Here is a 284,163-nt window from a genome sequence, read left to right as displayed (position 1 = left end):
TGGAACTTAATGGCAGTGCAGCTGCATGCATGCGCAACCATTGGGGACAATTTGGGCTTGACATCCACAGATCCTTGGATTTGCAGATGGCAAGCCCGCTGATACCGAGGGATAATTGTATTACGGTATGTATCCCACACATACTGAAATCCATCCCCATTTTTGCCCATTACTAAAAGTGCAAGAGCTCAGTGATCTTTTGCATCTGGCCCCACTGTATTAAGAGAATATTATTATTATATTTATTTGAATAGACACAATGAAGTGAAAAAATAGTCTCATGGAGGAAGTAACTATTACTATGGGGATTTGAGGACACTGTCACCTATCTACAAAAACCTGAATGGCCTTGGTGACTGGACGGAAAGTACTTCTGCTGAATATAAAGTTGGTAAATGTGAGATCAATGGCCATTAAGGACTTGATCCTGGATGAGTGAGCCAACTTGGCTTGTATCATAGACACCTTTGTGTATGAATTTTCCTCAGCTTTGCTCAGTTGGGTTTTCTGTGCATCAGCATATAAGACTTGGGGATGCCTCATCCTATCTTCCAGTTTGAGTGTGTGTATATGAAGATGGGTGCTTGGGACAGAACTGAGACTCTTGGCCTACTCCATGCTCTATTCGACAATGGTCCCTGTTTTTGAAGTAGCTGGAGTCATACTGGGAGTAGAGCTGGAAGACTTCAACATCAATACTGAAACTGCCTTGGGTGTGGAATGGAGATGATCTGGTATGGAAGAACTCTGTATTTCTATGGACAGATCCTGGTTAGGTATTAGACCTACTGGGTGTAATGACCCTGCAAGTTGTCTGGGACCAGGTTGTAAGAAGGGTCAACTTCAGGGGCAATGAGTAAGGCTCATGGTCTGGGTTAGACAATGGGAGGTGTGAAAGTGTTGGCAACAGATGGAGCTGGAGAGCACTGTGGTATATGTGTGTGTGTAAAGCCTATGCTTATTTATTTTATTTATTTTTGGCAACCAGGGGAAAGTGCTTAGAAAATTTGTGTACTTTAAACCATCTGAGTTTTCATGTTATAACTTCATTTACCTTTTACTATGTAATGTTCTTATTTATTTATTTATTGTTATTAAAGACTTCACTTTTTAAATGCCTGATTTATTTCTCAAGGGAGAGTGAAGGGGGAGCTCTGGTCACACATTAATTTAATTTAAAAAAAACTTAAATAAATAAATAAATAGGGACAAATGTAGGACAACAATTTAAAATGGAGGACACTTTTATAATTAAAAAATGGAGGATACGCAAAAAAATCTGCTGATTTTTAAAAAAATGTTAATATAAATGCATGTTTCTGAGGCTTCTGTAGACAATTGCCCCCCTTGCTCCCCCTTGCCCGCACTTGCTCCCCCTTGCCCGCACTTGCTCCCCCTTGCCCCCCTTGCCCCCCTTGCTCCCCTTGCTCCCCTTGCCCCCACTTGCTCCCCCTTGCCCCCCTTGCTCCCCCTTGCTCCCCTTGCCTCCATTTGCTCCCCCTTGCCTGCACTTGCTCCCCCTTGCTCCCCCTTGCCCCCACTTGCTTCCCCTTGCCCCCACTTGCTCCTCCTTGCCCCCATTTGCTCCCCCTTGCCCCCCTTTGCCCCCACTTGCTCCTCCTTGCCCCCTTGCCCCCACTGGCTCCTCCTTGCTCCCCCTTGCCCCCACTTGCTCCTCCTTACCCCCTTGCTCCTCCTTGCTCCCCCTTGCCCCCACTCGCTCCTCCTTGCCCCTCCTTGTCCCCCCTTGCCCCCCCTTGCCCCTCCTTGCCCCCACTTGCCCCCACTTGCTCCTCCTTGCCCCCCTTGCCCCCACTTGCTCCTCCTTGCCCGCCGCTTGCCCCACATGCCTGCGCCGGAGGCCAGAGGCCCCGGTGGCAATCTGTGGCAGGGCTGGGCTGGGGCCGGTCCCTAGCCCTTGGCGGGCCGCATGCGGCCCGTGGGCCGTAGGTTGCCAACCCCTGCCTTAAACCCAGAAGAACCTTGGAAGATTGACTCTCCAAAGAAGGGCTTGATAGCAGCACCGCTGTAGCACTGTACTGGTAAGAAGAGGCAAGACTGGGTAGATCTCAGTTGCCATCCAGATCCCTTTTTGCTGCACTGGCCCACAGGACTGATTAAGATAGTATGCAAGAAGCTGATGGATCACAATGGTTTTCTGATGCCTATGGGGATTTTCTTGTTTGTCAAAACCCTGTGGGTCTGATAAAGTTCTGGCTGAGTTCTGGAATGGGAAAATAGTCTTTCTTACTAAAGCTGAACAGGTCCCTCAGGCTTCAAGTGGGGTTGGGGTGATTAAATCAGGAGGACATTGATTAGATTAGAACACAGATGAAAAACTCAGAATGAATCAGATTGAATACAAGAAAGAAAGAAACCATCCGAAGGGCAACTCTGTGGTGATGACAAAGATGTTGTGTGATTCCATTTCCAACTTACAGCTACCCAAAAGCAGCAAAGAAATTCTTCTGCCACCAGTGTATATTGTTTGGATAACTTTGTGCTTGCTGTAATGGTGATTTTATCCGATGTACTCCCGCCTCGATCAATGGGGAGAGGCGTGAAATATAAATAAAGATATTATTATTATTATTATTATTATTATTATTATTATTATTTGTTTAGCCCCAAAGATTTTGATGTTTAAAAGGAAGTTGGTGTCTTTTTTTTTTTTTTTGGTATTCACTTTACCTAGTGCTACCCAGGCTCATCCACATTATCTTTTTGTTATGTAGGGTTACAAGCTATGTTGTGTCTGTTTTTGATCGGGTCTGTTAAGTTGTTCTCATGTCTGTTTCCAAAAGTGCCTCCTGAATGTAGCAGCTTTGGGGTGTGTGTGTGTGTGTGTGTGTGTGTGTGTGTGTGTGTGATAGGACCATGGATTCCACCCATCCTGACTGCTTCCTCCTAATCTCTTCTTCCTTGTCTCATCCCCATCTCTTCATCCTCCCCCCCTTTCATTCTGGCTTCTGCACTCCCTATTGGGAAACTACAGTTTTGTTTTGCTTTTTCAATAAAATTCAGGTGCTCAGCTGCAAGAGATATTAATTCTATTTTTTTCAGGTGTTTACTACTAGTACAATATACAGAAAAAAGATGGTATGGGGAGGAAATTGTTTTTTGTAGATAGGAAATTAGAAATTCTCAAATGGAGTATAAAAGCATGAAATGATAATGGCCACATCCCATGTCATTGTGTACACAGAACGCCCTGCCCAAAGAAAAAACGAAATAAGCTGCAACAAAGTGTTCATACACAAGTTTGAAATTTAGCAATAGCACTTACATTTACATACCGTTTTATAGTGCTAAGCACTCTTTAAGCAGTTTACAATGTGTTAGCCAATTGCATCCAACAAGCTGGGTGCTCATTTTGCCGACCTATAAAAGGATGGAAGGCTGAGTCAGTGTAGAGCTCTGCAAAATCGAACTCACAATGTTTTGGCAGCATTACCAGCACTTTACCCCTACACCAGGGCTCTTTAAAATGTAACAGGATTTTTAAAAAAGTGTTGGATTCAATTAAAGAATAAAAGGTTGCAGTAGCTGACAGGAATTACTGGAAAATACATTTGGAGGGGGAAAAAACATTATATAAAATAAAAGCAGTAACTAAAAGTGGCCATGTCTGACCAGTCTAGATGAGCTCATTGGCTGGGTATAGTGTTTCCATATCCAGTGTAGCCTAGTGAACATTGAAGATGATCACATTGCCTTTTTCTCAATCTGGTCACGGGCTGAGACCAGGCTGGGAAGATACACTACAATTTTAAAAACTTTTAAATAATGTTGTGATCATTTATTACATTTCTTTACATTTTTCTGTTTTCACTTTTCTTTGGTTTATTGCTGTACTTCATATTTGCTCCTTTACAAATGTTTGTATTATTCACAATCAGTGACTCTCCCTCTGTGCCATCTTTCCTGTTATTCAAACTAGACCTTTAATAACTTTCTACTAGTGTTATTAGTAATCCATTATAGTCAAACAGAAAACTTCCAGATTCTTCATTAACTTGAGAAACCACCCCTCAGTTGGCAGATCATTTACCTTGCTTGGCCTGAGTTTGATTTGTACTTGAAGCTTTTACATTTGGCAAACAATGCACCAAAGCAGAGATCTGTTTTATTCCATCATGTCATGTAGTAATTTGTCTTTTAACAAGTGGTTTTCTTTGTAATCTCCCCATGCTGCAGCAGGGCTGGCTCAGATGCCCTGTATAAAATCCTTGAAAACTTTCTTTAAGCCCCACACACCAATCTAAAAACTGTTGGTTTTGGTGGTGGTGACGGCGGCGTGTGCCTTCAAGTCATTTCTGATTTATGGCAACTCTATCACAAGGTTTTCTTGGCAAGATTTGTTCAGAGGAGGTTTCCCTTTGCCTTCCTCTGAGGCTAAGCATGACTTGCTTGAGTCACCCTCAAGGCCTCCATGGCATAGCATGGATTTGAACCCATTTTCTGGAGTGATAGTCGAACACTCAAACCATTTCTGATTTTCTGATGGAAATTATAGTTCCTCCTCCTCATTCTGAACCCTGGATATGAGAAACTTTGGCCCGTTACAAACGGGCACCCTAGTACATGACGAGCGTGTACTAGGGTTAGAAAGGGGCGTCACTTCTTGACGCCCCTAACCCTAGTACGGACCCAGTCTGTACAAAATGGCGGCGCCCTATATAGATGGGTGCTGCCATGACTATGATATTTATCACACTATGCTCTTAAAGAGGTACTATTCCAGTGTGACTCCTCTAGCTGCCTCCTGTTGAATGCTGGGATTGGCAGTTTTAAGGAGGGGTATTTAGAATTCTCAGGCAGAGAAGTTCAGCTCCTTAAAACTGCCAATCCCAGCATGCAACAGGAGGCTGCTAGAGGAGTCACACTGGAATATTACCTCTTTAAGAGCATAGTGTGATAAACATCTATGTCACCACTGTGCCACCTCCAAACAAGGCAGCGCGGTTGTGATGTCGTGCCGCGTAAGGGCGCCTAGAGCGCCCTTTCCGCGGCGCAAGAAGGAGCTCTGAAACGTAGCTCCTTCTGCGGTTTGCATCGCTGGCGCAGCCTTTAGACAACTGCGCCAGGGATGCAAGGGAGAAAGGGGCCAAGTGGCCCCTTTCTCTTCCTCCCCACCGCCATCGGGTGTCCTTGGGGCATGAAGCCCCAAGGACACCCCTTTCCAGGCCTTTTTCTGCTTCCCTGCGGCCTGGAAAGCGGCAGATCGGGGCCTCAGAGGCTGCCGTTGTGGCAGCTGAGGCCCCGATACAGCGGGGAAGGGGCCGGTTACAGGCCGCCCCAAAGGGGCGGTCTGTAACACATCTTTGTGATTTGAATAGTGCCTTCTGACATTTTGTCATGGTACTCTCTTGCAGTTGGTGCAAATCCTCAAGTTCTCAATCTCTTCTTAATTCTTTCCAACAAAGCAAGATGCAAAGAGACTGAAAAAAAGGTTAGAATAAATGCACTCGGTATTTGCCCACGCTGTAGCAGATTGTAAAGCATATTCAGCCCAGTGCCATAGTTTAGGAAGGATATTAATAAGGTGGAACTGGAGGAGAGTGATGAGGAAGATAAGGGATCTGGAAACTAAACACTGTGTGGAACAGGTGAGGGAACTGGGGATATTTACCTTGGAAAAGAGAAGATTTAGAGGTGACATGATAGTTAGCTTCAAATATCTGAAGCTGTCAGGTGGAAATGGAGCAAGTTTGTTTTCTGCTGCTCCAGAAGGTACAAATCAAACCAAAGGATTCAAATAACGAGAAAGGAGATTCCAACTAAACTTTATGAAGAAAGACTAGTTGAGAAGGTGTAGATTCTCCTTCATTGGAGATTTCTAAACAGAAGTTAGATAGCCACTTGTCAGAGATTCTTTAGCTGTGGATTCCTCAACTGGCAGGGGGATACAATAAAATAGATGGCCCTTGGGGTACCTTTCAACTCTGTGAGTCTATGATTCCAGACCAAGACAAAACAGACAGTCCAAACAAAATCCTATCAGCTTCAAACCCAGTTACTCCCACCTCTTGCTGGAAACCTTATCTTCATACAGGTGGGCCATCTATTACTCAGCCACTGATCATCCTTATTAATTCATTCTGATTGTTTGGCTTAGAGAGTGGGAGGAGACCAACCCAGCTGTTAACTTAGTAGGCAAGGCCAGCCAAGACCTTGATTTTATCAGTTATTCTTAAACGCTGTTCAGTAGGCTAGTTGCAACATTAATAAACTTGGAAAAATTAGGCCGCTATCAGAATAAAGTATGGAAAATAATAACCAGATAATTTTAAAATGCTAGTGCTATGGTGCTTGTACTGCTGAAATTTTCCCATTAGCCTCAAGGAATGCTCATATAGTCCCATAGGATTTCTTGCAGAGTGCAATGCTAGTTCTCTGCCTACTTTTGAGATTCATTTGAATCATAGAATCATGTCCTGCTACATGCACATATCTCCCATTCCCTGTCCTTTTAACTAGTGAAGAAAAGAAAGATGAATTAACTCCATCCATCATCTAGGCCATTGTAGCTCCCACTGGAACACAGCACCAGAATCCTTCTGGCTAACTTTGTGATCACCCCAGACTCTCACTCTGTCTCTGTGTAGGAGGGCTCCTGTACACAGATCTAGAGGTGGCCAGGCTTAAACTTGTCCAACAGCTTTGACCCATTCTAGCTTTCTTTTCTCAAAACCACAGACTCCCAAACGGAGGGGGTGAAATGCCCTTGAAAGGTAATTTAGACTAATATCCCCAATTTACTATACTATATTCATTTTAAACTGTTAGTCATCAGAAAAAGCATGTCATCAAAATGCATTGCTTATATCATCCACGAGCTTTACGGTATGTTAGAATAAAAGGTTTCCATTAATAAATTCCATTAGATTGCACAGGCCTATTTTCAATTAAGCAGGTTGCTTCTGTGTGTATACAAGTTGTTGCACACTTGTCTAGTTGATAGGAAAAAACAACAACAGACTTTGCCTCATTCTCAGCCAAAAAAAAATAATTCTCAGCATTTCAGTCAGGGACTTATCCAATAATTAGTGCAAAATAACTTCAATTGCCTTTTGGACACCAAATTACATGAAGTAGCAGCTTCAAATAGTGTCTGTCAAGATGTGCTGTGGATATGGTTTAAGGATGGAGCACAGTTAATGTCTTCATGAAGGGGGAAATATTACCTCATATAAGCAGGACTCCTGAATGCAATCTAGTTTTAAGAATCTATACCATTACAGGATTTGAAAACCATGAATTTTGATGAGCCTCTTTAACTATCCCCTTCTCTGCATACTTGTATGTACTAGTCTGTTTGTCTGGAGAAAAGCCCTGTACATAGTTATTTTATACCCCTTTTCTCAGATCATGTTATTTGTGTTCCATCTTCTAGCCAAGACTATTATTGTTCTGTATATTTGTCCTCTGTTCTAGAGACGACCTCTCAGTTGCCTAGTTTCTCACCAGTACCTGTCGCTTGTAACTGAAAAATACCTATTAACTACAATCCTATCAAATGGACTTTAAGGAACCATTGTTCCATTTTCTAGAGAGATCATATCTTTGTACTGTCTAATGTAATTCTTGCACGAATATGTGCCTTCAAGTTGCCTATTGACTTAATTCCATCCCCATTAATTCCTTAGGGTTTTCTTAGGCAAAGAATACTTGGAGGTGGCTTTGTCAGTTCTTTCCTCTGAAATATAGCTCACAACAATTGGTATTTATTGGTGGTCTCCCATCCAAGTACTAATAAGAGCTAACCCAGCTTAGCTTCCAACATTAGATGGGATCTGGTGCCTTTAGGTTATTTAGGCTTAGCATTGTGCAAACAGAGACAACTGCCTCAGGCAGCTGGTTTTGTGTATCATGAAACAGCAGCATTGTTACTTGTTTAAGTTCGTATTATTCTATATTTACTGCCAGTGAGGGTAGAAGCACTTTTGGGATTTTCTGCCGTAGTTGCTAAAAGAACGGCTAGCATCTACTACTGTGCACCATGATTTATAAGTGTAAGGTCATTTACTCTTCTCCCGTAGTCACCAAAATGGCCAGCACTCTACACAGCACAACTTTCCACTTCTGTAAAGGGTAGATTTTGCTAACAAAACTTTTAAAACATGTCTCATTTTAAACTGTCCATGTCTCATAAAACCAGGCTCTGGTGCTGCATAACTGTGGGACAGAATGGGCTTTGCTGTTGTTAAGTCTTAGTTTATAAGGAATACCTTACCTCACCTTATTTACAATTGGCTCAGACATAGAAAGCAAGCCCTCAATGTAGCTACATTGCTATCAGGTTGAATCTCTGAATGCTCTTCTCCGGGCATTATATATCATGTTAGAAATGACAAGACAGTTAAGTATGCATAGCATTTTTAAGTATTTAAAACAGTCTCTGTTCTTCTGTAAAGGAAACTTGAGAAATAAAACTGGTTTAATTACATTCACCTTGAAAAATAAAACTGGTTCAACTATTCACAAGAATCAGCTAAAACGTTTAAAGCTTCTTTTAATATCATCTTAAGATACTTGACTAAAGTGCATCTCTTTGCACATCTAGTCAGAAGAAAACTTTATTCACTTCAAAGGAAATTACTTTTGGGTGCAGCTTTAGGAATATAAGCATATATATGGGAGGGGCTGCAAAGCTAATCCCACAGAACAGAAGATTCTATTTAGGACGGTAAGGGGAAGATTATATGCTTACAGGATTTATCAAAAGATCTTCCCACCAAAACGAGTTGCAAAATAGCATCTCAGGAAGGGGACAAGATTTACAAAGTAAGATATCTCTGCTTTGCCCAGATATGTTTTCCATACCAGAACTTGTACACAAAACTGTTCACACACAAATCTATTTCCCCTCAGGTTTACTTGGATAACAACCAAGTTGGCCTTTACTGTTATGCAGAGTGAGGTTGCCACACCAGACAGAAAATTTGTGGTGCCATTGATAAGTAACAAAGTGGTGTTTTTTTCTTTTTGAACCTGGAAATAGAAATCTAATAACTGGAAGGGTGTGGCTTCACCATCCCATTTTGCTATTTGATAAGTGTATTCCTCCCTTTATAGAGTCTTTCCTTGACAATATACCGGTAAATGTTGCTATTTGAACTTTTATCCTATTATACATATTAAATCCTATCCTTCCTGGTTTTGCCACATTTATCTTGTAACCTGAAAATTAACAAAAAATAGTTAAACTGCTAAATTGTTTGTTATGATGTTATCATTTTATTTTGTTGTTGCAATGGATACTGGCAAGTGATCCTGGGATTTCCCACTATGTGCGTCAATAACAACTTTGCTTTGGGTGTTGTGCATCTTGACTTGGGTGACTGGAGGCATCATTTGCTGTTCTGCTTCAGGCAGCAAAATATTTTGTTCTGGCTCTGAATTTCACCACTCTTGACATGTTGAGGATGCATGAAGAGTTTTGAAGGGAAATAACAACTGAGAGCACCCTTTTGTATATACTGTAGCAGTGATTCCCAAATCTGGGTCTTCTAGATGCTTTGGACTTCAGCTCCCAGAAGCCTCAGCCACCTTGGCCAAAGGGTTGAGATTCTGGGAACCAAAGTCCAAAACATCTGGAAGGTGAGAGTCTGGGAATCACTGCTATATAGCATGCTCCCATTATCTGCCAGGTGCCAATGACCACTGGGTCTAGGTGCGAAGGAGCTTCCTCCATTAGCTCCAAGCTTGAGCGGTCCATTGTGGGGACGGAGCCTTTTAAAAACACTTTCGTCTTTGCAGTAGAGCTGAAAGTTATGCCTGAGTGGTGGTTTGGCTAGAGGTGTGGGTTCCAACCCTCTGATCAGTCCATTTCTGAACCCTGTATCAATCTTTCACTCAATTTATTTAAAGCTGTTAGGGGCTCTATGCCCTTCATGCATGAAAGACTCCTTCTGAGTGGCAATTAATTAGGACTAGGGGAAGCACTTCCCCACTTAGCCTAATTAATCCCCCTCACTCTTTGCTACATAGGGGCCAGAGCTCTTGTAGTGGACATGTACAGAACTGTCCTGCAACTCTTTGTAATCTTTTAATATGAAATCCTGATTATGATATCCAACAGCTAAACCATGGCTCAGTTCAGACTGCAAAACTCATAGCTTCTTAATATGGATTAAGGGAGATCGGACCACATCTATCTATCTATCTGCCAAAGGAGCTGCTGTAACTAAACCCACTAACAGTTCCATTCTGACAGATGCTCTGTGAGCAACAAATTAGAGAGAGAGAGAGAGAGAGAGAGAGAGAGAGAGAGAGGTAAGCACACTGGTACTCGGTTAGGGGACATCCTGAGGAAGGCTAGACTTCATTTACTGTTGTTGTTTTTGGTAGTGAGTGGGGGGCAACCTTCCCAGACAGAATGAATTGAACAACAGCCATCCCTAGTCTGGAGCAGGCAGGAGTCATAGAACAAAACATCCAGAAGGGACCAGGTTGGAAAGGCTTTGTGTGAAATGGAGAAAATAACATTCTTCCTTGTCCTTGTCTTGTGTAATTAAGGTCCAAAACATACTGCAGAAATAATCCCGCTTGAGACTGCTTTAACTGCCCTGGTTCAGTATTAGGGAATCCTGAGAATCATAGGCCTGGTACAGATGGGCATTTTGCAGTGTCCTCCCAGCGAACTAGGGCTACATGAGGCTGGGCATTTACATGCCCAGCACCCCTAGTTTGCGAGGATGTCGCCATCATGGTTTGCTGCCGTCAATACAGGCAGTGCCATGATGGCGTGTCACACAGTGCCCAAACAGCACTGGCAAGAAGTGGCATCATGACGGTGCCATTTGACACTTATGGCACCACAAAAAAGAACAGCATCTGGTAGCGCACTGTTGTCGTGCTGTTTGGTGGCTACAGCAACGATCTGGGGCAAAGACGGGTGGCACGCAGCTGCCTGTCTGTCGAGCCCCAAGGTTTATTGTGGCACTAGAGCTCTCTGAAAAAGAAGACTGAATGTCTCACAAACGCACAGTTCCCAGGTTCCCTAGCATTGAGCCAGGGCACTTAAAGCGGTCTCAAACTAGATTATTTCTAGAGTGTGTTTTGGTTCTGCAAGGGAAAACCTAGAGATGTGGCAATGTTTTAAGATTTACAGGGGAAAAGAGATGGCATAGAGGTGTGCAACAGTTGGAGGAAAACCTAAGATTGCGCTGATACTTTGTTTTGTATAAGGCCTTGTTAAGCATCCTTGACCCACAACTATCTCTGCCAGAATACCCATAGCTCAGGAAGAACCTGGGCGGCGTCCCTTGTAGAGAGTAATACATGGTGGAAATCCCCAGTTCCTTATTGGCGACTATGACCTGGGGTCACCCTGTGTGAAAGTGCAGTTGTTTTGAGGGAGGAAGAATCCTGGTGCTCCTAAAGGTCTTGGTGAAACGGCTTTGGAATGGCAACTTGCGCCAGCCCCAGCCACAAGGGCCGGTGGTGAAGGAGGGTGGAAGGCCAGAGTTCTCAAGGGCCAGCCTGGTCTCATGGTTTGAGCATTGGATTATGAATGTGGAGACCAGGGTTTGAATCCCAGCTCCTAAGCTATGTAAGCCCACTGGGCGACCTCAGGCAGTCACACTCTCTCAGCCTCAGAGGAGCAAGGGGAGGGGACTTGCCAAGAAAACTATGCCTTTGTGCAAAACACACTGCAGAAGCAATCCAGTTTGAGACCGCGTTGACTGCCCTGGCTCAGTGCTAGGGAATCCTAGAAGCTGTGGCTTATTGTGGCATCAGGGCTCTCTCTGGCAGAAAAAGGCTCAATGCCTCACAAGACTACAGTTCCCAGGATTCCCTCGCATTGAGCTGGGGCAGTTAAAGCCGTCCGTAACTGGCCTCCCCCCTTTTGCCGGTGAGCGGCGCCGCAGCGCCATGATCATCATCCCCATTTGCTAATCCCCACAGAAAGCGCCGTCCCCCGGGGAAGAGAATGGACGGGTCGGCGAAGGGAGGGAGCCCCATTTCCTCCTCCCCCCGAGCGTTGGGCGAATGGTACGCTCCTGCAACGGCCGCTGCGCGCGCCGCTCAACTTGCTAGAACACGCCATGATTTGCCGGCCGGTCGCTTTTTAACTTTTACGACTCGTGGCCCGGAAGTGCTTCCAGGAGCTGCCCCGGAAGGGGAGGCGGCGGCGGCGAGGAGAGTAGGGCTGCGTGGTGTCAGCCAAGGGGCCCGGCCCTGCTGGCGGAGGGAGCGGTAGCTAGCGGCAGTTGGAGAAGGGGGCGGGGCAGGAGGAGGAGGAGGAGGAAGAGGGGGCGGAGCCTTGGGCCTTCGTCGGCGGCGGTGGGAGGGGAGCAGGAGACCGCCAGGAGCAGGACGGCCACGACGAGGAGGACCGTCCGCGAGGGCGCCTGGGGGCCGGGAGGAGGGTCAGGGGCCGGCTGTGGGGAGGAAGATGCTGCTTTTCGTGGAGGTGAGTCTGAATGAAGAGGAGGGGAAGGAGGAAGGAGGAGAGGGTGAGGGGAAAGCGCCAGGATGGGCCACGTGACTCCGCCGGCAGCGCGCGCCTCAGGCAGCCCTGCTCGCGCGCAAGGGAACCAGCCGTCCTTTTCGGAGGGGGAGGGGGAGGGGAGGGCTACGAGGCCGTCGCGCGCGCAGTTGGGGGGGCTCGAAGGCGAAGGTCCTTTCGGAAGGTGGCGGATAGGGAAACGTGTGTGTATGGAGAGAGTGGCCTTCCCTGGCTGGGTCCGAGGGAGGGAGGGAGGGAGGGTGTGCCAGGCAGCTCGCTCCCTCTCTCCGAGGAGGAAGGAAGGAGGCCCCTCGCAATGGCCGGGAGTGGCGCGTGCCTGACTGACTGACTGAGTAAGTGAGTGTGCGCGCGCAGGAACCAGAGAGAGAGAGAGTCGGAAGGAGGAGGCGGCGGCAGGAGCGCGTGGCCCCAGCGCAGCAGCAGCAGCAGCAGCAGCAGCAGGCCCTGGGCAGCAGCATGACTGAGCGGGATGGCTCCGGGAAAGGTCTCACCGCCTCTCAAAGGAAAAGGAGGACCGAAAAACAGGGGGGGGGGGGGAGAGGAACCGTGTGTGTGTATATGTGTGTGTGTGTAGTTTGTGTGTATATAGCGTGTGTGTGTGTGTGTGCCAGTTTGCTCTGGAGGAGGAGGCAAGGCCTTGAAAGACACCGCAGTGACCTTTTGTAGAAGAAGTTGCTCTACTAGTAGTGCCTGGGACACGACCGAGGGGCACGTGTGAAGGTTACGCGCCGTCACAGGGAGGGAGGGAGGGCCTTCCCGCCCCTCTCCCCCGTGAAAAAGGCAGATAAAAGCCCGAGGGACCTCCCTCCCCTCTTCCCTTTCACCTCCAGGGAAGGCACCAGCGCATTGGGGACAGATGACCGCCCTGTCTTTCTTTCTTTCTTTCTTAGGCTTTGAGTACAGCCTAGATTATATCGTGTTCTTGTTGCAGAAATGTCAGACTTAAGAAAGCCGCAGCTTAGCAACTTTGCCAAGGGCTGGAGAGTGCAGTAAACAGAGCATGCTTTTTGAACAGCCAAGGGGCGTAGTTCCTGGATCCAAAGGTGAAGTGCTACCTTTGGGGTGGGCTGATCGAATCAGATGTTCATAACGTTTAGGGAGAATTGTGGAAACATTCCTTTTAACTGAAGTTTTCACTCTTCCAGCAGGAAATCTAGAGTGTAGGGTTACATTTTCTGGTATGCTGTGAAGGAGAAGTTTGGAGAGGTGAAGCTAAGAAGTAACATATGGAGCAGGTTTTTATCATTTGCTGGCTCAACGTGGAAAATGGTTAAAAAATAATACTTGATTTTGTGTACTTGAAAGTACACTTTTTGTTACGTTAAGAGAAATCAATGTTTTTAGGGACTAAATTGCACTATTTACTTTGAAGTAAGTTTTCAGTGAATTTGCTGTCTTCCAGGAATGCCTACACTTTTGGGGGCAAAGGATAGCTTTGGGAAATATTGGCTTCTTGACAAAAGTGTGTAGTTAGAACTTAGTTACTTAAATGTTACATATGCTAACAGAGTTCTTACAATACGACTCCTTTTGCTTTCAGTATATTTGATATATTAATGCATTTGTCCAGTTATTTGTGCCTTACACAGCTGTAGAGCAAAATGTTTTAGCCAAGCCTACTATGCTCAGTTTTATGTGACATGTTGGAAAGTTTGTGAAATTCACAGTTCAGAAGTAACCCTTACTGAATTTAGTGGGGCTTACTCCTAGTTAAGTGCATACATGATTTCAGTCTTGGTTTGATGACTGGCTTTTGTTAAATTTGTACCTGTAAAAGTGGATTGAGGCAGCTATGATCTAATCAAGAAAGCTATAATCTAAAGTGAATCAGCAGATGCAGTAGTAGCCATTAGCAGCAAAGTACCTATATTACATTTGTTGTTGTGATCATAAAAACAGGAATGGGAATGAGACTAGTAGGAGATATTTACTTCTGTTGCTTAAATTTCTCTTATTAGAAAAAAAATGCTGGTTTGTCATGACTCATCATCTGTTACTGCTTAAATTATTTTCCAAGTCTACAAAATGCAAGATTAGTATTAACAAAACATAACTGAAATTAAATGTTCTTGAGCCACACAGAGATTAGAACAGCCAAGGCTGAGGATCATTTCTGATCTAGAGTTTGTAGCTGCTAGAAATGAGTTAGGAAAGCATATTATGGATACAGTGTATTTGTGTCAGCTGTTTTGTATCTGCATCATGCAAGATATTTGGCTTATTCCAAGAGTGTTCATAAGTCAGTAAAATAATTGTAAGAGACTGTCACTGCAATCCTGAATGCATCCTTTATCAGTCTGTAAGCCTTGGTAGTGACATCCCAAATGTTATGAATGTTCCTTATATTAGCAGTAGCTTGCTTGAGTTAATTCCCTAGCAAACCAGGATTGGGAAAACAAATTCAGACTCGGTACTCATGAATAATAGGCCAGAATTATTAGCCATTCTGGTTTACTGTTAACACCTGGATGTGACCAAACGAATGTTGAATACAAACAGACAACTATCTACTTTTGTCCGGTATCCCGTACAGCAGTGATTCCCAAACTTTGATCCTTCAGGTGTGTTAGATTTCAATTCCCATAATCCCCAGACAATTTGGCCAGCAGCCAGGAATTCGGGGAGCTGAAGTCCAAAACGTTTGGAGGACCAGGTTTGGGAACCACTTCCTTACAGGATAAAGGGAGGGGTGATTGGAAACTATGCAAATGTCTCTTAATGTTGCTTTTTAACCCAGAAGCAATGGCCAGTGCTTTCAAGGTTGCCTAGTGACTCTGTTTAGATTATCAGCGTTGCTATTCCACTTTAACTGCTCTGGCTGCCTCTGTTGCATTCTGGGATTTGCAGTTGAGGAAGGGGCCTTTAGAATGCTCAGCCAGGGAGCTCTTAGGCCTCACTGAACTACAAGCCCCAGAATGCAACAGGAGGCAGCCAGAACAGTAAAAGTGGAATAATAACCAGCACTATAAGATGGTAGATAATCTACAATGTACAGTATATTTCCCCCCTCTACATTTTGCTTGCTAGTTCAGCTAGCTTGACTTCGGCTTTGAAATATTGGCGCGTTACAGACCACCTGAAAGTGGCGGTCTGCCAGCGCTGCCGGTTGCCGCATCCAGGAACCGCAGTGGCCAAACCGTGCGGTTCCCGGACGCGGCAAAAAGAAGCCCGAAAATGGCACTTCTTTTTGTGCCCCGGAAGTGGCGCCACGATGCACTAGTTGCGCACTCGTGGAGTCATTCCTGGGATGCGGCATGCTACGCACCTGCTACGTCAAGATGGCGGCGCCCATGTGGAAGGGCACCGCCATTTTGTACGTACCCAATACTTTCTAGGGTTAGGGTGTTACGTCCTGGGAACGTACTATAGGCATGTCTGTAACGCGCCCTTGTACCTGTTATCAATTTAAAGTGATTGCAAAGTCTGGAAAAACAGCACTATCCTGAGCAGCACCATTGGGCCAATGCAGGTCAATGAAGGAAGTGCAAAGTTTTGGATTTGGCCCATAGGTTGTCAGTTACATGTTCTTGGTTTCTTATCTAGTATAATGTATAAAATATTTGAATATCCCGTTATATTTGTTCTTTTCATAGTTTATATGTTGTAATTGCTATCGAAAATAAGTTTTCAGTGGTGCATTTTGTGTCATGTGGTGTCCATATGCCAGTGGAACAGACATCACTAGCAGAACAGATTCTCTCTCTAGCTTCTCTCATCACAATCAGATATTATATGGAGCTTGAGGCCTCTCTGGAGCTGGGGTTGCATAGGAGGGTGCAGAGTGGACGAGGAAAAGGAGAAGCTCTGGTGTGTAAGCTGGAGTCTGCTGGCATGCTGTTGTATGTAGCCCATTGAACTTAAGTTTTGTACTTGATTAATAAGCCACTCAAAGTTGTGACTCATTCTGGTTAATATGAGGTTTTAGCTGAAGCTGAGTAACCTCGTCATCAAAGCACTGGGGAACAACTGTGGAAGAAAACTCATGTTCTGCTTGTGCACTTCTTGTAGTCATTTCCAATATGTGGAAAAAAAGATTGCTGGCATTACATAGGTCTTGGGCACACTCTGAAGTTTGCTGCTTCGTTGCTAATTAATAGATCTGTGCTGAACAAATGTGGAAAAATGACGTTGTTTCATACCTTAGTTGTAAAACCAAAAATATTGGAAACTTTTAAATGTTGTTCTGAATCCTTCCTAGTAGAAACTGTAAAAGAAACATAATCAGCTGTGAAAATGATGTTATCGATGCATGAATGCTTATACCTACCATATAGGGGAAGAAATGTACAGCTAGGGAAAATGTACATACTTGCAAATATACCTTAGTATTGACCTTAAATGTGCCTTTATAATTATTAACTTTATAAATACTAAGTTGGTTGCAAAGTTAAAAGTCAACTATAAGTTGGCAATGATGCAACCATTTTGTTTAATGAAAATGATTGCATGAAGGTTACTGGTGGTGGTTTTATGCCAGCTGTGAATTATGGGTTATTAATTTTTAGTGGATGCTGTGTATTTAGTAAATTCTAGGAGCTTTGCTGAAAGGTAGAGATAACACCATTTTAAATAATAAACTTACATTTTCATTTTTCTAGTTCATTCAAAAGCCTCAGATCAGCTTTCAGATCGTTTCTGAGAGGATCCCCAATCATGTAAAAGCTAGGAGCAGTTAGCAGTCCTGTTCTAGTTTAATCTGGAGTAAGTCCCATTAAAGTAACAGTAATAATTATGACTGTATAGATCACAAAAAGGTACAGATTGCTCTTAAAGACATGGGAATGCCAATATATCTAATAGTCCTGATGAGAAATCTGTACTTATGACAAGAGGCTACTTTTAGAACAGAATATGGAGAAATAGAATGGTTCCCAGTTGGCAAAGGGTCAGGCAAGGCTGCATTTTATCACTCTGTTTCTTCAACCTGTATGCAGAAAATATTTTAAAAGAACAGGTTTAGACTTAGAAGAAGGAAGAATGAAGATAAAAGGAAGAGACGTCAAAAATCTAATATGAGATGACACGATACTAATAGCAGAAAACATCATGGTCTTGTAACAATTACTAAGGAAGGTCAAAGAAGAAAGTGCAAAGGCAGGCTTACTGCTGAACATGAAGAAAACAAAAATATGTCTGGAAGATCTACATAAATTGAACCTTGACAATGTGGAAATCAAAATAGTTAAAGATTTGGACCAAACATTAATCAAAATGGAGACTGCAGTCAAGAAATAAGAAAGCTAGGAATGGGAAGGGAAGCTGTGAAAGAACTAGATGAGATTCTAAAGAGTAAAGATATACAACTGAGCACTAAAGTTAGAATCGTCCAAGCCATTGTATTCCCCATCATCATGTATGGAAGTGACAACTGGAAAGTGAAGAAAGCAGATAAGAAGAAAATCACTCATTTGAGATGTGTTGAAGAAGAGTGCTGAGGATATCATGGATAGCCAAAAAGAGAAACATGGGTCTTTGAACAGATCAAGCCTGATCTTCCCCTGAAAGCCAAGTAGTAGAAAGAGAGGAAGACCACATGCCAGATGGATAGACTCAGTCAAGGAGGTCATGGGCCTGAATCTACAGGGCCGGAGCAGAGCAGTGAAGGATAGGCAGTCTTGGAGACCTCTCATCTACAGCGTTGCAATCAGTTGAGGGCAACTTGAGGGCAGTTAACAACAATAATGATAAACAACAATAATTTTAATTGGGCATGTTGTTTTTTATTATAATGACATATCAGGTGCCTTTTCCCCTCAAAAAATATAAGATTCAGGGTGGTTGAACTGCAAATGAGGCTTGTTTCTGAGTGAACCTGAATAGGAATGCACTGTGATAGTACAGTGTTTGCATGTTTGCTGTGTTGAATATGGCTTTAGTATTCCCTAGTAAATGTATCTAGGACTTCAACCTAAATCAGATGGAAATCATCTTAGTGTGGCTGAATGTGTCCTGTAGGTGATCCTGCATATGTCCAAGGCACAGCTTTCAGCAGTGTTTTTTTTTTGCATCAAAGGCATCTGATTCATGGATGATACTCTGTGAATAGGCTGGGAGAGAGATTATCATCCAGTGTCTCTAGAAGCTTTCTACCTCTAATATCTTTATGTGTTCTTCTCCCTTTTCCAAATCTTCCAGTAATCCACACAACTTCTTACACAATATACTGGTAAAAATTGCAACAAAATGTGAAACCTTCAGAACTAAAACCTTTTCTGCTTTTTACTTTGTTGTCATCCTTTCTTCTTAAAGTATACTTGATTAGTCTGAAATGCCTTTTCTGCTGGAGCTACAAACCAATATTGGAGAGAAAGAGAGGATGGATTAACAAAGCAGGATAAGAAAAGTGAAATCGAATAATTGTCACCTGGAAGAGGGTGTGCAGTAAGAGGTTTTTTTTAATACAATCCACTCTAAAGGGCAGAATATTGTATCTTTAGAATTCTTGTCTGTATTCTGCTTTTTGTGGTAATAAACTCTTTTTAGTAATTCCTGAGGAATTCCTATTTATGGAGTGGTTTTTTGATAAATAGTAAGGGAAATGAGTGTGATGATGTTACAATAATGTGTATCTCAATCTTCATATCATTGACTGTCATGAGTATGGGTGAGGTATTCTGTCTTTTATAACCAGAATAGAAAGGTCAGTTTTTTGGGGTGAGGGAGGGAGCTCCCGTGATATTTAAGATCAGCTTTTAGGTGCATTTGAATGAATTGCTAAAAATTATGCATTTGCTGGGGTTGCTTTGTAATATCTAATATTAAGTACAGTATATTACTGATGCCAGTCAGCTTTATAAATAGTAGAAGTAAAGGGAGTTACACAATGGAATACTTGCCTGTATGTACGACCATTAAAATGTTTATAACAGCAGTCATGTGATGTATGAAACTTTGTGCCAAAATATAGGTGCTCCTGAAGATGATCATATAGTGTGAAATCAGGGAATTGTGTTCCTCCTTTCTAAAGGACATCTCTGTTTTACGCTTTGTATCTCCCTGTTATTGCAAGTCCAGTGCTACTGGTTCTTGAAGAGGAATTGTCTTATCTTACCTTGAAAATAGTATTATGTTATACAGTGCTTGATAAGCTTGATTGTAAAAAGCTGATTGAGACTGAATGTAAACTCAGTTTTGTGTCTCTGGTTTTAAATTATTAAAATGGAATATGCCATTTTCTTCTGGAACAATATCCTGTAACCATTGCCCCCTTCCCCATATTCTCTGTAACTCAGTTTTAAGATTTTTGAACATTAAAGATGTTGAAGTCCTTTGTATGTTATAAAAATAAATGCAGGTAGCTCTCTAGTGTATGAAGTATACTGATGTTTTGTCATTTTAATGAGGCAAAAGTATGTGCATGGGCATCTAGACTGCTTGCTTATGTCCTTTTTCTCTCTCTATGGACAGGGCATGGTACTAAAGCCACTCCTTGATGCTAGAGAGACTCCAGAAGGCTAGACTCTGGAAATTCAACTTCCTTATTTTCTGGCTTGGGCTTCTCTGTGTCAAGATGGTCAGTGTTTGTTCAGTATCATTATACCGTCTTAAAAAAGAAGAGTATGTTCCTGTGTTTTGCTCCAGGTTATAATTCTGTTAATAGAAAAGCACTGTTTCAGAGTGCAGGATTTTGGATTCTTCCCACAATGAAGTTTAGAGCAAGTTTGTAGAAAAGTTAAATTTTATAGGATCAAGGTTTCCTTATGTCCTGCTAGCAGATCTTTAATCATACAGACAATCCGGTGCCTGGGAACACTTTGGAGGCTCCTAATCTGAATGCTCCTTGACTGTAGAACAGTTTAGAGTTTAAATTCATTGTCAAAGGAGATGTCCAACCAGAAATCTGTAAGAGAATATTTTAGCCTGCTATATAATGTTCCTCAAGCTGTATGTGGATTACATTATTGGCACATTAAATATAGGTTTTAAGTAGAACATACTGAATTGTGTTTGCTTTCTGAATTTCTTTAGGTTTCTGGCTATCGATGCTTGTGAACAAATGCTCTTAAAGCAAAAAAGCATAGTTATTCGCAACATGAAATAATTTCATTTCGATTCTAAACAATGTGTGCAATCAGATTGCATTGTGGGAGCAGTTGTCTTTATGGGACACATACCTGGAGGAAGTGAGAAGCAGTTATTTAGTTGATGGTTTTTACAGCACCCTGTGCCCTCCAAAAGCCATTTACAGGATTCACAACACCCTTCCAAGTAGCCTGTGAAGTGGTCATGGGGACTGCATTGAAAAGGGAAATTTCCCACCCCACCCCGATCATTGAGGAGCTTCCACTATATCTTGGTCCCATCCACAAGGAGAAATCTTGATTCAACTTGTAATTGTGTACTGAAAATGCAGCTTTCTTGCTCCCTGACAGATAGTAAGAATATACCTCCAGGATGCCCTGCCCTACGGCACTTTGTTTACCTGTTCTGTGAACCAAGTGCTACTGAATTCCACACAGAAGAGTATATTCAGTACATACTGTAGGTCTTGGGTTCCTCTCTGGAGTCATTCATAGATTTTGCCCAGTTTTGGTGTTTGACATTACAAGCCATGATCTTTACTAAATCCCCTGGCACCAGGACAGGATGCTAGTTGGATTGTTTTTAAAACCTAGCAGTGGCCCAGTTCAGTGGAAGGGATTCTGAAACAAGTTAGTTCCAGAAGTGTTACAGAATTCTAGAAAATGTTGCATTCTAACCAAGCATCTTCCATCTATTGTATGTAATGACATATAAACACTGGTTTTGGAATGAGGTAGGAAACAAATGTATCTGTCACAATTACTGTAAATTTGTGAGGGGGTAATGTGATGGATTTACATAGCATTGGTAGACGTTTCTTAGAATCTGTGGTGTTTCACTCTTGTAACTTATTAGTAATTGTGACAGAATATAGTCTGTCTCTCACTTTCCCTATTAACTACATCATGTTCCAGAACAGTCTTCTCTGCAGTTTCTTGTAAGCACATTGGAAAGCAGGGCACCCATCCTTTTATGAAGAGAAAGAAGAGGCCTCTTGAATTCAACAAAATATTTTTTCCCTAATTTGCTAATACATATCATTTGTCTGTTAATTTGCTAATACATATCTTCTATTTCCTCAGCAGGTAACATCGAAAGGTGCCAGCTTAAATCCTAATGCAAAAGTATGGCAGGAAAGCGTGCAAGGAAACTCAGAAGCGGCACCAGCAACTAATGGCACTGAGCAGTCATGGCAAGAGACAGCAACTGTGCCAAGCAATTGTACAGAGGGTGAGACATCCAGAATATACTTCTAAATGCGAACAATGGCTTAATCCCTTGCTTAGTTAGGATTGTAGATACAGTGTGAGTTGCTAAATCCAGCAGTAAGCAGTAACCAGTGCTTCTTGTCCTTGAAAGTACAGTCACTGCTTCTGGACGCTGGTGATATGTAACGTGAAGTATTAAGCTGTTTCAGAAGAGCCAGTTTATTTGCTTAGAAAGGAATCGTTTTCTTAGAAGATTCCGAATTTATGGCAAGGTGTATTGAGGAAATTTAGCTTATCAATAGTTGTGATTGGAAACTATTCTTTTATAGTTGCAAAGGCCCAATGATGACCAAGTATCGCGCTAAGAGGGAAACAAGTTGCTAAATGTACAGAAATGTATCTTTTGTTCATTCTACCTCTTTCTTGTCCTCTTTGTTTTCTTTTCTCACTCTTGCTTTGAATTTTTTGTGTCATTTCTGCACTTTAGTGAACACTTGTCCCTGTGAACAAAAAGATTATGAGATCTGAGGGCCCTATGTAACCCAAGCAGATTGAGTTGTTTGAGAGCATATGATAAACTTGTTAAATGACACATTGGGTAGATGACACTGTCCCAGCAGCAAAAGTGTCTACAGAGTTGCTATTGTTCCTATTAGGTCCTGTTAGTAGTAGAGTTCAGATTCACAAATCATTTATATTAGCTGTTTTGTAGGAAAGGTGCACTTGTGCTTGCCATGCAGTAGCTTCTGATTATATTGTCCAAGCAGTTAGTGACTAGTGTAAAATCATTGATGTTATGTGGAGAATAAAGTTTATTTTCTGTTATTAATGAAGACCAAGGAAAACTCTTAAAACATAGACTTGAATTAATTTATTCATGTTTGTTACCTTACATTGATTAAAAAAACCACTGGCAGTTTGAATGATTGTCGTCATACCAAAATACCTGTAGAATTTAAAAACTATGTAAAAATTGGATTTGCTTGAATGACTGGAAGCTAGAAAAATTCTGGACCCTAACTAGGGATGTTTTCAAGTAAGAATGCAAAAAAGATATCAGCAGACAAGAAGAAGAAGAAGAAGAAGAAGAAGAAGAAATGCCTCATTGGGTGACAGATGAAATTTTTCAGACAGTTAAAGACAGCATAGAAGCAAAAGTAAAGAGTGACAGAAATAAGTCAGAATCCTGAACGCAATTGTTCGACAGCTTGTTCGTAGCAACAAAGAAAACTATTACAATAAATGGAGAAAAAATAGAAGAAGACAGCAGGTAGAACAAGAAACATCTTCTATGGGATCTAAGAAATTAAGGGCTAATTCAAACGATGGTTGCTTTATGACTAATGAAGAATACATTATATGTTCAGGAGAAACAGAAGCAATACACTAAAGAACTGTATAAAAGAAATGAAACAATGACATATTCCTTCAAAGAAAAATCATTTGAAGATAAATCCATAGTCTTAGAAAGTGAAGTGGAAAAGGCTTTAAGAGCACTTGGAAGAGATACATGACTAGTTGCAGATGACATATAGGAGCCAGTGTGGATTAGTGGTTTGAGTGTTGAAATAGGACTCTGGGAGACCAAGGTTCAAACTCCCGCCTGGCCATGGAAACCTGCTGGGTGACCTTGGCCAAATCACACTCGGCCTCAGAGGAAGACAGTGACAATCCCACTCTGAACAAATCTTGCCAAGAAAACTCTGTGATAGGTTCACCTTATGGTTACTATAAGACAGAAATTGATTAAAAGCACACAGCCACAGCAATCCTATCAGTTGTCAGCAGACACCTGATTATTATAGCCACAGTTAAGCAGTTAGGTGTAGGCAGCAATGTACGTTAACTTTGGCGCTTTACAGAGCAACCAAAAAGGGCGCTCTGCCGGCGCCCGTGTTTGCTGCATCAGGGAGCCGCAGCGGACAAACCGCGTGGCTCCCCGCGCAGCAAAAAGAACCCGCAAAATGCGGGTTCTTCTTGTGGCGCAGTTGTGATGCCGCAAGGCACCAGTGACGCAGTTGCGGCATCACAGCCCCAACGTGCGGACGCTAAGTGTCCGTCACGTCAAAATAGCGGCGCCCATGTTTATAGTGCGCCACCATTTTGACATCCCCAGTATGTAATAGGGGTGAGGCCTATTAGATGCTGCATCCTTGGCCAACCCCTAGTACGTATTGGGGGCAGAGCAAAGGCCTGTCTGTAATGGGCCTTTGTTCCTTTTCGAATTTGGATTCTTACCATCTGCTGTAACAATTAAACTTTGTGGGTTGTAAACACACCTGAGTATGAATACAACTGCTGTATTCAGCAGTCGGCTTTTAAAAAAATGTTATTAGGAATGAGAGAAAATGGAAGGAAAAGCTTTTCATTGTTTGCATCTTGTATTTCATGTTCTTGTGTTTTTGCTAGGTAATGCTGAGGTTGCAGATGATGGTGCTAAGCAGTATGAAGCAATGTATTCATCTTCTGAACTGTCTAGAAACAGTTCAGGGGTTGAGGAAACAGCTGCTAATGGCATGGTTTTGGCACAGGAGGATCTTGGATACCAACTCTATGATGTTTCTGGTAAGAATCTTACCTGTGAGAACTTTTGTACTAAAAAGTTTGTAGATTCCCCTCAACTTTGTCCCAAATATTGCTATGTATATGCTGTCATCTAGATTTGCAATATTAGTGGCATATGTTCCAAATTTTGTGGCCTAAATCCAGTTGCCATTCCTAACTAGAGTAACCCAGTTGAATCAGTGCAATTTATGTGGGTATTGGCTTGCTCTTCAGAAGGTGATTGAATGGGTCTGCTATAGTTGGGCAAGCAATGGGATTTAGACCTACATGCTACATATATAGCCCTGTCTTCCATTTGTTTGTACTATGTTGGAATTATCATCAGAATTTATGAGAGTTAGAAGAGTGGTATGTTTAAGTTGTTTGTTTCCACATAGTGCACTCATGATGGCTCTTACCAGCTGTTTCAGGTAACTCTGTGAAGTTTGGAAACATATTCCCTGTTGATACGGGCTTGTATTACTAAGAGTGTTATGACTTTCAAGTTCATACACCATGGTTCTGGATGACTTTTAAATTTTATTGCCAGCAGAATTATAAAAGCTCATCTTCTGTTATAGCAGAGAGTGGAATACTTTGATAATATGATCAAAGGATTATTGACAGTGGAATTTCATATTAAATTGTAATGGACCTGGAATAGAAGTAACAGGTGCCTTAGGTTTCAGGGAACAGTATCCAGATTGTTATCAAACTCTTTTAATTGTCATAAGAATCATGGATTATTCTAGGTTCTTATCAGTAACCTTGCAGAGTTTGTGTCTCCTATAAAAGTATTAATCCCCCTTTATAGTCAGCTTTCAAATGTGTGCTTACAGACAGGTACTGCTAAGATGGATATTTGACACATAGTACCGTATTTTCCGGCGTATAAGGCGACTTTTTAAGTCTGCCTTATGCGCCGGAATTAAATCCCAGAGACAGGCGAATGGCATAGCCACCTCTCTGTCTTTGAGGTCCTTGCTGGGTCCTCTCCAAACCAGCAGGCACTCGCGCCAGCTGGAGGAGGCCTCTTTAGAGGCCTGAGAGGGGATCCTCGGCGGCTGGGCTCTCACCGCCATTTTTTCCCCACAAGCTGCGGGGAAGCGGCTCCAGAGCCAGCTGGGCCAAGTAAAAGGGCTGGCCCCTTACTCCTCCACGCTGCTGCCGGGGATCCTCCGATCCTCCAGCGGCTTCAGAAGTCCTCTGCGGAAGCTGCTGGAGGATCGGAGGATCCCCAGTGGCAGCACCGCGGGGGAATAAGGGGCCGGCCCTTTTACTCAGCCCGGACGGCTCTGGAGCTGCTTCCTGCTAGTTTTTGGGGAAAAAAGGCGGCAAGAGCCCAGCTGCCGAGGATCCTCTCTCAGGCCTCTAGAGAGGCCCCCTCTAGCCAGTGCGAGATCCCCTCAGGGGCATCCAGGGATGCTGCCGGCGGGCAACGTGGGGGGTCGTCTTATTACCACCACCCATGTTGCCTTATACGCTGGAAAATACGATAACTGCTTTGGAAGGTAATTTTTTTTTGTTAATTTACAATCTTTGAGCAAGCAAAACTTTTTTTCCTGTCAGGAGTGCTTGTATTTCAATTTTCTGCCATAAAAGAATTCTCATTCTCATATATACCTTTTAAGTGCATTCAGAAGTTGTTAATAATCTTTGTGTTGTGTACTTGCCAGTATTTAATAAGTAAAATGAGAGGTTCTGGAGATTAAGTATGCCAGGAAATCATGCTCTGATTGGGAAAGTATGAAAATTCACTATATATGTCTACTTTCTATGGGATGTGTGTATTGTTTATTGATTTTAGTATTGCAGAAAAAGCACTATGTGCATGCTCGAACTGTTGTTTCTTTGTGTAGACTTTTTGAGTTTCCCTTATTCAAGATGCTTGGGACCAGAAGTACTGTATTTTGGATTTTTTCACATTTTGGAATACCTTGCAGATGGACCCTGAGTCTAAACATGAAATTCATTTATGTTTTCTATATACCTTATATAATACTGTGAAGGTAGTTTTATTCACAATATTTTCAGTAATATTGTGCATGAGACAAAGTTTGCATACACTGAACCATCTACAAAGCAAAATTGTTACTGTCAGCTCCCTTGTAGGAGTTTTGGATTTTGGAGCATTTTGAATATGGGATACTGAACCTGTATTTCATATTACAGTGCAAGCTTGTACTACAAAGGTTTTTAAAATATTAGTATTATTTTTTAAAAATACTTTCTTCCAAATCCATAACATCTTGTATTCTGTCTGGCCTGGTATCATAAGATGATGAACAATATGCACATAATTATAATAAATATGGTAAAAGTTCTGAAATGTTCCTCTTTGACAGAGTGAGAATTTTGAGCTAAAATACTGTATTTTCTGGCGTATAAGACTACTTTTTAACCCAGGAAAATTTTCTCAAAAGTCGGGGGTCGTCTTATACGCCGGGGGTCATCTTATAGGGCTGAAACCTCCGAGCCGGACTGGAGAATCTGTGGTCGCTGCATATGGTGGGGGGAGCTCAAAAACGTCCACATCCGCATACCCTCCATATGTGGTGACCGTATTAAAGCAGCAAGGGCGGCGCTGTACAAGTACGGTAGAAGAAAATCTTGGAGACAGAGAGGGCTGGGCAGGCAGGGAGAGGTGACCAATCCAAGCAGGCTTTGTATATAACAAGTGTTCCTGCTTTATACCTGCATTTCATAAGCATTTGAATTAAAATTACCATATTGAAATCAAATCTGATGTTTTTTTTAATTTTTATTTGGTGAGCGTTGGAAGAGGGGTAGTCTTATATGGCGAGTATATCTCAAACTCTATATTTTAACTGGAAAAGTTGGAGGTCATCTTATATGCCGGAAAATACGATACTAGGTTGGCATTACTAAAAAGATCAAGAAATCCATATGCTCAGGGAAAAAATGCTGCGAAAGCTTTCTGATTATACTTAATTTATGTACACTTTTAAATATGTTTCTTAGGTGAAAGCAGTACTCTCATTCCTCCAGAAGACCTGAAAGAATGTTTGAAGAAACAACTAGAGTTCTGCTTCTCACGGTATTGTACTGATAGACATATTTTCGACTAGATATGAGCTTAGGCGTGCTTAAAAGGGGCCAGTCAGGCAATATAAGCACCACGATTCTGTCATGTTGATAGAGACTTGCTATTGATACTTCAGATATAATATTGAGCACTTTAGCCATGTCTTTATTTTCTTACATTATTTTTAGTATATCCTGGTTAGAATGTCTTTTTAATAGGACTATAAACAGTTAAATTTATATTTTAGAAGTAGCTGGAATATTCTGGAAACTGTGCCCAATGAGGAATGACTTAGGGAACTGGGGATGTTTAGCCTAGAGAAGAGACAGTTAAGCGGTGATATGGTAGCCCTGTTTAAATATTTGAAGGGATGCCATATTGAGGAGGGAGCAAGCTTGTTTTCTGCTGCTCCAGAGGACAGGACCAGGAACAGTGGATGCAAACTGCAGGAAAAGAGATTCCACCTCAATGTTAGTAGGAACTTCCTGACAGTAAGGGCTGTTCAACTCAGAGTGTGGTGGAGTCTCCCTCCTTGGAAGTCTTTAAACAGAGGCTGGATGGCCATCTGTCGGGTATGCTTTGATGGACAGTTTCTGCATGGCAGGGGGTTGGACTGGATGGCCCTTGTGGTCTCTTCCAACTCTATGATTCCATGATTCTATTCTATGATTCTATGCTTGTTATGTATGCTGTGTTTTGTGTTGTTTCAATGGTAAGCTGTTTTGAATGTGCTGCTTAAAAATTCATGCAAGTTGCTTCTTTATTTAACAGTGAGAATCTATCCAAGGATCTTTACTTGATGTCTCAAATGGACAGTGATCAATTTATTCCAATATGGACAATCGCCAACATGGAAGGAATTAAGAAACTGACAACCAATATGGATCTTATTGTGGAAGTACTGAGATGTATGTCTAAACCTCTTAATAGCTTCATTGTGTTAATTTGTTTTTACCACTGTGTGGCTTATGCATTTGTCAGTTGTGTGAGTCAACCTTATGTACTGGCTTCATAAATTTTGCAAATTTTGTAGAATGTGATTACTGATTAGAAGATACACATTTGGATGCACAATTGAAATTTGCTTCAGTATTTAATACCTTGCCTTCCCAAAATATTGAATGGCATCTGTTTTTAAAGTAGTGTTCCTGAGAGTTACAGCATGCCCGCTTCATACACGACTGTAAGCTGAAAGCCACGTGATGAAGAGTCAGTGGAGCATGTGCCTGTGGTGCATGTGCCACGTGCGCGAGCCCCATTAGTTTCAGTGGGGCTCAGGCACATGCGGAACTTGCCTTACACGGTGGGGTCCAGAACAGATCCCTGTGTAATGCAAGGGGGCGCACTGTACTTCGTTGTTGTGTATCTGACAAATGCATATATTTACCTGAAAAACTGCACATTCTAGAAAGTTTTTAAAAAGTGCCCTCCTCTGTTTTGAAGTATATTTTGTTACATTTTTGATTTACAATTGCTTTGGCATGCTTTCCAAAGCAAAACATTATCCATTTTGAGTTGTTCTTGTTAAAACGAGCCATTTATCTACTCCATTGCTGAAATAGGTGTGCCTGCTTTGCCTACTATGATTTCAGATGCTACTATGAAAACCTTGTACTAGAAGCAGAAAGAGTAACGTAAAATGAATGAGCAGTTGTGCACACTCAGTGCTAATTAGAATGAAGTGGCATAACTACTGAACAAACAAAACTGAAAGTTGGTCAAAAGCAAGTGGTCAGAATGCTGTGTTACTCTTTAAGCTTTGTGGTGTTGGAAAAATAACCCTGCTTTCTTTGTTTTCATTTAGCTTCTCCTATAGTCCAAGTAGATGAGAAAGGAGAAAAAGTTAGGCCAAACCACAAACGATGCATTATTATTCTTCGTGAGATCCCTGAAACAACACCAGTGGAGGTAACAAATCTACTTTGAAGATTATTATGAGCTTGACAATTTCAATCCATTTCTGAAGCTGGGAGGAGTACAGTCTAGGCCATAAGTATATAAGACTTATGCTTACATACTTATGTATGTAAGACTTATATACATGAGTATATACAGTAACCTGTAATGTAAATCAAGACTTCTGGTTTCAATAGCAAAAAGCCACTGAAAAGTTGATAGAGATTTGCGTTGTAGTTGGGTAATACTCTTGGTGTGTAAACACCTTCAGGAAAAAGAAACAAATGCTGTGTTAACTTTGCTCATTGAAGAGACTGTCATAGTTCCTTTGCTGTGGACATGTGCTTTTTTTAGAATAAGTTTTGCTCCATTTTGTTGGAAGATGGTTTGGTTTTGGCATCACATGTGGATTTACACATTTGTTATTAATATTTTGGGAGATGAACTGAAATATATTAACTGGATTGTCATGCACTGTTTCATTTTCATGAAAGCAAAGTGGAAAGTGTGTATTCATTGTTAATGGAGATAACAATTCAGATTGTTGCATTTATCTTCTATTTTATAATACACTCATTCATCCATATTTGTGGATTTGATTATTCATGGATTTGATTAATATGTTCTCTCCAGGAATATCTAGGTCCTCCAGTGCAACTCTGTGGTCAACTTTAACTAAAAGTTGTACTGAAAGACCTAGAGATTCCTAGAGAGAATATTCTACTAGGCATTTATAGCTCCTCCATTGCAGTTCTAAGGTCAGTGTCTGTCAGACGTTTACCACAGAGTTGCATTGGAGAACCTAGAGATTCCTAGAGAGGTGTCCTCTCAGGTAAAAACATGGTGTTTTTGTTATTTGCGGCTTTTCCACATTCACGGGGGACTTGTGCCCCTAACCATAGCAAATATGGAGGGACAAGTGTAGAATTATAACAGACTAAAGATGGTAAATGGTAGTACTGATGAGTATATACACTCGTCCCTTAGTATCCACAGACTTGCCATTAGCAGTTTTAATCATTCGCGGATGGTAAGTCTTCTCTTCCTTCCTTCTCTCCCCGCAGCGCCAAGGCTGCCGATGCCTGTAATCACACTGGCCGTACAGGAACTCACTTTCCCAGCAGTGCTCAGGGCCCAGCATGCACACACCATGCTCGCCCCCCCCCCACTGCAACCAGTGCGCATCTGATTCATCAATTGGCTGTGGCGAAGGGGGTGGGGTGTGTGCATGGCATGCTCGGTGAGTGCTGCTGAGAAAGCAAGTCCTTATGCGGCTGGTGAGGATTACAGTGCTAGCAGGAAGAAGGAGGGAAGGAAGTAAGTAAGAGGGGAGTGAGGAAGAATGAGGAAAGGAGTGAGGTTGGGAAGGGAGGGTGGGAGGAGCCCCATTGTCCCCAATGGAGGCCAGCTTGAATATTTGCAAAATGTTGGATTTGTTGGGGGGGGGGGGACAAAAGGGCCACTGTATACATGTTCTTTTTTACATAAATTTTTGAATGGCAACTGATGTCTGCTAGGAAACATGGGTCACATATAATTGAAAATTCTATCCTGCATAATGTAGAATGTATCTTAAGAAAACCAAAAACTAGCAATTTTATTTCACTGAATAGTCTTCATATTTTTGCTCTAGGAAGTAAAGGCACTGTTTAAAAATGAAAGCTGTCCCAAAGTGATAAGTTGTGAATTTGCTCACAATAACAACTGGTACATTACATTCCAGTCAGATACTGATGCACAGCAGGTAAGAATACTATGTAGTTTTAAGCGTTTCAGTTCTAATAAATTTTACCATGTCCCCAGGACAGCTCCCTAAGTCGTTCCTCATAGGGCATGGTTTCCAGGCCCTTCACCATTTTAGTCGCCCTCCTTTGGACATGCTCTAGTTTCTCAATGTCCTTTTTGAATTGTGGTGCCCAGAATTGGACACCATATTCCAGGTGGGGCCTGATCAAAGCAGAATAGCGTCGGACTATTACTTCCCTTGATCTAGACACTATACTTTTATTGATGGAACCTAAAATTGCATTGGCCTTTTAGCTGCCGAATCGCACTGTTGACTCATGTTCAACTTGAGTCTTACTTGGACTCCTAGATTCCCTTTCACATGTAGTTTTATTCAGCCAGGTGTCCTCCATCCTATATCTACATTTCATTTTTCTGTCTTAAGTGCAGTACCTTACATTTCTCTGTGTTGAATTTCATTTTGTTTGGCCCAGCTTTCTAGTCCATTCAGGTCATTGTAAACCAACTAGGGAACAGAATGCTATTTGAAAACACCAAAAATTCTGGACCGTGCCAGCACCTACCAGGTCAGAATGCACAGGGAGGCCATTGAAACCCACAAACACTTACACAATTTCAACTGAACAGAAGAAATGCTGAAAGTAAACAAATTTGACTACCAGTCTTGAAGAACACCAAAATCAATACTCAGCACTAGCAAATGAACACCAGCCAGGCTCAAGGGGTTTCCCTGCAGACAATGGATTACCAATTAAGTAGACAGAAATCCCCCTTGCATATCCCCCCAACACCCCTCCAGGCTGTGCCACTCGGCATAGTACAATATACAAGCTAATTCCACCATTAACTTGTAAACCACTTCCTCCCAAATAAGGGTCCCATAGTTATATATACTCTACACACTTCCATGCCACCACCCTTTGAAGATACCAGCCGCATGCAGGTGAAATGTCTCAAATAAATTCTTCCAGAACTCAGCCCCATAGCCCGAAAACCCACAGAAAACTATGGATCCTGGCTATGAAAGCCTTTGATTTCACAAAGTTGTATATGAAACCAAACACACAGAGTTACTTTTTTGAAAAAAGGAAAGAGATTTTCTCATCTCAGGCCCTAGAAGAAGGGTCAACTGCCAGCTGATCCACATCCAGATGTTGAGAGGTGCCTTTACTCCCTCCCTCTACAGACATGCTTTTGCAGGGGGTGGTTGGAGTGTCAACTCCTTTTGTACAAAGTTATGCAGCTGAATTTAAGGCAGATTTAGGCAGAGTGCAGCCTTGGGATCTAATAAGACCGTCCAGAACCATGTAGCTTCATGGATTGAATTTTACGGGGAGGGAATATTGGGTGAATTGCCTTTTCCAGAAGCTATTAGAAACAGCAACTTACCTTATAAATAGATTTCAACTTTCTTTGTGCCATTTAACATACATATATTCATCGATTGATGAAACGTTCCTCTAAGCAGAAAATTGACCTGTAGCTCCACTGCATTTGCATACCAAATTTAAAGTTTTCTGAAACCCGTGCTTTATCAAGGCTTGAGACAAATTCATTTTAGTCTCCCCTCAATTTGATGTCCTCCATATGTTTTGAACTACAATTCTTATCATACTTAATGGTTGGTCATATTTTTCAGGCTCATGTAACAGGTAGGCCAAAACAGATGAAGGGCACATCTGTACATTAGAGTGGATTGTTTATTTGCAGCTGCACCATGTTGTACAATTGCTATAGATTTTTGTAGTTGTGGGCATATGCTTATATTTGTAACTTCAAAAATGAGATGTGAAGGATTAGAATTAAAAGAGTTGAACAAACCAAGACTGTTCTGTTAAATCCCCTGGTTTAAATTTAAGATAGCATCAGAAAAGCAAACAAATCAAAGACCATTACTGTGGTGGTAGCAAAAAACTATATCTACTAGTACCTTACTTTCATAATTTCTCTGTAGATCAAGCTAGAGAGGGCAGCAGCTTGAGCACATCTGAGCTAGCATTCACAATTTTAAACAAAATAAAGTGATGGACTTAAAAATACTAACAGTTCCTTCTATGGTAAACTTTATAAGGAAGATATGAGGAAATGGGAGTTTTTAATTGAAGCTGTGTTTGCATTTAACATTTTATGTGGCAAAATGTAATTAAGTTGGCCCAGATTTGTCTTTATAATCTTTAGTGCATCTTTTATTTTCTTAAATAGTTTCCTTTTTTTAAATATCCTTGCTATTCTTTAAGATGGAACTCTTTGTGGGTGTTTTTTTTATCTGTACAGGCTTTTAAATACTTACGGGAAGAAGTTAAAACCTTTCAGGGCAAGCCAATAATGGTAAGTTTCAAGTATTCACACATTTTAAATTACATTTTCATATTTAAATAGTAGGATCAGTATTGTAAGTTAAATAACAGTGTCATATACTGGATATACTTGACTATAAGTCAATGTCAGGTTTTGGGGCCAAAATTGTGGATTTTGATATGACCCGTGGATAAGTCTATGGGGCATGTAACAAAACATCTAAAGGATGAAGCAAAGGAAAACAATGCTAAAGACAAAATTCTAACAGACATAACTGTTTATGCTCACACTTAAGTCTGGATGGATGAGAGAATAGAAAGGGGTCACTGCTTCCAGAGCAGATTGTGCTCTTGCCATTCACCAGGGGATAGTTCGCTTTTTTTGGTAAGAGTTAAAGTACGGGACTTACATTGACTCGTGGATAAGTCGATCCAGGTTTTTGGAGCCAGTTTTTGGACTAAAATTTCTAGACTTATACATGACTATATACAGTAGATACAATAGACTTTATTTTCCAACTTCCTTAACTATAGTTCATGTCAAGGGACTAGGTGTGTGTGGCCAAGAAATTGCCTACCTCGTTTCCATGTCCAGAGACCCTCCTGGATAGTTTGAGGAAAGAACTATGTCTGGTTTTACCTGAGAATTTTGTCCTCTGAAGGTTTCAACAGTTACTGTTTCATTTTCTGCACAAACAGAATTGTTACCCATGGTTTAAATCATTGTTAATGATATTGTGGTTCACTATTTGATAATTTTTCTCAATCATCATTTTGATAATGCTAGTTGAAACAATAGTTAACAAAGATAAAAGGGAATCATGGAAGTGAAGTGGAAATTTTCAAGTATACAGAAGGTTAAGCATTCTCAATATCAAATGGATTACTGAAAATTAGACCAAATGTCAGCTGTTCTTAGTAACCTTGAGCTTTAGGACTTTTCCTCTAAGCAAAGAATCTTGTCTTGTAATAATACTGAAGAAGTAAAATATTAGGTTTAATTGTCTTTTAATCTTAGTAGTTTATGCACAAAGAAAAAGTAATGTTGCAAACTAACCTGTTGGGCAAGGGACTGATGTGGCTTCTCCTCTTCTCTTATTATTGTTATTATTATTAACTTTTACTGTATTACAGATTGATACTGTGGCCATATAGGCTTGTAGGGTGAATGTACCATGATTTTATCTTTCTTTTGTAGGCCAGGATAAAAGCCATCAACACATTTTTTGCAAAGAATGGTTACCGGGTGGTGGATTCCAGTGTATACGTTCAACCCGTTCAAACACAAGCACAGTTTGCCTCACCACTGTTTATGCAGCCTGTATATAGTCCTCAGCAGTACTCCATCTACAGTCTTGTGCCTCAGACATGGTCTCCAAACCCTGCACCTTATTTTGAAACACCACTAGTAAGTAGATGTTCTTTGCATCTTAAATAGGGAATCAGTTGGTTTTCTTCTGCCTCAGAGGATGACAAACATTGTACACTATTACATATTATTGAGATTAAAATCAAGATTTCAAAAATCTTGAAGCATATGCTTTCCAAAATTGGAGTAACAGTGGTATTATTAAACTGTGAGTCTTGTGCCATAATGCATTGCATTTAATGAATATTAGACATATGGCTTGGGAAGTAGGACATAATACTGGTTATGACCTATAAAGCCCTATATGGCCTAGGACCAGGCTATTTGACAGACTGTATCTGACCTTATAAGCCTGCCTGGACCCTAGAACCCTTCACTGGTATGAGTGGTGGGAACACAAGAGAGGGCCTTCTTGGGAACTGCTGTTAGACTTTGAAACTCCCTTCCTAGTGGGGCCTTCTTGCTGTCCTTCCATGAACAGGTGAACAATTGAAAAATAACTGAAGACTTTTTAGGAAAGAGCTGTGAGAGTGTTGTAATGTTTTAAATTGTTATAATATGGTTAGTAGTTTAATTCTACTTTGGTGCTCACTTTTTGTATATTTTAATTTACTATGGGGCAAAGCAGACCGACAAAAAACTCCAGCTTCGAAGTGGCGTGACGTATGCACACCGCACGCCCCCAAGTCAGCGTCACACTGCTCCACTGACCACAAAGTGGGCAGCATCACGGTGTTTCTGCGGTGTGGTGTTTGCATGTACCATGCTGCAGAAAAATGAAAAAAACGTCACCATGACAGAAAAGCCAACTTTTTGCCAGCTCAAAAAGGATTGGGGCCGCAGTGTGCGGTTTCTGCGGCCTCAATCCTACGCTCAAAGGCGTGGTGGGAAGCCGCTCCTTCGGGATGGTTCGTTTCACCCCTAAAATTATTTTAGTTTGTAAGCCACCTTGAGTCATAATTTTGGGGGAAACAAAATAAAGAGAATAATAACAACAACAGCAACAATTTGAATTTATATGCAGTCCTTTTAATTCCGTATATAGTCAAAGAATATTTCTATAGAAATTTGTAACTGCAGAAGTGGGGATGTCAGAGAGAGGTTAAGGGAGTCTTGCTAGACAGGAATACCATCAGTGAGTGTTGTGTTGGAGTTCATAGTCAATGAAAGTTCTTGTTCTTGTTATGGAAGGCTTTCTTCCTTTTGCTGAAGATAGCAACTTATATATCCATATTCCAGCCTTGCCATCCTGCCCAACAGTGTAGCACATGCACCCCTGATAGTGTTCCTTGTCACAGTTGATTAGTCTCTGTCAAAAACAAAAAAAGGTTTTAGCAGAAGAGAGAGAGCTCTGTATACAGATCTGTTTTGTTTTGGGTTTGTAGTTCTGTCATCATTGCAGCCTCCTGTATTCTTGATGAAAACCTTTGTTTTCGATAGAGTGAATTCTTTATATAGTCCGTCCTCGCCTTACGTGGGGGATCCGTTCCGGATCCCTCCACGTAAGGCGAATTCCGCCTATGGTCGAGCCCCATTGAAAACAATGGGGCTCGTGCGCGTGGGGCGCAACGGGCGCACGCGCCTATTCAATTGAATGGGACGCGCCGCCCCTTCCGCCCCGCGCGCATCCCGCGGCTTAAGCTCATATGCTCAAGGCCGCGTATGGCGCGGGCGCACTGTATATGGTCTCCTGATAATACTTTGTGTCCACTGCAGGCTCCATTTCCCAATGGTGGATTTGTTAATGGCTTCAGCTCACCAGGCTCATACAAGACAAGTGCTGCCGCTTTGAGTATAAGTCGCCCATTCCATAGAAATCGGTAAGAAAATTGTTGATTCTAAGACTGCAATGAAGGTTCTATAACTGCTTGTAACTTGGTAGTTCATCTGATTACAGTAGCCTTTTCTCTTCTGGCAGTTTACCTTGTCAAAGCAAAAAGCATCGGGACTAGGGGACCTCGAATTCTTAGCAAAAATACATTTCTGAGTTTCTAGCCATTATTGAGATAATAGCTTTAGAGTCTTGTATTTATTATTGCTCAGCTGTCTTTGAAAGCATAATTTAATGTGAGCTTGCATTCTGTTGTTTCTCTTAATTCTGCTATCTGCTCCTTGATTAAAAGTGGATAAGATTTTATACTACTCATTTAATTTTATTTGTCAATAAAGAGCATTCTTTTTATCATCTGCCAAACATCATCTAAAATTCTGGAAAGATACTTTAGTTGTAAACCCCAAGACCTGTTACTTGAAGCATATGTAGCATAATGATTTCTGATTCTATTTTCCTTTTTTTTAATTGATAAAAAGTAGAGCACCATTCTGCTATGGAAGTTGGTTGTATCACTGTTTATTTTTTCATTTCCTATTGTTTTCTGTTTTTATTTTATTCTATTTTTGTTTTTAATATGTAAAAATATAAAATAAGATTAAAAAGTAGACTCTGTGCTATTGTTAAGACATAATCCTGAACTGTGCTTATGTGCTGTCAGCTCCCTTCCCTATCCCAATACTTTATGGAAAACAATGACTACTATGTATTATTAACATGCCTTTCTTGTGTTAGAGCCCTTGGGTGTTGCAGTATTACCATGCAAGGTACTACTGGGGCTAGCATTCATGGCCAGTGCCTGTACCTTAACAAATTACCCAGTGAGGGCCTGGAAACATGGCACTGCTTCTGTTGCTTTATGTGTTACTGTTGCAGTGGCATAATGTTTGCATATATAGAAAATATTTGTTGAATTAGCAAACACATGGCATCCCTTTCTGTGATTCATTCACTAAATTGGTCTCCATTCTGATACAGCAGTAAGGATTTGCCCATAGGAAAAAATAATTCACAATGACTTTTAATTACTGAAAACTAGTACTTTAGATTAGCAGCAGCATTCCTTCACCAACTGCCTCTGTACACATTTGATGAGGCTAAAGTTCACGGGCACCAGTCAGTGTGACTAACAGGAGATGGACTATGAAACTAACTTTAGCAATTGAGAGGAGCCTGCAAGGCTGTCTTTCATTTCAGCTAGATCTCAAATGGTATCCCACTTTATGCTGGAAGTTTTTTTCTGTTTCCGGTAATGCCTTATTTTTCAAAAGCTAAAGCTATTGAAAGAGCTGTATATGATCTTACAGCATTCAATACCCTCCTGTAAGTTTGTTTTGAATTGTCACATGAGGGCTTTGGAAACTTACTTGAAACAGAATGGGTGGATTAGCAAGAGCTGGGATGTTTTCTGCATTAAAAAAAGAGGTACCAACTGCTTTCTAAATCTCTTGGACTTGGAGGAAATTTTATTAAATTATTGTGACAAACCCAGGCATACTATTAGAGATAAAATCAGCTTAGTAGAGCTCATGTTTTTCTGCCAGCAAATGTTTTTCATTAATGGTTAGATTTATTTTAATAAAAGCTAATAAATTTATTTCTGCATAAACTTGCATGTACTATATAGTTCAGTTTTTCTGAGGTGGGTTATAGTCCATGAAAGCTTAAGCTAGAGCAAATTAATTATTCTTCACGGTGTCACAGAAATCTTGTGTTTTTGCTATAACAGATTAATACAGCTACCTCTTAGAAATGTTTATAATGAGACTAGAACACCAACCAAATGCATTCAAGTTACAAGAGAAGAGACTCTACGTAAACATAACAAGAACTTTTTTTTTTAAACTGCAAAAGCAGTTTGACTATGAAATAGAAAGGTTGTGGACACTCACATCTTTGGAAGTTTTTAAACAGAGGTTGAATTGGCATCTTTCAAGAGTGCTTCAGTTGTGTATTTCTGCATGGCAGTAGACCAATTGGATTGCCCTTGTGCTCCCTTCCAACTCTTATGATTCTGTGAAGATTATACTGTACATCACCAGCCTGACAAAATGGCTTATCCAGATATATTTTGTTCAAACCTGTTTTAAAATGCTGCTTCGGTGTTGATTTGAGGGCAGTTAACAACAGCAACAAAATATTATACAAGCAGTGTTAAGTCAGAATTCAGAAAAACAGTTTGGTTCTTAATTGGCAACAGGGTCAGGCAAGGATGCATTTATAGAATCACAAGAGTTGGAAGGGAGCACAAGGACCGTCTCCAGTCCAGCCCACTGCCATGCATATACACAACTGAAGCACTCTTGAAAGATGCCAATCCAACGAATGCCAACACTCTTAGATAGGTTAACTAAACCATATAACTACATACTTGGGACAACTACTAAAGAAGGTCAAAGATGAAAGTGAAAAGGCAGGATTAATGCTGAACATAATGAAAACAAAAATAATGACCATGGAAGAAATATGTAAATTCAGCCTAGACAATGAAATAGAAATAAGACATGCAGCTGAGCAGTAAAGTCAGAGTTGTCCAAGCCATAGTATTTCCCATTACCATGTACAAATGTGAGAGTTGGACAGTGAATAAATTGATATGAAAAGAATAAATTCATTTGAGATGTGGTGCTGGAGAATAGTACTGAGGATACTGTGGATAGCCAAAAAGACAAACATATGGGTTCCTGAACAGACCAAACTAGAGATCCCCCTGGAAACCAAGATTCTGAAACTGAGGCTGTCTTATTTGGGCCACATCATGAGAAGGTATGACTCACTCAAAAAGGCATTAATGCTTGGAAACGTGGAGGGCAGTAGAAAGAGAGGTAGACTACGTGTCAGATGAATAGACTCAAACAGGGAGGTCACGGGCATGAATCAACAGAAATTGAGCAGAGTAATGAAGGACAGGGGCTTGGAGTTGTCTCATCCACAGTGTCACCATGAGTCGGGCAGGACTTGAGGGCAGTTAACGATAACAAAGAATTAGGATTAGGGAGTACAGCATGGCAGCAGTATTTTGCTTTAATCCCAGAAATCATTGCATGGATATGCTTACTTTAGGCTACACAGTTATTTAACAGAGAAACATCAACATTGGGCTGGAGGTAACAGATCATGAATAAAACAATTGCTAAGAAGATGTGCAATAACATTTATTTTGAAGAGATGTTTTAAAGGATCTTCTTATATTTAGAGTGTCTACTGCAAAGAGTTGGTTCAGTCTGTAATAATCATAATGATTACATATGTGGGTTTTATATCTGGAAGAGACCTCAAGTGTACCTGTTCAATTCATTCTTGATTGCTACTGTAGTAACGTTACACAGGTTGAGTGTTCCTTATCTGAAATGCTTGGACCAGAAGTGCATTGAATTTTGGAATTTTTCAGGTTTTGGAATATTTGCACATACATAATGAGATAATCTTGGAGACGGACCTGAGTCTAAACATATAATTCATTTCTGTTTTGTATACACTTTATATATATAGCCTAAAGGTAATTTTATACCCAATTTTAAAAATAATTTTCTGGAAAGAAGTTTGTTTATATTAAACCATCAGCAAGCAAAGATGTCACTATCTCAGCCACCTGTGTGGACAATTTTGGAATATTTTGGATATTTGGTCTTTTTTTTCTGAGGGGGATATTTAGCTAATTTATGATATTTGCTGGGGTTTTATCAGATAAGCATGCAGGACTCTCATCTATACTGCTGCCTTCCTCTGGGAGCAACCCTCAGAAGCAGCAGGTCAGCTGTGGATCTGGTCCAGTTTCATCAATGGTTGTTATCATTTGAAGCATTCTGGCTCTGGTGTTCTGCTTCTAGTGCTAGAAAATGATGCTTGAGAATATCATTTCTTGTTATATCTACCTTAGAATCATAGAATCATGATTCTATGATTCATTCCGACTGGAAAGAGTTTGGAAATGAGTAGAATGCAGAGTTTGTCAAAGTGGGGAAGATATGGTTGCTTTTGTCTGGCTAGGAGGGTGGGGGAAGAAAGAAGGTGGATCCTTTGCAGCCCTAGCTGTTAAAATCAGATTGAAAGTGTAAACACTGGAAATGTGGGGAGGCTATCTATTTCAACATTGCAAAGAGAATTACGAGTGGTGCCCTTGGTGGGAGAGGACTCTTTATCATTCATGTTGGGGGAGCTAACATATTTGCCATTTTTTCCACTTATGCGGGGGTCCTTGGCCCCTAACCCCCATGAATGTGGAGGGGTGACTGTATTGATATAATAAGCAAGATTCAGATTTTTTCATTAAAAATGAATGCAAAAAACAAACAAACAAAAAACCTTTGTCTGTGTCCTGTGTAAGTTAGGACAAATCATATCTGTAATTTACTCAAACCATATTATAATATTTGATCTATTCTAGCTTTTGTAGTAGCCTTAGCCATTCTCCATCTTAGAAGGGCTCAAATTCTAATGCTTCAAGGCGTCTAGTCTCTTAGGTCAATGCTGAATTTATGCTGTTGGCATATAGTGACTTATCAGGTTAAGTTTTTTACCGATGGTCATTTCTTTGGCCAGATTGTGGATAGAAGCTTTTCCAGTACTGCTTTCTCAATACATTCATCCAGAGAGTGAAGCCCAGGATGAAGCACCATATCATACTGACAATCATAATCATAATCGTATTTCCTGCTTCTCCCTGCGGATCGAGGTGGGATTACAGCAAAGAATAAAAACCACAATACAATGCAAAATACAATATTATCTAAAAATACAGTCAGTAAAACAACAGCAATATTACTACCAATCACTAAAAAGGCCAAATCATTGTCAATTTTCTGTGCTATCAAGTCAGGGTGGGAATGTCCCATAAAATCAGTTATAAAAGGTCAGGTGGATAGGCCCACTGGAAGAGATCCGTCTTAAGTGCCTTTTTAAAGGTTTCTAAGGTAGTAATGAGGCGGATCTCTTCCGGTAAGTTGTTCCATAATTTAGAGGCCACGGCTTGAAACTTTTTATGGGAAGTTGTAGTTAGTCTAGTTTTTGTATGTTCCAATAGTTTCTTCCCTGATGTTCTAAGAGTGCGGGGCAGATTGTGTAGGGAGAGGTGTTCCCTTAAGTAACTCGGGCCCAAGCCATGTAGGACTTTAAAGGTAATAACCAACACTTTGTATTAGGCCTGGAAGCTGATTGGTAGCCAATGAAGAGATCTTAATATTGGAGTAATATGGTCAGATCTTGATGTTCCTGTGACCAATCTGGCTGCAGCGTTTTGGATCAGTTGAAGCTTCTGAACTTGGTACAAAGGTAGTCCCATGTAGAGCGTGTTATAGAAATCAAGACGAGAGATTATCAGTGCGTGTACCACTGCTTCAAGGTCCCTCTGGGCCAGGTAGGGACGCAGTTGGTGTATTAACCAAAGTTGGTAACAAGCACTCCTAGCAATCGCCTCCACCTGAGATGACATCTGTAGAGACAAGTCCAGGAGTACTCCCAAACTGCGCACTTGGTCCTTTAGGGAAAGTGTGACCCTGTGCAGGACTAGTTGGTAAATCTCCATCCCTGGACCATGAGTTCCTATCGTGAACACCTCCGTTTTCTCTGGATTCAGCCTGAGTTTGTTTTCCCTCATCCTGCCCATTACTGACTCAAGACAGGCGTTTAGAGGAGAGATGCTATCCTTGGTTACTGCAACAGTCGGAGACATAGAGAAATGGATTTGGGTGTCATCAGCGTACTGATAACACTGCGCTCCATGTCTCCGGATGATCTCTCCCAGTGGCTTCGTGTAAATGTTAAACAGCATGGGAGACAGAATGGCACCTTGAGGGATGCCAGATGTCAGCTCTCTTTTACGAGAGCAGCTGTCTCCCAGCATCACCATCTGGAATCTGCTGGAGGTTGTCCAAATACCTTGTTTTATTCTGTTGAAGAACTGTATTTATATTAGCATGGTATTTGACAGTTGTCCAGTTGGGATCAAAATCTGGAGTTCGCGACCACTTGGGGAATATTTGTGATTGGAAAAATGGCATAAGCAAAGTTCGCATAGTCTCGTGGTTCTTTTGGTTCTAGGCACAGCAAAACCTACATACTTCGTGAACTGCACAGTTTTTCTAAAAAATAAAAATAAATCTTAGTTTTCTGCTCTACAAGCATTTGGGAAAACTACAAAATTCAAGAAACTACAGAGAAGTAGCCTGTATATTAAAGTGTTATCTGTGTTTAATGTTTGTCTGTTTGTTCTGTACACAGTGTACTGTTTCCTACACTTTTGGGGGTGTATAGCCCATTCCCAGTCTAAAGTTGTGCAACATCTTTGCATTAATTACTGGTCTGTTTCTAGGCAGATTCAAGTGCTGCTTCAGATTTTTAAAGCCTTACACAGTTTGGGTCGATACTATTTGAAATGGCACATCTCCTTATATAAGCACTGAGATCTGCAGAGGACCACTGCCTCACAGTCCCACCATCCTTGCAGGCATGGTTGGTGAGGACGCGTGAAAGAGCCTTCTTTGTTGCTGCTCCCATCCCTGGGAGTTCCAGTTGACCCCCCTTTCTCCTCTTTCCATTGGCAGATTAAGACCTTATTTAGGCAGGTCTATTGAATCTTAATTATGGAGTCACAGTGTAAGTTCATGTACTGTATTTTTAAAAATCTTTAAATGAAATTGTATTATAAATATTTTTATTGTGTTTAACAATGTTTTCATGTTGTTATTTAATTCTCTTAACTTTTGTAATCAGTGTTTTAGCTATTTTTAAAAATTATTAGCTGCCTTGCATCCCATTTTGGAAGAAAGACAGGATATAAGCGAAATAAATAAATAAATAAATAAATAAATGCTTCTGTGGAAAGCACTGCAACTTTCTAGAAAACCCCTGTTTTCTGGGAAGCTCCACAGCTTCAGAAAGTTACGCAGTTTCCTGTCATAGTGGGTGGAAAGGTTTCTCAGTCCCTTGACACTATGGGAAGAAAAATTGATTGCTTTCTCCTGGCATCTCTTGGGAATGGAAAAATCTAGATTTCCCATTCCTAACTTCCAAAAATGTTGAGGAAAAACAAATCCAGTGGAAAATAGCCTTGTTTTAAACCAGCTGACTAGGAAAATGGTGATTATTTCAATTTATAATTGCACCAGTGCCTTGAAATACAGGTCTGTATATTTATAACAGGTAGAATAAGTAAAAGCATCTGATAAGCTGTCTTGGTCTTTAAAAGGCTTATTTGATAGGACTGGTTCATTTTGGTTATGGAAATATGTGTTTGTGCTGTTACTGTACTTTATACATCTAGCATTTATTTCTATCTGTTATGCAGTGTGAAGCCTCATTTTCGTTTGTCGAGCAACTCTGAACACTCAGCGGAAATAACATCCGCAGTCAACACTGTGCCAGTAGGGGATGGACAATTGCACAGAGCCAACTCCAGGAATTTTCAGACAGATCGGCAAGCTAATACATTATCAGGAAATCAAGAGCAAAGCTATTCACTGAAGGATTCTTCTGTCACTCAGATGGAACAGAATGGTGATTATGGCATGGGCAGAGGAAGGTAAGCAGTAAAGTTGTCAAGCATACAGTGCCCCTGCGTCATACGTGGCTTCCAGCATATGCTGGAAGCCGTGCCAGAAAGGCTTCCCCTGTGCCCCAGAAGAAACAGTGGTGCCTGCGCCGCTGGAACAAGCTCCATTGTTTCTAATGGGGCCTGACTATACGCGTTATTTCCCTTACACGGCGGGGTCCGGAACGGATCCCCCACATAAGGGAAGGGCCAATTGTATATTTCATTTCTACCAGTCAGATGAGACTGTTTTACACACAGATCACTGCTCCATCCAGCTCAATACTTTCTGATGGAAGTCTCTCTTAGCTGTTCTACCAGAGGTCATTCTTGAATCTGAGATGTGTTGTGTGCAAAGTATGATCTTTCATTCAGCTATGTTACTCTGCTAAACAATGCTAGCTGCTGTAAAACATAAGGAAGAGAAGATTATTAGATATTTAATCACACATGGCACTCTGACAACTTAGGCAGCATTTTCAATATTGATATTACGAGACAATGTTCACAGTAGCACTCTTCACTAATTTGCAGGAGGAATATTTTCAGAGGTCGAAGGAGACGGGAAGATGACAGACTTTCAGTAAGTGTTGCTTAGTTTTGCTGCAGGTAATTCTTGGACTAATTTTTTTAAAAAAAAAAACCCTTCAGAGCAGTTCATATGGCAGAAAATTTATTTATTTATTTATTTATTAAATTTCTTCTTCGTGGTCTCTGCAAATCACACAAATGGGTTATGTCTGCTCCTGCGTAGCTAGTTCGTAAACTTCTACTATCACTAAGCAGAACTTCCATGGCAACTTTTTGGCAGTAGCTCCGCCCACCCCATAAAGCCCCTAGTGTTTCCACTCTTTCTCCAGTTCTTTTTTTCTGTCGCGATAGCAGCTAGGAAGGAACTTCGCTCTGTTAGAGTTGCTTATTTCACTTTCAGATTACCTAATGGCTTGACCTTCAACCATTTTTCTGGAATTGACCATTCTTTTGGACTTCAGATTTGAGATAGTCGCTGATCACTTGACCTTGGAATGTCTGACTTACAATTTGCTCACTGATTTTGCCCTTCAACTCTGGTTGAAAATGGCTTAATTCAAGCAGGACGACAGATTTGGTGCCAAGATCTCCACTTCTGATTGCCATGAATGCTGTGTTTTGTGCTTTGGAGAGGCCCGCAATGTCAAGACTTACCTGCATTGCAAAGTCATGACCACCCAGGACTTCAAAAACTGAGACATGAAACTCAGGGTGGCTCTGTGGGAACAATCCCTGACACTGACCTCTGCTCCCACGGCCCAAAACTCCTTGGCTAAGGCTCCCTCTACCTCCGGTAAGGAGAAGAAAAAAGGCAGAGGGAGGCCCCGGGAAAAGTCTTCCAAAGACAAGAAGGCTTCCCGATCTGAGAAACGGAGGCACCTGGAGGATAAGTCTTCCCACTCAAAGGGGATAGATCAGCTGACCATTTGATCTTTAAGAGGGCCTGCTCTGCTTCTCTGCTGGGGAAAGTCGGCTGTGAAGAGGCTGTGGTTTCAGCTGAATCTCCAACTGCAGCCCTCAGATCTGATCCAGCCCAAGCGGCTTCTCTTCCCCGGCTTTGAAACGCTCCCAACATTCATCAGGTAGCATTTCCCAGGCATGTCAATACTGAATCGGAGAGATCCGGGAACCAGAGCCACTGACTTTGACCCAGTACCCAGCCAGACTGGTTGATGCCGAGAGCCCTCGGGCTCAAGCCTTTGAGAAGCTCCCTCATTGGGACCGATTCACCCTTGGGAGCAAGGCAGACAAAGTCGCTAGGCTGGAGGATGAGCCTTCGTTCCAAGATGATCTTGTCCAGCATTATCCAGACTTGGTCAACAACTTTGACAGTGGCCGACACTTCCGCCTTTCCCCCTAAGGTGGGTAGCTAGAGACTCCACTCTGACCAGACCTCCAGTTCCACTTCATGGAATAGAATCATGGAATTCAGTGTGAGTCACTGTACTCTTGACCTCTCCTGAAGATGCCTGAAGACTCTCTGAAGTCAGCTTGCCGTCTGAGACGATCTCCCTCTCTGATAACTGAGTCAGATGTGAAAAGGCCATCAACACCAGTGTACCTGGTCAACTGGGGCTCCGCCTTCTCTGTGGATGACATCAGGTTGTTTGCTGACCAGACAGTCCGTATGGACAACGCCCTCAAGATCGTGGCCTACTATACTGATGGGGAAGCGGTTGACTCAATTGAGAGAAGGGTCTGTGGGAAGGTCCCAACTCCTCCTTTCATCAAATACCTCCTGTTGCTGGAAAAGATTGCTAAGCACGCTTAGGTGACCCCAGCCACAATCATCTCCACCTCGAGGAAGATCAAGGATTCAACGGATCTCCCCCTCGGCTCTGGCATGGTTATTCGAGCATCCCAAGCCGAATTTGGTGATCGTGGAGAGCTTCATCCCCAAAGACTTCTTCCTCTCCTACTGATAAGGAGAATAAGAAGATTGACAGACGGGCGAAGAAATTCTACGCCTTGGCTGTGGTGGACCTGAAGGTGGCCAGCTATGCAGTTTTCATGGAAGCCTAGATCCAGCACTTGATGGAGTGTCTGGAACCTCTGCTGCAGTCAGTCTCAGATGATAAGAGGGTCCTGGCCTTAGCAATCAAGGCTGAGATGCATGCCTTGGGAGGCCAGCAGATTGTCTCCGCATGTCACTCCATCAATTGCGCTGTCAAGATTCTCTCCGGCTCAGTGATGACCCTCCAAAGACACGCCTGGCTCCAGCCATTGGACTTGACCCCACAGGCTCAGGCTGTTGAATGAGCACATGCCCTTCGATGACTCCAGTCTCTTTAACAAAGAGATAGACAAGAAGCTCAACTTTTGATACCAGATGAAAGCGGCTGCCAAGAACCATAGTATATCTTCGACCTCCCTCCAGTTTCCTCGTCATTGCTACGGAGGCCTTTGCCCTTGGTGCCCCTCTTACCAACAGTGGTCTTAGCAACCACAGGAGTGTCAGAACCATCCGCAAGATGGTTGCCTCTATTTTCCACTTTTATAGAGAGGGCACTGGTTTGTGAACCTTGATCTCAAAGACGCCTATTTCCACAGTGGAATCCTGCAAGATCGCAGGAAGTTCCTCGCCTTTGCCATTGGGACCGAGATCTTCCAGTACAGGGTCCTTCCTTTCTGTCTCTCCACGGCACCAAGTCTTCACCAAGTGCATGGCCCCGGTCATGGTCTACCTTCACCAGTGCAGGATCACAGTCTTCCCATACTTAGACTGGCTCTTCACTACTCAGTCCCAGGAGGAACTTGTCAAAGATGTACATTTCACTTTGTCCCTCCTGGAATCTCTTGGACTGATGGTCAACAGAGAGAAGTCCAACATGGCCCCATCAAAGCAAGTCAGATTCATTGCGATGATCCTCGACTCTGAGAACTCCATTGCTTACCTGGCATTGGACAGGTTTCAAGCCCTTTCCGAGGCCATTTGTAACTGCCTTTTGCACAGGCGGATCAAGGCCCACACCGCTCATGTAGTTTTGGGACACATGGGTTTGACAACTTAAATCACCCCATAGGCGAACTCCATCTCAATTCATTTCAATCTTGGTTCCTGTCTGTCTTCAGTCCCATGCACAATCCTCCCTCCAAGTGGCTCACGGTACCGAGACCTGTGATAAGATCGTTGTATTGGTGGCTAGAACCCAACAACATCTGCATTGGGATGCCCTTCCTGCCCCCACAGCCACAGATCACCTTGACAAGAGATGCATCTGGATGGTTGGGGTGCACACATCTTGGATTTCACAATCAAGGACAAATGGTCCATATTGGAGAGACAGCTCCACATCAACACGCTTGAGGTGCTGGCAATGGAAAAGGCTCTTAGTGCATTCAAATCCCTTTTCTCAAGCAAGGTAGAACTGTAGTAACACAGTTCCCCATGTTGTGAATATGTTGTGAACCGCAACCAATGGTCTCGGTTCCTAAATATGTGTTTTCCGATGATCTTAGGCAACCCCTGTGAAAGGGTCATTCGACCCACAAAGGGGGTCACGACCCACAGGTTGAGAACTGCTGCATTAAGTGCTACCTGTCAACCATCTGATCGTACTACCAGTTCGAGGGCAGACCTTACTTTACCCTTGTGAAGAGATTCTTTAAGGGCTTTACAACCTCCATCTCCCCATCCACCGGCATGGAGCCTGGACTTGGGGCCTTTATGTCTCTCCTCCAAACCCTTTTAATCTATGGCCACCACAAACTTGAGATTGCTGACCTGGAAAACAGCTTTCCTTGTTGTCATCACCTCTGCTCGCCATGCGAATGAGCTTTGTGCCTTGCAGATGGACCAGCCTTGCCTTCGGTTCCACAGAGACAAAGTTGTACTCCGTACTGATATCATCTTCATTCCAAAGGTGGTGTCAGCCTTCCATATCAACCAGGAGACTGTGTTGCCAACCTTGGCCGCAAACCTGACAACGGATGCTAAGCGCCATCTACACACCCTGGATGTCTGGAGAGTGCTGGCTTTTTACCTGGACAGGACTTTGGATTAAAGGCACTACCCATGACTGCTCAGATATTCTCAAAGTGGCTGGTACCATCTGCTCGTGTTATGAACTCTCAGGTAGAACTTGCCCTGTTTGGGCACACACAACTCGGGCGGTAGCTACATCCACTGCTTTTTTGACTGGGGTGCCTCTAGAGGTTTTTTGCAAGGCTGCTGTCTGGTCCCAGGCATTGACTTTCATCAAACACTACAGGCTGGACATCAGGGTCAGATGGGACACAGCCTTTGGGAGGGCAGTGTTGCTTTCAGGTTTGCACTGAAAAGATTTTATTGCATTACATGTTGTGTATGCCCTTTGTAACCAAGAAAAATCACACTGACAAATGCACTTTCAAAGTTCAAGAGTTTATTGTTAACAAATACAGCTTGTTTGAACTTTCAAATTGGTATCATGACACTCCTTCCTCTACTGACCAAATCTTGTCAGTCTAACCCATTTGTGTGATTCACAGAGACCACGAAGAAGGGGGACAGGTTGCTTACCTGTAACTGTATTTCTTCGAGTAGTCATCTGCATATACACACAAATCCCACCCATTCTCCCATCAGTCATGTCCTGCTCATTGCTAAGATTCTTCTGTTTCTGCTACGGGATGCTTACCTATCTGCCATCTGGAGAAAGAGCGGGAACACTAGGGGCTTTATAGTGGTGGGCAGAGCTACTGCCAAAAAGTTGCAATTGTAGTTCTGCTTAGTGATATTAGAAGTTTCTGAACTAGCTGCGCAGACGCAGACATAACTCATTTGTATGTATTCGCAGATGACCACTCGAAGAAATACAGTTACAGGTAAGCAACCTGTCCTTATTTATACCCCACCCTTCTCCCAAGACTGGGACTCAAGGCAGCTTACAACAGAAATATTACATTATAATAATATTAAACTACTACTTTAATATTATATGGAAGTCTCTCATTTAATATTTAAAGATAGTCCCTTGGACCATGTCCCTTGTACACCTGACTATCTGTTCCATCGGCATGTAATATCCACAGATACAGTGCTGTTTAGTTACTAGTAAAGATGGTGGATCTCTGAAATTTTATGTTTTAGTGTCAATTTCAATAGCATTTCATTATTGTCATATTTAAATTTAGCTTCCACGCCTATGTGATGGGGGAAAAGAAGTGTGTCTCCTGATTTCTAATCAATTGATGGGACATGACAATAATATGCTATGACTTGACAATATGCTAACATGGTACTTTTCCTTGTAGCGACCTCAGCCTTCAGTTGAAACCAAGACGTTGACACCAAAGTTTGACTTACTTGCCTCGAATTTCCCTCCCTTGCCTGGTAGCATGATAAAAACACAAGGAGATCCAGTCTTGGAGAGCCGGATGTCAGACATTGTTAAAGGAATAAGCAAAGAAAAGGTACTTATATGTATTTAACTGCTTTCCACTTCTTTCTCTTAGCTTGATAAGAAATTAAAACAACCAACAGACTGTTTTAAGATTTTCAATACTTAAATCTTTTTCATTAGAATTACCATATCAAGAAGTTGGTTGCTTTATGTATCTTCAATTCATGAACATACTGATTATGAGATGGCTGAAAATGCAAAATAAGCTTGACCAAAAGGGAAGATGGGTGACTTCTTTTTGATGATAGCTAACAGGAGTTTTTCTATATCCTATATAGATATATGTGTTATGAAAAGAGGGCATAATCAAGCCTATTGTGTATGTTTATCAAGAAACACAACTATACCCTGGACCATGCACTGACTAGTCCAACCTGTGGCAGTGAATGTTCATTCTCAGTTAGAGGCTGCATCCTCACACATAGGTCTCAGTTGCAGAGAATTCTGTGTTATTGTTCACAAATAGATTTTGGAACACACTACCTCACCCTTGCTTGCTTGCATTCTCCTGTCAGTGGAAACATCTGAACTATCCAGGAACTCTCCAAACATCAAATGTTTAACTTTCTGTTTCAACTGGTAACTCCCTGGTTTGCGTAAGAATGAAAGAGACTGGTGGGAAGGGATGTAGCAGCACCTTTGAGATATTTCTTTGGTTTCCCTAATAAGCTAAATGCAACAAAATCCACAAAACCTTTACAGTAGATAACAGATAACTGAAATGCACAAAATACATCATGCAAGCTTTTGAAGCTTCACTGGCTTCTTTCTCAGGCAAATATGCTAAAAATTATACAGGAAAAGAAAAGTGATGATATTAGCATCACGGTCCTATATTTTGTCTCATATTTTACTTCTGTTGTCAGTTAAGATAGTCTGGAGGGATAGCAGTATAGGCACTCACCTTTCTTGGCCATGTGGGGACAAGGGATAAAGGGCAGTAAATAAACAGGCAATATAATCAGTGGCCAAATAACTTTGAGATCCAGGTAAACTCTGCTCTATATTAGTCTTTCATAGGCAGAATACATTGAATTTCTTAAGAAGTCTCTGTATTGTTAGACAGTGTGCCTGTGCCATATGCGGGCATGCCTTACGCAGCTTTCAGCATATGCTGAAAGCTGCGCTGGGAAAAGGGGTGGTGCACCTCATAAAGAGCAATGGCACACGCGCCCATGCTGCCGCGTGCACAAGCCTCATTCATTTAAATGGAGCTCAAGCATAGGTGGAATTCCCTTTACATGGGGGGGACGGATCCCCCACATAAAGGAAGGGCAGACTGTATCTGGAAAAACATTTAAATGCTGTATGGATAAAACTTGCCAGTTGTCCAAATGAAATACCTTAGTTAAAGGTAGAAACCTCAAAGAGTTAAGACCTAATCCATTAGCTCCCTCTTTTTAAAGTTTCCACTGTTGCTGCAAAATTTGGTAGCTCAAAGTAAAGGAAGCATATTCAGGGGTATCCTGTTGGCCATGCAGCAAAATACAAAATCCATAAAATAGTGATACCTTTCAGTTGGCCCAGTTTTGTGGATTTTATATTTTGTTGCATGGCCAACAGGATACCCCTGAATATGCTTCCTGATAAGCTAGTATCACTTGCTCTAGTCATAATTTCTCATTTTTCTGAAAGTGGGAAGCCAAGAGTTCTAATCTAGTATTATATTAGTTGCAAATAACATCTTTCAAGTCTTCCTGTTGATCAGTTGGTCTTTCTATTTTGAAAATTAAAAATAATAAATAATAATAAATGATTTATTTGTATCCCGCCCAATCACAAGGAATCCGGGCAGGTTACAACAATAAAAATACAATAAAATTTAAAATAATCCCTTCCTAACCCCCCTCCCAGTGCTAAAACAAACAATATCAATAAACAATATAAAAACATTAAAATGGAGTTAGCTAAAAATTGGGTGGACAGAGAGAAGGACAGTTAGCAGTCGCATTCATATATTCTTGCTCAGAGAGGAGAAGCTAAGTTGGGAAGGCCTGCTGAAAGAGATCCGTCTTAAGGGCCTTCTTGAAGGCTGTAAGAATGGAAATGTGGCGGATCTCTTCCAGCAGGTCATTCCATAGCTTTGGAGCAGCAATGGAGAAGGCCTTCTGGGTGACTGAAATTAACCTGGATTTTTTAGGCTGAAGTAAATTCTTCCCAGAGGACCTTAATGTGCGGGATGGACAGTACGGAAGAAAGCGTTTCCTTAAGTATTTTGGAGTCAGGCCGTATAGGGCTATAAAGGTAATCATCAACACCCTGTACCTTGCCCGGAAACTAATTGGTAGCCAAAGAAAGGACTTCAAAACCGGTGTTATGATCATTGCGAGAAGGACCCGTAATCAATCTGACTGCCATATTTTGTACCAGTTGGAAGTTTCCGAACTTGGCACGAGGGTAGTCCCATGTAGAGCGCATTAAAGAAGTCCAATCAAGAGGTTACCAGCACATGTATACTGTTTCAAGGTCTCTTGGCTCCAGGAAGGGGCACAGCTGGAATAACAGGTGCTCCTGACTGTTGCATCCACCTGAGCAATCCGCTGAAGTGACGAGTCAAAGAGCACCCCCAAGCTGCAGACAGAGTCTTTCAGGGGAAGCGTGACCCCAAACAGCATGAGAGACAGGATGGCACCCTGGGGGGCGCCAAATTTTATCTCTCTTTTAGAAGAGCAACTGTCTCCTAGCATCACCATCTGGAATCTGCCTGAAAGGTAGAAATGAAACCACTGTAAAACAGTGCCTCTAATAAACTCGCTCAGGCATTCCAGAAGGATACCATGGTCTGTATCGAAGGCTGCTGAGAGGTCCAAGAGCACCAACAGGGTCACACTTTCCCTGCCAATGCCCAGATGGAGATAATCGACTAAGGCGACCATGGCAGTCTCATTTCCGTATCCCGTCCTGAATGCAGTTTGAAATGGATCCAGAAAATCAGTTTCCTCCAAGACTGCTTGTAGTTGATTGGCGACTGCCCTCTCAATCATCTTGCTCAAGAATGACAACGAGACTGACCTGAGGGGGTCAAGGGAAGGCTTTTTTTTAACAGTAGTCTAATCACCACCTCATTAAGATAAGAAGGCAGGGTGTCCTCCCTGGAAATTGCATTAATTGTACTTGCCAACATTGGCTTAATCCCCCCCCCCCCCCGGAAGGCCAGCTAGGTTGGGCAAGGGTCGAGAGGGCAAATTGTCTTTTTCATACTAGTAAGGAGCTTGTCCATGTGCTCAGTACTTACCGACTCAAACAGTAATGGTGGAGGCGCTGGATGCCTCTCTAGTTGCTTCTGTCTTAAAGTTGGCATCCAGATCAGCTCTTATCTGAGATATTTTATCTGTGAAGTGATCATTAAAAGCATCACAGCAGGCTTTAGTTGGAACTAATAAAGAGTTCTGGGTGGGGGACAACTGAGTTAAATTCCTCACCACCCTGAATAATAAATAATAAATCGTTTATTTCTAGCCTGCCTTTCCATGAGATCAAGGCGGGTTACAACATCATAGAGCAACAAACGATAAATATCAACAATACAATATAAAACAAAATCAGAGATTAAAACAAGGAATTAAAAACACAGATTAAAAACCTTACAAAAACTAGCCAAAGTGCAGGTGCAAAAGGAGGGGGGGGGGGAGAAAAAGCGATTACAACTGGAGGAAAGCTTGTTCGAAGAGAAAGGTTTTGAGTCTCTTCCTGAATTGGTCGAGGGAGGGGGTCGAGCGGAGCTCTTCGGGAAGAGAATTCCATAACTGCGGGGCTGAGATAGAAAACGCCCTCTGTGCAGTTGTAGAGCGTTTCAAGGGTGGAACCCTCAGAAATTGCTTCCCGGTTGACCTGAGTGTGCGGGGCGGACTATATGGGGAGAGGCGGTCCTCCAAGTACCCTGGGCCCAAGCCATTTAGGGCTTTATAGGTTATAACCAACACCTTGTATTGTGCCCGGAAGCGAATAGGCAGCCAGTGTAGATCTCGCAGAACAGGTGTTATATGGCTGGACCTGGAACATCCAGTGACCAGTCTGGCTGCCATGTTCTGCACTAACTGAAGCTTCCGGGTTTGGTACAAGGGTTGCCCCATGTAGAGCGCATTACAGAAATCCAACCGAGAGGTTACCAGAGCGTGTACCACCGTTTCAAGGTCCCCCCGGCCTAGGTAGGGTCGCAGCTGGCGTATCAGCCGAAGCTGATAACAGGTACTCCTGACCATCGCATCCAACTGAGATGTAAGGTGGAGCAACGAGTCCAAGAGCACCCCCAGACTGCGAACAGAGTCCTTCAGGGGGAGCGTGACCCCGTTCAGGACAGGTGGACAAATCTCCAAACCTGGACCCAGGGAACCTATCACAAGTACTTCCGTTTTCTCTGGATTCAGTCTCAGTCTGTTTTCCCTCATCCAGCTGAACAGCTCAGCTGGATGAGATTTCACAGATGTGATACATGCAGAGTAGAAAGATTTCTTAGCTGCATCTATTGCCACTTGATAGAACCTAAGAAAGGTCCAATGAAGTCTCTTGTCAGATATGAGTTGAGATTTCTGCCAACGGCGCTCTAGTCGTTTATCCAACCGGCTTCATTTGTATAAGCTCTTCAGTATACCATGAATTACGATTTTGAGCGGGTTGGAAAGGATGCTTGAGAGTCATCGTGTCTACAGCTCTGGTAAGTTTATTATTCCACATATTAACCAGTGCTTTGACAGAATCACTGGCACTGCCAACCATTCCCCCTAGGGCTTCTTGAAACCTGGTGGGTCCCATCAGCCTTCGTGAGTGGACCGTTCTAATTGGTCCTCCACCCCCAGAGGGAGGAATAGTGATCTTCAGTCCAACCTTAACCAGGAAATGATCAGTCCATGATAATACGGAGATATTAATTACTTCCACCCACGGATATGCCTGTTCCCTGCAGAAGACCACATTGAGGGCATGACCTGCACAATGTGTAGGCTTAGAAACTATCTTGGAGAGGCCCATGTTCATCATGGAAACCATGAATTTCTGAGCTGCACCTGTTAGATTAGTTAAACCAGTCTCGAGGGGGATGTTGCAGTCACCCAGGACTAACAACCTAGGCAACTCCACACCAGCTCCGAAACTAGTTGTGTCAGCTCGGCTAGGGAGTCTGTTAGGGTGGACGGTTAACCAACAGAATCCCCAGACTCTCCCTAGTCTTCAAGCTAAGGTAAATGCACTGGATGTGGTCTAATGCACGGATAGGTATCCTGATCAAGGTAAGGTTATTTTTATGGACTATGGCCACACACAAACCTCGCCCACTTCCCCTTGCCTGCTCATTGACGGAGTACCTGTTCGGAAGGGCCTGAGCCCAAGTTGCAGAGCTATCCGTGATACATGCCAAATCAGTGTTACGGTCTATCAATAAGTCATAGATGATACGAGACTTGTTCTTTACTGACCTGGCATTACATAAGAACAGATAAAGGTTCAGCGGCTGGTTAGGCATTCTCTCCAGTTCTTTTGAGGTAGCAGGGCGAATGGAAGGCGGAATGGGTATCAAACATCTATCCCGTCCAGGACTTTGATTTACTTCAAAGCACTGTGTGACTTCCAATACCACTTTTATTTTCAGTGCCTGAGCTTTGCATAGTTCACAGAGCTATTCTTAGAAAATAAAATGGTGGATAGCTGTTGCTCATCCATTTTGAAGCATATTCAGCCATGCAAAATAAAAGTTGAGCTGAAAGTTATTGTGGTAGCATTTGTCCTGGGATCTAGCAGCAGCGGTGATGATGGAAAAGAGCAAAATAATATTTTGCCTGTGCTGTTTGCATTTTGCCTTTTATTTGGAAGCAAGGTAGGTGGTGTGTGTGTTTCTTGGCCAAGTTATTTGATTCTGAGTCTCATCAAGTTCCTTTCATGAAATGGGCACTGGAATAGAAAACTCTAGGTTCAAAGGAGTGGTTTTATGTTTTGAAAGTCAGACTTCACCCGTGCATTTTATTTACGGGTGTTGAGTAAGTTACTTTTCATTTAGCCTCAGTGTCTTGTTACAAATAATGAGTGTTTGTGAATTGGTCATACCCATTTTGGTAGCAGTGACACCCTCTCAGAATTCCAGATGTGTCTATTTTCCCCAAAAGATTTATTATCTGTTCCCACACATAGACAGAGATGTATGACAGCATGCATGAGTATACTTCTTGTCAGTTATCAGTCAGAATTCTCAGCAATTCTTTCTGCATGCACAGTCCCAATTGTGTTTGGAAGGACACTATGGCCTGTTACAGACAGCCAAAATAAAGCTGCTTCGAGTCACAGTGGAGGTATGGTGTTTCAATGATGCATGCGTCCAGCCCTAAGGACTGGAGTGTGGCTTTGGTGTGGCTTCTGGACTCTTACGACACATGCATCATTGAAACACCATACCTCCACTGTGACTCGAAGCAGCTTTATTTTGGCTGTCTGTAACAGGCCTATGTATAGAAGGTTCAGGACTATTCTAGATGCTCAGGTGAGGAATCTAGGCTGGGGTTAATTTATCTCTGCTATGGCTAGTGTAGGTCTCTGTGGCTGGGCATGTGCACATTTTTTTCCTGTTTTGGGTTATGGCGGGATTATGACGGTGAGATAACTGCTTTTGCCAATTTCAGATGGAATACGCGTCATGCTCTACACTTTTCATAGTACAATCAGTTTATATTTCAGTGTGGATAACAATTATTATAATGTCTTGCTACTCCTTACATTCATGATAATGACTCACATGAACTCCTGCTCTCCTGTATATACAATTCTTTTTTTCCCCCCTCCATCCAGGAAAACACAGAGTTGACAGTCAATTGTCTAACATCTACTCAGGAAGAGGAGGGGCAAACCACTGTTCATCCTGTTGTGAGTGCCAGTTCTCCCTGTGGGATTGATGTTCCTGGATTAAGGTATTGAGAAAGTGTTCACAGTTTCAAGTAGCATCTTTGCAAGTGAAACACAATTATATTTCCTTTCATTTATGTATACATTTACTAGTTTGTCTGTCAGTGATCCACTGAAAGTGATTTACAATTACTAAAAAAGCTCAGACCCAATAAAAGAATAAATTAAAGTAACACCTGAAACTAATTAAGTCAAGGCTAGAAGACGTTTTTCACTAACATAGTCTGTTGTCCAACAGAAAAGGCAGGATATGTTTGATAGCATGGCTCAGGCCAACTGTTCAGAGCTGAAAGCTTTGAACAGGTTGGTTGTCAATTGCTGTGATGCTTCTCTTTAAAGCGGGTAGGCAACCTTTTTGAGCCGGGGGCCGGGTTGCTGTCCCTCAGACAACTAGGGGGCCGAAGCCGAAAAATAAATAATTATTTTTTTAAAAAAAAATGTAAATAAATAAATAAACCAGGACAAATGTAGGACAAAATTTTCAAATGGAGGGCACTTTTTAAAAAAATTGAGGACACGCGAAAGAATTTGCTGATTTTTTTTTAAAAAAATGTTAATATAAATGCATGTTTCTGAGGCTTCTAGAGACAATTTGCCTCCCTTGCTCGCCTCCTCCTGATAGGCCAAAGGCCCCGGCGGCAGGACCAGGCTGGGGCCAGTCCCAAGGCCTCGCCGGGCCGGATTCGGCCTGTGGGCCGTAGGTTGCCTACCCCTGCTTTAAAGTATGCAAGGAGACATTTTCAGCTCAGCTCTAAATTCTCCCAGACGAGATTAAATTTTAAGCCCTCATTGGAGTCTGACTAAGAACAAAGAAGCCTTTGAGCTTCACTTTGGATAGAGGTTTGCATTTTCAGTGTTCTTTATTCATTTCTTCTGTTTTGGTATTCTCAAATTGAGAACCAAATTTTATTTCTTTTCTTGAGTTCCTAATCAGTTCAGGGCTATTAGGTATGTCATGATTAGCCTGCTTTGATAGTCTGCAGATCCTGCTTCTGTATCATCTCAAGATAATAAGCAGAATATGGGACCCCAACATTATGATTTTCCCCTTCCTTTGCATTCTTTTAAAAGCATCTTTGCCCAGTGAAAAAACTGGTGGTTTCAAAAGCTTTCATAGATTATTTTGTACCCTTTTGGTTTGCCTCACCAGGGTATTACACCACTATGGGATTTGTAAAAAGGATGTTGCTCATCTAAAAACTGTTTGATGTCTGAAAATGCAAAGCCTATGATAGTACAAATTTAGTTTTTTGTATAAGATATAGCATTGTATTCTTGTTGGATTTGCCAGTGCCACGCAGCCAGACAAGAAGCTAGAAGAGGTCCATGTGCAAAAAGAAGCTGCAAGCCAGACTTCTCCACCTTCATCGGTATGTCCCCTTAGTACTGTAAAGTCACCTCGGACAAACACCACTTCATCCACAACTGGTGCAAACACAATGCCTACTTTGACAGTACAGGTAAGGGCATATGCTTCTAGTATGTTTTGCACACTTTTAATAAACGGCATGATAGAAGAGACCATGAAGAATGTGAGATTTTTCCTTCTAGTGCTTGTAGCAAAATATTCAACCTTTTTGGAAAGTGTAAAAAGAGGGAACAGCTAATTCATGCATTTCTTAAGATAAATTACTTGATTTTAATTCTGAGTATTCACTAACATGCTACCATTGCTTTTGCTTCTTTGTAAACTAAAATCAGTGTATTTTGTAATCCAAAGGAACCCAGGAAACTCAGTTATGCTGAAGTCTGCCAGAAACCCCCAAAAGAAATAGCTCCAGTTCCTGTTCAGCCACTTAGGGAGCTGCGTACTAATGTAACTTCGCCTGCCAAAATAGAAGAAAATGGCACCCATGAGAAGACTGGAGAGAAGACACATGAGAAACATGAAGGACGGGTGAAGGACTTTGCTGCCTTCAAGGGCAGTGGGCCTCCTAAGGGGGGACCTGCAGGAAAAATCAGGGAACAGAGGCGCCAGTGTGGACATAGGTCTTCTCCTCAGGGAGCGCCTCGGCGTATTGGCAAGGAACAATATGGGCCACCTCGATCACCAAAGGAAAACTGATCACACTTTTTATTTAATCATAACTGTGACTAAAGAGCAGTAAAGGAAAAACTGGCCAGCTGAGAGAAATGTAATGAAAATGGGAAAATGGGGCACAGAATTGAAGAGCACAGGGTTTGCAATGTGAGAGAAAGGTTGGAGGGATCCCGATATTCATCTCGAAGTGATATAAAATGCTGGAGGAATTGCATCAATATAAATATAAAGATTATAATTTTTGTAACTTTTTTGTTTTTAATTTGCAGCAGGTTTCCTGCTTGAACTAGATTATTGTGTTATGAATTAGCTTGTTGGATATGAGGAACAAATACACATGTTAATTTGTTCCTCACATGACAAGGGGGCAAAAATATTTTTTTTTGGAAAAAACATTTCTGTAAAAATTATAAATTACTTTTTTAAAATCTATTTAATGTATGGCTTGTAAGATGATGTGTATGCCGTTAATGGCCTTGCATTACAAATCAGCCCCAAAACTGACATGCTTGGTCAGTATGAATGAGTGTAGCCACATACTTGTTATGTCATGATTTAGTCACTGATGATAACTGAATGTACTACTGTAGTATTTTGTGTTTTGGAGATGTAGTCTGTGATCTTATTAATTTTGGTCAGCTTTTAAAAACTGTATGATTTTACTTTGGGGTATACAAACTGCAAGAAAGAAATAGTGGGCAAGGTTTTAATTTGATCTAGTGTTTTTCCTAATTATTTTATTTCCTCCCCTCTGCTTTAGTATTTTCTCTAACCTTTATTACAGAATTATGCACATCTAGCTGGAATGAATGTTCCAGTCATGCTCAGAGAAATGCAGGAAGAATGAAAACTGTACAGTAAATAATGTCTTGGCATCACATTTAATGATCCTTGGCAGTTATTGCATATGCCAAATGCTGTAGAAATGATACTAAGTCCATCTGAGGTCTGATTTTGCTCCAGTACATGAACTGGCCTCTACAAAGTGAGGTGCACTGGTGTATCAAAAAGATTCTGTTCAAAAGCACTTCTTACTATAATGACTATCAGGCTTTCTTTAGTGGGGAGACTTGGAGAAAAACCAAGTTTGGTAAATTGGTTCCCCCAGTCTATTAGAGCTACTAGCCATAGAAAATTTTAATATTAGTTGGGAGAGTATTAGAGAGACCCTTAGCATACCTTTATGTCTGATAACCATAATATGTAAGAAAAGAAATAAGAAAATTACAACATGCTAATCTGCCAAAACCTGCTTGCTAGAGTTGAAGGTTCTGTATTAAAGTGTTAGAGAAGAGTATATAGCAGCAAAAATATATATACCTGTTTCTTTAATTAATAGTGAGCATACACATTTAAATTCATTAGTTGTGAACACTGGAAAACTCAGTTGCGAGATACCACCACACATCTTAGTTTATATATGCTAGTGATAACTTTAAAATGTCAGTGGCAGATAAATAATTAACTGTGAAAATGTTCATCTTCTGATTTTTCTTAGCCAGTAACACTTGGCGGTTTCTTATTCAGTAGGCATTCTCTATCAATGGCTTTGAGAACACTCATATCTATTTTTATAAGTATATATATATATATATATATATAAAGTCAGATTTGTCATTTCTCTAACTTATTATTCAGCTTGGCAATCACCCTTTTTGATTTGATTGAGAAGTGTATATGTACTTAAGCATTTGATATTCCTTTTCTACGCATGTCATTAATCATTCATTTTAAACTAACTCTGCTGGGTTTGGCAGTCTCTAAATTTACACAATTGATCATGTCTGGTAACACAAACCCACTTTGATTTACTCATAATGCTATTTTTGATGGTCATAACTCACAAAAAGTGAAAACATATGAAGTATTAAAGACTTTGCAAATTATATCAAAGACTACTTCAAAAACATTTTAAAAAATTACTGCACTTGGAATGGAAAAATGTTGAACTGCTTCAGTTATACTTAGGGTAGACATGCACTGTGTCACTGAAAACTCAATAAGTATTTAAATTCATAATACTTGTTCTGAAAAAGAAGAAATTGGGTTGCTAGTCAAAATATGGTTGGTTTGTGTTTTGGAAAAAGGCTAGTGAATATAAGTTGGCAATCTGAGTGTATGAAATCTAACCCTGTGGATTTGTCTATATTTGGCTGGAAACTAGTATTCAGAAGCAGATCAACATTAGATGTAACTCTTTGCTTTATTGGATTTTGAAACAATTATAGCTCATAAATGTGAGACTAAAAACATGACCATTGGAAGGGATGTTGTTATACATCCTGTATGTATGTATGTATGTGTGCGTGCTTTCCCACAGTGGGTATATGGCTCTTGTGCAATGTATGTGTAAGTGTGTCAACAGCTTTTTCCAATGTAAAATTACTAGCCTGGAGGGACTCATTATAACCTAAATATTTGATAACTTTCTCTACAATTGACATAGCATTCTCTTCTCCCATCCCCTCATCTGCTACCATAGATGTCTGATAGGTTTAGAGGGAATAACAAAACAAATACAGCTGCTAAAAAGAGGAAGAGCAGTGTTGTATGCTCTTAACATCTCCTGCATTTTTCCTATTAACTTCTGTGTTTATTGCATGGTTAGATACATATCTGGGCTGGCTATTGCTCTGGTTCATTCACAGACATTGTCTTGGGTTTCCATCAATCAGTCTTCCCATTTTATTTTGAAAATGAGAGGAAAATATATTCAGAATTAAATCCATTTTTAGGACAGGCTTTTTTAATTTTTATTGTAAGAACGTGCAGTGTGGTAGTGCTTGTTTTTTGTATACTTTACATTAAAATATAAACAGGCAAAGTCATCATTCTTACGGCAGATGGCAATTTGAAGCATTGAACAGCTTACGAAGTCATTGTTCTCTGGGGATTTGAAATAGTGTTGAATGAATGTAAACATATACTTCAGTATAGCCTGTTCTGGTAAGCATAACCAAATCAAGCTTTTTCATTGTAAATACTGGTTCAGTAGAGAGGAAGCTCATCCTTAAAAACACCAGTATCAGACTGTCAACTAAGTGAACATTTACCTTTTCCCTTAACTGGTCATCATTAGACGCACATGCTTCTTATTCTTGAAAGTTTTAGTAAAGAACAAAGATGATAACCACCACAAGAAGCTTTTTTGTGTCCTGAACTCTTGTTGGTTGGGTGAATTTATGAGTGTTTTTCTTTAACAGCTGGAAAATGAGTTTTTTCTTCCCCTTCCAGGTTCTCAGTATTGATGAACAACTTTGTGTCATTGTACTTTGCTTGGAAAGGGGGAAAGATTCTTTGTTTCCATGCATTCCTGCCTGCTTTCCCTCTATTTTTTTTTAAAAAAACTTAGTTTGGCAGAGTGGTGTGGTTTTAGCAGTAGGCTGAAAAAATCCACCTTACTGAGCAGAGGAAAATCAAATATGAAATGGGCAGATCAATAGCAATTAAGTGACTTAAGCAATGCTTTACTGTAGTTTAAATAGCTATGGCCTTATTACTTCATCAATATCAGCTAAATATCTGAATATATCCACTCTTTTTACTGTTACCCTTGTGGATATTCACAAGGGGAAAAGATACCTGCTATGTGTACAGATTATTTTAAATTTGTAAAATGCAGCGTTGTATACAGACAAAATGCAACAGAAATGCACTTCGGGGTGGGGATTGCTTAAACTTTTGTAAATTGTTGATTACAACAGATATGCAATAGGTTTTTTCTTTTAACTTTTGATATTTACTTCTGAAACATAAGATTGTTACCATCAGTCTTTAGTGATCTATCATGCTCTTATGTGTGAGTGAGTGAGTGAGTGAGTGAGTGAGTGAGTGAGTGAGTGAGTGAGTGAGTGATTAAGTGTAGGTATTACATAGTGTGAGATTCCTTTAGGATGGTACATTTGATTTCCCCCACCTTTTTGTTTCCTTTCTTTGAATGAAGGTTATTTGAGTCTTCAGCTCTGGACTCTGGAAGAGATCAGATTGAGTGTATTAATGTTAATGTAGAAAATTTGAAATGGGAGTTATTCAGTCTTCAGACTAATCTGTAATAATTTTGACCAATTTATGTAATAGCTAGTGATTTTTTTAAAAAAAGGATTCAGTCATGGTTAAAATTTTCCCAAAAGATATTTCAAATTTAAAGCAGTTAGTGAGCAAACAAATAGCATCTGTTTTAGTGTATTACTCAGCTATTTCTCTACTAAGAAAAGTTTTGAGTTGCCTAACATTTGTAGTTTCACTTTTCAAAGTGACAGGGCTTCAGTTAAATAATACATATAAATACTGTCTTGCTACTCTGCTTTGTCAGTTTGGGTTTATTCCTGTCATCACAGCTGTCTGAAATAATAAAATTGTGTAAAATAGATTCATGCTTAACTGTTGAAATTATACATGTAATTTGTATTTGTTTTTGACATTGCCAAGGTGCTATGGGAAATGGAAATAATTAGAAGGAAATAATAAAGCCACCTTTAAAAATATGGAATTATGTATGTGAAATTTTGAGACTCCTAAGTGCTAGTGAGTGGAGACTTTTCCTTTTGTTTAAAGCCTACTTAAATCCTAAGTTACTACTGATACCTTGCATAATAAAGACCAGGGATACCACCTCTGATTTGTCTTCTGAGTTGGTAGCTTTTGTGTAGGTCACATGAATTCTCTAATCTGAAGTTAGCATGACATAACGGGTGCATTATACATTTGTATATCTTCATTGGTACAGTGCAACCACTGAGACCCCAATTTGGAATAAAAGACTGCTACAGAGGAGTGAAAGAAGTTCTAAATGTTTCACTGTTGTGCTATTTTAATTTTGAAAGCCACTTTTCCATAATAGACACAACTAACTTGGAGGGAACAACAGAATGAGTAAAAGTCTTCACTCCAAACATACGCATGAATTTGCTTCAGGTTGCTTCATCAATAATGTGTAACAAATGCAAACAGAATCAGATCTAACCTGTTGTAAATCTAGTAGTGGCTTTCGTGAACATTCCTCAAAGCTACATGAGATATTTGTGCTATGTAACACAGTGGTCCTTGGTATCAGCTGAGGTGTGGTTCTAGGATCCCCTGTGGATACCAAAATTCGTGGATGCTCAAGTTGCATTATATACAATGGTGTAGTAAAATGTTCTTTATAAGAAAGGGCAAAATCAAGATTTACTTATAAGGTATCTGTGGATATGGAGGGCAGATTATATTCTACAAATGTCAACATGCAGGGTTGTAGAAGAGTGATCCCCATAATTGAATAATGCTCACCATGTCATGCTGAATCAAGAATATGCAGCAAGGAACACTTGTGGCTTTCCGATTGCTGGGCTCCCACTTCACCTCAGCCCTACTCCATACATCATGTTTAGGGATTAAGGGGGAGGAGCCCAACTTCTGGAAGGATTCATTTTTCCTATAGCTGCCCTACAGGGAGCTTGCAATAGCTTACTAGTTAAAATCTTATACCTGCTGTGGATCTGTGTGGTAGATTTATATGCACCACTCCCCCAACTGCATGTTCTGTTTATGTTTGTCATCAAGTTGGTTTTGATTATGGTGACCCAATGAGTGAGAGAAGTGTGATTGTGGTGTAGTGGTTTGAGCGTTGGACCATGACTGGGAAAACAGGGTTTGATTCCCCAGCTCAGCTATGAAACTCACAGGGTGAACTTAGGCAACTCACACTCTGAGGCTCAGGGGAAGGCAATGGCCAACCTCTTCCGACATCTTGCCAAGAAAAACCCATAATAGGCTCACCTTAGGGTTGCCATAAGTCAGAAATGATTTGAAGGCACGCAGCAACAACATTATTATTAAGCTTTATTTATATAGCGCTGTAAATTTACACAGCACTGTACATAAAATCTTTTAATTAGATGGTTCCCTGCCTTCAGGCTTACACTCTAAGAAGACACGACACAAAAGGAGAATGGAATGGTGGGGGGAGAAGAGGATCAGGTCCAGCATTCTTCTCTCCCTCTGAGGCCTGGACCAAGGCAGATGGACAGATGGAGGGCTCTATATCTTAAGGATAGGCCTGATGGCATTGGCCCACCCTCTCTCCCCCTCGGAGGCCAGGATGGAGTCAGCTGCCTTGTGGGAAGGGTTCAGTTCCTTTAGGGAGGCCCAATGGCAATGGCCTACCTTTCTCTCCCCCTCGGAGGCCAAGATGGAGTCAGCTGCCTTGTGGGAAGGGTTCAGTTCCTTTAGGGAGGCCCGATGGCAATGGCCTACCTTTCTCTCCCCCTCGGAGGCCAGGAGCTCATTCTCCAACATGAGCTGGAGAATGCCATGATAGAATTATAGAGTTGGAAGAGACCTCAAGGACTGTAAAGTACAACCCCGCCCCCCTTCTGCCATGCAGGAATACCTAATCAAAGCATCTGACAGATGGCCATCCAGCCTCTGCTTAAAAATCTCCAAAGGAGATTCCATCACACTCTGAGGCAGCATATTCTCAAGTATGATACCAGAGACCATTCACACTACACAATTATAGTGCTTTAATTACCATGGTTCCATCCTGTGGAATTCTGGGGCTTGTAGAATGGTCAGAGGCAAGAGGAGCGCTCTGGCTGAGAATTTAAAACCCCTCTCCCTAAATTACCAATCCCAAGATTCCTTAGGAGCCCTAGTGACGCAGTGGTTAAATGCCAGTACTGCAGCCACATTGTGAGTTTGATCCCAGGGGCTCCTTCGTAGGTCGGTAAAATGAGTACCCAGCTTGTTGGGGACAATTGGCTTACACATTGTAAACTAGAGTATGCTGAGTTCACTATTAAGTGGTATAGAAATGTAAATGCTATTGCCATATTGCTATTGCTTAGGATGTTGCTATGGCAGCTGAAGTGAAATCCTAACACTGTAACAGTAGTGTGAATGGACCTCTGATCATCAACAGATCTGCTCAAGTCTTGCAAACTCACAGCAGCTATGCCCTCCTTGGCTGAATCAATCCAATGTGGTCTTCCTCTTCTACTGGCTTCTTAGTGTTCGCAAGAACTTGGAAGGTTAAGCACATGGAATGGCCTCTGCCAATCCTTGAAGGAGGCATGTATGTGGCAGTAGTAGGGGATTCCATGCTGAGGGAATCAGTTTGTGGGCCTTACAAGATATGTCAAGAGGTGTGCTGTTTTCCTGGGGCAAAAATCTGTGATTATGACGGACAGGCTGGCAAGGCCCACCAAGCCCAATGACTGTTATCCCTTACTTTTGGTCCAAATGGGAACCAATTACAGTAGATCAAGGGAAGTGATAGTACCATTCTGTAGCCAGTCCTCACCTGGAATATTGTGTCCAGGTCTGGGCACCACAATTCAAGAAGGATGTTGAGAACTTGGAGCGTGTCCCGAGGAGGGCGACCAAAATGGTGAAGGGTCTGGAAACCATGCCCTATGAGGAGTGCCTTAGAGAATTGGGTATGTTTAACCTGGAGAAGAGAAGGTAAAGCAGTGGCATGATAACCACATTTATGTACTGTATTTTAAGGGGTGTCATACTGAGGATGGAGCAAACTTGCTTTTTGTTGCTTCAATGACTATGACAGAGCAAAGGATTCAAACTACAGGAAAAGCAATTCCACCTCAACATTAGGAAGACTCTCCTGACAGTATGAGCTGTTCGACAGTGGACTACATTGCCTCAGAGAGTGGTGGAGTCTCCTCCTTTGGAGGTCTTTAAACAGAGGTTGTATAGTCGGGGGTGCTTTGATGGTGAGTTCCTGCATGGCAGAGGGTTGGACTGGCCGGTCCTTGGAGTGGGTCTCTTCCAACTCTGATTCTACTTAACAGAGTATTATTGCCTTTTCCAAAGAGTCGTATCATCTCATGATGTTTTTTTCAGCCTCAAGTTTAGTCATTTAAGAGTTAAGGCTGATTTGCTGGCAGATCCATTCATTTGTGTTGTCTGACAGCCCATGGTATCTCTGTGGATGGTAGTCCATGAACCTCCCTCCGGGGGAGAAATGGTTTTGTTTTGAAGTTAGCACAGTTGTTTTGAACCTGCAGCCTTCTAAACTGGAGTTTTAGACCGGACAATTAATGGCCCTTTTGGTATTTGTTAGCTTGCAGTTCCCATGGCCCTTCGCCATTGGTTATGCTCCCTGAGATGTACTGAAACTAGAACTCTTAGCTACATCTGAAGTTGAGTATCCCTGCCTTAGCTGTGGTAAGTTCACATATTTGGGTGGGAAACAGGTGAGCCTCCAAATCCTCTGCCCCATCGGCTATGGCCCCTAGGCCTCCTGGGCTTCACAGGCCACCCAGAGCTCTAGGGCTGCAGGATGCCTGTCTCTGGCCTTCCATGCCAGCCTCCTCTGAAGAGGCAGCCAGAGAGGGAGGCGAAAGGTCAAGAACAAACTCGCCTGAAACACTATGGACCTCTGTCCCTATGAGGGCCCTATGCCTCCTCCATGCTGTGCCACAGGGCCTCCTTGGCAGTGAGGGGGGGGGCCTGAGATGAAGAGGCAGGAGTGTGTGTGTGTGTGTCCCTATGGGCGCCATCAGGTCCCCCCCCCATGAGGAGCCCTGGGCCTGGCGCTCCTTGGCGTCCTGCGCTGGCGGCGCTCTTCCTCTGGAGGGCGTCCCTCCCTCCCTCCCTCTCTCGGGCCGGGCCTGCTGCTCCGGACTCTAGCCGAGGAGCGCCCTGGCAGTCTGGCGAGGCCTGGCCTGGGCCCGCCCGCTTCTCTCATGTGACCCTCGCCTCGCACTCGGCGGCCAGCAGCAGAAGAAGGGAGAGGCGGCAGCAGCAGCAGCAGGAGGAGCAGCAGGAGGAGGAGGAGGAGGGCGGCCTCGGCGCTCAGGCTGCTGCTGCGGGAGAGCCAAGGATTATGGCTGAGGAGGCCTCCGCCGCCGCCGTTGTCGCTGGTGCTGAGGCGGCTTTGCGTAGCAGGAGCTGAGGAGGAGGAGGAGGAGGAGGAGGCCGGCGTTTCCTTCCCCTTCCTCCCCATCCATCCATCCATCCATCCATCCGTCGCCCTCGTCGCCATGGCCGAGCCCCCGGGCGGCAACGGGGCCGCCGTCTCCCCTCCCGCAGGACTGCCCCGCGAGGTCCGCGAGCAGCTGGCCGAGCTGGAGCTGGAGCTCTCCGAAGGTGAGGCCCAGGCCCCTCCGAGGGAAGGAAGAAGGCCCTCCATTTTGAGCAGCACCAAGAAGCATGTCTGGGTTGTGAGTGTGTCTGGATATAGATGTATGTATAGGGGTGTCTGTCTGCGCATATATATATATATATATATATGTATATGTATAGACGTGTATATATATATATATGTGTGTGTGTGTGTGTGTGTTTCCATATGAGAGAGTGTGTGTGTGTGGAGTGTTTTTTGAGTTCTTCAGTTTGGTCGCGTCCTCCATTCCTGGGCCCTCCTTGGAGGACCCCTGGCCTCTCTCCCCCGAGGGAAAAGGGGAGAGGAAGGGGCCACTCCTGGGAAGCTTCCCTGCCGATGGCCCTGCTGCCTAGTGGCCAAAGGAGGAGGACCAAGGCTGCAAAATGGAGGGCCCTTCAAGGGACCAAGTGAAAGCTGCAAAAACCCTCATATATGTAGAGATAAACCCCTCCTGCTTCTTAGTCATGCACAGAATGGGAAGCATTTGGGAAAGGTTGAAATGGAGGACGTGTCCTGGAAAAGGAGGACGTCTGGCAGCCTCTTCGGATGCAAGACACAGCTGGGCAGCTTTCCTTCTCTCTCTCTCTCTCTCTCTCTCTCTCTCTCTCTCTTCTTTTCTGAGTCTTGGTTCCAAATTCATTTTATTTAAGGGGCATTTGTGGGGAAAGAGGCCCCCTTCTCTGAACAGCCCCCCCCCCACAGACCCAGTAGTACCCTCTTTTCTTTAGGATATGGCATTTGGGTCTTTCTGTTTAGGAATGTTTATGTCTATGTGTGAAGGTTATATAAGAGGTGAGATCATTTGTGGGTCTCATAACCTTTCTTGCAAGACCCATAAATATATCTGTTTATGTCCTTTTTCTACCTGGGTTTAGCCTTCCCTTTGCAGCCTCAGTTTCCTCTTTCTCTGGTCTGTCTGTGGCTGCATAAAGTCACATCCCACTTCCTTGCATTTCCTCCCCTCCTCTCTTTCGGAGAGGTGAGCATTCCTTTCTTTGCCATTGCTTTTCTGCCATCTATAGAGAACCTTGTCACCTGCTTTCCATTGTAGTGGGTCAGGAGGAGATATTGGAGAGGGGAGCTCTGCAAAGACTTCCTGGTTTTGCAAGAATGGCAAATGCAAGACAGAAGCTGAAATCTGGCATTGTGTTCTGGGCTTCCATGTTGGCTGAGCGGCAGGCCTGTTACGTGCCTGGTTTTTGTGACACTTTCTCTGCTCTTCTTCATGGTGGGCTTATGTTCTTTCTGTCAAGGGCCCCATCTGTCCACACGGTGATACCATCATTGCTTGAAGGTTAGGCTAGGCAGACCCCCAGCCGCCTCATCACAGTTGCTTATCTGTGAGCATTTAGGTGGGTGCTTGAAATACTTTTTGATGAGAAGGTGGGAGGGTAGGAGGGTTGAGGAGATTAAGGGAATGTTTTTATTATTGATTATATAATTTGTATTTGAACTTTGCTTTTACCCGCCTCGATCTTCAAAAAGAGAGAGGCAGGATACAAATAAATATTTATTATTTATTTATTTATTTATTTATTTTGCAGCGGAGTCATGAGATTGGTTCTCAGCAAGAGCAAAAGAGTCTGACCTTGTCCAGTTGTGGTGCTTGAAATATGATTGAAAAGATAATGCCTCCCTTCAGCAAAGGACCAAGAGGCACGTGAACAAGGCAAAATTTACTACCGCCTTGAAGACATACTTTGGACTACCTTTCCGAGGGCAGGAGAATTTAAATATCTTAAGACCGACCGGTTAAAATGCACAATTTCTTTCTTACCATTCTGTCAAGCTCAGTGTAAAGCGGCAAATTCTCATCCCAGAAGACAAATGAGGGCATTGATGTGGATTCAGTGTTTACTGACATGGATTCAGTGACATGGCTTGAAGCACCCACCTAGATGCTCACAGAAGGTAACAGGAATGAAATGGATGGGGGTGTGCCTACCCAATCCCTTAAGGACCAGTGGTTCCCAAACTCTGGCCATTCAGGTATTTTGGACTTCAGCTCCCAGAATTCCAAGATGGTTGAGGCCTCTGGGAGCTGGAGTCCAAAGCATCTGGATTACTGGAGTTTGGGAATCACTGTGCTTAAGCAATGATGGTACTGTATCATCATTACGTACACAGATGAGGCACTTGATTCCCATGGATTGGGGAAGATCACTGCTTGATAAGATTCTTGTAGATCAGTACTTCTTGAACTATTTAGTGTGGGGGACTGCCAGTCCATCCGTCCCCCACCCCATGTGCCAGATACTGATATCCTATTTGTGACCCTTGGCTACAATGTTGTCTTTCTTTCCTGGAAGCTCTCCAGGGACTAATAGCTGATGATTGTTGGTGTCCCAGCACCATTTACAGCAGCACTGCTATAAGTCATTTTATTATTTGAATCCACATCAATGCCCTTGTTTCACTTTCAGCTGTTTTCTAAGATGAGAATTTGCCACTTTATTCTGAGCATGACAGAATGGTGAGAAAGAAATTGTGCATTTTAACCACTTAAACAAAGATGATTAAATTCTCCTGCCCTTGGAAAGGTAGACCAAAGTATGTCTTCAAGGTGCTAGTAAATTTTGGTTTGTTCATATGCTCCTAGGTCTTTTGCCTAAGGGAGAAGCTATCTTTTCAACCATATTCAGAGGGAACAGAGTGACTTGATATCATAGAATCATAGAACCTCTGTCTCCTCTTGCCCTTTGTATTATGTAAATATATTCATTGTAATGTGTTCCGTGGGCCATTTCCTTCTTTACTGGCTGTCATCTTGTGGATTTTAATATCTTTTTCAAGAGAAACTTGGGGGTGGGGGTACTGTGGGTGTGGAATTTGGGATAACAATGAAGGGTAGGGGAAGTATAATGTGTTTTCCATATGACCTTTGCAAGCTGCTACATGCAGCTGTAATCAGTTAACATAAAGTTCCTGTTTATGGTGAAAACAAAACCTTAAGCTGTGTTTGAGCCATGAATGGCACACTTCCTCTCTTCTGTGGTTGCTTTAGGGAAAAAAAGTCTCCAAGTTGAGTTTTCTGCAAGCTGGTTCTTAAGCTATTGTCCTCAGTCATCATGAAAATGAAACCCGCGGATGGTTTTTTATGAAACAGAAGAAGCTGTGTGTTGAAGCTGAGAATGGAATGGAAATTCATTGGTGAGAGAACAGAACACACAGAGCTCATTCTTACTGGGAGTTTCATTCTGGTTTGCATTATACAAAAATTGTATAGAACTTATAGCTGTGTGTATTTTTATTTTTCTGTTGTTGTTTCAGAAGAGAAATGTTATGTGAGCAGGGATATGTTGCTTGGGTATGCTGGATGGAAACTCAAGAAAATATGTTAATCTCGTTCAAGTACTTTCATTAACTCCCCTCAGTTCTTGGGTTTTTAATTTACCCTGCAGCATGCATAGTAGTAAGGATTCAAGAAATAGGCCCAAATGTGTTATTACACAGAATGTAACACGGTCTCAGTCAGCCATCCCCAGTGTGCATGGCCATTGACAACCTTGGCTGGGATGGTGGGAATTTGACACAGCTGGAAGGCACTGGGCTGGAGAAAACTGGCCTGTGATCTGATGTTCCATAACTGTGTACGTACTGACTGAAAACCGAGCAGAGAGTTGCTTGGACTTTCTGCATGGTTTATTTATAATGTTCTATGACAGCATTTTGAATTATTTCAATAATACCATGTAACTATATGTTGCAGATAGCATATGTAATTATATCTATGGATTTATTCAAAAATTATGCCTTATTTCTGTACAGTTAATTTGTTCTTTATAACTGGAATCAGATTCTCCATGTAGAAGACAGTCCATCATTCTATGCTCTCCTGCTTTGTTGATAGGCAGCAAATCTCTTTCTGACACACCCTTGGAATAAATTACTTTGGTAACAGTTACGTGAACAGGCAGTTCAGGAGAAGCAACATATGCATCTATTAAAAGAGGTGTTGGTACTTGTTTAGTTGCTTATGTTGATTTCTTTCTGAGTAAGAGTTTAATGTGTCACTTGTATTGTTAAAGGTCTTAGCTTGTCATCCAAGTCCCTATCACACTAGGCTTCCTTAATAGTGCTCATTCTCTATGGTGCTGACTTTCTTGGAGGTTCTAGACATTTTAAAGGTTTCACTCAGTACACTGATAGGTCACTTTGCAGCATGCACTGTCAGTTGGAAAGCCTTTTCATACCAATTATTTGCTCCAGTTGTATTTATAGAAACTTCATTTAAGTATTTAGCTCATATCAGGTAATCTTATTTCATTTTGGTGAATGTTGACAGTATAAAGTAATGATAAAGATAGGTCTCTTAGGCCTGTTACAGACTGCCAAAATAAAGCTGCTTCGGGTCTCTTTGGAGGTAGGCTGTTTAAATGATGCATGCATCCTAAGAATCCGGAAGCTGCACCAAAGCTGCACTTCAGTGCTTAGGAATGGAGTGTGGCTTGGGAGCAACCTCCGGATTCTTAGGACCCATGCATCATGTAAATAGCATACCTCCAAAGAGACCTGAAGCAGCTTTATTTTGGCAGTCTGTAACAGGCCATAATGTCCTTCTGGTTGAATCTTAATTGCTGAATTTACTGGCACATTCAGTTGCTGGTGAAACATTATTTAAACCTTTTTTTTTGCTGCATTGATCATTTTACTTAGCTCTTTAAAAACATTTTTGCACAGTTTGACCTTTTAATGTATACTGTTCAGTTTTCATGGGAAATCTTGCTTTGCTTGTGCAGTGTTTGATCTTGAAATTCTTTAAGTAGCAGCTCAAAGCACTGCAGTATTTTTTTTAGCATAACTCAGTGAGAATACTAATTTATTATGAAAGCCTGTTTGCATAAATGATGCATGTGTTCGGCTGTGGTAGCTTGCATGTCTCTGTGTTGGTATTTCTGTGCTGCATTGTCAGTCATGTGCTGCTTGTGATTTGTCACTGAACATCATTCTAGTAGATCAAAAATCTTCCTTCAGTATTTGGGCTCATGTTTGTTTCTCCCCATCTAGCATAAGGAGTTTGTATAATACATATATAAGCTGATTTAATAATAATTTTCCCCTACTGAGGAAACTTTGAAAGAGCTACCAGAGCGTTTCCACACCCTTGATCAAAGTATGCTGTTGTGATAATTAATGAGAGTTAAAGTGTTGCAAACAAATGGTAAGTTTGTAGAAATTACCCATCAGGAAGCCTTTTGAGTGTCCTTAATGTTGAGGAATCATTGTAGGCATCATGTAGGCAAAAACTGAACAGATCTAAAGACCTGCTGTCCTCTGTCACACTTATAAAAATGGATACATGGAAGACCCATCAACAGTGGTTTGTCTAGTGCTGAAAGTCAACTATGTTTTTGTGGCCTTTCTCTATTTGATTTAGATGTAAACTGTGTTTATAGTTGCATACATATAATTATGTAAAGTGAATTAAAATGGTTGCCAGACATGTGCTACTTGGAGTTGCACATGGCCCATAAAAGGTCCAGCTCCAGACAGAAATGGGGAGGTATGAGGGAAAGTTCTGTGGCAGTGGTTTCTACCTCCCAATGATGTCTGGGGCCTGGCTTCCTCTGTTAGCCTTGGGAGTGATAGGGCAGCTGTGTAATGCACAGGAGAAAAGTTATGGATTGCATTCCAGCTTTCCTGTTTGTACAGATTAAAAAGGGATCTGGTTCTTTTCATCATCTTGTTTCATCAACAATTATCTCACTTTTTTCACTGGGAGTTTATTGTTTGTTCTGTGGGTGTTTCTGCTGAGGGCTTTGAATAATCTCTGATAGGAGCCATATGTTTCCATTTTGTTTCTGAAAGGGGAAAAAAAGAGCCAGATCAGAATGGGTAGAAATATTACTGGATCTCCAGGAGAGTGAGCAGTCTAGGTGCTTCCAGATGAGGCTTTTATGATAAAAATCACCTGTCCTCAACATGGAACATATGGGAAGTACAAGGGGTGTCTCCATCTCACTCGCAATGTGCCCATGACTGCTTCTGTCTTTTTATTTTCTTTTGATAAAACATCAATTGGAGAGAAATATGGATATGTTTCACATTATCTTCTGACTATCAGCACTAGGAGCTATCCACTTGGAGGCATCATATATGGATGCCATGTTCATACAAGTACATCTAGTGACATTAGTTTGTGAGTAAAATGTCTTCAGAGGATCACATAAGAAAAGTGGTTTCCCAGGATTCTGATCTTCCCAGCTTCTATTTTTCCCCCCAAAGTTTAACTAAATGTCTACATCTTAAATCATAACATTGTGCTGTTTGGAAATATGTAAGCATTTATTTATTTATTTTGCTAAGAAAGGAGCCTATGTTTCTTGTAACTCAAGGAGTGGGGCCTACAGCTTGCATTATTTCATCTGTGCTATTTCGTTTTCCTGAACTGTTTTTATTCTTTGCTTCTTTTCTTTCTGTTATTGTGTATCAGCCTGGATACTCAAAATCTTCATGATATCTGCATGCAGTTATTTAACATTAGCCTAGGCTCTGATGAGAGCCAGCATGATATAGTGGTTTGAACATTGGATTATGCCTGCTTGGCCATGGAAACCCACTGGGTGACCCCTGGGCAAGTCACCTTCTCTAAACCTCAGAGGAAGGTAAGGGCAAACCTCTCTGAACAAATCTTGCCAAGAAAAGCTTGGATAGGAGACTGTCAATGAATACCAGGTGCCGTAGGCTATATTTCAGAGAAAGGAACTGGCAAAACCACCCTACAGAATTCATGGGGTCACCATAAGTTTACAGATGACATGAAGGCACACACACACACTTCCTGCGAATACACGTAATTTATTGATGTTATTCAAGCAAGATTTGGATTTGCTAGTTGCACATTTTGGGAGAGAAGGGTTTGTGTGTATTGGGTAGAATCTGGAACTTTGGCTTTAAGGCCACACTCACAGTAATATTGTAGGGTTTTCAGGCCATGGGGCCGTGTTCTGAAAGAGCTTATTCCTGATGTTTCACCAGCAACTGTGGCTGGCATCTTCAGAGAATGCTGGCATGGATGCTGGCGAAATGTCAGGAATAAACTCTTGCAGAACACAGCCTCATGGCCCAAAAACCTATGGATTCCGGCCGTGAAAACCTTCGATATCACAATATTTGTAAGGTCATATTCACAGTGGGCAAGCATTTGAATCATTATAGAGCATTTTTGAATGTAAAACCAATGTAATCTACCATCAGATCCACACCAATCTTGAAGAACAGCAACAAATTGTGTGTGGGTCCATGTGGAATATCTGTCATTGTTTGATTTGGCTTATTTAAAGCTATTGATCCTGTATAGGTTTGATACACCAACTGGCTGGTTGCATTGTCGTCTAACAGAATGCAAGCATAACAGTTGCTGCAGTCTCTTAAATTTCTGCCTTCTTATTTCCCTCTAAATAGTGGGCCATTGCTTTAGGTGAATTAGTGATGTGATTTAGTTTTGGGGTGCTGTTGCTTGGTGGATTCCCCCCCTCCTTTCACAACTCATAACTCAGCTAAGGATGCAGAGTAAAATATCTGTTTTGCATGGTTCGCGCTACATTAGCATATGGGCTATAGCAAAATGGAGCAGCAGGATTATTTTAAATAATCACCCAAAATAGAAAATCACAGTTTGCAGTAATAAGGCTGTTTTTGAGAATGATCTGTGAAACCAAAGCTGCAGTGTGCGGTATTTCTTTGGTAAGTCCTTTCACATATCCTTTTGTCAGAACTGAATGAAAATTACACAACCTCTGTTCTAGGATACTTCAGAATCCTAGAAAGATGAGAGGTCAATTTGTTAATCTTTCATCTGAGAAGAAAGCATCTGCAGTAGTCTGTTGTGGTAGAGAAGTGTAAAAGGTGGCCTCCTAGCTCCCTGCAGACACCCTTCTTTCCCTAATACATAGTTTGAGATCTACAGGAAGTAGTTCTGCCTATCTTGCCAGAAGAGTTTTGTATCGGCTTCAGCAGGTTGTACTGTATTCTATTTCCTGAAATGAGTAGTGTTGAGTCCACCAATAAAGTTTGGGATAAATCCATGAAAAGGAGGGAAGTGCCAGGTGAAAGGAAGAGGTGGACTCATTGGATGAATGAGCCAGCTATATTATTTATTTATTTATTTATTTATTTATTTATTTATTTATTTATTTTTGCCTTTGATCAAAGTGGAAGATCTCTTAAAGGGCTAGAGCTATTGGAGGAAAATCTCACACTTTCTGTCTTTCACCACTAACCCTGTTGCGAATGTGTGAAGAGAAAACTGGAGAACCAAAGTTTAAGCTAGCCTCTTCATCATGTGATCATTGGGTGTTTTTACTTGAAAACAACTAGGAAAGGTAGGAGTAAAAAAGCTGGAGTTCCTTAGTCTTTCTCTCAACTTGTTGCACTGGTTGTCTTTTTTAGCATGAAGCAATTCACTGCCTTGATCATTTGTGGTGTGGACCTTCCTGCACTTGGAGCTGTGCTGGAACTGAGTTGAGACCCCTACATAACTTCCTACAGCTGTAGAAAACAGCCCTTAGAACAACTTGATACATTTCCTTCTGTTTCCCAACTAGTCGGTGTACATCCTACATTTGTTAGGATTTTTGCTTATATGTGACACAACAGCTGCAATTTGTGGCCTTTATAGGAGGAAATGCTGTGTGCCACAGTGTTTTCAGCCTAAATATGGTGTCTGCAGAACTGTCTCACTGGGCTTTTGGAGTTGAGGGTTTGGGCAAGCATGTGGGGGACAGGAGTGATCTGGCATACTTTGTATAGTTTGAAAAAGCTTTGTTCACAATCCCTCACTAAGTACACTTGAGCAAACTTAGCAGTCATGAGATAAGAGGAAAGATCCTTTGAAGTACGTGTAACTGGGTAAAGAACAGAAAGCAGGGCATAGAAATAAACTGACAGTTTAAACAGAGGAGGGATGTAAAGGGTGGCATCCTCAAAAGATGTGTGTTGACAGTGGTGCTGTGTTTACTGATGACACCAGCTTATTCAGGGCATTTAAAACAAAACAGAATATAGTGTGCCCTTGTTATCTGCTGGGGTTTGGTTCCAGGACCACCACCCCCCTCCGTGGATACTCAAGCTCCATTAAATACAGTGGCATAGTAAAATGGTGTCCCTTATATAAAATGGTAAAAACAAGGTTTGCTATTTGGAATTTATATTATTTTTGATTTTTTTTTCAAGTTGTAGATTATTGAATCTCTGGAGGACTGTCTGTAATAGGGCCAGTGGGAAACTGGAAGGATTTTTCCTATCTCTTGCAGTTTTATCACGTGCGCCAAGTAATCACAATTACAGGTGGAGAATAGTGTCTTTGGTTGGGGGGTCTTTGGTACCACATGATGCCATTCCACTTCTACTGTTCTCTTGGTAGCAGACTGTTTGGAAAGCGTTTATTTTTATTAACGCAAATTCTGTTAATGACCTCCATTCCCACTACTGTTCTGCTACGATTTCTAGAGTGGCAGTTTTGTTTTGCATTAATACCAATTGGGGATGGTCAGTGGGTGTGCTTTGGATGTGGTTTAGGTGCTCTGTGATGAAATGAGAAGGAGAAGGGGTGGAAATTTCAATTTGATTTCCTTTCAATTTGAGATGACAAAGTAACCAAGGCATGGTACAGACTGCCAGAAAGAGGCACCAAGGAGGCGCCTCTCTTTGCTGCAGAGCAGCGCCACAGCAACCAGATTGTGCAACACTGCTGTGCAGCAAAAAAGGAGCAGTAAAAAGCAGCTCCTTTTTACCATGCAGCTGCACCGCAGCAAACTTGCAAAGACGCCCCATGGCGTCGCGGCTGCATGCTGCGCAGCTCTGATGTCATAGCTGTGCACCCCGTGTGAGTGGTGCAGTGCAGCTGCAATGCCCTGTTACGTGCGAGGGTTGCCAGGCGTGTGGGTGCTCTGCCCACCAGGCAACCCTCGCAGGTAACAAGGGCGCCGCAAAGGCCCATCTGTTGAGGGCCCAAGGCACTTTAAACCTTTTTTTTAAAAAAAATGTTCATAGAAAAACAGCAACAGCCTAGTGACAAATGACACCCTTCCCCAAAATGGGACTTGTCAGAGGAGTCAAGAAGGCAAATTTTGCTTACTGCCCCACTCCTTTTGCAGCCAGAGTAGCCTAGTTCTGGAGTCTGTCTGTCTCTCTCTCTCTTAAACACACACACACTGGAAATGTAAGTGGAAAAGAATCTTATAATTTAAAGAACCATTTATTTTAATAACTTTGCCTTCTGTCTCTTCTTGTTGCTTAGAATTTCAGGCTTGATTCATTATTGGCAAGCCAGCAACTACTTTAGTCTCATCTTAACTCATTGCTGGTAGACAAAAGCCAGCATCTCCCTTAGACTGATCTATCCTGGATCAGGAAACCCCTCTCCCACCCACAACCAAGTGGTGGGAGGGGGGAGGCAGAAAGCTGGGAGGCATCTGTACTTGTGACAAATGTCTTTTAAATACTATTTTCATGAATATTTCTCTGTGTAAAAGAGGTGTGTGTGACTTTTTGTGGCTTACATTAAAAAGACAAGACATTCTGAGTTAATGTGTGAATAGGCTCATATTGCCTTTGAAAGAGGTGAGGTGAATGTGCTAGTTTGAAGTAAGATCTACAGTTGCAACTTCAACTTTGTTTGGGCGTACTTACACCTTGTTAACGAATGTCAACATTTTTAATGGGAAACTCGCTTGATTTTGTGATACCAGTTGCTGTTTTTCTTCTTTTCCAACTTGAATGCATTTCCTGTTCATGGCGCTCTCTCTCTCTCTCTCTCTCTTTTGTCTGTAACTTTAGCATTCTCTGATACTAACAATGAGAAATTCTACTTCTCATTTTTGGCTCCTGTTTTTAACAAGCTGATGTATTTAACCTGTATGTATGGTATTGATTTTTCCTCTTTTGTTTTCCTTTCCAGTTCAGTTAAGAACAAGACAAGCTTCATGTTTCTTTTTCTAATGAAAAACCTTTGCTTTCAGCCAGGATTTGAAATGGAGTGTTGATGGTCACTTTGAGATCCCTTTTCCTAAAATGCTAAAATGAACAATTTTTTAAAAATTGCTATGTTCCTTTGTGTGTTCTGTGCAAAGCAAATTTTTAAAAAATGAATTTGGAAAGTTCTAATAAAGCCCTTGGGGGGGAAAAACCTTAATTGTGTAAACGGTTTCAATTATGAAAACTTTGCATATTCCTGATTTTTAAATTGTTGAGAAGGACAAGAAGCTTTTATGTGAGCCAGTGTGGTGTTGTGGTTTGGGTGTTGGAATAGGAGTAGGTGACCAGGTCTGAATCCCCACTCAGCTATGAAAACCCACTGGTGATTGGGTTAGTTACACTCTCTCAGCTGCAGAAGAAGGCAATAGCAAACTTCATTTGACTAAATCTTTCCAAGAAAACCCTGTATAGAGTCTCCATAGGTCAGAGTTAATGTAAAGGAACACAACAACAACAATATGGGTATTGCAGTACTACCTCCAAGCCCTGGAAATCAACAGTGCAATTTTATTCATGTTTTCTTCGAAGTAAGTCCCAGTGTATTCAGTGGGAATTATTTCTAGCATTTACTTCTAGGACTGCACCTCTAGTTAGGCAACTCCTTAACTTCTGGGATATGAACAGAAATTTTCCAAACATTTTTCAAGCACATCTGCACAGCTAAAAGGAGTGGGAATGGTGTTTTTAAATAAATAAGTGGGTGCTGAGATCTTCATTCTGTCTGAATTCTGCAGTGAATTCCCAAATCCTGTGAGTTATGGGTGTTCTTGCAGAATAAGTTACAACAGTACAGAGAGCTCTATCTGTTGTTCACTGTATTAGAGGATAGCCAGTTTGATATCCTTCTGTAAGTATTTGGCCACTTGGGTGTAGTACCTAATTGTGCAGGTTAGATGATCAATGGGGTAGGTTTTACAAATGCAAACAGATGACTTTTTCTGACTTCATTTAAAGTCAGAGGGCTTATGAATAATGAACCAGAATTCTGAGCCACTCTGATTTATCATAGCCAAACACAGCTTATGTCATGCTTTTTTTTCTATTTTAGACCAAATTGACTACGGCTGTAGGGTGCAAGGATCAGCTTAGTGTTTACTTTCAGATGGGGACAGAACAATAGTTTGATAGGTTTGAAACATTTGAGTGCCTGCTTGGATTCTTTTGGAAACAGTCTTTGAGTCCGTGAAATTGGCTTTCAGGTGAAACTTGTATTGTGACCTCCATGCCACGGGAAGATTGTTATCACTTCATGCTTTAAAATGGTTTCACACTTTTAAAAGTCGAAGGCTTTTATGGCCGGCATCCATAGTTTTTGTGGGGTTTTCGGGCTATGTGGCCATGTTCTAGAAGAGTTTGTTCCTGATGTTTCGCCAGCATCAGTGACTGGCATCTTCAGAGAATGCTAACCTGGAAGAGAGAGAGAGAGTGTGTGTGTGTGTGTGTGTGTGTGTGTGTGTGTGTATACACACACACACACACACACACATATACTGTGTGACTCTGGGTGAGGATGAGTGTTTCCCATGTTAATCTGTGTATTGCTCTGTTGTTGATGGCCTAGCCTCAGGGTAGGAGGATATGCAAAAGAGGATTAGTGTCTGCTAATTGGTGATCACTGTTTGCTGGGAAAGCCTCTGACCCTGAGTGGTTTCTCTTTTTTCATTTGCTGAGTCCTGACTTTCGTTTCCTCCAGGACTGGTAGCCAAACTTTATTTACTTTGAGGGTTTCTTCTTTCCTGTTGATGTTGTCCAAGTGTTTGTGGATTTCAATGGCTTCCCGGTGCGTTCTGACCTGATAGTTGTTGACATGGTTCAGAATTCAGTGTTTTCAAACAGCATTTTGTGCCCAGGATGGTTTGTAATGTGTTCTGCTACTGCTGATTTTTTTGGCTGACCCAGTCTGTAGTGTCTCTCATGTTCCTTGATTCGTGTTTGGACACTGCGTTTGGTAGTCCCTATGTAGACTTGTCCACAGCTGCATGGTATGCGGTAAACTCCTGCGACTGTGAGAGGGTCTCTCTGGTCCTTTGCTGAGCATAGCATTTGCTGGATTTTCTTGGTCAGTTTATAAACCATTTGGAGGTTGTTGTTCTTCACCACTTTGCCTATTCTGTCTGTGACTCGTTTGATGTATGGGAGAAATAAGTTCCCTTTGGGTGGTTGCTTGTCTTTACTCCTCTGGGTTTTTCTGGGTCTGGCAGCCCTTCTGATGTCTAAGCTGGAATAACCATTCATATGTAGAGCCTGGTCTAGGTGCTTCAATTTATCTTCCAAGAAATGAGATTTGCAGATGCATTTTGTCCGGTCTACCAGTGTTTTGATTGTGCTTCTTTTTTGTCCTGGGTGATAGTTGGAGTTCTTGCGCAGGTATCTGTCCATATGCGTAAATTTTCTGTTCCGGACCCCTCACGTAAGGGAAAAACATGAATGCTCAAGCCCCATTCAAATGAATGGGGCTCGTGCCCGCGGCAGCGTCATACAGGGCACAAGCCACAGGAGCGCATGCCATTGTTTTCTTCCGGCGCATGCCTCCCTTCCAGCACAGCTTCCATCTACGTATAACGCGGGTGCACTGTACTGTGTGGAATTTTGCTCCATGGATGGTTTATTATATTCTCTAGCAGTAGATAGCTTCTCCTTGTTCCTTCTACCAAATTACCAACATGGTGTGTTGATTTGAGTGTTGGGCTATGATATAACCCTGGAGATTAGGGTTTGATTCCTTGTTTGGCCCTGAAAACCCATTGGGTGACCTTTGATGAGTCACACACTCTCAGCCCCAGAAAACCCCATTATAGGGTTACCATGTCAGAAATGACATGAAGGTGCACAATAGCAAACAAAACTAAAAGGAATAAGGAACAAGCCCTGCATTCCTTTTTTGGTTTGTTTGAACAAATCATTACATGCCAGGTTCCCTGCAAATCCCTGGCTCACTGTGTCACGTGAACCCAATCACTATGGTGAAGAAAAGGTTCCTACTGGAAATGGCAACTCCGTGTTGTTCACTCTCTTTCCTGTTAAAGAGGACTATAGGCAGCCTTCCCCAGCTGCCAGACATCTGGAGAACACCAGAGTGTGGAAGGCCTGCTCTGAGGGTATGGTATTTTGTGAAGGTCCATATCAAAAGCTGCCTTATTCCTGCTTCAGATTATTGGCTTCTGCTGAGGTTAGGAGGGGGAGGTGAAAAATGTGGTGACATTGCTTTGTGTAGTTCCTTAGGGATGCTTTGTGAGAAGTTGAAGGGGGATTAATACCAAGTTGTTGATTTCAGCAGCAATCTCATGATGGTCATTTCCTCATGTTTCACCCTTAGAGGTAACTGTATACCAGGGTGTCTGGCTTCTTTATCAGGGAAATTTGATAAAATCTTAAATGATTTCAAAATCCATACCTTTTTTGAACATCTCTATAAAAAGAACAATGGCTCATTGCCTCAAGATGTGTCCTTTCATAATGTACACTACACAACTTTGCTTTACCCCATAATGTTTACCTTGTGTTCTGGTTGAACTAACAGCGGTGATGTCCTCCAAGTGCAACCATTCCCTCAGGTCAAGCAAAATTAAAAAATGAAACACAAATCCTGTTGACTGAGATGTTTTCAGTGAAAGAGAGAGAAGGAAATGGGAAACACTGTCCTTGTGAAAATCTCGGAGAGTGACTGTGCAGGGCCATGGAGAGCCTCTACTACATGATGTTATCTCTGTAATTATAAGGCAGTTCTGTACAGTACAGACTATGAGGCAGTTGTCTCAGTCATAGGTGAGGCAAGATTATGATAAGCGGAGCACTGTGGCATGATCCAGCATGTTTTTTTTCCAGATGCATCTTTTTACTCATCTAGGCCTGGAATCCTCAAATACTGACCTGTAGAAATAAGTGCCTCTCCAGCCCCCATAAAGTTGAATTTTAAATGTCCATTTGAGGTAGGAAATCTTTAAATTTCTGGCACAGGTACATATGTAGCAATCTACTTGGCTTTTTAATTACTCTGCACTTACTATGTAGTTTCAGTCTGAGGCCCAGAATAAATTATAAAAATTAAGCAAATACTTGGTAAAATCAGTGGACTCCCTATATTGGGATATTTAACTGGTGCAAGCCAATATATTTCATGTAATTTCTACATAACAGTTTTGCCTCTTAAAAACAAAACTTGACACTTGCATTCTGAGCCTACTGTATGAATTGATGGATGTGCTTTTTCATATATGCTGTTTTTGCCTTCAAGTCATTTCCAACTTAGGACACTCTGAGGCATAGCTATTGTGTGGTTTTCTTGGCAAGATTTGTTCAGAGGAGGTTTGCCTTCCCCTGAGACTGAGAGCATGTGAATTGCCCAAGGTTACCCATTGAGTTTCATGGCTAGGCTGGGAATCAAAGCCTGGTCTCCAGAGTTGTAGTCCAACACTCAAACCACCACACTAGCTTTCTTACATAGGCATTCTTAAAACATGCTGTTTGTTCGTTTATTAAAGGGAACCATTGCTTCTCAGTACACTGTCAGGCAAAAGTTGTGCTTCTTTCTCCATATAAGCTGTTCCAGTCTAAGAGTCCTAACCATATCGGAGATTCAGCTGATGTTAGTAAAATTTGTGTGACAAGCATAGGCAAGACCAAAGTTAGCTATTAGCCTTTATAGGTGTGTCCTGAAAATCATGGCAAGAATACTTGTATGTGCATGTTGCTGGCATTGTAATCATGAGTTAGCCTATTAGGTATTGGGTTCTTTTGATAAATCTACTGCTGGACATCACAGGTGACAATACTGTGAAGTAGTACAGCATGTGGTCTAAGTGTCATTGCTCTGACCAGGAGGGCAGTGGCTGAGATTTTGCCACTTGCCTAAACTTGTTAGATGACTTTATGTTAAATTTATATGTATGTACAGTTGTCCCTCTATATTCGTGCCTTTGACTTTTGCAGATTTGATTATTTGCAATTTTGATTAATATATTCTCTTTAGGAATGTCTAGGTCATTCAGTGCAACTCTGCCCGATGTTGGCCATAGAGTTGCACTGGAAGACTTGGAGATTCCTAGAGATGTGTTCTCTTAGGTAAAAAGAATAGTGTTTTTTTATTTTATATTTTATATTTATATATTTTATTTTATTTTTATTTGCAGTTTTTCAACATTCACGGCGGTCCTTCACCCCTAAACCCAGTGAATGAGGAAGGACCACTGTATATGCAAAATATAATAAATTTCTGTATACTATTAACTATGTCTTTTCAGTTTTCTGCTTGGGGTTCTCCTCTTTAAATTGAAATCAGTTACATTCCTAATCTCAAAATGAATTGAGATCTTGTTGCAAGAGAAGGTGTGTTTAGCCCTTTTCCTTACTATGTGTCCCATCTAAACTGCTGCTTGCAACTGTCATTTTTAACAGCTTAAAAAACCTCCCTTCCATTGTAGTTCTGATTTAGGTAGGGGAATCCTCTAGCTGCTGCTAGGTTTTTAGAATAAAGACGTACCCCCAAGCACCCAATTCAAATACATGGCTAACATTTAGTTTAGCTTTTAAGCAACCTACTGTGGTCTCTAATTGGAAAAATATACTTACCTGTCTCTCAAGGCTATAGGTATTGCCAGAGTAATTTCTTTGAAGCTTCTGAAGTGCTCTGAAAACACCATATACCGGTAATTGAAAAGTAATAAATAAAGCCACTCTCTTTCATATAAGCTCAGTAAAATAATTTTGTCTTTTCTTTTTAAAAAATAAAACCTAAGCAGGGATTTGCATTCTGAGCTTGTTACTTCAATCTATGGATGCGTAAATGAATGAATGAATAAATATGAAAGATTTTGCTGATAGCCTAAGAACTTATAGCAAGCTAATGCTAGTTAACTCTTTGCTGGTTGCTGAACACTCATCTCAAAAGTTGTCTGGTTTCCATACAATCTAAGAAGTGCTATTAAGATGCTGCCTTTATTTCTAACTATGCTTCAGTATAAATATCTGGCCCCATCTTGGCTTTACCTTAGTGCAAGTGGAGGAAATTCATTTTGTGTGCTTGAAACCCCCATACTCTCCCCTCAATTTTTTGACTGTTACACCTTGAGAGACAAAATGTGGCAGTTTTTCTTTCCCAACACTTCCAGCCTACTCAAAATATAAAAAATAAAAATGACCAAAACCAGAAGTGATGTGGATGTCACTTCTGAGCACACTGGGAGCACTGGTGGGGCTTGCAGGGGAAGGTGTGGGGGTGACAGATAGCCCCTCTGGCCACACTCTGTAGTTTCCCACCCCTCCATTTGTACCAGCAGCTTTTGGTTCTTCTTTTTAATAAGACAGTTTCCTGCCCAGTGACGTTGGGGTGTTTCCTGAGCCTTTTTTGTAAGATAACAGGATGTGGCTTCCTACACTGCAGACAGGTTTAGAAAGGCCATCAAGTAGAGCGACTGCCTTCATAACCATTATCTGAACACATTCAGCTATAATGTGGTCTGTTTATTTATACCTGTGGTTTGGTCAGTATATGTATTCCTATGATCTGATCTAGACCCAGAAAAAGCATCCAGCTGTGCATTCCCCATATAGCTTTTTAAAACGACTGATCACACATACTGGAAGAATATAGAGAAGGAAAACGAGCCTCTTTATGATTTGGATAGTGTAAACACATCCTTGAACAGAATATACCAATATGTGAATTGAGGAAATCCCATGAGTGGTGGTGGTAGTTGTGAGTAAAACACAGTTCAGCAAGTAAATGAGCCGGAAGTAAAACACAGATGGCAGAAATACACAGAGTGTATCTACACTGCAGAATTAAAGCAGTTTCACACCACTTTAACTACAGTGGCTCCTTCCCATGGAATCCTGGGAATTGTAGTTTGGTGAGATATTTAGCCTGGTCTGTCAGAGTGCTTTGGTGCCTCACTAAATTACAGATCCCAGGATTCTGTTGGATAGAGTCATGGCAGTTAAAGTGGTGTCAGACTGCTGTAATTCTGCAGAGTCAGTACAGCCACAGTTAAGACCAGGTGGCCCAACCCAGTTTTCACATGGACCATGTAGCATAGAATTTAACTTTTTTCACATTCACTTTCTATCAGTCCTCTGTAGCTGCTGTTAGTTCTGATGCTTCTAAGACCAAAACCTATAAGGTAGATATGGGTTTTTTCTGCCCCTCTGGATGTTCTGGATTGCAACTCCTAGCATTCAGTGGTTATTTTGACTAGGGCTGCTTGGACTTGCAGTTCAGCAGTCTCTGGAGAGCTGCATAATTCTGACCCCTAATGAAAGCAATGGGATAACTCCCCTTTTGAAGTTGCAACGAATGTCAAGACTTCTGTGTGTGTACCTGCATGTGTTATCAAGTTGCCTGTTAACTTATGGTGACCCCATTAATTTCATAGGGTTTTCTTAGGAAAGGATTCTTCAGAGTTGGTTTTGCCAGTTGCTGCTCTAAAATATAGCCTACAGCACCTGATATTCATTGGTGGCCTCACATTCAAGTACTAACCAGAGCTGACTCTGCTAAGCTTTCAACACCAGAAAAGAACTGGTGCCTTTAGGCAAGCCCTTTACGTACTTGCCATTAAAGTCTTCTGTGCCTCAAGGAAGTGGGTTACATTTAGAAACACAAATGCAATTTTAGTACTGTATGATTTAGTTTATCTTGAGGCAGAATTGGTGCATCACTTGATTTACCGAAAGCTTTTGGCCCTTTGAAATTTTACTGTAGGAAATAAGACTGAAATAAATTAAGGTTGGTGATGGCATAAACTATCATAAGGACAAAATTATATTTGTTGTATTGCTATAATTTTTTTTAAAAAATCATTTGGGCCTGTCTAGAGAAGATGGCTAATCCTCACGTTACTTAGTCTTTGAATTAAACACACACAAACACACATACACACACTCTTAATAGTGGTGAATATATTTCAGTTAAGAGAAATAAGGAAACAGTCAAAGCTCTTAGGTGAAAGAAGGTTATCAGCGTGGCTGTTAGTTGTTTTTATGTTATTCTAAGCATTAATGTTCATTCTTAGTGAAATGACAACATTCCATTAGTTATACAGTATATCCTTTGCCCAAATACTAAAATAAAATGTAATGAAAACAAGTGGTTTTGCTGCATAGAGCAGCCTAATGAATTTTTCTTGCAGCATTTTCCCCTTGCATTGTGGTTCCTTTCAAGGGTCTGGGAAGGAGGCAGGGCCTGTGAGTGGGTGTAGGCAGGACCTAAGAACATTTGCTATTGCTTCTTTAAAGCAGGAAATACTTTGATGGAGCATGCCAGGATAGCATAAATTACCATATTGCCTAGTACTCTAGGGGCAGAGGGAGAGTTTGTTGTGCTGGTTTGTTGTGCTGGTGAGCCATCACGTCAACAGAGATAAAGAAGGCACAGAATGATAACCTCACCTGGGGGCAGAGGAATGATTCAGTGTTTCTAGACTAGTTCACAAACTTCCCTCCTTCTCCACCCTGCAGTCTGCTGCTCAGCTCTTCCTGAATTTGGGAGTGGTTTCCTTAGAAGCTAGCTAGACTGATTTAGTCTCTCACTGAAACACTAATTGGCATTCTCATGAAATTTATGCTCACCTGCTAAAGCTCTGCTCATTCAGGATTGACATTCCCAAATGCTTCAAGGTAAATTGTTACCCTTCTCTTCTCGCACTTCTGTTTTCTGGCCCCTTCAGTAGTTGGTGCCTTGTGCTAGTTTGTAGCAGGTTTACTCCATTTATAAAAATGAAAAAAGAATAACATGGAGAATAAGGAGCACCTTGATGAATGCTGCAAAGCTATGAATCCACAGCTTTGTTTCTGGAATATCCTTCTGGTTGTTGGTAATAGATGAGGGTCTTCCTTTGCTTATTGTTGTCCATAGATTCCTTTGTTTAGGGTTTCCCAGTGTAATCTGACAGTTGTTTATCCTTTTGGTATCTACAGTCTTTTAATCAGCTGATAATTATTTTCTGAGGTTAGGCTGAAATACAGCAATTTGCTCAAGACTACCCTGTGAGCTTCATAGGTGTCTGGAGACCTGAACTAAGTTTCTAATATCCAATCATAATCATTATATAGTAGCACTTTGATGGTTCCTTTAATGTTCAATGTCTTTGGTTCTTTGTCCTTGCTTATCAAGCTATTGTAGAAGTTTAATATTTCTGTTTACTTTTCAGACTCAATACGAGCTGCTTATTTTTAAGTAGCGGTGCATTTCAGTCAATGACTCCATGCTTCTTTGTTTGTCCATATGTCTTACAAAAGATTCTGGATTGCTGTTGTCCAGTTGCTAAATTAATTTATTGTGTTGTTGGGGTCTTCAGAGACATAAGGGGTTGAGTGGAGGTAAAGGTGTGGGTTTTGTCATGCCATGTGTAGAACCTGAAGTAGGATGAGTTCTTCAATTTTTAAAATCAGGGCTGAGAATCATGTGACTCTTCAGATGTTATTTGAAGGCAGCTTCCCAAAGTTCTGGGTAATATAGCCCATGATGAGAAATGCTGGAAGCTAGAGTCCATCAACAGTGAAAGGATCTCATCATGGTCACCACTGCTGTAGATGATGGCAGTGGCCTATCATAGAAGATTGCTAGAGTGTCTGTGTGAAGTGCTTTGATAACTTTTGCAATTACGATTGGTTAGCTTTACCCACCAGACATACTGTTGCTGTTTCGTTTTATACTGAGGTGGAATGATACTTAATATTTATATAGAGTGCTTTTTAAATGAAAGTATATCATCTCAGTCTATACAATACACATATGTAAATGTATAACAAGGAACCTATATAATAACTCTGACAGTGGCCCTGAATTCTTTCTGGGAATAGATAGGAGAGGTGGTGAGGAGATGGCACATGGGGGGAAAAGCATAAGAAGGGAACATGGAAGACCTTTTACTGGCTCTAATTGTCTGCCTAGTCACTCATAGCTTACAAATGGGTGTGTGAGAGACAGACATAGAGTTTCTTTAGGACCTGTAACATGTTGGGTCATAGCCCAACTTAAGGTGAGTAACAGCAGGAGCAGCAGCACTACATAAATAAATTAAGAAGTATGTCCTGAAATGTATGCCCTGTATAAAGATATGCCCTGTGTCAGGAAAGGTTAAAGGCTTAGTGCTATAACATATTGGTGTGTGCCTGGAGTGTGCTTAAGCTTCTTAAAAAATATGAAGCTGCTATCTCTTGTTATATGTGTATGTATGTGTCTTCAGGTCACCTGTTGACTGATGGTGACCCCATGAGTTTCCTCGGGCTTTCTTAAGCAAGGAACACTTAGAGGTGGTTTTGCTAGTTCCTTCCTCTGAAATACAGCCTATAGCACCTGGTTAGTGGTCTCCTGAACAAGTACAAACCATGGCTGACCCTGCTTACCTTCCAAGATCAGACAGGATCTGTGTCTTTAGGATATTTAGGCCCTCATCTCTTGTACACCACAATACAAATGTCGGTGGACTAAGTATAGTGACAAGAAAGAAGCAACCCCAGACTTTCTGCTATTGCAACTTCTTCTCCAGCTCAATCCTATTCTCTCATATTGGATGAGGGCCAACAATCAGATAATTGTGGGGTCTACAGTTCATTTGTTTATATTCTGCTGCTGCAGTGAACAAGGATGTGAACCCAAGGACAATCAAGATCTGTTTTTTTGGGCCCTTTGTTACGCACAACACTAGGAGGGAGCTAAAAATATTTTCCAGCAGGCCTCCAGCCCAGACTGATACTATCATGGCTGATACAGGAGTGTGGGGTGTCCTTGAACAAATGGATTCTCATCCTCTGAATCTGGCTACTTTTATAATAGGAGGTGTGGAGGAGGAGGTTGTTGTTACTGAAGAGTGTAACATCCTATGACGAACTAGGTTTCCATAGTGAAAGTTCACCTACAGACCCTTTGCGTAATGTTCATTTGTTCTTGCAACATACTTTTGGGGGCTGTTGGAATGATGTCTTCTCTGCAGATGAGGGAGTCTTGAGTCAGAGATTATGTGACTTTCCAGAGCATGCCTTGTGAGTCAGTGTCAGAATCAAGGGCAGAAGCTGGTAAGGTCTGACTTCTCATGATTCTGTTTCCTAACAATTGATGCTCCAAGAAACAGTGATGACAAGCTCTGAGTCATGCAGACTCTTATGCCCTCTCCACCTTCTGTTGTTTTTCTTCCTGCAAACATTAAAACACAGAGTTCAGGCTACACAGAAATCTTGAACAAATGATATCACCAAGGTCTGAAATAACCTTGTGTGAGATTCAATAGAAGAGAACCTTCACTGTGTTTTAAGTGTAAAAGCCAGCATTTTCTACTGAGTTTGCCTAATGTATGTGTTGTCTGTTGACCTATGCTGGCCTGATTTCATAAGGTTGTCTCGGGTGAGGAGAACCCAGAGGTATTTTGCCATTGCCTTCTTCTGACTATAGCCCACAGCTCTTAGTGTTCCCTTCCAAATACTAACCAGACCTGACTTGCCTAGTTCACTACTATTTGCTGTCCAAGTGACAAGGAGCAATTGCTCTTTGAAGCTAGTGGGTGTTCAAGAGTTAAGCAAGTCTGGAGTTACATGCAACCCAAATATCTGGAATCAGAATGAATGCTTCCATTGACTATGGCTGTCTCTGGATGCACACAGGAGTATCCACTTTATCCCTGTATCTCTGTAGTAAGAAGTACATGTGCCTAACCTTGGCCATCACAGTGACAACCAGTTTAATTCGATACAAGAGTTGCCAGCAAGAGCAACTATAAGTAGTGGCTCCCTTAAAACAGTCAGAATTGTTGCTTTCATTACAGGAACAAACCCCAAGTGTTGCAAGGTTTTGGCTGTCATGGCTTCTGAGGGAGAGCAACTCAGTTATCATGATTTCTAGTATATATTTATTATTTACTTACATCAAATGTTCCTCGAATGTTTGCATCCCTTTTCTAGTGTCCCTCCTTCACTGCCACTTTAAGTGCACACTTCCAACTAATTCTGAATCACAGTAATTTCAGTTTACTGTTTCAGTTACAGTTTCTAAAATTGTATGCAACAGTATGCCTTGATAATAGGAGTGCAGGTGGGGTGATAATAATGCTTTAATTTCCTCAGCAGATTTGATATCATCCTTTTTCTTTTTCCATATTCCTGTGAGAGAAAAAGTGTAGAAATGATATTTAGTTTGGATATACTTCTACATTAGCTGTTTGGCTGCTTCTCAGAGCCATACTACAGTTGTAGCCATTTCTTCTTCCAAAAAGGGATTGTGGTGAGAACTACCACCATTGATCCTTCCTGATTTATATGCTTCTTGCCATGACATGTGCAAAATGTTATTGACTCAAATCATTGAGCCCTGAATACATGAGATCACCATGCTGACTAACTTTTGATTCACTTCTGCAACTGATGCCAGTTGCAAGGTTTGTGGTATTATGCTGATCTACATAAACCTGAGCCTGAGGACTTGAACATCACCATAATAACAGCTAGCATACCAGTAGAACTATCTCAGTCTACAGAGACAGAATCCACCCTAGTTCTGTCTAAAATCTGCCAACAAATATGGAAAATAAAACAATGCCCTACAGACTAGAAATGCTCATCATACATTCCAGTTACCCAAAATGGAACACACAAGATTCAGATACATTAAGCTTGATAGCTTCTTTGTCTTTTTGATTCTGACAAGGTTGCACTGGCTGTGCATTGCTTATCAGCATCATCTTTGCCAGCTTCTATCACAAGCAAAAGAACTGACTATCTGTGGACAATGAAATACTGTCCTTACCACTGGTTATGTTTTATGGTCCTGTCTGTGCTTCTGTTTTGGGTCATGCATTTTTTTGATTGCTTTTGTCTTCTTTAGCAAGCTTTTCATGCACTGGACACATGATTAACACAAGACGATTCTGCGGACTAACATGCTTGATTTCAAAATTTTCCTGTTCTTTGCACTTTGGCGTTGTTTGTGCTGTTTTTTGCTTAAAGTTAGTTAAGGCCAGAAAACTTTCTATATAGAAACTTTGTATTGGGACCTTTGGATGCTTTGGGCAGGGTTGATAGTTTAAAAACCAGCAAATTTTATTTGGTATAAAGCTGTCATGGATTGAAGAGTATTTCAGCTGATCATGAAGAATAGCTTCTGAGTCGGGAGGGCATTATAAGGTCCTTGCAAAAGAATAAACCCCCAGGGACACGTAAGAAATTAAAAGTTACTTATTAAGTAATAGTAATAAAATGAAAAGCAACTAATTGTTAGTCATTTTCGGTGCTTTTAAGCCTCAGCTATAGCACTGAATGTTGGGAGAAAGGTGTGCATCTGAATGAGCATCTGTGTGGAATATTTCTAGAGAGCTTTAAGTAAAAAGGCTACAACCTTGACTTAAAATATTTGATGCTGGGAGTGCAGCTTTCCTTTGGGTTGCACTTCAGTTTTATCTTTTACAAAGCTGTATACCTTTCTCAGTCAATTCCTTGAACCAGTAGGTTGAATAGTCTTCTTAAGACAGAGTAGCAGTCTAATGATGACTGTCTACTAGATCTGTGGCTTTTCATTTCACAACTAAGTCAGGGTTCACATGAAATTGTACTTTGATGGCGGGGGTTAGGTTTTAGGAATTTTCCCTACCATATGAGAGAATATGTCATCACTCACTTGTTGAGTTGATGTCTTTTTTGTGTATGGAGGGCAATGGACAGGGCTTCCCAGTTACATTGGCCTCCCTCTTTATGAGTGGTGTTTTGGGGGGATTCATCCCCCACCTTGCTACAGTTTGACTAGTCTTCCCCAACAAGGATCCCTTAAGTTTAGGTCCAAAATTCAATTATACATTTACAGATTCCACTTACAAAATTGTCATAGGTATCACAAGATTAAACCAAAACATTCAGAATGAGCCAGGTTGGAAAAAGTTGCTTTTGGCCTTCTTGTGGCACATACTGAAGCAACTGATAGTACTAGAGATTTTTCTTTCCTTCCCCCTTTTTAATGACAGCTAAAATGGAGTGGGAGGGGAGGTTCTGTGACGGAGCACTGAGTAATTGATTTTATGGACTACATATCTGGTTGAAGCAATATGGCTTTTGAGGTAATCCTCAATCTGCCATGTTTTGATGAACAGTTAAAAGAGGAACACTTTATATTTGTAGTCAGTGTGACCAGGATCTGTCAAGGCAGTTCTCTATATTGTCTGCATTTATCTGCTGTATTCCAACAGTTTGGTTAAAAAGATTTATGTAGTTTGCATTTATCCTGGCTGGTGTTTTTTTTTTCTTCTTTTAACATGTTGAACATCTTGAGGAGACAGATGCTGGATGAGTAATTCAGAATTCAGATCCCTACATGTCTTGTGAGATGCTGTTTGGCTTAGCCGTCTTCTTTATTGGGTTTGTAAAATGTTCTGCTTATACCAAAAGCAGCAGTTGTGGTGAGGTATTAAACTTGTAAGAAGGGTCATGTGGGAAATGCTCACTTAATTTGTAGAAATTCTGCAAACTTTGGAGCCATTGTAACTGTTACAGAAAATAGGTTATGAACTTTTACATAAAAGCAGTCTGGCTTGATGAAATTGTAGAGGAATTTCTGCTTCACTGACCAGTATGAGGCCATTTTGTTGTACTTCCACAACAGTCAAGCAACCTGCTCTTCTCAGTCCATGTCCCCAGGGTATAGAAACAACGCAAGGAATTGTATTGCATCTTGACATAAGTAGGCTCTCAGTAATCTTGCTGCTGAAGCAGCTGGATTGCTAACTGCCTTGAAAAAAATGTTTTAGTTCAGAAATAATGCCTTCTGCTCAGGGCAGCTTTAGCTGTGGGAATTGGGCGACTTTATGAATAGAAGCTGTTTGTAGTGTAGTTTGGGGGGTGGGTACAGTCATGGGCTGGGAGTGCTGGGAGAGATGCAGTGTGAGAAAATACATTGTTTTGTTTGTTTGCTGGTTTGTACCTGTCAGTTTGCATGGGCGTGATTTCTTTGCCCAAACTAAAGCATTTTCATATAGGGAAAGCTCTCCAGTTTGGAAGACCTTTGTAGTAATAGGATGTGAGCACTAGTATGACCTGTTGCCCTTTCTTCCCACAAATTTATCTTGAGTGCATTTCTCTCTTACACTTCCATCCCAGTGCCCAGTGGAGCCATCATTACTTTTGTACACATGCGACTCTTCAAGGCTGGTTAAAAACTCATTCTTAATTGTAATGGACTTAATATATGATGTCATTTCTATGCCAGCCTTCTCCAGCATGATGCCATCCAGGTATGTTGGATTAAAGTGCTGACAGTCCCTTGTTAGCATGTTCATAATAGCTAGAAATGACAAGAATTGTAACCCAACATATTTAGAAGGCACCAGATGGGAAAAAGCTGACTATAAGAGGCCTGGCATGAAAACCTTATTCACAAGAGTAGCTGCTGAGAGCTTTGGGAAGGCCAAGTGTTCCAATATTGGAAGGGACAGAAGCTTAATGAATTAATGAAGTTTCTTATGCAGAGCAGGGAGGAAATCTAAGCAGGATTTTATATGCTAAAGCAATATGCATATTTAAAATCTATTTATACCAGTAGTTGAAGGTGTTGAAGAGGGCAATTTGCCTCATACCCATCTAGCCCTTGCATACTCAGCTTAGGTGGCTGGCTCTCCAGAATCTCAGGTAATCGGTCATCTGTGTCATCCCCTGGTCCTTAACCTGACTCATTTTGCTGGAGATGCCAGGAATTGAACTGTGCACTTTGTATATGCAAGGCACGTACTATGCCACTGAATTAGAAGCAAAGTCTGTTCCCAATCAAATGCATGTTTATAGGGGGTTGTGTAACAGTTTCCAGTCTTGAGTATAGTTGGCCCTCGATATCCATGGATTCTTTATCCATGGGTAATAATAATAATAATAATAAATTATTTGTATCCCGCCCCTCTGAGAACAATCGGGGTGGCTAACAAAGTTAAAAATACAAAACATATAAAATCCCTGGTACCCTCCCCTCCTTAAAAAAGTATTAAATCCAATGCAATATTTAAAAAACAGAATAAAAAACAACAACAAACAAACATATAAGTTAAAAACTGACCAGAAGGTCAACAACATCATACCAACAAACAGTCAGTGGGAGCAGCAGTATCTTTCCCAGACATTTTTCTAAGGCCGGGTTCTCTATTCTGGGAAGGTCTGCCGGAAGAGATCCGTCTTAACAGCCTTTTTAAAGCTGTCTAAGGATGTAAGTAGACGGATCTCATCCGGCAGGCCATTCCACATTCTGGGTACAAACATCCATGTCTTGGAAATAAATTCCAAAAAGCAAACCTTGATTTTGCCATTTTATATAAGGGATACCATTTTACTTTGCTACTGTATTTAATGAGACTTGAACATCTACAGATTTTGTTATCCACAGGGTTTTTTGGAAACAAACCCCAGCAGATACCAAGGGCCCACTGTACTTTCTGAAAACGCTAAGATGGATGGATAATTGTTCTTCTCTCCTTGCCCTCTATCTCCATGGGACATCGTAGTGCTTAGTTTTCAGGCAGATGAAAGCTCACTGGGCTGTGTAGGTTGCAGTGCAAAACTAAGAAATCAAGCACCTGTAAACATCCTCTTTCTCAGAGGCACACCTCTGTTTATTGGCACTGTGTTAATGACAAATTTGTACTCCCCCTCCTCTCTTTGCTTGCCTCGTCTTTGTCTTTTGCAGTTGATTTTCCTAGTACAATATCATGACTTGCCAGTTTCATTCAAGGCAGGCAGTCTCATGTCTCAGGAGGAAAACCCAAATAGCTTGCCCCTTTCTTGGTAAAAATTAAGCAGTAGATAACTGGCAAGATGCCACTCTTCAGATTAGCATTGACCTTGATTCAAAGAGCCTGCTGCATGAGTAGAAAGTACTTCCGTTTGCATGGGATGAGGTGGAGCTCATCAACAAAAGGTTTTTGGTGACCTCTAAAAAGTTGCAGTGGAAGATCTGGAAATCTTCCCAAATGGCTCTTGGGAAACTGTTGATGCTTCAGAAAGTGTGGGAATCAGCCCTTCCCTTCCTTTTCTGTGAGCTGAAGTTTATTTTTGCACAGCAAGCTCTACAGATACTAGTTATTGATTAGATGTGAATGGTAGGAAGTAGGCAAAAAATCTATCATTTCCTCTGCAGTTTGTGATATTTTTAGGCTACATAGATGCAACAATATCCGTAGGCTGTTTAAAAAGAAGTGACACAGAGTAGTTTTTATATATACCATTTATGTAAGAAACATTCTAAACTGAGTTTATCATACCTTTAACTAGAAATAGTAGTGGGTATGTGTAATACTAAACCATTACTGACGGGAATAGGTGGAGCTTTTGTGCTGGAGGGATGGCTTTTTTAAAAAAAATAGATTTTTTTAACTTTAATTTTTTGTAGACAAGAGTTCCTAGACCAGAACTTGACATCACATCTGTCCTTTGTCAGGCAAATTCCAGCAGTCATATGTAAACTCATTGAAAACTGGAATAGAATGGAATTTATTGTCCAGAGCAGGTTGACCAAATTGACGAAAGTTGCACAAACCATATCCTTCGAGGAGCATCTTAGGAGCAGGGTATGTTTAACCTGGGGAAGAGAAGGCTAAGAGGTGACATGACAGCCATATTTAAATATTTGAAATTCTGGAGACCAGGGTTCAAATTCCAGCTCAGCCAAAAAAAAAAAAAACACTGGGTGATGTTGGGCAAGTCACATGCTCTCAGCCTCAGGGAAAGGCAGTGGCAAACTCTGAATAAATCACGTCACGAAAACCCTATGATAGGTTCACCTTAGAATTGTCATAAGTTGGAAGTGACTTGAAGGCGTGAATCACACACATATGGAAGAAGGAACAAGCTTGTTTTCTGCTGCACCAAAGACCAGGACATAGAACAATGGATTCAATCTAGGGTACAGGAAAAGCGTTTCCACCTTAACCTTAGGGAGAAGCTCCTGATAGTAAGAGCTGTTGATCAGTGGAACATGCTGCCTTGAAGTGTGATGGAGTCTCCTCCTTGGAGGTTTTTAAGCAGAGACTCGATGGCCATCTGTTGGGAGTGCTTTGATTGTGTATAATAAAAATAATATTCCTGCATGGCAGAATGGTGTTGGCCAGGATGACCCTTGTGGTCTCTTACAACTCTATGATTCTAGCTCATGTCATTGTCCTCTTCTATGCTTTTAGGAGCTAAATATCTGGTATGTGAGAACAAATACTAGACCTGGAGTTCCCAGGCATCTCTCCTGACTCCCAGGCACTTTCAGCTTTGAAACAGTTCCCTAGTAGTTTTTTGTGGGTTTTTCAGGCTATGTGGCCATGTTCTAGCAGAGTTTCTTCCTGACGTTTCACCAGCATCTGTGGCTGGCATCTTCAGAGAATGTTTGCCTGGAAAGGACTTGGCTATATTTATTGTGTGATCTGGAAAGGCAGGAGTGATTTGCATGTGTATTGTTGGTGCTACTGACAGTCCTCAGGGTGTGAGGGTCTGCACAAGAGGACTAAGTTCCCTAGTAATCCTCCTGTTACCTCTGATAAGTCTACCATGATTTAGTCTGTTGGATCACTTCAGAGAGGCAAGTAGGAGATAAAATATTCCAGTTAAAAAAGTTAAGCAGATAAACCAAAAAATCTGGTATGCAATCTCATGTTATTTTCCTACCTCAGAATACAGTTGGCCCTCCATTTTCACGGGGATCCGTTCCGGACCCCCCCCCCCCCCCACGAAAACAGGCTTGTGCTTATTCAAGCCCCATAGGCTTGACTAGAGCACCTACCCCCCCGGTGTGCGTGGCATGGGCGTGCGTGCCAGGCACATGTGCCATTGCAAATAGCAGAGGTCGCTCCTCGTGTATATTAAAGCGTGCAGATCCCAAATCTGCACATTAGGCGGGACAACTGTAGTATCTCTCCTCCTGTGGATTAAGAGTGTTGATTGGTACAATGCATTTTTCATAGATTCATTTGTCATTTAACTGCACTTTGCGAGTATGAAGTCTAGACCAGCAGTAGACATCATGCTGTAGTCTTTGGACCAAAAGAGGATTGCATTCGGAGTTGGAGGGTCACAGTCAATCCTCCTTATTTTGACATTATTAACATGATTTAATAGTGGTTTAGTGGCTGTTACATGAAAGGTGTAATGTGTTATAGAATTTGAAGAAAACCGATAATCAGCCTGAGAAATAATAGTCTATAGTTAGTAGGCAGTACTTTGTTCTTAACTATACCTTCAATTTGAATTTGACATACTTGATTTCGTCCTTTGCAAAACTGTGATGTAAGAGTCTTCTGTTGAGAAGGAATTAATTTATATTTGTTGCTTTTCTGATCCTGCTAGCACATATTTCTGCAATTCCAAGAGATTTTTGTTTAAAATGATGATTATGCTTTTAGAGTTTTAATCTGAAGAACAGCGGTTAAAAAGTGGAACTAAGTTCAAAAACTTAAAGATTATCTTAAAAATGAAACTATAAGCAAATAATTGCACCTTGATTAAAATGTAGATGGGCCTCTGTGGTTCAGACATAGTTGCTCAGACAGTGCAGGGGTGGTGTTCAGGTTTGCAGGGCCCCAGTTTATTTCTCGCATTTATATCTGGGCTTAGTTTATCTGAAACTAGTGTTTGCTCTTTGTTGTTAACTGCCCTCGAGTCTCGCGTTGACCTCAACTCATGGCAACCCTGTGGATGAGATATCTCAAAGACCCCTTGTCCTCCACTTCTCTGCTCAGGTCTTGCAGGCTCAGGTCTGTGGCTCTCTGACTAAGTCCATCTATCTGGCATGTAGTCATCCTGATTTCCAGGAGGATTTTGAGCTTCATCTGTTCTAGAACCCATTTGTTTGTCTTCTTGGCTGTTCACAGTATCCTCACTACTCCTTCCAGCACCACATCTCAAAAGAGTTTATTTTCTTTCTTTTGGCTTTCTTCACTGCCCAGTTTTCACATCCATACATGGTGAATGGGGAATACGATGGCTTGGACGATGTTCATTTTAGTATTTAGCGTTATTTCTTTGCATCTTAGGATCTTGTTTGTTCATAGCTGCCCTTTCCATTCCGGGCCTCCTTCTAATTTCTTAACTGCAGTCTCTGTTCTGATTAATGTTTAATTCAAGGTAAGGGAACTCTTTGACTACAGTGGGGCCTCCGCATACGCAGACTTTTTATAAGCGGCTTTGAGCGTACACGCTCAAGCCGCTGGGCGCGTGCAGGGCAGAAGGGGCGGCGCGTCCCATTCAGTTGAATGGGCGCGTGCGCCCGTTGCACCCCACACACCTCCGCGCCGCCGTGCACGAGCACCATTGTTTACAATGGGGCTCGAGCATAGGCGGAAATCGCCATACGCGGCGGGATCCGGAACGGATCCCCCGCGTATGGCGAGGTTCCACTGTATTTCATTTTTTCTTATTATCTAATTTCTTGTTATCTAAGATGAACTCTTATAGATCTTCCGTGGTCATTTTTGCTTTCTTAATGTTCAACATCAAGCCTACTTTCCTCCTTGACCCTCTTCAATAATTGTCCCAGGTCTTTGTTGGTTTCTGCTAGTAGTGTTGTGTCATCTTCATATGTTAGACTGTTTCTTCCTCCGATCTCCACTCCTCCTGCTTCTGAGTCTAAGCATGCTCTGTGTACATGTTTTTTGCATGCAGGTTGATAGTATGAAGTCTTGTCTGACCCCTTTTCTAATTGAGAACCATTCTGTTTCTCCCGACTCAGATCCGACGACAGCCTTTTGTCCTGAAATACAGGTTACATATCAGGACAATGAAATGTGGCACTCCCTTTTCTTTGAAAGCATTCCTTAGTTTTTACTATGCAGTAAAAGACTTTACTGTATTCAATAAAGCACATGTAGGTTTTCTTTGGAATTCCATGGTGTACGCCATTATCCAGTGTATATTTACAATGTGATCCTTAGTGCCTCTTCCTTTCCTGAAGCCAGCTTGCTCCTCTGTGATTTCTTGTTCCATATATGGTAGAAATCTTTGCTGCAGAATTTTGAGCGTGAGTTTGCTTGCATGAGATATTAGTGCAATGGTCATGTACTTACTGCAGTCTCCTTTTGTGTGTAGGAAAGTATATTGATGGGCAAATGATTTGTTTTCCATATTTGTTGGCAGATTTTAGTTCAAACTGAAATTGATTCTGTGGATTGTAGCAGTTATATTGGTATGTCATCTGTTCTGTTCTATATATAGCTTAAGGCTGTAGTGGTGAACCTATGGCATGTGTTCCAGAGATGGTTCGCAAAGCCATTTTTCAGGGCCCGCGGAGGACAGGGAAGAGGAGGAACAGGCACTCGCCTCTTCCTTCCCTTCTCGGCCACCACAGGCCATCAGCTGTCCCCAGAAAGGCCCAGGAGGGCATGTCTGTTCCTCCTCTTCCTTGGCCTTCAGGTGTCTCTGAAGAGGTAGCTGAAGGCCTGGGAGGGCAGGGAAAAGAGGTCCTGCCCCAGAAGTCCTGCCCTCGGAAGGTGGAAGTCCTGCTCCCGGAAGGCAGAAGGTCTGTCCCCCTCTTGGAAGTCCCGGCACCGAGTAACACCCAGTGCCTGAACAGTTTTGCCATTTGGGTACTTGGTCTCGAAAAGGTTCACCATCACTGGCTTAGGGAGACTCTAGACATGGGTCACTTCATCTATAATACTGTATTCACGTATCTAGGAGTAACTGCAGTTGAACTCAGGGTGGGTTACTTCTGAGTAGATGTTTGTAGGATTACTCTTTTCAGTGTACAGTATGAATGCAGGCTGGTAGCCTCTTCTCCTCACTGAATTGGTTTTGCACTATATACAATGCCTACTTTTCTTATATTAGTCTGTTTTTGTTGTAGCATTGCTAGACAAAAATCATTTCCTAATTGGCAACATTTTGGGTCCAGAGTGCAGTTTTGGACACAGAACTCGTAAGTCTGTTCTCAAGAAGCAAGATTAAATAATTGTGTCTATAGTGGGCTAAATCCATTGATCGCTCATTTTGCCTAGCAGTTGAGCACTGCACTGTTCTCATTATCCCCTCTTAAAAGCTTTGGTTTCTTTCTTGTTCACTTTAGGAACAGTGGGTGTATTGATAAAGATGCATTTTAGCAGACCATAGTCGACTGAAGCCACCCAGAAAGTACACAGAAAGTAAAGGAAATATTTTAGTTTCTGCCTTTTGCATTGATCAAGCATTGCAACAACAGCATGGTTATGCATCATCTTACAGAAAAGGGAAAGTTACTAAGTTACTGCCAGTGTCAGCTGATTCTTGCAATTGCCATTTCTAATATGATTTGTCATTGTTGCGAGTTGATTGCGAAACCTGTCTGGTGTCTTGCTCTAAATTGTTGTCTTGGATGTGTGAATATTGAGGGTGGGAGAATATGAATTCTCCATGTTTGTGCAGAGAAGGAGGAAGTGATCATCAGAGAAAAGTGAGGTAGTTGTTCCTGCATAAGTAACTGCCCAGGACCTATTTCCTTTGTACAAAACAATGGAGTTACTTTCTTGGAAGAGAACCTAGATTAGTTGACTCTGCTATCTAATAATAACAAAGGCATGGGCTGTTTGTATTATAGCAAAAAGTGCTGCTTATATTAAACTTCAGTCTCAAAAAACAAAACAGACTAACATGAAAGAGCAGAAAGTTGCATTGATAGATCAGACCAAAGGTCTGTTTCTTCTCCTACTTTACTACTCCTATCAGCCAGGCCTTCCCAGGAAGTTGCTAATCACCTCTCCTGTTTGTCCCCAGTACAAAAAATGCTGATGTGTGAGGAAATGTTGATCTTTAACAGTTGTGTTCTTTGATTGAAAGGTCTTAACCTTTGAACTTTTAGATTGTCGTCTGGTGCTCTCCTGTAAAGTTGGGCCCTTTTTGGGTGTCATATAGATTATGCTTTCAGGGGGGCATAGATTATGGTTCTAGATAGGGCCGGCTCTAGGTATTTGGCCATTTGGTGAGAAATATTTTGGCACCCCCTGTTGCCCCTCAGGGTAAGGCGGATGGGCGACGAGAGAGAGGGGGATGTTGGCCTTGAGGTTACATTCAAGGCGCATGTGGAAGGCAGATGATGTACCATGTAACCGTACCACGAACACGAGGGAGGGCACATAATTAAACAATATTAAAGTGAAAACTCATTACAGCAAGCGACGTAAAAGTATTGTACAAAGAAACTGTCATACGGTAGCTTGCTTTTACGTCACTTGCTGTAATGGGTTTTCACTTTAATATTGTTTAATTATGCAAAAAATTATACATAAAAAGCCGCCAAGCTGCCCCTAAATTTTGCCGCCCTAGGCGGCTGCCTAGATCGCCTGTATGGATGAGCTGGCCCTGGTTCTAGACATTTATGTATTATAGAAATTGAGCTACAGGGTTGGGTTTTTTGTTTTGTTTTTGCTACTGTTACATACTAAACAGTTCAAAAATTTACATGTCACTCTTTAGGTCCCTCCCATATTTGTCACTTAAGGCTCTGGATTTTTCCTTCCTCTAAGTCTCTGTGCTATGTCCAGCCAGGACAAGATGTGGCTTGTTGGTGATGGGTGCCCCCCAGGCTATTTTTGTGGTCTTTCACTGTGTATTGTATTATTTCTGACAAAGTCACAATGCTGAAATTGGCAGTTATGTTGCTGCTGCTGCTGCCACCACCACCACCAAAAACACACCACTAAAACATTATTACTAAAACTTTTCACCCAGCTCCAAAAATACAACCACTGCCCTTCTGCCACTCTCTCCACAGCAAAATCACCTTTCTCCTACCTACTTCCTCTTACTACAGTCTCTTCAGTAGAACCCTGTGAAAAACTGTAGTCTTTGGTCTTGCAGGGCTTTGTTCTACAGCAGGGGTAGGCAACCTTTTTGACCCGGGGGCCGGGTTGCTGTCCCTCAGACAACTGGGGGGCCGAAGCCAAAAAATAATTAATTAATTATTTTTTTAAAAAAAAATTAAATAAATAAACAAACCAGGACAAATGTAGGACAACATGTTCAAATGGTGGACACCTTTTTTAAAAAAGTGGAGGACACACAAAAAAAATTGCTGATTTTTAAAAAAATGTTAATATAAATGCATGTTTCTGAGGCTTCTATAGACAATTGCCCCTGCGCGCGAGAGGCCAAAGGCCCCGGCGGCAATCGGTGGCAGGACCGGGCTGGGGCCGGTCCCAAGGCCTCGCCGGGCCGCATCCGGCCCGCGGGCCGCAGGTTGCCTACCCCTGTTCTACAGGATAGCGCTCTACTACAGGAGAATGCAACCTGCACCTTCGAAATACTACAGATTCCTCTGAATTGTGTCATTAGCTGCATACACATAATCATAGAATTGAAAGAGACCACAAGGACCATCCTGTCCACCCCTGTCATGCCGGAAATCACAATCAAAGCCTTGCCCCCAAACATATGGCACTCTATCCTCTTTTTAAAACCCCCCAAAGAAGGAGACTCTACCACACTCTGAGAGAGTGTGTTCCACTGTTGAACAGCGCTTACTGTCAGGAACGTCTTCCAAATGTTGAGGTAGAATCTCCTTTCCTGCAGTTTGAATCTATTGCTCTGGGTCCTATTCTCCGGAATCAGAGCAAACAAGTTTGCTCCATCTTCAATCTGACAACCCTTCAAATATTTAAACTGGGCTATCATATCGCCTCATAACCTTCTCTTCTCCAGGCTAAACATACCCAGCTCCCTAAGACTATCCCCATAGGGCATAATTTCCAGACCCTTAACCATTTTGGTTGCCCTCCTCTGAACATGCTCCAGCTTCTCAACAACCTTTTTGAATTGTGGTGCCCAGAACTGGTCCAATATTTTGGATGAGGCCTGACCAAAGCAGAATAGAGTAGTACTGTTACTTCCCTCGATCTAGACAATACACTTCTATTGATGCAGTGTATCACATTGGCTTTTTTAGCTGCCGCATCATATTGTTGATTCATGTTCAACTTCTTGTGCAGGGTCTCAAACATTTTTCACTCTTTGTACTGCTACCTAAAAGAGATGTTAAGTGTTTTGTGAAATGATTTCAGGAGAACATAATTAACTAGTGGACCTGCTGAGTGTTTTGTTTAATGTGATTTAGCATAATCGGAAACAAATTTGGTATATATTTATCTTAAAAACACTGTGAAGGTTTGAAAGTGGCTGAAATTAATACAGCTGCTTATATATTTGATACTGGAGTTTTGGATAATACTAGTCTGTATTTAGAATAAAGACTGACTATTGGTTTAATGCTGTATAGGGTAGGTAAGTGAGAATAATGGTTGGACACATTCCATATGAACTTGAAGTTCTCTTGGAAATAAGCATAACACAAAAAGAAATTGCTTAGCTTATTTTTTCATTGATCATCCATATAGAGGACCTAAAATTTTTTAAGGGAAGTGGGGGAGGGCGAAGGGGTGGAATCTAATGGCACCATAAAGATTTAACTGACTTTTTTTGGGAAAAGAAATTGTGAGTTTCAGTTCATGCCTTTAGTACACAGATATTGGCCACATAGAATGTGATGTGTAATTGACAGAGTAAGGCTTTCTGTTAAGTTTGTTGTTGTTATTGCCTTCGTGTTTCTCATTTATGGCAAATATAAGGCGATACTAATGTTTAAAGTTATTGTACAATTTCCGATTGAGAAGGAGGTTCAGATTAATCTTCAAGCTGCAATAGATAAAATTCTTACTTATTAAATTTATATCCCATTTTTTTTAACAAGGGATCCAGTATAACATTTTATAAGTACAACACAATTAAAAAACAAAATACAAAAGTTAAAACACATTTAAACTAAATTTCTATTGAAAGAACACAAGTTAGAAACAGTTAAATACAGCATGAGGAACAAGTTTAAAAAAGCATTAAAAGATGCTTAAAAACATAATAATACGCCCCACATTATAATCTTTATCTGCCAAATACACAAAAAACCAAAAGCTTTCTTAAATAAAAAGGCCTTTTCCTGCTGGCGAAAAGACATCTGGGAGAGGGCCAATTGGATCTTCCAAGGAAGGGAGTTCTGTTACTTGGGGTCAGCCACTGTAAAGGGTCTCTTGTGTCCTCACCAGTCTTGCCTGAGATGGTGATGGGACTGAGATAAAACCTCCTGCAGATCTTAGAGCACAGGCAGGTTCATATAGGGAGATGTGGAATTCTTACATGTTAGGTGCAGATTTTGGGTGCAGGTTCTCAAAACATGCAGCACATACTGTAAGAACTGTCATTCATAGTAATGGTACTTCTCTTGGAAGCACATGCTTTGTGAACAATCAGACTTGCCTTCCCTTCTTCCAACTCTATGATTCTATGATTTGAACGTACATAGCATTTCATTGCATCAACTCAATTTTGTGTGTGTATATGTGTTTGTGGGTTAAATAGAGTTCACTGAAAGGAAAGTTGAAGTATGAATAGTAATATAAATAATAAATACAGTGAGCCTGCCACATTGGCAATCTAGTGGCACATGGTTCTGATTGTCCATGGATTGCCACACCCCATATTATTCAATTGTGGCATGTGCATGTGGACACATTGATGTGGAGTATGCACGTCCCCACCCATTGAATAATATGGTGCACAGCCATCTAGTTTTTTGTCCATCTGCATGGTGGTGGTGGAACCGAACTCCCCACCTGGATGGGAGGGATCCATTGTGCTGATGTTCCCCCCCCCCCCAACATATTTCTGTTTGTCCCAATCAAGGTATGGTAATGTAAGATAGCTGTGACTTTCTTAAAGGAAATTCATGATTAGTTATTATAATTATAATTTGAATGCAACTTTTTTAAGGACAATCCCTTAATATTTTCCCACAGGTCTTCTGAAGGTGGTGATTATAAAATTCAAAGCATAACTTGTAAACAAGTATTACTTTCTCAATCTCTCTGTCTATGAAAAGTAATTGAGTAATTTCTCGGTAGGAGTAATTTTTAGTTATTTTAACTTCTTAGCCAGCATCTAAGCATTTGCTCTAGGCACATGTGTGATAAAGCAGGATTTATTACTTAATCTAAATTGAGGCATGATTGCACAGGCATTGCAAAGTGGTACTGTTTAAAACATAGTGTGCTTCATTCTTTATGTTTTCTTCTCCCACTGTTGATTTTTGAGCTGTTTTCAAGTTGTTACTTGATTGATTACTTTTTGAATCTAGTCATTGTAATAGAAATAGAAAAACTGACTACCTCTAGGATATGTCAGTACAGTATTATGTTTGAAACAGCTCTGAAAAAGGAACATGATTATAGCTCAGTTCTGCAGAAGGTGGAATACAATGAATTTAAGACTCTTTTGGATCTCAGTTATTGTGTTGGGGATTTGAAACACAATTACACACTCTCTCTTGTACTCCACTCCTAAATAATCAGAATAGCATAGTCCTTTGGGGCACAGTATCATTTTTCCATGTGGTCTACCAGGATATAAAATGTCTCTTGTATCTGTGGTTACTAGAAGGAACTGAGATGGGCAAAATGCAACCCTCCAGATGGAGACTTCTTGAGGCCTGTGACTTTACTAGAATGGAGACATATTGGATTGCAAAAGAAGGGTTCCTGTTGAGATGCTAATGGACTTTAAATTTCCTGGACATTGAAAATCTCCCTATTGCCCCATGGATAGAAGGAGGAGGAGCCTGCTTGCAAAAGATATCCTCCCCAGCATACCATTTTACTAAGGTCTGAAACAACATTCAGGCATCTGATTAAAATCTCCAATTGTTTTCTTCTCCTGTTCGGTTTGTAACATCTTGCCTGATGAAGAAGCCCATGGAGCTTCAAAAGCTTGCAACAAGTATATTGTGAATTTTGATTGGCCAATAAAAGTATCACTGATGGTTTTTGTTCACATTTGTTAAATGTCCAACACAGCTACCCCAGCATGTCCTCCAGATATTGTTAGATTGTACTTTCCATCAGCCATCTTATCTAATGGAAGAGATCATGGGAGTTGCAGTCCAGGAACATCTGGAGGACATGCTTTTCCCTTTATGAGGCTGAGGGTTGATGTCTGTGAAAGTTTACTAGCTTACATAAATTTTTGTTAAGGAATTCTTTTCTTTGTTAAAAGAATGACCTGGTACAAACAGGCAGGAAGGGATGGCGAGACGCAAGCCCTTTCTGCCCCGGATCATTGCCGTGGCAACTGTATGGGCGTGGCAACAATCCACCTCAAAAAGAAGCTGTGAAAAGCAGCTCCTTTCTGTGCCGCTGCCAAGGCACCATTAACGCCCTGGAGCGGAGCGGCGATATCTCTTGTGTGCCACACCGTTTAGAGGCGGCACACACAACATATCATTGGCACGCATGCTCTCTGAATGCGTGTACACCCAAAATGGCGCTGGGAGAAGGCAGAGAGTGCGGATGCTCCGCACTCCCCAGCCCTAATTTCAGCCACAGGCCGCTGCAAAGTGATGGTCTGTACTAGGCCAATCTTTATCCAACTTCATAAGTATATAGTCCGTCCTCGCCTTACGCGGGGGATCCGTTCCAGATCCCTCCACGTAAGGCGAATTCCGCCTATGCTCGAGCCCCATTGGAAACAATGGGGCTCGTGCGCGGCGGCGCGGGCACACGCGGGGCGCAGCGGGCGCGCGCACCCATTCAATTGAATGGGACGCCCCGCCCCTTCCGCCCCGCGCACGCGCCGTGGCTTCAGCACATACACTCAAGTCCGTGTATGGCGCACCCGCGTATGGCGCAGGCGCACTGTAATTTTAAAAAAGGAAAAAGAAAGAGGAAAAAAAGGAAGGGGGAGGGAATACTTTAATATAAGATGACCATAATTCCAGAGACAGTGTTTTTGGGAAGATGATGTCTATAAAATATGTGTTTGTGCACAGCTAAAGCAGTAAGTTTCTCTGACTGCTGAACAACAAGCAACAAGCTAGTTCCAACAACCAGATTGCAGGATCCAACCACATTTATTATTCATTAAATTATATGATGCAGGGATATAATTTAGAAGAACATGAGCATCTATAAATGCCAAAGATTTTTCTAATGCAAAATTAATATGTTGTACTACATCCAACTAGAAGGGCTAACAACTGAAAACGTCCACATTGCATCTCACAAGGGAGGCTTATCTGCATTACTTTGCTGAAGTGCACAATGTCTTGCTAAAGAGATGTATTGATGTCCACTGAACTAAAAACCTCAATGTTAGGTCTAAAGAGGTTTTAGATATCAAAACTGGGGTCGATATTGAAAACCAGTTTTTCATTGTTGATTTGCACAGGGCAATCTAACTCTTTATTCCACTCAGTTCTAACTTCATTAACATTAAATTTAGTGCTATTCAGCTAACATGCATTAACTACACTTGCTGGTTTCAGTTTCTCTGAGGATATAATGATAATCTGGTCTTTAGTAAGCTATAGCCAGTGGTAAGGAATTGTGGGAGTTGCAGTCCAATGACATCTAGAGGGCCATGTATTTCTCCATCCATGTTCTAAGATGTATGGTGATACCAGTTCATCCTCATTTAATGTTTCTATTTGTAGTCCACAATTCATCCTACTGTGTGCCTTGTGACACAAGTTATTTCAGTTTTTGGCCTTGTATTTTATTTTATTTATTTATTTTTTTAGGTATTTATATCCCGCCCTTCAGCCCTAATGGCTCTCAGGGCGGCTTACAATTATTATTTTTAATCAGACAGTTCCCTGCCGTCAGGCTTACAATCTAAAAGACACAAAACAAAAGGAGAAGGGAATGGTGGAAGGAAAGGGGATGAGGTCCAGTGGTTCTTCTCTCCCACTGAGGCCTGGACCAAGGCAGATGGATTGGAGTGAGGGCTCTTCCTTCTTCCAGGCTAGTCCTGATGGAGCTGGACCTGCCTGGTGAACTCCCTCTCAGGCTAGCGAATGGCAGTTATGGAGGGCGGAGTCTCCTTCCTCTCAGGCCAGCGGATGGCAGTTATGGAGGGCGGAGTCTCTTTTTTATCATAAGCCACAGTTTCAGAAAGTGTCTCATCACGTGGGAATCAGACTGATGGTGAGTAAGTGTAGACATGCTTGTGTAGGCTGCACAGTGAAAGTCATGCAGGTGTGGCTAATATCAAGAATGAATTTGTGAGGCAGGAAAAAATTGACTGTTTAAAACCATGAATGTTGTTCCTGGAACTAATGCAATAGAAATGAGAAGCATTGGGGAAACGGGGGATAAGAACCAGGCAAATGAGTCAGATGCAAATGATTCCATTATGTATCTTGGCTACACACCTAGAAGCCTTGAATTAAAGCACTAGGGAAATTTGTGATAGACCTCTGGGTACTTTGTTAAACCCTGTTTTTAATTCACAGTACATCTCTGAAGTGCCTGGCTAGTTTGCAAAATGGAATATTGCCAGTTGGCTATCAGATACAGAAGTTTCTGAAGGCTAGCCAAATGGTTCTGTGTTGAATCCTGGTTAGACATATGGCTAGGCTCTAATATTTACCTGTGGATGGGGGAGGGATGAGAACTTAGTGGGTAGAGTATACAGAACAAGTTCCTTTTTGATGTATGGAATAAACAAACATTAGCAAATTGGATCTGGCTTTTTATTGTTGTTAATTTTTCTTCTGGCGAAGACAAAGATGACATGTAAAATAAAAGCCTCTAGCTGATTTTATCAGGCTATTCTGTATAAGATATCTTGAAGGGTTTTTTTTTTTTTTGCCTGTTACTGAATCTTGATTTGTCTTGTTTTGGCATTTTGGGGGCAAGAAATGCAAAGCTCTAAATCTTGCTTGGTTATGGAAGGATAAAAAAGGCTGTAGCTTGGTAAGGGAGAGACAATACAGCTTTCTTGCTTGCATAAACTGTAAATTTACATCTAGAATAGGCAGGGGCAGATTTAATCGGGACTGTGGCAAGATGGTGCATGTGGCTGAGGGTTCCCTGGCCTGCAAGCCTGGAGAGATCAATGTGTTTTACCAAGAGGGCTTGTGGCATATCTAACCTTTCCTCACTTCCTTCTAGAAACGCCTCTGAACAAAAAGCATGTCTGCACATGACATAACATCTCTAAAAGCAGTGAAGTCTGCATTTCTAAACACCATAGGATGACTCTTCCTCTTGACTTCCTCTCCTCCTGCCCCCATGGCCAGGCCTTATATTAGCTGCATTTTGAAATTATCTGGAGGACATACGATTAGGTTGGCCCATTTTGCTTTACAGAGAGTCTGTATGAAACTCTTTTGCCCTCTGGAGCGCCACTATGCATAAATCACTTGAGTTATTTTACTTCCTGATAAATTTCAGTTAGCTAATCCCATGCCTCTTTATTGTAAATGCAACTACATATTTCTTAATGTGCATAGATGAATGTCAGTGTTGTGTTCTTTTCACACAGAACAGGCATCCACTTTTCATCATGCCACTGACAGCTTGTGAACTTGTGGGATTCAGTTTCTGGTTTTTTTCAGCTTTCCTGATTCTTTCTAAGAAAGAAAAGTCAAAAAGAGAATGGCATATGAAAAACAAACCAGAGATGGGGAGAGAGGCTTCCACATCAAAGGCAGTCCTGAATTTTTGGTTTCATTGATCAGCCCGTTGATCAAATGGCAATTTGGTGCTCAAATTTAATTTTTCACACAATGGCCAAAGCGTAATCGCCCACATGGAAGTACAATTAGCAGTATGATTCCTGGCCGACATCCCCCAGTTATGCTTAGTGGCTTTCTAAGATTTGGTGGGGAGATGCATATTCCCCATCCTTAAACAACGTGACTCCCTGGCAATTGTCCACTTAGTCCAGGTATGTGAACCGCATGACCCTCCAGATGTTATTGAACTTCACCTCCCAGCCACACTAGCCAGCATTGGCCATGATGAGGAACATTGCGAATTGCAGTGCAACAACATGTCAGGGCTTCATGATTCCCATCCATTACCTAGCTCATGTATAGAAGTCTGTGTATGCTATCCTGGGGCCCTTTCTCATAACACAGTTACAGTGCTGTGATTCCACATTAACTGCCATGGCTCCGTCCCATGGTATCTGAGATTGGGAGTTTAGGGGAGGGGGTCTTTAGAATGCTCAGCCAGGGAGCTCTTCTGGTCCTACATTAAAACTACAAATCCCACGATTCCATAAGATGGAGCCATGGCAGTTAATGCAGGGTTGCCATTTCACGGTGGTGGGTGGGACTTTCCCGCCCCCTGGGGGGCGTGCCCGGTTCCGTCCCGCCCCCGCCCCCGGGTGGCTGCCCAACTCTGAGCTCCCAGGGCTGCTGCCTGCCTTCTATAGAGTGCTGCCTGCGAAGCATGCCTGGAGCAGCAGCAGGAGGACTGAAACCAGCAGGGGCGGGGTCTGCTGCACTGCCCTGCCTCTATTGGCCAGCCCTCTGCTTCCTTATTTGGGCAACATCCATGCAGGGAGGAATTTACATTCAGGCAAGCTGCTTCCCCCTTTCTCTTTCCCCTCCTTCTCTTCTTATTATTGTTCCGTTTTTTTTTTCTTCTCCTCCTCTTCCCCTCCTCTTCCTCCTCTCCTTTTTCTTCCTTTCTTCCCCCTCCTCATCTTCTTTTTCTCTTTCTTCCTCTCTCTAAGCCCCCTCCTCTTCTTCTCAGGGGTCCAGGGCTTCTCAAGGCTTTGCCCCCATTAGAAAAGAAAAAAGGCTTTGGATCTGTCCCATAAATCCCTCCTAAGTTGAGACATACCTGGGAAAAAGAGGGGGTGAGGGGTTTGGGGGGGTTGGAGGGGGCAAGGAAAAGGAGGAAGGGGGGAATTGCTAAGAAGGCTTGGGAGTGAGAAATGTAGTTTTCAATGGCACAAAGGACTGCCTGTGGTCTTGCAAATGCTATGCCTGCTTGGAAGTGGGAAATGTAGTTTGCAATGGCACAAGGGTCTGCCTGTGATCTTGCAAATGCTATGCCTGCTTGGAAGTGGGAAATGTAGTTTGCAATGGCACAAGGGTCTGCCTGTGATCTTGCAAATGCTATGCCTGCTTGGGAGTGGGAAATGTACTTGTAGAATTGGGGGGGGGTGGTGTTTGGCCAGAAAGAGAAGTACATTTCAGCCTTCTGTTTAGGAATAATGCCAAAATGTCCTCCATTTTGAGCATGCCTAAGAAACATGCATTTATATTAACATTTAAAAAAAAGTATCAATTTTTTCATGTGTCCTCCATTTTTTAAAAAACGTGTCCTACATTTGAAAATGTTGCCCTACATTTGCCCTACATTCGTCCCAGTTTGGAGGTCCTGCCTTATGGCAACCCTAAGTTAATGTGAAAACACAGTGCCATCATTGTATATTGTGGAAGGGCTAGATGTCCTGGTGCAAGTCCCAGCTATAGCTAACAACAACAGATTAAAGTTTGTGGGTTGAAATTGGGCTTAGTTTCTGAATAAATATCCTAGTTGTGGGTGCAAAGTCATAAGAAACTGGTGATGTATGGAGCAAGAAACTGTCTATTCAGTAGGAAAACTAAGATCAGAACTTGCTTGCTGTAGGTTCCCTTCCTGATGTGGGATAAGGATTGCCAGTCATGTAAATCTCCAAAAACTTTGAAGCAGCAGGAAACCCCTCTTTTTAAATGGTGGCTATACCAGGATTCAAACCCAAAGTCCAGTGCTCAAACCACTATACCACTCTGGCAAACCCAAAATTATTTTACTGCTTTAAAAGCATGGGTGTAAATGATAGGTCCAAATTGCACAGGCCCACTCAATAAATGGTAAATTGGTACATCACTATCTACAGAAGATCCATTGGGTTCATTCTGATTAAGGATTTAAAACTGGATTTGGGCCATGAAATGCTCCACTTATAGTTTAGTATATATAATTGTGTCATTTGTTATACTGTTTTTTTAAATGATCATTTTAATTGGTTATACAACTTTGTGAAAATACCCTATGGTTAGAGGGAACTGGAAACTTCTGCACCCTATGCTACCTAAACCTATACAGCTTATTTTTTTGCCATGTAGGAAGTAGGAGGGGAAATTAAAACTGAAGCTGTAAATTTTGTAATAAAAATATACTGTACAGTATTAGTATTATTTGGACAGAAATAATGTAATTCAGTCATATTTTCCAGTGATGGAGGTAGAAACATCCTGTAACATGGGTTGATTCCATCTCTTGCTCCGAAATAGGCAGGAAAAACAGACTTGATATAAAGTTTGACATAACATTGGAAATACTGAATTTGTCAGTGGTATATAATAATATAAAACAAATAAAACTTTTATTTATATACCGCCTTTCCTCCAGATCAAAGCGGTTCACATATCATAGCTATAACATATTACAATACAATGGAGTACAATACATCAAAATTTCATACAAGTTAAAAACAATATATCAAACAGTCACACTATCAGTTTTGGCTAGGCATCCTGATCTTCTTGGGGTGTTATATCTCTAGATAGAATTGGAAGGATATGCTAACTGAAAAAGATGGGTTTTCAGTGCCTTTTTAAAGGCTTCCAATGTGGGACTGAGTCTGATCTCTTCCGGGAGTGCATTCTAATAGGATGGAGCTATTGCCATGTAGGCTCTCTGGTGAGTTGATGTCAATCTCACTCTGGGGTGTTCGAGTAAATATTTCCCCGTTGTTCTGAGAGCGCGGGGCGGATTATGTAGGGAGAGGCGTTCCTTCAAGTAACTCGGGCCCAAGCCATATAGGGCTTTATAAGTAATAACCTTTTCTGCCAAAATTAATCGGAGATCAATATGGATTTATTAAAGGGAGACTTATTGGGGACCCAATTAGAAATGTTCTTAATGTTATATATCATGCAAAACAATATAAGAATAAAGTGGCATTAATTAAATTGGATGTATACAAAGCCTTTGACTCAGTAAATCATAACTATTTGTATAAAACTTGTATAGAATTCGGGCTAGGGAGTCAATTTAGTGAGTTAATAAAAGAAATATATACAGATAATGAGGTCCAAGTTATTGTTAATGATAATAACTCTAGGAATATCAAAATTAAAAGCGGGATGAAACAAGGATATCCTCTTTCCCCTTTATTATTTTTATTAGTAATAGAACCTTTGGCAAACGAGATCAGGGATGAAAAAGAAATTAAAGGATATTGTGTGGGTAAAGAGGAATTTAAATTAAATTTGTTCGCAGATGATGCAATGATAACCACCCAAGACCCATTTAGAAGTGTTAACAAATTAGTAGATGTAATAGAGAAATTTAAGAAATTATCTGGTCTTACAATAAACATGCAAAAATCAGAAATATTGTTTTTAAACACCAACTGGGAAGAACAGAGGAAAATTAAAATGATCACAGGTTTAAAGATAGGGATAAAGAAGATGAGGTATTTGGGAGTAATTTTAACTAAAAATTTGAACAACATTGTACAGAGTAATTATAACCACTTATGGAAAATGACAACAAAAAAATTAATAAATGGCCAAGTAAAAAATGGAATATGCTTACAAAAGTAAGAATGTTTAAAATGATGATATTATCCAAATTTATATATTTATTTCAAACAATCCCAGTAAGGATCCCCATAAAAATAGTAAGAGGATGGAATAGATCAATAAAAAGATGGATTTTGGGAAATAAAAAAACCTAGACTTATAAAAGCATTAATATATGATCACCAAGAAGAAGGAGGGTGAGGTATCCCTTCTTTAGAGATATATTTTGATGCAACTCAGATTAAAAGAATTTTAGTATTTGAATACAACAGGGGAAAATGGGTAAGGTTAGAAAGATTAATAAATAAAATGGAACATAGTTTAGTTTTTAGACTGAGTGGACAGAAGCATAATGATAAATTGATAGGCCCCCTGAAAGCAACTAAACAAATTGGGGAGAAATGGCAGAACATATTGGTAAATGGAAACCTGAAATGGTTTCCCATAGAAAGTCTGAACATAAGTAACAATGAGGATCAAGGGAGAATATTAAAGAAAATTAAAAATGAAGGTATTAGAGTTATAGGCAACCTGTTTGATCAAGAGGGTAATCCGTGGGGGATGGAAAGACTCACCAATTTAATTGGAAGAAAATACTGGGTCCACGCAGCTGGAATTAATAAACTTCTAAAAGATATAGTTAGAGACACGATAGAAAATAAAGCAACACCATTGGAGATGATTATTAAAAAGATGCCAGAAGGTAAAGGTATTATTGGATTTATATATAGAACAATAGTAGAACATCAGTGTAAAATCATAGATACTTTGAAAGGGGTTTGGGAAAGTGATCTAAATTTATCAAGTGAAGATATACAGTTGTGGATACAAGAGATTAAGAGAAATAAGCATACTAGAATAAAGGGGCAACAGATGAAATTATTAGGGAGATGGTATAGGACCCCCTCTCAATTATTATTGTTTAATAAAAATCTATCAGCAAAATGTTGGCGTTGTGGGGAGTCCAAATATATTCATATGTGGTAAGATTGTCCATGTGTCCAGAAGTTTTGGGGTAATGTGATAAGAGAGATTAACAAAATTATAGGCAAGGATGTCCAGCTGAATAAAGAGAATTGTATAACTTTAAAAATGAAAAATAAGGGACTGACGAACAATGAAGAAAAAGCAATAAAGATTATATTAAAAGCAACACATGCAGTGATAGCATTAGGATGGAAGGATAGTAACAATTGGACTTCTACCAAGGTAGATATGTATTTGGCAGAGAACCTGCTGTTTGAAATTATTAGGGATAGAAGATTAAGATATAGTGGGGAAAGGAAAGAGGAAGCATGGAACAGGGGTTGGGATATCTTGTTGGAGAAATTTAAGGGGAACATGGAGTACAAAGAAGTTAATAATGTAATTAAATCCCACATAAGGAATGTTATGTATTAAATATAAACAATGTACAAATTATCAACCTTTCAAGCCGTATGGGAGGGGGGAGGGGAGTAGGGGAAGAAGGATAAATGTTATATGTTATATTGTATATATGTTAAAGAAAAGTTAATAAAATTTAAAAAAAAGGTAATGACCAACACTTCGTATTGCGCCCGGAAGCTAATTGGCAGCCAGTGGAGAGATCTTAGTACAGGTGTTATACGGTCGGATCTTGAAGTGCCTGCGACCAATCTGGCTGCAGCATTTTGAACCAATTGAAGCTTCCGAACCTGGTGCAAAGGTAGCCCCATGTAGAGCACATTACAGAAACCCAAGCGAGAGGTTACCAGTGCGTATACTACTGTTTCAAGGTCCTTTCAATAATAATAATAATAATAATAATAATAAATTTTTATTTATAAACCGCTATTCCATGTTGACCATAGCGGTGTACAGGTAAAAATTGCAATATCAAATACAAAATACAAGATAAAAATTGCAATACATAAATAAAACTTCAATAAAAACATTTCAAAATACAGATTAAAACCATACATCAAATCCATACATCAAATCCAGGCCAGCTAAATGTGCTCGATAATGCTGTACATATAGGGGGGAGTCATATATCATCAAGGAGCATCGGGGAAGGCTTGCTGAAACAGGAAGGTCTTAAGTCTCTTTTTAAAGAGATCCAGGGAGGTGGCGGAGCGGAGCTCCTCAGGAAGGGTGTTCCAGATCCCAGGGGCCGAAATAGAAAAGGCCCTTTGTGAGGTTGATACATATCTCATTATCGGGATCCTCAACAGATTCTTCCCAAACGACCTGAGAGTGCGGGGCGGACTATATGGGGAAAGGCCGTCCTCCAAGTACCTTGGCCATTTCAGTCCAGACAGGGGCGCAGTTGGCGTATCAGCCGAAGCTGGTACCAAGCACTCCTGGCCATCGCATCTACTTGAGATGATAACTGCAGGGATGAGTCCAGGAGTACTCCCAAGCTGCGAACTTTATCCTTTAGGGGGAGTGTGACCCCGTCAAGGATAGGATGACAGATTTCCCTGTCTGGACTTGGGGAACCTATCACAAGTACCTCTGTTTTCTCTGGATTCAGCTTGAGTTTGTTTTCCCTCATCCAGCCCATTACTGACCTCAAGCAGGCATCCAGAGGGGAGGTGCCATCCTTAGTCACTGTATCAGTTGGAGACATGGAGAGATAGATCTGGGTGTCATCAGCATACTGATAACACCGTACTCCGTGGCTCTGGATGATTTCTCCCAGTGGCTTCATGTAAATGTTAAACAGCATGGGGGACAGAATGGTGCCATGAGGGACGCCAGATGTCAGCTCCCTTTTTTGAGAGCAGCTGTTCCCCAACCTCACCATCTGGAACCTTCCCGAGAGGTAGGATCGGAACCACTGGAGCGCAGTGTCCCCAATACCTAACTCTCTCAGGCCTTCCAGAAGGATACCATGGTCGATGGTATCAAAGGCCGCAGAGATGTCCAAGAGCACCAACAGGGTTACATTTCCCCTGTTGATGCCCAGATGGAGATCATCGACTAAGGCGACCAAGGCAGTCTCGACTCCGTGTCCCGCTCTGAAGCCAGTTTGAAATGGATCCAGATAATCAGTTTCATCCAAGACTGCTTGGAGTTGAAAGGTGACTGCCCTCTCAATCACCTTGCCCAAGAATGGTAATAAAGAGACGGGTCTGTAATTACACATCAACAGGGGGTCAAGGGAGAGTTTCTTTAAAAGTGGTTTGACTATTGCCTGTTTTAAGGCCGATGGAAATTTACCTGGCATATGGAGCAATGGCTCTTTGTTAAGTCTGGTCAATAAACTATTGCATCTTGTGAAAGTGGCTCAAATAGCTTCCACATATGGCAGCTGAATGTATACAGACTTTTTACCATGTTACTGCAAGTTTTCAGTGTGTCAGTTATGGCTGTCAGTAGCTTAGTGGCTATGTAAACTGGGAACCACCCATCACAACACAAGTCATGGTCCCTCATGGAGCATGTAGAAGTGTTCCGTTTGCCTCTGTAAACAGGTTGCCCACTGGCTGGACTGCAGAGGATATCCATAAAGTGAAATACTGGGAATGGTATATTGAAAACTATGGTCCATCTGACTCAGCAGTTCTATTTTCACATTCCCCAGGAGGTAGCTATTCACAGGCGGAAGAAATGCTTGTGGTGTGCACCTCTGGCTGATTCTCTTATGCTCTGCAGCATCATTATCTGTTCTCCTAGGATCAGGGTTTTATACTTGTGTGGTCCAACTCCAGCAGCTGTAAATTTTTACAGAAAGGAGGTTCTTGTTATGGGATTTGTGTGTGTAAATGAAGGGAGGGATTATACTGCTGTAATTTTGAGACTTTGTGGGCTTCATATTAGATTTTGTAAGCCTTGGGAAATACCTTACTTGAGGGAAGCTGGTTATAAATATTTTAAGTAGCTGTGAACTGAATGCATCTAGCTTTATATTTGTTTGATCATTCAGTAGCCTTATGGCTACTCAGAAGAGGGGTTAGGGAATGTTGCATATAGGGAAGTCTGGCTGCTTGTTGATTAATGGCATTGAGGAACTCATTAATCCAGCTTCTCTCTGGATATTTTAATATTCCATATTATGAGCATAGGAAAGGTTGAAAATAAAATGAAAGATTACTGGATGGGTCATGAGTATAAGTACCTATAATTTGGAGGAAAATACCAAACTAAATAAAATAATACCAGGGTTCTGATTCAGACTGTGAAAATCGAACAAATTCCAAATACTTATTTGATTTACCTCTGACATCCTTATGGTCTTGTATACTGGTTGCTGTCTCACCCTTTGTTCCCTACTAATTTCTATAGATCTTTCTTTTTTGCACATCTGTTCTACTTGAAATTCCTCATGTTTATGTCCTACCATTCCGTTTTTCAGTATACAGGAAGAAATTGAAGGTTTACCAATAAAAACGAAGATGTGGAAGTGGGGGGGATAATGCAAGTATTTCAAAGTAAATTTGGATTTCTAATAAGTAAGTGTGTGTGTGTTTTATTGTTGTGAACCAAAGGATAAAAATCCATTATTTGTCCAGGATATCACTCAGCTCTACTCCGGCTTTGTGGATGAACTGGGATGGCGCAGTCTGCTGGCATAAAAGAAACTGCAGAGGTTTGTGCAGCACGTGCAGCAGTCCCTTTGCAGTGTAGTCCTCCTCAAGTCTGCTTAGGTTGGTAGCTGTGCAGCAGCTTCGAGTCCTTTGAATAAATTTGAGGCAGAACTGCAATTTTTATACTTGGAATAGCAGCTCCTGAGAATCTTCCTTCTGCAATGTCTTTATGCTCTGCATTCAGCCTTGAGCAAAGGCTGCATTATCTTCGGGATCTGTATATCAATACAGAGAGCATGCACATGGCTGCACTCTTGCAAAATACAGACTGGTACATCAGTATGTATATTAGAAGCATAAATACTAAGTATTAGAAAAGAGAATGCTCATAAACATTAAGCTTTGTCCTCTAATAATGAAATTGAAAACCAACTGGCATCTTCTATTAAATCATCTGTACAGCAGCATCTTTATGCATGAAAGGCGAGATGTTATGCATTAACTTGCTCTAGTTTCTGTGTAGGAGAATACAGGTTCAGGGATAAGCAGTGGCTGATTCAACTGCTTTGTTCCTTTTCCACATAAGGAGTGCTGGCAAGCTCTAGGAGTGCAGGCAGGTTGTTAATCATACAATGCAGTGAAGGTGTTGTGGCTTGCAAAAGTTACAGTGACGAAGTACTTGTGCTCATTCAGTGTACGGTGTTTGTGAGGTAACTTTGGGGGAGGGAGGTAAACTGAAAGGGGAAGGAGTGGTGTTGTGAAGGACAAGTGCCTGATGGCTAGAAAAGTGGGGAAAATACACTGGTATGGTAAAGGTGCATAGTCTGCTTCAGACTTTATGCCATTTCTCCCCATATTATTTTCCCAGACATTTCCCCTTAGCCTAGAGAATCCCTGCACTGTAACTTACTGTGAATAGATTTGCAGATAGCATTTTGCTGGGATAAACTTCATTAGTTTAGAGATTCCATTGTTCAAGCCTCACTATGAAGAGAGTGTACTGTAAAGACACATTGTGGGCCAGTTATTTATCTCTAAAGCTAGCATGCTGCCTTTACATATTGACGCAGCATTGAAAGCTTGGTCATTTGAACAATTATGCATGCTTCAGTTTGATCAGGATTGGCAAGACTTAATTGTTCTTATTGTACCAGATAATTAATTTTTTTTTTGTTTCAGGGTAGACTGATGCAAACCAAAGTGCTATAAATCAGGTTTCTAGCTTTTATAATTCATATGTTTCCCAAGTAAACTTACATACAACTTGGCTGCTATAACAAGACATATTTGTTTGCCACTGAATAGAGTTTTGTGCTGCCCTGGAACTTAATCCAAAGTCTGTGGGCATGTAGCCCACAAGCCTTTTGACCTGCAATATTTATATTTCCATAAGGAAGCAGTTCTGAAATTGAACATGTCTGTTCCACTCTCTTAATATCTGTAATGACACTGAGTGCAATCACTGATTTGAAGACTTAAGGAACCAGAAGTTTCCAGGAGCATGCATTGCATTTAGTCTGTTATTCATAAATATTTTGCACAGCAATAAGCACCATACATGGAATATTTTTATGAAGCTTCATTTTAGGCATCATATTGTTCTTTTTCAACTGAGTTTACTCTTTTACGTTAATAAGCAAGGTTTAACTCAGTGTGTTTGATAGAGAGCTTGGATTCAGTTGTACCTTTCATACCGACCCTCGTTCTCTTCCCACTGGATGCCCACATACCAAACGATTGCTGAGGGCTGAGGGACATTGTGGAACAGTGTGTAATGTGAGATGAGTCACAAAAGAGAGGATTGGCATATAGTGACTGTAATGTGATGTTCAGATATAATTTTAACCATGCTTTTTTAAAAGGATAGCTAATAGGCATTAATAATTTTTAAATAAAAAATTCCAAGTTGTAAAATAATCATCATATTGTTAAAAAGGATAACTAATATGTATTAATACCTTTTTAAAAAATAAAAAATCAAGTTTTAAAATAATCATCATGTTACTTGCTCATGTTTTATTGCTGTTTGTCAGATTCAACCTGCATGTATCCCCAATTTAGGGTTGCTGCCAAAATTGACAGCTCTGTGTTAAGCTCTCACCCAAGGGGTTTGGGTTTTTCCATACTCTTATCAACAGGAGCCCAGGATGTGAAGTGGGTGAAGGGAAGCCTCACAACAAATGATGATGTCCCAGTGCAGCTAAGTATTTCCACTATGGCTCACAAGCTGTTCCTTTGAGTCACACAATGACCTGAAGGAGCTCCTCTGAGCAAATATCCAAGATAGTTTTTTGTCAGCAGCCACAGTATGACAGTTCCTTTATACGTTTGACTTTCTCCCTCTCCCAACCTTGCCCCACCTTTTGAAATAATTCCTTTCTCTTGTAACTTTCTTTTAAAAAAAACCTGCAGAGATTTGAACTGCCCTTTGAAAGGCTTCACCTTTGTCTGAGTGTTCTGTTCTTGCTAAATAAGCAAATGTAAAGGGCTTGCTATCATTGCTAAGTGCCTTCACAGGTCCCTGATAATCCTCTTTTGGAGAGAGCACAGCTCTCTGGTCCATACCTGGAGCAAAAGAAAGCAGGCAGTTAGTCCCCAGGGAACCCTCCATGACTCAAAGAGCAGGGGTAGGCAACCTTTTTGAGCTGGGGGCCGGGTTGCTGTCCCTCAGACAACTGGGGGGCCGAAGCAGTGGGGTGGAGCTTCCACCCTCCGGGGGTGGGGCCATGTGCTGGGGTGGAGCTTCCACCCTCCAGGGGTGGGGACGCATGCTGGGGGTGGAGCTTCCACCCTCCGGGGGCGGGGCCACATGCTGGGGGTGGAGCTTCCACCCTCCAGGGGCGGGGACACATGCTGGGGGTGGAGCTTCCACCCTCCAGGGGCGGGGCCACATGCACCGCCCCTGGAGTGATAATAATAACAACAACAACAACAACAACAGTTACTAGCATGGAAACTACTAAAATGCAATTCAGAATAGAAGGGAGAAAGCATGCACCACTGTCTCAACCCAGAAAAGCACAAGGAGCTGAGAGGAGTTTTTGCAAAGAGAACACCAAGGGCAAGTAAATAGTAATAATAATAACAGTTACTAGCATGGAAACTACTAAAATGCAATTCAGAATAGAAGGCTAACCCCCCTCCCCTAATGAAGCAACCAACCTCTCTCTGGCTTGCTCTTGCTCTTGCTGGCCGGCTGGCTCCTCCTTCTTCCTCCTCCTCCTTTCCCTGCTCTTCTATTCATAGGGAGGAGGGCAGAGGGCAAGGTGGAGCCTGATGCAGGCCCAATGCAGCCCCTGGAGCCCTGTTGGAGTGCTCCAGGGGCTGCACCGGGCCTACTAGATGGGCGCCGCCATTTTGTTTTTCAAAATGGCGGCTGAAGTCTCATGTGACCTTTGCCATCCTGAGGTCACGCGAGACTTTGGCCGCCATTTTGAAAAACAAAATGGCGGCCGGAGCGAAAACGGGGGCAATCGGTGGCAATCGGCGGCAGGACTGCGCAGGGGCCGGCAGGAAGGCCTTGGCGGGCCGGATCTGGCCCGTGGGCCGCAGGTTGCCGATGCCTGCTCAAAGAGGAACAGTTTCCTCTCCCCCCCACTGCCCCCTAGACACTTGCATAGCCCAGGAATCGTTTTCCTAGCTTTTCCTGAAAAGGGGAAGAAGAAAAAGGACATAGAAAGGCAACCACATGGAAAGAATTGTGCACTTTTGCATGTCAGCAAACATTAGACCCACAAGGTTTCTGCTGCTGAATTTAAGTATACCAAATTAATGCTGTTCAGTGTGTTTTTCCTCAAGGGCATTCAGTCTGATACTTAGGCCAGTGCTGAGTGCAAAAGAAGCAGCCAGCTGAAGGAGAAATGGTCTTATGTAGCTTGCTTCTAATTTTGCAGGAAGTGGAATCCAGATCTCTTTTCTCTAGTGTCTTCACTACTTGGGTAGGTTTGTTAGGCGCTATTTCACTTCAGGCTTCATTGTTCAACCAGTTTGTGATGCATTTCAACTCCAAAACACAGTAGTACTGGGGTGAGGAAAGAATGGCTTGTAGGTTTTGTATGACCCTGCTTTTTTTTTGTGGCTCTCAACGGCAGCAATATGGGCAGATTGGCGTGTCCATGTGCATGCACCACCATTGAATAATATAAGGTGTGGCAAGTTGTGGATGTTCCAGTCTGCAGATTGCTAGCCCAGTGATGCAGTAGATGGCAATGAGAAAACCACCCATTATTTTCCCATTTTAAAATAGCAATGATTACTTTGATGTATTTTATTGAGAGATATACAAACATTAATGGAGTAAATTTTAAAACAGGATCCAAACATGCACATCCACATTCTATGTAAAACCAAAAAGACAAATGTTCTAGAACAGGGGTTCCCAATCTTTTTGACTCGTGGAGCCCTTAGGGTTGGGAACCGCTGGTCTAGAACATCAGTTTTCCAATCCGATGCGTGCCAGATGTTGTAAACTATGGCTCCCATAATCTTTGACAACCAACCATGCTGGCAGGAGCTGATGGGAGTGGTCATTCAGACATCCAGTAGGCACCAAATTTGGAGAAATTGGTCAAATACTGAGAGTCCTTCCTGTCAACTGTAGTTGTGTGTTCTTGATCAATGGCCTGTATAATATACTACTAGAGAATTTATGCGATTTATTGAGTACAGACATGAAAAATGGGAGGTGCCTCAAGAAACCAGGATAGATGACTAAGGAACTTTCAACTGAGTTAAGTTTTAAACGGAACATGTATAAGAAATGGAAAAAGGGGGAAATTACCAAAGAGGAATTCAAAGAAATAGCAAGCACATGTAGGGATAAAGTCAGAAAAGCAAAAGCACAAAATGAACTCAGGCTTGCTAGGGAGGTTAAAAACAATAAAAAAGGCTTTTTTGGATATGTCCACAGCAAAAGGAAGAAGAAGGAAATGGTAGGGCCACTGCGTGGAGAAGATGACAAAATGCTAACAGGGGACAGAGAAAAGGCAGAATTACTCAACACCTTCTTTGCCTCAGTGTTCTCAGAAAAGGCAAAGGATGCTCAACCTGAGGATAATGGAGCAGAGGACAGATTAGGGGAATTTCAGTACAGAATAAGTAAAGAGATAGTAGAGGAATACCTTGTTAATCTAAATGAATTTAAGTCTCCAGGACCAGATGTACTATATCCAAGGGTATTAAAAGAACTGGCAAATGTAATATCGGAGCCATTGGCAATCATATTTGAAAACTCCTGGAAAACAGGAGAAATCCCAGCAGACTGGAGGAGGGCAAACGTTGTCCCCATCTTCAAAAAGGGGAAAAAGAGGATCCCAACAATTATCGTCCAGTCAGTCTGACATCAATACCTGGAAAGATTCTGGAGCAGATCATTAAACAGAGAGTCTGTGAACATCTAGAAGGCAATGCCATAATCACAAAAAGTCAACATGGGTTTCAGAGAAACAAGTCATGCCAGACAAATCTGATCTCTTTCTTTGATAAAATTACCAGCTTGGTAGATGAAGGGAATGCTGTGGATATAGTATATCTTGATTTCTGTAAGGCCTTTGACAAGGTTTCCCATGACATTCTTGCAAACAAGCTTGTCAAATGTGGACTGGACAAGGTAACTGTTACATGGATTTGTAACTGGTTGACCGGCCGAACCCAAAGGGTGCTCAACAATGGCTCCTTTTCATCCTGGAAGTGATGAAAGTGACTAGTGGGGTCCCACAGGACTCTGTCCTGGGGCCAGTGTTATTCAACATCTTTATCAATGACCTGGATGACAGGATTGGGAGCATACTTATCAAATTTGCAGATGACACCAAATTAGGAGGAATAGCTAATCCTTCAGAGGACAGGATCAAAATTCAAAATGACCTGAATAGACTTGAAAGCTGGGCCAAAGCTAACAAAATGAAATTCAACACAGAGAAATGTAAGGTAATGCACTTAGGGCGGAAAAATAAAATGCACAGATATAGGATGGGGGATACCTGGCTGACTGAAACTACATGTGAAAGGGATCTGGGAGTCTAAGTGGACCACAAGTTGAACGTGCGTGAACAGTGCGATGCGGCAGCTAAAAAGGCCAATGCAATTTTAGGCTGCATCAATAAAAGTATAGTGTCTAGATCAAGAGAAGTAATAGTGCCACTGTATTCTGCTTTGGTCAGACCCCACCTGGAATATTGTGTCCAGTTCTGTACACCACAATTTAAAAAGGATGTTGAGAAACTGGAGCGTGTTCGAAGGAGGGCGACTAAAATGGTGAAAGGTCTGGAAACCATGTGCTATGAGGAACAACTCAGGGAGCTGGGTATGTTTAGCCTGGAGAAAAGAAGGTTAAGAGGTGATATGATAGCCCTGTTTAAATATTTGAAAGGAAGTCGTATTGAGGAGGGAGCAAGCTTGTTTTCTGCTGTTCCAGAGAACAGGACCTGGAACAATGGATGCAAGCTACAGGAAAAGAGATTCCACCTCAACATTAGGAATAACTTCTTGACAGTAAGGGCTGTTCGACAGTGAAACACACTTCCTCAGAGTGTAGTGGAGTCTCCTTCCTTGGAGGTCTTTAAGCAGAGGTTAGATGGCGATCTGTGGGGGATGCTTTGATTTGGATTTCCTGCATGGCAGGGGGTTGGACTGGATGGCCCTTGCGGTCTCTTCCAACTCTATAATTCTATGATTGATAACCTCCACTCAAACTGAGATGTGCGTACATGTGTTCCTGTGAAGTTTAATTGAATAGCTAATGGTAACAATTCTACTGGTAACAATTCCATCAGGATAGAAGAATTAGAGGAGAAATTCTGAGGGTTAGCACAAGTACATCCAGCCTACCTCATATTTATCTAGCCTGTGTGCACAGATTTCTTACAAGGGCCCTTTCCAGAAGGGCCTTTTAGTACGTACTGTGTACGTAGTAGGGTTGTGTGAGGCGTCTCTTTCAGACGCCCCGAACCCTAGTACGTACACAGTACGTACAAAATGGCGGCGCCCATTCTACATGAGCGCCGCCATTAGGACGTCATGATCGCACCGCCTCCAAACGGGGCGGCACAGACGTGACATCCTGGCACCCTTTCCGCGGTGCAGAAAGGAGCTCCAAAATTGAGCTCCTTACTGGGTTTGTGGCACTGGCACAGCCTTTACACAGCTGCGCCAGCATCCTTTCCCCACCGCTGTTGGGGTGTCCTTGGGGCTTGAAGCCCTAAGGACACCTCTTTCCAGGCCATGGGAAGCGGCCTTTGCCGCTTCCCATGGCCTGGAAAAGCGGTGGATTGGAGCCTCAGGGCTGCCGCTGTGGCAGCTGAGGCCCCGATCCATTGGGGAAAATGGCGGGTACAGGCCGCCCCAAAGGGGCGGTCTGTAATACACCAAGGTCACATTAGATCTACATTAAAGGATTCAGAGGTCATATGCTGAAATATAATATTTGACCTTAAGCTTCTTGCATTGGCAGGGAATGGGGAGACAGGCATGAAAACACCTAATGTGGTACAGTCATAGTTGCTATTTTTCTGGTATATTAGGCTGTTTCATTATGAAATTGGTAAACAGCTGTCTTTAGCTTCTGGGGTATTTTAAGGACCATAGTGAAATTGAGTGCAATTAAGTTCTATTTAAAACGTAATGCTAGGGCCAGATTAACCTTGACACTGCACATGTTACAGGGTTAGATCACACTGAAAGCTCACTGATGCAGAGGATGTGTTCATGCTCCTGAGAACTATGGAATGGTCTGCATCATTTATCTTCAACCAGACTGTCATTGTTTTTTTTAGAAGTCTTAATTTTGTACTTGTGGTGACTTGAATCCAAAGCTCTTGCTATATGAAGAGAAAGCAGGTTGCGTGAATGTGGGTATGGTAAATAAGCTGTCATTTCTCCCCATCTGTACTCATCTCTATACTCCTGAAGTCCTGGGATTCCTTCAGTTCCAAATTCCAAGATGATAAGAGAGTCCTGTCCCTGGTATGATCAGGAATTCCTTCTACATTTGCCCCTCCTAAATTGTGAATGTGAGATTAGCGCCCTTGAATATATGTGGAGGGGGGGATCTCCGCTATTTGCAGTGGTGGGTGCCCCATTCAAGCCTATGGTGCTTGAATACGCATGAGCCTCCGTTTTTGCAGGGGGGGGTTCCAGAATGGATCCCCCACAGAAATGGAGGGCCAGCTGTACTTGCACAGGGGGAATCAGTGATTTGTGATACCAGTCTCCTCCCATGTCTTAGATAAACATTTCACTTTCTTAAATGTCTTATTGGATGGGAATGTAATGCGGAATGTAATGTGACATTTATTGACGTTTGGAATATTATTAGGAAAAAGGCTTGTTGACCAGCACATTGACAGTTAATTAGGAGCACAGCTGCAGTACACACAAACCTAGATGTACTGCAGCTGAATGCCTCTGGCATCTTGCATAATTTTGCTAACAAGCATTTTAAACAAAATGAAGTTTCAGGTAAGGCAAAGAAGCTGCTTTTCAAATGTGCCAGTGATCCCTGCTTGTGGCATGTTAGGACTTGCAAGTTATCACACTGATGTCTGAGCAAAGGTAAATTTAAAAAGCAAACCAAAAGGCACTCCCAACCCAGCCATCATCCCAAAAGAAATGTTTTTCTTCTACATATAGAGATCAAAGTATCCTTTGAAAACAAACAGTTATACTCGTTTCCTGCATGATTATGTTTTCAAAATTACTCTGTAGAATTCTACCAAGAAGAAAATGAGGGATGAGAGTTATAATGAAATAAAATTACTTCTTAATATAGGGCAGTATCCTGTGAAGCCTTGTTGTTGAGAAGCATGGCTTTCTTTCTACAGCTACAGAAGGAAACTCAGTTTCAGGACAGGCTCTGTTGTATCTTCTGGTTTCCTACTCAAGCTTTTTTCCCCTCCCAAACCTAAAGCGTAGAATGACATTTGTCATGTTGGAAATTATATATCCTTGCTTGCTTTCACTACCTTGAGCTTGTATAGGTGTCCTGGGGAGCCATTTTTGAAAGGGAGCACAGAGCTACTGACTTTGGGATAGGATTAAATGTTGCAGCAGAACTGCTCTCTACTTTGAATTTACAACATGCCTTGCTTAAGTATGCTTTCCATTCTGTTAGTTTTGTTTGAAAGTTGTAAATAGTTTTTAAAGGGGAAAAAGATGTATAAGTGAAGGGATGCTTGAAATTCCTTTATTGTAGATTAATAATAATACAGTTAATAAAATTTATTTATATTCTGCTTTTTCACAAGGAATCAAAGTGGATTACAACAATATAAAGATAAAACATGGTACAGTTAAAATTGCAACCGAAAAACAACCCCATATCCCAACCCTCCCCCCACCTTGCACCAAGGTAAAGGTAATGCAGAACTTATTTCTGTAGGATTTCAATGCAATTTCAGATAGTGTTGAAAGTGGTGCTCAAGTGCTACAATGTTAACTCTAGTGATCCTAATGCTGTGGTGCTGTGGAGGCTGTTTGGAAATCAAGTACTGTATGTGCTCATGTATAAGTCTAAAAATTTTAATCAAAAATTTGACCCCAAAAATCTGAGTCAATTTATTCACTGTTCAATGTAAGTATTGTACTTACACCTGGCGAAAGGCAAGAGCAGTCCTGGAATCACTGACAAGCCCCCCTCTTTTCTGTCATCCATCCAGCCTTTAGTATGAGCACAAACATGCCTGCTGGAATTTTAAAAGTTTTTTGGCATTGTTTTCCATTGCTTCATCCTTTAGATTCCTTGTTCAGGCCTCTTCGTTTTACTCTCGGCTTATCCATGGGTCATGTCAAAATCCATAATTTTGGTCCCAAACCTTGCCCTTGGCTTATACATGAAGTCGACTTATAGTCGAGTGTATATGGTAAGTTTTCAACCCACACAGCTCACTGTGTTAATTTTACATGCTGATAGCAATAAGCATTTACATTTCTATTCTGCATCATACTGAACTAAGCAGTCTCTAAGTGGTTTACAATGTGTAATCCAATTGCCCCCAACAATCTGGGTACTCAATTTACCGATCTCCAAAAGGATGGAAGGCTGAGTCAACCTTGGAGCCCCTCAGGATCAAACTCACAGCGTTGTGACTGCAGTACTGTCATTTAACCACTATGCAACCAGGGCTCCTTTACGGTCCCCTCCCCACCCCCTTAACCTTGGCATCCCTGCACCTGCTGATAAACCTGAGAGGAGACAAGAGCAAAGGTAGTAGTTATAATTTTTCTAAGAGGAAAAAAAATGCTTCTGGCCTTTGGCTGCATACATGCCAACAAGTGCTATCTGAACATTCAGAATAATAAAGGATCATATATAGCAGTGGTTCCCAACCTTTTCTGTGCCCTGTACCCATAGGAGTTGTTTGATTAATGTTTGTACCTTGTACAGAGCTAATACTACATTTGAAGATGAAGTCTAATTTCTAATTTTGAACCACAAATTGGACCACATACAATACTGTGGTTGAACAAACTGAACATTAAAAAAAACCTTTAAATAAGTGTATAAAATGCCAATGGCACAAACAGTATCGGTGTGGCCCTGCTGTGGTTTTTTTTTGGCCCATCTGTTTTAAGCTTCAGGAGTCCTGGTAGAAACTTATCTATTCAGTTAGGATGAGAGATTCAGCTCTTTTTTGACAGGTTACTGGAAAGATCGCTGACCTCTTCATCTAATCAGGTCTCAAATCATGCTTGGGAGGAACTTTTTAGAGAGTTACAGTGCGCCGGTGCCATGTGCGGATGCATTTTATGCAGAAGCCACATGAGGATGAAAACAATGGCGCACGTGCCCATGGCGTGTACATGCCATGCCACCACATGCACATGCCCCATTATCTCCTATTGGGCTCAAGCATAGGCGGTTTTTACTTTACGTGGGAGGATCCAGAATGGATCCCCCGCATAAGGAGAGGGCCCACTGTACATAGATCCACCCAGTACATTGAGTGAGAATCAGATCAATCTGAAGCAAGTACAGAAATGGCCACCAGTTTCAGTCCAAGAGGTATCCCTATTGATTGAATCTCTTAAGGTTAACAAGACTCCGGGTGCTGATTGCATAATGCCCGAAGTCATAAAAAAGAACACAAGCTGGTGGGCACCTCTATTAGCATCCCTGTTTACATTTATAAACCAGACTGGTCATGTCCCAGGGGACTGGAAGTTAGCAATAATCGTCCCAATTTACAAAAAGGTAACAACAATGAGCCATGTAATTTTAGCCCCGTTAGCCTTTTGAGTGTAGTTAGTAAGCTAAACACTTAACTCTTAAATTATAAAACTGGGTTGAGTCAGAGGGCATAATTCAAGTCTAACAGGTGGGTTTCAGAGAAGGGAAATCAACAGTAGATCATATACTGGCACACCATTGTTTACTACAAAAATACACATACAAAGTGAAATCATCCCTTTTTGTAGCCTTTCTGAATTTTAAACAAGCCTTTGATTCAATATCCAGAAATGTGCTTTGGGGGAAGTAAAAAAAATACAACTATTGATAGACACTTTCTCCATCTCATGCAGAATTTACAGTATAATCTAATTCCACTTTAAGAGTAAAGTGCAATTCTCTTGGGACCCTCTCTGGCATAGTAAATGTGCAGGGAGGAGTCTGATAGGGTTGTATTCTTGTCCCTACTCTTTTTAACCTTTATATTAATTCATTTGTGGACCTCTAACATAGAATGGATATTCATGCACCCAGTCTAGCACAGCGCAAAAGTCAGATCCTCCTATAATCTGACGATGCTGTTCTAATTTCATAAACTCCCATTGGATTGAAAAGAGCAATTGCTGCAACACTAAGATACTGTAGACAAAACCACTTTGTTATTAACTTTGATAAATAAAAAAATCTTGTTTTTGCTAAAAGAGCTAGGCAGTACTCCTATAAAGTAGAAGGGCATAAATTAGAATAGGTCAATGTATTTAAGTATCTTGGGGTGGTCTTTCACTTTAAAGGTATTTGGAACGTGCATGAGAATTATGTAAATCAATCAGCCCTCAGGTCAATGAATGCCATTAAATGCTTTTTCTACACTTGTGGAGGACAATTAGTACCTGCAGCTTTAAAACTTTCTGAGGCCAAAACATTGGCCCAAATTCTCTATGGGGCTCAGATAAGAATTTATATAAAGAAGGTGTCACAGTAAACAGTTCAAACAAAATTCCTGCAGTCAGTTTTGGCTGCACCCAATGATACACCAAATGCCCAGTTAAGGCTTGAGACAGGAATGATATTAATTCAAATGAGGACCTGAAAGTTGATGATAAATTATTGTCTAAAAATTCAATTCTTTCCAGTGAGTTTAACCCCATTAGTGCTAACAGATAATTTTTCTTCACCCTGGAAACAAAGAGTGGAATATAAGCTGGCCTCTTATGGACTCTCTCCTTTAGTCTTGTTATCACTAGGTTATGATCAAGCCAAATAAATAGTTACTCAAAGAATAAAGGGTATAGAGATCCAGAATGAATTTAGTAGGCTCCCACAACACAGTAGAATTTGGATAAATAGGGGAGTATAGGAACCAGCAAGATATTACAAAATACAACTTTTCCTAGGTTGAGAATTGCTTTCTTTAAAGCTAGATTTAATATTCTCCCATCTGCACTACTCCAAGGCAGATTCAACAAAGTTCTTATAACCAAGCACACTTGCTCATGTGGAGAAGGGGAAGTAGAAACTATTTTACACATACTGTTACACTGCAAATTTTATGAGGATGTCAGATCAATTTATATTGCTCCTCTAATAGAAAAACATGTGTGGGGGGGGTACCCAGATAACTTCTATGTGAATTATCTACTCCATGATTTAAATCCTGATATTATGTGTACAGTTGTTAAATTCTGTGTTGCTGCAATGAAAATAAGACAAATTCAGAAAAAAATCTCCCTATCTTAAATGTACTATTATTATTATAATTATTGGAAATTTGAAATTTTTAATTGAAAAATTGTCAGAGAGAATACATTTCATTTTATTATTTTATTTTGTCTTACAACATTCTATTATGTAATTTCTACTGTACTAGGGTTAGGCTCACACTATAACGTAGCAAAGATATGAACAAAAGCACAGGAGAGTGATTATTTTATTACTGTGTGTCACTTTCTAGTTTAGTATTGCATATTTTAACTGTACTTTGTATCCCTTCTTGCTGGCCATTGAACAAATAAAATGTATGTATATAGCCTCAGCAAGAAATTCTCAGATGTGGTTTTGCAGTTCCTTCCTCTGAAATATAGCCTGTAGCATCTGGTGTTCATTGCAGGTTTCCCATCCAAGTACTAACCAGGGCTAACCATGCTTAGTTTCCACAGTTTAAATTAATGCCTGCTTACCTTGATTCTTTCTTGATATTGCACGTTCAGTGAGGAAAACAGATATTTCATGTACATGTGAGATCCAAGACATTGTATGTTTAGAGCTGTGTGATGTTTGATGACTGATTAGTCACTAAACTGTCTACTATCACTGTAGAATTACCTAAACTGAGGATAACCTTACGCCTTTTAAACTCTTCATCTCAGGAATATATCTGAGGAAGTAGACTTTATTCTATGAAAGCTCATGCTGCCAACTTCTTTCTTTCAGTTAGTCTCAAAGGTGCTACAAGATCCCTCTACATACTGATTCTACAGACTAACACGGCTATATCTTGGGATTCTTTCAAACTCTGTGTGTGTGCAGTTGACTGTTTTTTGCTGATGAGATGTTTGTGGCTCTTCCACAAAACTTTTTTGTTGCAGCAAACTTCAGTCTGGTTGTTTTAAACCCATCTTCCCTAAAAAAAAGTGAGTGGACCATTTTTGTTGTTGTTCGATGTGATTATTTTGTTATGATGGTTGTTGTTTGTTTGTTATCTTTTTATTTGTGTTAATTAGTTTGTGTTTTATTTCAAAGAAACAATTTCCCCCCCAAAAAAGTGAGTTGACCTAATAATCAGTTAAGGTCAGATTGAGGAGGAGATTAAAACCAGAAGGAATACTGGGAAGATAGTTCTGGCACTCTTATACTTGCTTACTTGCATAAATTGCTCTGAATATTGCTGCAAAAATCCAAGCTGGCCTGGGTTTTGAGGCTTGCCAGCAATAATGGTAAGCTCTTTTGTATAAAACAATATTGATTTTATATTAAGATTGATTTCATACTATCTACTCTTTCAGTAATTCTTTAATTTTGTTTAAAAACAAAAAGAACAAAAACAAGGGATTTAAACTATGTCATGCCCCATTGTTTGTTGCAGTACACCATATCTTTATGATAAGATTGCCTTGTACTGACCCAAAACAATAAAGAAAAGAAAAAGAAGCTCAGTGTCCACAAACTGAAATGATAACAATTGGTACTCTTATCTGGCCATTAATTCATTCCATGGCCAGGGCTTTTGAGGGAAACCTTTAAATCTAAAATTTCCCCAGTGTTCTTAATTGTTTGGAATCTGATTTAGTGTGTTTATTTGACATGTTTAGTAATCAGAACTAAAACGTACATAATTTTTACTTTAATTTTGTGTGTTGTATTAAAATCTCAGAAGATTACTTCCCAATAGTCAGAGTACTGTAGTTGGAATTAAAATAAAGTGTAAAATGTACTTATTTGTGTTCAAAAACAGTGAAAGACTGAAAACATGCAGGGGTACCTGTGCTGGCCATTTAAAAAATGCAAACAAAAATCCATCAGTGAATTCAGTCCACATTTAAGAAGGAAAAAAATGTTTTACTTTGGTTGAAGTCCAAATTTAAGTTCTTCTTAAATTTGGGCTGAATCCACATGTTTTACCTCTACACCACTAAAATGTTCCTGATGCAAAAACATGGAGACTTCTTGGGGAATCCATTGTCCTCTGCCTACCAAGAAGCCTGTGACTTCACTGGAATGGAGATATATTGGATTGCAAAAGAGGGGTCCCTGTTGAGATGCAAATGGACTTTAAATTTCCTGGACTTTGAAAATTTCTCTATTGCAGCATAGCCAAAAGGAGGAGGAGCCTGCCTGCAGAAGATATCCTCCCTAGTATATACCAAGGATTGAAACATTTGACTAACATCTCCAATTATTATTTTCTTCGTCTCCTTTTTGGTTTGTAACATCTTGCCTGATGAAGAAGCCCATGGAGCTTTGGAAAGCTTGCAACAAGTACATTGTGCATTTTGGTTGCCAGTGAAAGATTTGAGTTAGACATGATTTTGATTAGGATATTTGTAAACATTTTAAGACTCTACGGCTGAATAATATGCACTTCTTTTACTGTATTGAAACACAGCAGGGAAAAATAAAGGCAGTGGAAACTGAAAACACTACTTTCAGGATACCCAAAGCACTCTACAGGATATGACACTGTTCCCCCTCTCCCCCAAGTTTAATTTTTATGGAGAGTATCTTCAGTTTCAGTGTCTGTAGAAATGCTTACAGTATGGGTAGATTCCAGTCCAGAAAGAGAAGAATCTTATGCAAATGTGTTTGAGCTGCATTCTGTTTCATCAAATGAGGATCCTATCTGCGGTGAGTTCATGGGCAATTGATCATGCATCATTCTTTTTACCCTTGGTGTTTGGGATGAGCTGTCGTGCAGGAGCAAGAGATTTTGAGAGAGAGAAACAAGCTTAGCAGTGTGTTCATTTGTTAGTCTGTTCTGCATTGTGATTGAGTTGAAAGCCTTCCAGCTCTGTTCACAGGAAGCAGCTGTTGGTGGAATGCTTAGGATTCTTATGGCGATCCTAGACAGTTGTCGGGTGCTACAGTAGCCCTTCCACCACGTAAGAGGAGACAAGTTCTCTGATGCCCGCCAGATGAGCTCTTGGCTCCAAAGCTTTTCTTTTGCACGATATTCAGCAATGTCTGTCATTATTGCAATTTCATCAGTGTTGGGGATGTTCTTGGCTTGTTCCATTATTACATTAAGAGCAGAAGATAGTTCATATTCTGACAAATGCTTTCCACAGTATTGAGGATCCAGTAGATTGGCTGCCAAAAGAACTGGGTGAGAGCAAAACTCAGTTGTCTTAGTAAATACTTGCTTCACTGCTGTTACATCTTCTTTGGATAGAGGTGAAGAAGGCAAAAGTGCAGTTAGCTTTTCTTTAAGCTTTCCCAAAGTCTCTGGAATTCTTGAAAGTGTTGACATGCCTTGTTGAAGTTCTTTGATTGCATCTGAAACTGGTAGTAGAATATTAAATGCTCCTTGAACTTGAACCCAAAAGACATCACTGTAAATCTGCTTTCGAACATTCACAGGAATAATCTGGGATACTGCATCTTCTAGTGAAGCACACTGTAAACAGTTCTTTGAGCGCAGCAGGCTGTCTAAGCATGTCACAGCAGAATTGCATCTAGTTTTTGATGGCAAGAAAAGTGCAGTCCCTTCTCTCTGCTTCTCTTTCTGTAGCCTCTTCAGTGTCTGGTTAGCAACATGGTGATTGTTGAACGCCTTCACAATCTCTTTGCATTTTGCCAGTATTGTTTTCATTGTACTCGTATTTACTATGTCTTTTGCCAGAAGATTCAACCCATCAGCAAGACAGCCAAATACTATTAAATGTGGGTATTTGGCTTTTAATATTTGCCTTGCTGCTACCATGTTACTCACATTGCCAGTCACAAGGGCTTGGACTCTGAGTGGGCCTGCACTTTCAATTTCTTCACTTAAGAGGTTGGCTATGTACTCACCAGTCTGATTAGAAGATTCAGTAGGAATTGCTTTAAGGAATTTTGAGTCAGGTGTTGCAAACATAATAGTCAGTAAATAAGTTTCTTGTATATCAGCGCAACCATTTGCCATCAGCGTCAGTGATTCTGCTTGACTGATCCTTTGAACAACCATTGTTTGAACTCTGTTGTACTCTCTGTCTAAAAGATAATGTGATAAATGATAACCTGAAGGTAACTTATATGACGGGCAAATTAACTTGTAATGCTCCTTCCAGTATTGATTTTCAAAAATTGAAAGAGGTATACCGCTTGCAAATATCGCTCGAGCTAATGTCTCATCTGCCCTTTCTTGCTTTTCTTTTGACATTTTGTCTGTAAATTTGACTAGAACCCTGGACTGCCCTGGACAGCTGCTCTTGGATTTTGCATCTTGTTGCCCTGAAAAAGAGGTTCCTGCTTCTCCTTTCTCAAAAGCTGGTAGCTCATCATTTTCAGTTTTCATATTTGGCAGATTTGTTGTTTCACTTGAGTTGCCAAGTTCCTGCAACAAAAGGAGGAAAATATTTTTTCCTACTCTAATCCAGAGTTCTGTTGTCAGTTTTTAAGCTATGAAATGCTTTATAGTTATAAAATGATAATGTGCTAAAGATACAATCCTGTAGAGTTGTTAAATATATTGTTTGGTTTACTTACAATTAATTCCTGAAGGAGACTTTTCCCAGATGTTGTTCCAGTACTTAATTGCAGTAGTTTCCTGTATGAGATCTGTGTTCTTTCGGGACAGTTCTTGCATATTGTTAAATGTCTTTTCATTCTTGTTGCATTATTTGCATATGTCTGGCCGCAGTATTTACACTGGCCAACTATCTTTTTTCCGTTGCTGGTTTCATTATAGTGATGCCACACACCAGTTTTCTGGTTAGGCATGACAAAATAAATCAAAAGCACAAAGTAGTCTCACAAAAAGTGCAACAGATTTTGATACAAAGACTTCCAGCTTCTGTAGCTTCTCAAAAGAAATGAGGCAGTCCTCTCTGTGCTCAATAGTGAGGCTGAGTGGAAAATTTTCTGTAATGGAAATTTTTCAACTAGTATTCTTTGTTCCACAGGAAATTTTCCATTCCCAGTCCTTGGTGAAAATTAAACTCTGGAATAGATTAGGGAACAGCATGGTATGTCATGCATAGCTCTTTCGCTAAAATTACGATATAATCATTCCTTAGTTATTTTCTCTAAATGTAAGCAATGCAAAGGAAATGTCTGTTACCAAGTTGTCGTGTTTTAAAATACAAATATGTTTCCTGATAAAAACAATGTTCAAGTAAAATTTTGGACTTGGAAAATAGTTTATACTGGTGTCCCAGCCTTTAGAAACAGGTTAATTAATTATAAAGTGCCTCCTCCCCCAAATGTTTCAGCTTAACTACCTTTGGCTATTGGAAAAAGGCAGCAGATATCATTGTTAATTTTTCATTTTATTAATTGAACATATGCTATTTTATTTACTAAAGGCAAGATAGATATGCCAAATTATATCACACCCTTGAAATTTTAGATTCGTTTTAAGGAGGACAGACTCATGAGTCATAATAGCATGAGTCTTCTCATTTTTAGTATTTATGACATGACCAATCTGGAAATCTCCTTTGAAAATCTTCATAAATTACTTCACTTTCTTAGATGACACCTTTAATACAAAGCTGATGGTACTCTATGGCCAATTTCACAAATGCTAACCCATACAGGAGTCCATGGGAACCCAGCCAGTGGCTTGAATTACAGAGGTGCCTGAGGTAACCTCCCTCTTCACACCTTTTTTGTGGTCTCTGTGTATATATGCCTTTAAGTCTCCTGTCAACTTATGGTGTATCCAGTGAATTTCACAGGGTTTTCTTAGGCAATGAATACTCAAATGTGGTTTTACTAGTTTCTTTTTGTTGCTTTTGTGTGCCATCAAGTAGTTTCTGACTTGTTGCACCCTAAGGTGACCCTATCACAGGGTTTTTTGTTTTTTGTTTTTTTTGCTGTTATTTTTTATGTTCAGAGTTTGTGACTTGCCCAAGGCCATCTGGTGAGATTCCATGGCTGAGCAGGGTTTCAAGCCTACTCTCCAATGCTCAAATCATTACGCACATAGCCTCACCAGTCCCTTAACCTACTTTAAAAATTAATCAGGATAACCATGATTTGGTTTAAAAATGTTGGGACTCAGGATGAGCTCCCCAGTCTTCCAAATAAAACAGTGAATCTTCCTCTGTCATTTTGGCTGCAACAGGTACTGACAAAAATAGCTACTATGCTGAAGATGTTTGGGATATTATTTTAATGGGCTGTTGATCCTTAGACTCAATATGGTATTTTTTTAAACATGGGCTTGTGGTAGAGGCTTATCAAAATCTTCTGCTGGCTTCCTAATCCAAATGGAATGTCTCATCTACCAAAAAATTACCCCCCCCCCCCCACACACCAAATTTTAGCTGTACATAAGTTTTCTGTAGAACTGATGCACTGCAGGGTCTGAGAGGCCTTGTGAGTGTCAAACTGGGGTTTAGATTTGAAATGGAGAATTATGTCTAGATTAGAATATTCACTTTAAACAGCAGTTTAACATTCCCAAGGCCTCTAGTATGTTGTGGGGGGGGGGGGGCTTGAACAGATTCAGTACTCCAACCTATTTTTTCAGTCCTTATAAAAAGGTATGTGACTTGCTTTTGTTTTGGAACTTGAAATGTAAAGCCACTTCCTGAACATAACACACTAAATTTTATGTTGATGTCTCAGTGCTTAACAGTGTCAATGATTTACAGAGGACTCCCAAAAATGCACCTACCATATGCAGGCTAATTTTTCCTGAATGGCTTTACTAGCCATGTCACCATGTGTCATGAGCAAAAAGAAAAAATGCACTCAGAGGTTTCTAGAATTTCTGTCAAGCAATACATTCCTTTAAACCCATAAATTTCACACTATAGTTTGTATTTAGGATCTAAGCAATATCTTGGAGTTTCCCTTTTTCATCAGTAGGTGCTGTGAAGGTTTTGCCTCCAGGAAGTGGAAGATGTGATCAAGACATTAATAGGGATAATGGAAAGGATGGTGATGGTGGTATTTATATTTCCTGCTTTCAACAGCCCTTTATATCCCCGTTATGGTGTGCCCCCTCTGTCATACTGTACACTCCCCATTGTTTGAGGAACGTAGAGTCTTACATGATAGACATTTTGCTTTTATTCTTGTTTTTCTTCTTGGTTTCTTGATTTTCCAAGATGTAGTCTGCCTCCTAAGGGATTTGGTGGCTTAGTGGTTAAGATGCCAATTCTAACAATTGCAAGATCAGAAGGTTGGCAGTTCAAGGCCTGAGTGATGCATGATGAGGTGAGCTCCTATCACTAGTCTCAGCGTCTGCTAACCTAGCAGTTAGATAGCATGCAAATGCAAGTAGATAAATAGGTGCCACTTTGGTGGGAATGTAACAGTGTTTGGTGCAGTCATGCTGGCCAGATGATCACTGGAGTTGTCTCCAGACAATGCTGGCTCTTCAGCTTAGTAACGGAGATGAGCACCACCTCCTACAGTCAGTTACAACTAAACATTCATGGCAAGGGACTACCTTTACCTTTACCTAGTCTGCCTCCAGCTACTAATATGGAAAGAGGAGACAGACGCATTAAATATGCTTCTGGTTGTATACATATATCTTGCCTTTGCCATCCTGAAATGGCAAATGCCAGTGTAATGTGTGTATTCTGCTGTGTGGTTTTACTCTGTTAGCTGATGCTAATTCAATTAGCTATTGTCATTTTCCTACTAGAAATGTAGCTCTAGTCCTCTGTGAAAGGGTGCCTTACCTCCTGTTTAGAACAGCATTTGCTCTGTGAATGAGTGCACCTGCAGATTTTATTTCCCTTGTTTTTCTTCTTCAGTGAAGAGTATTCATTAGAGCCACTGTGATATAATAGAGTATTGATTTCATACTTGTCATGTTCTGTAAACTAAGCTGTGTTTCTAGCATGCTTCTCCTTGCAGACGATTATGACCAGAATCCTGTTGTTGTGCCAGTGTATGTATCTTTACATAGGTTGTAGAAGGAGATGTTGGGTACCTGATTGTGCATTGATTCATCCAGGGCAACTGACCCTGTCAGTGTGGGAGCCCACCCCGACGGGTAATTTGTGACTGAGGAAGGAAAGAAGGTGCCCAGGCAATGTCTGGCTGCAGTTCCACATCCAAGAGAAAGCTCCTTTACCTTCTTCTGGTCGCTAATTGACCAGGATGTGTGTGTGCGTGTGTGCGTGCGTGCATGCGTGCATGCACCTGAGTGTGTGAGTGATGTGTGCACATATTCCAGCACTTAGAAGGTCAGGTGTACTAGGGTAGGAGGAGAAGGGTGGTGGAAGTATGCTGGCAGAATTTTATACTCAGCCAGCCTGATGTAGGTTCATCTTCCCTGGGTTCAGTCCCCAGTATCACTACATAGGGCTAGGAAGTACTCATGTCTGAAATACTCAAGGGCTGTTATCTGTCAGTGTCAGCAGTACAAAACTAGATGGAACAATCCCCTAAGGGATTCTAGTCCCAGTTCTATAGAAAACTATTGTACAGCTGAGGCAGGTTCTAGTTCTCTCAGAATGCACAGTTTGTTTTTTCTAAGATGCCAACCAATGTATAGATTACTGTAGATCAGTGGTCCCCAAACTGTGCCCTTTTTGGACTTCAGCTCCCAGAAGCCTCAGTCATGTTGGCCAATAGCATGGGATTCTGGGAGCTGAAGTCCAAAATTGCTTAAAGAGCACAATTTGGTGACCACTGCTGAAGATAGTGGTGTATAAGTTTTTCCTAAGATGCCAACCAATGTATTGTTTAGTGTAGATACTGGTGTATATGTTGACCTCATGAATAAGTTGAGGGCAGGTTCTGGGGTCATAATTATGGACTTTGGTATGACACACACTGCCACCACTTTCCCACTTCTCCCCTCACCTCTCAGTGCTCCTTTAAGGGGAAGTAGCAAAGAGCCACCACCATTCTCTGGAAGCTTGGAGTTTTATTTCATTGCTATGCTGCTTTGTTGGTCAGTTCCCTCTGCCCATTGGACAAACTCTGCAAGCAAAGCCCTCCCGGAGTCTCATTTCTTTAATAGCTTGTTGCTGGCAGGAACATTTCAAACCATGGAGCCAGCTTGAGAGGCTCCCTTCCCCATACCTTTCAATTTGGGCTTTCTGGCTTGAAAAGCGAATGTTAGAGGGGACCAGTGGGAATGTGGCAGCGGAAGCAGTGGTAGCCTATAGGTGCTCAGCTGGTTGTACGGCTCCATGACGGTGGGGAGTGCCTCTGGCACAGGCTCCCAAGTGAAGTTGAGCATCCTCTTGACGGTTCCCCGATCTGGCCTAATTCATCCGTCACTCTGCCTCACCTCTGCACATTCATAGCCTTGTTCTCAGTTCTCACCTTTGCTTCCCTTTTCCTTGTTAGGAGGTGTGGTGCACAGTGGAGCCTGAGCTTTTGCCTCGGCTTACTTGCAAGAAAACCCCTCGGATGCCCCAAGTGGTGGCTGCATCTCCATGTTTGGCGGCGTTCAAATAATGTTTCCTTTGCTTGTCTTTCTCTCAGCTTTACATTGGGCTATAGATAAGTAGACCCAGATTTCCTGAGTTGCTTTTTTGACTATACTTTCTTGACTTATACATAAGTATATATGGATCATATGTGCCAGCCTGTACTTTAAGGAACTCTAGAAATAGAAGTGTTTTTTTCTCATGTTAATTTTTCAAGAGCTCAGTTGAGTTAAATTTAGGTGTACTTTGTTACAGCAACCCCCCCCCCCCAGCAAGGTTATCCAGCATTCAAATAAGCATGTGTTTTAACCTTCTTTTTCCATAGTTGTTGCTGCCAGCTTTTAGGTCATTTCCAACTCATGGTGCCCCAAAGGCAAATCAATCACAGGGATTACGTGGCAAGATTTGTTCAGAGTGGGGTTGTCATTGCCTTCCTCTGAAGCTGAGAGACTGTGACTTGCCCAAGGTCACCCAGTGGGTTTCCATGGCTGAGCAGGAATTTGAACCTAGGTCTCCCAGAGTCTCAGTGCAACACTTAAACCATTAGCCCCTTTTCCTTATCAAAACCAAAACTGTTTAAGACTTTGTGCTAGTAAAGGTCCTGATCACACAAAATGCAACTTGTTTCCTCTATACACAAGGTTTCAAAAGATCATGATATGGATTTCAGACAGAAGTATATATTAGGAAACAGCTTAAGGCATGTTTTCAGGCAAGGGAAATTGTAAGTCTTCCTTACATGATTTTTGCAAAAGCTTGACCCATCAAGACTACTTGCAGAACATGTTTTGTCACCAGAGGAACTGTATTCTTCTAACTACCATAACCTTCGTCTGATGTAGCTGGAAATCTACTTCAGATTAAGGTTACGGTAGTTAGAAGAGTACAGTTTTCCTCTGACCATAAGGTCAGGCCCCTTGAACCAATCAAATTTTGAGAGAGGGGTACCTTATAGATATTCTGAAACATTCATATCTGTCACGTCACATATTTTTCTGTCCTTGTCATTGTTGTTGAAAATGGGTTGTGTTGAAAATGGGTTGCATTAATTTTTGATTGCTCTTTTCCTGAGCCTTGGTACTGAATTGAGGACAGGCACCATTCAAAGCTGCATCCTGAACTCATGTTAAATCCTGGATTCCCCACTCAGCTCACTCTAGTGCACTCCATATTCTAGTCTGCATAAAGTTCTGGTGGAAATAAACTGTGTGTTTTTTCTTGAAAAGAAAAAAAACAGTAGTGTCTGGGAAGCCAGGTACATTAGAAAAACTTAGAACTGTCTATACTTCACATTTCAGTGGAAGAGTATGCAACCCCTTGGCTTAATTTTTGAAGCCCACTGCAAGCAATCTGTTTAGGTTTCTCACATGTACAGTCTATTGGGCAGGGCTGAAGAGGAAAAAAGACAGGTTGAGTGGGAAAGGGGTGTGTGAGAGAAAATGATAGAGTACAAAGAGAGAAATTTGGCCCTACTCTCCATCAGCTTTAGTCCTGCCTTCTGCTAGCATGCTGCCACAGATACCTTAATCCTGAGGGTATGGGGACCTCAACAGAAAAAGTTTTTCATTCCTGGTTCAACCAGTACAATAATGGCCACACTGTGCCTGGTACAGAATGAAGGCACTGTATCAGGTTACACATAGCTGGATGTATGAGGATGAGAATCAGAATGACAAGGCATGAGTTGAGCTACCTATCACAGAGCATGTGAAAAATGTCGCTTACATATATTATTGAACTAGGCTTGCATGTTCCTAAGAAATAAATAATACAGGAAGGGTGAGGTGTAATTAGGAGACTTTTGTGAAAGATAGCAAAGAAGACTTGAAATATGTATGTATGTATGTATGTATATACCTAGTAATGCCTTTGGCCTCTGACAAAGTAAATATACACAAGACAATAGTCTGAGGCTAAAATGTTCTTATTTATATTTGATTCTGCATGTTTCATTATTACTTTCCTAAAGCCATAAAACATGTTTGTCAGGATTACATAATTGAGCTGAGTGTTGCATTTATTGGAAATGCTAGGGCCAGCCCAGAGCTGTTGCTGTTAGTTAGGTTTTAGAAAATGGGTTAGAGGGAGAGAGAGATTAACATGTCACTGAAAGCCAAGGGATAAAAGTTCTATCTCAGCAATGTCAGTAATTCAGTTTGCAGCAATAGTTTTTGCAGTCTACATTTCCAGATGTGATCTTTCCATTTAATATTTGGAAGGAATATGTAAACCTCTCATTGCTTTCAATTTTGCCTTTGCTTTGTTGCTTGTGCATCATTGTGTGGCTTGTAATAATTGGACGAAGTGCTATTGGCTTTGTCACAATTCAAGGTGAAAACAAAAGAGAAATGCAGTATGTTATATTGGATAATAATAATGATCTGTCTTATTTAATCATTTAACTGTTCAGTCACACCATGTAGTCAAACAAAAATCCACCAAACAGTGATACCTTTATTGGACAACTGAAATGCACAATATACTTGTTGCAAGCTTTCGAAGCTCCACTGGCTTCCTCATCAGGCAAAATATTATAAATCAAACCGGAGAAAAATTGGAGATGTTAGTAAGATGCCTGCATTTTGTTGTTTCTGGATGGTATGGGGAGGGTGTATTTTGCAGGCTGGCTCCTCCTCCTTCTGGCCATGTGGCAAATAGGAGATTTTCAAAGTCCAGGAAATTTAAAGTCCATCTGCATATCAACAGGACTCTTCTCTTGCAATCCAATATGTCTCCATTTCTGTGAGGCCACAGGCCTCTTTGTAGGCAAAGGACAATGGATTTCTCAAGAAGCCTTCATGTTTTTGCATCAAGAATAATTTGATTGGTAGGTAGGTAGCTTATTATATGAACTTTAAAACTGGCTCCATTCTTCCAAGAGGCTGGAACCAGGACACGGGATGGAGGCGAGGATTATCACATGCTTAATTGCCGCCCACCACCACCCCAGGTCCAAGTGCTGGCGGAGCGTGGCTTGGACTCGGGCTGATGGTGGGTGGCGACATAGCATGCAGTAATCCCTGCCTCCGTCTCATGTCCTGGCTCTAGCCTGGGAGGCTGGAGCTGGTTTTAAAGTTCATGCGATAAGCTCTGTAGTCAGTTTTGCTTGCTGAAATCAAGGAACTGAAAGTCTCACAAACACTCTTTTTCCTGGTCGTTTTACAGCTTCACATTTGTTTGCTCAGACAGGTGAAAAGACATGAGTAGCAAGCATGCTCTCCCAAGAAACATTCCTAATCCTGCTTCTAATCTTGCTCCAAAGTGGAGTGCCCATGTGTGCATATGTAGCAACAGTGCTGAAACTATGTAAATGAATGCATCACTCTGGGTGTTTTTGGACCATAGAAAAATATAGTTTCAGGAATATTTTACAAAGAGTCTTTTTCACTTGGTTGGTAGATAAAAGTATGTCTGTAATAAGGATTTAAAATTGGATGTAAAGTCATTATTGGCACTTCTTTCCTTACAGCTAATATAAAACTGCTCTTGAAATGGATTTCACAAGAAAACCTTATTGTGGAAGAGCTGTTCCTTCTAAACAATTTATTGTACAGAAGAAAAACACTGTCCCTAAATTCAAGAACTGTCTGGTAATCTTTTGTTGTTGTTGACCCTTCACCCACATGAACACATCTCATAAAACTTCTGAGTATGCATTTGTCCATAGAACCACTTTGGACTCTTTCTTTCTCTGGCAAACAGACACACTGAAAGACATCAGCATGCCTAAATTGACAAACAGTGCTCTTCTTTGGAGAGATAGTAGTATTTTCTAGGCATAACAACAGTAGGTTTCATATACTAAGTAAATACTAAGTAAAGGTGAATCTAAAACTTGTCATAATGCCTAGTGGTTGATGTCTTCTGTTGCTATTCACGGCTTTTCAACAACGTATATGTGTGTTTAATAGGAAAGGTTGTATATCACCAGCTACTGGATTTCTCAAGGTGCAGCAGGACACTTGACCCTGGTTGTTGCGATGAAGAATATGTTCTGCTTACCACATGTTCTGAAACCAGATGGCCCTCTCTTTAGCATATTAAGAGAGCATGCTGATTTTGTTTGTGAAGCAAAATTTATTTAGAGCAATTCATTAAAGTCTGTTTCAAGCAGCAGTTAAAACTTGTCATTACAGCAGAAACAAGATTGCTTTGCTTATGATTGCTGGTATATCCTGCTAGTACGATTACAATCTTGCTTCATAAAATTGGTGGGCAATTTGTTCTCTTCCTGAGGTTGAATGAGAGAGCAAATCAGAAACAGTTTGCCAGCTGAGTGGGTAAAGGAGATTTGAGTTTTAGTTGGTTCCAAGTGGCATAATTTTGTAAATTGTTTTAATGGACTGGTACATGTAAAACTATAGTTCTTAGCTGGTTTTATTATTTATTTTATTTTTAGTCCATCTTCAACAATGTACATGATCCCCATTCAGGTTGTAAGTAAAATCAAAGTACAGTAATGCAGTTGTAATGCAGATGGGAGACCTAGGCAATAAAGAAAGAAAATCAAGTAATTTGTGATGTGGTGTTGGAGAAGAGTGTTGAGGATACTGTGGGTGTTCAAGAAGACAAACAAATGAGTCCTAGAACAGGTCAAGCCTGAACTCTCCCTGGAAGCTTGGGCCCCATACAAACAGGCCAAAATAAAGCTGCTTTGGGTCACTTTGGAGGTAATGCTGTTTAAATAATGCATGTGTCTTTAGAGTCTGGAAGCTGCGCCAAAGCTGTGCTCCAGTCCTTAGGATGGGATCGTGGCTTTGGTGCGGCTTCCAGACTCTTCAGATGCATGCAACATTTAAACAGCATACCTCCAAAGTGACTCGAAGCAGCTTTATTTTGGACTGTCTGTATGGGGCCTTTGAGGTGTTACAAACCGCCGCTTTGCGGCAGTCTCCCGGCGCTGCTGTTTGCTCCGCGAGGGAGCTGCCGCAGCCAAACCACGCGGCTCCCTTATGGAGCAAAAAAGAAGCTCCAAAATGGAGCTTCTTCTGGCGGCACGCTAATGACGCCGCGAGGCGTGAATGGCGCACTCACGACATCATTAGCACCGCGCGACATGCGGCTGCACAGCGTCCGTTACGTCAAGATGGCAGCGGCCGTGTGGAACGGCCGCCGCCATTTGTTATGGACAGAGTCCGTAACAGGAATAGGGGCGTCTGGAAGAGACACCCCTTTTTTAAACTGGGACATCCTGAGGACGTCCCAAGTGGCGGTTTGTAACCCGCCTTTGTCTTCTTAATCAGTTTTCCTTACTCCTTTGTTGTTCCTTTTGGGTTAAGTGGCAGAAGAGTCTAATTATGACATTTTCTTCACCTTACATAGCAGGCCAGTTTTGAAGCTGCTTCCCCCCCTCCCCCCTCCCCCCCATCATCCTCAAATGTGAAAAACATTGTGTTGTAAAGTACCTTGACACTTACAGTTAAAATGACAGAGAAAGAATCTACTTGAAGAATCTACATGTATTTAGATTGCTCAGCAGATGTGGATACAGGTATAGATCCACTATGGGTAGGAGTGAGTGGTTTGTTAATCCAATTTTCTTCATTCCCAGTGGCATGTACCAAAATATGCAATATATGTGCCCCTTGTTAGCTCGTAGTCTTTAACCAAAACGGAGCAATCCCAAAAATCCAGCTAGTTAAAACAACAAAAGGTAGAGGTCTACTGAGTATAATAAACTTGCCAAGGATAGAGTGTGGTAAGCCAGTTGAATGTGTCCCTTGTCTTGCCACAGTGGATAGTAGAAGGAGAAAGGGATGCTCATTTACAGTGTCTAGGAAAGGAAATATGGCTAAGCAAAGGCTTAGAGTATGGACGGAAACTCATCCTAACCTCCCTAATGTTTTTGTTTGACAGCAACATCCGTCTACCGTTTCTGACATAGCTAATGATGGAAGTTGAAGTCCAGTAATATATGGAGAGCCACATATCACTGGCCTAAAGGAAATTGCATCCTTTTATATTTCCTTCTGGCTTTTGTGCATTGTGACAGAAGGGAGTTTATTAGAGACCTTTGACAATACTATTGTATTGCTACAAAAGTCTTTTAGACAACTAATAGCAAAAACTATTAGCACATGTAGCAATAAAATTGCGAGCCTTTTCAAACTTTGTTTTCTCATAATTTTTTCTGACTGCTGCTGGAGTTTACTGGAATTTTCTGTAAATTTTGTTTACATGTTGTGGCACTTGTCATATATAGCCCACACTGAAATAATTAAGGCTGGAACATTTTTAATGGAGTCCATGTACTAGTATAGTAGTCTCTACCATTATCTTGATCTTAGCTGCCCTTTGAAATGTCTTTCAAGAACCTCTCACATTCTGACATGTACCATTTAAAAAGAATGCTTCTGAAATTTTGAAAAGCTGACTTTGGAAAATGAAAAGGAAAAGCCCTTCCTGCCATGATCCTTTTTGTAATGAACATTGTAACTGACAGAATAATGGCTTTTGCAGATTAGCCATGCTGGTTACGTGCCAGTATGGTTTCCTTAGCAATGAAATTCCTCAAGCAGTGGTTGCTGATGTAAACATAACTGAAAGCTTAGTGGGCTGTGCTGTGCATATGGCTTGAGAGGCCATGTTGTTTAAAATGCATTCATGATGCTCATTTCAAGACAGGTTGAAACAGGTTGTGGCTTTTCCTCTCTTGTAGGAACAATGGCACAAGACAGAACCATTCATATCACTGAGAGTTGCTGTTAACTTCTGTGTAATGTGTATTGCACTCCACCATTACCCTCCCTATCTACAGTGTGGAGTCGTAAGATTATGCTAGCTGACAGGAGGTTTTGTACTCTGGTGGTAGCTTAGTTAGAACATTCACATGCATTCCCAGTTATCTTCTTTGGCCTGGAAAATCAGAGAAGACAACACTGTGTCATCCTATATTTAAATAGTTGAAAATGGGTGTATTTCTGCTACATTAGAGATATGTTCACATGTCATGCATCTGGAATTTTGACATCCTTCTGATCTGTAGATAAGGAGTGAGTGGATAATTTAATTCTGGGATGCCTCCAGAACTTGGAAAATTAACCAAGAAAAGGAGTTTATTTCTTGTTACTTGTTCCATCCAGATAAGCAGGCCATTACTGCCATGGCATTATTAGTGCCTTGGTAGTAACTAGTTCCATATTTATTAACCCTATGTACATCTGGAAATTCACCTGACTTTTTGTGAGGTTTTTGTTTTCCAGTTGTCAGTGGAGGAGGCAGACAGCTTATAATAAGTAACATGGGAAAACATATTTTTATTTTGTTTCTTATACAAGGTATGGCATTTGGTGGCTAAAAGTAACTCATTTTAGGCTATGTTTAACCCATTATTTCTGAGCTATGGATGTTTCTGGCTTTAAAGTTCCAAGGCAAAAAATGTTTGGGAAGATGAAAGCATTGGAAAGATACTAATTTCTGCAGGCGACAATATTGGAAGTGCCAAAGTAAAATTAAACAGTCCCTTTAAAAATAAGACTAATGAGCTGGAGTTTCCAAGTAATTTATTTAGAGAATAATCACCAACACGAGAGCTAGTGTGGCGTAGTGATTTGGGCAATGGACTACAACTCTGGAGACCAGCTCAGCCATGGAAATCCACTGGATGACCTTGGGCAAATAACATTTTCTCAGCCTCAGAGAAAGGCAAAGGCATTTCTCTGAAATAAATCTTGCCAAGGAAAGCCCATGAAAGGTTTGCCTTAGGGTTGCCATAAATTGAAAATGACTTCAAGCACCCAACAGCGAACACCAGCATATTTCTGTCATAGGTCTTCAGGAACACTAAAGTAGATTATGTCTGTTTAAAACAATGAGATCAATGAATGTCCTCAGCACATCTTGAATATCTGACATGGAAATAAAAATTATAAATTAAATCATGCAAAATCTTAACCAGTCACTGTTTGTGATGATAAGAGGTAGCACCCACATTTTAGAAACCTGGGGGAAATGATCAATAATAAAGGGTTAGAATAGATTGCATGTTATTGTAGTGCTACTTCTAAAGATAATAGAAATGTTAAAAACTTGAAAACTAAGGGGCTGAACAGACAGCCCATTTGAGCCCCTTTGGAGGTGTGGCGTTTAGATGTGCCACGCCCCCAAGCAAGATAGAAGCCGGACCAGTGATCACACACCAGCCAATTTCTCTCCACTTGGGGGTGTGGTGCTTAGACACCACTTTTCCCAGAGCCAGCTTTTGTGGAGGAAATGCCAGCTCTATGAGGGAAGGGGTGGCTTATTTCCACCCCAAAAAGGAGCAGGTCTTATCTGCTCCTTTCTGGAATGGAATCTGGCTAGATTGGGGCCAGGCATCTCTTTGCCCTGGCCCCAATCCAGCCTAAAAGGGGTGGCTCTGAGCCACCCCTTTTGGGCTGTCTGTATCCCCCCATAATTGCTTTTAAAAAGCCAATACATCACTCAGAAGTCTGGGTAAAAAGCACTTAATGCTTAGGCAGAGTTAGGTTGATCTGTAAAACTGTAGGGTCTACAATGGTCAAAACAGAAAAATACCTGAGCATATAGAGCAGTGGTTTTCCCAAGCTTTGGTCCTCTAGATGATTTTGACTTCGGCTCCCGTCATTTCTAACTGTTGCCTGGGGCTTCTGGGACCTGAAATCTAAAACAAATGGAGGGCCAAAAGTTGGGAACCACTTTTCTAAAGGGACTATTAAGAGAAAACACACAATACCACAAAAGTAGGAAATTTGTATCTGAAATCTGGTCTATAAACAATTTAGTGGATTTGTATATAGCAGGAGATAAAGCAAATCTTTTTAAGAGGAAAGAGAAAAATGCTTTTCATTATGTATGACTACATATAATGAGACAGAACATTTCTGCAATCCTAACAGTTAATATATTTTAGCAAGAAAAGGTAAAAATAGAAACAAAACTGCTGTCTGTGCATATGTGCAGCATTTAGTTGGCAGTTCTGTCCCAAAACTGTAGGAACCTTTCTCCCTGGATCCTTGCCCATTCATGCTTGGCTAACTTTTTTCAAATAGAAAAGGTGGTGTGAGGGTGGCAGTTTGTGAAGATGGCTATAGGTGCCCTGAGCTTTTGCAGATTGTCACACAGTACTCCTCCTTGTGACTGCCTTCCTTGTTGGAAAAGGTTTATGGGAGATCAGATAGTGGTAATGTGCTGATCTGGGACACTCAGAGTTCCTATAACCAGTATTGCTTTCAAATGGTGGCTGCAGTGGAATATTCCAATGAGTACTTCCTTTCTGGGAAGTACCCATTTGTATTGCTAACGGAATTTAAATTTTATCTCCTGGACTTTGGAATGCTTTGTTCCCAGTGCCACATGGCCAGAAGGAGGAGGACCCTGCTTCCATAGAAATCTCTCCACACCATCTCAGAACAACTCCAACAATGTCTTGACAAAATGCAGGCCTATGACTAACATCATCATTTAAAAAAAAAATCTCCTATATCATTTTTAACACCTTTGCCGGATGAAGAGGCCAGTGGAACTTCAAAAGCTTGCTTGCATCATGTATTTTGTGCATTTTGGTTGGGCCAATAAAGGTATACATTTTTTGTTGATTTTTGATGTTATAGAGCACGTGGGGTGCAAGGGGTGGCATGTCCCATTCGCATGAATGGTGTGCGCTTCCGTGGCGTGCATTCTGTGCACCGCCACTGCAGGCACAAGCCCCATTCATTTGAATGGTGCTTGAGCAGCCACATTTTTTCTCTTACGTGGGGGGAGGGGGGTCTGGAACGGATCCCCCGCATAAGAGAAGGGCGGACTGTATTGTACTTTGCTATATGGCCAACATAGCTACCCCTAAATATATTTCATTTCTGGGATTAGTTCTGAAAAAGATTTTTGCAAAATCATGTGTTTTAAAAAGGATTCAGTTCTGATATTGACGAGAAGCATTCACTAATCTGTGGTGTTTAGTGACAGAAGTGTTGGATGTGTATATGAATGTGTGAACAAGAATATGCACACTAAACAAACAAAACATTTTTATTCATGCACCCCACTGAGAGGCAGATTGGGGTGGCGGAAGGCATGATGTCTGCATGTAGATGTACAGGGGGCCAGAAGGGTAAAAAGTTTGAGAACCAATATAGTAGACATTCATGATCTTACATATTTAGAACTACAGGCCTAAAAACTGAAAGATTGTGTTCCTCTATCTGAGAAGTGGTAGGGCCTCAATACCTTTAAGGCACTAGATCCTGTCAGATCTTGGAAACTAAGGAGGGTTAGCCTGGTTAGTACTTGGACAAAAGATGGCCATTAATATTGAGTGCTGTAAGCCATGTTTCAGAGGAAGGAACTGGCAAAACAACCTCTGATGATTCCTTGCCTAAGAAATCCATAGAGTTATCATAAGGCGACTTGAAGGCACACACACAAGGGATAAGTAAAGTGAGACCTCGCCCTACATGGCCCCTGAGACAGCCTCGTGCTTCTCCCTCATCTCCAAGTGATTTTTTTCTCACTTGGAAACATTTGATATATAGCCATTATATCACTGTGATTTTGGGGTTGGAGTTCCATACTATATCTCATACTATATCTGGTAGCAACATGGCAATAGGCCTTCTTTATAGTAGAGCAGCCCTCTGGAGTGAGAAGTTCTTTCTCTCTCTCCCTCCCTCCCTTCCTCTCTCTCCTTTATCTTATGGAGTCATGTAACTTGTGAGTTTTGGCTTTTAAATGTTTTAAATTAGATTGATTGGAAAAAATAAACATTTTAAATTCCAGATATCCCTTTTAGATACTTGGGTCATTTTAGATACCTAGGTAATTTGTAGACTTATGTATATATAAAATTTCCTCTTACAGTATGCAGCTGGTAGCCAGTTTTTTCAGAGAGTCCTTGCTCTATTAGTAGATTAATCAGAGGTTTAAAATAAGATGTTGAGAGCAACTTTTATGAGCTGTATTGAAATACAGTGGACCCTTGTTATATGCTGCAGTTTGGTTCCAAGATCCCCCGTGTATAACAAAATCTGTGTATGCTCAAGTCCCATGAAATATAATGACATAGCAAAATGGTGTCCCTTATAAAAAATGGAAAATCAAGGTTTGATATTTGAAATTTATACTTTTTTTGAACATTTTCAAACTGTGTATGCTTGAATCTGTGTATGAAAAATCAGTGTATAAGAAGGGCCGACTGTATTATGCTTCTATATAAATGCTTATTATGTTTATGATTATTTTATGACTGCTTACGTGAATCTAAAATTGCGTTCATTCTTAACCTAATTTTATTCGTAAATGTATCCCCCAGTTATAGACTCAAAACACCTTCAGGCTTGGTACCCTTGAGTAAAAAGCCTTCAGTACTCAGCCTTCTTAATTATTTCATCAAAATAGTCACAGCACCCTTATGCTGAATTCTTCATTTATTCATGTGTTAGCTAAAGGAAACCACCAACATGTGTACTTCAGGGGTTTTTCATGAGGATATATATCCAAGGTCTTGTTGTGTAATGCCCTTTGTCTCATATATACTGGAGGAGCTCCAGAACACACCTCCATCACCTTCACTAACATTTGAACGTGTAGATATCAAAAATGCATTCCTGCATCTGGAAGAGAGGGACCAATCTGATGGAAGTTCATTTGTCTTCTTCAGGTGTGTAAGGGCAATCAGAAGGAGTCCTGATGCATCCCCACAGTGACTCGAGAACATGGTTTTGGAAGTTCTTTGATCACTTCAGGATTTATGTAGTATTAATATTATAAGATTAAAAAGAAGCTAAAGACACTTATTTTCCTGACCTATATTGTATAAGGGCACCTTGGCCAGCAAGTGGTCCTCCTTACTCACACTTTCATATCTTTTCCTTAGGTACCTTTTCCTATCCTCCATGGTCAGGAGTTCCAGGGCTCAGACTGATAGCCTTTAGAACTGTCTGTGGTTTCCCTTCATGGTGAGCCAGAGGGAGTCTTGACATGGCTTCTTGAGCTTCCAGGTCTGGCTCTACAGCTGTTTCAAATGAGAATCAGTGGTGGGCATGTTGGGTGATCTTGTTGACTTACCACAAATCGCAGACACACAGATCCAAAAGCTATCAATTCAAGTGCTGGGAGTGTCAGGGATTTGAAGGGTTAAAACACAGCACATAGGGAAATGCTTGATGTGTGTGTGTTTGGCTATGAGCATTCAGCAGAGTGGCAAGGCTGATCAGCACAGCTGAAGCTCATTGGCTCAAGGACACTTCAGTGTCCAAGTGCACATAGACATGGATGATGAAACATGTGTCTGGATTGCACAGGAGACACATGACATGGTTACACACCTGAACTCACTGGGTTTGGGAGACCACATGGTCTGGAGACTATATAAACCTAGGGGTTGCAAGGGATAGTGTGTGGGTTTGAAGTAGGAGTTGGATTGGTATGTTTTGGAGTTTTAGAGATCTGGTTTTGTATTATAGCACTGTTAATAAAGAGCACTTTGGGGACTGTTGTTTCTCTGGTGGTTTATCAGAAGAAGCTACAGCATTGGTTTGCTGTGTGTCCCCGGAGGTTCCTGCATTGCTGCAGTTCCTGGAAGACATCCAGTTGCTGTCATCCCAATTGGACTTTGGAGCCACGCTTCAGCTTCTGGAAATTGCCAGCTCTGCTACATGGGTCTGATTTAACCCCAGGACTTGTTTGAGTTTCTGACAGTGGTTGTTGGACCCCAGCAGTTGCGCTGACAGGGAGCCCTAGACACCACGATACCTGCCATTTTCCTACCTGGAAGTGCCAAGGATTAAATCAAGGATTAAATATGGCTCCTTTTACGTGTTAAACATGAGTCGTACTGATGACCTATGAGACCTTTCCAAGATACAGCTTACTTTAGTGCTTAGTTTATGCTGTAGAGTGGGTCCTTGAAAGTTTTTGAGTTGTGGAAATAACAGCTTGAAAACTGAAATTGTTTCCATCACTTCTGAAAAAAATGGCCTTTTATATTAGTGCTACTCATTCCTGCATCCTACCCTTTTTAGAGAGCATGTATTTTTCTTGGCATAGAGTTTTCTTGGTGGAGCATAGTTTGAAATGTACAGCACGTGGCATCATTACTTTTAAAGGTATGCTGCATATTAATTTTTCTCTAAAACATATTTTGAGTAACAAAGGATGTTACATATTACTATCCGTGCTTTTTTAAAACAAGAAACCCCACTAAAAATGGGCAACCTCCAGCAACATTTCTGAAATTAAGCAAGAATTATTCATTATGTAAAAAAAACCCCTAGTGTTTGCACCATTCTCATTAAAACTTTAAAAAGTTATGATGTTGCCCTATTCCTGCCTCTCCTCTCAGTAACAAGTAATATCATTACTTTTATCACACTATTTTTGAGTTGTGGAAGTGATAATGCATACATCTGCTTGTGTGTTAGCATCTAGGTAGCATGTGGCTGGGGTTTTAGCTCCTTATAGCACAATAGATTGCACAGAACAGACTTTAATGACATTGGTAAAAAGCAGTTAAGAAAATTACAACTTAAGAGGGTTAACAGAGTTGACTTATCAGTTCACTGGTACTCCTGAAAGCTTTAGCAGGCTTTGACCAAACCTTTACATTAGAGCAGGGGTAGGCAACCTGCGGCCTGGCAAGGCCTTGGGACCGGCCCCAGCCCAGTCCTGCCACCGGGGCCTTTGGGGGGCAATTGTCTATAGAAGCCTCAGAAACATGCATTTATATTAACATTTTTTAAAAAATCAGCAAATTTTTTCGCGTGTCCTCCATTTTTTTTTTTAAAAAGTGTCTTCCATTTGAAAATTTTGTCCTATATTTGTCCTGGTTTATTTATATATTTAATTTTTTAAAAAAATTATTTAATTATTTATTTTTTGGCTTCGCCCCCCCCAGTAGTCTGAGGGACAGCAACCCGGCCCCCGGCTCAGAAAGGTTGCCTACCCCTGCATTAGAGACTAGTGTCCTGTGGAGGCGAGTGCACTTGGAAAACTTTTTGAGGCTGGTTTGTACGTAGTTCTTCTTCTGAGCATGAACAATGTGCTTTCAGTTTTGCCTTCTTTCCTAGAACTACTTCTGCTGGTAACTTTATGCTACTAATAGACTTGGTAGACGCTTTGAAAAAAAGCTTCACATTTTAATGGTTATAGTTTACTGCAGACCACACAATTCAAGTTTCCTTCTCTTAGAGAAATTACCTATAATGGTTTGTACCAGCTCTCAGACCTTGGATAGATCAGCAAATGTTGCTTTTATTTACTCCAGACAGGGTATGGTAGACTGTGCTGATTTTGTCAGCAGTCCAGAAATGATTAGTCTGGTATTGGCAACATTTTTTATCCTGGCTTGCTTCTGCTTGCCTTGGCTAATCTAGAACAAATCTGACTCATTAGAGAGAATGTTTCCTTGGTGACAAGAGCTGAACACCTGGCAGTGAAATACATCCACCAACAAAGTCACTAGAATAACAAAGCTTTTCATATTCTAGTATACAACACAGTGGTCATTGTTTATTTCTTCCTAAAACAGAGGGGTTCACAAAGCAAAAGGTTTTTGGGGTTTTTAAAAATTAGATATTTTTTAATTTACTTTGTGTCAACATGCAGTGAAGTATGTTTAGAGCTAAAGATGAAGGCCAATGCTTTGTTATTAGTTTGAATATTGTTTTCTTTGAGGCATGGTTTTCAGTATGCATAAAGAGTAACATAGCTGTGCAAGTCATCTTTTGAAATACATTGCTCTATTTGTGAAGTACAACAACATTTTCAATTCTTTTATATCTATAGTAATATCTGTTTTAGGAAATAGGTCTTCTTTGTATTAGATGGACATCAGAACTTAGAAAATTTATTTAAGGGTTCACGAAATCAGAATTCTGATTACATAGCCAGAAGTAAAATTTAAGTGTGACAGAATATTTGCTATCCTCAGGAGAGCAAATATAAATTTGGTTCCAGTTACTTATAGAAATGCGATATAGCCAGAGTTTTGAAAAATTAGTTTTTAAAGGCTACAACTTCTATAAACTCCCCCCTGACAGTCAGGATGTTGGCTATGTTGCAGGAGGATTGTCAGAGAGGCAGTCAAAAAATTAACTTAACTAAACGCTGGATAAAACACATATGTCTAAACATGCAGTGTTTCTTTTACTTGTTACAATTGTGACTTATTCTGAACTTGTTTTCAACATTAATAGGTTATTCTCTAATTTAATGCTGTGAGTCTTTATGACTGTTTATATCAAAATCCTCTAATTCTGTTGCTGAAAGAGAAGTGGAGAGAGTTTGAGCAAACATTAGCTGCTGGATGTCTTTCTTCGTTTGGTCCACTCTGTGTTTCTTTGTGTTTCACCTGCACCAGAAGTCAGGAGAGGTGAAGCTGGAATACTGTCCTTGAGTCACCCAGTTAAGTGATGCTGCTCCCTATAGCCCCCGAGATTACTGTTCTGTAATGCCAGAGTACAGTGGGGTGAATCAAGGACAGGGCATTGGCTGAAAGTTTGGAATGGTTTTTGCTAGATTAAGGTAATGTGGTGAAAAAGCATTGTTTTCACAGTTGAAGCTGGTGTGACTTATTAAGGAGAAGGCTGCTTAAACAATTTTTAAAAAGAATATGATCCCATCATTTACATGCACAAAAATTGAATTTGTTGCTTAATCTAATTTTAATGTCTGCAGCAAACATTCCCCACCAAAAAAGCTGTTTTGGAATGCTTAAACTTGTTTCTGTTACAATTTTTGATGATGATTTTTTTTTTTTTGGCTCTATCATTAGTGGGACTATGTCATTATATAGGCAGTTAAATAAGTGTCTTCATAAAGTTAGCCTAAGGGTACATAGCTTTTGCTTTGATTTTTTTTAAAAAAAGTATACTTGATTGTTTAATGGCATTTTCAACACAATATAAACAACTAATGATGAATCTCTGGGAAAGTCTTGTTCCCATTGTAGCTTAGGTAAGGTTTATGAAACTCTTAAAAGACATCTGTAGATAGAATCCTTTCATTTTGCTCTTCTCTCTCTCTCTCTCTCTCTCTCTCTCTCTCTCTCTCTCTCTCCCCAAACAACCCAAATGTTAACTGGAGGCTAGTTCTGGAAAACCCATAAATGAGCCCACTGTGGGCATGTAGGTGCTAGTTCTGTTTAGGAGATCATATTGCTCTGATTCTTTTTTTTAAAAAAAAAAACACCTCCGTGTCAAGGACGCATCTGGATTCATGTCTTCATATAATTCCCATACACACATTTTTCTTTCACTGATCTCCAGTACATCTCATTTTTAGGAGGTGGGGACAAAATTGCTTTTCAGGAATTTGGGGAGAAGTATTTTGGGTCAGTGTGGTGTGAGTGAGATCAGGGTTCAATTCCTTGCTCAATCAAAAAAACCCATGGGTGACCTTGGGCAAGTCTTGCACATTCTCATCCCAAGAGAACCCCATGATAGGTTCACCTTAAAGTACAACAAGAAGAAGAAGAACATGTTAGGCTTACCAAAGTTATCTGTTGTCTTGGAATCAGAATAGATTTATTTTTGTTCTGTTGCAATAGCTTTTCCATAGTTTGCTGCCCTCCTGATATGCTGTACTCATTACCCACAGCTATCATAGGCCATTCTGGTTGGGTATGACGTGGAATTGTAATCGGTCATCTTGAGGATGCTAAATTGGAAACAGCTGCATTGCAATTATGTATTTGTGTGTTTTACCTAAACAGCATCTAAAACCTTGCCAAATCCAGCAGCTCAAGGGTTTCTTGAGAAAGGGGCGGGTATCCTTGCAAAGGAGATAGGCCACCTGGATCTCGAAGGGAGTATCTTTTTGTGTCGCTAATGGAATCTAAATTTTAATTCCTGGACTTTAAGAGTTTTTGCCTTCCAGCATCCACGATGCCAAATGGAAGGAGTGGCCTCTGCCTACATAGATATCTCTGCATGCTGTCTTAACTGGGATCAACACCATCAATATCTTGACAAAGTGTAGACTTGTAACTCCAACATCAATATATTTTTTTAACAATTTTGCCTGATGAAGAAGTAAGCAGCGCTTCAAAAGCTGCTGTTTTCTGCTGCTCCAGAGAACAGGACCCGGAACAATGGATGCAAGCTACAGGAAAAGAGATTCCACCTAAACATTAGGAAGAACTTCCTGACAGTAAGAGCTGTTATACAGTGGCTGGTGGAGTCTCCTTCCTTGAAGGTCTTTAAACAGAGGCTGGATGGCCATCTGTCAGGGATGCGTTGATTGTGAGTTCCTGCATGGCAGGGGTTTGGACTGGATGGCCTTTGAGGTCTCTTCCAACTCTATGATTCTCTTAAAAGCTTGCATCATGCATTTCATGCATTTTGGTTGTTCCAGTAAAGGTATCACTGTTTTATGGGTTTAGGATGTTTTTGTACTGTGATTCAAGCGGACATAATTGGGTTCATTGTTAGGCTGAGTATGTTGTAATAGTGCATATCCCAAGCTAAATTCAGGGGCCTTATATACAGCAACCAGTGTGGATTTCTTCATGAATTGTGTTCCCATCCTGCTCCCTTTTGGTGGCCTCTTTAAACATTCTTAGCTAGTAATGTAGAGCATACTCTTACATTGCACTGTGGAGACAATGGCATCATGAAAGAATTTGAGTGAGAAATGTGAGTTAGCAGTAGCATTGGGGTCATTTAGGCTGCAGTGCTCAAGGAAAAAACATGAGGAAAAAATATGAAATTTAAAGATAAATGTTTCTTTTTCTGTTTTGCCAAATTGAGTCTGTACTCAGTAATGTCTATCAAAATGACAAGAGTTAAACAGACTTTTAATAGCATATAAAGTGACAGATGCTTCTAAAATCACCCTTAATAATAACAGCATAAGATGGCCAGTTTGGATGTCTGTGCAATAGCCTGTCTTCTTGCTCCTAAGTGGATGTGTGTCTATTTAAGATAATGGATTGCCAATTCCACCCTGAGGCCTTGCATTCAACAATAGACCAACACACAGATTAATATGTAAACCACTTCCTCCCAACCAAGGTGTGTACATGTGTACAAACACACGCACACCACATTTCTATGCTACCACCCTCTGAAGATGCCAGCGAAAGATGCAGGCAAAATGTCAGGAGTAAGTTCTTCCAGAACGCAACTACATTGCCCTGAAAACCCAAAGAAAACTGTGTGCAAAACCTGTTCACTTTGATTAAAAAATGACTTGCTGCTCCTGGAAGTTTTGGTAGTTCACCCCGTTTTTTGGCCAGGAAAAGGGTAGTCAAAGGAATCGGATAAGGTGGGGTTTGAAAACGTACAAAGTCAGTCTTGGTGGACTGCTTGTGGTTTTTGGGCCATTCCTTGTTTGAACCATCCTTCAGAGCCGATAGACATCTGTCCCATGTGTAGCAGCTGCAGCAGGACATGTCTGAAATCTGCCTTTGTAGATTCCTAAAATACAGTTGACCTTGTAAATATTACAGGTATTTTGTACACAGTCCTGATGTGTTTGGAGCCTTTTGTTTTGCAGATTGCTTCAGCTTTCAACCAGTACGTGATGCTTTTCTATAATTTCTCTATTGTTGCAATTATGCCTTTGTTAGATAGTCAATGATTCAGTGTTCTAAGGGGGGAGAGGGACAAAGGGGGGAGAGGGGAGTAGAAAGGGTCTCATTGTGCAAGCAGAGCAGGATTAGCTGGTGTTACCACCTTACACTGATTGAACAGGACTCTTCAGAAGGGATTTTTGGCTCCAGTTGTGGAAAATCAACTCCTTAAGTTGCAGGGCATTTGTGTTAGGCCTGGACATGTAGGCTTCTCTGACTACGGGATATTGGCTCTGGTTTGATGTTCAGTTTACACTTGTGACTCATCAATTGCTACCCATAATTTTAGCCTGTGGCAAAATGGCAAGGTCTGAGTATTTAAACATTGTCCATCCCAGGATAATCTTCTTGTTTTCCAGTTAAGATGCATTGAGTTGCCAATACCGCTAATCTGGTTCCATAATACTTAAGTCAAGTACAGTTTTCTGTGATGTAGTGATTTGAATGTAGGATCAGGACTTTGGATATTGGGGTTCGAGTCCATGCTCAGCCACGGAAACCCACTAAGTGACTCACATATTCAGCCCCAGAAAACCCAATGATTGGGTCACTTTAGTATTGCCATAAATTGGAAATGATTTGAAGGCACACAACAACGACCACAGCAACAATGTGTTCTCTAATCTGTTTTCACTGGTACAACATCCTGTTGGGTGTCATTTTACATATGGGGAACTGAACTTGAGAAAATGTGACTTGCTCAAAACCTCTCAGTAGATTTGAGTTAAAGATGGCACTTGAATCTCCCAGGACCAAGTGTGACCTTGTCTTTCAGATGTAATGTTATTTAAGAGAGTACTAATTCAGTTGGACTGGTGGTTGTTTAGTGATGATATGGAGTCTTTCTTAGTCCCAGTATACCTCAGTTAAAAAGAAGATGGAAAATATAGCTCCAGAGGCAGAAATAACATTTAAAGACTAGGGATAGATTCCTATACCACACAAAAAATGTTCAATGTCTTTCAGCAAACTTTTAATCCCAAACTAATAATATATACAAATGAAATGAAGCAACCAGGTCACGTAAACCCTATATAAACCCACCACTTGTTTCTTTCTCCTTTTTAACTCATGAAACCTGATCAGACCAGGTTAAATATATTCTTCCTAGCTGGAGTAATAAACATATGGAGGAGAGGCAGTGATCTGTCCACTCCTGAGTCTTAGAGATTTATAAAATTGTTTAAAGGCCTAATTCCTACAATGAACTAAAGTTAGACAGCTGTAGGATTTGGGGGTTGAGGTCAACTTTCAGTACAAGATGACATTGCAGGCAAGGTATGGGAAAAAGCCCACATTGTTTACCTTAGTGTGTCACTTTTGATTGCAGATGGAGTATAATTCTGATTCTGGATGAATCAGAATTATATTCCATCTGCAATCAAGGGTGAGGAAAAGGCACGCCTACCTGTGAGGCCACTGTTGCTTTATCTTTTTTCCTTATGGTCTTCAATATCAGTATTGAGCTGCTGAAATAAATTGTTTGTCATTTTGGAGATCAGTGTCATCAATCTGTTGATGATGCACAGCCCTGTTCTCTTCCCCCATCCAATTTTCATTAAATCTAGGAGCAGTAGTTTAGCCTTTGATTGAATGCCTCTTTAGGATTATGGACTAATTGAGAGCTAGCAACACTTAATTCTTGATAAGACAAATGTTACGGTGGTGGGCTAATCATCATATGGTAATTTTTGTGACAGTTACATCTCTGAAATGGTTAGATGTATAGTTAGGGATCAATTGCCATTGAATTGTGAAGCGGTGGCAGGGCATGGGGTGCTTTTCATCAGTATAGATAGTTGAACCATCTTGGTACAGTTTTCTCTGACAAAGTCTTATCTTTAACCAACCATGGCTTGATTACCTCAAGGATTGACTACTGCAATAATCTCTGTATGGAACTGCTGCACAGACAAGGTGAAACCCTCTCTTTGGTGTTCTTCTAATACTTGGACTATGACAACACTTGGTAACATATTTTTCCACTTTGCTTTTGGTGGTTCAGTAGGTGAACTGAACAGTGAATGTGCTTTGATATTATATAATAATAATTATTCTGGCAAATGTTTTTAGGATTCTTGTTGGGACTTCTCATTGACATCTTCATAAAATTCATTTATAAATTATTTTTTAAATATACTGCGGTTTATTCTCGTGCTGCTTATGTATCAAGAACCACTGATAACAAAATTTCATTCTGGTTTGAACTAAATCTGTAGGGATGGCTTGTGCAGTTTGCCCGTGGCTATATTAGGATTTGAACTATTATGTGTATATCATTCACCCAATCAGCAGTATCAGCTGGTTTTACTGTTTGAAGGAATACAAAGAAGAAATAGGTTAGTAGGTTTTTTTAAGTCTTTTAAAAATTTGTTTTGTAAACAGAAGGAAATCAATATGTCTCAGACACTGTATTGCTGTAAAGGAGTGCATTGTAATATCCAGAAAATGTAATTAATTTGACACTAATTCTTTAATAGTTCGTATATCCTCCCTTTGTACACTGATTAATCTGAGAATATTGTACATTCCTCGTATATCAACTAGTTTTGGCTTTCTCCCTGCCATTTGGTGAATTATTTTGAATGTCTGTTTTTTCCCTCTTGGTTTCTCTATTTCCCTGACCCTTATGTAGATTCTCAGGCCCGTTACAGACCGCCCAAAAGGGGCGGTCTTGGGCCGCTGCCGGTTGCAGCGCGGGGAAGCCGCTGCAGCCAAACCGCGCGACTCCCCCGCGCTGTAAAAAAGGAGCACGAAAATCGCGCTCCTTCCGGCAACCCGGAAGAGACGTCGCAAGTGCCAAAGCGCAAACTCGCGACGTCTCTTCCAGTTTTAGACGTCCGGATGCTGCGCGTCTGTTACGTCAAGATGGCCACGCCCGTCTGTATAGGGCGCCGCCATCTTGCCGTACGGAATATGTGTGAGGGGCAAGGCGCATCCGGAAGCGCCGCCCCTCACACGTATTCCTGGCGCAATGACGGCGCCGCTTAGGCCCGTCTGTAAGGCGCCAATGTTATATTCCTGAATTATACTGACATCTCATTTCCTTTTCCACTCTATTATAACCTGGTGCCTACCTTCTCTTAAAGCCAAAAGCCTCTTTTTTTTTTGTACCACAAAGGTGAGTGATGTGAGCAGGATGCTAGAAATACTGGCGTCTAAGGGCCCATTGAAAGCACACAGGTATAAATATAATATTCCATTTTAATTAATACATGATAACATATGGAATCCTTTAATTTGTTGTTTGGCGAGGCAGTAGAACTCTCTGGCTAAGAAATTTAAGTACCCTTCCCTAGACAAAAATCCCAGGAAGTTGCCATGGCAATTATAGGGGAATTATAGCACTATATAAGTGTATAGTGTGAATTTGCTCTAATATTGGCTAACAGCCTTGTTGCTATTAGACTAAGGATGTTTCTGGGTTCCTTTTTAATACAAGTTATGTACCTTTTATCTGGAATTCCAAAATCCTCCAAAATTGTCCACACAGGTGGCTGCGATAGTGACACCTTTGCTTTTCTGATGATTCAGTTTACACAAACTTTGCTTCATGCACTTAATTATTAACATATTAAGTATAGAATTACTTTCAGGATACATATATAAGGTGTATAATGAACGTAAATACATTTCATGTTTGGACTTGGGTCCCTTCTACAAGATATCTCATCATATATATGCAAATATTCCAAAATCTGAAAAATTCCAAAATCCAAAACACTTTGGGTTTCAAGCATTTTGGGTAAGGGAGACTCAACCTGTGATAGTGAAGATCCCTAATTTAGGACCACTGTTTGATATTTACTATTGAGTGTGAATAGGTTTTGTTAGTCTTTAATGTTTATATTCATTTAGCTGAAGCCATGGTCCTAAAAAAAAGAACTCTGTGTTTTTCTTCTTTCTAAATGATGAGATGCATCTATTTAATGCTAAATTTACTTTCTTATGTGACATTAGCAACATCTACAACATACTGTCTTGACTTTACATGCTTGGGTGCATGTTAGCAGAACAGAGGGCCTGAACAGACAGGTGAAAATAAAGCTGATTTGGGTCACTTTGGAGGTATGCTGTTTAAAGGATGCATGCATCCTAAGAGGCCGGAAGCCATGCCAAAGCCACACTTGTCCTAAGGACTGGAGTACAGCTTTGGTGCAGCTTCTGGCCTCTTAAGATGTGTGTGTCATTTAAACAGCATACCTCCAAAGTGACCCGAAGCAGCTTTATTTTGGCCTGTCTATTCAGGACCAGAGTTTTCCTGTGGTTTATTTTGATTCCACAGACCCTTGTACCCTCTGAATATTTCCTTCTCAGAGTCAAGGGTGCGCATAGGAATGATAAGTAAATATAGTGGAAGAGACTGCAGATGGAGGGAAGGTTGGCGATCACCTTTTCATTTGCCTGAATGGAAGAGCAACTTAGGAACCAAGTCACTCTGTTGAAAATATATATGTTTGCTTTTAATTTTTTTTAAAACGGAGAAAATTATTTGTGATATATTGTGTATACTATGTTCAAGGTGGTTTACACAGGATTACTCAATTTTATCTTTGTGCCGAACTGAGAATTGGTGCTGATCCCAAGGTTTAATTTGTCCTGCTACTGACAAAAGAAATAAAATACCATATACAAATGAGCCAGATTGGTATAACAGTTCACTTGAACCAGATTTGTACATCAACACATATTAGATAGCTGAATTCCTCTGCTTTTAAAGCATGGTTCTAAGATTAGAGGTTATTTGGGATTATGCAAAATGAAGGCTATGTCACCTGCCAAGGAGTCTGGAAGAATTTTGATCTTGGGTTAGGTTTAATAAATAAATAAATCCCAAAACTGTAAAATCTTGCTAGAGCAGACAGTTCTTCAGTTAATCACCTGTCTCCAGCCTAATTCCGTTATTTTTATCCACTCAAGGACTTTGAGGTGGAACATGGACTATAGAAGATAAAATATGATAGATTATAATGATAGAATATAAAAATGTTGGGGCTTTTAAAAAACAATTGTGTTTCATCATTTATGGCGATCATGTTCTGCAGTAGCTGTTAAATTTTAGACTTTAGAACTTCTGCTTTGACATGCTTTGGCATGAGTTGAGTGCCAGCTGGTAAAACTATTTTCTTCTGGGAAGAAATAAGTGCAGGTCAAAGGGGCCTTTGTCCATCTGGCTTTCTGGCTAGCTGTCTGTTGGTGGGGATAGAAGGTGATGTAACTTTGTATTGCATTTTGCTCTCAATCCCTTTTCCAGCAAACATGATCTATGAGTGTATTTGAAAGTTTACTTTTATAACATATTCAACGTCTTACTTCATTTACTAGTAACCTGATGCCTTAGCAAGCTGCGTATGTTTAGCCTGGAGAAGAGGAGGTTAAGGGGTGATATGATAGCCCTGTTTAAATATTTGAAGGGATGTCATATTGAGGAGGGAGCAAGCTTGTTTTCTGCTTCTCCAGAGAACAGGACCCGGAGCAATGGATCCAAGCTGCAGGAAAAGAGATTCCACCTCAACATTAGGAGGAACTTCCTGACAGTAAGGGCTGTTCGACAGTGGAACACACTTCCTCGGAGTGTAGTGGAGTCTCCCTCCTTGGAGGTCTTCAAACAGAGGCTGGATGGCCATCTGTCAGGGATGCTTTGATTTAGATTTCCTGCATGGCAGGAGGTTGGACTGGATGGCTCTTTTGGTCTCTTCCAACTCTATGATTCTATGATTTAGGGTGGTAACACTATATAAAACCTGATATGTATGAAGGGGATAGGCCTTGTTCATCCTTGATATTAAACTAAGGCCCAGTACAGATGGACCTTTTAGCACGTAAGGAATACTTATTAGGGTTGCCTCGGGGTGTCGCTTAGAGACGTCCCGCAACCCTAGCACGTATTCCGTACGTCAAAATGGTGGTGCCCTGTACAGATGGGCGCCGCCATTTTGACGTGATGGATGCTTAGTGTCCGCACGTTGCGGAATGGTTGTGACGTCACTGGCGCACTCGGCCATCACAAGTGCGCCAGGCCAAAATGAGTTCATACTTGGGCTTTGCTATACATCTAAAAGGATACCCCTGAATATATTTATCTCAGTTTTAGAGATTTGTTTTAGGGCAAGCACCATCAAGACACTGCTGTTAACTAACTGGGGAGTGGGAGGGTGGAACAAAACTATCACATAGGAATGGATGGCTGAGTTTCCAGGAGCCTTGGAAGTCTGGTGGGAATATGTTCCATTTTTCACAAGGACTACTTGTAACATACTTTCCCCAAATTTTGCTCTGAAACATAGATGTTTCGACTTCATTGTAACAGATTGTACTCCTTCGGCCCATCATTATCTTGAGTCTTTCTTTCTCTCATCTTACTATACAGATAAATTTGCTTTGTCCTCACTGGTTGTTACATGCATTTCTTTCCCAGGGAATTGAGCCAAATAAAAACAGTGGGTGTTGTCCCCTCTGTTTTTTGCAAAGAAGGGAGGATGTGTAGTGGGAGAGCCAAAAGGGGGAAGAGTTTGTGTGATGGGACTGTTTGAGAGATCCCAGAGATCTATATGTACACTTTTGTACTGTCCAGTTGGCTAAAACATCAGCACCATAATAGGTAAAGCTGCCAACTGATTTGTGATGAGTTTGTATTTAATTATAACGTGTATCAGGACACCATTCTAAATGTGTGCAAAAGGAAACCTAGCTGCTGGTTTCCTTCCAGAGTTTTGGATTTTATTTTGTTAACACAGTGGCTCAAGGTAGCTATTTGTGAAGGCAAATTTAAATGTTTGCTAGAACAGCTTGATTACAGATTACTGTTGTATTTCCAGGGACAGAAGGGGTTTTTTTTCATGCAAGAGAGGGCACAGGGGAGTCTAGGCTGTCATTAACAGAAATATAAATATAGTACATGCAAATAGTAAGGTTTGTCAGTGGTCAGTCATGCATATACCTTTCAACACTAACGGGTATTGTTAGAAAATTCTCTAAGTAAGATCAAGATTTGTGCCAGTGAACCTTCTTAACCCATTCTCCAGCTCCATGGTTGCTCAACTGAGGGAAGAGGAAAATCTTGCCCAAATCTTTCTTTAAAGGTTCTGTATTTGGAGCTTTAGTGAGCCAGGCACCAGCAGGCTGTCCCCTCCCATCCCCACTTTTGTTGTTGTTGTTGTTGTTGTTGTGGCATACACTCAGTATAGAGTTCATATTCAGGGGTAATGGTAGTGGCCATACATCAAAATAAAACAAAATTCACAAAAGAGTGATACTTTTATTGGCTAGCCAAAATGTACAAACACATCATAGAAGCTTTTGAAGCTCCACTGGCTTCATCAGGCAAAAGATGTTTTAAAAAACCATACAGGTGGGGAAGTGATGATGTTGGAGTCACAGGCCTCCATTTTGTATTAGATGCTATCTCTGTAGTTGGTTTAGAGGGATCTCAATGCAAGGAGAGGCCAATCCCCTCTTGGTCATGTGGGGACATAGAGAAAAGACAGGAAAATCTATTAGCAGCATTAAAGTAAAGTATTGCAGAAACATATAGAGTTGTTTCTTGCTTCATGTGTTGAGGGACTAGAAGTTGTTATGTTTGGATTCATGGCCATTTCCAAATTTGTAATTGCTACAAAGTAGACAAACCATTTATGCGCTTGGAAGGTTAATAAGCACCATCATTCACCAGCTTTTCAGAGTTGCAAATATCTTGAAACTTTTAAAAAAAAATGATGCTCAAGCCCTATTCTAAAAATAAATTCTTTATTTGCTGATTTGGTGGCAGTCAGATTTTTTCAAAAAGTTCTGAAATCAAACTACAGAAAATGCTTAGGGAGTACTCTGAGTGCTGTCTGAAACATTGCACTTTTTTGAATAGAAAACTATGCCAGAGGTGTTTGCAGGTAGCCATGTTTAGCTATATAAATTGCCACTTATATAATGTAAAATGCAATAACATACAGTCGGCCCTTCTTATACACGGATTCAAGCATCCACTAATAATAATAATAATAAATATTTATTTATATTCCGCCTCTTCCAATTGAGGATTGAGGTGGGTAACAAAAAAGAAAATACAATATACAACAATAAAAACAACAAGCCCCACAAAACCCAGACCCAACCCTCCCTCCCAAATATAAAATTAAACATTAAAAAAAAGTTTAAAAAGTACATAACAAAATTAAAAACTACATCAAAATTAAAAACTAATCACAAGTAAGAAAAATAATAAAAGGGCGGTTCAGTTGGTTCTGGACATTATCAATTGGGGAAGGCCTGCCAGAAGAGAAAGGTTTTTGTCGCCTTTTTAAAAGCCCTGAATGAGGATAATTGGCAAATCTCTTCCGGCAGGTCATTCCAAGTTTTTGGAGCAGTGACAGAAAAGGCCCTCTGGGAGGTCACCACCAGTCTGGTCTTTCTAGATTGTAAGAAGTTTTCCCCAGAGGATCGGAGTGTATGGGAAGGATTGTATGGGAGGAGGCATTCCTTCAAGTAGGCTGTTCTCAGGCCATGTAGGGCTTTATAGGTGATAACCAACACCTTGTACTGAGCCTGGAAGCTAATAGGCAGCCTGTGTAATAACTTTAGAATAGGTGTAATTCGGTCAAACCTAGATTTTCCGGTGACCAGTCTGGCTGCCATGTTTTGTATCAATTGGCACAAAGGTTGCCCCATGTAGAGCGCATTGCAGAAATCAAGGCGAGAGGTTACTAGAGCATGTACAACCGTTTCTAGGTCCCGCTGCTCCAGGTAGGGGCACAACTGGCGTATCAGCCGAAGCTGATAACAGGCGCTCCTGGCTGCCGCATCAATCTGAGAAGACAGTTGAAGCGGCGAATCCAGGAGCACCCCCAAGCTGCGGATACAGTCTTTCAGGGGAAGTGTAACCCCATCTAGAACTGGCGAACTTATCTCCATACCCAGATTGGGGTTACCTATCATGAGTACCTGCATTTTATTTGGATTCAGCTTAAGTCTATTTTCCCTCATCCAATCCATTACTATCCACGGTTTGAAAATGTTCAAAAGAAGGATAAATTTCAAATATCAAACCTTGATTTTCCATTTTTTTAATAAGGGACACACATTTTGCTATGTCATTATATTTCATAGGACTTGAGCATCCACGGATTTTGTTATCCATAGAGATCTTGGAACCAAACCCCAGTGTATAACAAGGGTCCACTGTACATCCTCCCTTCTCTTTCTTTCCTTCTTAAATGACATTGCTAATAATAAAAACTTTCATTTATATCCCGCTTTTTGTTTCCACAATCAAAGCGGTGTACAACCTTTAAAAAATACAATATATACAATTCCCCCCCTTAAAAAAGGATTAAACAATTCCAGCCATTAAAATTACAGACAATAAAAATCTAAAAACAATACTACAATAATAAAATAACGGTGGGCAGCGTCTTCGCTTGTATATGACTGTGGGGGGGGGGGGGGGGGAGAGTTACATGGCCGGGATCTATTCTGGGAAGGCTTTCCCATTGCTATGGCTTTATTATTATGTCTCTGGGTTTGTTTGTTTTTGCAATTCCCCTGCCCCCATACTGCTTTTACCCCCAAATGCCTTCTAGGGCTTGCAGGAGGGTTTCTGCACACACCCCTGAGCCAATGTAGTCCAAGAGAGGGCTTTTTTTTTTTTTTTTTGGAAACAGGAAATAAGCAAGAAGTTACTTCCTCTCACTTCCTGTTGTTAAAATGTCCTCCTTTGGGTCTAAAATGATCCAGGAAGTCCTCAAAACATGCTTGAATACAAAACCTCCCCCCCCCCCCCCCCCCCCAGGATTTAATGTTCATAACCATCTGAGATCTGGTTTTTTCTTTCTGAGTCTTTCCCTCTGGTGGATTTTGGAGGCACAAGTCTCCTCTTTCCTCTGGATTTGGAGCTGGGGATGATGGTGGAGGGGGGACAGCCTAGGAGGCCTCAGGCAGGCTTAGTCCGCGTGACTCCCACTCCTGTTGTAGCCAGTCTTGCTAGTGGGGAAAACACAGTGGGAGTGAAGAAGCTTTTTGCATTAGCATGCAGCTCCTTTGGGATGAGCCAGGGTTCACCACCATGGGAGCCATTGGGTTCTCCAAACTGCCAACTGTGAGTTTTGAGTGTATTTTGCCTACAGTGTGTGTTCATTCTCTCTCTCTCTCTCTCTCTGGGTTGCAAATATATTTTGCCCCTAACTCATAAGACTGTTATAAACCTGGTGCCATTTAAGGACTTTACATACGTGAAATACTAATGGACAGGCGTAGCATAACACACAAATTAACACATATGTTGTAATGTTCCACTTGGTTTTCTGCATGATTTTAAGGTGTGGGATGTATCTGTTACATCTTTACAGCATCCCCGCACCTATTCCTTACAGGTGTGTGAACAGCTTGATAGGCTGCCATGACCAAATAAAAATTACACCCATGTCTGAATCTGACCTACTGAGGTTAGTTGAGTGACCTTTATTGTAGTACCTGTATATTAATCTGAGGGGACATGATCCATCCATCTGATGAAGTTTAGCAGATTCAGATTTGGCCCTGTTCAGAGTAGACACTTTGGGAAATCCTGTATGTGCCACCTTAGTTCCATATTGAAAGTAAGTCTTTACCAGATAAAGAAGTAAAATCTTGATGGTACTTTTCAGGGGATGTGATTTATTTTAAAAGTATATATTTTATATAACTATATAGGTACGTTCTGCAGCTGTATTCAGTTCTCTAATCCTGATGGTTTACCATCTCTCTGAATGTGTGCAAGCAATTTATTTACCCGTCTTAAGAGTGCTTCACATCTGCAATCTCTGAAAGTAAATAGGATTCATATTGATAGTATTTTTAGGATTAGACTGTGTTTCTGTAGCTTCACTTCTGTTGGTGCCCTGGAGATAATGGCCTTCTTGCATCATAAGCTACAAAGCCATTGCTAATATGAATATTAGTTCCATGTAATTACCGTAATATTCATATAATCCTAGCAAACCTGGGGTATACCACACAACAGCTGGTAGTTTCTATTGCACTTACTTTAAAATGTGAAGTTTTTCATCATCAGCTGTGAAAACTAGGTCAGGCCCAGAAAAAAAACAAACCTGAAACTAAAAATTGCATGAGTTGGGAAAACAGTGGATTTTGCCATGTGTTACTTGTTTCCAGCTCAATAAAAGCTTTGGTCTTGACATTTACAAATTCATCTCTGTATATGGGCAGACAAGAAAAGGGGCACTGAAAAATGAGACCTAGATTTTAAGAGTACTCTTTTGACTTTGCCCAGATGTCTTTTAAAATACCAAGTTAAGAAAGTTCTGAAAGTGAAGGGTATTATTTTAAATGGTTTATAAACATTATGTCTCTATTACAGGTACAGAGTATATCTCAGTTAATGAAGTAAATATGTTTCTAGATTTTACTTCTTTAACAGAAATTTTGGTACTGAATGTAGAAGGAACAGGGGATAGGTTCCTACACCAGAAAAAAGAAGAGCAGTTCCACCATGTTTCAGCATGCTTTTTATTCAAAACTAACAATATGCACATGCAAAATGAAACAACTAGGTCAGGTAAGCCTTGCATGAGTAAACAGAGATTTTGAAAGCTGCTACCAAAATGCATCCTAGAGTGATTTTTTTTTTTTTTTTTTTTTTTTTTTTTTTTTTTTTTTTTTTGTCTTTCAACAGCCCCCACTTGTCTTATGAATTCCATTTTGGTGGCAACACTTGTAGATCTTTGCTTTTTGAACAAAGTGCATCCCATAGATTGTATGCCTCCCCCAGGGCAATTTTTGTGCCTCCACAGGGGCCTTTTACTTATTTTTTTGCGATCCCTCCCCCTTTTACCCCAAATGTGTTCTAGGGTGTAGGAGAGATTTCTGTCACACACACCCCTGAGCCAATGTAGGCCCAAGAGGGTGCTTTTTTGAAATAGGAAGTAAGCAAGAAGTTACTTCCTTTCACTTTCTGTTGTTAAAATGTCCTCCCGTGGGTCTAAAATGATCCAGGAAAGTCTCAGATGGTGAAATGTCTGCTGTATCTGAAGAAGATGTTTGAGGGCTAAATAATTAAACTTTTTGTGGCAGGAGCAGGTATGGCGAAGGGGTGCTATTATGGCCCTTCCAGAGTTGGCCACCTTTGCATTAGGTATAGAGGAAAATGTAAGGATTCTATATCACTGGCCTAAAGTAAATTGCATCTTTTTACATTTCAAACTGGCTTTCGGTCGGGTTACGGGGTTGAGACTGCCATGGTCGCCTTGGTCGATGATCTCCGTCTGGGCATTGACAGGGGAAGCGTGTCCCTGTTGGTGCTCTTGGACATCTCAGTGGCTTTCGATACCATTGACCATGGTATCCTTCTGGAGCGCCTGGGGGAGTTGGGAATCGGGGGCACTGCGCTCCAGTGGTTCCGATCCTACCTCTCTGGGAGGTTCCAGATGGTGCAGCTGGGAGACGTGTGCTCCGATAGGAGGGCCCTCACAACTGGGGTCCCCCAAGGAGCCATTCTGTCTCCCATGCTATTTAACATTTACATGAAACCGCTGGGAGAGATCATCCGGAGACATGGGGCGCGGGGTTATCAGTACGCTGATGACACCCAAATAGTTTTCTCTATGTCTCCGACTGATGCAGTGACTGAGGATGGCGTCTCTCCTCTCGTGGCCTGTCTGGAGTCAGTAATGGGCTGGATGAGGGAAAACCGACTCAGACTGAATCCAGAGAAAATGGAGGTACTTGTGATAGGCTCCCCTGGTCCAGGAATGGCGGTGGTTCCACCTGTCCTGAACGGGATCACGCTTCCTGTGAAGGACTCCGTGCACAGTCTGGGGGTGCTTCTTGACTCGTCACTTCACCTTACATCTCAGGTGAATGCGGCGGTCAAGAGCACCTGTTATCAGCTTCGGCTTATTCGCCAGCTGCGCCCATACCTGGCCCAGAGGGATCTTGAAACAGTGGTACACGCTCTGGTAACCTCTAGATTGGATTTCTGCAATGCGCTCTACATGGGGCAACCCTTATACCATACCCGGAAGCTACAGTTGGTCCAGAATATGGCAGCCAGGCTGGTCACTGGTACTTCCAGGGCCAGCCATATTACACCTGTGTTTAAAAACTTGCACTGGCTGCCTATTCGCTTCCGGGCACAGTACAAGGTGTTGGTGATTACCTATAATAAAGCCCTACATGGCTTGGGCCCAGGATACCTGAAGGACCGCCTCTCCCCATACATTCCGCCCCGCACCCTCAGAACTTCTGGGCAGCAATTACTTAGGGTTCCAGGGGCCAGATTCACCTCCACATCGAGGAGGACGTATTCCATCGCTGCCCCGGCCCTTTGGAACACGCTGCCCGCAGAGCTCCGCTCGGCTACCTCCCTGGCTCAGTTTAGAAGGGACTTGAAAACCTTCTTATTTCGAGCTGCATTCCCCGATTGAAGATCCTGATGGCCTCCCCCCTCTTTTTGCCGGCAAGATGGCTGGCTGACTAGGTTTTAATTTGTTTTTAATATATGTATTCTCTGTTGTATGTATGTGTTTTTAATATGTTGTACACCGCCCTGATCAATGGAAGGGCGGTATAGAAATAAAATTTTTATTTATTATTTATTATTATTATTTATTTCCTTCTGGCTTTTGTGCATTGTGACAGAAGGGAGTTTATTAGAGACCTTTGACAATACTATTGTATTGCTACAAAAGTCTTTTAGACAACCAATAGCAAAAACTATTAGCACATGTAGCAATAAAATTGCAAGCCTTTTCAAACTTTGTTTTCTCATAATTTTTTTGTCTGCTGCTGGAGTTTACTGGAATTTTCTGTAAATTTTGTTTACATGTTGTGGCACTTGTAATATATAGCCCACGTTATATATATATATAGCCCACGTCATATATAGCCCACTTGTCATATATAGCCCCCGCACACTCAGAACAACCGGGAATAACTTGTTGGAAATTCCACCTTCTAAATATGTTATTACTTCCCAGATGGCCTCCTCAGTAGCGGCCCCACACATCTGGAATAGTCTTCCCGACGAGCTCAGTCTTATCACCCCCCTGGAAACATTTAAAAAGAGGCTTAAAACCTTCCTCTTCTGTCAAGCCTTCCTCCCCGGAAAATGAAGTCGTGTACACTGATCCCATTGACTCTCTACCTCACCCTATTGATTGATTGAATGATTGTTTTTAGATTGTATTTAGATTTTTAGATTGTATTTAGTGCTCTTGGTTTTATCTATTTTATTATGTGTTTTATAATTGGTTTTAAACTCTATGTAAACCGCTTTGATCTTTTTGGAAAAGCGGTATATAAATAAAAAATTTATTATTATTATTATTATTATTATTATTATTATTATAAATGAAAAAATGAAATGCACAGATATAGGATGGGGGACACCTGGCTGAATGAAACTATGTGTGAAAGGGATCGTGGAGTCCAAGTAGACCATAAGTTGAATATGAGTCAACAGTGCGATGCGGCAGCTAACAAGGCCAATGCGATTTTAGGCTGCATCAATAGAAGTATAGTGTCTAGATCAAGGGAAGTAATAGTGTCACTCTATTCTGCTTTGGTCAGGCCCCACCTGGAATACTGTGTCCAGTTCTGGGCACCACAATTAAAAAAGGACATCGAGAAACTGGAGCGTGTCCAAAGGAGGGTGACTAAAATGGTGAAAGGTCTGGAAACCATGCCCTATGAGGAACGACTTAAGGAGTTGGGGATGTTTAGCCTGGAGAAGAGAAGGTTAAGAGGTGATTTGATAGCCCTATTTAAATATTTGAAGGGATGCCATGTTGAGGAGGGAGCAAGCTTTTTTTCTGCTGCTCCAGAGACTAGAACACGGAACAATGGATGCAAGCTCCAGGAAAAAAGATTCCACCTCAACATTAGGAGGAACTTCCTGACAGTAAGGGCTGTTTGACAGTGGAACAAACTCCCTCGTAGTGTAGTGGAGTCTCCTTCCTTAGAGGTCTTCAAGCAGAGGCTGGATGGCCATCTGTCAGGGATGCTTTGATTGTGATTTCCTGCATGGCAGGGGGTTGGACTGGATGGCCCTTATGGTCTCTTCCAACTCTACGATTCTATGATTCTATAAAGTGTTTTAAGTCTAACTGGATATGTAGGTATTTTCAACTTCTGGTATACGTCTTTATTTTTCATATTGTATTTTTAATCATGGGTGAAAGATGGTAATAAAAATTGTTTAGAATAATTGCCATCCTAAAATGTTGTTGTGGCTTGTTCAAGCATGATAGAGGGGTGAGGGATAACTGAGTTTGATTATACATTTGGTGCCCCCAGCAACATAAAGCTCACTTGTCACTTCCTAGTTGGAAGTGAGGAAAAGGTGGAGCAAAGGAAGCAATGCACAGAGTACATCATGTTTATGTTGAAATAATCTAGTTACTCTTCAGGGTGCTACAAGACTTACTTTCCCCCCTTTGATAAAGTTAGTTGCTTTAGTTTGATCATTAATTTTGGGGTGGGGAGGCCTTAAGTAATATTAATTTATCAATGCCAATTTCTTATCAAAGTATAAATAATATATTAATTACAGCCATCCCACTTCCCAAATGTTCAATGTATGATCATTAAAAAAACTATGGATTTTGCTCTTCCCTCAGTCTTTTCTGTTTCCATTTTCAGCATGTCAGAGCCTTTGGCATCCACTGTGGTTTGGTTCCATGCCCCCTGCATGGGTACCAAAATCCATGGATATTCAAGTCCCATTAAATACAGTGGCATAGTAAAATGGTGTCCCTTATATAAAATGGCAAAAACAAGGTTTGCTATTTGGAATTTATATTATTTTTGAATTTTTTCAAGCTGTAGATGATTGAATCTCTGGATACGGAGGACTGACTGTATAAGGCACTAGATACCTTAAAGTCTCCACATAATTTCTGAGAACATAATCTAGGAATGTTTGGGTACCACATAATAACTGAGCTGTTACAGTGCCAAGACTAGTGGTGTCATAGACTTGCTAGTTATATTATCCCAGCTGCTTCTGCTGTTTGTCTAGTAAAACAGAGATAATGCTACTTCACTACTCTATGATTCTACTGCAAATACTTTGAGATGCAAATATTTTTTTAAACAATAAATCCACAGTTAGCTGGCTCTGAGGCACTGTGATGGAAAACTTTGGGGATTTGGTTTACTTTGCTGAAGTTGGTTGGAACCAGCATGGTGCAGTGGTCTGAGTGTTGGACTATGACTCTGGAGACCAGAGTTCAAATTCCAGCTTGGCTATGTAAATCTATTAGGCAAATCACACACTCACAGCCTTAGAAAGGCAATGGCAACCCCCCTCTGAAGAAACTTGCCAAGAAAGCACCAAGCACACAACAACAACCCCAAATAACAGAACGCCCTTAGGACTAGGTAACAAGATTCAGTTTCATTTAGAATAAACCCAATGTGAATTTTCTCCATTATCTGCACTGTGAAACATCCACACTCTTTTTCATCCTACGCTGCAGTTAGATATGTGAAGACCAAGAGGGAAATGAATAAGAAAAGAAAAGAAAGATCCCGTTTTTCCCTCCCCAAAGCCTCTTCCCCTGAAACATGGGGGGTGGGGGTGGATTATAGTTGTTTCCCCTTCTATAATGGTGAATAAATGTTTATGACAAGATGTAGATATACTGAACTTGCCCAAAATTATTTCTAAAAACTATGTAAGAGGAATACTTTGATGCAAGACTATGTACAATACCATTAGATTAATCTGTTGGTTTTAATTATAATTGATTTAATTAATTTTTAAAAGGGGGGAGGGAAGTAGATTTTTGATGTATAATGTATTGTATTTTATTGCTGTTAGCCGCCCCGATTGACCTCAAAGGGGCAGGATATAAATATATTATTATTATTATTATTATTAATAGATTACAGTCCAGCACTTTGTTTCTGTTTTTAAACCTCCCCCCCCCCCCCCAGTTCTTTTTCTGAGAATGAGTGCTCTATGTCTATTTTGATACTGTGGAAGAATTCAAAAAAAATGTAAAGCATTCAGTTAAAAAACTGATTTGTAATTATTGTCTGAATAAACATAAAATCCCAAACATGATCATTTCATTGGCAAACAAAATAATACATGTTTTATGTTCCTAAAATAATAAAGCGACTTTCAATCTGTAAAGATGCTAATACCATCTTTCTCCCCCCAAATTTGTCCAAATGTTTTACATCTCTGCTGCAAAGCCAGCTAAACTGTTTTTTTGGCTACTTATTTTTCTCATCTAGTTTAATCTTTTCAATTTTTTAGCCTCTTTCATGACGGTCAGATATAATGTGAGAATTTAGAGTAAAAGACAAAAGAGCCAGATGGTTCTTTCTGCACATCAAACAGATGAATGTTAGGGAGCACGGTTTAATCATAATCATCTTGCATATTACTTTGTATGGCACTTGGGCTTTTAGTAGTTTTGTTGCATTGCATTGACAGAAGGCCACAAGTCTGACCTGCTTTACATGGGTGGGTTAATAGTGACGTCAGGTGTATCACGTCAAAACTGATGAGAAATCTCTAAAGCAGTTTAAATTGTCTGGTACAACAGTGAAGGATTTTGCAGGGAAGAGGAGGATTTTCAATCACTCTACTTTTATTTAATTGTCATTGTTGCTGATGACAGAAAACCAAACCAAATGGCTCAAACTGGGTGCACATGCACATTCCCCTTAAGTCCCCTCCCCTCTTAAAACAAGTTTGACATCTGCTCCTTTCTTTTCCTTTAGGGGACATTACACAGAAGGGGTATGAGAAGAAAAGGGCAAAGCTTCTGGCTCCGTATTTCCCACAGACCCAAGGTAGGTCTTCTGTTAATGGTAAATAATAAGAAGCACTTATCACAGAAAGGTCAATGTGTAGAGTTTGAGACTCATCCTCTCTAATGCTGGCCAAGGTGAAGGACTAGTACAGGTTGAGTCTCCCTTATCCAGAATTCTGAAATCTTCCAAAAATCAAAACATTTTTTCATGAGTGATTACTTTTTCATTGCAAGGGTTCAGGGGATACAAACTTTGTTTCATGTACAAAATTATTTAAAATATTGTATAAAATTGTCTTCAGGCTTTGTTTATAAGGTATATACAAAACATAAATGAATGTTGTGTTCGACATGGGTCCCATCTCCAAGATTATGTATATACAGTGCTGTGCTGATCCCTTAGATTTCCCCAAATGTGGAAAACTCGACTGCATAATCTGGTGCAGTCCGCTGCGGGGACACACCATTCAAATGAATGGGGCTTCATCGTATGCGGGATTTGCACTATGTAGGGGTGTGTGTCCAGAACGGATCCCCCATGTAAGGCAAGGATATGCTGTATACATAAGATTATGTATATATATGCATAATATATATATAGTGTGTATATATAATAAATAAATAAATAAATAAAACTTTATTTTTATCCCACTTTTCTGTGACGAAACAATCAAAGCGGCTCACAACATATTAAACTATCCACATTCAATATTAAGTCTCAAATTCTCCTCCTTAAAACAGGATTAAACATGATACAATTAAAATTGGAGATTAAAATATCTGTTAATAACACAATAAAAATATAATGAGGACAGAGTGGTGGGCTAATACATGATGTGGGGGGCAATCATTCTGTCGCCGGACACTTTTATTCAGGAAAGGTCTGCTGGAAGAGATCCGTCTTGACAGCTTTTTTAAAGTTGTCTAAGCTGGCAGTTTGACAGATCTTGTCTGGCAGGCCGTTCCATAGTCTGGGAGCAATTGCAGAGAAATATGGCATTCCAAAATCCAAATAAATAAATAAATCCAAAACACCTTTAGTCCCAAGCATTTTGGATAAGGGAGACTCAGTCTGTAACTGGGTATGTAGCCAAAACCATTTTCGAGTAGCGCTGCAGTACTTTGTTTTAAGCTCACCTGATCCTATTTGAAGTCAAATGGAAAACTGGGTGGAGAATATGTGTTGAATATGCTTCCTCTTTGAAATGCACTTAAGGGCCAGTTTGTGTTTTACATACTAGCTGTGCTCAGATCACTCACTTGTTCCATAAATGGAGGTGTACAATGTGAACATCTGCAAAGAGGAAGCCCTTTACATGTACAGCTGCTCACACAAAAGGCTCTGAAGGTGTATACTACTGTCAAGGGGTAAGCTAAGTCTCCCTTCCTAGTTCTTAGGTGGAAGGTGTTCACTTGCTTGGTGAGAGTTTATTCTGAGTAAACCTTTTGTCTGAATCATGTATGTGGTATGCGAGATTCTTGGTATGTCATCAGTTCACATGCGAAGATTTCTCTGTGCCGAACAAATATGGGTAGAACATCTGCTTCTGCAAAAATGTAATGACCATATGAAGGAAGGATGGGGAAAGTCATCTGGCAGAAAAAGGTGGTGTTTGGAGGGGGAGGGGGCAAGGAAAGGGATACTGGAAATGGGTTGTCTGAGGGACCAAGAAATGGGAAAGGGGATTAGGAGAGGTATATATGTAGGTAAAGAAGGATTTGAGGAGAAGTGGGGCAAATGAGGCCATAGAAAGAGAGAGAAGAACCAGTGCAATGTAATAAATTGAGTTTTCTAATGGATAAGCTTAAACTATACACTGTGGGTTCGTGTTTCACAGAAATGCCAGTGTTGAGGCAAGGACTGTGGCATTGATTGCAGCAGTGGTACAAGTGTATCTGAATAATGCTTTGCCTTCAAGTGTTTTTTTGTGATCAAAATCCATTTCCCTAAAGAGTTTTCTTAAGAGTCCTTCTGCTTTTCTCCTGTAGATGGGAAAGCAATCACTCAGTTTATCCCTGCTGCTACAGTTAACCTTGTAGCCTACCCCTAATTCTATATTATTATTATTATTATTATTATTATTATTATTATTATTATTATTTTAAAAAATCCAGAAGATTGAACAACACTGGACTTTACACCCTAGCATTGCAATACTGTTCTCTTATCTCTTTCTCTACAGGTTACAGCCCCCAATCAGCCCAACCTACCTCACAAGCCTAGACTCACTCAGCCTATACTAACTCATAAGTTGGTTGTGATGTTAAAATGGGGGACGAATTTTGTATGCTGCCTTGAACCACTTAAAGGAAAGTGTGGCATAAATGTAGTCATTGTTATCACACGCTTGTGTGCACACACACATGTGTTTATATGATTCTTATCCCATCTTTCTCCTTGGCTGGGGTAAAAGGCACTTTCCAAGGTTATATATATAAATAGAAGCATTATGAAGTAGACATATCAAAATACATATGAAACTGATTGTACTATTAAAACACAAGTCAAAACAGTTGAAAACTCCTCAATAATAATAAAGCCAAAAAATTATAAAGTCTAGCTTGTGCAATTATAACCCTGTCTCTGCCACTGAAGGCCTTATTGAATAGAAAGTCTTTGCCTGCTAGCAGAAGGACAACAGAGTGGGGATAGTTTGCCCAGCTAGGAAGAAAATTCAACATTTTGGAAGAAGGGCCTCTCCTCAAGGTTTCAAAGCCTGGGCAGGCTTGAATGGGAGAATACAGTCTTTTAAATAACCTGGACCCAATCATATAAGGCTTTATATGTCATATACAGCAATGTGAGAGCTGTCATGGTGCAGTGATTTGGATGTTGGACTAGGACTCTGGAGACCAGCGTTTGAATCACTGCTTGGTCACAGAAAACACACTGGGTAACCTTAGCCAAGTCTCACCCTCTGAACAAACCTTGCCAAGAAAACCATGTGACATGGTCATCTTATGGTCCCCATATGTCAGAAATGGCATGAAGGCACCCAACAACAGCAGCAGCACTGTGTTGCGCTCAGAAGTGGTCTGATAGACAGTTAAGCTGTTGTTACTGGAGAATTGTTACCAAATACTTAAAACATTATATAAACTATTAAATAATAAAGCAGGTGGAACAAGCAGAAGCCACCTGCTTTATTATTTATTTATTATTTATTGCTTTATTATAGAGAGAGGAAAGGAAGGATGGTTAGGTAAATGATGGCCTCTGGCTTAGTTGTAGCCATTTTTTATTCCAGTCACTTAGTAGGTCTCCTTTCATTTAATAATAATAGTACAGTTACCTGGCACTTTTATTCAGAATACTTCATGAATTTTGCTAAATTTTCATTCAGAATGTACTAAAAGTGGAGATGGTTGTTAGGGAAGAGTAGTTGTCAATTTTATGATTAATAGAAAGTTGCTAATTTATTTATTCATTTATTAACTGTATTAACACTGATACATTTTTTTTTTTGGGGGGGGAAGTTCAACAGTGCTTGAGGACCATTTTGCACTGGAGTGAATTGATAAAATATTCAGAGTTCTTTAGAGCCATGTTAGCCTGAAATATTTGTATGCAAAGGTATCTTGTAGCAACTTTGAGACTAACTGTGCAAGAAAAGTTGTATCAGTTAGGTGCTGCTTAGCTGAATTTGTGCCAAACAAGAATAAGGATAGAAGGACATTGAATGTCAGTGCTTCAGCATTGCTTCTGCTTTGTCAGTGTGCATTTGGACTGATTATAGCGATTATCATTACCTTCAAGGTTATTTCATCAGAGGTAGAAAATAGAAGAACGTTGAAGCATTAAATATGCTGCAGGGTTGCATTTTTGAAAGATCTTTAATTCATAACTCAGGCTACATTAAGAGCGGGGGGGGGGGGGAACCAGCTTCTTCACCAGATGTGCTGAGTAGGAAAGAAAATCTGGAAAGTAGGGATAGAGATGGGTTTCTAGGCATATGAATAAGCTGGCCGAAACTTAGAACTGGCCCATTTTAAAACAAATTCTCATACATTACTGTTTTTTTCTTTGCTCTCTCTCTCTCTCTCTCTCTCTCTCTCTCTCTCTCTCTCTCTCTCTCTGTGTGTGTGTGTGTGTGTGTGTGTGTGACCTAGAAAAAGGTAAACAGGGTTCATATATGATTAGGTGTCGAGAGTAATTCATCAGAATATCTTGGAAAGAAGTGTTGGAGTTTGAAATCTATAGGCTTTAAACACACAGTTAGGAATTTAGCAGTGGGAGTTGGGTGTGTCTGGCTTCCTCCAGATTGTGCCTGAAGGCACTGGGAATGAATTTAGTGAATTGTAGCCAAGCTGAAAAGCTTCAGGGTAAATGAATGTGCAGGTATGTGAAGGCTGCATGACAATACTCTGACGGGAACTGCTTTTCAAAATTTCAAGAAGTAACTCATCTCTCTGTTACAGGCAGTCTCTTGCAACCTTAGGGACACAATTCAGAAGCACATAGTGTGGTGCCTATTCAGGGATGTGTGAACTGTGGATAATTAGCTTCTACTTTCAGGACTTTCACTTGATTCAGTGAATAAGTTCTTTGTCAGCACTTTTTATGTTTAGTTTCCCTCTGGCCTCACTATCTATAGGTTTCCTCCCTTAGCTATGTTTACTTTGTGTGGACACATATATGCATGCAGTCATCTGAACTTTGTATAGCAACCTATGTTTCTTTTGAAGGGGCTGAAGTCCACGAAGGCTCATGCTATCATAAAAGTCTTAGTCTTAGCACTAGAGGACCTTGTTGTTACGAGAAAGGGCAGGGCATATATCAAATAAATCCATCCTTCCAACATGGAGTTTAAATCTACCTGTGATTCTCAACTAAAGTAATTCCATAAAATCAATGGAGCTTACATAAGCATTGATTTACCAAATTCCCATGGAATCAGTGATTGACTGACATTTGGGTTTAGGCCTAAAATGTGTTATTTACACTAGTGTCTCTGTTTGTATCCTGAGATGGCAGTGTGGCTCTCTCCTGTAAAGTATCACTTCGTATGCATATTTAATTTTGTTTGTAGAATTCAAAGATATAGCCATGTTAGTCTGTAGAATCAGTATGTAGAGAGTTCTTGTAGCACCTTTGAGACTAACTGAAAGAAAGAAGTTGGCAGCAAGCGCCTTCGTAGTCTACGAAAGCTCATGCTGCCAACTTCTTTCTTTCATTTAGTCTCAGAGGTGCTACAATGTCTCTCTGCATACTAATGTTGTTTGTGTAAAATGCAGTTTAATTAGTGGGGGAAAGAAATATGTGTGGACCATGTACACTGTGATGGCTGTAATTGCCAGAGGAGTCAGACAGAGCACTGGCAGAAGACAGAGCTGGAAACCTTTTTGCTAATTAAGGTGGGGCTTACTGCTGCCATTAAGACACAGATGTGCTCCGTGCAGCAGTGCCTGATGGCCAATTTTCCTTTACCTCAATGGCAAAAGACAACGGGCAGAATGTGGAACAAGATTCTGAGCTTTGGAATCTAACATGTTTCTGCTTTCGAAGTGAAAGTAGAGCGAGATTTGCAATTATGCTTACCTCCACTGCTTTAAAAAACACACACAACACATACCCATATTGCCATTATGAACTAATGCTTCCGTCCACCTTCTGACACAGGAAGTGTTCGTTTCCATTTTGCAGATATGGCCCAGAAGATTTTTGCCACAACAAAAATGGCAGGCTGTAGTCTGCAGTGTGTCAGGACTTCCTTGAAGCTGATTCAGTAAAAGGCTGTGCTCCGCTCTGGGCCCCACAACAAACTCCAACTCTGTACTGTGTTTCTTTTTAATCTTTATTTAAGAGAAATAGCTAAACTTTTGCAGCTAAGGTCAACAGACTAAATCTATTTCCTTGAAGGTTTCCTATATGGTTTGTTTATATAAATTACAGTTTCTTATGATTAATCTCCATGTTAGGGAACAATATATCTATTATAATAAAATGTACTTCAATTTGCAATTTGATTATTTATTTCTAAAACATCTAAAGCCTACTATGATATTGCCGAGGACTTAAAACAGAAGACCATCCCTACCCATAGGCATACAATCTGAATTACAGCCACAGCGCGATACTGAGAGGAAAAATGGGATCTGAATGTATGCTTTGAGGCTTGTTTAACTGAAGGGTAACACAGAACTCTTGGAATTGAAATTTTCTCTGATGTTATCCTTATTAACCATACAACTTTTCCAAATATGTAAAATTTTATTTTTGTCACGAGATGGCTCTTTGAATCTATATTATTGTATATATACCCAGATGTGGAATATAGCTTTTATATATTTACTTCCTTTCATAAGATTCATGAGCAATTTGATATGTGTGCCTATGCTGTCTCTCTCTCCTTGCAAAACATATTTTACTCTTTGGTCACAGAATGCTACTGCACGATAATTCTTCTTGCCAAGTGCAGCAGCCTTTTCTCAACACCGGACAAAATGTCTTTCCTCCATTCAAAATTTGTATTTTATACATCAGTTCTTAAGGACAAAGCCACATAATCATCTGCTCAAGGCATAATGACAAAATTCACTAGTCCCCTCATTATTTTTCCTCCAAACCTCTGTTTGTGATTTGAAGAATCATTTGTCATCCCCTTCCTTCAAAACATTCCTTCAAATCGGTTGAAATAAACATTTGCATTCCCTATTTCTGTAGTGAATAAACCTGTATAGGTGGGTATGCTTGTCCCATTGAAATCAGTGGGGTTCAAGCACATACATGTACATACACACTGAATTATTTTGCCAGATTATGTTTTTCATCATTTATCATATTTCTTTATTTACTTACTTATTTTACTGAATTTATATGCAGCCTTTCTCCCAGGCTGAGATCCAGGGTGGCTACCAGAAGTTTAAAACAAGATTAAATTAAAATCTTATTTTACAAAAGTTTAAAAAAGAATTAAATAACAATATTATTAAAAACTGTGGTTAAAATGGTTAAAAACAGCTTAAAAACATAATTACTACTAAAAGATTTTAAAAATAAGAGAGAATAAAATACAGTATGACACACAACACCACAACACCTCACACACATACGGCTCTGTAATTTAAAATGTAAAGGCCTCCCTAAACTTTCTTACGTGTTTGTTGTTGTTGTGTGCCTTCAAGTTGTTCTGACTGATGGATACCCTAAGGCAAACCTATAATGGAGTTTTCTTGGCAAGTTTCTTCAGAGGAGGTTTGCCATTCCCATCCTCAGAGGCTGAGAGAGTATGACTTGTCCAAGGTCATCCAATGAGTTTACATGGCTGAGTCTGGATTTCTCTTAAGTTTTAGCTGCTGCTGTCTACTTCTCTTCTTGTTCTTTTTTGTTTTTACCCACCCCAAACTTCCTTGTGCTTTCAGCTGTGTTTCCTCTCCCCTTTCACTGGCTTTGAATACCTTGCTTCCAACAAAATATATTCAGAGGTAGCCATGTACTAAAATACAACAAATCCAAAATTCACGAGCTGCAATACCTTTTTTGAACCAACTGCAAAGTATAAAATACATTTTGTAAGCTTTTGAAGCATCACTGCCTTCTTCATCAGGGAAAGATGTTAAAAATCATACAGGAGGAAAAATGGTTAAGAGTCACAAGCATACCTTCTGTTTGAGATGTTGTCAGTTAACATGATATTGAGGGATTTCAGTGCAGGCAGAGGCCACTCCCATTATTAGCCATGTGAGGACTAAGGACAAAGAGCAATAAAAGACAGATAATAAAATTTCAACTCCTGTTAGCAACAGAAAAATGACTGAGATCCAGATGTCCCTGTCGTATGCAAAGCTAAATGTTTCTTTCAAAATAGCAAATTTAGTCCCAACAGGGGAATCCTAAACAAGAGAGAAACAAAGAACTGAGATTTAACTCTTTGAGGTTTACGCCCTCTAGCAACGGAAAACTCTTTCATTGGACTACCATTTGGGATTACAATCTGGAGTGTTTTACCTATACAGCACCTAAATTCACAGAGATTCCTTGAGAAATCTAATGTTATCTGCTTATGAAAGGAGAAGTTATTTTGCATGTAGATAAATTCCATTGCTTTAGTGGGTTTACTCTAGTCAGAATTAAGGACAGGATTTAGGCCATTGTGTATTACTTATATGTAAGGTACTTATATGTAAGGTTCTAATTTCTCTTGCACAAACACCTTACTTGTTTCCTTATCATTTCACTTTTAAATGTCTACAATAGCATTGCAGGATCTAAATAGTTCCTCTTCTCTGCTATTTGTTTACCAGTTCATCCGCACCAGGTTTTACTTCTCCTTTGGTTTATCACATGAGCTATGTGTTCAGTTCAGATTGATTCCAGCTCTGTGTTGACCCTAGACAAGCGATACTTGCTTACCCATGACTGCTTAACCCCATAATCAGACATGATGGTAAGAACAGTGGCTTTGTCCCAGTTATACTAATATGAAATGAAGAGATCTTCTTTAATTTTATACCATGCTTGTGAACCGCAAGTGAGAATTACATCCAGATGATGAGCTAGTGAAGTTTCTATAAAGCAGAAGCAGATTATTTCCTCCTTACACACTGTGGTCTTTCAGGCTTTCAGATTGTCATAAATTAATTAATTTGATATGTAGGAACAGATAAAAGTAGTGAAAATATTTCATGGGTGAGTAGATGTTCTGGATTTGTTTGTGCAGTTTTTCTTGTTTATGTGAAAATGCTCATTTAAAAAAAAACCTTAAATGTTTTGTTAAAAAGTATCATGGAAAGTCTGGACAGATAACTGTCTGTGTTTGTGGGGAAGAAGTAGCCATGTGATATGTATGTGAGCGTCATTTATTTGAAGCACCTGTATCCTGCTTTTCAGCTAAAAAAAGCTCTTGGGCTGAAATTTATACAGTGCGCCCGCGCCATACGCGGGTGTGCCATACGTGGACTTGAGCGTATGTGCTAAAGCCGCGGGGGGCGCGCGCGGGGCGGCACGTCCCATTCAATTGAATGGGCGTGCGTGCCCATTGCGCCCCGCGCTGCCGCACCGCCGCGCACGAGCCCCATTGTTTCCAATGGGGCTCGAGCATAGGCGGAATTCGCCTTACGCGGAGGGATCTGGACCGGATCCCCCGCGTAAGGCGAGGACGCACTGTAATCAGAAAGCCCTGAAACAAGAGGAAAAGAGATGGTGAGGCTTGGATCAGGAGCTGAGGGAGCAAATTCAGGCACTAATTGCTTCTTAGGGCCCATACAGACAGGCCAAAATTAATTAAATAATAATAATAATAATAATAATAATAATAATAATACGTTTTATTTGTATTTTCCCGCTTCTCCCGATGGATCGAAGCGGCATTACATCAGGATATATAATACAACAATACAAATACAAATGCAATTACAAACAATTCCAGTAACAATTATTAAAAACAAAGTATAAAAACAATCATCTGTCTAAAAACATGCAATATGCAATCCTAATTAGCATCTTGAGGTAGGCTCCTGTTTGGGAATGATATTCTATTATAGAGAGTCAGAGGGGTATGCTAACTGGAAGAGGTGAGTTTTCAGCGCCTTCTTGATGGCATCTAGGGTAGATATAAGTCGGATTTCTTCCGGAAAATTGTTCCAGTGCGTAGGGACCATGGCCGTAAATGCTCTTTGGTGAGTAGTTGTTAGTCTCACCTTGGGATGCTTGAGTAGATACTTCCCAGTTGTTCTGAGAGTGCGGGGTGGATTGTGTAGGGAGAGGCGTTCCCTCAAGTAACAAGTACAGACAGACCAAAATAAAGCTGTTTTGGGTCACTTTGGAGGTATGCTGTTTAAATGATGCATGAGTTCTAAGAGGCCAGAAGCTGTACCAAAGCCACACTTCAGTCCTAAGGACCAGAGCGCAGTTTTGGCGCAGCTTCTTGCCTCTTAGGATGAATGCATCATTTAAACAGCATACCTCCAAAGTGACCCAAAGCAGCTTTATTTTGGTCTGTCTGTATGGGCCCTTAGTTACAAAGATAAGTAAGAGGCATAGCTAGAGGCTTGTTTATTTGTTGTTGTTGTCTCCTTTCAAGTCATTTTCAACTTATGGGGACCCTAAGGTGAACCTATCATGGGATTTTCTTAGCAAGATTTGTTCAGAAGGGGTTTGTCATTGCCATCCTCTGAGGATGAGAGTGTGTTTATTAACTTCATTTATATCACACCTTTCCTCCCAGTGAGCTCAGGGTAGCATGCATGGTCTCCTCCTCCTCCCCTTTTTATTTCCACATCCTTCAGGTAGGTCAAGCAGAGAGCATAGAAGTGGCCCAAGTGAGTGTTGTGGCTCAGTGGAGGCTAGAAGCTTGATCTCTAACAGGTGCACCAAAGTCCAAAACAAACTGCAGAAATAATTGAGTTTGAGACCGCTTTAACTGCCCTGGCTCAATGCTAGGGAATTCTGGGAACTCTAGTTTTTGTGAGACAGTTAACCGCCTCTGTCAGACAGCTCCAGTGCCATAGTAAACTACAGTTCCCAGGATTCCCTAGCATTGAGCCAGGGCAGTTAAAACGTTCTCAAACTCGATTATTTCTACACTGCATTGGACCCAAGTGACCCTCTCAGTGGCTGGTCCTGCTGGGAATGGTTTCCCCCAGGTGACTTCTGATGGAGGGGAAAGCTAATAGTGTATGTCACACTCACACCTAATTTGGGTTTAGTGTAAGCAGATCCATGTGTTCATATTTATGGGTTATAACGTTTGAGCATTTCTGCTTCTAGCGAGTTTTGTTAGTACAAAATGAATTGTTTCAAAATGGAAAGGGAGTGATGAAACTACAAGGCTCTTTGTTACAGGCAGGGAAGAAAGCACATGGCTATGTGGACCTTTAGCAAGCAAAACAAATGGGTATTCACTGAGGCTCACAGCTGGTTTGATAAACATTTGACTATTCTAGACAAAAGGTTAGCATTGTCATTCTTCACAGGCTGTATGAATCAACACTCATGCAAATCTCTTTACTAGTTTTCTTCCCTTGGTCCCCCTCATCCCCAACCTGGAATCAAACTACTGTACAGCAAATGTCTGTGCCCCTTTGTTGTAGAATACTGTCTCATAAGCCTCCAATGTCAATTCCTGTGGCTTCTAGACTGGCAAATCAATGCTTCAATAACTTCACAGCAGTAGTGTGACAGCTATGCTGAGGGTGGATGGGAGGCACAGCAGTCAGATTGGCATCATGTTAGTTTTTCTACAGAATACTCCCTGTGTGTGAACGGTTCCTGGTTCCTGTTACATTTATATGTTGCTGGGACAACACTTCTCATATATCTGCTGTGTTCCTGCCTCCTTTTGTTCTACAGCAACTTCCAGAAAGCCACTTCCTGGTTGCAACATGGAAATCATTGGTCCTTCTGTTTAAAATCTTGTTGGTTTTGAATTTCCATCAGACTGGATCTTTGTTAGCAACAGCACCCCTTAGTGGTTGAACAGGGAAAAATGGCTTTAGGCATGCAAAAAACTACTATGTTTTCATGATATAAAATGCCCAAAGATTAAATTTCTTTTCATTGTGCTTTCAAAGCCTGGACAGATTAGATCAGCATTTTATGTTGTAAACATTAGGCTTTAATCAGGGCTGATTAAAGAATAGAGCTAAGAATAATTAGAACATTAGTGTTATTTATCTAAAACTGTGTTTTCTTTATTATTATTATTATTATTATTATTAACCTTTATTTATGAAGCACTGTAAATTTACACAGCGCTGTACATGCAATCTTTTTAGTTAGACAGTTCCCTGCCCTTGGGCTTACAATCTAAAAAGACATGACACAGAAGGAGAAGGGAGTGGTGGAGGGAAAGGGTAAAAGGCCCAGCAGTTCCTCTCTACCTCCAAGGCCTGGACCAAGGCAGATGGACTGGAGGGAGGGCTTGGCTTCATAATGGATGGTTAATCATTTTCCAGGGAAATACATACTCTCAAGTAAGATAATGCATATACAGTACATAGCAATACAGGAAATGGTTTGATAAACAGGCACCAAAAGAACAACAAATAGTAAGCGACAATTATGCAATGCCTGGGAAGGCTTCTCTGAACAGGATGGTTTTCAACTCCGTTTTGAAGCTGGTTAAAGAAGTGATGGCTCTTGCTCGCGGGGGAAGAAGGTTCCAGGAGTGAGGGGCAGCGAGTGAAAAGGGGCAAATCCGAGATGGGGCAGAGGAAATCCTGGACTGAGACAGCAGACCTTGACTACCAGAACGGAGGGCCCTGGTGGGAAGGTGAGGAGAAAGAAGGTCTGATAAGTAAGGGGGGCTAGTCCATGGAGGGCTTTAAATGTCGACAGCAGGAGCTTATACTGAATGCGGAAAGGGAGGGGGAGCCAGTGAAGGGATGCCAACACAGGAGAGATGTGGTCAGAGCGGTGGGTGGAAGTGATAATGCTTGCAGCTGAACGCTGAACAGAGGTTAAAGGACGGAGGTGAGAAAGAGGAAGCCCAGCCAGGAGGACGTTACATTAATCAAGTCGTGAGACCACTAGGGCATGGACCAGGATCTTGGCAGTAGAGGCGGAGAGATATGGTTGGATTTTGGCAATATTGTACAAAAAGAATCTACAAGCCTTGGCTGTGGTCTAGATCTGAGGGATACATGACAGAGAAGAGTCAAAGATAAAACCAAGACTGCGGGCTTGCTGGACTGGTTGAATAGAAATGTTGTCCACAGAGACAGAAAAGGAGAGTTGAAGGGTGGGCTTAGGAGGAAAGACAGGAAGCTCTGTCTTGGACATGTTGAGCTTCAAATGCCGATGGCGCATCCACTGTGAGGCAAGACGAAGCTTGCTGTTCAAGCCTTGGAGAAAGGTCAGGGGCAGAAAGATACAGCTGGGTGTCATCGGCATACAGATGGTAGGAAAAGCCAAGAGAGCTAATGAGTTTTCCTAAGGACAGTGTGTAGAGAGAAAACAGAAGGGGACCCAGAACAGAGCCCTGGGGAACTCCAACAGATAAGGGAACAGGAGAAGAAGTCTGGCCCCCTGCAACTACTGCAAAAGATCTGCCAGACAAGTACGATCTAAACCAGTCGAGAACAGAGTCTGAGAACCCAAGGTCAGAAAGTATATCAACTAGAAGACAGTGATCAACAGTGTCAAAGGCTGCAGACAAATCAAGAAGGATGAGTACAGAGTAAAGGCCATTAGCCTTGGCCTGTCAAAGGTCATTCGAAATCTTAGTGAGAGCTGTCTCAGTTGAATGCCTTGGGCGGAAACCAGACTGAAAGGGATTGAGGATGGAGTTGGCTTCAAGAAACTCAAGACAACGAGAATAAACAACCCGTTCCAAAACCTTAGAAAGAAAGGGAAGAAGAGAAATCGGAGGATAGCTAGACAAAGAGGAGGGGTCAAGAGAAGGTTTTTTCAGAATTGGGGAAATGAGAGCATGTTTGAAGTCCGACGGGAAGGAGTCTGTAGTGAGAGAGAGATTGAAGATATGGAGAAGCGAGGGCAGAAAGGAGGGAGCTATAGAGATTAGAAGAGGAGTAGGAATTGGATCAAGAGAACAGGTTGCAGGTTTGGAAGAGTTCATAAGTGTAGAGAGTTCATCCAAAGAGGCAGGAGGAAACACAGAAAATTTGTTAGATGAGGGTGATAGTGAGTTTAGTGGCCAGCAGTGAGTTTAAAATAGGAATGCACAGCATTCTATGATCATGATGTTTGTGGATCTATATAGTTTCTCTATATTTGTACATAATAATTTGATAATCTGAGAGCCAGTGTGGTGTAGTGGTTTGAGCATAGGACTAGGATTCCGCAGATTAGGGTTCGAGTCCCTGCTTGGCTGTGGAAATCTGCTTGGGCAAGTCACACACTCTCAATCCTAGAAAACCCAGTTATAGGGCCACCTTTGGGTTGCCCAGTCAGAAATTACTTGAAGGCACATAACTAAATTAGATAGTCTGCATTGAATTTAGCATTTGATAATAATGAGAAATGAAGCATCTTAAAAGGATAATTTAAAACTATGAACAGTCAGGTCGTGACTACAGTCAGGTCAGCTTTGGGTTGACTGTTTAAGAACTTCAATCATTCCCTGAGCATGTCAGTTTTTCCCAGTTACATTGTCCACCGTTTATGTCCTCTATAGGATAATGATGTATAGTGTCATTATTATGCTGCTGTTTCAACATTCCAATATAAATAAAAGTTCCTTGCCCTCGTTATATTGAAGATGTGTGTAAAATAAAGTATGACCTGGTAAAGTCTCAGGAAAATAAGAGTCTCTATAAGTGCAACTCTATGTTTATACATCTTTCTGATCCAACCCTTTTCAGGCCTTTCTCTTCTTTCTTTTTGTTGTTCCTTAGCATTCTCTCTCTATATTATTACATTCCCAGTTGTCAGAATATTCCAAGTTTAGTATGTGTGCTGGTGCTGGGATATGTAGAAAGATACACACATATTTAAGAAGTTTTGCTGCTAGAACACATTAGGATAATGTATATAATTTTGTCTGGTATGCAAAATTGATTTTGTTCGCATAATCTGATTGTGCGTATGCTCTATAAATACAACTCTACTGGTTGCATTTTCTCTTCTGTTCAGAGCATGGCCCTCTTTGGGGAAGAGATTAGTGCTTTATAACCATGCCTTGGATAACTGGTTTTCTTCTTTTTGTAATAAATAATATTATTATTATTAGATAATAATAGCACCATATAGTATGAGCAAGCTCTTGTCCAGCATCTTTGTAGCTGTTATTAGGCACCTTCTTGAAATAATTAAGCTCTGTTTATATACCATTTATTCTTTTTCTCTGCTCTCACCTTCCCCCCCTTTCTTAAAGGGAGATCCATAGTAAATTCAGTCTCCTCATTTCCTCTGTCAGATGCAGGTGGATCAATAAAGCAGGTCAATGTCATTGATTTTTTTTTAAAAAATCATTGTTTCGGCAGTTCCACCAGCAGCCATTCTGTATGGCATAGGCAATCATTTTAACTTCCGCTTACCTATTTTCCAAAATGTAATTGTTCCCCCCAAAATCATTATGTTGCAAAGGATTGATTTATGGTAGTGTTCCTAAGTGTTACCCTAATACCATTTAGATATTACTTCCTCGGGCATACTGAGTAGAATCTATTCACTGCAAAACATAAACTGGTTGGCCTTGGACAAAAACACACTTCATGCTACACAGTGTGAAGACCAAGGCTTTTTCTTACAGAGCCCACATTTTATGCTGCATAAAAGATATTTTTACCAGGGAGTTTGAAATATGAACTGTTTAGTGTAAGTTGTCCAGGGTTGTTAGAACACCTATCTTAACTTTGTGCATCCAGACTAAAATGTTGTTGTTGTTGTTGTTGTTGTTATTATTATGCTTTATTTATATAGCACTGTAGATTTGCACAGTGTCACAGGACAGTCCTGATGATACCGTATGTTTGTAGTTTCCTCCTGCTTCTTTGGATGAACCATCTACACTTTTGAACTCTTGCAAACCTGCAACCTGTCCTCTTGATACACTTCCTACTCATCTTTTAATTTCTGTAGCTCCCTCTTTTCTTGCATAATTGTCACTTGCTTTTTGTTGTTCTTTTGTTGTCTGTTTTATTGAATCATTTCCTGTATTGCTATGTATTTTATATGTATTATCCTACTAGAGAGGCCCCTTCCCCACCACCTTTCCCTTCTCCTTTTGTGTCGTGTCTTTTTAGATTGTAAGCCTGAGGGCAGGGAACCGTCCAATTAGAAAGATTGTATGTACAGTGCTGTGTAAATTTACAGCGCTTTATAAATAAAGGTTAATAATAATAATAATAATAGTTGTTTCTCTTATTTTTTTGTAAAGTGGACATGTGAGGCTACACATATGGATGTGGGAACCCAGCAGTACTATCGTGGCTTCTAGAGATTTGAAACAAATATTCATAAGTCCTTCTTTTTCTATATGATCTTGCTTATTTGCTATTGGATAAAAAGACACAAAAAGCACGGCACATTTCTTTGCCATGCTTATACAGTTTCTTGGGGTGGTCTATTTCAGATTTGACTTTCTTATTTTCTTAATTATGACTCCATGGTATGTCCAGTTTTCATTGATTTAGGTGATGGCATTATTCTATTGAGTTCACCCCAACCTCAGCCATTATATTTGTGAGGTACTCTTCCACGTGCTAAGAATAGATTCAGCTAAAACTAATGACAGTTAAAACTTAAGTGGGTGATAAAATCCTATTCAAAAATACTGCCGTTGCTTTGCCCATGCACATCTAGAAAATCCTGACAACAGAAGCTGCAGATCCAGCAGGATTATTCTAAAGGGAATACTAAATACAGTCATGTAACATCTGCCAGGCTTAACTGACTCCTGCTTGCTTTGTACCAGAGCAGTGCTGCAGTGTGTGGTTTATTGTAAATACCATGCAGCCAACTCCCACCCCACCCCCAATCTTGATGTCTTGCCTGTTCTAGAAGGTACAGAAAATATTTAAACAAAGAGCCAGCCTTTTTGTTTTAGTCTGTTCCAGGTGTGCTGTCTGCTGGTGAAAATGCATGACTTTGTGTTCAGTTTAAGGGCTGAGAGAACACAACCTTGCTTCTTAGGAAAAACATATTTAATTATGCTTGGGAAGTTGAATAAGCTGATCAGAAAGCAATGCAACATTTGAACCTGCAGGTTCTAATTGGCACTTGGACTAAAAGTCCTGCAACTATATATGGAATGGGGCAAATTGTCTTTGTCCATATACATACGAACATAGAATTTTCCATGCTACTTGCTTTTTATCTCCAACTCTTCCTCCTCACATATAAACACCATTAAAACATTAATTCTAAAATCAAAGATAAACACACACACACAAGAGCAAGCATGGCGTAATGTTGGATTAAGAAACTGGGAGACCAGGATTTCAGTCCCCATTCAGCTGTAGAGACCCATTGGGTGACATTGGGCAAGTCACACTCCCAGCCTCAGGGGAGGGCAAACCTCCTCTCAATAAATTCTGCCAAGAAACATCTTAGGGTTGCCATAAGTCAGAAATGACTTAAAGACACACAACAGTAACAGTGCACACAAACACACACATTCACAGGTGTCCAGAATCTCCCCTGTCTGCCCCATGGCAGACTCTTCCACTGCTGCCCTCTGAACAATGTGGCCCCCAGAATCCTCTGGATGAAAAGGATGAGAAGGTGAAGTAAATTCTCTTGCACTTTCATCCTTTTTCCATGAGTAATCTGATTGAGCGGCGCTACTAACATTAATCATTGGTTACTGATTTCTCATAGTGACTGCCACTGTACCACTCTGATTACATCCAGTCCTGCCTGGTTCTGCAAGCTAAACAAGGTCAAGCTTGGTTTATGGGTTGAAGAGTACCATTATTATTATTATTATTATTATTATTATTATTATTATTATTAACCTTTATTTATAAAGCACTGTAAATTTACACAGACTGTACATACAATCTTTTAGTCAGACCGTTCCCTGTCCTCAGGCTTACAATCTAAAAGACCTGAAACAAAAGGAGAAGGGAGTGGTGGTGGGGAATAGGATCAGGTCCAGCAGATCTTCTCCACCTCCGAGGCCTGGACCAAGACAGATGGACTGGAGGAAGGGCTTGGCTTCTTAATGGATGGTTAAAAGGAGGCTTCCTGGGTCAGAGAGGGGCTCGCCTCTGGGAATGCTTCTCTAAACAATAGAGGGAGTAATAGGGGATCCAGATAATGGCTAGGAAGATATCATTATCTGAAACCATAGAGACCATTTGTTGCTAGTCAGATTTGAGTGTCCTAGACTACATGGTCTGATTCAGTAGAAGGCTGCTTTCTATAAGCACCTTCCTAATAAGCAAGTAACCCCAAATTGGAGCCAAGACGATGCTATTAGCCAGAATCTATTAACTCTTCTTTGAGGTCTGCCTTATTCGCTTACTAAGTCACATGTCATTATCAAAATTTAAATACAATTTTAATGTTCTTTTGGGCACTTACTTTGTGAAGGTAAATACATTACCTTCATACTTTGATTGTGGTTTATTTCGGTGCAAGCTGAGGTGTATGCATGTGTTTCCTTTGAGCATCAGAAATAAAACATTGGAGATGGTGCAGTGGGTGAACCACGTACATTAGATATGTACAAGAGCATGCTTTCAGAGTACAGTCGCCCCTCCTCACTCACGGATCTCAGATCCATACTCTTAAATACCTGTGGAGGGGCGACTTCAGTTATTTTTATGGCGGACATGCCCAGGCTGTACACACGGGGGTGCGCTCCATTCAAGGCTATGAGGCTTGAATATGTGCGAGCCTCCGTTTTCAGGGGGGGGGGGGGCGGAACAGATCCCCTGTGAAAACGGAGGGCCAACTGTACTCTTTTGTGAATGAGCTTAGAGCACTTCTGAATGCTTCCAGATTTGAAGGCTAATACCACAGCTTTGGAGAGGAGGAACTCCCACCCCCATCCTCAATTAAACAGAATTAGCTTCTTCCTTACCTTGCCATGGATAGCATGACCACTTCCTTTTGAGCCATCTGGGTTAGCTTTAGGAAGGAACTGTCAAACTGTTTTCTCAGTTCATGTGGTACTTTCTGTTGCTGGAATGCTGGCATGGAAAGATTACTAACAAGGGAGAGGACCAACACCAGATGGACCCACAGCATGTTTTGGAGTCTAAACGGAGCAACCCCAGTGAAGCCAAAAAATGTTGAATAGCAGAATGGTGCTAAACTAATAACACCAGTCTCTTCAGGTGGTGGATACTGTATAGTGATAATGAAGTAGAGCAAGGAGAAGTGTAGCCACCTCTAGTGATTAGTTGTATTCTCAAGGAGTAATATTGCACATTCTTGACTATCATAATGTTGAAAATGTTTGAACTGTAGATATTGTGGCATCTTTGAATTGTAGAAATTGTGGTTCAGATAAGCCTCTCAGAATGTTAAACAGCTAAAAACATTAGTTAATTCTGAAAAATCAGACCTTGGAAGAAGGTTAGGCCCTGAAGGTGCCAGATCCTGTCTTATCTTGGAAGCTAAGCAGGGTCAACCCTGGTGAGTACTTGGATGGGAGACTCCCAACAAGTACCAGGTGCTGTAGGCTATATTTCAGAAGAAGGAACTGGCAACAGCACCTTTCTGAGTATTCCTTTACCCTATGAAATTTATGAGATTGTCATAAGTCGACAAACAACTTGAAGGCCCATACACACAGAGAGAGGTTTGGATACCATTCTCTTCCACTGTGTTAATTAATCAAGTGAGCTAAATATTTGGGAAGATGCTTTTTAGTCACACATCATTTATCTTTTTGGTGTTTGGTACACACTAGCATCAATTTGGAGAAAAGATCAGATCCACCCAGCATCAAGAAAAGCCCAAGAATTGGCCTACTTCTTTAAAACAGTGTTAGCAATAAGTTCTCCATTTAACCTTAGACATAAAACAAGAAATTGTAATTTTATATTATTCGATTAGTAATCTGCAGTTGTTTGGAAATTGTTTGTACTGGCAAATGGATTCTATCTAAAGTACCCAGGTGGTTTACTCAAAAGCTTTCCTATTTCTTTTGAATTGTTCCTGCAAATAGGCACTGAAGCACCCTTTGGGATGTTGCCTAGGTTTCTCACAAACGAATATTGTGGCTTGTGTACACAATTTTATCCCTTGGTTTATAAGCCAATAGAATAGAGGCCCCACGAAGAAATACTTGTAGCATGGGTAGAGCTGATAACTATCTTGGGTGCAACAATTTCAGCTAGTTTGAATACCACCAAAACGTGAAACGTACCAAACCTTGTTTGTAGATTAGTAATAACATGTTATTTTTAGTTACGGATATGGTTAAATCCAAGCAGCTAATTAAAACCCATTATTAGTTTGAAATAGAAATATTTTCTGTTTTTATAATACCTGCTTAATATTGTTCTACAGCCCCTATCTCTTGGAGTTTGTACACATTTTGTGATTTTTATCACAGGTTGAATTAGCTTCTGCTATAGTTTATTTGAAGTCTCTTACTTTATGCTAGAAGGTAGGGTGTGATTATCAGATCTCTCTTTTTTCTTTTTTTTGCATTACAGTTAAGAAAACACTCAAGCTACTGCCTTGAAATAGGCATGTTTCATTTTAGATGTGCAGCAAGTACTCCTTGGTAGAACAGCCAAGAGGCAGGTAATGTAGTTTGTCAGGTCCTTTAAACAGGATCTGGACAGAGTTAAAATGTAAAATAATCTTTTTCAAATAATGGAAGGATCACTATTTTACCTGCTGTGCTGAACTACTAGCAAGTTAGCCTATACACCATTTCTTTATGTGCTTGGGACACATGTAATGCTCCATAGATTGGGCATGACTAAATTGCATGGAAAAGTATATTGACGCCTTTATATCAAGCCCAGACACAGTCATGATGCTGGAGTTCAGGGTGGGGTGGAGAGGAGGCGGCAGACAGGTAAATAGCCTGCGTGGTAACATTGCCAAAACAGAGACAAGGTGTTGGCTGCTTTTATTATAACGAGCATAAACATGATATCAGAGACTTCCTACATTGAGTATGATCCCCCACTCCATTTCATTACTTGTTAGCTTACAGTAGATATCTAATTTGACAGCTGTTTAGCTGTTTTCATTAGCTGTAGAAGCACATTTATATGCGGTACTCAAGCACATAGTGTGCCATTTATCCAAAACAACAACATGATTCTCATTTTATTTCTTGTCTTACCACGCTTGAATCATTCTATATATTTATAGCAAAAGAGATTCCACTTCAACATTAGGAAGAACTTCCTGACAGTAAGGGCTGTCCGACAGTGGAACAAACTCCCTCGGAGTGTAGTGGAGTCTCCTTCCTTGGAGGTCTTTAAGCAGAGGCTGGATGGCCATCTGTCGGGGATGCTTTGATCTGGATTTCCTGCATGGCAGGGGCTTGGACTGGATGGCTCTTGCAGTCTCTTCTAACTCTATTATTTTATGATTCTATCATTCTATGATTTAGGATTATGTTTCCTTTCAAAGGCATCTATTGGATATCCCAATGTGGTGATGGTATATTTTGTTTTAATTTTGGCTTATTGTGCCTGTACAGAATATCAGTTAAGAAAAACATAATCTTGCCAAATTAGTGTGTTTTTGTTTGATAAACAGACATCTCTTGATCAGTTGCAGCAGCTCTAATGTGACATCTCTGAGATAGAGGGCTTCATTATTCCAGCTTTTTAGCTACATTTTTGGTCATTGAAAAATGTGTTTTCTCCTTCTAGTTAGCGTGTCTAAATTCTTTGTGAAGCTTGGTTGTTCAGGTATGACAAGTGCTTATTAGCATTTATCAGTGAGAGAATTTATGGCAAGGGACAATCTCCTCTGCCCTTTATCTTCAAAATAATTTCAGAAAGGTTATTTGGGGTATAAGTTAAAGGTTGAACTCTTCCTGCTTTCACCCCCCCCTCCCCAAATAGAACCATAGATGTACTGCAACAATACATCACCATTATGTAAGATTTGTAAAAAAAAATACTGTAGTTGGGGTTTCTTTTTGTAAGAATAACAGCACTAAAGACTGACAAATCTGTTTTATGTAGTGATCTAATGCATTTACTCTCTGCAATCTAAAGCATAAGCCCCCTCATTTACAATTTTTAAAAGCTGCAAACAGGCTGTCCTCCTGTTGGAAACCTACCTACTCTTTTACATAAAGACAAGTTATGTTGCTACTAATGCAGTTAACACAGTTTTAGAGTATAAAAACAGCAAATATTTATAATATACAATCAGCCCTTCTTATACACAGATTTTTATACACTGATTCAAGCATACACACTTTGAAAATGTTCAAAAAAAGTATAAATTTCAAATATCAAACCTTGATTTTCCATTTTTTATAAGGGACACCATTTTGCTATGTCATTATATTTAATGGGACGTAAGCATACACGGATTTTGTTATATATGGGGGATCTTGGAACTAAACCCCAGCGTATAACAAGGATCCACTGTAGTAGGTAAGCTAAACAAAAAATTCCTGAACTTGTTCCCCATTCCCAGGTCCTCACACCCTATTCAATTCTTTTCCTTGTCTCTGACTATTTTGTCTTTCCCCCTATATGACCCTTGAACAGAGACAGCCTTCAGTGATTTCCAGACTTTGGTCCTCCAGATATTTTGGACTTCAGCTTCCAGAAGCCTCACACATCTTGGCCAATGGTCTGGGATTCTGGGACGTCAGAATCTGAGAATCACTGCTAGGTTTACTGTATATCTGCCAGAGGGCCCCCCCCCCCCAATCATTCTGAAGACTGGCTGGTTGGCTGGCTTCCATCAGACTAGCCCAGCATTTCACTTCACAATCACCCAATGGGTTTCCATGCCTTGAGCATGGATTCGAACCCTGGCCTTCCAGAATTCTAACCCAACACTGCACCATGGTGGCTTACTTAATTCTTATAAAAGTGGAATATGTTATCATTGTAAAATATGTCACATTATCAGGGAAAAGATACAACAGTGGGTGATAACACTAATTTGGCATTGATTACCTGACATTTAGTATAATAATGGAAGGAGAGGGGGTTTCTCCAGTGATTGCCATCCCTTGCAGCCTCTGTTGTGATGTTTACTTGTGCTGCTTTTGGTAGGAAAAAAAAAAGAGGAAGAAATCAAGGTGTCCAGGAGCTGGGTTGTATTTAAGTACAGTATACTGTGTACCTTGCAAACTAGCTAAGGAACCATATTTACAATACGGTAGAGGATCTAGACATCTTGGAGATGTTTCATTCACAGGGTTGCCGTGAGTCGGGGGTGACTTGAGGGCAGCTAGCAACAACAACAACAAGGATTTAGGTCCTCTTAATTTTGTTGACTTTGCAGCTTCACAAATTCCACAAATTGTGTTTACAAGTACAATCGGGCTGCAAGAGTGACAGTGGTGCCTTGTCATATGGCCTTAAACTACTGTATATACCCGACTATAAGTCGACCTCATGTATAAGTCAAGGGCAGATTTTGGGACCAGAATTATGTATTTTGATATGACCCATGGATAAGTCATGGGTAAAACTTAGGAGAATGCAACAAAGGATCTAAATGATGAAGCAAAAGAAAATGAGGCCAAACACCTCACAAAATTCTGGCAGGCATAACTGTTTGGGCTTACCCTAAAGGCTGGATGGTTGAGAGAGTAGAGGGGGAGGGGTCAGTACTTCCAGGACACCAGGGGATGGTTCCCTTTTTTATATAAGATACAAAAGTACAGCATTTACATTGACCCATGGATAAGTCGACCCAGGTTTTTGGGAGTCAATTTTTTGACTAAAAATTTTAGACACACACACACACACACACACACAGAGTCGGCCCTTCTTATACGCGGATTTGCCATGTGCGGATTTGAGCATACACGCATGGCAAATCTGGAAGTTGTCCCCAATGGGGACAACTTCCCTCTCCTCCCCCCAACTCCTTCCTTCCCTCCCTTCCTCCCTCCCTCTTCACTTACCTTTTCTTCGCCGGTGTCGGCTCTTTCGCGGTGTCAGCGGCGGCGAGGAAGCCTCTGGCACTGGTCCTCCTCCTTCTCTCCGCCGCTACAGCCAGGGGAAAGGCCGGGGTGCTGCTCCTGGAGGCCTCCAGGAGCAGCACCCGGCCTTTCCCCCAGCAATGGCAGTGGAGAGGAGGAGGAGGAGGACGAGCACCTGGGGCCTCTTTGGCCTCCTCTCCGCCGCCGCCACCAGCACCTCGATGCAGGGGCCGAGTGGCGGACTGGAGGCCAAGAGGCCTCCAGCCCGCCACCCGGCCCTTGCACAGAGGTGCTGGCGGCGGCGGCAGAGAGGAGGCCGAAGAGGCCTCTGGCGCTGGTCCTCCGCTGCCGCCGCCGCAGAAGGGCCGGGTAGCAGGCTGGAGGCTTCTTGGCCTCCAAACCCCCCACCCGGCCTTCCCCCCGGCTACGTCCGAGGTGGCGGTGGCGGCGGCGGCAGCAGCAACGCGGCACTGGCGAAGAAAAGGTAAGTGGGGAGGGAGGGAGGGAAGGAAAGAGTTGGGGGGAGGAGAGGGGAGGGGAGGGAAGTTGTTCTCAATGGCGGCGCACGTGCGCCGCCATTGGGAACAACGGGACTTGAGCATACGCGGATTTTGGATTTACGCGGGGGGGTCTGGAACAGATCCCCCGCGTATACCAAGGGCCGACTCTGTGTGTGTGTGTGTGTGTATTACACAGTATATTCAGTACACTTTAATTGCATAGCTCCTACCATTAGGGCAGAGTAAGGCAACTGTTTCTGGATTCTGTTTTAAAAGCAGCAGACTTCCAATTATTACTTTTATCACAGTGTTTTACTGTGGAAACCATTTGAATTGGTTCATCTTGCAATACCAAAATGTCTTACTCTGACTTAGACTCTATCCTTAGAATAAAGTAAGACTCAATGACCTTTTTCTTTGCTTGGCTAAGATCAGTAAAGGTTCCTTATTGTTTCTTTAGTCAATACCTATGTTGTTTGGCCTTAACAATAGTGTCCAGACTTCTTTGGAAAGAAGTTATTACTGTATGGGTTGGAGAAATTGCTAATGCTGATTTAGTTTGACGTTTCCAACAGCGATCAAGTCATCCCTGTGGTTTTGTGGGCAAAAATGTGTACAAGGTGCCCTTGAACTGACCATAGTTAATTTCCAGAACCTTTCAGTATTGTATTTCTGCCATGACACTGTTGACCCTACTGTTCAAAAAGTATAGTAGATGATTACTTACTGGCATGAATTGGTTTATCAGTTCTGCTTAGCAGAATACTGAAAAGACAGCACACTTGGAAGTCTTATTTAAAGAGAATGGGTCAGAAAAGTTAAAGACATTTCTGCCAAGAAAAACAAAAATATTTTGAGCTGGCTAATCAATTTCCTTTTCATTTCAAAAATAGCTTGTACAAAATAATACATCAATAGTCCCTAGCATTATCTAGCTTTGATAAGATTTCTAGGGATAACTAGCTATAAAGTCTTGAAAATGAAAATGTGAAGCAATTTCTACTAATTTGGTTCTCTGTGTTGGGAGAAGAGGGTGTGCGTGTGTGTGTGAACCAGAAGGAGCTTAATTGCTCTTTCCCTTCATCTGAACCTCTCAGTCAACTATGGTAGCCTTCTGAACTACACACACACACCAGTGAGTTCATTTTTGCCAAAGGAATACTCAGTGGTGATGTTGAGCGGCTGCTACTCAGTGCCTGGTATTATGTAGTCCCACCAGGTTGTGTCTAACATACTTTTTAACATCTACCAGAAGCTACTGGAGAAGGTTATCTGGGGATCTGAGGTGAGGTTCTATTGGTTAGCAAAACAGGTCCTAAACCATTTCTCTGCAAATCTTCTGTTCTTGTTGAAGTTAAGCCCTTTAACAATTTTAAGTTTGGGCTAGAACAAAATGCCTTTCCTCAGCATAGCTTCGCCTACTTTGCAATTGAAGCAGGTCAAGCATTTATTTTAGTTTTTTGATTGCAAAGTTCCAGAGTACCTGTTGTACAGATAGATACACACACCTATTCCCATATTGTTATTTAAGGTAGGTATATGGCTTTTTGTGAAAGCAGATAAGATAGTTTGTATTTCTTCTCTTTATTGCCGCCAGTAGAAATTCATTGCTTACATTTTCTCTGTAATACACTGAAAGAATTGTTGAATGGCATTTCTTCAGAGATAAGTGCTGGAGTGGAAGAAGTAGTTATTGTTAAAGCCTTTGAGTGTACGTGTTAATAGTCACAATAGCCTGTGTATCCAAGATGCAAGTGCCTGCTCTAAGAAAGGTAGTAGTTTATTGTTTCAGATATGCCCCTGTCCTTCATTATTTCATTTGATTACCGTAAGTGGAAGCCATTCTCCTGCTATAGGCCATCCAGCAAGCTATCTGTCATTGAACATCAAGTCATGCATACAAGTGTTGCTTTGTATTAACATTTGTTTCTTACAACTTTCCATTATTTTGGTGGCTCCTTCAAAATAAAATGTCATCTTTGTGTAGAACGTTGCCAAAAGAACACTGTAATTTCCTGTTCCTAATCATGTTGGGAACCAAAAGTTTTGAACTGTGAAACACTGGGCATTAGAAAATGCAGCACACACAGAGAACTATAAAAGTTGTGGTCTGTACTTATCTGTATTAATTTTGTCCCATTTGATAGGAAGATAAAGACATCCCCCCCATGACAGTTTTCCTTTGGGCAGCGAGGGACATTGTTTGTGTTTGCACATTTATGAACTAAGAGAGAATGGTCAGGAAACAGCAGTCGGAGTTTTTCAAAACAGAGTCACTGTAGGTGCCTAGAGTATGAAGAGTCTTGGAGTGCAGGTTACTTTCCAGAAGCTAAATTATTAAGTGGTCCTATCCATAGCTTGTTTTCTATCCCTAGCTTGTTTTCCTGGCAAATTTGAGATTTTTGGAAGGGATTGGGGAACCTGTGGCCCTTCAGATATTGGCCAGACTGCTTGAGATGGTTGTGAACTGTAGTCCAACAGCATCTGTATGGCCACAGTTTCCCCAGCCTTGGGTTGACCCCCATGACCATCCATCTGCTACTATCATTTTAAATAAATTGCACACACACCCTATCCCTCAATCATGTTACATTTCTCCAGTTAGGAGGAACAGAAACTTTTAATAGCAGTAGGAAAATCTCATACTTCAGTGAAAATATCTGCTATGCGAGGCTTGATATTTCATATAATTTTCCCATTCTTGCTCAGTAGTGAACTCTCTTCACCCCTAGAAATTTCATGGCTGTGCAACAAATAAATTTATTTTCTTCTTTGGGGATTTCCTGTTAAGATTTAGAACTATATTATTTAGGTAGGAGGAAAAAAAGCCATTTGAGCTCTCCTTGTAATTCCTCTTCTTTTTTGCTGTTCTGAGCTGAAGCCCACTGTGACTACTAATTAGCAGCTGAAGCAAAAGTGGGGGGGAAAACTGTAATTAACAGCACTGGGTTCATGGACCAATAAGCCTTAAGTAATTATATGGGTTTGTTAAAGCAGCATATGTTTAATGTGCAAATCGCATATCTAAGATCATAATTGAAGTGAAGAATGGATATATGGGTAGGGCTGTATGGATATCTCAGTTGTATGCAACAACAGGCAAGACACATAATGGGGTATTGAGATTTAATAATAAAATAAATAAGAATTAGTTTTCTGAAAAATTTAAGCTTTTGTTTAAAATGCAAACTAGGTTTTCAGTGTTTGTCGAAATGACAGTGCTTTCCAAGGGTTTGAAGTTGAGACTTAAAGGCTTCATGTAGTCTCATGTTCTTTCTAGTCATTAGCAGAAACACAATGATTTATTCTAAATAGGAAAAACTGTACAATTAATTATGCAACCAGTACAAATACACCTATTGGCTTAAGGCTAATGAAATAGCAATATTATTGTCTTAAGCCAAGCTAAGCAAATCTGGAGTTGGTGAGCACCTGTATGAGACTGTATCAGCACTGCAGAAATGATGCAGTTTGACACTGCTTTAACTGCCATGACTCAATACTATGGAATTCTGGGATTTGTAATTTTGTTCAATATTTAGCCTTCTCTGTTATGCCACAACAAACTACAAATCCCAGGATTCCAAAGGATGGAGTCATGTCGGTTAAAGAGGTGTCAAACTACATTATTTCTGCAGTGCAAAAGTAGCCTGAGAGACTGCCTGCTAGTCTGTGTTGACTGTAAAAGAGTTTTGATGTGAATAAAACAAGTAACTATAGCAGGTAATGATAACATCCAACTTCAATCGATCTTGGATAAGACGGATTATCTAGACCCATTTCAAACCGGCTTTCGGGCAGGCTACGGGGTTGAGACTGCCATGGTCTCCTTGATCGATGATCTCCGTCTGGGCATGGACAGGGGTAGCGTGTCCCTGTTAGTGCTCTTGGACATCTCAGTGGCTTTCGATACCATTGACCATGGTATCCTTCTGGAGCGCCTGGGGGAGTTGGGAATCGGGGGCACTGCGCTCCAGTGGTTCCGTTCCTACCTCTTGGGCAGGTTCCAGATGGTGCAGCTGGGGGACGTGTGCTCCGACAAGAGGGCCCTTACATCTGGTGTCCCTCAAGGAGCCGTTCTGTCCCCCATGCTTTTCAACATTTACATGAAACCGCTGGGAGAGATCATCCGGAGGCATGGGGCGCGGGGTTATCAGTATGCTGATGATACCCAGATAGTCTTCTCTGTGTCTCCGACTGGTGCAGTGACCAAGGATGGCATCTCCTCTCGATACCTGTCTGGAGTCGGTAATGGGCTGGATGAGGGAAAACAGACTCAGTTTGAATCCAGAGAAAACGGAAGTGCTCGTGATAGGTTCTCCAGGCCCAGGGATGGTTATTTCTCCACCTGTCCTGAACGGGATCATGCTTCCCGTGAAGGACTCTGTCCGCAGTCTGGGGGTGCTCCTTGATTCGTCGCTCCACCTTACATCTCAGGTGGATGCGACGGTCAGGAGCACCTGTTATCAACTTCGGTTGATACGCCAGCTGCGTCCCTACCTGGGCCGGGGGGACCTTGAAACAGTAGTACATGCTCTGGTAACCTCTCGATTGGATTTCTGCAATGCACTCTACATGGGGCAACCCTTGTACCATAGTCGGAAGCTGCAATTGGTGCAGAATATGGCAGCAAGATTGGTCACTGATACTTCCAGGACCAGTCATATAACACCGGTCCTCAAAGACCTTCATTGGCTGCCTATTCACTTCCAGGCGCAATACAAGGTGTTGGTTATTACCTATAAAGCCCTAAATGGCTTGGGCCCAGGGTATTTGGAGGACCGCCTCTCTCTATACAATCCGCCCTGCACACTTAGGTCTGCCGGGAAGCAATTGCTAAGAGGGAGCCATCAGGCAGACCCAGCAACATCGGGGACTGCCTGAAGGAAGAGGCCCCTCCCTCTTCAACTGTCATCTCGGCCTCAGAGGGAGCCATCAGGCAGACCCAGCAACATCAAGGTCTGCCTGAAGGAAGAGGCCCCTCCCTCTTCAACTGTCATCTCGGCCTCAGAGGGAGCCATCAGGCAGACCCAGCAACATCGGGGACTGCCTGAAGGAAGAGGCCCCTCCCTCCTCAACTGTCATCTCGGCCTCAGAGGGAGCCATCAGGCAGACCCAGCAACATCGGGGACTGCCTGAAGGAAGAGGCCCCTCCCTCTTCAACTGTCATCTCGGCCTCAGAGGGAGCCATCAGGCAGACCCAGCAACATCGAGGACTGCCTGAAGGAAGAGGCCCCTCCCTCTTCAACTGTCATCTCGGCCTCAGAGGGAGCCATCAGGCAGACCCAGCAACATCAAGGTCTGCCTGAAGGAAGAGGCCCCTCCCTCTTCAACTGTCATCTCGGCCTCAGAGGGAGCCATCAGGCAGACCCAGCAACATCGGGGACTGCCTGAAGGAAGAGGCCCCTCCCTCTTCAACTGTCATCTCGGCCTCAGAGGGAGCCATCAGGCAGACCCAGCAACATCGAGGACTGCCTGAAGGAAGAGGCCCCTCCCTCCTCAACTGTCATCTCGGCCTCAGAGGGAGCCATCAGGCAGACCCAGCAACATCGAGGACTGCCTGAAGGAAGAGGCCCCTCCCTCCTCAACTGTCATCTCGGCCTCAGAGGGAGCCATCAGGCAGACCAGCAACATCGGGGACTGCCTGAAGGAAGAGGCCCCTCCCTCCTCAACTGTCATCTCGGCCTCAGAGGGAGCCATCAGGCAGACCCAGCAACATCGGGGACTGCCTGAAGGAAGAGGCCCCTCCCTCTTCAACTGTCATCTCGGCCTCAGAGGGAGCCATCAGGCAGACCCAGCAACATCAAGGTCTGCCTGAAGGAAGAGGCCCCTCCCTCTTCAACTGTCATCTCGGCCTCAGAGGGAGCCATCAGGCAGACCCAGCAACATCGGGGACTGCCTGAAGGAAGAGGCCCCTCCCTCCTCAACTGTCATCTCGGCCTCAGAGGGAGCCATCAGGCAGACCCAGCAACATCAGGGACTGACTGAAGGAAGAGGCCTCTCCCTCCTCAACTGTCATCTCGGCCTCAGAGGGAGCCATCAGGCAGACCCAGCAACATCGGGGACTGCCTGAGAGCTGGTGGAGGACTACTTCTGCCGCTGCCCCCCCCCCCATGTCACCTGGGAAGAAGCTCCCCAGAACTGCGGAGGACTATCTTGCCGCTGTGGTGGCTTTTTACCAGGGGCGAGGGGTCAGTGAGAGAGGGGTGTTTTTATGTATTCTTAATTGTTTTATTGATATTTGCTGTGAACCGCCCTGATCTATGGAAGGGCGGTATAAAAATAAAAATATTATTATTATTATTATTATTAAGAGTCCCAGAAGCGAGATATTCCAGCACTAATCAGAGGGCCTTCTCCATCTCGGCCCCTAGGCTCTGGAACTCGCTTCCCGGCGAGCTTCATTCGCCCACCTCACTGGACCAATTTAAAAAAGGGTTAAAAACACACCTGTTCCAGCAGGCATACCCCTAATGCCCCCGAAGTACTCCCCTCTCTCCTCCCAGCAGCACTGTAATGCTAGCTGGTGTTATTTGTATTGTATTGTGTATTTGTGATTTTATTTTGAGGTTTTACTGTGTATAATGTTGTGATGTATTTTAACATGTTGTTACCCGCCTTGATCACTGGAAAGGCGGGCTACAAATAAATTATTATTATTATTATTATTATTATTATTATTATTATTATTATTTAACATGATAAAGGATGAAGTAATAAGATAGATTATGCAAATTTGCATAAACCATAAACATTACAGGATCTTGAATTGCTTGTTTGCAGAAATTGGATTATTGTGGCACTGATTTGTTATGGTAGAGGACCCACAATCATGTAAATAAACATATGAAGTGGAGAAGCTTAAATCACTCCTATATTAATTTTGCTACTTCTTTCCTCCTTAGAATGATATGCGCCATTACTAAAGATTGATTCCATGTATTAGTAGTGGTAGAAACTTCTTTTCTTCCTGGAGATAGTTTATTCTGCAGTACAAAAACATGTTCAAGAATGTTAAAAGTGATCATTATCACCACTGAACCTCATGAATTTCCTCTTGGATAGCTACCTAGTTGACATTTGTCTGTGTTTGGATGGGGAGGAGGAAGGGGACTTAAAATAGGAAGTGAGTTATTGCCCTTTGAGGGAAGTTTGCATAATAATTTCAGCAGGGTTGTGATTCAGGCTTGGCTCAGTGAAGGGAGGATCACAGGATTTGCAGTCATATGAAGCTGTGAAATTGTTTGTTATTTCTTTGATTATTTATGTATCAGTTATTCAAGTTAGGAATTTCAGTACATTGAATTTCTAGTATTTGCCTGTTAAATACTTGTGTTTTCCCTCTCTGTCCCAAAGCCAGAAAGAAAATGCCATCTATACTCAACTATAGGTCAACCACACGTATAAGTCAATGCCAGGTTTGGGGGCCAAAATTATGGATTTTGATATGACCATATCAGATTTCACAAGTCAGGCAGCCTTCTGTGAAATAACCAATTCCATTATTATTATTATTATTATTATTATTATTATTATTATTACTACAACATACGTCCTGCTTTATAAAAAATAACCAGTTCCAGTTGTTCACTCAGAAAGGTCAGCAATTTTGAAAAGAGCTCATTCCCTTCCCACATTTAAACAAGACCTTTACAACAAACTTTTAAAAACTTGTAATTTGCTCTCTTGTGCTTGAATGCTTTATTATCCATGTAAGACTTGTAAATAAGAGCTTAGGTCAAAGAAAGCAGCAGCAACTATAAACCGCTGGGAGAATGGAAGATGTTCTTTGGGTGTATTCATCTTCTGAAAACCACTTTATTATAACACCTATGCTTTTGGGAACATGCATCTACATGTACTGTATAGTCCTTACTGGTCCATTTTAAGATGCTGGCTTTGGATTTTAATTTCCTAAAGGATTTGAGAGTAATTTATCTGAAGAACCACCAGCATTCATATAGTCTGCTTAAGCTTTGGTTTGGAGACCCTGGTCTCTTAATTCTTTACCAATACTGATAAGTATTGGTAAAGAATTATTGGAGCAGCCCTTTCCTCCAGTGGCCCTGACACTTTGGAATTCTTTATGCGAAAGGGATACATATGATCTCTTGGTATACTGATTTTTGGGGAAGAACCTTTAAAACTCCCAGGACCTCCTCCAAGGGCTGAAAATGAGTTGCACAATTCCCACCACTGTTGTAAGCCATAATGTCAGAGTAGGCAACCTAAAGGATAGGCTGTTAAACATATGATATGAAAAACTGTGACAGAATAAACTGAACCTTGACGCATACACACACATGCACACTAACACTGTTGATTCCCTGCTGCCCCCAACTATTTGTATTTTCTTGCTCTTCTGTCCACCACTTTCTTCCTCTGCATGCTTATTTTTTTGACAATGGCACTCGTTTTCCTCTGAAGACAAAGGAAGGAAGGAGGCAGATCCGTGACTGTAAACACTGCTGTGCTGGGCAAAACAGTACACTTAGGCCCTGGAAATGTAGCTGGAGATAGCTGTGCTGTTGTAGTGAGAAGATAAACTGTCAGTTGTCTGCTTGTTGAGGAATAGGGTTATTTTCCCCTAGTGGCAGAATGAACCTTCTGTACACCTCAGTTGTTAGAAAAGTAAAAGTCTGACCGTTGCTTTAAAATAAAGATGTTGTTACAAGCATAAAGGCTTAATGAACAGAAGATTAATGTATCACATGTTAGTGGTGGGGTTTGGGCATCTCTATATATGACTTAAACATGCACACATTTGCTGAAAACGTTGCAGGTAGATATCTAAATGTAGGAGTGTTAGAAGTAGGAAATGTCTTAATTTTTTCTCACACCAATGGGTTATTCTGCGCCTTTGCAGAGCACCATTTGGAACCTTCCAGAATGTTATGTAAGCATTTTGGCGGTAAGCTCACCCACCTGCAGCAACCTGAAATAAGGGGCTTCCCGCTAAAACCTGTAGTTCCTTTTTATCCATGTCTGCAGCAGATCCGAGAGGAACCATTCATCGCTTTTGCTTTGGTGGTTGACCGTTTGGATACTAACTTTTCTGACTTGGATTTTTTTATATCATCTAGCAGGAATTGGTGCATAAAGAAAACAAACAATGAAGTTCCTGCAGCTTTGCTGGAACTTTTTTTTTTCCTTCTTGGCCCAAAGCTGCACAAATGAAAAGTTCACTGTTATTTCAGCTGATGTGTACTGGATATTGTTTTTCTGCAACTTCCCCCCTTGCCTCCTTTTTTCTCCCCCAGCCGCAAAGTTGCACATTTCTTCCTGTGGATCGAGGCGGGATTACAACCAAATAAAATACATACAGACCATAATAAAAAATCTTACCAACGCTAAACTTCCCCCAAAATTAACCTCATAATACAATATTAAATACATAGTGCAAATTACAAAGTTAAAAATTAAATATTCTTATCATACATAAACAGAGATTGGGTAGAGAGGTGGGTAGAGTGCTTATATGGAGTCAGATGGGAAGGCCCCCTGGAAGAGATCCATTTTAATAGCTTTCTTAAAAGCCCTTGCCTTTGTTCGGGTGGCCTTCATCCAGCCGGCTGAAGCAAAGCAGCACCAGCTGAGACAAAGGCCTGTTACAGACATCCAAAATAAAGCTGCTTCGAGTCACAGTGGAGGTATGGTGTTTCAATGATGCATGCGTCCTAAGAGTCCAGAAGCCGCACCAAAGCCACGCTCCAGCTGGAGCGTGGCTTTGGTGCGACTTCTGGACTCTTAGGACGCATGCATCATTGAAACACCATACCTCCACTGTGACTCGAAGCAGCTTTATTTTGGATGTCTGTAACAGGCCAAAGGCTTCTTCTTGCATGGCCATTTTCCCGGACGGCGTGGCCTTGCTTCGGCCAAGGCAAGGCTGTGACGGCTAGAAGAAGGCTGCACTGGCCAAGGCAAGGCCTTCTTCCAGCCAGCGCGGCCTTGCCTTAGCTGGAGCAAGGCTGTGCCGGCAGGGGAAATGGCCATGTCGGCTGGGGCAAGGCCATGCCAGCTGGAAGAAGCCCTTGTCTCGGCCGGCGCAGGCTTGTCTCAGCTGGAGCAAGGCTGTGCCAGCCAGGAAAATGGCCACATCAGCTGGAGGAAGGCTGCACCGGCTTTAAGGTAAGGGAGGGAGGGAGGCAGGGAGCCGCGGGCTTGCCATTCATGAATAATTGAAACCGGGAATGGCAAGTCCGTGGATATGAAGGGACGACTGTATATTTCCCAGAATTGCATAGCATTGAGCCATGGTAGTTAAAGTGGCGTCAACCTAGATTATTTCTGCAGTGTGGATGCAGCTGTTGTTAACACAGGCTAAGGTATGTCCTTTTGTGTTCCTAGGTTTTCAAAATGCCATCTCTTTTAAAATGTTCCCACAGGGGTTGAACCAGGTGTGCAAAAGGAATCCCGAAATCAGACATCGGCTCCCTCTGCAGCTCCAGCTCCATCTTCATCTAAGTACCATCGGGCACGTTCTGGGGGAGCCAGAGATGAACGCTATCGGTCTGGTAAGGATACCATAAAGTCATATGAGAAACAACTTTTTTCCCCTTTTGGATTTGGGAAAGGGCCCTTACTCTTTAATTTGTATGCTGAGAATATTGTATATAAAACATTATTAGAGTTGGAGGAAGGAGGTGTGAAAATCTGAGGAAGGAACATCAACAGTTTTAAGATATGCAGATGACACCATACTATTGACAGAAAATAGCAGAGTCCTGGAAATATCTGCCCTCCCCCCCCCTCCCCACGTGAGCTGCTCAGGCCTGTGCGGGCACTCCCGAGGCCATGCTGGCTCTCCACCAGGCCTGTGCTGGCTCTACCCGGGCCCACGATGGCAATCCTCAGGCTGGGTGGGTTCTCCCCTGGGCCCACGGTGGCTCTCTTTGGATCTGCAGGGGCACAGCTGCAACCCTCACAGACATCCCTCCAGCCCCAGACTTCCAGAAACTCCACCGAAAGTCTGGTGCCAGAAGTCCTGCCCCCCACACAGGGTGTCACCTGTTGCAGGGACGCCATTGCCTGTAGCTTGCATCCATTGTTCTGGGGCCTCTTCTCTGCAACAGCAGAAAACAAGCTTTTTCCATTCTCAATATGACACCTCTTCAAATACTTAAACAGGGCTATCATATCACATCTTAACCATCTCTTCTCAAGGCTAACCATACTCAGCTACCTAAGTCTTTCCTCATCGGGCATGGTTTCCAGCCCTTCACCATTTTTGTTGCCCTCCTTTGGACATGCTCCAGCTTCTCAACATGCTGTTTGAATTGTGGTGCCCAGAAGTGGACACAGTATTCCAGGTGAGGCCCAACCAAAGCAGAATACAGTGGCACTGTTACTTCCCTTGATCTACACAGTACTCTTCTGTTGATGCAGCCTAGAATCATATTGGCCTTTTTAGCTGCCACATCACACTGTTGACTTATGTTCAACGTTGTCTACTAGGACTCCTAGATCCCTTTCACATGTAATCTCATTAAGCCAGGTGTCTCCCATCCTATATCTATGCATTTCATTTTTTTGCCCTACGTGCAGTACCTTACATTTCTCCGTGTTGAAAAAGTAAATAAAGTTTGGCTATCAGTCCTGAAAAAACACCAAAATCAAGACCCAGCAAGTGCAAATGAAAACCACCTAGGGTAAGGGGAATTTCCCAGCAGACAGTGGATCACTAATTAAATAGGCAACCTGAAGCCTTGCCATTCACCAACAGACCAACACACAGATTAACATGTAAATCACTTCCTCTCAACCAAGAGTCACACAGTATACAAAACAAACAAACAAGCTTCATTTATATACCGCTTCATACCGCCTAAGCAGTGTCTAAGCGGTTTACAACTGTAAGCTAATTTGTCCCCAACAAACTGGGTACTCATTTTAGCGACCTCAGAAGGATGCACGCCTGAGTCAAGCTTGAGCCCTTTTTGCTGATCTTGAACTCGCAACCTTATGGTTTTGAGTGAGTGGCTGCAGTACAGGCATTTAACCACTGCGCCACCAGGGCTCCGTGTGTGTGTGTGTGTGTGTGTGTATAGATGCCAGCCACAGATGCTGCCGAAACATCAGGAATAACCTCTTCCAGAACACGGCCACATACCCTGAAAAACCCACAAAAAACTATGGATGCCAGCTGCAAAAGCCTTGACTGCACATTTGCCACGAGGCTACCTGGTCCCAGCCTATGACTTTCATTTCACATTAGAGAGTGGACGTGACGTCTCAAGCCGATACTGTGTTTGGCAAAGCTGTACTTCATTCATTTTTTATCTGATTATACTGGTTGGATGCTTTCCCTATATGTTATTGCTGAATGCCTTTGAATCCAGCTTTATTTCCTGAGTGTTGAATGCTACCTCTGTACTGTTTTGCTGAATGCCTTCTATTCCAGTCTTATTTTGGTACTGTATTTTACTGTTCCAGAGATTCTGCCCTCCTTTGAAACCATATTGATTCTGTCATTCTTGTTGTATGACATATTGGAATAGAGGGTTGTTGTGCTTATGCTTGTTGACTATATACATGTTTTCAGTAAAGTTTGATTGTTGGCAGTGACACTCCCACCTCCTACTACTTGTAGCTTGCTAGTCTTCCGTTTGTGTGAGTCATAGAGACCATGAAGAAGAAGGACAGGTTGCATACCTGTAACTGTAGTTCTTCAAGTAGTTATCTGTGAACTCCTATCCTCCCTTCATCATGTCATGTTAGTTCACATGGATGACTGCATCAGCTTTCTATGGAACTAGTGGGTTTTGGCCGGAGCCACTTATATAGAGCTGATAGAGGTGAGCAGGGCTACTGTCAAAACTCTTCAAAATGCTTTGAAAGAGGCATTGCGCAGGAGCAGAATGACCCATTTGTGTGAGTTCAGATGACCACTCAAAAAACTACAGTTACAGGTATGCAACCTGTCCTTACACTTACTGTCTTTGCTTCAGGTGATCATCTATGGCTTAAGTTTCCAAGTATTTGGAGAACAGAATAGAATCTTCATTTTGGTCATAGACTAGCACAGAACAGTATCTGGAGGCATTTGTTCTTGCATAGCAGCTTTATATTAATCTTCCAGTAGAGACCTATCCATGTACAAAATCTTCATCCTTAGTAGAAGCTAAGACAGAATGAAGCTCAGAAGATGAGGTCACAGTACCTTCCTCAATATCCTGCTCATTTGTTGCTCAGAAACCACTCATTTCTTCTGCTTGTGTTTTAACCATGTGGCCACTATAGATTGTGGCATTTAGGATCTTGGAGTTTGAACATGTTCTATAGCAGCTTCATTCTTCTGTACATGAATGAGTTACAATGCAGTGTGTACAGCATGGTAGTGCTTTTAACAACACCAGCAAGGACAAGAAAAACACAAGCAAAATTCAAAATTTAGATTCAAGTGAACTTGTGCATCTACTTCAACAAAGAACAAGATGTTATGAATAAGTGTTCAGATTTTGCTTGAACAGATTTTGTTCTGACTCATGATTTGACTGATGAAATGTTAGAGAAATTGCTTGGGTATTGCATGGCTGTTTATTTCCTGAAGTTATCAACCATTCTTTTCTCACATGTAACTTTTCAATGAATGAGAGCCAGCATGGTGTAGTGGTTGGAATGTGGGACTGTGATTTGGAGCCCAGGATTTGAATCCTGGCACATGAAAACCCACTGGGTGACCTTGGGCAGGTTGCATTCTCAACCTCAGAGTCAAGCAAACTGAACAAATCTTGCTAAGAAAGCCTCGTGATGGGCTCTCCTTAGAAATTTGCCGTAAGTGAGAGCAGACTTGAAGGCACACAATAGTAACAGAACTTTTAGTGATGTTGTTGCTTTGTTTTGGTGTGCTGTGATCCAGAGAAACCAAATCAATCAATGTTCTTTAAAATTGTAGTTATGAATGTTAATTCATTCTTTTCCCTTTATTCAATTCATAACGGGGGATACATAATCATAGCCAGTTTGGCTGCAGAAAAAAATCCCTCTCAGCCAAAATGTATTCTGGCCCCAAAAATACACACAAGAGCTTTCTCATCCTACTGGAGATGATAATCTTCTGCCAGAGTATGCTCTCTGTTCTAGGGTTTAGGAAAAATATTTTTAAAAAGTCCTGAAATGTGTGGATCATGTTGAGTTGATTTACTTAGTAGCACTGAACTATTGTACTTGTCCAGATGAGTCATGTTCAGTAGGTGGCACTTGCGGCATGAACTGTGTTATTTTTGCCAGACCTAATTTCCCTGGTCCCTGTCAGCTTCTTGAAATGGTCCTTCTGAAGAACATTGCTCAGACTTGGCCAGGCTGTTCTTCTTGAACTCACAGAGCTGTTCCAAACCTTTGAGACCAAAGGAAGCATTCAAACAGTTTTAGCCTCCAGTAGCAGATTTTTCTAACAGACTTTGAGAAGAAATCAGCCATCTGATAATACAGGGTTGTTTTGTAAAAAATAAAAGATGGTACAACCTGGTGTATAGCACACAACACAAGGTTTATGGATTACATGATTCATCAGCTTGTGCTTGCTCTTTTAAATTAGTTTCTCTTGCTCTTTCTGGAAATGAAAACACCATACTTTGGGGTGAATTTCCTAGGATCTTAATCTGCAGTGAGAGATGAGTGGTCTTCTAGACCAGGGGTAGGCAACCTGCGGCCCGCGGGCCGGATGCGGCCCGGCAAGGCCTTGGGACCGGCCCCAGCCTGGTCCTGCCGCCGATTGCCACCGGGGCCTTTGGAGGGCAATTGTCTATAGAAGCCTCAGAAACATGCATTTATATTAACATTTTAAAAAAAATCAGCAATTTTTTTCACGTGTCCTCCATTTTTTTAAAAAAAAGTGTCTTCCATTTGAAAATTTTGTCCTACATTTGTCCTGGTTTATTTATATATTTATTTTTTTAAAAAAATATTTAATTATTTATTTTTTGGCTTCGGCCCCCCAGTTGTCTGAGGGACAGCAACCCGGCCCCCGGCTCAAAAAGGTTGCCTACCCCTGTTCTAGACATTGTTGCACTGCATCTCAAGTTGTTCCTCACTATTGTAAATTACTGTCCTAGGGCTGATGGGAATAGTATCTTGACTGCCACAGTTGCCCAAGTCTACTCTAAATTATTGTTTATTTGCTACTTTGAGACTAGTAAAAAAAGGCAAGGTTACATCCATACTAGCATACTTCTTGATCGGTATTTATCTTAAATTGGGATATAATTCTAGATGTGATTTTGACTAATCTTCTGGGGACTTTTACATCTCTGAATACAGATATGTTAAGTCATGTAGCATTGGTTAATTGATTTTTAAGGCACACAGTTATTAATAGTTCATCTTGGGGGTTTTTTTGTGGTTAAAATTTCTCTACAAGAACAGTATGAGTGCTGCACCTATTTGGCTTAACAGTCAAAATGTTCTGAATTTGGAACTATAAAGGAGCCTTGTCCTTGTAATATTTTAAGTGCACTTTCCCTCTACAGCAGTGGTTCCCAACCTGTGGGTCGGGACCCCTTTGGGGGTCCAATAACCCTTTCACAGGGGTCACTTAAGACCATTGTAAAACACATATTTGCATGTAGCAATGAAAATAATGTTATGGTTGGGGGTCACCACAACATGAGAAACTGTATTAAAGGGTAGCGGCATTAGGAAGGTTGGGAACCACTGCTCTACAGGCAGTTCCAGTTAATTGTGCCACACCAGGTACCCCAGTATGAGTGGGATATCAATTAAAGGTTAATCTGATCCCATTGAATGCCTACAGAACTATACATCTGAATATCTGCTCTCTCTGTTAAAATGTCTGGTGATGGCTCATTTTATAAAATGGAGGTTTCTTGGGAGAGGATTGGTGACATCAGTTTTGTGAGAAATTTTATATTGAAAATAATTTTGAAGCCAATTTTTGTTTGTGTACCTTTGGCTTTAATTTGCCCCTTGTTTATTATACCTGTGGTTTAGAAATAAATATGAGAGGTTGAGAATGACAGACAGATATCCTGGGGATTTTTACCAGTTAATTACAGCTTTAACATACCTTATTTGATTGGTTTTCTATCTTTTCATTATAATATTAACAGGTTAGATCTAGTATGTCACTTCAGTCGGGGACTGAAGTCCAGGAAATGAAGAGGAGAGGTACTTTTTGAAATTTCACCTTGAGCACCTGGCCATGCCAATGCCCATGTGATTCTGGAGGGTCCCCCAATACTCCAGAGCAGCTTTGAAGGGCAGAGAAGGGCCTGTAGAGTGAAGGAAGAATCTCTCTTTCTTAGTTTTTTGTGGGTTTTTCAGGCTATGTGGCCATGTTCTAGAAGAGTTTATTCCTGACATTTCGCCAGCATCTGTGGCTGGCATCTTCAGAGAATGTTGACTTGGAAAAGAGTGGCTGTATATATACTGTGTGGCCCTGTGTAAGGAGGAGTGATTCCCATGTTAATCTGTGTATTGTTCTGTTGTTGCTGGCAGGGCCTCATGGTGGGAGGATATGCAAAGAGGGATTAGCATCTGCTTAATTGGTGACCATTGTCTTCTGAGAAAGCCTCTGATTCTGAGTGATTTCTCATTTGCATCTGTTGAGTCCTATTTTTGCTGTTTTGCAGTACTGGTAGTCAAACTTTGTTTACTTTAAGGGTTTCTTCTTTCCTGTTGAAGTTGTCCAAGTGTTTGTGGATTTCACTAGCTTCCCTGTGCATTCTGATCTGATAGTTGCTGGCATGGTCCAGAATTTCAGTGTTTTCAAACAGCATTTTGTGCCCAGAATGGTTTGTAATGTGTTCTGCTACTGCTGATTTTTCTGGCTGACCCAGTCTGCAGTGTCTCTCATGTTCCTTGATTCATGTTTGGACACTGCTTTTGGTGGTTCCTATGTAGACTTGTCCTCAACTGCATGGTATGTGATAAACTACTGCGGCTGTGAGAGGGTCTCTCTTGTCTTTGGCTGAGCGAAGCATTTGCTGGATTTTCTTCGTCGGTTTGTAAACCATTTGAAGGTGGTGTTTCCTTACCATTTTCCCTATTCTGTCTGTGACTCCTTTGATTTATGGTAAAAATACCTTCCCTTTGGGTGGTTACTTGTCTTCACTCCTCTGGGTTTTTCTGGGTCTGGCAGCCCTTCGCCTGTAGAGCCTGGTCTAGGTGCTTCAATTCATCTTCCAAAAAGTGGGGTTCACAGATGTGTTTTGCCCGGTCTACCAATGTTTTTATTATGCTTCTTTTTTGTCCTGGGTGATGATTGGAGTTCTTGTGCAGATATCTGTCTGTATGTGTAGGTTTTCTGTATACTGTGTGACTCAAACGTTGGTTAGGTTTGCAGATGACTAGGACATCCAAGAATGGAATCTCTCTTTCTCCGTCCACCCCCTTCTCCTTTCCCCTCCTAAATCAGAAACTTTGGATGATGTTCAATAATTATGTGAAACAGTACACTTTTAGAGAAATGGAAATCTTTCTGTGAAAAAATAGCAGAAAAGAAAAGTTCTGTCTAAAAACTGTTGTACTATATCCAACTAGTTGAAGTTACTTTCAGATCATATGTGATCAACTATGTCAGAGTCACTGCTGAAGGGTTAAGAATGCTGACAATCTACATTTATGAAAGACCTAAATCTCCAGAAGATCAGAGCAAGTTGAGAGCTTTGGGGCAGTACAGCTTCAGTCAATTTTGACATATTTGCAACTGCCCAATAACTTACTTCTGAACTTTGCCAAATGGCTCAGTGCCCAGCATTTGTTGCATAGCTACAGAAGGATAACTCGGTCCAATGCAAGTGATTGTGGCTTCATGTCCTTTATTACAGAATTCTGATGAGCTTAATTGACTTTCTCTCTCACTTTCTCAGACATCCACACGGAGGCAGTGCAAGCAGCATTGGCGAAACACAAGGAGCAGAAGATGGCCTTGCCCATGCCAACGAAAAGACGATCCACATTTGTACAGTCTCCAGCTGATGCCTGCACCCCTCCAGGTTAGAGAGCAATTGGCATCTGCTTGACTTCCTTAGCGGGAGCTTAAATTTTCAATGATATTTTAGCTGTTGCCATTTTACAGCTAAGCCATTGTTTGGGAATTCTTTATTTTCTTTTTCTTTTTACAATTATTCTCCTACCACCTCAAACATATGCTTTAAGAAGACATGAAAACTGTTCACCTTCTATGAGTTTCTAAACTGAAAGATCCATTCTGTGTACTTATTTCCATTATTCTGACCCACAATTTATCTTAAGAGGAGTAGACTGTTGTATACAGGCACTGAGGATTAAAACACTTCTGACTTCAAGTTGTCAGTGCAAGAACTGGACTTGTTTTGAAAGTCAGGTCTGAATTCTAACCCTTAGAAAAACCAAAGCAGGGAGTCCCCTCTGAATGTGTGCAGAGTTTATTTTTCCTCTCCCTCTTTCTACAGTAAAGTCCATTGGATTTTTCAGGATTTTTCCTTGTGAGAATTAAGATTCTACAGCACACCTTGACATCCATCTTTTAAAAATTAACTTGGGTTTGTCATGACATGGCTATTATGGGCATTTCTATTAATAAAGAGATTGTTCTGAGATGTTGGTTTGTATGCTGAAATCACCAATTAACCAAGCTACTCAGAAGGCTGTGTTATAGATCCTGGTGTTTTTTCTAATGAGTAAATTTCCTTCTTTCTCAGGCTGCAGCAATGATGAAGTGACGTATGTTTGTGGCAATGCTAAAAATATAACCTCCAGATATGTTCTTCTCATTAAAGGAAAAAATGAAACCATACTGGATTTGATTTCCTTTCACTACAATGCCAAATTTGGATTGACCCTAGGGACAAGAAATCCTTCCTGTATTTAGTGTTCCTGTAGCTTTATAGATTACTAAATTTATGTGCAGTTGCTGGTGTAGGAAGGCAAGAGACAAATAAACTAGTGAAGGAACTCTGCAGCCATCACAACACTCCTTCTGTCCCCTACAAAATCAGAAGACTAAGCTAGCTCAACCTGGAAGTCAAGGAAGAAATATTGCCTGATTCCCCTCTAGTTGCTAAAGTCTAGCTTGTTAATGCAAGATGTGACTTCAGATCTTTTCCTTCCTTTGAGCATAACTGAGTGGTGAGATACAGGTGAATCATCTATTGGATAATATTTTTCAGGCACCAGTTCTAGAGCCCCTTTGGGCTTAAATTAATTGCTTTCACATGGACCACTATAACTGAAAAGTAGGTAGATTTGTAAAGGCAAAGATAGCATTTAGTGACAATTCACAGTGACATCCAGCTGTTAATTCTGTCTGTGGTGACAACCAGTAGTAGCCCAGCAGAGGAAAGTCTACTTAGGGCTTTTGCTCATCTTGGATGGCACTTGTCAACTAACCAGAGCAGAATAGTTGATTACTGGTAATCAAAGTGTTCACGACATGATTGCTTGTCACATGAGCAACGTGTTTTTAAAGCAAAAGTTGCATTTAGGTAGTGGAGATTCTTCTCCATTAAATTGAAGCCATGTACAAGTTTTTAGATGAGCTTCCCCTTCTCTTTAAATTTTACATTGTTACAAGTTTTTAAAGATTTTGTCATTAACCATTTCCACAATCTGTATCCTCTTAAATGTCATAAGAAAAAAAAAAACAAGATGGAAAAGGGTTATGTATGTTTTTAATTGTACAGTCTTTAATTGTACTGTTTTTTAATATTGGAAGCTGCTCTGAGTCCCAGTTCTGAGAAAAGGGTCGGGGGTGGTGATGATGATGATGATGATTGTTATAGACGAGTAATTCTGTCTTAAAAAAAAAAAGTACAGTGCGCCTGCATCATACATGGCTGCATTATACGCTGCTTTCAGCATACACTGAAAGCAGCACCAGAATAAGCAATGGCACACGCACCCATGGCACATGTGCACCACTGCGTCGCCGCAAGCATGAGCCCCATTACTTCTAATGGGTCTCAAGCATATGCGGAATTTCTGTTATGTGGGGTGTGTGTGTGTGTCCGGAATGGAACAAAAAGAAAGGGACCACTGTAACGATTTCCTACTTGGCTGTGAACTGCATTTAGTTTTCCAGCTTTTTGTTATGTTTAATGCTGCATTTAGCACTAAGATGTATGTGCTGTGATATCTTTGTTTAATATCGGTAAGCATATTAATTTGGTTTATCCTCTGGCAGTGCCGTCACTAGAGTTGGTGTTATGGTAACTTATGATATCACCCCCTTCCATTGACCTCCTCCCATATCACACCATACAAAATCCCTAGTAATGTTTTTTGTACTAATGTTACTCGTAAATCATAATACCCATATATCACGAATGTAATGTGAATTAAAAACCAGCCAAATTGAAATTCTACCTTTAAATTATAGTATCTTATATAAATTTACATGTGTGTAGTTTCATGTGCTTAAAGTGAAAATTTGGTAAGATGTGGCGTTTTTAAAGAAAATTTTAAAATAATTTTTATTTTTATTTTTAATTTTTTTTAAAAAAACGTGAACACGGAAAATTACAAAATATTAAAACATGAGGCCTCTCCTTTCTCCTCTCATCAAGGCTTGCCCCACTCAGACCATCTTTTCTGTTGAGCTCCAGCATTTTCAAGGGACGCAGGTGAATGCCACAGACAGTTTCTGCCAAAAGATGTTTGAGGATCAGTGATGTCACACACCCATTAGGGCATCACCTGGTGTGGTCCACTCCCCTGCCCCCCTAGTGATGCCCCTGTCCTTCACTGTATTTAGAGAGATGTGTTGCCATAAGTAATACATTCCTGCAACTTTCTCAGTGCACATCTGTACCTGAGGATATAGCCTATCGTCCCATGGGAGCTATTGCCACAGTAAACCCATCAGGCTCTAAAATGCAGCTCCATGGTTTGTGTAATAAATCTGTTTGCATTGTGTACAGCAGTGTTAATGCCAGTATTTACTGTGGCAAAATATGAAAAATAGATAATAAATATTCATCAGCATGTACCTAAAACATCTGGTTTTTTTAAGATATGCATTAACAAGGACTTAAAGAGTTATGTAGATTTGTGTGTGATGTTCATGCTTTATGTATTTGATGCAGAGTACATGATGGTGGGTCCACAGAAGATACACATATATAAAGTGTGGAATTGCCCTTAGGAGACAGAGCACTTGGTCCTTTTGTCGCTACTCATTGTTCTGGCCTATTGCCTGTGGTGCCCCTTGCCTTCAAATCCTCTCCTCTGTGTGAATTCAGAATGAGCTAGTATTCCATTTTGGTCTGGTGGAGTAACATCCTCCATTAAAACCCCATATGTTTTGGATATAGATATTCCTATACATGTTAAATACCTTACAACAACAACACGACAAGCCTCAGTGAGAGTGGTTGATGAACCTTAATGTTGTCTCTTTCTTTAGAACAAAAGTAAAAGGCAGCATATTGGGGCTGGGGGGGATGGGCAATGTTTACAGCATTTAGCACAGTTTGAGGGTTTCCAAGTTCCTCGGTGTGTGACCTAATTGTATAGACATTCAGATTCTTCCAGAGGGTCGAATTACTGTCATCTCATTTCTCTATGTGAGGCTGAATTCATTCCCTAATGTCATGAGGTTATATTACTTCACCGCCTCCATTTGTAGGGGTCCTTTGTGTGCTTAGATATTACTCAGTCATGTGGACTAGGCCATCAGCAAACAGCCATATGCACAATAAGGATAGAAATCCACAGAACATTTTTCCCATCTCTTAATTTCTCTCCCCCTCTCCCTCCGCTATGCATGTATGTAGCGAAGTTTACATTTTCTTTAGAATAATGCAGCCTGCAGCACAAACAATAAAAAGTCAGGACAGTGGTGATTCCCAGAGACCAACCTGAATGAGATAACAGGATCCTTTGGTTTGTGCCCTCTTCCTGTGTCTATTTGGCCTCTTTCTCAGTCATGGAGATGAGAACCTTTGGATTTAAACTAGCCACATTTCTCTGTGATGTCTGAATTCAGGGGACTGGGAACTCAGGTATGACTAATGAAAACAAGAGAGACTCAAACCATAGTTTTAGATCTAAGGTTATTTTGCTACCATTCTTAAATAAACTATACTTCTCCAAGTTCATACACCACAGGGAACTGTGGTTGATTTAAAATCAAATGGATCAATTCCTTGTGGCTTTGAGAATGGAGAAGGAAGAGCACGCAAGCTTGCTACAGTTCATTCCCCTAGTGGAAAACAATAGGAGCCCATCATGTCTGATTCAAGACACTGAGAATAATTGATCTTGATCTTTTCAGTCCCAACTGGATGTGTAATTTGTGTTGGTTGTGGGCTGGACACACGGGTTTATATGACTGTTCAGAAATAAAGCTTTCTTTGATGAAGAACTTTAAAAGACTACTGCAGAACCTTAAAAACAATTTCTGCAATTATCAATTGTGCAAACATCAGTATGTGGTTCACAGGGGCTTCTTTTGATCTTCTTTGCCAGAACAGATGCATTTATTTTTTTTACCACTGATACTAAGATTTAAATCCTACCTTTTCTTCAATAAGCTCAAGGCAACATACATGGCTCTCCTCCTCCCTACCTGAGATAGGATGTCCAAGTGAGAGAAAGAAACTGCCCCAAGATGAGTCTGTGAGTTTCATGGTCAATTGAGGTCTAGATCACAGATCTTTTATATTCTAACCGGATGCCTTAACTGCTGTAACACAGAGATAGCTGGTAATGAACAAGCTGCATTGCTTTAATGAATCCCTTACACTCATTGCCATTCTCCCAAAGTTGGCCATCATGGTGCAGAATCAAATTAAGAGCTTAGCACTGATTGTTTGTCCCAGCTCTGGTTGACCCATTGATTCAATAGATTTTACGTAAGTATTGAGTTCCTGAGTTTGCATTGAGTCAGTGGGCCTACTTCAATTGGGATTAATAGTTGGATTTAGACCAGACTCTGCAAGAATGTCTTCAATATTCCAGACAGGAATAGAAGCACAAACTGAGTCAGAAGGGTTGCAGCTATAGAAGATGATTTTTAAAACAACCTATGAGCTGTAGTGATATGGTATTTATAACAGGGAATTTGAGTATGCAAAAGGACCATGTAGCACCTTTGAGACTAACTGAGCAAAAGAAAAGAAATTGTAGTATAAGTTTTCATAGACTTGGTCTACTTCCACAGATGCTTTTGAATTTGAGAATCACTTTTGGTACTGAATCATTTATTTCATGCAAATGATAGTCTAGAGTAGGATTAAGATGTTAGTAAAAGGTCTTAGAAATCAGCTTGATGAGTGTAGATACATTCCTTATTTAGTTATCATATAGTTATAGTCCCTACAGTAACTTGGATTTATCTTTCCATGTTTTGCCCACAGCACTAGGAGTGCTGATCAGATATGGAATGATCCCCACCCAGTGATTTGAATGCTTTGGAGCCTACTAAAAATCATTTAGTGCAGGATGCTCTTAATGAGTCAAGTATCTTCCTAACCATTTATTGGTTTGGTCTTGTCTAGCTTGATAACTTTTTTTTTTAAGAGAGATGCATTTTTATGTCCAGCAATATATTCTCTTTGCCAGCCCTATGTTCCCTCTGTAGCACTAACTGTTTCAAGTTTTAATTATTTATATGGCCTCTTTTTTTAGTAACTGGGTTATATAATCCTGCAAAAGATGCATATACTGTAGAATTAACTTTGCAAAGGCTTTTTAGCTGCCTTGGAGCTTAAGATCTATAACTTCACTTTTGCATAGTGAAAAATATCAAGCATTTATTCTTGATGGTTGCATTAATTGTGGTGTTCCATTTAAGCACCCATCCATCCGTCTCCCCCCCCCCCCCATCTTTTCTGTGAGAGATGGTCTGGACAAATCTGGGTCACATGACTGGAAAATGTCTATTAAATGCCTGTCAAGAAGTCAAATGAGAGCACAAAGCATTTTTTATTTGTGTCTCACCAGCTGAGTGGTGAACAGAGGTGGTTTTAACATGCTAGAAGATAAATGTGCTCCCAAAATCAAGAATACCTCCTCTGCATGCAGTTCTTACATGTTAGCAAAGAAGGGAGTGATCCTACGTTTTTTTGTTGCCCCCGTTAATCAGTTTTTCTGCCACCTCAATATATCAGCTCACATACAGTCCAGTTTGCTAGGACATTGGTTTTTAGTGTCAGAACTGAGAACTAAGATGCATTTGGGCTAGTACTGTATATCCTGGTTCATCACCTGAAGGTGCATGTCATATTAGTGAGGTGAACTGGTTTAAATCCTGGAGGCTTAGGTTCAGATTCTGACTCAGCTATCTTTCACAGTGGGTTACCTTGGGTTGTTCCTTGTTCATCAACTAAATGTAGGGCTGGTACAGACTGGCACAATACGCCAGCTTCCTGGGGGCATGGGTTATGGACGATGCATGCCCCCACGCTGCCCCAAAGCCGGCATCATGCTGCCTGCCCAACCAGATGGCAGGCAGCATTGCTGTGCTCTGGCAACACAGTGTTCATACGCCACAGGAGTTCAGAAAAGGCTCTGCTGCAGCGGAAAAGCCACTCTTTTTCTGTTGCAAAAAGGAGTGGCATTTTGCTGCCCCTTTTCGTGCCAGAAAAAAGCCGAAGTGGGGCTGCGACATGTAGTTGTCGCTGCACCCACCTGGCTCTTTCAGGGGGTGTCACACTGCCCCTTTGGGCTGGTCTGTTTTGGCCCTTACTTACATTTGGTTAAAAGGAGCTACCTTGCTATGTCCATTGCCCTAAACACAGGAGGAAAACACATGGTTCATTTCTGATAGTGTTATTTGGCTTCAGCTCCTCAGCTTAAGTTCAGCTGCATTGTGAGCATTCAGCAATGACTCCCTGCTGTTACTGGGGAGGGGGACAGTAGCGGTCAGAAGGGTGCAATCAGACTTCTCCTTTCCCATGATGGTGGAAGTCTCCTCATGAGGAAGCCTCCACTGTGGCAAGCTGGCAAAGGGGCACTCAGCCATCTCCTTTGCCATAGTGGCAAAGGTATCCTTGTGAGATTACCACCCCCGCAGCAAGCCAAGAGACCGGGTGTCATCTGTTATGGGCAACACACACCCCTAGTGATGATGGATGTTTAGAGATGATGGATGGCAGGGAACAATAAGGGCCTACTCTCTGGCAGTCCCTTCCCTGTTCCCATCTGACCAACTTGCCAGTGAAAAAGGACATATATCACTTCAGCTGTGTGCTTGTAGGTAATGGAAGGCAAAATGAAACTGAAACAAATTCCCAAGTAGCAATAACCCATGGGGTACATACAGTCCTTTCCCTTGAATTCAGTTGCATGAATTGCATTTTTGAGCTTTAAAAAAACACTATGTGTTTCCTGTGGTCCCTGTTTTAGCACCAAAAATGTGTTTTATAGTTGTTTTGATGGTCGAAGAGTGTATGTGGTCTATGGTGGGATCTGGGATGAGTGGGCTGAAATTGGCTTTCAAATTCACCCTGCTTCCGCCCAGCAAATGCTCCTGCAAAGAATTGGTGCCTAGCACATGTTTAATTCAGGGATCAATACCAGTTTATAACACGCATCCCACTTGCAAAAGTGGAAAGCCCATGCTAAGGGGTTGAAGAGGATAGGGAACAAGGTCATTCTTCCACCTGTTTTGGTAGCTCATTGCAGGAGACAGAGGAAGAAAGGTGAAGGAGAGCCAGCCTGTGTTCATACTGCACTTAAGACACAGGATGAGAAAATAAAAATGTTTATCTCTGTCCTGCCATTTCCTTCCTTCCAATAGTGTCGCATGAGGTTTACATGAAAACAATCAGGTAGTCTTCTTTTCCTTGTGATAACTAACTGCCTAATCTGAAGAGATTAATGAATATTTCTTCTACTTTAAAGAGCATGACTTGGAAAATTCATTAAGTTCAATTATGTCTCATCACTCTCTCTCTCTAGTACATATCCTGTCCTCAAAGACTCATTGGAGATGCCTGCAGATTTGTGTACATTCTTTCTCCAGCTGCTAAAACAGCAGGATGAGCTTCTATCTAATGCACCTTTTGACTATTTACAAGTAAGAAAAATCTTCATGGAGACGAATGGGCACTCCTTGCTTGACAGCCGAACAACACAAGTACAGCACGCCTGCGTTATACGTGGGCGCGCTATACATGGCTTTTCTTGGGAATCTTGATAGGGCAACTGCTTTCCCACAGTGACTGTCCAGAACTTGTTAAAAATGAATATTTACATGGGAATTCTGGCAGTCCCATTTAGATTACTGTAGTTTGAGATGGACCCACTTTATTTTTCAGACTCCTATAGGCTTCATCTGTCAATTTTAAAAAAATGTTAATTTTTAGTTGCAGGGAAAGCCCCCTCAAAAGATTCCTCCTTTTGGTGCAGTTTTTCATTTTGGAATCAATATCTTTCAGCAGTGGAGAGGTCCGGGGTGTCCAGGGGCCTAACTGGGATCCTTGATGGATCACTTATGAGCTGCAGAATTCCAACCCTGTTATAGATGGCAAAGTATCTTGAATTATCAGACCTATTCAAAATTCTCTGTCAGTGTTTTTGCAGCCATGCTGCTGTTTCAAGAAATGCCCAGCCTTTTGATTGACTTTGGGACGGAGGGTGTGACTTTTCATACAGAAGGTCAACATTCAGCCCCCCCCCCCCTTCTTGGTCAGGAAGGAAGGAAAAAGCCCCCTTGTGCTGCTGATGAAAATCAGAACAAACAGTGCTGAGTTCAGATGGATGAGTTGTGATCATCTACTGAAGAGCTATGGACCCAATAGTATATTTGCCAAAGGCTCCTGTATTCAAAGGTCGCTGCAAAACTATTGATGGTTGGAGGAAGGTTTATTTTTCATGCTCAGGTGCTGACAGATCACTTTAAACTTTTTGATATGATTGTGTTACCCAACCTTTGCTTTTCTAATCTTTGCATTTTAAAAAATATAATAGTTATGTTTCCTGTTAAATATCTGTGTATTCAAACAAATTTTCTTGCTTCTTGATGTGGGAAGAAGCAGACAGCATCACCCATTTCTCCCTTTATTCCCTATGGATTTGTGATGTTGCAGAGTGTGAAAGAGATCATAAAAGCTGTTTTTGGCATTGCTGTGAGATAGTTGTATCTGGCTAAGTTGTTGCTTCCCCATCTGTGCTGAGGGGAGCAGGAACCAGTGACACCCATTTTATTTAAAAACTATTTTTGTTTTCACATGGGGCAGTACAGTGATGCTGACTATGGATCAAATGACTGCCACCTTAACAGTCTGTGTCCATATGTATCCCAGTTCTGTGATATCATGGAAATCAGTAGTGTGCTGAGAATGAATTATTTACAAATAAATGTTAACAAAATTAAAATGATTTAACTTTTATCATAACTTTAATCTTGGTGTTCCCCAGATTTGACAAATAGATTAATGGATATTCCTTGCTTGGTTTTGTCTTGTTCCAAGTTCAAGACAAATTGCATACTTTCTGCAGGTATTGCATACTACAGGTAATTGAATACTACAGTTGTAGGTGACTTTATCATGCCCAGAGCACTAAAAAGTTAAAAGACAAGTCAAGTAGTGTTTACATACAAACATACATACATATGTGCATAAACACACGGGCATGGGTCTATATACGTGAAATTGCTTGATATCAGCAGTACTGTGGATAGTTGAAGATTTCTTGCAGTCACTCCTTATTTGTGACATTCACAGTCCCCAATAAGGCCAGGAGTCTGTTCTGCTGGTGCTGATTTCCTCTGTACAGGGGAGGGTGATGCAGGAGGTGGGGGGAAGGAGGGGAGAATTGTGATAAAGAGTATACACACACGACAGCCTCGGTCACTGTAAAGAAGAAGTTATCTTTTTATCTGTGTCCTCCTGCAAAGCATTGATTGCAGAACATAGACCATTTCTCATAACACTGATTCCCAACACTCTCTTTGGAGGTGGGTTAATTCTAACGTTTTCCATTTCAGAATTGCTGGTGACTGAGGAAAACTGCAGCCAGGTTCCATAGCATGCAAAAAGCAGGGTTGTGACCTCACAAGGGCATTCCTAACTGCAAGGAGTGGGTGGTGGGTGGATCACTGTCTCCCTGGGTTCTGACTCTTCTTGCCGGCTTTTCCTTTGAATGCTGGGAAAAGCTGGTTCAGGTTGGGGGTGGGGACAGGTTCTTGCTTCTACATTTCCTTCCATATTGAGCCCATGTTTGAACACACTCTGCCTTGGGTGGTACGGAGCCTTTGCCAGTGTTTCCTTGGTTGCATAGAGAGCATGTTAAGTGCTGTGTGCTTCCCTTTTCTGATCCCACACAGACACGTCTTCTGCGTCCGAAGATGAAGGGTCGCTCAGGCGCCAGGCTGCTCTATCTGCTGCATTGCATCAGAGCTTACAGAATGCTGAGTCATGGATCAACCGATCTATTCAGGGGTCATCCACATCTTCATCAGCATCTTCTACACTATCCCATGGAGAAGGCAAAGGGACCAGTGGGTCACTAGCTGATGTATTTGCCAATACTCGAATAGGTAGGAGCTGTGGGTGGGGTGGAAAGAAAAACTAAAAGTGCTGCAACTCATTGTCTTTCTTTCTCCCAGTAAAACATTTAGAAAACTGCCAATATCAAAGGCCAAATTATTTTCAAACATTGCTCACTTTAAGTAGATATTGACCAATGGTGAGTATAGTCCAAAAACTTGGAGGCATACACCTAGGAGAAAGAAAGCCCTTTGGTACACACATAGACAGAGGAAGAAAGAATAGAGTGAGAATTGTAAGGACATAATTGCCATGAGAGATGTGCACAGTAGCCTGGCACTTATCTTCATGCCTATTGTTGTTGCTTATGCTTGTAGTTGCTATTTCCCCTAGGAGATTTCACCCTGAGTGAGCGGAAGCAAAAATTGCTGTAGCCTGCCTGTCCTGTGCCACAGGTGTATGACTAACCATTTAGAAAGATTGCCCAGCTTCTTTAAGTTGATATCTAACAAAAGCTATAATGAACTTTTGCAGCCTTCTAAATAATTGCCTAACTAGCAAAAGCTGGAGGAGAAAGAACCAGCTTTAGAAAACCTTACTACCTTGTTACCTGGAAGAGATCACACTCTTCTTATATTACACAATGAGCCAAATCCCCTTTTTAGAAGTCCTCCTGACAAGTATACCAAGAATTCCCATTCTCCTGCCTCCTCCCTGGTAAAATGTCATATAGCTTTTTCAAGGCCTGAACCATTTTCCCAGCCCAGTATGTATTTTTTGGGGAATTTAAAGATCTGGATACCCCCACACTCAGTTTTTTTGATGCTCTGAGGTGCTCCCTGCTGCTGGTGCTGCGGTATGGATTGACTTATTTATTTGGTAGGATTTGTTTGGCTCCATTGTATGTGTTTTCTTGTGTAATGTGCTCCAAAGGATACAGCTGCATCCCAAGGGGATAGCTGTGTCTCTATGTGCTCTCCCTGCTTTGGCTTAATTGGTTTGAGGCAAGCAGTGTGTAGATGTTTGGTGTCTCTTAACTGCTTCTTTTTCTTTCTTTTAACCTGTATGTTGCTGGTGTCTTTGTCTTTTATTGGGATGCAACTTACTTTCTAAAATGGAAAACTTGGGAGACTTACCTATTTAAAATTCTATCAGCATACATAATGCTTTCTCCAAACAAAGACATTCTCGTTAAAGCAGTGGTGAAACATGCTCTCAAATTAGAACTGCCAGTGATTCAGTTGCTGGGCAGCTAACGTCAAATTGATGCTATAAAATGCCTCTCTTTCTTGTATGTAAAGCCTTGGGAATATTAAGTACAGTTAAATTAAAAGCAATGTTTTCAATCTTAGAATAGCATTTTCAGCAAAGAGACAAAGATAGACTGTACAACTTACATTATACAGACTAAAGGGGTCCTCTAAATTTTTTAGGGTATTTGCACATTTTAAATATGTAGCCATGGACAGACTCAGAAAAGTACATCTGAACTGTATTTATCTAAACTGGATGAGCACAAGGCAAGAAGGCACTTGAATGGAGTGAAGGGCTAAAACAGCCACTTAGTAACCATGTTGTCAGCATTCATTACCAAGGTTCCCAAGCTAGCTTTGAGGTAGGGACAGCCCCTAGACCTTTTTTGAGGGCTTGCTTTCACACCACCACCAGGTGGCCATGTGAAAAAACCCTCTACTTTCATTGACTTTCACTTTATCAAAGTTGCCATGTGCTTTCAACCACTGTGATCCAAATTCAGTATGGATTGATTAAGACTGAATTCAGTGAGTGGCAGTCAGAAATACAGTAACTGCATCACCACAGGCTAACCTGATCAGAGCTTGGCATTTACTGAGGCTTTTGCTGTGGCTTCTGCACAATAAGCAAGAGCAGGCCCTTAGACAAAATTCAGGTATTTGATAACACTGGTCAGGCAAACCCTCTGGACTTAGACTGGAGAGATTGTTTCTTTGGAGATGTACAATAGTGGAAATCCTGCCCTGCTGTTTTGAACAGAGGCTTTCTGTTTTGTACATTTCACTGCCCATCATGACAAGCTGTGGTACGGTTTCTTTAAATCTGGCTTGCTGTAATGTGCTTACCCGCCTCTGCCAACAAGATGAGGCAGCAAGGAAGCAAGTTAGAGACAAGTCACAGACCACAATCTGATCCATGTTTTGTTGTTAGCTTTTGAATTCTGGTTCATTTAAGCCATGGTTTGTAGTTCCCCAGCTGCCTGCCTTGAAACAGGAACTGGGAAAAAAATGGCAGGAAAGACTGCAGAAAAGGGGAAGATAAGCCAATGTGTGTTTGGTCGTCTACCAACAAACCATGATTGACACAAACCATGGGTCATTGTGACATTTGATCATGCCCATTGTCTGTCTATTGGAGACTACACCATCCTTAAACTTCTTATTTAAATTAAAGTACATGTCTAAGTTCAGAAGCTGTTAACCACTTCAGATTTAAAAAGTTAGGGAACTGCTCAGACTGATACTTTCATAAATACTCTTTTCTTCTGAATGGTTTTACATTTACACAGTACTGACATTGGTGTGCTTAAAACTCACTGATCATATGTTTAAGCTTTTGACTGATGTGTCTTCTGTATGTATATGAATGTAAGTGAACTTGTATGCTGAGTTTTTCCACATCCGTGCTGTTAACAGCATGGGCTGCCTGTGGAAATAGAATATTTGACTTCCAATTGTTAGAGAATCATATATGCTCCATCACACCCTGCCTCTAAAATGCTTTCTTCCAGTAACCTTAACTCTGTTAAGGTTATATTACTTAATAACTCAAGTGTGTATGTATTCATCCATACCAGGAAAATTATGAGCCTCCCAACAGCTTATCCAGAAATTCACAATTTAAGTTCATGAGAGGACAAAGAATGTTACATATGCAGTATCTGATTAAAACCTTGGAGAAGCTTTACAGTAGGTTGGAATAGTTATTTCACCTATCTATCAGAGTTCTTCTCTTTCTGCTGTGATATGGAAACATATTCAAAATCTGGAAGTCTGCAAAAGGGACAAGGAAGGGGCCTTGTTGGTTTACTGCATTATTTTGTCCTGTCAGGATAACAGATGAAAAGAATTTCCTGACACCAAATACAGCAGTAGTTATTTTATTTTTTTATAATATTTTTCAAGGTTAAAAGAACAAAACAGTTATATTTTTATCCTTTGAGTAGAAGGAGATATGGACCATAATAGTGGTGTAGAGGGCCACTTCACCTCTCCTTTCCTTGGGATTTACAGTGAGCATTCCAAATCCAGATGAATTAATCTAGATAACCTTTGGTCAGAACAGGAATGGGATTTGTCACATGGCTCTGCCATGGAACTGGAAGTCAAGAATCAATCCCATTATACGGTACCTTCCTTCTCTCTGTTAATGCTATCTATGCCAAGATGATTGACGAAAAATAGATGTCTTTGTATGAGAGCAGAATGCTTATAATAATTGCATTTTAGGCCATCTGAAGCAAGAAATAACCTGAATCTCATCCCCCCCCCCTCTTTCCAGAAAATTTTTCAGTTCCCCCAGATGTTACTGCAACTACCTCCACACCTGCTTCCTCCACACGCCCATCTGCTATTGATCTTCCTCCATCGGGAATAGTGAAGGGCATGCACAAAGCATCCAACCGGTCCAGCCTTATGGACACAGCTGATGGTATATCTTCATATCCACACTATAGGAAGGAACCCAATAGAGCATAGCAGTAATGTGGTTTATATGCAAAACATTGCAAGATTCATATTATCTATTGTGAATGTCTGCCATTACAGCAATTAGCAGGCAACTGTCTTTCACAGAAAACACCCTTTCTTGTTTACCTTTTTGTGAAATTGTGACTAATGAGGCCAAAGGCTAAGGTTGGGCAATGGAATTTTGTAAAAGGGCATCTAATTATGTTTCCCCTGGTGGGATGAAAGCCTGTACATCTAGTGTACTATTGATTGCTTGTAGACAGAAATAATTGGTTGTACCTCTGTAATCAGTAAAGTAAGAAGCTGAGTCAGGGCCAGGAAAGTTGCACTGCTCTCCGTTTTTCCAGTAACCATAGACTACCTCCACTGCCACACCAGACCTTTGCCTCCTGATGGATGAATAGGAAGTTGCTTCTTGTAGTTTTGTCCTGTCACTTGTGTTGTGTTATCCCACCCAGGCCTCCCCTTCTTTCCTGCTGCCCTGTTTCCTGCTGCTTCTCTGCTTTGCCTCCATGAAAAACATGGATTGCAAAGACTGTTCCATCCTGAAGAGCGAAAGGCAGCCTCCCTGAAACAAGCACATGGTCCTAGTGACATGGGTCCCCATGGTTTTTTTATGCAGATCTTACTAAGGAATGATTGGCCCAAATACCCATAAAGCATCAGATCCCATCTGATCTTGGAAGTTAAGTGGGGTCAGCCCTGGCCAGTACTTGGATGGGAGACCACCAACGAGTAACAGGTGTTGTAGGCTGTATTTCAGAAGAAGGAACTGGCAAAACCACCAGTTCCCCCAGATGTTGAGAATTCCTTGCCTAAGAAAACTCTAGGAAATTCATAAGTTGACAGGTGACTTAAAGGCACATGCACACACATGGGATGTTAAATGTCTGTGAAGCACTGGATTTTATAGGCAATGTGTACCTTACATTTTTTGGACACGAGTCTCTACCTGCTTCCATATTTGATAGGTAGAGGCCACCCTCTTTGCTGTTATTTAATCACAGTATTTTCAGGCTCCGTAATGTATATAACATGAGCTTCTTGGTTGTATAGTGTCAGATGGCAGAACAAGAAGCACAGAATATCTTTTTCTAGCAGCTGTCCTCCCACAAGTTGCCTTTGTTTGCCCTGTGAGATCTATGCTTGCCATAGCACCACCCTAGTCGCTTTCCCTTATTGCTGTTTTTAGAAAGTGTGAATTCTTCAGCTAAGTTATGCACATCTTGCTGCCAAACTGGCTTAGACCAACTGTTACTACTTAGCTGGAAATTTGCATTAACCATTTTGGTTGGTGAATTTTGATTTTGATTTTTGTTTTTACGCAGAATTTAGAGGGACTCTGCAGCTGAGTTACCCTGAGATTTGATTTTAAAAGCTAGTGTTTGGAAGCAGGGAGACTGTTGACATTGCCTGTTTTTTGAGCTATATTTCCATCCCTGGAGAAGAGACTTCTGTCTCATTTGTTGTTAGCACTGTTTTCAGTGTATGTGTGTTTTTTAAAAAACTCAAACTTGGATAATGTACTAAGCACAGATCTTTTCACTTTTAAAATGCCTGCTGTGCTAGAATTTGCCTGTACACAGGAGGAAAAGCACCCAGCTGTGGTGACTGTAAGTCTTTGCTGCTAAAATAACCTTGAGGATGAACTGCTTAGCTTGAGTCTGTAAGAGTTCGCCTAGCACCCTCTGGTGGTCAACTGTACAAGAGTGCTGGAAAGAGGGTCCTAAGCAAGCCTGCATAATTTGTAACCACCTAAGCCAGTAAAAGCACCTGATCCTGTCAGATCTTGGAAGCAGGGTCAACCTGGTTAGTACTTGGACAAGAGACATCCAATAAATATTGGGTGCTGTAAGCTATATATGCTGTGTGTAAGCTGTATACGCAGTGGCTCAGCAGTTAAGACACTAACTCTGATGATGGCAAGATGGGCAGTTCAAGGTCCAAGTGCCGCATGATGGAGTGAGCTCCTGTCACTAGTCCCAGCTTCTGCCAACCCAGCAATTCAAAAGTATGTACAAATGCAAGTAGATAAATAGGCAACACTTCGGTGGGAAGGTAACAGTGTTCAGTGCAGTCATGATGGCTACATGATCACAGAGTTATCTTTGACAAAACTGGCTCTTCTGCTTAGTAATGCAGATCAGCACCACCCCCTATAGTCATCTACAACTTGACAACCTTGTTAAAGGGGAATACCTTTACCTTTAAGCTATATTTCAGAGGAAGGGACTGGTAAAACTACTTTTGAGTATTCCTTGCCTAAGACAATTGTATGAAATCCATGGGGCCATCATAAATTGACAGGTGACTTGAAGGCACATATGCACATGAAAGCCAGTCATTGCCCCTCAAACAGTAATTACTACCTGAAATGTACTAAACTAACACTCTATTTATTTAATTCCTAGACAGAAAGAAAGGACTTTGGTAGCCTGAGACGATTAACTTACATAGTTTGTGTTGCACAAATGTCAGAAATAGCTTTGAATAGGGAGAAAATAATCTCTTAACTAACAATCCAATTCTGGCTTACTATGTTTAATATTCCATATTCAATCAATGCTTGACATTCCAGAGATGGGGAACATATGGAGTTGGTCTGCTCATCATCCTTCACCATTGGCTGTGCTGGTTAGGGATGATGGAAATTACAGTCCAACATCTGGAGGACTATATGTTCCCCACCCCTGCTATATTTGGGCTTGATCCCTAGAATTTTTGCAGTAAATATGACAGCTTGGTTCACCTGGGAGACTATGATTCTTATGGCCCTTTATATTATTATTAACATTTATTTATAGAGTGCTGTAAAGTTTGCACAGTGCTTTACATAATATGGATCAAATAAAATAAGAAAAAAGAATAAAACCCTGCCAAGCGGCATACAATCTAAAACAATATATAATGGCACTTGCCCACAACTGACCTGTCCCTTGTCAACAGAACTAATTTCCCTCACTACAGGTGTCCCTGTAAGTAGCAGAGTCTCCACGAAAATTCAGCAGCTGCTCAATACGCTGAAGAGACCCAAACGGCCACCCCTGAAGGAGTTCTTTGTGGATGATTTTGAAGAAATTGTGGAAGGTATCTGGGTTGGGTATTTTTGTCACCAGTTTTATTGTGATTAACATAAAATAGTCACACTACACAGTTGTATCATTTTGAAATCACTTTACTTGTTATGGTTCCATCCTATGTAATCCAGGGATTTATAGTTTCATGAAGGATTTAGAATTCTCTTGCAAAGAATTCCAAGTACCTCACCCAACTACCAATCACAGGATTCTGTAGGATGCAGCCATGGAAGTTAAAGTGGCATTAAAATATTATAACTGTGCAGTGTGTGTGGGAGGGTGTATTTTGTCTTATGGTGCTGTTGCATGGGTTTGAAGTTTTCTTTGCAAAGCTAAGATTTAGTAATTAATAAAGGATCCTCCCACTCTCACATGTTTAACATCTATTTAAATTGGGTTATCAGATCAAAATAGTTTTGAAAGCAAGTAGGGTCTTATTGCTTAGCTCCTGTTTTGAAAAACCCAAGTGCTTGCTGCCTCCTGACTGCTTGCTTTTTCTGTAAACATGTACATGTGGAATAGAGAACTGCTTCCCCCTGCAAGGTCACCAGGATTTTTTTTTTAAAAAAATCTCAAAAAGGTGACAGCTCCTCCTGCTTAGTTAAGGATCCACCATGTCTTCATTGGTCAAACTGTGCTGACTTATGACACTATGTGATCTCAAAGAAGAAATTTACTAAGAACACTAAATTTTAATTGCTGCTTCCTGTGAGCGTTTTTGCCATCTCCCTCCAGAACAGTGTGCTATTGAAATATGAGCAGGAAATTGCATATTTGAATTGTTCTACTTGAACTTGATCTAGGAGACTTCTTTGCACAAGCAGTTGTTTTTTATGTGAAGTCAAAGGCTTTCACGGCTGGCATCCATAGTTTTTTTGTAGGTTTTTTGGGCTATGTGGCCATGTTCTGGAAGAGTTTATTCCTGAGATTTCACCAGCATCTGTAGCTGGCATAGCCCGAAAAATCCACAAAAAGCTATAGTTATTTTTATGTTCCAAGAGTTATGTCACACCTTCCTCAGCAACACTGCATGAAGCTGAATGGAGCAGGGAAAGACCTTTTTGGATTACATGTTGTTTTACTAGTACCTCTAACATTCTCTTTTCCCCCAAGTGACTGCTTGGGGTTTGCTTGTGCAGTCAGGCTGACTCTGATTCTGCCAGACTAAAAGGGATTTCTAACCCTTTTCTTCCACAGTCCAGTATACAGCAGATGTACAAAACTACTAGCTAGGTAGCTTCACAACACTATATTCATCCTATAGTGCAAATTACTATTTAGTCCCAACCATCTGGATTTGATTTCTTTCTCCTGGATTTAAGTGAAATCCTCTTTTTAAAAATCACCAATTGATTTTCTTTCCCTGCTTGTACAAATGGCTGTGTTCTTTGACTTCTTTGTTCCCATAAACTACACCCAGTATAAACATTTCTGCCCTATGCCTGGAGTAGCTTTTGTTTTGTCTGCCAAACTGTTAATATAACTTCTCAAAATCCCATTTACAAGTTTTTTCTTGGGCCAGTGTTCCTTCCTATTCTTTAAAATCCAAGCTTCATTGCAGTCCTTTAGATCTGCCTTGTCTTCCCTTTCTGAGATGTTATGCTTTCTGGTCAGAGACAGACACTTCTGTATTCTGTGTGGTACCTAGCACTGGTTGATGCTTTGTAATTGCATAGTAGTAGCAGTAGTAATAACAGGTTTCTTCCAAGCACAATCAAGTTAAGATCTTCAGCTCTGTGTTTGAAAGCACACAGTTTTCCTGTCTCTGACTGGGAAGCATCTCTCCTTAGCAACAGAAACATTCAAATTGCTTTGACCTTTTAAAAATGGATCTCAAAGCCCTGATTTCTAAAAAAAGATTCCCAGGGGGGAAAATGAGGGAATCCCTTGCATCAGTAATGCAGAGTTTGTTTCGCTCCCTTCTACCCCATTCATCTTTTTGTGAGTGATTCTAAGTTGATATGGTGGTGTTTTCTTTGCAGTTCCACAGCCAGACCCAAATCAGCCAAGGCCAGAGGGACGTCAGATGACGCCTGTCAAGGGAGAGCCCCTGGGAGTAGTTTGCAATTGGCCCCCTGCTTTAGAAGCAGCTCTGCAGCGCTGGGGAACAACACAGTCCAAATGCCCCTGTTTGACAGCCCTGGACGTTACTGGGAAGCCTGTTTACACCCTGACATATGGTGAGTGTCTTGGTCTTGTTAGTTGTCCCCATTTGGTTTCAATAGGAGCAATAGCAAATTCTCCATTAATTCTGCTCTGCTCTGCAATGCAAATAAGGGTGCACAAAAACATAGCAAGCGGATCAAGGACAAACAGGATAGATGCATTGTTCACTGTAGAATGTTGCAAGATTTGATCCTTGGTTGGGCTTGGTTTGCACATCTTGTGCGTGTACCATCTTGGGAATTTATTATATATAATTGGGCATTTTGAAATATAACAACACATGAAAATTCTGGCTTGTGAGGAATGAGTAAGTGTGCTGCTGGGGTGAAAACATATTTTTTTAATTCTTGCAAAGTCTCAGAGACAGAAATACTTAATATTCTGGTTTTGTATATGAGTGTATTATCTTGATAGGATACAGTGATAATCCAGAATTCTTCAGAATTCAAATTTATTGGGAATGAGCAGGCATGTCTTTGCATTTTGTTTGATTACTTCTGCTTGGCTTTTCCTTGAAATGGAATCAGCTTAATAAAGCAGGGAACCTCTTTATCTCATATTTTTAGCATTAGATCTGAACAGGGTTCCCTGGCTTGTTCCACTCCTAACAAGACAGAATCATAATTCATGAACAGTTGGCAGGAGGAACTAGGTGAAAGCGGTTGGACAGGGTGCAAGCACAGCCTTGCTCTTTCCAAATCAGTCAGAATTCTGAAGAAGGCTTGACTTAGGCTGTCCAGCCTATTGTCTCATGTGCAAAATGAAAATATTTTCAGTCTTACTGAAACTCTACAAGGATAAAAGAAAGAAATGTATTTACACTGAGACTGTAGACACAGAACACACCACATATATAATGGGAGAATTTAGCAATTAAAGAGATTGTGTATGCCTGCTGGTGAACTGTTGCACATAATGAAATATGGCAGGTGAACCACTTCATTGCCAACTTCCAGACTCACAAGAGTTCTAGAATAAGCTTGAATGAGTCTGTGAATTGACATATATTGTATAAATAGCTTCTTTTTATAATTCTTTAGGGAGCTATAAAAGAAAATTATTCATATGTAGAGGACTATTTTGAGGGCTGTTTGTAGTTTAAAATAAATCAAATTGCCTTCCAAGGCAAGTTGAAACCTTTTCTGAGTTTGCCTATATTTTGTTTAATTTATTTTTGTTTCAGCGAATCATAGCAAGCCAAGCAGTCAGGCAAGTCCTGCTTCCTAGTCACTGGAAATCTTACTCAGTAGCACCCTTGTGAGGTTTCAATACAGACTATGCCTATGTGCTAAATACTGTTTTTGCAGCCTCAGATGTGAGAAATTTTATCCAGAGAAAGCTAATGTTATTTAAGTTCTGAGCCCATTACAAATTATATGCTGATGTGGAAATACATTCACAGTGACAGTCTCCTAAGATGTATACATTTCATTGTCTTCAGACAACCCTACATGGGAGTTCTGTTATAACTGGCATTTGATTTAAGGGCACAGAACTGTCTTTTTTTTTTCTCCAGACTTGAAAGTCAAAAATCTTGATTTTACATGTAGAGTGGGCCTTAGTGAACGAAAATAAACAGTATTGGTTTCTTTCCTGGCTCTACGATCAGAAGCAATAACAGAAGTAGTGATGACATTTCACAGCCTGCATTCCTGCATAGTTCCTGAACCTGGTTGTCACTATGTCTCTGCAATATATAATCCCAAATAACTAAAAAGACTTTCGGTTCCCAATTTGTAGTGCTTCTTTGAATGAATGGAATATTTTGTTAAGTTTACACCAATCTTTAAGATCTCCATGTAAGGCCCAATTAATAGCACCTCCACTTTCTGAGACATGGTGGATAGTGACTAAGGAGAGAACCTTTTTGGTTGTGATGTCATATGTCGAATGTCCTCCTACATTTATTTAGTTAGTCCTTATTGATGCTATTCAGATACCACTCAAATATGTTGGCTTCCTGGGGTGATAATGGGATTTTGCTTTTTACTAGGCAGCTGTTTTAGAGTTGTTTTGCTGTTGTACTTTTTTTCAAAAAGCTCTTTTACAAAAATATTGTAGGTGTTTTGACATTTGTTTGCTGACCAATCAGAGATAATAGCAGCTCAATAAAGATTGAGATGCACAATATAAATATTATCTACAAATAAACACACGGTGGCTGAGAGCCAACCTTGCAGTGTATCTCCAACCTCTCAGTTCCCTATTCTTCCACCTCCCTTGGCACCTGTCAAGCCCTAGGAGAGCTGGCTGCTGCTTACTGCTGGGACAGAAAAAGAGAGGGGAAGTGATTCAGACCATAGGACCATTTACACTACAGAATTAGAGTGCTGTGATTCCATTTTAACTGCCATGGCTCCATCTTGTGGAATCTTGGGATTGGCAATTGAGAGGGAGAAGCCTTTAGAAATCTCAATCAGGGTGCTCCTCTAGTACTTCATCAAAACTACAAATCTCAGGATTCTATAGCACAGAGCCATGGCAGTTAAAGTGGAGTCATAGCATTGTAACTGCACAGTGTGAAAAGGCCCCACAAAGTAGCAGCTGGACTCAGCTTGGGGGAGGGGGGAGTAAAGGGGTGTGCACACAGCTGGAGTGCACCCTCCTTTTCCTTCTCCTAGGAATCCCAGACCAGCTGTATATTCCTAGACTCTGTTGCCTCGCTTAATTGCTGAAAATAGCGCAGTTATGGGGCCAACCTGATCTCCTGTGAAAGGGAGTTCCACAATCTGGGAGCAGCTACAGAGAAGGCTCTCTTCCCAGTCTTCACCAACCACGCCTGTGAAGGTGGTGGGACTCAGAGAAAGCCCTCCCCTGCTGATCTTAACACTTTGGCTGACTTGTATAGGGAGATAAGGTCTTTCATATATTCTGGAACAGAGTGTAGCCTATGTGCATGTGTGTGTGCTGCTGCAGGCTGAGTGATTTAAACTCTATTGCCTTTTCTCTACTTTCCAGGTAAACTTTGGAGTAGAAGCTTGAAGCTGGCATATACGCTACTGAATAAATTGGGCACCAAAAATGAGCCTGTACTGAAACCTGGAGATAGAGTAAGAAGCTTTAGTGATCTTTCATCTGCTCCCTTGGGATAAAATGAGGGTGATGATTTGGTGGCAGGGTGTGAGTGAATGGGCTCTGCATTAATGCTGTCCCTGTTAAATGCTAAAAAAGTTTTTCTCTTAAAATTACAGCTCATGATGTACCTTACAGTAAGCTCATAAACTGATCATTTTCTTTCCTGAGTTAAGACAGCCTCGTGTTTTTTTCAGGTGAAATGGTCCAAATGTGAATGCTGTTTCTTCTTGTTTATCTAACTTAATATTTCTGTGAATCACAGGTAGCCCTTGTTTATCCCAACAATGACCCTGTCATGTTCATGGTGGCATTTTATGGCTGTTTGCTGGCAGAAGTCATCCCAGTGCCGATAGAGGTACCTCTAACCCGAAAGGTAACGTTGATGAAGCCTAGATGCATAATAGGCTGAGGATTGTGGGGTGCAAACCAAGTCAGACTTTTGGCCTTGAACACAATTAGACTTTACAGCTTCTGGTTTGCCACACTCACAAAGAAACATTTTTTGAGGTCCTGCCTTTCATGGCTGTTGCACAAACATAGAGGTTTTGTCATGCAGTGGTGTTGGTTTATACCTGCCTCTTCAACAGAAATATATATAAAGGAATGTAATTACTTGGCAATGCATCACCAGGTGGTAGTGAGAAACAGATGGAAGTATCTCACCATTGCCTTGCTCTGTACCCTGTGACCCTGGGGTCATTCTCATCAGTGCTGAACATTTGTACCTTTCAAGCAGTTAACTTCATCAAAAAAGAAAAGAAGGAAAAAAAAACAATGGAGAATCCACTCTCTCTTTACTGTTTAGACATACTGGTTTCCAAAGTTCTGCTATAGGAGTGTGGTTCAGCTGTTGTTGAAAAGTACTTACTTACTTTTGGAAATTGTTTTCAAAATTATCTTTTTGATTAAATTTCTGTAAAATTAAGTTCCAAAAAATTACATCTTGTAATAATTGGAAAGCAAGTTGTTTCATAGCTTCTACTAACAATAGATGGCAGGACTGTAAAATTGTGTATCTATTTCAGAAGGAAATTTTAACATAAGGCAAGTGTGTGGTAACATATCATTTATAAAACAGATACATATGTTACCATTTTCAAAGATGTTCAGATACAGTTGCTGCTCTTGATAGTATATCAGGTGTGTAGCAAAGTTGAACACCCCTAACCAAAGTTGATTTCAGTGTGGTTTTTTTATTCAATTTGTGTGGTAAGCATTGCTGAAAATAGGTCCCAGTGTCCTTTTTGGGGTGGTTGCCATAGTTAATTGCTATGTGGATTATTAGTGTGAATGAGCCTGAGCATTTTGCTGTATTCCTTCTCCTTCTGCAATAGAGGAGGAGAGGTGAATGAGAAGCACATGAACTAAAGGTTCTGCTTGGGCTGGTTATAGCTTGTTCATGTAGCACCATACCATGGAATCACCTAACGGTCGCTTCTACCCTTACCATAATTGACATAGAACGTTGCCGTTTTTTCAGATAGTAGAGTGTCTTTCAAGGACATAATTTAAGAAGATATAGTAATGAGGTGGTAAGCTAGTCTGGTAATGCTATGGATCTCTTAGGGGCATCTCTTTGATTTGTGTCCTCAACATGACAACTACCATGACAATCCTTATATGAAAATGGAAAGCTTTTACCACCTCTTGGCCTATTGTTTCAGTAAATCAGCTTGTTCATTCCAATGCTTTCTTCCCTAGCAGGTTTCCCCCTGTTGCAGGCATTCAACCCACCTACTCAAGTTGGCATATTCTAGCCTAGAAAATTTCCCTATGCATCTTAGGGACTGAGGAAAAGGGGGCAGCTTTTTATAAACATCCTGTTCTGAAATTATTATTTGTGTGTATGTATGTTTATAGGGGATTTCTGGTGGTATTTTGCTTTATAAAATGAATAGACATTCAATCTGTTGACTAATCTTCTAGAAAGTATGTTGCAAGTCAAATGAAAACTATGGCTGTGCTCTGCTCTAGTGTGGATGTTAATGTATGTGTCATCAGCCACCCAACTGGAGTAGTTTTCTTTTACTTTACCAACCTAGGGCAAATGGGATGCTGTCCAGGCATGTCACCAATCTTCTAACTTGGTTGCTTTGGCATCCATCCCACAGGCTGGGTATGAATGACTTTAAAACTCCATTTGCATTTGAGTGCACAAATATAGATACTTCTGTCTTTCATTTGTGCCAGTTTAATATTGTCTTTCCCCTTGTTTCTTAAAGATAAAATAGTTTAATATTTAGTGTGTTTTGTCAGTGTTATGTGGCTTATAATTTGCATATTTGACCATTTGTTTATGCCAAGATCTAGCGTACTCAACCTTCTTTGAAACAGGATTTTTGTTTTTCACTGCACATCTCTGGTTCTAAAATAGGTTCACTTAATATGTCATACCCATAACAAATAACTTTAATTCAAAGACTTTTCAGCACAAGTGTAGCTAGAAGCAACCTTCCACATTTTTCTTCCCATTGTTTTTAAAAAAGAAAGTCATCATTCCAGTGTGCCATTTTTTCTCTTTCCCTGTTGCTTTTCCATTGTGTGAGATGTCTGCTTCATCCTGCCCCACCCTGTGGTTGTTGTCATTTGAGTTTCAAACCATTGATGGATGAATCTGAATGTTTATATTGCCCTTTGTGTATTGTCCATAATGTTACCATCCAGTTACCAAAGCATTACCAACACTTAGAGGCTTGGTAAGGGTAAAGCTGGCAGTGTTCACCCATTTGCAATTCATAGTGATTTCTTTTCTTTCCCCCACAGGATGCTGGTGGCCAGCAGATTGGTTTTCTTCTGGGTAGCTGTGGCATTGGCTTGGCCCTTACCACTGAAGTTTGCCTTAAGGGTCTCCCCAAAACACAGAATGGAGAAATTGTACAGTTTAAAGGTTAGTACTTGATTTTTATAGCACCATCATTTTTAATGGTGTTTTATAGAGGTATCATAAGCTCCCTCAGAAGACATTCAGTCTCTTGTCTGGAAGAGCTTATCCATATTTCCAGAACAATGGTTTAAGAGTGGAGGAAGATTGACAAGGAATGAATTCAAACAAATATTTGTATTCTGCATCCTCTAGGTCAGAGGTTGGCAATCAGTTGCCTTTCACATGTTTTGAATTATAGCTCCATTAGCCCTGCTGCCATAGCTATCAGGAAAAGATTATAGGAACTGCAGTTCAAAACATCTCCCAGGCATCAGCTTGTGGGTCTAGTTGTTGTGATGTCAAAGGTATAAAAGCCCTCAGTTGCCTAACCAGTTGGCTGTCAGTTCAGACTGACATAAGCATGTCTTTGGAAAGCATCAAGTAAATGTCTTTCCAAGCTTGAGATCCCTTGATTGGAATTTCAAGGGATTAAAACTAGGGGTTTCAGAATTGGATTAAAATTACATGCAAAGCATGTACTCTGCTCCTGATCCCTATATCCTTTGGCATTTTTTTCAGTGGGAATGGGTTCTGGGACATACTATATTGCTCTATGTTTTTCACTTGCATTGAAAGCATAATCAACAATGAAGTTCTAAATTGTAAACTGTCCCAATTTTATGAGAAAGGTAGGTTATAAATAAGTGTAATGTCCAGAATTCTGTTGGGGAGTTACACATTTTTAACTGTGTGGTATTCATAGTCCATAGGTAACTCCTAGTTTAGGGGACATACAGAGAGCATAAAAGTCCCTCAGTCTCCATCTGCCAGGAAGCAGCTGCTGTGATTGACGGGGATCTGTTCCCCTGTCACTGGGGAAGCAGCTGAATGTACCTGTGTGTGAAAATTGCCAGTTGGTTTGCCACAAGTATATGAGAACCCTCATTGCAGTAGACCAAGTGGGTCATCAGGGCAAGCTACTCTGATACTAATATTAGTATTTCTACATCAGAGATAGGCAAAGTGTCGCCAGTGGGCTGCATGTGGCTCCTTCAAGCTGTTTTTATACCCCTGAGGGTTCAATCCCCCCCTTTTTTTTTTAAATGTAAAACAGTCCCCTCAAATGACCCCAAAAGCCCTATGGGGGAATGGGGTGGGGCTTTATTTATTTATTTATTTATTTATTTATTTCCAGGATTTATATCCTGCCTTTCTCCCACAATAGGATTTTTGTGGGCTCCCCCAGCCATTTTAGACCCAGAAGAAGCTTTAAAAAAACAGGAAGTGACCTGCAAATGACCTTGTGGTCTCTTTTGTTTAAAGGACCTCTCCAGGTCCTAAAACTGCCTGTGAAAAGCTAAAAATGTGGCCTTCCACACTACTGAAAGACCATTTGGGGAAAAATAGCAGGTGGGGGATAATAGCAGTGGGTAGAGTTGTCCAAGATCTCTGGAAGGAGGCCATCCAGCCCCCAAGCAACTGACAGTTGCTTACTCCTGTTGCTTATGGTATTTGCATCTGTTGATGAAGAAATGCCCTGTATGTAGCAGATTCCACTTTTTCTCTGTAAATGACTTTTTTTGTGGTCCCCACTAAATGGAACCTAAGTTATTTACAGGTGTAGCCCATTTCCTTTTACATCTTCTTTTCACAAATATTTGAATTTGAACATAGACAGCAAGCAAGCTAAGCTTGAATTGTAAGGCAGTGCAGCAGGTTCTTTTGCATAAGTCAGAATTCTTTATTTGCAGCACAAATATGTCCATGAAGAATTGTAACCTGAAGTCTCCTTTTGTCCTTTGCTTCTAGGTTGGCCAAGGCTCAAGTGGGTTGTAACAGATTCAAAATATCTTTCCAAGTCTCCGAAGGACTGGCAGCCCAACATTTCAAATGCAGGGACTGAGCCAGCTTATATTGAGGTACTTAGGGAATGCGCATTGACAGAACAATATATGCTACTCTTTGGCAGTCATAATATTCTCTAGGAGCCTGAGTTCCTAGCAGAAAACACTCCCATGTATTAATAGCATGCTCTCTCTCCTGAAATTAATTCTGAAATTTTGCTCAAAATCATTGTTCTTTATCCTCATGGAATGCTGACCGATGCCTTTAAAAGTTGAAGAATGAGGCTTCTGGAGTAAGAGAATTATTTAACAGCTTTTCTGCTATTTCCATAGAACATACTTTAACTTGTCCCTTAGCAGCTTGCAAGATGGTGGGAAGGGGGTGTCTTTCCCCTCAGTTAATACCTAGGGGCTAGCCTACAGCGAACATTCTTGTGCATAGAAAGTTAAGACCTGCACATTTTTGTACCAGAACTGTTTATAGGAATACTATTGGGTTTTAAATCTGTTGGACGTCTACCATATGATGGATCTATGGAAAGCATGCCAGTTTATCCACCCTCATTTGAAAGAATAGAAGTGTCATGGGCCAATGAATTCAGGGTGGTATTTTCTTCATCCTGACCCAGGGATGGGCAAAATGAGGCCTTCCAGAGGTTGTCGGACTGTGCCTGTTAGATTCACTATTGGCTAGAATCACCTGGAAAGTGTCATTTTTGCCCTCCCCAAGGAGGCATTTTGCCTTCTGGCTTGTGGAGATGGGGGGAAGGGGTGAAGGGCTCACTCTCTGCCTTCAGCCTGAAATGTGTTTAGTGTAAAGTTAACACTATTGAGTCCTGATGCAGGCAGATGAAATTTTTTTGACATTGTTGTGGGTTTTTTTTTCAGTACAAGACCAGCAAGGAGGGAAGCGTCATGGGTGTAACAGTGTCCCGAATTGCTATGTTGTCCCACTGCCAAGCTCTGTCTCAGGCGTGCAACTACTCTGAAGGTGAGTGCTGTGTTGTCTGTATGTGTTGTATATAGAGAAGAAATAACCATATTGGGAGGTATTCCCCCCTCCCCTTCAGCAAACTGTGAACTTAGTCCTGGGGCCAAGTCCTAGACTCTGATAAAGTTTTGCCCTCTACCCAGAAACATGTTTCAAACTGTGCCCCTCCAGATATACTGCTTTCTTATATTTTTAACCCAAAACCAGAAGTCTTCAGAAGTTTACTTTTGAAAAAAAAAAAAGGACAAACATTCAGCACAAATGCAAAGATCAGCATCTTGCTTTAGAGGAGAATTGGCTTTTCCACAGGGGAGTTCTGTGCATCTCTCACAATAAATGTGAGCCAGCACAGGGAGAGGCAAGTAGTGCACGTTGAAAAAACAATAGTCACACATCCCTATTACAATGGTTGCAGGATCCTATATGTGAAGCCTAGTATTAGTTTAGGATTTTTTCCTACCTAATACCACAAAACGTATCCTAAGAAACAGTGTGACCATGTTAGTGTATCCCTAGTAGCCCCTGCATCTGAAGGTGAATTACGTTGTGATTTATTTTTGGATACTCAGGCATTCTTATCACTAGCCATATTCTTAGTTTTTTAAAATACTCAATACAGGTGAACAACATACTGTATTTATGCCTTCCAGCATGCTCATTCATTCTGATAACGTAACACTGAATATGCTATGGGTTTCACAGAGCACTCATAAGACTTTTATTTATAAATTTAAACCATGCTCAGCTCCCCCCTGTTGTGGTCTTAAAGCAGCTTACAGCTATGGTTACTGCAGAAAAGCATATCTACTTATTTTGCTTTCCACCAAGTGTTGTCACAACATAACTTCTTAAACAGATTATTGGTATTATCACTGAAGGGTTTTCCTATTAAGGCATTTATTGTAAGTAGATGAGGAGTGAGATTGTGGCTTTTTATAACAAAAAGAAGTTGTTGATACAAGAGTATCCCTCGAGCAGCTATAGGCCAGTTTTGAGTTCATTTGCTTTTAAAGCAGAATAGGAACTCATATTTCATGGAAGTGGAGTTGTATGTTTTGGACCTCTAAATCCACAGCTAATATTTCATTCTAGGTGAAACCATAGTGAATGTCCTGGATTTCAAGAAGGATGCAGGGTTGTGGCATAGCATGCTAACAGTAAGTCAGCACTTTTAAGCAGATGTTCTGGGGTAATTTTACTGTGACTTGTTCTCATATGTTTCTCCAAAATGTAGGCTTAGTGTTCAAAGTGGCTGATTCTCCTAGGAAAAGCACAATAGTTCTCCTGTGGTGGAATGTAAACATGCCATTCCTTGTGAGCTCTGTCAAAATACCTTTAATTTAGAGAGCTAAAATGCTTACTTAGAATAACATGCTTTTATTCTTTGTCATAGTTTGTTTAATCTGCATCCTGCTGTTCCAACAAATGATGCTCAAGGCAGCTAATAATAATACAAATATTATAGGTAAAACATTAGTGAAGCACAAAAAAATCAAGATAAGTAATATGTCAGTGAAATAAATTTTTAAAATAACAAATTGAAATCAAATTCAACATATCTAGAAGTTACGTTTTTGGACCAAGAGTCAGGGGCTTTCCCAGCAGATAATGATCACAAATTAGCAGACACTAATCCTCTTTTGCATTAGCCTTTCAGCCTGAGGCCTGCCATCAGCACAGAACATATACATGCAAATCACTCCTGCATTTCCAGGCTCACACAGTATATATATATACCCACTTTTTCCAGGCAAGCATTCTCTGAAGATGCCAGCCACAGATGCTGGTGAAACGTCAGGAAGAAACTCTTCTAGAAAATGGCCACATAGCCTGAAAAACCCACAAAAAACTATGGTAGCCGGCCATGAAAGCCTTCGACTTCACAGAGCCATGGCAATTAAAGTGGTGTCAAACTGCATTATTTCAACAGTGTAGATGTATCCTTAGTTATAGCATTGTTTCTGTATTTCTGAGATATTGTTGTCTGACCTGAGTTTTAAGGAAAAGTTGGACCTGAACCCACAAGGCATTATTTCACTTGGAAGGAAGATGGGTTATATATGCCGAAAAGAAGCCATTTTGAAAAACCTCTACTGAGATGTAGACTGAGCTTGTGGAGTGTGAAAATGGTTTCTTTTAATATATATAGAAGAAACCCACAATCTTCTTTCTGTTTTTATTTTGATTTTTTTAAAAGTTGGACTTCCTTTATTCCTTTTAGAGTGTAATGAACAAACTGCATACCATCAGCGTGCCGTATTCAGTGATGAAGACTTGTCCTCTTTCTTGGGTACAAAGGGTTCACACTCATAAAGGTACAGGAGGCATTGAATAGCTGTTGGCTTTTCTTGAGCATAGCAGTGAGCATTCTCTGGGGATTTATAAACCTTTTTTTAGTCCCAAGAACCTCTGTAGGCCACACATGCCCTTCCTTGGGAATCTGGCGTGAGGGATTTTCTGGAGTGAGGGATTATAATAGCTAGAAGAAGATATGGGGACCATACCTTGCTCTAAAGAAAAAAGACTGCTTCTGGGGCATTCTAGGAGCAGCATTTCTCTTTTACAAGCAAAAGGCTATTTGAAGAATTTTGGAGCAGTCTGGGAGCAAAATGTAGATGGGGACACATGATTCCCACTTCTACACTAGCTTTATCTGTCCCCTTTGGAAACCTTGGGTGAATAACACCTAAAGATCCTCATAGTCCTTCTCCAATGCCCAAGGAGTTGGATAAGTTGGAGAGAACCTGGGATGTGTATCTTTCCTGTTCAGATGGCAGAGCATACTATTAGGACACATAGTCCTACTCTGTCTTTTCATTGGAGGTTTCAGAGGGCTCGCATCATCTTGCCCTATGGTCTTAGATTCTCTTTGTTAAATAAATCTCTCGCAAGTTAGACTTGAATTTTGTGCTAAAATGATTGCACCTCACAAACCTGTATGATGCTCCGTACCTGCCAAGCCACTTTTAAGCAGAAAGGCAAAAGTATGTCTGCACTGATTCAACCTCTGTCTTAATCCTTTGGGTTGCAGCTAAGGTAGCCTTGGTGAAATGTCGAGATTTACACTGGGCCATGATGGCTCACCGGGACCAAAGAGATGTCAGCTTAAGTTCCCTGCGGATGCTGATTGTGACTGATGGTGCTAACCCCTGTGAGTACCTATATAGATCTGCTTTTGTATAGCAATACCTGTTCATTCAACAGATTGTTTCCTAGCATTGCTTGAAACTGTGTGCGAGAGAGTGAAATCAAGGTTCACAAGGGTGCCGAATGTATTCTCCTTGAAATTAGGTAGAAAACTGTATGTTATGTTAAGTGCCTGAGGTTTTATATGCATATTTGGCTGTGTAATGCAAAACTTTGATGCTCAATTATATGTTGCATGGCTAGTGAAATGCAATGCAAATAGTAGTGAGTGATCAAAAGGAGCAAGGCCTCAGAAAATATCCTCACTTCATGAGGAAAATGTAACTTCAGATGCAAAGCAAGGCTCTGCAAGTTTGACAGATAGTAGTTCAAGGGTTATTAGTTTTATGTTTTAATTTGCTCTAGTAAGGTATTAGTTTTCATTCTTTGATCAGCCTTTCAGACTAGAAAAACAGGGAAATAGCCATGACTTAAGGTATAACCTTCTATAATATTTGTGATTATTACCATTTATGCTATAGAATAAAGGTAGCTAAAATTGGTACTTGCTTTAATGTATTTTGTGTGCTTATGTTTACCACATTTTTCCTGAAGTAAACTTTTCTTAAAGAGTGCAGTTGTTGCTGTATGCTTTCAAGTAATCTCTGATTTATGGCAACCCTAAGGTGCATCTATCAGGAGCTTTTGTTGGCAGAATTTGTGTTTTTTTTTTGGGGGGGGGGGGTTGCCTTTTCTTCCCACTGAGGCTTGGAGAGTGTGACTTGCCCAAGGTCACACCCAGTGGGTTTCTGTGGCTGAGTGGGGATTTGAACCCAGGTCTCCCAGTGTCATAGTCCAGCACTCAAAAGCTTGTTCTCTTACAGATTAGTGAGATGGTAAATCTGTCCAAGACTGAATTAGCTGTGCTTTCAAAACAATTGGTGGTTTTGGTTTTGTGGAAAATTTCTAGCTTGCCCTTTTCTGAGTTTTCAGATCATGTGGTAATATAAAAACCAAAACTCATAACATTACAATAGATTGTAAATAAATTAAGAATAATAAATGTGGAAGGTTACTTGGCACATAGAATGATTTGTTGATCTCTTTTATATATAGTAATCTGGCAGTAGCCAGTGCCTTTTAGATTAAAGGAGACTTTTAACAGTATTTGGCTTCTTCTAAAGACATAAGAAGCTGCAAGGAGATCTTCAGGGTAAGACTGTCTCTCAGTCCTGCCACCATCATAGGCTCACTTGGTAGGGACATGAGAGAGAATCTTCTCAGTGGCTGTTCCTACCCTCTGGAACTCCCTTCCATGGAAAGCTAGCCTGGCCCCCTCCCTGCTTTGCTTTTGTTGAACCATGGGTCCCACTCCAGGAGAAAGACAATATATAAATAAAATAAAGACAGACGGAGTGATATTGGCAAATGTTGTAACAAAAGGGGGAATTATAGTGCCTGGAGCTTTCTAGAATAGACTAGAGAAAGTCCTGAGTTCTGCTTTTCTGCATGGAGAACTGCAACTCCTTGTTACAGTGAAATGATAGAGACCTAAGCAAATGACAGTTGTGTCTGTGAAAGGGGACAACAGTTTCTTTGGATGTAGGGGGAATTCCTTGTTAATGAAGGAGACATAAGGGCAATGCACAGGTTTAAATTGCTCACAAGGGATGAGACCAAAGATCTTTCAAAGAAATGAGCAACAGATTTTCATAGGGTGCTCCTGTTTAAAGACTAAGTAAATGCCTGGCCAGATGGTGTTAGCAATGAGTAAGATTTGGATGCAGTTAAGGTTTCTAGATCATATGGGGAAGAAGGCTGCACTAGGAAGAAGCATGTTAATCTTGATGGAATTAGGGGGCTGCTGAAACTTTGTGATCATCCTCTACAAATAATTTCAGATTTTCAGAGAGTCTGCAAAAGGTTCTAACACTGAAAAGCACCATTCCAAAGTACTGTATGTTGCATCCTTAGTATTAAAATAGGTTCCAGTAACATCTATCTCAGGTTTGGATGCATGAAGAACATACCCCTCCCCCCAAAAAACATCAGAAGGTTTGGGGGCAGTTGTTCTACTCTTACACTACATAACTTGGTATTACAATTCTATTCCCACACATTTTTATTAGGTTTCCTTCTGTAGATGTCTACAGATAGGCCTACGGTAAAGGATGATGTCAAATGCCCAGGATTTCAGAACTGCATTACAGCCATATAATCAAATGAACCAGTCTGATTTTTGAAAGAGGCACTCTATTACAGCACTTACACATATCTGCAGTGCATTCAAACTTTTGGAATCCTTATTGCATTTGAAGCTTGTATAAATTGAATATATCAAAGCTTTCTAATCAGTCTTTGTGTTTCTGTTAGCAAGCCTCAATTCAAAATTTTAAATGAGAATAATTGTTTTCCAGGGTCTGTGTCCTCCTGTGATGCTTTCCTGAGTTTATTCCAGAGCCATGGACTAAAGCCAGAGGCAATATGTCCCTGTGCTACATCTGCTGAAGCAATGACTGTGGCCATTCGGAGGTATGTTTCGGTTTCCAGCTAGTTTGGTTTGTGTATTCAAGAGATGCTGCAAATTTACAAATACTTGAGAGCTGATTTTTTACCTGGGGCTTCTGAAGCTAAAGTTCTTTTAACTATTCAACAGACACTTAGCTAAATAATTTCTTGCTTCTGTTCTTTGAACAAATGGTGGTAATGTGGGCAAAAGTCCTCCCTATGGGTATTCTGCACATAGTGGTATCCGAAGAGGAACCAAAGGCAATAAAGAGAAATATTCCCATTTTTAAATTTGTCCTTTTCAAAAAAATATTCCTTCCCCATTTTCTTCACTGTTTTTTTAATGGTATATAACAACTAAGAAACTTAATATTGAAGGCACTGAAATATTCAGAATGTTTATTGAAGGTTTTTTTTTTAATGAAAAAAATGTAATTGTTTATAATTTCCTGTATGATCTTACTTTAGTCCAGAGATGGCAATAGACACATCCTTCCAAATTTGTTCAAAGGGTATGATTTTTGTTGTACATTGTAGCTTGAGGAGTTCTTTCAGCATATTTGAATGGAAACATAATGCCTTAAAATGGCTTCTGGATTGGTTTTTAAGTTATTAACAAGAAACACAAATTAGGAGCAGAGTTTATATTTAAGATTTATAACCCCATCCCTACCCGCTTACACTTTTCAGTTTATCTTAGTGGGCCTAAACCAGGGACAGGGATTCTGTGGCCCTCCAGCTGTTCTGGGACTCCACCTCTCAGCAGTTCCAACTATTATAGCCATGAAGAATACTGGAATTTGCAGTTCAGCAACATCTTGAGGGCTGCTTATTCCTGATTTAACCCCCCCCCCCCCCCCCCCCCCCAGTTTCTTCTTGATGTGGGGTGGTTTTGTCCAGCAGCATGAATCCTGTACAATTGGGTTTTCTGAGTTTTTCTCAGCACACAGTACTTCATATCCCTCAAACTTTGAATCAGTTGTCTGGGCACCTTCAGATCATGTTTAGTTTTTGCAGGTAACCTAGTTTGAAGTAAATTAGGGGAGGGTTAGATATTGTATTGTACATGTATCATGTATTGTATATTGGTGCTGTTCTAAATATGTAAGCCGCTTTGATTACCTTGCAGCAGAAAAGCAGGATAAAAATAAAAGTTTTTTTATTATTATTATTATTATTATTATTATTTATACAAGAAATAAGGATTTTCAAGGATTGGTAGCTATGGGATTAATTATGTGTTTAAAAGTCTTCAGAAAACTCAGTTCTAAAGGTTTCCCTGTCATCCAGTGACTAGAAAAGCCCAGTATCTAAAGGAAATATCTTAATGATGGAAACTGGCATTGTCCTATGGATCATGCTGTAGTACAGGCATGGGTAGAATTTAGATTTACACAGTCTACTTTGGTTATTTCTCTTTCACTGAGTTTCAGCAGTAGGAGTTGAATACAGACTAATAACCCTTTTCATTGTTGCACAATTAGAAGTTGGAATTCTACTGCAAAATATCAGATGACTATCTGCTCATCCTTCCTGAAGTACACTAATATTTTTCTTCCCCAGGCCTGGTGTTCCTGGGGCACCCTTGCCTGGAAGGGCTATCTTATCAATGAATGGACTCAGTTATGGTGTCATCCGTGTGAACACAGAAGATAAGAATTCTGCTCTCACTGTACAGGATGTTGGTCATGTGATGCCAGGTGGTGAGTGTCATATAGTGATGAGAGGAAAGATCAGTTGCCTTGCTCTTGGAAGAGAAGGGTACACTGTCTTTATGTGAGACTTTTCAAAATTAATTCATTCAGAATCTTGCTGAGAGATGTGCTCCTAGTAGCATCTTCCAGAACAGTTTCCATTCTGACTGGAAATCACTGTTATAAGAAATGCTGTTCAACTTTCTAAAAACTGGTCCCTGAATTTGTTTTCCTCTTCTCATTCATTCTTCCTTTGGTGTCATATTTTATACCATAAACTTGTATATAAAGATATATAATTAAATACCAAAGTTATAATTGTTTATGCCATCGTATTTCCCATTTCTATGCATGGTTGTGAAAGCTGGTCAGTGAATAAAGGTGATAGGAAGAAAATCAACTCATTTGAGATGTGGTTCTGGAGAAGACTGCTGAAAATATTGTGGACTGCTAAAAGACCAGTGGATGGGTCTTAGAGCAGACCAGGCCTGAACTCTCCCTGGAATCAAAGATGTCTAAATTGAGGTCATATTTTAGCCATACCTCAAGGAGAAAGGATTCCCCAGAAAAGACAATAATGTTTGGCAAGGTAGAGGGCAATAGGAAAAGAGAAGACCTCATTCCAGATGGATAGAGTCAGAGAAGTCACAGCCATGAATCTACAGGAGCTGAACAGGGTGCTTGAAGATAAGGTGACTTGAAAGTCTCTCATACATAATATCACCAAGGACTGACATTGACTTGAAGGTAGTTAACAACAACAAAAACAAAAATGTTATGGCTGTCTTGTTTTTATTGACATCTGGTGCTCTAGGAGCCTCACGACAAGAGCAAAAAATAGTTTAAATAAATAAAGGGGAAAAACAGCAATGATACCAGTCACAAAGTTGGCTTTTGCATCTGCTGTAGCTTTAACTAGTAACCTACTGTTGTTGTAGCATAACTTCTGTGGTAGTCTTAGCAAACCACTTCATCTATTGGTTATTCCAGCCATTCAGGTATATTCAAGTCAAAGGGAAAAAGTAGAAGGTAGCCTATGTTCTTCTAATCCTTTTGCTCTTTAAGGGTTTGAATTAATAATAATAATATGCTTTATTTTTATACCGCTTTTCCGAGGTGATCAAAGCGGTTCACAGAATCAAATCACAGAATTGTCCTGGTCCACCAAGCTTCTGTGGCATATGCTTGGACAGAACAGACAACCTTTAAAAAAATTAAATTGTAGCAATTAGCCCAAGTAATGAATTATTGTCTTGGAAAAAAATGCCTTCTGAGTCCATTTTGCTGCGTGGCAGATTCTTCTCTCTTGTTCACTCTGGCCAACCTTTTCAATACTTACAAGTAAACTTGTATCTGGTGAGGAATCACCAAAAATGCAATGTGAGTGAATTGATAAATAAGTTTATTGTCAGAAGCTACCAAAGCGCTGAGGGTGCATTCAACTCCCAGGCTTGGTCCTGTTTGTTCCCTCTCTTCTGAACACATTCCATATCTTCAGCAAAGCAGTTGATCCAGCACCCGGTTGGAAAGTGCCCTAATGGCATGTGGTTTGTTCTAGGCATGATGTGTATAGTGAAGCCTGATGGCCCTCAGCTCTGCAAGACAGATGAAATTGGTGAAATTTGTGTTAGCTCCAAAGCTGGAGGGATGATGTATTACGGGCTAACTGGAGTAACTAAAAACACATTTGAGGTATGTAATGATTTAGTTCTGATTGTAGTTTTCACATTTATGCCTTATTTTGTTGTCAGCAAGCGTGCCTGTTTGACCTGTTTCACATTATTTCTTGTTGTTGGCTGCAAGACAATTAAACTGAACTTTTTCTGTTCTGATTATTACAATAATTAGCACTTATACTGTATTCTGAAATGTGTTCAACGCATTTGTTCACATGCATTATTAATAGTTCTTACAGCAGCCCTGTTAGGAAGGACAGCTATATTATTCACCTTCTCCAGATTTCATACAGTAGTACTGCAGCACAGACACAAGAGATTGAGTTCTAATGTCAGTTATGAACTCATAGCCAACCAACAATTTCAGCTGGGGAATCTAGATCCTTCCAGAAGTTGATGGATTCCAGGCTCCCATCTGTCACAGCCAGCATGGCCAGTGGCCAGGAATGATGGGATACATAGTCTAACAGCATCTGAAATGCTTTGGGTTTTCCACAATTGGTGTATTCTCTTAAGAGCTAGATCATGCCAGCGTAATTGTGCCGTATCTGATTGTGGGAAGAGACAAAATAGCTCAAGATTCTTGCATTTACCAATACGTACATGGGATCATCTTTAAAAAGCTTGACCCATGTAGAGTTAGCTATGTAATGGGTAAGGTATACCTAAAGTCACACATTTTTGTATGTGTGACATCATGGAATAGGAGATTATTGGGACTTAAATGAGCAGAATTAATTATTTATCTTAGCACTGTGAGCCTTAGACTCTACTACTTCTGGAGGACTGTATTCACTCATGTCTAGGTAATCACTTTGAAGGCTGAAGACTTAGAAGCAGGTAGTATCTGAAGTTAAAAGTTTACAATTCAGAGGGAGTGGAAATGCAGTTGTGTTTCTCACAATTGTGTAAATGTCTTTGCTTGAGACTCACTTTTGCACAGGGGTGCAGGTCTTCTGTTTGTGTATTTATTGCTGTTGTGAGGATCAGCTAACCTACTGCATTGTCCAACAGCATGAGAAATTCAGCAGTTGGTTTTTGAGAATAATAAGTTTCTAGCTCACAAAGTGGTGAGAAATTTGAAAATACTTTTTGATACTTAAAAGAAAGTGAGCCACAGTGGAACTGTGGAGAGGCTTATTATGTTGAGTGGGCTGTGCTGCTTTCCAATACAACTTGCATACATGTTCTCTCATTATGGAGATGTGACCAGGCCTATGAACAGTATCCCTTACCATTTACTCTCTTAACCCTACTGACGTTTTCCCCCTTCTCCTTATTTCTGCCAAGCCAATCTTTGCCATTTTCCTTTGAAAACACTGATTGCATGAATTTAAGGTTGCTTTTGTTCTCGTAATAAACTTCCAGTAATTGGTGAACACCTTTACTTCATATTAGAGAATTCTGTACTGCAGAGAAGCAGTCAGCTTCTTGTAAAAACAGTAGCAGTACGTTTTCAGTCTTGCTACGTCTCTTAAAACTCCCTTGTGCCTGTCAGAGAGTTAGCTCTGGTTCTGTTGTTGTTTGTTTGTTTTCTGGGTTTGCAGTCATTCCCAGTTAATGCCAGAAGTAGAGTTATACAATCAGAATATGTTCTAGTGCAGGGAAAAGTGATTTTTTCAAGGACTTCTTACATTTGAAATAGGGCTCTTCCTATATTGTGGTGGGATATGCTGCATATCTTTCTGTCCAGTAAAGCATTCCCCTCCCTTTTTTTAAATATCACTGATGGCCTTTCTTTTCTCCTTGCAGGTCATCCCTGTGAATTCAGCTGGCTGCCCTGTGGGTGATGTCCCGTTTGTGCGTTCTGGCTTGATGGGATTTGTTGGACCTGTACGTTCACGTGTGAATCAGCATCTGAGATGCTTAAACTCTTCACCTCCTGTGGTTTGACTCACATTTAAGCCTAGTATCTAGTATTGCTAGATATTTTCTTACAGTATCTAGCAAAAAATGGGAACTTTTTGGAAATATGTATCATGGGGCGGGTTTTTTAGACCACTGGTTAACAGGAGATATAAACATAGATATAGGTCAAATGTAAAAAAAGTAACAATTTCCCTTCTCTTCCAAGTTGACTGGTTTTCTCAAGTGCTTACCTATAAAATGTCCAGCTTAAATGGTTACAATTTCTTTAGATTGCATCTTAAGGACACTGCTTTTAAGATGCAAGACAGGCTGTGTGTACATTGGCTGGTTTTCATGGTAGCTGAAATAAAGAGGGTGAGGAAAGGATGGAAAAAAAGAGAAGGAAGTGGTTGATGTTTTGTTCTCTTATATCCTTTTTGCCTTACAGGGTAGCCTGGTGTTTGTGGTTGGAAAAATAGATGGGATGCTCATTGTTAGTGGGCGCAGGCATAATGCTGATGACATTGTGGCCACTGGACTAGCAGTAGAATCTATAAAGACAGTTTACAGAGGAAGGTGAGTCTGTGTCACCATAAAAAATAATTGGTTGATTGGATTATCCTGATGGTTCCTTCATGTTCCTAGTACTTTTTTTCACTATGTCTTTGCCATGTCTTGAATTTAGTCTGGAAAAGATCAGGTCTTTTTAATTAAAACCAGGAGAATCTTTTAATAGTAGTAACATTAGCCAGCTTAACAAGGAGGAAAATGGTACAAGGCCCACGGCAGAGTCGGGGCATAACATCCTGACGACACATGCCCGACTCCCCCCACCCTCAGGGTGCCCTGATGGCGTGCACTGCTCCACATGATGCACGGCATTATGATGCGCCTCCAGCACTGCATCCAGATGACACAGCACCGAAAGTGTGCCATGTAGCCGTGCCGCCATGGCTATGGCTCCCTTTTGAGGGTGCAAAAGAGCCGCATTTTGTGGCTCTCTTTTGTGCCCTCAGAAGGACAAATTGGGGCCATGGCATGAGGTTGCCACAGCCCCAATCAGGCTGAAAAAGGGGCGGCTGGAGGCTGCCCCTTCAGGGCTGTTTTTACAGCCTCTTAATTAACTGAAAATGTTCAGAGTTGCACCTTGTGCAGAGTCTTCTGCGCACAGACATGTTACAGTGAATTTTTGCACCAAAGTATTCCTGCTGCAAGGGACAACTTCAATTTTGAAGAACTTTTGAAATTTATTTGGAAGTGGTGAATATTTAGAGAGCTTAGTAAATAGAGAACCATTTGCTGTGAATTTTTCACTTTTACTAGAGCATGGATCTGGTTTTTTAAAAGCAAGCAGATAATGGAAGTCCTTGAGATGTTTGCTGTTACCCTTTGTTTCCCTTTGTGTACACCATGAGCCCTAATGCTGTCAAGATCAGACTTCTCTGTGTCTGGCCTTAAGATATTTTCCCCAACTGTGTGGACACTGCTCTGAAGCAAAACCAACTTTTGTCATGGAGTTTTCATTTAATAGGAAGAAGCAACACATTCTGGCTCTCCGATTAAAGTACCTGTCTAGTGTATGTGCTTCCAAACATCTCTTTGTCCTCTTCACTCTTCAGTGTATAACTAAAATTAAAAAATATTAAGCAGCCTTGCTTTCTTCCTTAAGATTAATTATTTTTCATAGCCTTCATGGCCATTATTTGGTATCTGTACTGCACTGCCCAATTTCATTTTACCTCATGAGGGATGGATTGATCCATTATTTCTGGTCTGTGTCCATTTTGTATTGATTTAACCATATGTCTGTTCAGTACAATTTCTGCATTTCATTTTTTTTTAAATGCAGAGAATATGTATTTATATCTGTCTGCAGTTTTTCTGTATATACATATTTTTGTATTCCCCAATATGCACTTTATTCTATGCAACATCCCTAGTATATAGAATTTTAATGTGGTGTTTTAGCTGGGGAACTGCATTGAAAAATTTAGAGACGTGTGTATTCCACACGTAATATGATCCACATATTAGCTGGAGAAGTGCAAATTAGGTTGGTTCACTTGAATTGCAGACCAAATAAAATTCTCTTGCTACAACTTTCCTAAGCCCTATCTCTATCTCTAAGCTTTATTCATTTTGCCAATAAGCTGTCTGAGCATTGACGATGCCATTTCTGTGTACCAGTGAGTTAGAAGATTCATAGCTGTCACCTCTCTCAAAAGGACTCTTTTTATTCCAGCATAGACAAACTTAAATGTTTAAATAAATAAACCCATTCATCTGTTGAGATATCTGAAAATTAACTCATGTTGTAGGCTGTCATGTACTTGTTTAGAATCGTTTCCATCTCTAGATATTTCACATATTACAGATCTGGGCTTCTGATGCACTGTAGAGGGAGTGGTGAAGGAAGGAATGTTTGTGAAGTGAGAATCTTTGCAGGTTGCAGTTAGGGACTATTTGAAAAAGGCCCTTCATGGTCAAGCTCTGTGTTCTTTCCATGCACCTGGACTCTTTCAGCTTGTGTTTCTGCCATTTCATTGTATGAATATGCTTGCACCAGGGGAGGAGGATGCACCCTATACAGCATGTCTTGTGTTTCTTTTTAGGATTGCCGTGTTCTCTGTGACAGTTTTCTATGATGAGAGGATTGTGGTGGTGGCTGAGCAGCGACCAGATGCTTCTGAGGAAGACAGTTTCCAGTGGATGAGCCGAGTGCTACAGGTTGGGACTGCTGGAGCAAACTGGGTTCCTCTTTCTTTGAAGCATTGGCAGCTCTTTAAAAAAGGCAGCCACTAATATTGGCCCCAGAGATTGTCAAAACATGGAGGGACACTGTCTGAGATGTAACTGGAGTTTCTTTTTCAGTGTGAGAGACCACATACATCTCATTGGAATGCAATTAGCAGAAACAGCCAGCATCTGTATTCCCAAGGAACCCTCTACACCCCCCCCCCCTTGTATTATCTAGACAGTGATTCAAAGGCCATAGGCTTTTCCTTTGCTGCGTGAACCAAACCCTTTGCAGATGGCCAGTGTCAGGTCCCTACAATAAATAGAACTCTGCCTAGTCTGAAGGGTTCTGCATGCTCTTGGGTACACACATTATATGCAAACATGCATGCTTATGTATGAGGCACCTGTTACACAAACAGTCCAACTGTGATGTAAGTGGAATATTTGTGTCTTATAACATGAACACATTTTCAGACAAACTGGTGGGTACACATTTTACCATAAGTTTAATATTAAATCTAACATTTGGTAGGTTGAATCTTGCCCTTCCCAGAAGCCTCAGGCAAAAGCAAACTGCTGCACCCGTTTCTAGATTGTGTGTTCTCCCTCATAATAACTTTTGCCATTTTGATCACTCTGATTGTACTCACCCACATGTCTCCTAGTCTTCATCAGTGAAATGGTGGAGGGTGTGTGATAAGCTAAATCCAAATTTTGTGTTACTAAATATCCAGTACAGATGTTATTATTTGGCTTTTGATATCTTTGCATAGTAATTTTACATAGATTTGACCAGTAAGTTGGACTGTTCAGTGAAGCTTCTTCCTGGTATCTATGCAATTGCAACTTCAATCCTTTAGTTTCAGAGAGATTTTGGAAAATATTAAGCGAAAATAAGAAACAACACAAAAGAAAGCCTCTTGCCATTTGTTTCTTCTATTATTATTTTTTTTAAATTATGTACCTAGTTTTCCCCAGGTTCACTTTTGCAATGTGATGGTAATTTCAAAATGAAGTCACTACACACTAATGGTGGACAATTTTTCTAAAAAGGAGAAATCTCTTTCAGTGCATTCGGATCTGTATATGATACGGTACTCTTGAACACAAGTGTGCATGCTGTCTCCTACCTGATTCCTCCCATCTGCAAAGGGAAAGAAACAATATGGACATCCACCCCCCGCTATATAACCCCTCCCCGAAATGGCTGCTTCCTGCACTTTCACTTGTCATGAGTGGGAAGTTACCTATGTGAATGAGGCCTTGTTGATCCCCAGCTTGTTGTCTGCCTATTATTGTTAGTCTGATAAGTTATCTTCAGAGCACCCATGATTACCCAGCTTGTGGTATGTTTTTAATATGATTTTCAGTGCTTGAATGATGTGCTTACCTCCTTTTCAAAAGATGTGCAGATCATAAAATGTATATTATTGTAGAGTAGACTCTGTGCTGGAAAGCCATCTTCTGTTTTCTTGCTCATAGGCAATTGACAGCATTCACCAAGTGGGAGTATATTGCCTCGCTCTTGTTCCAGCCAACACTTTGCCAAAAACTCCTCTGGGAGGGATCCATATATCTCAGACCAAACAGCACTTCCTGGAGGGGTCACTGCACCCATGTAACATTCTCATGTGCCCACACACATGTGTAACCAATCTGCCAAAACCCAGGCAGAAACAACCAGGTAATTAGGGGTTCCTCCCCCCCCCCAAAAAAAGTATATATGTATATATATGTGTGTGTGTGTGTGTGAGAGAGAGAGAGAGAGAGAGAGAGAGAGAGATATCTTAAGTAGATTAGAAGCTTGTCTTTGGAGTTAGTGGGAAATCCTTCATTTCTTTTACTTTTTATTTGATGTTAGCCTTATTATTTCTTCCTTAATACTTGTTTGGGACAGAATGAAGTGTGCAGGTAATCTGTATAATTAGTATGCTCTATAATTAAAACATTTTTTCAATGAACCAATCCAAAAAACAGCTCAATGCTTAGCCATACTATTCTGCTAGTCTTTATTTATCAATAAGTACTTTAAAGGAGGAGTCTTGTGATTATTGGGATGGTATTCAAGGGTCACAGGAAAGATCAGAATTTCCTTTCTGAGATAAGAGAGAAAGCTCCAGCCTCCCTTCCTGCCTCCTTGGAAGGATCCATGACTCTCACCACTCTGTGCTCCAGTGTCAGAGAAGGAGAGGACTGAGAGTCTGCAGTGTACCCCTCAGGTCTGGTGAAGCCTTTATGCCTTGAGCTAGTATAAAACATTCCTGCCCATTTCTTGTAACAGAAGAGAAATAGTTTAAAACAACAATAACAAAGGAGGAATAGCAACAGTTGCCTCTCTTCCCTCACTGCTGTATCCTATCTGATGCTCTGTTTTCTAAAACAGCTAGCTGTCCTCCCAAAAGTGGTTTAGTTCCACTTCTGTTGATTGATGACAAATTCTGCTATGCATATTAGCTTCCTTGTTTTCTATTTGGTCAGTATCCCTGAAAAATATTTATGTAGACATTTGGTCCTGAGTTCCAGATCTCATCCCCTTGCCCCTGACTCTTTAGCTTCTTCCTTTTATCCATTTCTTAACATTGGACTTAGTCTCTAATAAGACTCAGGACTCATATTTACTGTGCCTGACTTCTTTGAAAGCATAGTGTCCAGCCCAGCTCCTTTTCTTCCATGTAAACAACAGTGTGGTGTGCCTTCTTTTACCAAGTTCTTGCATGTTGACGTCTGCCAACAGGTGTCGGCCCTGCCTCTGTGATGGTGGGAAATCTGGTTGCAGGAAAGCGCATTGCACAGGCTTCTGGGAGGGACCTTGGACAGATAGAAGAGAATGACCTGGTGAGAAAAGTGAGTATCTGCAGCACATTGTCCAGATTTGCTGCCTATGCACTGAACCCGTGGCAGAGGTACGGGGGGTGGAAATTTTCCACTTAAAATATTCCACAATTAATATTTCCCAGAAAATTTTCATAGAAACATACAGCCTCAGGAATTTTTCCATACAATATGAATGTGAGATTGTGTGTGTGTATCTATAGTTGTCTAGTCTGTTGTGCTGCAATCAATCATGTTAGATATCATGTAGAATATGATATTCTAGTTATACATTTAAAGAAATCAGATTGGCAAACCCTTGTCCTCATAGGAATAGATTAGCAAATGGATGCACTGTTAGGTTTGTTTCTGTTTTACAAAATCTCTTTCTTCTGGCTGTAGCTCTACTGGATGCTTACCAACCAGCCATTCTTATGGTCCATCTAGGAGTTTGTGTTGAAGCTTATCATGCTTTAAAAGGGCCTATGGTAGCCAACGTCTTTACATGTGTTCAGTCTGTACCAGGTCAAGGATGTTCCTGCCACTTAACAGTTTCTTTTCTTTGCAGCATCAGTTCCTGTCTGAGGTGCTCCAGTGGAGAGCACAAGCAACTCCTGAGCACATGCTTTTCCTCCTGCTCAATGCCAAGGTACAAATGGAGTCTGGTAACCTTTGAAATAGCTTTGTACTCCTTATGGGGAACAGGAATACTGCTGGTATCTGTTCCTTACACATTTCAGGTGGTTGGGAGATTATCCACATTTAAGGGCTGTATGCCATGTTGATTCTGGTAACTTGAGCTCATGAGGTTAGCCAGGTAATTGAAAGCTGTTAACATCAGAGAAGGTACTGAAAGAAATGAAAAAATTGAGGATAGCTTTCAACATATCAGAAAGTGTGGCCATATCACATACATTCATTAAAAATGTGTTTAAGTGTCTCATATGTGTGTGTAAAAACATTAGCTAGTATAGTAATGAACTATATACTATACTGGCAGCTGGAACAAAAAAGAACAGGGTTAGGAGTTGAACTAATATAGAATATTCCAGGACAGCATCAGATTCTTGCAAGTTGTGAGGATATTACTTGTTCTCTAGGCATTAACAGAATCCCTCCAGAAAAACTGGGAGGGACTTTAATCAAAATGAAGGCCTTGGCTATTTAGGAACACAATTACTGCCATGCACTGAGTTTTCTATTGGCCATTTCTACATCTTATGACAGAGGGACCTCTCTTATGTTCAGAGGGAAGCGAGGGTGATTGCATTACAATAAAGACTATTGTGGTAGGGGGTGGTTTCTCTACTGTTTTCCAAACCAAGATCAACAACTATTCTTTTGTGCCAAAGTGTGTAATCTTTACGACCGTGTGTAACACATAGCCACACTGCAGTCCATATTTACACTTACAACAAGCATGCAAAGTAGAGCCATTTTAATGAGGAGATCACATGATCACTTGCTACACTGGCTGTACAGGAATTGCAGTTAAGTTCCCATTTCAGCACTCTCTGGATCACATTCAATTCATTTGAGACAGGTTTACAATAATACATTCCCCTGGGCATGTTAAAGTGCCACAAGACATCCTACTTTAAGTGAGGGAATTGTGATAACACAAGCATCATTCTCCAAAGACTTCCCTTGCATGTTGCAACTGAAATGAATTGGTAGAGTGAGTGAGTGGTCCTCTAGGATTTTTCCAGCCTGCAAGCAGCGTGTTCTGAGGTTGTTTATTTCTCTTTCTGCAAGGGGGCCCCAGTTTGTACAGCCACCTGCCTACAGCTGCACAAGCGAGCTGAGCGAATCGCATCGATTCTGTATGAAAAGGGACACCTCAATGTTGGTGATAATGTGGTGCTGCTCTATCCACCTGGTAAGAAATGGCTACTGTTGTTTGCTTGGTGGCGAAACTTAATGGTTTGTGCCCAGAATTCTTTATGCACTATAAACCTTATTTATGCACTCACTCTCTGTCTGGGGTGGGTGGCGTGGGGAAGATATAATATGCAGAGTGGAAGTATGTGATATGGCAAGTTCATAGTAAAAAAATAAAGTACTTTCACAGGAAGTTGAAGACATGACAGGCTGAGGACCTAATTTCATCTGTATCCTCATTGTGGCCGTGTGGGTCTCTTCTCATCATAAAACAAGCCTTAATTTCTATATCTCACATAGTAACTGACATGTTATTAATTGAGTATTTCTGAAAAGTACAAGTATGGTCATAATGATGTGCAGCATATAACCCTGTAGAATTTTCCTCTGCTTTAAATTCTGTTCAGCCAAAGGAGATTTTCTCTCTACAGTTTATTAATAATTTGGACAAAAGGCTTTTAGTGATTCTGAATCTTCAGTTTGAATGTTGATTCTCTTAAGTTCTTATGGATGTCCACTTTCTTTAAACATCAAGGTTTTCCTGGTGTTCTGTCAAATAGATGGCTTTGTGCTGGGGGACAGTAATCTAAAAAAGCAGCATATTTCTGGTGTGACTAAAATTTTTTTTAAAAAAAACTAGCTTTGATCAAAAATATTGCCTAAAAAACCATAGACATATTAGGGATCATTGTCTAGGTGTTTGGTTTCCCCAACTTAGCTATATGTCTCATTCTGTGATGATCATTCAAATAGTTTGCACCAGAGTATCTGTTATGGCTCTTCTCTGAATGACTCCCCATTTCCACTTTTTCCACACCCGAGATCATATAGATGGCTTCCTTCCTTTTCTCCTCCTTAACTTTTCTGGCCTGCTTCATCTACCAATTGTTCTTGCAGAAAAAAATCGCCCAAACAAAACAATTAAAAAAATATTTGTACCAGGAATCTCTGTTTTATCTTTCTTGTGTCCCTACAGGTATTGAACTCATTGCAGCATTTTATGGCTGCCTGTATGCTGGCTGCATCCCTGTGACTGTCCGGCCTCCACATGCTCAGAACCTCACTGCCACTTTGCCCACTGTGCGGATGATTGTAGATGTGAGTAGCAGAAAGTTGAGAGGCACTCACCACATCCAAATGGGTAGTGTGTGCTTGTCGTATTGCCTCAGAGTTATAAAGTTGCTGCCTCTTGAGCATCAGCTGGTACACACAGTATATAAATCTCATGGGAAACTATTTTCAATGATGCTGTTGTAGTCATCAGGGAAATACTATAAAATCCTGTTGCTCTCACATAGGTGTATAACTTTATATTTGTGTGAATACTATCCCTTTTTCCTTCCAGGTCAGGTTGCAATTTCACTTTTTTACAAGCATGTCACAGCTGCTCCTGAAATCTTTGCTCAGCCCTCAATGAGACAGGATAATGGTTATATTTCTAATGAAGATGACCAGTATTTATGTCACCAAAGTAGATGTAATAGTCTTACCTGTAATACCAACAGTAAAAAGGGACAACTACTTCTAGGTTCAGGTTGAAACCAGGAAATTAGATTTTTTAAAATGAATGATTCAATATTTTCACCGTACAGGAATTAGTATTAAATAAAAGCAAAGGAAATTCATGAAATGTGAGATACTATGCCTAAGGCTAAGCATCTAACTTGCGGTCAGGGAGTTCCAGGTTCAAGTTTTACTTCAACTGTTAATTCCCTAGGTGGCAATTAGCCAAACTGCAGCTTCTCAGCATTCTCCCCAACCCCCGCCAAAGTATAATATGGCTTTAATCCTGAGCTACTGTTAAGATTTTGTTAACTGCAAAGTACTTTTAACATACACTATGGGAATGCTTGGTGGTACTGTCAGTGGTAAACGTCAGATGACCAAATTCCTTAATTCTTACATTCAAACTCTTATGTTACTATATGTTCTGTGCTTTTCAAGCTTTGCTTCTTAGCAGTAGTGACTTGTTGGGTGCATTTTTAGGTCAGCAAAGCTGCCTGTATTCTCACAAGTCAAATCTTGATGAGGCTACTGAGATCCAGAGAGGCAGCAACTGCTGTTGATGTGAAAACCTGGCCAACCATCATTGACACAGGTAACAAAGCCGAGTGATTCTTCTGGTTCACCCCCAGACCTTCCAGCAGTTCTGAAGCATCCCTTCAGTTTTATTTGTTAGCCATGGTCATGTAAGAAAGGAATTTCTCACCAATATTAAAATGAAATGGTTGGTTATCTACAGCAAATGCATTTGCAATTTTCAAAAGCCATTTGCTATTCCAAGTTGATTCCTCTTTCAAAATATATGCAATGACCAAGTCTGAAATGATGAAAAATGAACTTGAAGTGTTTATGTACTTCTCTAAGTTAAAATAAATAGACCAAGACTTAAGGAGCTGGGGATGTATAGCCTGGAGAAGGGGTGATATGATAGCCCTGTTTAAATACTTGAAGGGATGTCATATTGAGGAGGGAACTAGCTTGTTTTCTGCTGCTCCAGAGATTAGGACCCAGAGCAATGGATGCAAGCTACAGGAAAAGAGATTCCACCTCAACATTAAGAGGAACGTCCTGACAGTAAGGACTGTTCGACAGTCGAACAAACTCCCTCGGAGTGTAGTGGAATCTCCTTCCTTAGAGGTCTTTAAACAGAGGCTGGATGGCCATCTATCGGGGATGCTTTGATTTAGATTTCCTGCATGGCAGGGGGTTGGACTGGATGGCCCTTGTGGTTTCTTGCAACAGTATGATTCTATGATTCTAAGACATGAAATCAGGTGAACTTCCAAGTCTTGGCTTTGATTCTGTGCCACATGCACATTGGATATGTCCTCATGGGCCAATTCTGGATAATCTGAGAGTGACTGTGTTGCTATGTAGATGTGTGTTTTCTCTTCAGCTCTTAGGCAAACTGCTTGTTAAAACATTGTTAATTATTTACTATATAGTCAGAATCTAATTATATTTTATCTGGAAAGTGAGGAAATTGCATTTTGATGATGTTGCAGAATGTGGTTGCATTACAATTCAGCATTTTCTGTTTCTTCATTCCCTCAAAAAGATCACTTTCTGGGCTACATACAAAATGAACTTCTTTCCTTTCTACCTACTGCAGATGACTTGCCCAGGAAGCGCCTACCTCAGGTCTATAAACCACCAACGCCAGAAATGTTGGCATATCTGGATTTTAGTGTTTCCACAACAGGGATGCTTACAGGAGTAAAGGTATAGTAGTGCTTAATTAATCACTACTTTTAGGTGTCTCTTATAGACTGAGTCTCCAGTTAATTTAGTTTTAGATTTTAAATATAATAAGGCTTGATTATTTCTTACTTGGACAAATAATTAATGGATGGATAAAACTTACATGTCTGCAACTGTAAGGAAAGTGACGAGGATGCCCAGAGAGCAAGACAGCCATGTTGTATGTATGGAAATGTGGGTTCAAAAAGAACCTTAGGAGTTTCCTCATCTTTGGGGGGAAGATGGCTAAGGCAGTAGACTGGAATATGGTGTGATACCGTTCCTTAGTAAAAACCTGGAGTGGTTTTCTTCGCTGGACTGCAGTTGGATACAACTTGGGGTACACCTTGGGATTATCTGTCACAAAATTACCCCCAGCAGGAGGTTGTGGCATGAACAAACAGGTCAGGTGTTCTTTTGTGCCACAGATTGCCTGTGTGAGAATGGATAAAATTCTTGGATTATTCTGGGGAAAATATTTTAGTATAGAAATTTCATAATCTGTTTTCCCTGTGTTCTTCTTGTTCTAATGAGGGTATGATCCTTTCCTGAATTTATTTTACAAGAGTGTTTTATTTTACAAGATAAAAACACAGAGATTATGATAGTGCTGTGAAGAAATCACTATAGATAGACAGACAGACAGACAGACACACACACACACACACACATATATCATGGGTTGAAAATGGGCTTGTTTTCCTGATTTAGTGAAACCGCTAATGCCAGTGCTCCAAATATAAACATTACCTAGATGGGATGGGATGCATTATCTCATCGGCTTACTTGTAAGGGCTTGTTCTGCTACTGGGATAAGGTTGCCGAGATGAGTAGCAACTGGGGTGGTGGTGGGAATTTTATTTTTAGTATATAATAGTGTTATATTTTAATGTTTCATTCTTGATTATATATGTCTAATGTTCTGCTGTTTGGTAGAAAGAGCATTATAAATAAACATTGTTGTTACTCAATGTCATCTCCCTCCCTCATCCTCTCTCCTCCTCCCTCTTTCTCTTCTCCCCTCCCCCACCAGATGTCCCATGCAGCAGTCAGTGCCCTCTGTAGAGCCATAAAACTCCAGTGTGAATTGTACTCCACACGGCAGATCGCCATCTGCCTTGATCCTTATTGTGGTCTTGGCTTTGCACTTTGGTGCCTTTGCAGGTATGAGCCAAGATGTCTTTAGAAAACCTGGTAGATTTGTGAAGAATAGATCTCTTAGTCCACTGAAGGGCCTTGAGTCCAGTGCCTGGGGATTGGGACCTATCTGTTTTAGTGAAATGAATCCAGTTTGCATGAGCCAGAGATTCAAATTTGTTTCCTGAATAACACAGAGATTTCAGTAGCGATATGTCTAACGTTTTCCTTTCACTATTAGAGCAGTGGTTTCCAACTTTTCTATGCGCCACACCCCTTGGCAATGTTTGGTTAATGTTTGCACCTCGTACAAAGCTATTATCACATTTGAAGATGAAGAAGTCTAATTTCTAATTTTTAAACTGCCAATTGAGCCACATACTGCAGGCAAACAAACTGAATTTAAAAACATAAGCTTTTAACTCAGTGCATAAAGTGCCAGTCTACATTAAACAATTAGATTCTTTTATCCAGAAAAAAATGTAAACTTATAAATTGTAAAATTATCTCCTTTTGATTAAAATAAACAATGAGACTACTATCTATGCAACACAACCACTTACTACCACTTCCTAAGGCACACTGTGAGCTGGTGGAATGATGACTCGTGATTTGTCACTCAAGGACACAAACCACTCTTTGTTGCATCTCCTGAAATTCCATCTGGTACCCTCTGGAGGTGTGGACAGCCCAGGTTGGGAACCGCTGCAGTAAGGGTTTTTTGTTTGCTTGCTTGCTTGCTTATAGTAAACCTTTGAACTAGGGTTGAGAAGCCTTTCACCCTCCAGATGCATTGACTACAGCTCCCATAAACCCTTCCTATTTGATATGCTGACTGGTGCTTTGGGGAGCTGACGTTTGAAACATTTTTCAGGCTAAAGTTTGCCCATCCCTCCTCTGTGCAGTCAAAGCATCTTTACACTGTTTATATCCTGCATGTTTACACATTTTGGCTAGGGAATTTTTATCTAAGATGTTGGTGTTATAAGCTGTGAATTTATCTGGTACAAAGAATTTAATTTAAATGTAACTCAGAAGTGCACAGAGAATGAATTTTAAATATAGGTTTCCAACTGTTAAGTGATCTCAAGCCTGGGACCTACATTTCATGACTTACATGCACAAATCCATAACATCCTGTCTGCTGCTGCAAGATAAACAACTGAGCCCCAGAAACCCAGGCAGTACAGAGATCAGATAAAACATGCTTTTGGAGCAATATAAATAAATAGAATAAAAAGGTAAAATAAAAAGAAATCTCATACGTAAGTGGCATGTAGTATCTTCCAGTGCTACAGCAGTTACTGGTTTGAGCAATCATAACATCTCCCAACAAAGCATGGTGTAGTTTCAGTGGCTGCTCTACAGCCATTTGGTTATGTGTTGTCAAGATGACCAGTATTGCTAGAAGTGGCTTAGATTCAGATATACCTGTGCTTGTGGGAGTAGGTTACTGTCAGGAGAATAGGTTTGTAGTTCACATTAATACACTGTATACAGTTCATAAAACCCATTCCATCCTGAGAACTGATATGTCTTTTCTCTGATCTTCTCTGGCAGTGTGTATTCTGGTCACCAGTCCATTTTAATTCCTCCTATGGAGTTGGAATCCAACCTTTTTCTCTGGCTCTCCACTGTAAGCCAATATAAAATACGGGACACTTTCTGTTCCTACTCTGTCATGGATATGTGTACCAAGGGCCTTGGGAACCAGGTTGATGTATTAAAGGTAAGAAGCTGGAGTTTATTTAATAGGAATTGGGATTAAAATGTATATAAATATTTTCTTTATCAAAAACACCATTTTGGTTTTCAGACTGCTAGAATAGAATTTTGAGGTCTTGTCCAATAGCCATTTCTTTTTCTAAATGTGATCTGGCTGCTTTAGTATAGCTTCAAAATTCATTTTTAAAAACATAGGGTCTACTGGTCTATTGAGAAAGTTTTCAGTGAACCCCATTGAAATGAATAAAACTAACTGCATGAGAGCACTGCTATTTTTATGTGCTCCCATTTAACTCCAAGTCAGTTTAAATCTCAAAAACTAAGACTGTCCTGAACTATCATGTAAATCACTGTGGATAATATGTTATCCCCATTTTTAACATCATTTTTATGATACATTTTTCTGAGAGATGCATGCTGAAAATACATATTCAAACAGAAATATGGCAGTTTTGGTCTTTTTGCTAAAAAAAATTGGGCCATTCAAGTAGAATGACAATGTTTTGCTGCTAAGTGCAAACCCTGGCAAGCCTTCATGAACTCATCCATCCATGCACACATAACATGAACGTATTTTGAAGCTTTTAATTGTGGTTTGGAATAAATTGCTGTTTTTTACTTCACTTGAAATGTGAAACTGTGGTTTGTACAAATCACATTCAGTTAAAATGATTAAGCTACAGTTTGCTACCTGTTCTGGCAACAATCTATGTTGTACAGGCTGTGCTGTTCCACAGCAGAAAAAACAGGAAATTATGTTTTATAGCAAACATTCACCATGTGTTTAAACACCTTCCTCCTTCTGTGAGAAGGAATAGGAATGGAGGAAGGATCTGAGCCCTCAGGGTCACTGCAGCATATTCCTGTAATGGTAAACTATAGTTTAGGGTTGCATCTGAATCAGCCTCTGGTGTTTGTCTTGGATTTGGGGTATGTCTTTGGGAGTCCCCATCCCCCACCTCCTTCTGGTAGACGAATTGTATCCAGTTTAGTAAAGATGATTGCACAGGTGTATTAAATGCAATGTCTCAAAAAGTGCCAGCAAGAATTTTGAAACAAGATGGATTGGCATGGTATACTGTGCTAATAAAAGTGATGCTGCTAGTCTATTGATTTTGTGCAAGATACTTTTTTGCTTGTTATGGTCAGTTGTTTGATTTTAAAAAACCCTAATAATTAGAAGTCTGCTGGGGTGGGCTCAGAAAATTAAAGCGTCCACTAATTCGCTCCTTAGCATGACTTGGTGAATATTGTTAAAATGAGACCTATATTGAGGCTTGACCTATATTCTTTGATGTCAGCTGGAATTTTTGTTTCAGTGGTGAATCACAGTGAGTCACTGGTCCTCATTGTTAGAACTCCTTTTTCTGTGTTAGTCTGACCAGATCAATATCTTGCCTTTTGCATAAACATACATATTGTTTTAATGATTACTCAACAGCCCTGATGGTACATGCTGATCTGACTTTTTGAGGGCAATTATGCATTTGATCCTTTACTTTTTTCCTTCTGTCATAAGAAACTGTAAAAGCTCAGGACAGAGATCTAAATAAGACAGGTGGTGGGGAAGAGAACTGTTTGGTACATTTTGTTCATTTTGTGTATGTTTGTGTCCTTGTGTATGTTTCTAAAGGAATAAATCAGGAATATGGAACAGATGTGGCCATGCCCATGGTTCTCTGGTGATTTTGGAAGAGTATTAAGAAGGTAGTGTTAGAATCTATAGAGTGTTAGAATTTATTTAAGCTTCTATAGACTAAAAATGAACCCCTGGAAACTGCTAGACTCTTGACTACCACTGGTCTTTTTTCGTTTGTTGGAAAGTAGCCATTTCCTTTCAGTCCCTTCATTTTCTATATATTGGCAGGCAAGAGGCATTCACCTGTCAGGTGTCCGGACTTGCGTAGTGGTGGCTGAGGAGCGCCCCCGTGTTGCTCTCACTCAATCTTTTTCCAAGCTGTTCAAAGACATTGGCCTGTCATCTCGTGCTGTCAGCACTACCTTCGGGTCAAGAGTCAACGTAGCTATCTGTTTACAGGTAACAGTGAAATCCTGCTGGATTCCTTCTTGGGATCCAGGAGTACTGCATGGTTCAGATGTTTCCACCTTCTTTGATTCTTTAAGTGGGCTATGGTCTGAGAAAAAATGGCAGACCTTAGAAAGCTGCTTACGTCTAAGGCAAATCAGTAGCAAGCCCAAGCCATGCTAGGATGATGCTCTGGATCCCCGTGCATCATCCTGCTTGCACTCAGTTGTTGATGGGTTCAGTAGGTCATTATATTATTTTTTCTTCTAAGTAACTTTCTGAGTTTGAAAAAAAGAAGAATTGTGGTGGTAGCTGGAAGTGGTAAAAGTTGTTCCAGAAAAGGTTGTCTGCATTCTTTTTTGCATTTGCAACAGAAATGATGCAGTAAGGACACTTCTTCGCTCCCTGGGTGTTGGCTCATCCAGCCTGCTTTGTACTCAGAGCATTGAAATGCCTTTAATTGCCACTTCTCTAGGAACAGGAAATGTTCATATAAATTTCTCTTAATGTTTTAGGGAACCTCAGGGCCTGATCCCACTACAGTATATGTGGATCTGAAATCCTTACGGCATGACAGGTATTCTCCTTCTTTTTCCTTCTTCTTATTTTGTTTTAAATGGTGTTTGTTTAAATTCTGTTATCAAAATTCTACATACTGATTTAAGAGTACACATCAATTAAATAATACGAATGGATTAATAAGTCTGCATAGATGAAGTCATTCACAAAGACTTAATTTACCAGACTATGACTTTATTTTGATCAGGTGGACATTTATCTTAAAATGTTTAGGATTAGGCCTTCAGTGATAGCAAGCAGTTTGGGGACTACAAGGCATTTAGACTTAAATACACTTTAGAATATTGAAAGAGTACTTTTCATTATCTTTGAATAATTCCTCTAAAACACATGGTCACTTGCTTATTGTTCATTTTTGAAATGTGTATTTTAATAATGCATTTCTAATATGTATTTTTAAATATGCTTTTTAAAAATATGTGTTTCTCTTTCTCCAGAGTACGACTAGTAGAAAGAGGTGCTCCCCAGAGTCTGTTGCTTTCTGAATCAGGGAAGGTAATGTCATGTCTGCCTGTGAAGTATGCTGGTACACAACCAGTGAGCTTTTAGGTCTTTGTGAAATGTTTTCATCATACTTGTAAAATCAAGGGACAACATAATTAGTTCAGTCTGTGTGGCATGAAATAAAAAACTTTAGTACAAATTTCTTTATATGATAAAGAATAAAGTTGCTTCAAATATGTGGTTATATTTCAGACTAAACTTAGTTCTCCTAGGGCCACAATAAATTATCTTTTTTAAAATTTTATTTTCCTTGACCGAATTATTCACCAATATTTAAGGATGATTTAGGGAAGATTTTGCAATGTATACAGTGTTACTGAAGATTTTGTAATGCACAAGTTAATCCAGTTTGAATGAGAGTAGTTACCATCTCTGAGCCTGTGGCACCTGAATAAGTAACTGGTATCAGAAATGGACAGTTACTGTTATCTTGATGAAGGATATAACACAGGATATTAGTGGATGGTTTTACTGTGTGCATGTGGAGATTACTGAATTGAACTGAAAAGTTACAAATTGAGAAATGGGTTTTGGCTATAAAATACCCCCTTGCTTGCATTGTGCAATGACCCAAGAAGCTGGAAAAAAATGGTTTGTAAAGCCTTGATTAATATTGGCTTGGAATAAAAATAATTTTTCATCTCTATTAGATATTGCCTGGGGTTAAAGTGATTATTGTTAATCCTGAGACCAAAGGACCTGTTGGAGATTCTCACCTTGGAGAGGTATGTCTTTGCTTTTGCTTTATACCCATGTATATGGTTTTATGGCATCTGGCTTTTTTTCCTCATTTTTTTCAAAAAAGGAAATCTCTGGGCTACGTAGCAGAATTACTGGCACCTGTTTTGTTCAACTTGTTGAATTTTTGTATTGAGTGTCTTTTGTATCTGAAATCATGTATATAAATTGTAGAAAAATGCAGCCACTTTGAAATGAAGGTGAATTTCAAGGCTGCATCTTATTCCTCGTATTGGTAAATTAACATTCAGAGAGATAAATCTGTTTTACATGTTAAAGTACATTGGTTTTTATTTCTTTCCTTCAGCTTGCCCCAACATAAGATATTTTTAAAAAAACAGACTTTGATTGATCTCCTTTAAAAAATTGCTTTGCAAATCTAAAGTGAGATCCAGTGTAGTGTAATGGTTTAAGTCTTGGACTAGGATTCCAGGAGACTGGAGTTCAATTCCCCATGGAAACCGACTGGGTGACCTTGGGCAAATCACAGAAGAATTGAATGGCACGCCCCCTCTGAACAAATCTTGCTAAAAAACCAAAACAAAACCATGATAGGGTCAGACTGGGGTTACTATAGGTTAGAAACAACTTGCAGGCTAACAGCAATAAGTCTAAAGTCTTGTGTTTATCACTTTCACAGATCTGGGTGAACAGTCCTCACACTGCCAGTGGTTACTACACTATCTATGATAATGAAACACTCCAAGCAGATCATTTCAATACCCGTCTGAGCTTTGGTGATGCTGCTCAAACTTTATGGGCACGAACAGGGTACCTTGGCTTTGTGCGCCGAACAGAACTCACAGCAGCCAGTGGAGGTAGGAGAAGACTTTCATTTAGCTTCATGTGCAGAGGATTAATAATTTTTGGTCATGATCACATAAAGTGGACTCTAGAGAAAAAAGCTTTTGCAGTTAGCCTTTCCCTGAACTAGATGAACACATGTCACTATATATGTACTTGTTTTTAGATTCAAAAGTGACTTGAAAAACTATGCCCAACATCATGGCATAATGATGTGCTAAAAGATCGCTAGTAGTTTTCATGTCCACTTGAATGCTTAGGGAAATTCTTAAAAAGATAAGAAGCTCCGCTTTTTGCATTTACGTTTGTTGAGCTTCCGGAACAAGGGCATATTTATTTCCTTCAGTACTATTTACCAATTTCATTTTTAAGATCTTGTATATGTGTTTGATATTCCTTCTAGAACGCCATGATGCGCTGTATGTCGTAGGGGCACTAGATGAGACTCTTGAACTCCGGGGGTTGCGTTATCATCCAATTGACATAGAGACTTCAGTTTCTCGGACACACAGGAGCATTGCTGAATGGTATGGCACTATGGAAACATGTTTGTTCCCCCTTGGATCAGAAATGAATTATTGCTAAGTTAGGGTATAGTAAGACAACAATTTGTCAGTAGCTTATTTCATGTAACACCATTACCTCTGAGGTTCGACTTTTCAGGTAATAATGATGTCCCTTGTGATAGTAACATCTAATACTACCCCTTAGTGAGTAACATTTACATATTGATTTTGCTCATTACTTGGGTAGCAAATAGTTTTGGAGGGGTATTGTGAACAGGTGCCCCTCCCCCATATTCAGGCTGCTTTCTTATAAATTGGTGTTTTTAAGTAACACAAGTAACAAAACAAGCAATTTGACAGATTTCATTAAACTAATTGTGCAATATGATAGCAATTAGTTAACTTTTTTAAAAAGAGTTGAAACAAATAATAGTAGAGTTTTTAAAGTAACTTTTCCAGTCCAGAACAGTGCAGAATAGGGTTACCAGCTGTAATTGCATCATCATAGAAATCTGGATCTGTAGTTTTGCCATCTGTAGCCATAAGTCAGAAATTACTTGAAGGCACACAACAACAACAAATACTGGCTAAGTTCTCAGGCCATGAGCAAGAGTTTCAAGTATTCTCTTCAGTATCTGGGTATAACTGGAAAGTATTTCAGACCATTTCTGCAAAGGAGGTTCATTGCATGCCATCTCTACAACTATAATTGATTTAGCATCATCTCTCATGTCGCATAGCAACAGACTTGAATTTGCTGCTCAATATTCCTGCATTTAATAAACTTCTTTTCCCCATACAGTGCTGTATTCACATGGACCAACTTACTTGTGGTGGTTGTGGAGCTCTGTGGCTGTGAGCAGGAGGCCCTCGATTTAGTCCCCTTGGTTACTAACGTGGTTCTAGAAGAACATTATCTGATTGTGGGAGTTGTGGTGGTAGTCGATCCAGGAGTGATTCCAATCAATTCCAGAGGAGAGAAGCAGCGCATGCACCTCCGTGACAGCTTTTTGGCTGACCAGCTAGATCCCATCTATGTAGCGTACAACATGTAATTTTGGAAGTGCAGGTCACTGTACAGTTTACAAATCTTGCAAGGACCAGTGAAGGCTGTTGAAATGTAAAGAATCTGACTGGCAAATAGTGAAGTTGGACCAAGCAGTCTTATTCCTCTCCTTTCATTTCCCTCTGTTACTGAATTGACAACAAGATGTACTGCTCAAAAGGCAAAAAGATGGCAGCCAGTGAAGAAGTTTTAAATTGCAGGATATTAGCTTTATGGACATGGAAAGTTGACCTGCATGAGAAAACAGCAAATTACTAAGGCCTTTATTGTAGTGTTAACTTTTTCATCTGTTGTATATATTTGTATTTTTTCTAATACTGTTTTAGGATTCTATGTGGGGCAGGTTTATTTAGTTAAGATATCACTCCATAACACCAAGGTCATCTGAGTACTTCTCATCCCTCCCTCTTTCCCACCTCCCTGTAAACAGTGTGGTTTACAACATAAGTTAGCTTAATTATGTAGTATTCTATTAATATGGGATCACAGTGATTACTTAAAATTGTGCCATGACCAAATCCAATAATCCACTGAACTGAAGAGAATTGCTTACTCATATAGATATTTCTTGAATTTAAAAAAAGGATTTGCCTATATTTTAAATATGTAAATATTAACATGCATAATTCATTGATTTAGAAAACTGGCTTGAATAATGACGTATGAGGTAGATATCATTTTAAGGATTTTAACAAAGTCCTTAAAATCAGTTGTGTGTGTTAGACAATTAATGCAAGAAATGCAGATAGGTTATCTGTTCAGTTTTTACTTTTTTGCTCCTGGCCAGAGTATGTCCTAGCATGTAGAAACTGATGTTTTAGAGGCACATGTCTTTAAAAGGGGCTGAAGTCCATAAGCTTTAAAAGCATTTTGAAAACAAGAAAAAAAATCTGCTACTCTGGAATGTTTAATATAATCTGTACAGCCTCTGCATATTCTTATCATGAAATGGTGTATAAGCAGGTCATCAGTAAATAGAACCACTGAATTCATGGTCTACATCATGATTCTTTTCCTCCTTTGTGCACAGTAACAGATGCAAAGCCAGAGCAACTTTTATTTAAACTGGAAAAACAAAAGTCCTGCCATTGATGCCCTTGCTGGTTTCTGGGTAGGACTTATGACTGCAAAGCTTGAGCTTTGGCAGAATGTCTTAGAAGCAGTGGCAATGCAATCCTGTTGAAAGAGTAGGGAAATACCTCTGCAGATGTGATTGTCCCGTTGAAAGTGGCTGATTTGTTTCCAGCCTTCAAAGAATTGATGACAGTAGATGCCTTAAAGTGTGCTGGAACAACCGTTATCTGGGAATGATTCGCAGCCGCCACTCCCTGCCCGCCTCCACTGGGCTGGGAAAAGAAGCAGGATTTCATCTTGTTTAGTTAAATCACTTTTTTGATTGCACCCTTAGAGTCTTCTTCTGCATGTCCCTTTTTGTTGTTTGTCAAAAGAACACTGAAAGTGGATGCCAGAAATGGTAACAACTCTACTTGGGCCATTTGTGGTCTATTTTGTAAATAGTTAGAATATTTTAATATCTGTTTACCCACCCTGTAACAAAGCTAATGTTTTTAGACATTTTTAAGAGATATAAATATAAACTTGGATTAAATCCTCAACTACAGCAGCTATATTAAGTGCAACTCTGACAAAATATCCCTGAAAACAAACTCCAAATGTATACTTGAAAACTTTTCTCTACAAACTTTCAGACTTTTTTTAATGGCCTGATGTATCAATATTTAGACAGAGCTTTTAAATATATTAACAAAATATTTGCAGTTATCTTCTTTGGTCATACATATGGGTGATGGTCATACATATGGTGACGGGGTGTATCGTGAAATGAAGAATTATGACAGAACTATAAAACAGGGTGGAGAGCTTACCATTGCTTGAGACTGCTGAAATATTTACTGCTGGTTTTTGGCAAAGATGGTTTAAATAGTTTGCATTATCAGTATTTCTACAACGTGGTGCTGATACATAAATGAAAAGCCCTTCATGCTGATGTAGTTTTAATTTGCAGAGGTTTGGAAAACACACACAACACACATAGACGCAAAGCAGTTGCAGGCATACAGCATGCATAGTATATAGATGGGCTTCGGCATATAAATGTCCGCTGTGCTCCAGCCCTTATTTATTTAACTATGATCTTGGCTTATTAGGAGGTCCCTCTCTCCTTCCCGCTCTCTCTGTCTCTCTTTTTCAAAACAAACCACTTTTTTAATGTCCTTCCACTGAACACAACAGTAGCATGTTCCTCTGCCGACAACTGTGCTGGTGTTTTCTACATCTATGTGATATCTTCTCCACTCCATAACTTCGTAACACAATTTCTCCACACATGTAATATGATAGAAATGTTGTGTGCAGTACAGAGAAACTTGCTAAAGTGACATATTAGAATTTTCAGTTTGGAATACTGATATTATATACTGTAAATGGGGGGAAATAAATATTTCCAGTCTCTACATATAGCTTTCCCCCTTAATCTAATTATTAAGCATTTGATTTCTTTTCTAGTTTAATGTGTGATTTTAATGCAGAGTGTTATCCTTCCCAAAGTCTCATAATTAATACTCCAGGGATTTCAGTTCTACTTTTTTGTTTGGGACTTCTTCAGTGCTGCACAATTGTTTGCCTTCAGGTAGCTTATACAAAATGGCTGAGATTCCAAAGGAATGACTGTGGAATCAGTGTCACTTGTACCTGGGCTCTGACACTGATTTGCTATGTGTGGCTTTGGGTATGTTGTTCCATGTTATCCATCTGTACATGAGATATTGCAACTTATAATTGGAGTTCTACATGATGTAGTTCTTTGCAGGTTTGCTCAAGTACCCTTTCTGGGCCACATTGCCACCTGTGTAGTTAGTGATGGTGCTGGTGGTTTTGAGTGATCAAAACATCCAGAGACAATGTTACCAGAGAATCTTTTTGATTTTATTTGCTATGTTAGTGCAAGTGGATCCAGTGTACTTTCTCTGAATGGGAATGCTCCCTTGTTCATTGAAGGGATTCAGCTCCAGTGGAAGCGCCTGCTGAACAAGGAGAATTTGAGATGATTCTCCTTCATCCTTCAGTTCTTGCTGAACAAGAACTTGAGATGATTCTCCTTCATCCTTCAGCTTCCAAGTCATTTTTCACACTTTCTGGAGAGTCTCCAAACCCTTTGAAATAGCCTTTTAGAGGGCTGCAAAGGAGAAGGGGAATTTGCAGAAATGGTCGCTCCTTTTTCCTCTTGTGCAAGGCTATGGAACCTGTGGCCCTCCAGATGTCGCTGGATCCTAGCTCCCATTCGGTCAGCAATAGCCAGTGATGAGAACAAGAATCCAGCAACATCTGGTCAGGGACATAAGTTCCCTGCCTGTGCTCTTGTAGGAGCATCCTGTGAATGGAGTTTCATTCATAGGTACTGTGGATCCATGGCACTGGGTTCTTGGCAGTATCCATTGTTATGAAGCAGTTTGGAAAAGCTGTTATGCTGAGAATCAGTTTAGTGCTATAAACATTCAACCTTACAAAGAAACCATCTTTCATATCTTACTTTCAAAGGGTTCATCCTCTTGTTAAGTATGTTAATGTAACTATTTCAGCAACCCTATTCATTTACACTGATTTTCTCCTTTTGGTTCACTGTGTAGTCATGGATGATGGGCCATGCTCAAATATGCTGGAGACTGGATTGTATAAAAGCCAATATTCATTGTCTTCAGCCCTGAAGTAATTTTTTTCTTTGTTGATGTCAATACGTTTACCATTGTCAGATTCAGATTACAACAATGTAATTATGTATAAAGTTTTTTTTTTATTTATTTGAAATTAGGTTTTAGATATACTTTTTAAAAAATTTAACATCTGGCTGGACAGTGTTCCATTAACGCATTGATTGTGTCTCCTTTGTCTTGTGTTTAATAAATAATGATGCCTGACCGTTTTTAATAGTGTCACCAACATTTTATTTTCTTCAAAGAATGCAGAGTGGTATACATTATGTTATTTATTTTTTAGTCTTTTAGGCTGTACTCAAAGGTATGTACTGTGAAATATCAAAGTAAAATAATATAACATTTGTTTTATTTGTTAAAATAAGAAAAGACCATATAGAGTAGAACAAAACTAGACATCTAAAAGGTTACTCTCTAAATTAGTGGTGGGCCAAGTGTGGCGTAGATGTTGCATGTATCCCCCGGGGGTCAAATTATAATTTATTTTTTGCTTCAAAATGCTTCTCAAAATGTTGATTTGCTCCAGAATGCCCAGAAATGATTTCTAGGGCGCATAGAGGGCATTTTCACATTTGGAACCCCATGGAGCCAAAATGTCCCAAAATGACCTCTAGGGGCCAGGAAGGCCAAAAAAACATCCCCCCCCCCCGTATCCCATAGTGATTGTTTGGAGCCAAAAAAAGGTAGGTGTGTGTGAGAGAGAGCAGGTGCAGTAAGGTTTCGCAGAGGGCTAATGCAGCCCCCTAGTCTTGCCCACTCCATCCTAAATCAAGAGTGAGCACAGATTATCCAAGCTAAGTGTCTGCCAGAGCAAAGCGTCTTCATCAGCCTGTAAACTTAAAGGGAATGTGGGCCTCAAGGAAGGGAATTTAAGACTGAGGATATGACAACTATGCCTGTCCCATGTAGCCACTTTGACCATACTTCAAATGTGAGCTGAATGGAGAGCAAGCCCCTGCAGAGGAGGAATTGGCAGTCTTTTAGTATCCTGGGTCTAAATGGCAAAGGACTTCAAAAATAATAATGTGCACTTTGAATTACTGGTAAGCTGTGAATAGGCTGGGAGCTGTTGCCGAGTGAATAACAATGAAGTTGCAGGCTCTGCATAAACAGCCTCCTTTGCCAGCAGTGCTCTGAACTTGAAGTGCCCAAGCTCTTTTCAAAGGCAGCTACACGTAGAGCACGGTGTATCAGTCTTCATGGAGGCCACACATACGACTCAAAATGGAATCATGATGGTTTTAACATCTGATGATGACACATAGCAGGATTGCCTTTCAGATCATCCCAACAGGCATGGTGATATCCTGACAAAAAAGCCTGTATAACTTTCAGGAGCTACTTCAGTTTTATAACTCAGGAACTTATGGCTATGGCTACATGTTCAGCAGAGGAATACTCATTAAAAAGCCTAGAGTGTCCAGCTTATGTTTGATGGTAACCTCTTAAAACAGGGAACCTTCAAGAGTTTGTTTTTCAGAATCAAAGCAGAACCCAACTTCCTTCCTGAATTCACAGTAGCTGTGAAAGCTTGAAGGGAGCGGGAGGATATTCATGTCCTTTGGTGTCCTCGCACTTGGCCATGTGCGAATATATTTGTGGAGACACTGCAATGGAACCTATGGCCTTCCAGATGATCTTGGTCTCTAGTTCCTATCAACCAGCAAATAGAACTAATTATTAGGAATCACAGGAGTAGATCATCAACATCTGGAGATTCCCCAGCCCTGTTCCATAGCATCCCATAAGTGAGATATTGCATTTAGAATTCAGTGAGGCTAGAGCTTTGTATTAAATGACTTGGCTGCCTCAGGACTACCTAGAGAACTTTTAGTTCTACTTTTTGCACTGCACATATAGTCTCTACAGGGCTGGGAACATTTCAGGAAGTTTCTTGTATTGAAAGCTGATTGCAGACCATTGTTTCATCAAATCAAACACCCATGAAGGCCTTACAATTACACTTTACCTGATTGTAATTTATGTTCCAGTCCAAAATTTACTGTTACAGCAAATCAGTACTTAGATCTGGAAGGGTCAATGCCACCGCAAAATATGATGCCAACAATTTCCTTTGCAGGCAAACTGTTTGTTAAGATTACTGAATTAACTTGTGTGAAGAGGTGGTATTCCTGGTAAAATTTAAAAGCAAAATGTTTTATAAAATATTGAGCATTCCCACGTTGCACATGTGTTAAAGTTCCACATGTTTTTAAAAAATTAAAAAGCTAAAGTCATGCTAAAGAAGCAAATAGAGGTAAGTACAGTTCCAGGTGTATTAATTTTTTTAAAAAATGCTGAGGTCAATAGAAGCAAGTATGTTTTATACTGAAGAAACTACTTTCCTTAAGAACCCTTATCCCTCATTAAGGGAGAGGACATACATCCACTGTTGAATCTGTATCCTGTTCCATCAAGGACGAGATAAAAAAAACATGTTTATCTTATTACTATGTTCCTAGATGTAAGTGGGACAGTAAGATGCACCTAATAACCACACAACAGCAATTCCCAAATTTTGCTCCTCTGGGTTTTTTGAACTTCAGCTCCTGAAATCCCTAGCCAGCTTGTTTGCA

General features: G+C 40.9%; 2 protein-coding genes across 9 annotated transcripts; both read left to right on the top strand.

The window, feature by feature from the left end:
• The first annotated feature begins 12,280 nt into the window (after positions 1–12,280).
• Positions 12,281–63,290, top strand: LOC149322500 (la-related protein 4-like). Of its 5 annotated transcripts, XM_089478797.1 has the most exons (18): positions 12,281–12,421; positions 13,369–13,521; positions 19,886–19,991; positions 21,583–21,730; positions 24,118–24,273; positions 27,235–27,310; positions 28,070–28,206; positions 29,103–29,206; positions 30,828–30,938; positions 33,215–33,268; positions 34,436–34,645; positions 36,323–36,426; positions 43,723–43,956; positions 44,500–44,548; positions 49,732–49,890; positions 56,652–56,770; positions 58,057–58,225; positions 58,486–63,290. In XM_089478797.1, exons 3-18 carry the CDS (start codon positions 19,911–19,913, stop codon positions 58,828–58,830), a joined length of 2,256 nt encoding a protein of 751 aa, XP_089334923.1. In that variant the 5' UTR covers positions 12,281–12,421; positions 13,369–13,521; positions 19,886–19,910; the 3' UTR covers positions 58,831–63,290. The 5 variants fall into 5 exon arrangements, with proteins under 5 accessions (XP_089334923.1, XP_089334930.1, XP_089334914.1 ...); XM_089478804.1 differs by lacking the exon at positions 13,369–13,521 and having other exon boundaries at positions 21,586–21,730; XM_089478788.1 differs by lacking the exon at positions 13,369–13,521.
• A 4,320-nt stretch (positions 63,291–67,610) lies between these two features.
• On the top strand, positions 67,611–281,796 carry LOC149322499 (disco-interacting protein 2 homolog B). Of its 4 annotated transcripts, XM_089478751.1 has the most exons (39): positions 67,611–67,896; positions 177,150–177,221; positions 211,517–211,645; positions 218,960–219,085; positions 229,345–229,557; positions 233,042–233,191; positions 236,197–236,316; positions 238,289–238,486; positions 241,431–241,522; positions 241,810–241,920; positions 244,311–244,434; positions 246,220–246,329; positions 246,527–246,547; positions 247,143–247,245; positions 248,338–248,402; positions 249,467–249,560; positions 250,277–250,396; positions 252,789–252,903; positions 254,443–254,582; positions 256,132–256,265; positions 258,002–258,082; positions 258,546–258,673; positions 260,710–260,824; positions 262,319–262,520; positions 263,571–263,680; positions 264,216–264,296; positions 265,403–265,526; positions 266,505–266,626; positions 267,515–267,626; positions 268,644–268,753; positions 269,805–269,935; positions 271,469–271,637; positions 273,501–273,671; positions 274,175–274,236; positions 274,676–274,733; positions 275,393–275,467; positions 276,121–276,298; positions 276,688–276,811; positions 277,593–281,796. In XM_089478751.1, the coding sequence occupies exons 1-39, from the start codon at positions 67,791–67,793 to the stop codon at positions 277,843–277,845; spliced, it is 4,749 nt and encodes a 1,582-aa protein (XP_089334877.1). In that variant the 5' UTR covers positions 67,611–67,790; the 3' UTR covers positions 277,846–281,796. The 4 variants fall into 4 exon arrangements, with proteins under 4 accessions (XP_089334877.1, XP_089334902.1, XP_089334893.1 ...); XM_089478776.1 differs by lacking the exon at positions 229,345–229,557; XM_089478767.1 differs by lacking the exon at positions 236,197–236,316.
• The last annotated feature ends 2,367 nt before the right edge of the window (positions 281,797–284,163 follow it).

Source organism: Sceloporus occidentalis, unplaced genomic scaffold (genome assembly GCF_023333645.1).
Source record: "Sceloporus occidentalis isolate IW3139 unplaced genomic scaffold, rSceOcc1.0.p SCAF_1, whole genome shotgun sequence".
Lineage (NCBI taxonomy): Eukaryota > Metazoa > Chordata > Lepidosauria > Squamata > Phrynosomatidae > Sceloporus > Sceloporus occidentalis.
This window is presented reverse-complemented; position numbering and strand designations above follow the sequence as displayed.

What these genes read in the sequence shown, in the direction of transcription:
- LOC149322500 (XM_089478788.1), top strand. Translation starts at nt 19,911, where the DNA reads ATGCTAGAGAGACTCCAGAAGGCTAGACTCTGGAAATTCAACTTCCTT. An exon ending in CCAACTCTATGATGTTTCTG is followed by an intron (nt 24,274 to 27,234) that starts GTAAGAATCTTA and finishes TATGTTTCTTAG; the next exon opens with GTGAAAGCAGTACTCTCATT. An exon ending in TTCAGGGCAAGCCAATAATG is followed by an intron (nt 33,269 to 34,435) that starts GTAAGTTTCAAG and finishes TTTCTTTTGTAG; the next exon opens with GCCAGGATAAAAGCCATCAA.
- LOC149322499 (XM_089478751.1), top strand. Translation starts at nt 67,791, where the DNA reads ATGGCCGAGCCCCCGGGCGGCAACGGGGCCGCCGTCTCCCCTCCCGCA. An exon ending in AGGTACCTCTAACCCGAAAG is followed by an intron (nt 241,921 to 244,310) that starts GTAACGTTGATG and finishes TTTCCCCCACAG; the next exon opens with GATGCTGGTGGCCAGCAGAT. An exon ending in AAGACAGTTTACAGAGGAAG is followed by an intron (nt 258,674 to 260,709) that starts GTGAGTCTGTGT and finishes GTTTCTTTTTAG; the next exon opens with GATTGCCGTGTTCTCTGTGA.